At 39.3% G+C, this 288,358-nt stretch overlaps 4 protein-coding genes and 1 non-coding gene across 8 annotated transcripts; 2 read left to right on the forward strand and 3 right to left on the reverse strand.

Moving 5' to 3' along the window:
* Positions 1-20,779: 20,779 nt before the first annotated feature.
* Positions 20,780-33,239, forward strand: PRELID3A (PRELI domain containing 3A). 2 transcript variants are annotated; one of them, XR_006729281.1, is made up of 7 exons: positions 20,780-20,863; positions 26,168-26,336; positions 26,873-26,962; positions 29,989-30,059; positions 30,169-30,271; positions 31,983-32,094; positions 33,200-33,232. XR_006729281.1 is itself a non-coding variant. In XM_045527802.1 (7 exons), exons 1-6 carry the CDS (start codon positions 20,832-20,834, stop codon positions 32,034-32,036), a joined length of 519 nt encoding a protein of 172 aa, XP_045383758.1. In that variant the 5' UTR covers positions 20,780-20,831; the 3' UTR covers positions 32,037-32,070; positions 33,200-33,239. The 2 variants fall into 2 exon arrangements, 1 of the variants encoding a protein (XP_045383758.1); XM_045527802.1 differs by having other exon boundaries at positions 31,983-32,070; positions 33,200-33,239.
* Positions 33,240-44,635: 11,396 nt separating this feature from the next.
* Positions 44,636-227,931, reverse strand: SPIRE1 (spire type actin nucleation factor 1). Of its 3 annotated transcripts, XM_045527803.1 has the most exons (17): positions 227,592-227,931; positions 208,367-208,401; positions 152,923-153,156; positions 140,423-140,548; positions 116,202-116,279; positions 110,531-110,695; positions 97,054-97,140; positions 95,479-95,608; positions 73,593-73,765; positions 61,564-61,654; positions 58,493-58,635; positions 55,947-56,120; positions 51,540-51,677; positions 50,885-50,955; positions 50,363-50,390; positions 50,132-50,268; positions 44,636-48,077 (listed from the first exon to the last, which is right to left on the reverse strand). In XM_045527803.1, exons 1-17 carry the CDS (start codon positions 227,929-227,931, stop codon positions 47,819-47,821), a joined length of 2,409 nt encoding a protein of 802 aa, XP_045383759.1. In that variant the 3' UTR covers positions 44,636-47,818. The 3 variants fall into 3 exon arrangements, with proteins under 3 accessions (XP_045383759.1, XP_045383760.1, XP_045383761.1); XM_045527804.1 differs by lacking the exon at positions 55,947-56,120; XM_045527805.1 differs by lacking the exons at positions 44,636-48,077; positions 50,132-50,268; positions 50,363-50,390; ... (1 more) ...; positions 51,540-51,677; positions 55,947-56,120 and adding exons at positions 57,799-58,015; positions 65,319-65,401.
* A 14,034-nt stretch (positions 227,932-241,965) lies between these two features.
* Positions 241,966-260,378, reverse strand: CEP76 (centrosomal protein 76). Its single transcript, XM_045527807.1, has 12 exons — positions 260,108-260,378; positions 258,899-259,054; positions 257,769-257,844; positions 256,784-257,008; positions 255,530-255,715; positions 253,659-253,756; positions 251,682-251,810; positions 249,166-249,354; positions 246,810-246,976; positions 245,270-245,603; positions 242,784-243,001; positions 241,966-242,370 (listed from the first exon to the last, which is right to left on the reverse strand). The coding sequence occupies exons 1-12, from the start codon at positions 260,168-260,170 to the stop codon at positions 242,232-242,234; spliced, it is 1,980 nt and encodes a 659-aa protein (XP_045383763.1). The 5' UTR covers positions 260,171-260,378; the 3' UTR covers positions 241,966-242,231.
* On the reverse strand, positions 257,424-257,530 carry LOC123622029. The gene has a single exon (XR_006729392.1). It is a non-coding gene; the product is annotated as a U6 spliceosomal RNA (small nuclear RNA).
* A 237-nt stretch (positions 260,379-260,615) lies between the features above and the next one.
* Positions 260,616-276,991, forward strand: PSMG2 (proteasome assembly chaperone 2). Its single transcript, XM_045527808.1, has 7 exons — positions 260,616-260,807; positions 263,132-263,303; positions 265,824-265,882; positions 269,350-269,468; positions 270,506-270,679; positions 275,878-275,998; positions 276,673-276,991. The coding sequence occupies exons 1-7, from the start codon at positions 260,751-260,753 to the stop codon at positions 276,763-276,765; spliced, it is 795 nt and encodes a 264-aa protein (XP_045383764.1). The 5' UTR covers positions 260,616-260,750; the 3' UTR covers positions 276,766-276,991.
* Positions 276,992-288,358: the final 11,367 nt, after the last annotated feature.

Here is a 288,358-nt window from a genome sequence, read left to right on the forward strand (position 1 = left end):
TTTCAGATAACCTGAAAAGGCCTACATCTATGAAAGAAATTGAATTTATAGCTGAAAACCCTCCCACAAAAAACACGTGAGGCATGGATGGCTTAACTAAGGAATTCTACCAAACATTCAAGGAAGAAGTAATATCAGATCTATAGAAATTCTTTCAGAAAATTTAAGTGAGTAAATACTTAACTCCTTCTATGAGGCTCACATTACCCTGATATCAAAACCAGACAAAGACATTACAAAAAACAAAACAAAAAAACAGACTTATATATCTCATGAATATAGACATAAAAATCTTCAACAAAATGTTAGCAAATCAAATTCAACAATGTGTCAAAAGAATTATACACCACAACCAAGTGGGATTTATCCCAGATAGGCAACGCTGGTTTAACATTGGAAAATCAATTAATGTAATCCATCACATCAACAGGTTAAAGAAGAAAAAAATCAATGATTGTATAAATAGATGCAGAAAAAGAAAAAGCATGTGACAAAATCCAACATCTATTTATGATAAAAACTCTCAGTAAATGAAGGACTAGAGAAGAACTTCCTCAACTTGATAAAGAATATCTACAAAAAACCTACAGATAACATCATACTTAATGGTAAGAAACTAAAAGCTTTTCTACTAAGAAAAACAAGACAAGAATGTTTCCTCAGGCCGGGCGCGGTGGCTCACGCCTGTAATGCTAGCACTCAGGGAGGCCGAGGCGGGTGGATCGCTCAAGGTCGGGAGTTCGAGACCAGCCTGAGCAAGAGTGAGACCCCGTCTCTACTAAAAATAGAAAGAAATTATCTGGCCAACTAAAATATATACAGAAAAAATTAGCCGGGCATGGTGGCGCATGCCTGTAGTCCCAGCTACCCGGGAGGCTGAGGCAGTAGGATCGCTTAAGCCCAGGAGTTTGAGGTTGCTGTGAGCTAGGCTGACGCCATGGCACTCACTCTAGACCGGGCAACAGAGTGAGACTCTGTCTCAAAAAAAAAAAAAAAAAAAAAAAGAATGTTCCCTCTCACTATTGCTTTTTAGCACCATACTAGATGTGCTACTAAATGCAGTAAGATAAGAAAAGGAAATAAAAGGTATACAAATTGGGAAGGAAGAAATAAAACTGTCTTTGTTTGCAGATGACATAATTGTCTGTATAGAAAATGTGAAAGAATAAATTAAAAAGCTCCTGCAACTAATAAGCAATTATAGCAGGGTTGCAGGATACAATACTAATACACAAAAGTCAGTCCTTTCCTATATACCCACAATGAATAAGTGGAATTTGAAAAAAAAAAAAAAAACAACAACAACCCACAATACTATGTATATTAACACCTCCAAAAAATGAAAATATGTATGAGATCTATATGAAGAAAATTTCAAAACTCTTATGAATAAAATCAAAGAATTAAATAAATGAAAAGATAGTCCATGTTGATGGCTGGAAAGACTGAATACTGTAAAGATGTTAGTTCTTCCCACTTGATCTGTACATTCAATGAAATCTTAATCAAAATCCCGGAAAGTTATTTTGTGAATATTGAAAATCTAATTCTAAAGTTTATATGGAGAGCCAAAAGACCCAGAATAGCCAACACAATGTTGAAGGAGAAGAACAAAGGTAGAGGACTGACCTATCTGACTTCAAGACTTACTATAAAGCTACTATAATCAAGACTGTGTGGTATTGGTGAAAGAATAGATACAGGGATCAATGGAATAGAAAAGACAGCTCTGAAATGGACCCACAAAAATACAATCAAGTGATCTTTAACAAAGGAGAAAAGGCAATACAGTGGAGAAAAGGTAGTGCAAATGCCACTGCAAGAACTGGACATCCACATGCAACAAAAAAAAAGAATCTAGACACAGACCTTACACCACACACAAAAAATTCAAAATGGATCACAGACATGAATGTAAAATGAAGAAAAACTCCTAGAAGAGATCATAGAAGAGAATATAGACGATCATGGGTTTGGTGATGACTTTTTAGATACAACACCAAAGGTACAATCAATGAAATAAAGAATTGATAAGTTGGACTTCATTAAAATAAAATTTTCTTCTCTGCAAAAGACAGTATCAAGAGAATGAAAATACAAGCCACAGACTGGGAGAAATATATGAAAAAGACATACCTGCTAAAGGACTGTTATCCATAATATGCAAAGAACTCTTAACACGCGACAACAAGAAAACAAACAACCCAAAAAACATACCAAAAACTTTAACGTGTCACCAAAGAAGATATACTCATGGCAAATGAGCATATGAAAAGATTCTCCACATTGTATGAAATCAGAGAAATGCAAATTAAAACAACAATGAGACACCAGCACACACCTATTAGAATGGCCAAAACCCAGGATGCTGGCAAGGATATAAAGCAACAGGAACTCTTATTCATTGCAGATGGGAATGCAACACGGTAAGCCACTTAGGTAGTTTCTCACAAACTAACATATTCTTGGCACACAATCCAGCATTCACACACCTTGGTATTTACCTAAAGGATATGAAAACTTATGTCCACACAAAAACCTGCGCACACATGTTTATAGCAACTTTAGTCATGATTGCCAAAACTTAGAAGCAACCAAGATGCCCTTCAGTAGGTGAATGTATAAACAAACTGTGGTATATCCATACAATGAATGCTAAAAAGAAATATATTTAATATAGTATCCTTATATGTTATCTGCCTATTTATATAATTCATATTCTTTATAGATCAGATATTTTATATATAAAGACACATATTATATACAACATAGATATATGTATCATATATATTTATATATTTTATTTCTTTGCATATACTTATAAAAATGTATAATTTATATGTAAAATATATTTTACATATATATGTTTACAAATGTAAACATATATAAAATAATATATAAACATATAATGTTATATATTTTATGTAACATTTATAAATATAAACATATATCTCTGTATTTATATATTCTATGTATTATTGTATTTTAATATATTATTGAATATTTGATATGTTAAATATATATTTACATTTATAAATATATTTTGTATATACACATTGTATTAGTTCTGTTCTCTAGAAAACCATGACTAATACAAAGACATACAGCAAACAAATGGCAAAATGTCAGAAGTTCTTCCTTATCACTAATTATCTTACATGTAAATGGATTAAACTCTCCAATCAAGAGTCAGGGACTGCCAGAATGGTTTTCAAAAACATGATTTAGCTCTATGCTATCTATAAGAGACTCAGGTTTTTTTTTGTTTTTTTTTTTTGACACAGAGCCTCGCTTTGTTGCCAGGGCCAGAATGAGTGCCGTGGCATCAGCCTAGCTCACAGCAACCTCAAACTCCTGGGTTCAAGAAATCCTCCTGCCTCAGCCTCCCGAATAGCTGGGACTACAGGCGCCAGCCACCATGCCCAGCTAATTTTTTGTTTCTATTTTTCTAGCTGACTGGCTAATTGTTTCTATGTTTTTAGTAGAGATGGGGTCTTGCTCTTGTTCAGGCTGGTCTCAAACTCCTGATCTCAAGCGACCCTCCCACCTCGGCCTCCCAGAGTGCTAGGATTATAGATGTGAGCCACTGCGCCCTGCCAAGACTCAGTTTATATGCAGAGATACAAGTAGGTTAAAAATAAAGGGTGGAAAAATATATTCCCTGTAAATATTATAGTAATTAAAAGAATAGCTAAAGTGGCAATCCTAATATTGAGCAAAAGGCTTAAAGACAAAACTTTTACAAGAGACATGGAAGGGCATTATATACTGATAAAAGTGTCAATTCATCAAGAAGATATAACAATTATAAAAATATACATACCACTCAACTGAGCCCCAAAATACATGAAGCAAACATTGACAGAATTGAAGGTAGAAACAGATGATTCTACAACAATAGTTGGAAACTTCAATACACCACTTTTAATAATGGATATAAAATCTAGACAGAAAATCAATAAAGAAATAGAGGACTTGAACAATACTATATACCTACTATACTTAAGAGACATATATGGATAATTCCTCCCAAAACAACAGAATACACATTTTTCTCAAATGCATGTGGAACATTCTCCAGGATAGACCATATGAAAGGCCACAAAATAAGTCTCAATAAATTAAAAAAGACTGAAATTTTATAAACTATCTTCTCTGATCACAATGAAACAAAGCTAAAAATTGATATCAAGAAAACTGAAAAATTTGCAAACATAGAAATCAAACAACACACTCTTAATAACCAGTGAATGAAAGAAGAAATCACAAGGGAAATTAGAAAATACTTTGAGACAGATGAAAATGAAAACACAATGTGCCAAAACTTATGGATGCAGTGCTCAGGGGAAACTTATAGCTGTGAATGGCTACATTTAAAAAAGAGAAAAGATCTCAAACAATAACATAACTTATACCTTGAGGAACTAAAAAAAGAAGAGCAAACTCAACCCAAAGCTAGCAGAAAGAAGAAAATAATAGAGGTTAGCATGGAGATAAATAAAAGAGAAGAGAGGAACAGTAATAGAGAAAATCAACAAAAACAAGAGTTGGTTGTTTTTTTGTTTTTTTGTTTTTTTGAGACAGAGTCTCGCTCTGTTGCCCGGGCTAGAGTGAGTGCCGTGGCGTCAGCCTAGCTCACAGCAACCTCAAACTCCTGGGCTTAAGCAATCCTTCTGCCTCAGCCTCCCGGGTAGCTGGGACTACAGGCACGCACCACCACGCCCGGCTAATTTTTTCTATATATATATATATTTTTTTTTTTAGTTGGACAGATAATTTCTTTCTATTTTTAGTAGAGACGGGGTCTCGCTCTTGCTCAGGCTGGTCTCGAACTCCTGACCTCGAGCGATCCACCTGCCTCGGCCTCCCAGAGTGCTAGGATTACAGGCGAGAGCCACCACGCCCGGCCCAAGAGTTGGTTATTTTAAAAGATAATAAAATTGACACACATTTAGCTAGACTGAGAAAGAAAAAAGGGAGAAGTTGGAAATATTTAAAATTAGAAATGAAAGTGGGGTCGTTACTATTGAACTTACAGAAAAAAGGATTAGAGCTGGGCATGGGGGTGCATGCCTGTAGTCAAAGCAGCTACGCAGGACACTGAGATGGGATGTTTGCTTGAGCCCAGGAGTTTGAGGCTGCTGTGTGCGATGATCGCACCTGTGAATAGCCGCTGCACTCCAGCCTGGGCCACATAGTGAGATCTTGTATCTGAAAAGAAAAGGATTATAAAATAGTGATATAAATCATTGTATACTAATAAATTAGATAACTTAGGACAAATTCCTGGAAACACACGAATTACCTAAACTGATTCAAGAAGAAACAGTACATTTCAACAGACCTATCCAAGTTGAGATACTGAATCAGAAATCAAAACCTTCCCAACAAAGAAAAGCCCAGGACCAGATGGCTTCAACTGGTGAATTCTACCAAATATCTAAAGAAGAATTAACCCCGATCCTTCTCAAACTCTTCCAAAAATAGGAGAGGAGAGAACGCTTTCTAACTCATTCTGTGAGGCCATGCTTACCCTTATACCAAAGCCAGATAGACATCAAAAGAAAAAATACAGACCAATCTCCTTTACCAATATACACGCAAAATCCTCAACAAAATACCAGCAAACCAAATATAGGGTTATGTGTAATCTTACATATTTAAAGGATTATACCTCATGACCAAGTGAGATTTATCTCAGAAATGTAAGGTTGGTTAAACACAAGAAAATTAATCAATGCAATACATTATGTTAATAGAATGATGAAAAATATCACATGATCATCTCAATTGAGAAAGAAAAGGCATTTGGTCAAATCCAACACCATTTCATGATTTAAAAAACGCATTATGAATACTAGCATTAAAAAGGAAATTCCTCAACATAATAAAGGGAACTTGTGAAAAACCTACAGCTAACATCATACTCAAGGGTGAAAAACTGAAATCTTTCCCACTAAGATCAAGAACAAGACAGGGCTGTTCACTTTTACCACTATTACTCAGCATGGTACTAGAAGTTCTAGCCAGATCAATTAGACAAGAAAAAGAAATATTAGGCATCCAAACTGGAAAGGAAGAATTAAAACTTTCTCTATTCACAAATGACATGATCCTATATGTAGGAAATCCGAAAGAATCCACAAAAAGCTACTAAAGTAATAAATAAATTCAGCGAAGTTGCAGGATACAAGAGCAAATGCAAAAATTAGTGTGTTTCTATATATCTGCAATGAATAATCCAATAAGGAAATTAAGAAAGCAATTCCATTTACTATAGCATGTAAAGAAATAAAATACCTAGGAATAAATTTAACCAAGGAGGTGAAAGACTTGCACGTTGTGCACTACAAAACATTCCTGAAAGTAATTAAATAAGACCTAAATAAATAAAAGGACATCCCATGTTAAAGGATTGGAACACTTAATATTGTTAAGATGGCAACACTGCCCAAAGCAATCTACAGATTCAATGCAATCCCTACCAAAATTCCAAGTCTTTTTTTTTTTTTCAGGAATGAAAAGGCCAATCCTAAAGTTAGTATAGAATTGCAAGGGGCCCCAAATACAACCTTAAAAATGAACAAAGTTGGAAGACTCATAATTCTCAATTACAAAACTTACTACAGTCAAAACTATGTGATACTGGCACAAGGGTAGACATATAGGCCAATGGAATAGAATTGAGAATCCAGGAATAAACTCATACATCTCAATTGACTTTTGACAAGGGTGCCACCTGCATTCAATGGGGAAAGAATAGTCTTTCCAACAAATGTTTCTGGGAGAACTGGGTGCAAAAAAATGAGTTGGTGCCCTACCTCACACCATATACAAAAATTAACTCAGATCAACAACCAAGATATAAGAGGGAGAGCCATAAATCCTGGAGAAGAAAACATAAGGTAAATCTTCGTGACCTTGGATTCTTAGATATGAACCAAAAGCACAAGCAATAACAAAATAGATAAATAACTTTATCGAAATTTAAAAATTTTGCACATCAAAAGACATTGTGAGAAAAGTGAAAAGACAGCCTATAGAATGGAAGAAGATGTGCCAGGAGTGGTGGCTCAGACCTGTAACCCTAGCATGCTGGGAGGTCAAGGCAGGAGAATCACTTGAGGCCAGAAGTTCAAGACCAGCCTGAGTAAGACCCTGTCTCTACAAAAAATTTAAAAAAAAATTAGCCAGGTGCAGTGGCGTGCACCTGTAGTCCCAGCTACTCGGGAGACGAGGCAGGAGGATCACTTGAGCTCAGGAGTTTGAGGTTGCTGTGAGCTATGATGATGTCACTGCACGCTAGCCTGGGCAACAGAGTGAGACCCTGTCTCAAGGAAAAAAGAACAATGGAAGCAAAAGTTTACAAATCATGTCTCTGCTAAGGGCTTATATGCAAAATATATAAGGAACTCCTATAACTCGATAACAAAAAGTCAAACAACCCAATTTTAAAAACAGGCAAAGGACTTGAATAAACATGTTCATGAAGAGGATATACATATGGGCATAAGCACATGAAAAGATATTCAACATCATGAGTCATTAGGGAAATGCACATTAAAACCATAAGGAGGGCTGGGCGCCATGGCTCACGCCTGTAGTCCCAGTGCTTTGGGAGATGGAGGAGGCAGGATCACTTGAGGTCAGGAAGTTGAGGTTGCACTGAGCTATGATCATGCCACTGCACTGTAGCCCAGGGCGACAGAGCGAGACCTTGTCTCAAAACAAAACAAAACAAAAAAACAAAACCCAGAAAAACCCATAATGAGATACAACTTCACACCTACCAGGATGGTTATAATAAAAAATTTTTAAAACAAGTAATGACAAATAGTGGTGAGGATGTGGAAAAACCAGAAACCTCATTTACTGCTGGTGGGAATGTAAATGGTGCAGCTGCTGTGGAAAACCATTTGGCAGTTTCTCAAAAAGCTGAACATAGAATTGCCATATGGCCCAGCAATTCCGCTCCTAGGTAGGTACCCCAAAGAATTGAAAACAGGGACTCAAGCTATTTGTATACCAATGTTTATAGCAGCATTCCTCACAATAGCCACGAAGTGGAAACAGCCCGAGTGTCCATCAAAGGGTGGATGAACAAAACGAGGTATATGTACAGATAATGGAATATTACTCAGCCATAAAAAATAAAGTTCTGACACATTCTACAACATGGATGAACCCTGAAAGATTACATTAAGGAAAATAAGCCAGACACAAAAGACCACTTATTATATGATTCCATTTATATGAAATGTCCAGAACAGGCAAATCCATGGAGACAGAAGGTGATTAGTGATTGCTGGGGGCTGGGGGGATAGTTGACAGAATGTGCCAGAGACTAATAAAGGTGGTTATCTACAGAAGGCAGGATGATGTGGACCATCTGAGCTTCTTGGTTTGCACTTTTTCATATTGTTTACCTTTTTTGAACCATGTGAATATATTGCCTATTCAAATAAAATTTAAGACTATTAAAGGATGTTATTTCTCTTGGTGGTGAGATTACAAGTAATTTTTTAAAATAATTTTATGCCTATGTATATTTTACAAATATCCCATAATAAATACATGATAGTTTTATAATCAAGAAAAAATAAAACTTTTAATGTTAGAAGTTCAGGGTAGCCAGGCATGGTGGTGCACAGCTGTAAACCCAGCTTGCGAGAGGATGGCTTTAGCCCAGGAGTTCTGAGCTGTAGTATGCTTTGCCCACTGGGTGGTCCGGCATCAATATGGTGACTTCCTGGGAGCGGGGAACTGCCAGGTTGTCTAAGGAGGGGTGAACCGGCCCAGTTTGGAAACAGAGTAGGTCAAACTCCATGCTGATCAGTAGTGGTACTGCAGCTGTGAATACCCACTGCACTTTAGCCTGGGCAACATAGCTAGACCCCCATCTCTAAAAAAACCAATTCATGATAAAATTTATGTTTACCAGTATAGAATATTGTACAGTTACAAAATGTAAAGTAAAAGTCTCTCAATTTCTTATTCTCACATCTTAAAGATAACCCTCTAGGTAGTTTTTTCTCTCTGTCCACACATTTTACATGTATTTGCAAGCATAATAAACTTACTTTTACATGAATTAAATTGTACTTTATGCATCTTGATTTTTTGCTTAACATATATATTTGAATGTTAATAACAGATAATTCCACCCCATTCTTTAATTGACTTCATTATATTCTCTAGCAAAGGTTTCACAGTTTTCTAACCATTTAGACTGCTTCCAATTTATTTTTATTTCAGATTCTGCAATGGACATTTTTATTGATATATATATATATATATATATGTATATATATATATATATATATATACACACACACACACGCGCGCGCGCGCGCGCGCGCGCGCGCGCACGTGCTATTGCCCATTCAGGGGATGAGTAACTAGCAGAGAGGCTGCTTGGTAAACATTATTTTTTAAAAATAATTCACACGTGTTTGGGGACTAGGGCCTTGGGACAGCTCTTGCAGAGTTGTGCTGCATGTTTCCCCACTAGGGGTCAGGAGAGGCCTAAAAATAGTTAGGAAAACCGCGCACCACTTAGTTCAAAGGAACCTTATGTTCACAGCGCAGCTGGACAACCCTGATGCCTTGTTTTCTGTAAAGTAAAGCCGATTCGGTATTTTTCAGTGGTGGTAATGATTTACGCTGCTGTTCCTGGTAATGTACTTCGGGTAGAGGAATCTAAAAGGATAAAAAGTCCACTTAATATCTCTAGATGGTAATGAATAAAACAATGAATTATGACATCGATACCAGGGTGCTAACAATGCAAGTCTCATGAATGACAATTGTAAAACATTTAGAATATTTCTTATCACCACTTTCCTTGATAGTGACCAAATATTTTTCTGAAAGTGTTGGCTGTAGTAGCGTACTCAAATCATAAAGTTCCTAGATTTCTCCCAATTATGTCTTCTTGCAAAAATAAAATAAAATAAAATTGCCAGATGGCATCATAGGAAAGGGACTTGCACGCTGGGAAGGAGAAGGTTTGTTGGTTTCTAGCGAATAGCTATGTAAGCTACATTGGACAGAATTAAAGTGCCCGGAAGCAGAAATTAGGAGCAAAATTTAACATGTGATTGGAGAGACTTACTTCAGGAATTCCATGTAGGGGTTGGGAAGAGGAAACATATATCATAGAAAGCAAAAGGTCGTATTGATATACTCTGTTTTAGAATATGCTAGTAGATCTTGACCCTTTGAGGCTCCAGGTAGTTGTGGATTTAGTTAGAGAACATGTCCTTGGACTCCAGTAACATTCTAGAAATAGGTTCTTAGGACACCTAAGTGCTGGCAGTAGGGTGCTCCGAATCGCAGCCGTCTGGCGCCTGCCCTGACAGAGTCTCTGTAGATAAGATCTGCACCCTCACTGTGTTTGAGGACCACCAAACATCAGAGCCTGGTTTTCACTGCAGTCCTAGGGGAATGGACGAAGCAAATACCATGGCAAATGGGAATGCAGCAGCTCCAAAAGTTCTTCAAAACTTCTTACCTGCTGGGAGATTGATTTTTCTCTCCAACTTAAAAAACCATCTGGTACAGCAGTTTTCAAACTCATTTATGTGTTTTCAGCAGCAAAGTCTTTTATAAAAATGAAATTTTGACATGGAATCTCAATGTATAGAATGTGAACAAAGACAAAGAGTAAGACGAGTGGTTGAAAAGCGTCCCAGCTGACCCCCCAAGTGGTCACTAGGGTCACAGGCTTCCCAGAACACGGCTGCAAACACCCAGCCTGGATGGCTGTGCCAGGGATCACACGAGGTGGAGCCCCGCCACCCAGTGGACAGCCACTCCCAGTTTATGACTTCCTTGGAGTCATCCTTGACTCACTGAACAAGCAATTTTCAAACGCCTGCTGTTTGCCTGTGGCCGGGTTGGATCCTGGGTGCACAGGATGGATGAGACTCAGGCGGGTCCTCCAGGCATTCAGAGAGCCTACGGTGCTCCTCCCGCACCAGGGGAGCATTATCATTGCCCCTTCTGTGCACTAAAAGGTATCATTTCTGGGTCTCACCCCAGAAAAGCCTAGAAGGTAAGCGGGGGAGCCTAGAAATGTGCTTCCTTACTAAGCATTAATCTAGTGGGAGTGACAGAAACATAAACAAGTGCAGTAATTACAAAGCAATGCGCTGAGCACCATGGTAGGGGTGGGGAGGAGCAAGGAGCACCCAGAGAGCCACCTGGAAAGCGAGCGGGCATGCCAGTAGGGGGAGTCCTGAAGGACGAGGCATGCCATCCGTCTGCTTGGGGCTGGCACCGTCTGAGGGCTGCGGCGGAGGCCAGTGGAGGCCGTGCCGGCCTTGCAGACAGTGCCCAGAGTCACAGTGGCAGCCTAGGAACACTGACACGCGTCCTTCACTGCCTGCCCGTCACTGTGCCAAGGGCTCTACACATTTAATTCTCACCTGTCCCCTAGGGCAGGTACTGCCAGTATTCCCATTTCATAGATGATGATACTGGAGTTTCAAGTGATTAAGCCGTTCGCAGAAAGGGAGCCAGGACTGGGACCCAGCTTTGTTCTTTTTCAAACATTTGCCTTCAAACGACTAAACCCTGTTTCCTCTTAAGGAATGTATACAAAGGAATGGATTAAAACAACGTGTAAGAGGTAGCTTGCAGAGGACTTGCTGAGTGACCGGCTGTGAGGGGTGAGGGGTTATTCCCAGTTCTCCAGCTCGGGGTGCCAGGATGATACCACTACTGTGGACAGCGAGTGCTGGAACAGAATTTGTGTAAGAAGGAAGATGATTGGGACCTGCCAAGGTTGAGTTGGTGCCCAGGGAACAGCTTGGTGGTAGCTGGATGTGTGGGTCTGGAGCTTGGGGTAGACAGACGTTGGCTTGGGAATCTGTGGAGACCATGAAACTCAAGGACTTTGCTCAGAGAAAGGGTGTGCAGTGGGGACAGAAGGAGAATGAGGGGGAGGGAAATCTGCAAAGCGGACAGAGAAATGAAGGGTCATCGAAGCTTCAGGGAGAGAGTGCGCAACAGTTCAAGTGCAGCAGAGCAGCCTAGAAAGACAGGGGCTAAACAGCACATTGGATTGGAAACTTTGGTGGTTACCGGTGGCCTCGATTTAATGCAAGGAGTTTCAGGAGCCCATTAGAGCACACTGTGGGACAAATAAGCAGTCAGAACAAAGCAAAATAAAACGAACAAGCAAGTGTGGACTGTTCAGAAAGGTTTAGATGAGAAGTGGAAGACAGGCTGCCGGTGCTTCTCCACACGGGCTTGGCGCTGACCACACACACTGCTAGCGTGGCCTGTCTAGTCCATCCTTCGCCTTGTGACAGTGGGTTTTTGCAACCAGGCAAATGACCATGGTTCTCAAGCCAAAGAAATGAAGAGGCATTTCAACAAGAGATGGTTAAGGAGGAATTTTGCTCCAAAACTGTGCATTCCTTGGGTGTCTTCACTCCTAGCTCCCACACCTGCTAGTGACAAGACCTGGTCCAGATTTCCGTGCTGCGTGAGGCTGAGTCAGTGGCCGACTCCACCATCCCGGCCACTGGAGAAACAACTGCATCCCGTGTGTGGTCTAACCAAGCAACACATGGCCAGTCGCCCTTGTGAATGGCATCTTCCAGTTCTACAGAAACCACAGCACTGAAACAACAACAAAGGGGATGGCTGGGCGTGGGTCCCCTGGCCACCCGCACACCTGCCCGCCAGGTTCTCTCTTGGCTGCTGTCCAGGCGTGTGCACCGTGCTGCTACCCGGGAGCCTGCCCAGACACCCTGGGCCAGATCTGACTCTGCGAGAGGGTGCGCATAAGGCAAGAGCATCATTCCATGTAACATTTAGTTTAAAATGATAAATCCTTTTCTATTTAAGTAGTGGGTGACTGGGGATCATTCCTCTGGTTTCCACAAACCCCAAGTTCTGTTTGGGATGGGCAGGGCCAAGTGGGTGAAGCAGCTAAATCCTGAGACTCCTTCAAGGACCCACAGACAGGGGCAGGGTCAAGGGGGAGCTCTTTGTTCTTTTTTTTTTTTATGTCAAAAGACTTGGCCATATTTATAAACAAGGGAGAGAGATGTGAGGCAGAATGACCAGTGGGTGGGAGAAACCAAAATGACAGGAGAGAAGACAAGCAAGCAGGTTCCTGGGAGAGAGGGGACCACAGGGGCTCAGCTGAGACTGGAGAGTGGGAGGGAGCACGGCCTGGACCCAGATGTGGTAACAGCTCCCACAGACGGGATGTTTATTGTGTGTCTGCCCCGGGCCGGTGCTCACAACCGTTTGCGGGCCATTCAACCATTGGCAGGTGGAGAGACCACAGTGGCTTAGAGAAGTTAAACGACTTGCTCAAGGTCAGACGGTGCCCGAGTGGTGATCCAGCGTTGACCCTGGGCCCTTACCCAGCACCCACCGACACATGGCTCTACGATCCATAACCAAAGGGCCCCAAGTCAACAGGGATCACACCGCTTGCCCTAGTTTTCTCCATGTAGCAAGCAGCATGTCTGAGCCCAGAGCAAGAGGACCAGGAGCGGACGGGGAGGCGGGAAGACGGTGGTGGAGACTGACGTCAGCGGGTGGCTGGGAGGATGCTGGCCAAGGACAAGTGGTCAGCCATACAGAACCTGGGGGAAATGGGACGCCTGTAACTGCCGTGCGACATCTGTGGGAGCATGTTCTTCTCCAGTGGCACAGAGCCGTGTGGGCTAGAGCCAGGGATGGCCGCTGCAGCGCGGGGGGAGAGCGGGGGAGCTGTGCAGGAGCAGCTCAGGTGACCTGATGAGTCCGGGAGGGGCAGGTGGATGGGGGAGGGGGGCTGGGAACAGGAGGGAACAGAGTGTTGGGGACTAGACATGGCCACGAGGTGGAAGAGCAGGTGCCACCTGAGGGAGGTGGCATGGGGGGGACACTCACTATGACTGGACTGCAAAGCCCTGGCTAAGGTTTCTGGTGGGCTGAGTGGATATAGACTGAATGCTTGTATGCCCCCCACACTCATATTGAAGCCTAACACCCAGCATGATGGCATTAGGAGGACACATGGGAGGTGATCGGGTCAGGAGCGGGGAGCCCTGGCCAACGGGATTAGTGCCCTCATGTAAGAGGCTCCCCAGGGCTCCCTCCCCGCTTCTGCCATGTGAGGAGCAGCGAGGAGGCGCCACGGGTGAGCCGGGAAGCCGGCCAGCACCAGACACCACATCTGCCAGAGCCTTGATCTTGGACTTTTCAGCCTCCAGAACAGCAAGAAATAAATTTCTGCTATTTAAGCTGCCCAGTCTGTGGCATTTTGTTATGGTAGCCCGAATCGACGAAGACAGAAGTGGCTCGGTTTTAAGGACCATTCTGTTATACTTCCATTCTTGGCGTTGGCCTTGTCCCCCTGCTGGTAGCAAGGTGGCCACACCCATCCCCCAGGTGAAACAATGGAAGAGAAGGTCTCTTATGACTTGCTCTTTGCCTCAAGGAACTTTCCCCCGGCCGCGTCTCTGAGACCCCCTGGCATCTCGTCAGCCAGCACTGGGTCAACTGCGGCTCCTGAGCTCCTTGGACCCCCGATCTCAGGCCCCGCCCTGCAGCAAGGGGGAGGGGCCTCCCTGAGGCGCTGGCTGAGCGCGAGGTGGGTGCCTCAACAACGTCCCCACAGTGGGATACTGGGGTTTGAGATGAGCACAATACGCAGCAGACTTGGCCGGGCGTGGGAGGGTGAGTGAGGCAGAGATGAGGAACCAAAGTTAGGAAGGTCCGGGGATTACAGGCCTTGGATTGCCCAGAGTTAAGGCAGGAGACGGGGGGTGGAGGGAGGGAAGCAGGGATCCAAGCTGCCAGGCCCCCAAAAGGGAGGGTGATGGAGAAGTGCAGGTGATGGTGACAGGAGGGAAGAGGGGTCCTTTTCCTTCCCTCTGAACCCAGCGGATGCTGACTCCTTGGTTTTGGGCAGGTCTCATCCCTGCTTCCCCAGGTGTCCCGCCCGGCCTCCGCCTCGCCTGTCTGCCTGCTCCTTGCTGCAGCCTTCGCTGCACTCTGGAGTCACCTGGGAGCTTTGCACAGTCTCCATGCCCAGGCCACACCGTGGTCCCATTAACTAAAAATAAGTAGCTGCCACTATGGAAGGGGACGCAGGTGCTACGGCAGAGGAAGGCGCCATAGCATGCAGGGGCCACGTCTGATCCTGAGCTGGGGGAGAGGTCAGGAGGCCCCCCGGAAAGGAGCCCCTTCCTCGCTTGGGTCATCTTCATTGCCATGGCTTTGGCCTCCCAGGGCCGGCCGAGCCTGCCTCCTGGATCTGGCTTGTGAACGGGTTGGCCTCAGAAACTGCAAACTGAGATCCATCGAGGCTCCGTCGTGAACGGCAAAGCCCTTCATGCTTTGGCTCTCGCCTCCCCCAGCCTCAGCTCCCTCCACTTGCCGAGTCCTGCCTTAGGGATGACCCTGAGCTCCCGGCTGCTCCTGGGCCCTGCGCCTGCTGCCCTGCTGCCCTGGCCGCCACCGGGAGACACCTCCAGGGCCGGCACAGAGGAGGGCGCTCCGGCTGGAGGGAACAGGGCGGCAAGGCCAGGTGTGTGCGGGGAAGCACCACCGCCCAGATGCGCGGAAGGGCTGGTGCGCCTGGGACAGCGGGGCTCCTTCAGCACCAGCATCCCCTGGAGCGCAGGTTAGACCACGGACCCCTGGCCCCACCTGAGATGCTGTGTCATGGGTCTGAGCTGGGGCCTGCCACCTCTCCAGCAAACTGCCCGGTGACGCAGCTGCTCCTGGACCACACTCGGTGGTGCAGAGTGAGGAGAGACGAGGCGGGCAGGGCTGACTGCCACTGCCGCAGAGGTGTGGCTGTTGGTGCAGGACTGCAGGGTGTGACTTTCCTTTATTTACTCACTGCGTGCCTACTGTTTCCGACTCTGCAAATACCAAGAGGAACAACGAAGGTCTTGATCTCAAAAGGTATTTTTAGCCTGGCAGGAGAGGCAGAGATGATGGCAGTACGTTGGGTGAGTCTGTGAGGGGTGTCCAGGAGAGTGTGCAGTCGCACAGGGAAGCTGCACAGAGTGACCACGCCTGAGCCGGGCTGGGACGGCCACTTGGACTCCAGCAGCAGATCTGAGGGTGTGACGGTGGAGGGGGAGGCAGAGAGTGATGAGACTGAAGTCGGTCCCCACCTCATCCCCATCTCCACCCCGCCCCAGCTCCACGACCACATAGTGTGTCTCTGTGCCAAGGTGCTACCTAGTTTGGGTCTCAGTTTTCTGCATGGCAGCAGCCCCGCCCCGTCCAGACCTGGAGTGGAAAGAGTCGCGTCGCCCACGACGTCTTCCAGTTCTCACCACGCAGCACAGCCTCTTCTGCCTCCTGCTCAATACCTACTCACTGGAAACGCAGATCGGAAAGGACAGTGCTTTTTAAAAACCAAAATTCAATTCAATACACATTTATTGGGCACATGCTTTGGTTAAGTTCCTGGCTTACAATCTATAGGTAGAGACATAAACAAAAACGGCCAAGAATTATCCTGTAAAATCCACACCTGGCCACAGACACACATATCCCAGGGATGACAAAACTTTAAAAACACTGGTGCCTTTGGTTTTGGGAATGTTATGGGTTTGGAAAGGATCAAATGTAGGACATCATCCTATTATTGAGAGTTAGGGAGCCCAGATGATCTTAGGGACATGAAAAGACAGGCTGAAAAATAAGCCTCCAGCTTATGTGGAGTTTGCTATTTAGGAAAAAGTGCAATTTGATGTTACAAGGTTGAAGTAGTAATCTCACTAGTAGAATTTATAGTAAAATAATGGGAATTACTTATGTGTTCTATTTTATCTACTTACTGCATTTAAAATCTTTAATGAAATGTGGATTCACACGCAGTTGTAAGAAATAGATATCCGTACACATTTCGCCCATTTCCACCTCTAATGGCATTTTGAAAAACTATAGTTTACTATCACAATCAAGATATTGACAATAACACAGTACAAAAATTCTTTTCCCAGTTTCACTTGTACTCTTGTGTGTGGCGGGGGGGCGCGGCTGCAATTGTGTTTGTACCTGTTTATGATTTTATCACGTTTAGGTTCATGTACGACCACCACGGTCAGGATGCTGGACAGTTCTAACACTGCAAAGGCCCCTCCTGTGTCCTTTTTATAGTTGCACCCACTTCACCACCTCAGAATTTGCCCCCAATGAAATTTCTATTCTGTCCTTCAATTTTAGAATGCTTTCATTTCTAAACTATTATGGAAATGGAATCATACAATATGTAATCTTTTGAGATGGGCTTTAAAAAAAGGAATATCACAGAGAAAAAGGTTTTAATTTTACTGTGGTCCAATTTACCAATTCTCTACCCATGATTGATTGAGGATTGCTTCTGGGAACATTCATTCTCCAGAACTTCTCACTTTATTTGTGCATGAGTAAGTGTACTCCTACAGCCAGAAAATCATCCTCTGGAAGAGTTTGCAGGTGTTGTAGTGAATACCTGCAGATTGTCTGTCAAGGTGAATGCCCAGGCTATATGGGGGGGGGCACCAGCAGTGCATTCTTCAATCCACCTGTTACAGTAATCGGATTCACTGGCCCAGCACCTTAAGTCCACCCTGTCCTGGTTCTTATTCTTCAATGGAGCCGTTAGCCATATTTCTGAAATAGAAAACAAATATCCGAAACAGTGACCTATAGCAGTAAGCAGCAAGCTACAGTCCCTGTTGCTGCAACTGGTCCCAAGGCCACATATATAGTCATCATCCCCTTCCACTATCATCCATTCTAGATTTTCTTTTACCCTTTGCCAGAATGTCTGTTTGTTTAGTTTGTTTGCCCTCTAGGGTATTTTTATATTGGAGGGGTCTGAGGCCCTGGTTACCATGCCCTTAACAGATCATGGGCATGGATGCTATAATTTATTTTCCCAACAGTTATTACCATGGAAGCACCAAAAGATGCCCTAGTGAATCCCATTAGTTTCAGACACCATCCAATTCTATTCTAAATTCAAATGAAGTCTAGGTGTCTCACAGTTTCTGCTGCATCAAGTGATAGACATGTCATAAGGTCACTGGACCTTCCATTTCTGACCACAGTGTGTGAGGATCTCCTCCCTCCTGGAGAGACAGGGAGTAACTGCTGACATCAGGACACCGAATCCTAATGGAGCTGTGTTGACTGGGTATCAGTAGACTGAGAGGGTCTCCACTCTGAGTCTGTCCTGCGGTGGATCCATAGCAAACTGGTTTGTGTCTGAGCAAGTGTTCACAACTGCCGATCACTTACCCACTGCCTTGTGACGGCCTTGACCTGACCAAAGGTCATCAGGCTTCTGTCCTCCCCACACACGCCTAAAGCTTTGGCTTGCATGAAGTCTGAGCAGTTGCAGAACATTCCCTCTTGACAGCTCATTTTGAGAACTGGCCAATCACAGGAGAAGTATTTCCTGTGGGAACACCTGATTTTGCCACCTGCTCACCCAGACATCAGTTTCTCCTTCCCAACAAAGTTTCTGCTCTCCCGGCTCACTCCTATCCAGGAAAGAAAAGCCTTGTCTGTTTGATTTTGAGATGCTTGCAGATCCTGCAACTGGAGCATTCTCCCTATTGCCATAAATAAATATTGAATAGATTTTGTCCGTATCTAAGTCTGGATTTGTGTATATTTGACATTGTACATAAAAAAAAATAAAAAAAAAAAACTATGACGAAATGGCTAACTGTATGAACAACATAATTTTAAACCAGTGAAAGAACTGTTAGAAATCAGATCTGTCTTAAATGTGGGATCTGCTAAAATCGTGACTCTGTGATATATTTTAGCAAGCCAATGTACAGCCTTCCGCCTCTAGGCAAAGTGAGGAATGTTTATCATGGTCTATTAAAAAGCTCTTCAAATTTGAGCAATCGAGTAGGCGGAGCCAAATCTGGGACGCTGTGAGCGCTCTGGCCTTCCAGCCGGATGCCTGGTGTCCAGCTGCAGCTCCGTCACTTCCCGGCATGTGCTCCTGGACAAGCCCCTTGACTTCTGTGCCCAGCCCCTCGCCAGTAAACAGGGATGATGGTCACAGCGTCCACCTGTAGGGTCGTGTGCGTGCTAAATGAGTCACCCACAGCACAGCAGTGCCTGGTCCCCAGCAAGTGCTCAGTCAGTGCTGGCTAGATGCTATGATTATGATCACACCGGCATTAACCCTCCAGGTCTGGAGGCCAGTATCTGTCTCATAAATAATTCCAGAGTCCACGGACGAGGGTGGTTGCAGTGTCTTCTCCTCTTAATATAGTTCTCCGGCCTGTCTGAGCCAGTGACAAGAGGAACGGATGTTCTAAAGATATCAGTAAACAGTGATGTCCCTACGTTGATCTCATTTAATCCTCACCGTAGACCAGTAGGATAGAGAGTATTATCCGCTTCGTACAGCAGGAAGCCAGGGCCGGATGCAGGAGTATTCCACTGTTGGAGCTGTTCCTGCTCTCAGGGCATAATAAACGGCAAGACCAGGCTTTGGAGGCAGACAGAGGTGGCCGTGGATTCGGGGCCAGCTAACTCCTCGTCGTGTGACCTGGAACAAGTGTCAGCTCTGTCTTTACAATAAATACAGGACCTAGCTCAGTGCTGGGCACACAAGAAGCGTCCAACCACGGGCCAGTCACAACTGCGAATCACTGCAGCACAACAGGAAGGGGGACCTTGTACTCCTGGTTCTCGCCTCGGCCTGGGATCAGGGGAAGAGAGAGCTTCGAAACCTCCTTGGACTCATTTGCTCCTGTGTAACAGAGAGCGGCACGCACTGTGGGCGGTTCTTGGGAGGCGAAGGTCCGCGTGGTGGCCGGTGCAGCCAGGCTCCTCCAGGGCCTTCTGGCCGGTGCCGGGCTGGGGCTCACAGAGCCAGCAAGGGCCCTGCCCTCGCGCCTTCTCATCCTGCATGGGTCGTCTTGTTCTCGGCACAAGCAACTCGCTTCTTCGCACTCGAACAAATCTAAAAAGAAAATACAAATCTAAAAAGAAAAAAATTGATTTTTCCCTGGTGCAAAAAGGGAGAGGCACTGTCCTTTTCTTACCGAATTTGCTTTAGAAAACTTGTAATCGCAAATTGTTTCTCTGTCGTTTTGAGATATACTTAAATGTTTTTAAAAGTTAAATACGCTTTTTTCCGTTTTACAACTCAGCAGTGTTTTTTCCGCAAGGACTTGGGAGCGTCTCCCCGGAGCGCTCGGGTCGGGAAGGCAGCACGCACGTGCCGTCTCCGGGCGGCGGGCGCCCAGCGCCCCCGAGCACCTGGCGTCAAGCTGCGAACCTGCCTCGCGTCGTAAGATACGCGAAGTGTATTTTTCTTTGTGGGTAAAGGCAGTTTGCAAACACTAAGGGCCTCTGCTTTCCCCGCGCCCTGCGCAGACAGGGCATGTGGCTGCGCTCCGACAGCGGCGCCGGCCGGGCCCCCGCGGCTGGCTGCGAATGCTGCGGTCTCCGCGGGTCCCCGCAGTCTCTGCGGCGCGCCGGATTCCGCTTTAACGCCGATTAACACCAAACCGTCTTCTTTCTCTGCTGTTGCCAGCGGGGCGGTTTCTTTGGGGGCGGCAGATTTGCTTTTCACCACAGTCCCCAACAGTGGAAACTGGGTGGTGGCAAAGGGCTTGGGGAGAATTAGCGCGGCCCGGGCAGCCGCAGCTGCTCCCCCGCTCCGCCCCGCAGCGGCCAGGTCCGCTGGGCGCCGCATCCCGCATCCGCGTCCCTATTTTTAGCCGCCGCAGCCGGCCGGGGTCACGTGCGCGTGGGCGGGGCCCAGGAGCGCCCCGCCCCCGCCGCCGAGCATCCCGGAGCGTCGGCCGCCGGCGCGGAGCCCGGCCCGGGCGGCCGCGATGAGGATCTGGAGCTCCCAGCACGTGTTCGGGTGAGGTCGGGCTGCGGGCTGCGGTGGGGTCCGCACCGGCGGGGGCGGCCGGGGAAAGGCGGGACCCCCGGGGCGGCCTCGGCATCCCGGAGACGGGCCCCGCGCCCTCCGCTCAGGCGCCGCGCGGGCGGGGGCCGAGCGTGGGGCGGCCCCGCGTGGGGTGCGGGGCGGCGGGGCCGGGGCCGGGGCGCGGGCCTGGGCAGCGGGGAGGCCTGCGGAGCCCGCTCGGTCCCCGCTGGGGTGGCCGTAACGTGCGGCGGAAGCTAAGCGGGAAGAGGGCGCTCGGCGTCTCGGGCCTGGGTGCGCCGCAGGCGGGGAACGGCCTCCACGGCAGCGTGGAAACGCGCGAACTGCTTAAAAGTGCCCTCCTGACCGAAATGCCGTCTTCGCTTGGGTCAGTGATCTGTAACACTGGTCATTCTTTAATATATTTTTCAAAGAAACAAAATCTTCAATAATAGAGTCCGTCACAAGGAGATTTCCAGCAGGATTTGAGGCTGTCCACGCCTTTGATTCCCGCAGCTGCCAGGAAAGTTCTGGCTGTGTCCATCGCAGGGCAGTAAGGGCTTTGGGGAGACAATGTCAGAAGCAGGCTTGTGTCCCAGCCAAGAGGAGGGAAGGGAAATGGAACGTGACAGGGAAGAGCCGCAGCGCGCACTTTCCCCACAGGCAGCCGAGGGGATGTTTCGCGGGTGTTCTTCTGCAGGTCTGTGTCACAGGCTGCATTTCTGTATGTGCGTGTGTTCGTATCTCATGTAATAGTATTTGTTTTTCTGAAATAGAAATCATTGGCATCTCGTACAGATCTTTTCGCAGTTTTTCTTTCCCCTCAACAGTATGTTTTTGAGATCCATCCATGATAAGATTTATGAGTGTAGATATCTACATAAATAGACATAGATCCAGATTATCCAGATTGATTATAATAGCTATATGAATATGCCACCATTTGTCCTTTCTCTTATGAAGGGCATTAAATTTTCCCCTTCTTACAGATCTTACTGCAGTGACCGCCTGGTGTATGTTTCTGGTCCACTTAATCGAGGGCCCACTAAAGCTGCAGATCTCAAGCTCTCTAGCCTCAAGACCTTCTTACACTCTTGGAAAATATTGGGGACCCCCAAACAGTTTTTGTTTATGTGGGTTATATCTATTAATATTTGCCATATTAGAAATTAAAATGGAGAAATTTAAAAATATTAATTGATTGAAATTAACAATAATACACTGACATTGTTTTTCGTTTTTGCCAATGTCCATACTGTCTGGCTTGAGCGCGGATGGCTTGATATTCCTGTCTGCTTCTGCATTCCTTGTTTTGCAATATATTGTTCTGGCTGAAGTGTATGGATAAACCCCAGCCTCACACAGATAGGTAGTTGGAAAAGGTAAGAGTTAGTATTTTCATAGTCTTTTAAAGTAATTGAGACCATTGTTTTGCTACTATGACAAAACAAGTGTTAACTTCTTAAAAGTTAGTTGCAATATAAAGTCTGAAACCATAGTGAGCACAGTAACAAGCTCTTCCATTAAAACTCACTGGCCTGTCATGCACTTGAATGTCTTTCCCCCATGTGTGATGTAGTGTCCTTTGGAATGTGTACCTCCACGGAGTTTACAGTCTGGGGCAATCGTCAAGCTCTTGGTGGCAGGTACAAGTTTTCTAAAATTACAGTTTTCATTTGAAAGCTAAAGTTTTCTCTTTGGCAGCATATGCTATCAGTTGTTTTCCTTGAATGGACAGACTCACTTTGTTAATTTTTGAGAAAATGTCTGCCAGATCCCCAAGTCTTCATTAGCAAAGTTTGTCTGTTCCTTGTTCTTTCAAGTACAAGAGGGGGATGGTGCCCCAAGGCAGCCGGTACTTGGTCCTCAGCAGCAGCATCACTTCTCTTGCACTTCCTGTTCCCAGGCACAGAATATCAAAGAGAAGAGCACTCAAGGGTCCAGCTGTAATAAAATTAATTACTTTACCATTTCATCAGTTCTTAAGAGAAACTGGCATTGCTTCCCCAGCGCTCAGTGGTGATGACCCTGCGTGCAGTTTGGAGCCTGCCCTTGTGCTGGGAGGACACCAGCACTTTCCCTCCACTGCTTTTGCAGCATCAGAGCAAATGTCAATGCTGCGAAAAAGGCCAGTCATGTCTCAGAAGCACCGTGACAGTTTTGGCCTCACATACCTCCTGAAAGCACCCTGGAGCCGCCAGGGTATGTGGCCCACGCACTAAGAAGCCTAAAGTTGCTAGGTGGTGGGGAGTAGCTTGCTCTTTATCTGTTTGTAGCTGCCTACATCTTTTTAAAAAGACTTTTTACTATGGACATTTCAGAAGTATGCAAACGTGGAGAGACTAGAATACAGAAACGGAGGTCAGCAGTTCCCCGGCTGCCAGTCCCAGTCGGTTTCCTCTGTGCCCCCCGCATCCGCTGCTCCCTCCGCTGGGTTACTTTAGGCAAATCGCAGACCTCACATAATTTCCTCCTGCTTCGTCTTCCCAACACCCTGGCAGCGTGGGCACCAGAATGCACCCTCCCACTGCAGGTGTGTGCGGGGCACTCCCCGGAGGTGGGTGGCTGCAGAGGCCTCCCGCTCTCTGGGGACAGGATTCAGACTCCACCAGAGGCTCTCAGCTGCCTGGCTGAGGGCCACTTGCTCGTGGGTAGGCAATTCTCCGCTCCTTCTGAAAATTCACTTCAACAAATTCCTGGCACACCTAAACCGGGCAGCTGAGAATCCTGGCTGGTGGGGGATGTCCATTTTCAACTTCTGCAGGCAAACTGCTCTCCCAAGTGCCCGCGCCAGTTTGTGTGTCCGCCAGCACTTCGCATCTTCCTACTTCCCAGACTCTTTCCAATATTTGATATTCTCAGATTTTTTGATTTTTGCCAGTGGGATGGGTGTCAGACTATTTTCTTTAACCCAGGTGTGTGCCATTGATTTGCTGTGCTTAGACCTGGTCATTTTACCTTCTTTTCTTTTTTTAATTTTACCATGAGTTAAGACCTTGTCGTTTTAAAGATGTTCTTATGACATTTGTCCTTTTCCTCTGTTGTTCTGTTGATGTCTATGTTGTGTGGTCATCCTGCTATAATTAGTGGAATTACTTATTATGTGCATATTTTAAGCAGGTTGTATTTAGTTTAAATCATCAACCAGAAAGATGCAAGATTTTATATAAAAGAAATATTATTTGAGATAAACTTAATTTAAGTGTCTGTCAACATTTAGATGCTTTTAAGCTTAATTTTAGAAGGTATTGCCTATTCTGCCTAAAGTAATGGTTTCTGTGGGAACAAGTCTAAGGAACTTAACTGAAAAGGCTTCAGACCCTTTCGGCTTTTCTTTTCCTCAAGCTTCTCCTTCCTTACCTAGATCTGGGATGGACAGGTCCCTGACAGTTCCTCCCCTAACCCCTAGAGAGAGGAGAGGGCCGGGCCTGCCCACATGCTGCGCGGTGACCGTAGCAGGACCACGCCTCTGCTGCTTCGCCCCGTATGTTAAAGCCCGAGGGTGAGCTGGCTTAGTGGCGAGATTGTATGGTTTGAAAAACTGAACCTAAGCATTTCTTTGTTAGGTGGGGATTCTAGACCAGGCCCTGACAATTTAGAGGCCACCGAACGTCATGGAAAGAACATAGGGTAGGGGGCTGAGACAGGCAGTTAGTTCTCATCTGGGCCCTTAGCTAACTTTTTCACCTAGGACAAGAGTTTTATGAAGAAAAACTAAATTAAGGGTCACTCAATTATATTAAAAAATGACATCAAATACGGAACAAAAAACTTCAGTATGTTCATAATCTTTGGTATTTGATTTAGTAATTTCATTTCTAAATTTTTTTTTTTTAAGGGACAGGCTCTTACTCTGTCGCCCAGGCTGGAGTGCAGTGGTGTGATCATAGCTCACTGCAGCCTTGAATCCTGGGTTCAAGTGATCCTCCTGCCTCAGCTTCCCAAGTACCTGGGACTATAAGCACATGTCATCATGCTGGGCTAATTTTTCTTTTGAGACATGGGGTCTGGCTATGTTGCCCAGACTGGTCTAGAACTCCTGGCCTCAAGGGATCCTCTCGCCTCGGCCTCCCAAAGTGCTGGGATTACAGGTGTGAGCCACCCTGCCCAGCCTAGAAATTTATCTTAAGGAAAAATTAAATATGTTGAAAGACTAATGTACACAAATGTTCACTACTGTCTTAATTTAGATTGCAAAATTGGAAGCAATTTAAATAACCTACCATAGGGGACTGGTTATAAATATTCACAGGATGACCTATTATACAGCTATTTATAATCATATTTTTGAAAATAATCTTCATGATGTAGGAAAATGTTCATCATCAGTTATAAAAAGTGGATGATAAACCCATATATCCCAGTTTATTTTTGTAAGAAGTACATGTATACGTGTGTGTGTGTGTGTGTGTGTGTGTGTGTGTGTGCCTTGCATCTGGGCTGTGTCTACACGTGCTTTGCAAACCTGTATGGCACATCTGAAGAAATGATGGTATTATCGAGATATGTTTATCTTTGCAAGAGGCTCAGAGGTTTGCTGGTGAATACATCCTGAAGGACGCACAGATTAGGACAATTAGGATGACAAGCTGACTTGTTAGCAACTCCTCAGCAGTCTGGGGCAGGTCCCTGCTGGACACCTGTGGTGGCCTCTCACTTAGCTCCTGTCACATGCACACATGCAGCCCGGGAAAGCAGTGGGCCGCTCGGGACCTTTGACGGTGGGAAGAAAAACATGGAAAGGTGTTGGTTCCCCTCAGCACAAGAGCTCTGGGCCAGGGATGGAGGGTGGCGTCCTCAAGGGACTTTCAGGGTTGGGAGCCTGTGTCACAGGTGGGCCTGGCGCTGGCCACACTCAGGCCATCACTGTTCTGGGGCCTCAGCGTGGTTCCAGGCTGGAGGGGGTTCGGGGGAGAATGCGTGCTTTCGGAGGCGGGTGTGTTGTTCTGTTAAGGTATTGTCGAGCTGCCAGGTGGAGGTGGCCAAGTAGGACCGGGAGCCCCGCTGGAAGTGGCGGTCCAGCCTTTGTTCCCTGCAGGCTCCCCACTGTTCATTCCTCGAGGACAGCATGGCGGTGGGGACATGCTGCGGGGATAGAACAGCCACTGCCCGGAAGCCCCGCACGAAAGGGTTCTGCCTCCTGCACGGGGCGAGAGGCCGGGCCGGAGGCGGCGGGGCCGGGAGAGGAAGGGCCCGAGTGGGAGCGGAGGACGCCTTGCCCGGCGGGACGTGGCGGCGCGGGGACGGCGCGCCGGTGGACACCGCAACACCCCGCGCGCGGCGCTTGTGTCTCCCCAGCCACCCGTGGGACGCGGTGGCGCAGGCGGCCATGCGGAAGTACCCGAACCCGATGAACCCGAGCGTGGTGGGCGTGGACGTGCTGGAGCGCCGCGTGGACGGCCGCGGGCGGCTGCACAGCCTGCGCCTGCTCAGCACCGAGTGGGGGCTGCCCGCGCTCGTGACGGCGGTGAGCGCCCCGCCCCGCGCCCGCCCAGACCCGTCCCTTCTGCGGTCACCCCGAGGGGCGGGTCCCAGCCGCCCCACGCCGGGGGGCGGGCCGGGGCTGCGCAGGAGCTGCGGGGACGCGACTCGGCTCGCGCAGCTTCCCCAGGGCCACCGGGGAGGGCGCAGAAGACGCAGATGCGAGGACGCTGGTCCCTGCCCAGGCCACCCCTGACGTCCCCTCCAGGTAGAGCCGCAGGCCCGGCGGGACGCTCACCCCGAACTCCGGGCGGCCCCTCCCATCCAGAGTGGTGCTCCCGGACCCCCCAGCCTCACCTGGCTTGTTTTTGGTCTGGGCTTTTATCGCCGGGCCTATTTGCCCGCTGTCCGGCCGCTGGGACGGACGCCACAAAGACAGGGCTCTGTCTCTTGTGTCCGGCTGGCCCCGGCCATAGCATGTGCAGAGTACGCGAATTAATTAGTAAACGAGATGTTCGGTGTTTCATGATACGAAATGGAATTTTTGACACATAACTATGCTAATTTTGCTTTGTTTTTTAGATTTTGGGAACCAGTAGGACTTTGACATACATCCAAGAACATTCTGTTGTGGATCCAGTGGAAAAGAAAATGGAACTTAGTTCCACCAATGTAAGCAATGGTCTAAAATGAGAAAGGTGCTTAATATTTGTTGGTGATGGTGCATAATGCCTTCATTTAATTTTATTTCCAGCCCACCTTTGGTCTAAATGATTGCTTATTTTTAACAGAAAGGCTGAATTTATTTAGCAGTATTTTATTTGTCTTTATTCAAGTACAATAAATGTATAGAAAAATGCACATGATGAATTGTCACAAAGTGAGCACACCTCCCAACCAGCAGGCAGATCAAGCAACAGAAGGTGACCAGTCCCCCAAGAACCCCTTGTGCAAATTCAGAGAAGGTGTTGGGGAAAATGCATGGGTTAGGACAATGGTTTGCTCCATGAAATATTAGTTATTTTCAGCAAATGTGGAAATGGGCTGTGGTGGGCAGACTCGTCCCACAGTGCCCATCTCAGAGCTCTCCTTTCTCACGGATGGGCGCACCTCTATCCTGTGCGCCACGGTGCTGGTTTGAATCATGGCTCATTTATTGGTCCCCTGATGGTATCAGGTGCTTGCCAGGTGCCCAGCATTGTGCTCGGGGGAGGGAGTGCAGGATCTTTTAACTTAAGAGATGGTCCTGCCTTTGCCGGCCTTCTGGTCCCAGGGGTGGACATACAAGCAACCTGGAGGGCAGGAGCCCCTGAAGCGGCCTCGTGAGAGCTTCATAGAGGCACCGACAGGGAGGTGGGGACCTAAAGGCTGGCAGAGGTTCTCCAGGCAGAGAGGCGTGCACAGATGGCGTTGGAGACTGCGAGGGGAGATGGTGTGGGAGCAATGAGGCCAGAAGGTCAGGGACAAGACCACGGCAGGCAGAGGAGCTGGAAGTCTTTCGTGCAGTAATAGGGAGCCGTTGAGAGTTTGTTGCAGGAAGGTGATGTCTTCGGGTTGTGTGCTGGGAAGGTCACCCTGGCAGCTTTGTGGAGCAAGGGCAGGGGGATGTTGGGACCTAAGCCAGGGAGACCAGCAGTCCAGGTGGCAGTAGTCCAGGTGAGAGGTGGCAGGAGGCTGCCAGGGCAGGATGTGGGGAGTAAGGGAATGGGAAGGTCGGTTAAGGTGTGACTCTGCCATCTGGTTTGGGCACCAGGTGGGACTTTGGGGCTGTCATGGGGCTCAGGTCTGAGAAGAGAGAGGAAGTCTGGTTTTGGACATCCTGAGTATGAGTTTCTACGGGGCACCTTGCAAGGTAGGCTGGGGAGTATCTAGGTTGAAGCTGAGGATGTGGGGGCGGGGGGTTGCTGTGGTGAGGGAGGGGGTGACCTGGGCCCAGGGGCAGGCAGGGTCCAGAGCGGGGACAGTGCTGAGTAGCACCAGGGAAGTCCCCCATCCTCTCAGCATCTTCTGTGCAGCCCAGTGTTGGACAAGACAGAGCCACCTGGGCCTTGAGGTTACTCATCCCAACCCAAAAGGCATCTCAGGAGCATATTGGAACTTGCAAGGAGATATGGGAACAGCCTCTATGTTGCCTCTGTGCTGTGGCTCCGCCCTCTCCCCATCTGGGAACACCTTTCAGAGAAGGAATTGGAGCGAGTCCATGTGTGCTGAGATGAGGTTCCGACTGGACCTCATGCATACCAACTGGACCTTTGCCAATGGCCCCTGTTCCACTTGGGCCCCTTGTTCCAGGCAGTCCTGCTGCATGAAGTCATAGGAGCGTGTCAGGGTCCCCACTGGCCAGTCCCCTTTTGCCATTCCTTACAATTTAGGGATTCTGTTCTCTCTGCCTGGAAAGTCCTTCTTTACTTGTGAAATTCTACCGATCCTTTCAGAATGCTCAGTTGCCAGCAAAAAGGGACAGTTGATGCTGCAGTGAGGTCTAGTGGAAAAGAAGCAGGGTTTGGAGCAAGACAGGTGTGTGCAACGATCTCTGGATGACTTTGGGGATGTTATTTACCTTTTCCAGTTATCACGTTTCTTGCATAAAAAAAGAACAAACCTCGTAAGATTTTATTTTATAAACCTCATTTCCCTTCATTAACAGTGATTAGCATAAAAAATATTGCACATAAGATTACAACAGCTAATCAGAGTATAATTGTTAATAGATATTGTTAACTGTTTCTATATAACATAATAACTGTACATTGCGAGACTCTTTTGCTAACTCTGTGCTCAACAGGAGGAAGGAGATTCCCTGCTAATGACTTTCATCGGGACTGTCAGGCCAGGGAGGCTTTCGGGGAGAGATTATTACATGAGCAAGACATAAGTGTTTATCACTGCTGAAAGGCTAGCTTGCTTTTGACTTCTTAAAGTTTTTAAAAAATGGTCTTTTATTGGAACTGGCTCTTTGAGAACAGGGTAGATTGGGTTAACAGTGGTATAATTTTAGAGCTCCATTGTCCAGTGTGGCAGCCACCAGCCACATGTGGCTATTTAAATTTAATTAGAACTAAATAAAATAAAAATTCCATTCTTCAGTCACAGGAGCCACGTTTCAGGTGTTCATTAGCTGTGTGTGTTTGTGTCCACCACATCAGACAGCGCAGATATAGGACATTGCTATTGTCACAGAAAATTCTGTTGGACAGTGTTGTTCTAGAGCTCCAGTTTTTAAGTACGTTTGAATAGTAAATATAAATGTAAATGGGAAGTTCATCTGGTTACAGGAAGTGGTACAGGAGGAGACAAAACCTCTACCTTTACAGACTTTGTGTAGATTCAGGGTTCTGTCCCATCTAGTCCCAGAAGACAGTGCTCCAGGGTCTGCCAGGGTCAGCTTACCTACCTGAACACCGAGGACTGTTTTGTCCTTTTCTACAACTGTTGATGGATTGGACAGTTTGAAGGTACTTTGAAGGCCAGAGCTCTGCTCAGGTATGGGGTGGGGTATAAAGACAGGGCAGATGACAATTGCCAGAAGGAGCAGCTAAGCCGTGGTTTCCCTAGGACTTAATGTGGTAATACCTCCCATGCCTGAAAGTTTCTTCTGTTCTGGCTCCAATAAGCATGAATTTGGGGATGGAAGAGTATGGGCAGATGGTTTGGGAAGAAACACAACCTAAAAAGAACCATTGTTTCTTTTTTTAAAGATCACACTCACAAATTTGGTGTCAGTTAATGAGAGGTTGGTGTACACACCTCATCCAGAGAACCCAGAAATGTGAGTCATCTCATCCTGGGATTGACACATTGCATGCCACGGGTGAGGGTGGGGCAGAGTCCCCCTCCCTTGGCACTCGTTAGCCCCTTTACTTCTTGCTCTTCTGCAGGACTGTGCTCACACAAGAAGCTATCATCACCGTAAAAGGGATTAGCCTTGGCAGCTATTTGGAAAGTTTAATGGCCAACACGATATCATCCAATGCAAAGAAGGTACTTGCCTCAGTCCCAGGGGCCCTGTATGTGCTCTAGTTAAGTGCCAGATTAGGAGGGTGGTATTTTTAGTCCCATATGTCCTGCTGAGTGTTGGGATTCTCCATCTGTGCTGAGCTCATAATGCCACAGTGTTTCCCACAGTTACATTCAAAACCAGTGGCAAGGAAAGGCTGGCCTGATCTCGGGAATCATGTCTGTGGAAGCCAAGGGAGCCACGGGGTTACTCTTTTTAGTAGGGAAAGTGTGAGGTAAACCTGGAATGTAAACCCAGCAACTACCACTTCGAAGAGCCCAAATATCATTGGCTCATTTACCAAAGCAAACATCAGAAAGATAATATGGGTTAACACTGTCAGGCAGGCTATTCGGGACTTTTAGTACTTTCATATTTAATAGGCATTAAATGGCTTTGGCTGAACCTCACCAGCTGCAGGGCTTCTCAGCTGCCGTCTGTGCTTCTCCCCTCTGGCAGGATCTGGGAGTAAGCTTTGGGGAGGTGAGAGGAGAAAGGGTGGATCCCAGGAGGCTGTCAGGTGCTCTCCCTTTGTGCCTGGGTCACTGGGGTGGAGGCAGATTGTTCAAGAAGTCCAGGCTGCCTTCCCCTCCAGCAGAGTTGATGGAAAGAGCTTGGATGTTTAGAAGGATGATGTTCCTTAAATTCAAGGTGATGTCACTCACCAGAGCAGGGCCTTTGCTTTCACCTTGGCTCACTTCACAGGCATGTGTCCTCCTCCCCTTGTCAATCCTCCTCCCTGACTCTGCCCCACTTCTTTTTGAGTCTAGAAGTGAGTCTTCATTTTCGAGATCAATGGGGTGATGCCTGAGGCTGTACTTCCCCTCCCAGTGCCCTTCCATGCCTAAGTCCCTCACTGAGTGGAAAACTATGTATGGCTGCATTTAGTCCAGTCATGAATAGAAGAGCCGTTCTACCCGATTTTGTAGAAGAGTGCAGATCTGAGAGACACAGGCAGTATCTTAGGCTTCAGGGGAGGTAGGGCAAAGCCCTAACAGGCAGAGCTTGTGTGTAGTGGAGCCCCCATGGGTGGAGACAGAATTGTACTCATCTTGTGTTTCCAGAACTTGGCTTGGGCAGGAGCCCTAAATGTTTACTGAAAGAAAGAATATATTATAGGAGGAAGGGAATACTCAGTGAGGCCAAAACCATCGTAGACTACTTTTTTGAGAAGAAAATCAGGGTAAACTCAGTGAGGCCAAATTGGCTTTCCCATATTCACTTTACTAGGCGTTGTTGTGTCGAGGGCTTAGGAAGGAATCAGTGCCCCCCCCACCCCCCCAGCGAGCTGGGGAGATGTTCTCTTGTTATGACTGGACACAGCCAGCAGCCCGAGGCAGGTGCAGGGGATGGGGGAGTCATCTTAGGCCTTCCTGGCCTCTGTCTGGTGGCCTCGGCGTTGGAGTTTGGGAAGGTTAGGGAGGCACTTGCAGCCTCCCCTGGGTGAGGATGTGCTGCGTTATGCCGAGAGGGGTGCCCGTGCTGGAGGAACTGGAGCAGGCACTGTCCACGCACCGCTTCACTTCTGAGCTTGAGGACCTGCTGCTGGGGGAAAGGTTGCCGAGACAGGGCCCGCTGCGTTTCGGTCGCAGCTGCAGCGCTCCCTCCCCTGTGCAGCTTCAGCCACAGGCTCGCAGTGTGCTGTCTGCAGTGGGCGGCGGAATGCCACCCTACGCTGACATCTGTGTCTTGCAGGGCTGGGCTGCTATTGAGTGGATAATTGAGAATTCTGAAAGCGCCGTGAGCTAACGAGGGCCGCACCAGCGCCTTGCGATGAGCAGTGGTAACTACAGCACTCATTATCCTGGTATAGGACTTTCAGCTTTTGTTACCCGTGTGCGTGGTGTGCGTGGCGTGGGTGGCGTGCCAGCGCGAGAGGACGCTTGCGAGACGCAGCTGCACGTCAGTCTCCTGCCCTGTGCTCCTCATGCTTTCCGTGGTGAGGCCGAGTCACTGGGGCCGTCCTCCTTCCGCCTCGTTTCCTGCTTCCTGGCAGGGTCTATTTCCAGGGGAACCCCGACCTGTGGTCACCTGCTGTCTGATGGAGGCAGTGAGCATCTCTGGCAAGCTGCCCTCAGGACTCAGTGGCTTACACATTCCTTGTCACCTGCCCATGGTTAGTTCCCCAGCTGGTCCAGAGTGTGTCAAAGGCTGCGCTGATGGGGGGAATTTTTCATTTTGGCAAAATGCGCACATGTTCCTATGAAGAACATTTTGTGCCCATCTCTTCACTTGCTACAAGCCAGTGCTCAGCCACGTGGCCACCACTGGTCACTTCCTTTTAGTGGCAAAAGCCGCTTCTGGCATTTCCTTGAGCTTCCTAAACATTCCGTGGCTTCCTCAGCCACCAGTGGCTGGACCGCCACACATGCACCTGACACTGGGTGGGCGGGCACACATCTCCATGCCTCACCTGTAGGACGGGGGCGCGAGTCCTGCTTCCCTTTGCTCAGGGCCCCCACCTCTGCCAGGAGCTCCTGGTCCCTGTCCAGCTGCTGTGCTGTCCGCCCGGGCCAGCTCCCCATGGTGGGGCCGCCTGTCCGTCTGTCCTCAGCACCTGTGCTCACGCAGGCCCCTCGGGCAGCACGCTGTGTGGCTCGAGGCGTCTTTAAGAACTTCTTGCTGATTTTGCCCAAGTCACTAAAGCTGAGCTTTGCTAGAGACTTTCACCTTGACCCCAAGGTCATGGTCTGCCACGGCGCCTCTCCCTCCTGGCCTCACCCTGGGTTGAGCGCACGTAGAGCTTGCCCGCCTGGCGTCGTGTGTGTGTGTGTGTGTGTGTGTGTGTGTGTGTGTGCGTGTGTGCACGTGTGTGTTGCTGGTGTGTGACGCTGTCACCTGAAGTCAGTTATGGGCCCCTCAGGTTCTGCTTCCTCATGCACCAGAGCTAAACTGCCTCCATCTTTAATCAGATACCTCACCAAAAAAATCAAAATAGGACGAAAGAAGAAAGAAGGAGAAAGAAAAGAAAGAAAAAGGAAGAAAATAAAAGGCAAAGAAAAAAGAAAGGGTGTGCGAAGAGAAGAGGGAAGCGAGCGTTGCGGTGGTGGCCGGCCGTCTGGGAGAGGAGGAGTCTGCTGGACTGGCCGGTGAGGTCACAGCCTCCCTGGGGGCGCCCGTGGTGACTCCAGGATGGGGCCCCCCAGCCCGGTGAGGCCGCAGAGCCTGCCCTGTCCAGCCGCGGGGCCGTTGCTAGGTGGGTTGTCCTCGTGCCCCCGCCTGTTGTCCTGGGCAGGGGCTCCCGGCTGCTTTCTACCAGCTCTTGGGGTCTTCTCAGTCCCTTCTCTCCTTTCAGATGACCCTCCCCACCGGCCAGGGCTGCCTTCCCCTCAGGCCCCTGGGCAGGCATGTCGCTGCCTCAGCGTGTGCCTGTGCCGCCTGCCCTCTCTGCAGAAGGAAACCGGAAGGGAAGCGCCTCTGCCCCTTGGTGCCTCCGCGTCCCTCGCTGGGCCGCTCACACTGACCTGGACAGGAGCTGCGTCCCCGTGGGGGCCCCGCCTGCTGGGCTCACTGTGAGGGTCCTGGGCGGCCCCCAAATATCTTTTCTCTAGAGCGGTGGTCAGCTTCTCCTGAGGACACCGCACGGGGGCATCCGGGCCCGGGTCGGAGCGTCCGCCCTGCCTGCACCCCCGCCGGCCCGCCTGCCGGGGCTGGGGCTGCAGGCGCCGCCTCGTCTCTGAACATTGTGTCCCTGTTTCTCTCCGGATGGTTTTGTGGGCATTTCAGGGACGAGGGCAAAGGTCTTTTTCCCACCGTCTGTAAATCAAAGTTGTTTAAAACGCCATTAATTTTTTTTAAATATAAAAGCAACCTATGTTTATGGTTAGGAGAACAGGCGTCTGTGGAAGGATAAAGGCCTCCCCTCTCCCAGCCCACTTTTTTTTTTTTTTTTTACAAAGTTTCCCTGAAATTTTCTGTGCACATGGACGTATATGTGTGGTTTTTTTTCTTTTCCTTCTTCCATTAAACACGGATAGGATCATGCTGTGTATACTGCGTTGTGCCTTTTTCTACCTTTAAGCAACGTTATCTGGAAAAGCCTCTCTCGAGGATTGGCTGGGTAGCACCTAAGTCTGATTCCCGAAGGCTGCAAGGGCTCCTTGACCCCTCTGCTGGGCCTTGTGAGGTGGTGGCCCGGGTGTGACACCCACGGGCTGCCCCTTTTGGGAATGGCACCGTCTCCCTGGATGCTGTGTGCAGCGCTTTCTCTAGTGGCAGCCTCTTACTCCTCTTTTCAAGGTAGGTCTGTGACTTGGCAGAGGTAATGGTCTGACACCTGTCACGTAGGTAGTTCCTAGAGGGCAACCAGGATATTTGCGATTTTGGAAATCAGGTTTTTGAAGGGTGGCAGGAGGGCAGCTTCCTGTAATCCTGTACGGTGGCGAGGGCACACAGAGGTCCCCTGTTTTCGGAGGACCGTTGCATTTGTTAGGGCAGGCGCAGTTGCCAGCGGCAGTCACGAGCTACTCCAAACCTTTGGTGACTGAGTAGGGAAAAAGCCCTGCATGCAGTGTGGGTTTTATTCTTCTACGCTTTCTATTATAAATAAATTAAATAATTTTTTCTGTAGGTGGTCAATCATTAAACTAAGGAAGTAGCAACTTTTTCAATATTTGTTTAGTGTGAAGCTGTTTGGCGTCATGACTTCTGGTTTGGGTGCGAATGGATTCAGCATTTATTTACACGGCCCTTTGTGCTCGGAATCACCGTCAGCACAGAAGTAAATGTTGTGTGATAAAGTATCAGGGAAGCAGTTTAACCTTGATTTCTTTTTTTTTTTTTTTTTGAGACACAGTCTCGCTCTGTTGCCCCGGCTAGAGTGAGTGCCGTGGCGTCAGCCTAGCTCACAGCAACCTCAGACTCCTGGGCTCAAGAGATCCTCCTGCCTCAGCCTCCCGAGTAGCTGGGACTACAGGCATGTGCCACCATGCCTGGCTAATTTTTTCTATATATATTTTAGTTGTCCAGATAATTTCTTTCTATTTTTAGTGGAGACGGGGGTCTCACTCTTTCTCAGGCTGGTCTCGAACTCCTGACCTCGAGCGATCCTCCCGCCTCGGCCTCCCAGAGTGCTAGGATTACAGGCGTGAGCCACGGTGCCCGGCCAACCTTGATTTCTAATTTAAGGAAAGTGTGAAGTTCAACTTTAACGACAAGAGTATTGTTTTGTAGTCTTTGTTCTGTGGGTACCCTGCACGCCGAGGAGAACTCTCCAAGGACAGCCTCGTGTCCGGAGACGCTCTGGGGCAGAAGTCCCAGGGTTGAAGCCCAAAGGACCCTGTGGCTTGCGTGAACCCGAGCGGTGCCCTGCACTGTTCTCGGAGGGGGCTGCGCCGGGGGACAGGGGCGAGAAAGCCCTCGCCTTTGCCTGGGTGTCGCCTCTTTTTCTTTTTTGATGGGAAGGAAGTTTTTTTTTTTTTTTTTAACTAACTAGGCAGTTAACTTCCCCGGAGTTAATCCTTTCCTCAGAGTCCAAGATACCGAGCTGGAGGGAGTGGCGCTCTCAGACTTCCTAAGGTCCCTGCGCTCCAGCATGTTTCCTGTGCGGTCCAATCCTCGGATGTTACCCTTGGCTTTCAGAGAGAGGATGCTGCGTTCAGAGGGCGGGGGGTGTTTCTACCCAAGGTCCCAGGTGTGGTTGGCACTGCGGACTGCAGGTCGCGTCCAGACACTGCCCCGTGGGGCTGGCCCAGCTCGAAGTGCCCGCCCTGGGACAACAGGACCCTGCCTGCCCGTGCTGAAGTTTTGTGTTCTCTGTGCACACTTTATGTATCCACTGACCATATGAATGATTTGGGGAAGTCACGTGATTTCAGTGAGGGTATTCTTAACTTTTAAAACTTTTTAGTCCGCTAGCAGGAATTAACTATCAGCCATAAAACTATCACGTAGTGAGAAATCAGCGAGCAGTTAGAATTCGGCGCTGACGTGGATTTCTAGCCTTGACGTCTCACCGGGTCCTGCGCACACCGTTTGCCCGAGAGCTGACTCAGGGCGGGCTGCGGCCCGGGAGCCAGGGTGCCTTCCCGACTTTCACAGGCTTGCGAGTCCCCCTCCACGCAGACGGGTACGTGAGGGAGACCCCAGGCCCCCTGTGCCTCAGGTACTCGCTCTCTGGTTTGCGGACCCCTTTGTCACAGATGCCACTGCATCTCTCAGCCAGCGTAGATAAGACTGAACTTGTTCCCTTCCCTCCTGCTGCTTTCCTTTCCTCATTTCTGATTAGTGCTACTTCCGTCTCCCAAATATAGAACCTGAGTTGTTGAAGATATCCTCCTGCCTGTTCTCTCCGGAGCCATTTGGAGACCAAACATTCCTTTTACTCGTCTCAGATCAGTTCTGTGGCCTCTCATTCTCACTGTCCCGCTCTGCTTTGCCCCCAGCAGGCCTGTCCCCAACACCCTCCCCCGTGTGATCTGGGGACCCCAGGGCCACATTGTAGGAGGTGGCTGCTTGTCCCTCACTTGCTCCGCCCTGCTGTGAGGACGCTGGGAGCCCTCTGGAGAGGTGCACGGCAGGCAGAATGAGGGGCCATCTCTCACGCGGACCCCAGGGCAGCCTTCGGGAAGCTGCAGCTGACACCTTGACTGCAGCTTGTGAGAGGTCCCGGCCACGACCACCAGCTGAGGCTGCTCCTGAATTCCTGACCCACAGAAACTAGTGAGATAATAAATGCCTACTATTTCAAGCCACAGAGTTTCGGAGTGATTTGTTACACAGCAACGGATAACTAGCACATCACCTTATACTGACTTGTACTGTCGCCTTCTCACTGGTCTCCCTGCATGCTGTTCCACTTGTCAAATTACCCCAAAATATCCGTCATAACTTCCCTGATTAGAAGCTAGAGAGGTTTCTCATTCTGTTTTGAAAAAAGTCAAAACCAAGGCCTAGGCATGGCACAGATGACCGATGCAGGTGGCACCTCCAAACCCAACTTAAAATCTTCCATGAAACTGCCCTTGACCGGCACTAGCACACAGCACCGTAGATTACTATCGATTCCTGGAGATTTATAGTTCCTTGAACCTTTTTTTTTTTTTAACTATTCACATACGTATTTGGCCAGTTTATGTTCTCAGCTGTTCTACTTGGCAGGTGCGGTTCTGAGCACTGAGCGTTAGTGATGTAAGGACCAAGTTCAGAGTCCTAGCCGTTCCCCGAAAGAGCCGGGGCCGCAGCAGGGCTGACGGCACGGTGCTAGAACTAGGTCTCAGGTTTGACCTCGGGCAGATGACAACCTATGCCCAGGTTTTTCAGCAGTGAAAGAGGATATTAATAGTATCTATGCCAGAATTGAGTATTAAAGTCTGCGGGCGCTTAGCATAGTGTTTGGTATATAGCAAGAGCTCAATAACTGGTAGCTATTAGCTACTGAAAATCAGCCAAAAATTTTAAATTATATAGTAATAGTCACATACTGAGCACAGAATATTATAAAGCTTATTTTCATACTTTTCCTTATTTTCCTATCAGCCAAATTGTCCTACTATGACAAATTTGAAATAGTTTAATATTTCTTATTTCAGCCCAACTAGCATAAACATTTTTAATCAGACTTTAATTACTAGTCAGAGTTAACATACTGCAAAAGAGGCAAGTAGTAAAGAATTAATGAGTACACACTCAGCACTGACAATATACCCTTTGCATTTGCGTGGCAGCTTCCACGACAGTCCCCAGGGTCTCTGTTGCAGGTCAGTTTGTCGATGCGAGGCAGGGCTGTGCCGGCTGCTCCACCCGGGGCTCTAGGGTCGGGAGAGCCCACAGGGACATGTGAGGAGTGGCCCACGAGTTTTCAGGAGTGGTCGGAGCCCAGACTGGCCCGAGTGGAGCATGCTAACAGCATGAGCTGCTGACATCTTGGCGGTCCTGGCTTTGAATTTCTCGCTTAGTCTCATTTCCGTGTTGAACCTGCTCATTCAGTCACTAATTCACTCCACACCCACTGAGCGCCCGTTACATGCCAGCTATCGTTTCAGAAGCGGGCTGTGGCAGTGAAGAGATGCCCGTGCTCACGGGGCAGTGTCAGAGGATGTTGAGTGCTATGCAGTGCCGCAGCGGGGCAGGGAGGAAGGAGGGCCAGGGGGCGGCGTAAGGCAGCCACGCAGGAGCGCAGGCGTGTCCTACGGTGCCTCGAGGGGTGGCACCTGTGGCAAAGCAGCAGGCACACACTGCGTGAGGGTGGCAGGACCACCAACTATTTGACCTATTCGAAGATGGAGCTTTGCAGAGAAGCAGAGAACAAGTTCTGCCTTGCCCTGGACACGTTCAGACTGAGCCTATCAGCCGAGAGCTTGCAGACGGCGCCTGCTGTCGGCTGGAGGGTGGGGAGGGTGGACCATTTCCAGCCTGAACAGTCAACTGTAGAGACCAAGTCTGGTGAGAAGAGAGTGCAGGCACCGATGGGGTCTATAGCACTGAAGGCCAAAGAGACCGGCTTCTCAGCTGGGGCTCTTGTTAATACACATTGGGGAGGACATCTCAGGGACCACCTGCGGCTGCTTGGTCAAGGAAAATCATACATCAAGTAGACGAGAACAGCCTGCTCTCTGCAGTCACCTCTGCTAGTCACCTGCTTCTCTTTCCATCTCCAACAGAAGTGTGACTTGCACTGTGGGGCAAAGCAACGTCAGGCCCCTGCTACTGCCGAGGCAGGTGAGGCCTTTCCCCGCGACAGGAGCTGCAGGCGACAAGCAACTGGATGCTGCAAGACAGCAGCACAAGGGTTTTTTTATGTGTGTCTATTTTTAATATAGTCAACTCATCTTTCTGAGGTTTTTCTTTTTAATTTTGAGAGGTAGACTTACGTTCCTTGTTTCTTTTTTTAGAGACAGGGTCTCGCTGTTGCCAGCAATTAGTAAAACTGAATTTGCCCTTGCCTTGGAGTTTCAAATAAATGCAACACATTTTTCACTTTTTCTTGCTTTCATGTAATATTCATAATCAGGTTTGTCATCAACACAGAGAAATAATGCTTAGAAGGTATCAGTCACTTCACACTTCACTTCAGGGGAAGGGCTGGCTTGGATTACACAAAGATGTTTCTCAGTATCTAATTACCCTAAGCTCAGGTTTTAGATGTGTCTACTGGTTGGTACCTGTGCAGTACTGCTTGTTCCAATATCTTGAATATCTCTCCTAGTTACAGGTGACCTTAGAGACCTTCTAGTCTAACACCCTTGCTTTAAAATTGAAGAAATAAGTCCATACAGGTTAGGGCGCTCTCCCAGGGTAACACAGCTGTTCTGCTGCCAGGCTGGGGCAGTTTAGTTAGAATCATGTCAGATACTTGAAAACCAGGTATTGCTGAGAGAAAGAATCTACTTTGCTAATTACAGACTAGTTTTTTTCAGTTATCAGGACGAAGTGTCCTGAAAAAGCCTCTCTGCTGGTGAATACCGCTTGGAACAGTGGTTCTTGCCGTGGAGAGGCCTCTGCCACTGCTGCCCCTGAGGGGTCCGCCTGTCACACCAGAGCACGCAGCTCAAGTTGACAGCCTGTGCAACTGACTTCTGAAGCCACACAGCGACTGCGGCAGGATGACCCTAGGGGTCATCTCAAGTTGTGTTCCCCTGGTTGGTGGACAAGCTGAATTCTTCTTAGGTGTCTCTTCCCTTTGGGATGTCTAAGATCGTTTCATCACTCTAAAAACAGAAGTTCTCGGCCCGGCTCACGCCTGTAATCCTAGCACTCTGGGAGGCCCAGGCAGGAGGATTGCTCAAGGTCAGGAGTCGAGACCAGCCTGAGCAAGAGTGAGACCCTGTCTCTACTAAAAATAGAAAGAAATGATCTGGACAGCTAAAAATATATAGGAAAAATTAGCCGGGCATGGTGGCGCATGCCTGTAGTCCCAGCTACTCGGGAGGCTGAGGCAGTAGGATTGCTTGAGCCCAGGAGTTTGAGGTTGCTGTGAGCTAGGCTGACACCACGGCACTCACTCTAGCCTGGGCAACAGGGTGAGACTCTGTCTCAAAAAAAAAAAAAAAAAAAAAAAAACCAAAAACCCCAGAAGTTCTCCATTTTCTGTTGACCGATCTGCAGTCTACACTGCAGAAGCTGCATGGTTCAGGTTTACCTGTGCAGACTCGGCTGTCCCTCCCTTCTCCCACACGCTGCCCTTATGGGTTTACACAGTGTCTGCTCAGGAACCTGACGTTCAGATCCTCCACTCACCTTGGGTATTTCTACTCTCCTAAAAACTGCCGCTCCTGGGAGGGTTGGGACGTGAGGTTCTCTGCTGTCACCCTAAGCACAGGGCCTGGGGCTGCAGGCAGGTCAGAAGGGAACCCTCAGGCAAATAAGGATGTACAGAAGAGGGGCAAACCTGAAGGGAGCCACCTTGCTCCAGGCTGGGTGGCTGTGCTAGCTGCACCCAAGGCAGGAGCCCCCTCTTCCTCCACTCACAGATGACCCAGCCTCACATGGCAGCTGTGACAGCGTCTGGCCCTCTTGGTGGCAAAAGAAATCTGAACACTGACTTGTGCCAAACATCCAAGTGCTTCTTTAGCTCGAGCCCTGGGGTCATAAACTTACGGATGTCCCACTTTTCAAGAGCACTGTCCTGTCAGTTCTGCAGCTTACTGTCCCTGCCTCATCACATGAGCTCTGATGTGTCCACCAGCATCAGGGGCAGAGATGCAGAATGTTTGCACGGCAAACTCTATTCTAAACGACTATACAACATCATATATATTTCAATGAAAGGAGCCAGAAGAGTGCCAATTCAGTCTTCCAGGTAACTGCATCTGAACTTTTGATTAGTGAAAGCAGAATTTTATATTAAGTGGGCTTTTGGCTCTTAAACTTTTATGGGTGAGCAAAGGGAGATGTTTCTGGATATGTGCCTTTGGCCCACATGAAGGAAGGACCACACGCTTTAGTGGCATAATTAATATGCATACATGTGCGTGGTGTGTGCACACCCGCATGTTCTGCAGAGATACCAGAACTGGAGTCTCTAAATAAGGGTTAACCAAAGCATTTCCCACTTATGGTATCCACGTTTTCTGTATCTCTGGAATCCAGGAGGCACAGGTCTTGTGACTTGGACTTAGAATGTCACTAAACTTTTGTATTATGGGTTGGACATACATACACAGGAGTCTTATCATACACATATTCCAGAGAAACTTTAGTGGAAGGGGATCCTAAACAATGTCTGGCAACTGAGGAACAGCCTGTATAAACGAATCAATATCAAACTCAGTATGATGTAATGTTTAAGATATTTATAGGGTTAATGATGCATTCTACCTTAGTTAACATAAAAACGTAAGAATTTTCCTCAGTTCACATTTTAGGAATATGTCTTTTGGGTAATTCTATTTAGAAAGTATATATAAAGGCTTTATCCCAAACTCATCAAATTGTATACAGGTATACCTTGGAGATACTGCAAATTTGTTTCCAGCCCACTGCCAAAAAAACCCCTCAAATATTGCAATAAAGCAAGTCACACAATTTTTTGTTTTCCCAGTGCATGTAAAAGTTTGCACATACTATAGTCTATTAGGTGTGCAACAGTGTCTAAAAAAACCAATGTACATACTTTAATTTAAAAATACTTCATTGCTTAAAAAATACTAACAATCATCTGAGCCTTCACCAACTTGTAATCTTTTTGCTGACAGAGGATCTTTTCTCGATGTTGATGGCTGCTGTCTGAGCAGGGTGGTGTTGCTTGAGGTTGAGGTGGCTGTGGCCATTCATTTAAAATAATACAACAATGAAGCTTGCTGCATCAATTGACTCTTCCTTTCACAGATTTCTCTGTAGCTTGTGATGCTGTTTGATAGCATTTTTACTCACAGTAGAACTTCTTTCAAAATTGCAGTCAGTCCTCTCAAACCCTGCCGCTGCTTTATCAACTAAGATTTTGGAATATTCTAAATCTCTTTTCATTTCAACAGTGTTCACAGCATCCTCACTAGGAGTAGATTCCATTTCAAGAAACCACTTTCTTTGCTCATCCATAGGAAGCCACTCCTCATCCCTTCAAGTTTGACCGTGAGGTTGCAGCAACTCACATCTTCAGGCTCTGCTTCTATTTCTAGTTCTCTTGCTATTCCCACCACATCTGCAGTTCCTTCCTCCACTGAAGTCTTGAGCCCCTCAAAGTCATCCATGAGAATTGGAATCAGCTTTTTCCAAACTCCTGGTACTGTGGATATTTTGGCCTCTTCCCATAAGTCATGAAAGTTCTTAATGGCATCTAGGATGCTGAATCCTTTCCAGAAGGTTTTCAATTGACTTTGCCCAGACCCACCACAGGAATCCCTATCTATGGCAGCTACAGCCTTAGGAAATGCATTTCTGAAATAAGACTTGAAAGTCAAAATTACTTTAATTTTTTTTTTTTTTTTTTTTTTGAGACAGAGTCTCGCTCTGTTGCCTGGGCTAGAGCACCATGGCATCAGCCTAGCTCACAGCAACCTCAAACTCCTGGGCTCAAGCGATCCTCCTGCCTCAGCCTCCTGAGTAGCTGGGACTACAGGCATGTGCCACCACGCCCAGCTAATTTTTTTTGTATATTTTTAGTTGTCCAGATAATTTCTATTTTTTTTTTTTTTTAAGTAGAGATGGGGTCTCGCTCTTGCTCAGGCTGGTCTCGAACTCCTGAGCTCAAATGATCCTCCTGCCTTGGCCTCCCAGAGTGCTAGGATTACAGGTATGAGCCACCACGCCTGGTCCAAAATTAGTTTGATCCATGGGACTTGGGTGACCAGGTACATTGTCAATGAGCAGTAATATTTTGAAAGGAGTCTTTTTTTTCTGAACAGTAGGTCTCAACTAGTGGGCTTAAAATTTTTAGTAAAGCATGTTGTAAACAGATGTGCTGTCACCCAGGTTTCTTGCTTCATTTATAAAGCACAGGCATAGCAGATTTAACATAATTCTTAAGGACCCTAAGATTTTTAGAATGGTAAATGAGCACTGGCTTCAACTTAAAGTCACCAGCTGCATTAGTCCCTAATAAGAGACAGCCTGTCCTTTTAAACTTTGAAGCCAAGCATTCACTTCTCTCTAGCTATGAAAGTCCCAGATGGCATCTTCTTCCAACAGAACGCTGTTCGGTCAACATTGAGAATCTGTTATTTAGCGTAACCACCTTCATCAATGGTCTCAGCTAGATCTTCTGGATAACTCGCTGCAGCGCCTCCATCAGCACCTGCTGCCTCACCTTGCACTTTTATGGTGTGGAGACAACTTTTTTTCTTAAACTTCATGAGCCAACCTATGTTAGCTCAAACTTTTCTGCAGTTTCTTCACTTCTCTTAGCCTTCATAGAATTGGAGAGAATTAGGGCCTTGCTCTAGATTAGGTTTTGGCTAGTTTTATCTTCTAGCTAGACCACCCAAACTCTCCATATCAGCAATAAGGCGGTTTTACTTCTTATCATTTGTGTGTGCACTGGAGTAGCACTTTTAATTTCCTTCAAGAATTTTTCCTTTGTATTCACAACTTACTAACTGGCTCAAGAGGCCTAGCCTTTGGCTTACCTGGGCTTTTGATCTGCCTTCCTCATTAAGCTTGAGCATTTCCAGCTTTTGATTTAAAGTAAGATATGGACCCTTCCTTTCACTTGAACACTTAGAGGCCATTGTAGGGTTATTAATTGTCCGAATTTCAGTATTGGTGTGTGTCAGGGAACAGGGAGGCCCAAGGAGAGGGGAATGGCTAGTCAGTGAAGCAGTCAGAACACACAACATTTATGGATTCGGTTTGCCGTCTTACATGAACCCGGTTCATGGTGCCTGAAAATAATTACAATAGCAACATCAAAGATCACTGACTGTGGATCACCATGCCAGATATAACAATAATGAAAAAGTATGAAATGTTGTAAGAATGTGACGCAGAAACACAAAGTGAGCACCTTTTGGAAAAATGGTGCCAACTGACTTATTTGACTCAGGGTTGCCACAGACCTTCCAATTTGTAAAAAAATGTAGTAACTACAAAGCTCAATAAAGCAAAATACAATAAAACAAGGTACGCCTGTACATTAAAAATGTACAGGTTTTTTGGAATATGAATTATACATCAATAAAGCTATTTTAAAAAGCTTTATCCACCTATACACAATTTGTCCCCACATGTGACTTATATTAAAATGTTACTCTTTAATAATTTTAACTTCCTACTTGAGGCTGCTTGATAACACAGCAGAGTCACTTGTGCTGGTCCCATTTTAATTTTCCCAGTGTGGTCCTTGTAGACTGCATTTCTCAAATGACAGTAAGCTGCTGATGATAAACGTGCTTTGCCTTCCCAACCTAGGTGATTTCTAACAGCTACTTATCAAAAGACATCACCATTTTACAATAGCAACTCAACACAGAAGGTACCACGGAAAGCCATTTTATTTATCCCTAGATAACTTTTAAAATAAAAGACTGTAATGGAAAACATTTAGTACGATCACATCCCCCTGAACGCCAGCAAGGCCTGGACTTTCACATGCCCAGGAAGCCAGGCAGAAGCCCAGTCCGTAGTATACATTTCGTCATGGTCCTTCAACAGTGTTGCATGTACAAAATTTTCTGCTATTTTGCTTTAGCAAATGGCAACATAATTTAAAACTTTCATGTTTCCTATATGATACCTAAAATCCAGTACTATATTTATTAATGAAATTAGAAAAATAAAAGCCTTAAAAATTTCATGGTATGGGTTCATGGTGCTAATCACATATCCCTTCGAACATAAGATTATTTTTAAAACTCCTACATAACAACCTCTGGTTTAATTTGGAAGGCTTAAGACTTGGAATCTAAGTTAAGTTAGTGTATATATGTTAGTGTATATATCAATTATTTGAGTTTTCACTTGCCTTGGGAGAGTTAAGCCCATTGTCCACTGAATGAATGCCTTTTAAATATTAATAAATATGCTACAGTATTTAGAAGCATCCTTGTACACTCCAATGCTAACAGAAAGTTAAGCCATGGGGAGGAAGCACAGGCTTCCCAACAGTGTGACTTCATGCCATGTGGGACAAAAGGAACTGGTGCCCAGGCCTGGAGGGAGCTGGGGTGAGAGCAGGGACGACTGCTCAGACATGCACATGTGCTCAGAGATGCAGGGGACTCCAAGTGAGACCAGCCAGACTGCAACAGTTTTGTTGTTGTTGGATTAGAAGTAAAACCTGAAGAGCAGGAAACCAGGACAAAAAGGAACACTGCAAAGGGAGGCTGTTTTAGAAGGAGGAACAGGAAGCTGTGCCTAAAGTTGGACGAGGCTAAGGTTTTTTAAAACCAAGCTTCATAAGCTCCTAGTGAATTACCTAACTCAGGTGAAGTGTTGAAGGAGGGTGTACATACCATGGATATGGGAGGGTTAAATGCAAGAATTTGCTTTGGCAACCAAAAAATGATGCTAATTTGATTTTTACAACTTTAAGTGTGCCATGTGCCCTTACTTATACTGCTTCCTGCAAACTGTTTCACATGGACACACCATCCACTTGACTTCTTTAATGCACTTGGCAAACCCTGTTAATGCTGTTGAAGAATTTATATTCTAATGCTCTAATAAGAGGTGATCATAATGCCCAAATCATCCTATATAGTAACATAGACCCAAAGAAGTGAAGTAAAAGAGAGAGATTTACTAGATATTTGCTTTGTGAACGTGAATGAAATTCTCATTTGGGGGATGTAGTTTCTTATGTTTTAATAAAAACAGTAACTATTCATTAGTTTAAAAAGCACATTCTCCTAGCTGCATGTTTATATACATATACAAATACCATTTCCTCCCCTGTGTACCTTCCCTGGCAGTTATTTAAGAAGCTCAAGCCTGGGGCCAGTAAAGGGGGTGGGTCCCACCTAACTGTCAGATAGTCTCTTAGAAAATTTTATAAATGAGATTCACCCAATACAATTTTTAAAGCTTTTAAACAGGAGTCTTTAAAATAATTCAAACACTTAAATAATCAATAAGGGTTCTCTGCTGGCCCACTAACATGCAAATTCAGATGAACTGTTAACATGCATTATTTTAGTCAATTGGTAAAGTTTATTTCATAAGTATAAGTCATTTTAAGCCATTTTCTAAATTGTAAATTTCAATCCATTTAAAAACTACTACCAGAGCAGTCTTGAGGTATTACTGTTAATTTCGTATGGAAATGTTACTGTATTTCAATGCAGGATGAGATGCGACTGCCATGCCTCTCATTAAACGGTGCTGACTACAGATGTGTCCTGTGGCTTTCAGGAAATCATTGTGCATCTGCATTAATTGATTTTCCAAACAGTAATAACAATTTGATTGGCTGGTCATCTGTAAGCACACCAAAATAATAAAGTACAGCCCCCGGTGTGGGCCAAACACGCTGAGACATCTCAGGTACACGACGCACCCTCAATGCACTTTCATCAGAAACCCAACCTGCTCATTCACGTCATTTACAAGGAAAACTAGTGCAAAAAGCATCTGAAAGTTTTGTCTGTCAGCAGGTTAATTTTCTTCTAATTTTAGAAGAGCTAGATATTTTTCTTTTAAAATTCATCTATAAAAATAAATTTCAGTTTGAGACCTTAGATACCAAATTGTGGCTTAATTTAGTCACGGTGGCTGCATTATAAAGTTATGAAAAACACAGCTGAAAACCATGAGCTCCAGCTCCTGTCCCGCAGTGTGGCCAACAGCTGGCAGCCTACACTGCCGCAGCCCTTCTCACAGCTAACAGAATATACACACTCCTGACAACTCTTCAGCCTTCCTTTGTCGAGACTCCCACAAAACTTTAATTCTTAGACACTCATTATAAAACTATTAGTGACCATAATACATTCAAGATAGGGAATGAAAACCTGTCCCCTCCTTGGGAGACTCCGATCCATGGCACCGGGACAAACACGGCAGCTCAAAGGAAACAGCCACCCACGTGGGTGTGCAGCTCATTCAGATGTTTTGCACTAGAACACAGACATCAAGTCCCTTGTGCAATTTTTATCTCAGAGCAACAATAATTTAAAAATCAGTTGATAGTATCAGCAAATCCTTCTAGGTTTTGTGCTGTAAGACGATAGACAGCCCGGCCCGCCTCCAGGTACCTGGTGTGTGGCAGGGCTCTGGATCACTATGTACATGGGGTAGAAACACTGTCACGTGGAAATGCCAATATGACTTACTGCTTAGGACTGTGCTAACATCGACACCTCTGTTAGGCTGATTTCTCATAGGAGAAGCTTTTTGCCTTAGTCAGGAAATTATTCAAGGAACAATAAAAAACTGAACTAAGGAAAAAGTTTCTGGCTTCCAAAGCCACAGACACACAAAAGCAAGTTTCAAACTACTGTCCTCTCAGTGCAAATGAGCAATTGGCTGACCTGTCACGTATCATCAATCGATATAAACACAGCATTCAGTCTGTGGAACAATGTGATGCAGCAAAAAATCTGATCTAATGCAAATTCAAGCCTATTAAATAAAACCATGGAAGGGAGAGACAGTCCGGTTCAGTGTTCCCGTGCACTGATGCCGACTCTGAACACAAAAGCAACTGAAAGGCACGAGGCTCAGATCTCATTGATCGTCCTCTCTGAAGGGCAGTACTCCGAGGGGCCTGGTGAGGACATATAGAAAGACTGTGTTTTCCTTTTTAATCGGGCTCTTTTGTTGGCCAACACCAGGCTGCGCCGGCTTGAACTGATGATTTCCGAAATGAACTTTTTGCAGTCCACACACACCTCCATAGTGCTCCAGTCCTCCATTAGCTCTTTGGGAAATTGGAGTTCTTCATCTGATTTGTCCAGAGACTTAGATTTTGAGGAGAACCTGGAGGGCAGGGGGGAACCACAATATGTACTGTTACTTACAGGTCTACTGCAATACTAAGACAATATGGGTTAAAAAAGAAAACAACAACAACAACAAAAAAAAAAAACAAACCGCAGCCTGGGCGTGGTGGCTCACGCCTGTAATCCTAGCATTCTGGGAGGCTGAGGTGGGAGGATCGCTTGAGCTCAGGAGTTCGAGAATAGCCTGAGCAAGACCCCATCTCTACTAAAAATAGAAAATTAGCCGGTCATGGTGGCACGTGCCTATAGTCCCAGCTACTTGGGAGGCTGAGGCAGGAGGATCACTTGAGCCCAGGAGTTTTAGGCTGAAGTGAGCTATGATGACGCCACTGCACTCTATCCAGGGTGACAGAGTGAGACCTTGTCCCTCTCAAAAAAAAAAAAAAAAAAGTAAATTTGTTGTCCAAACATCATGGAATAGATGAGTGATTTAATTATGGCATGTTCTTCCAAGGAATTTCTTATTAGAGACAAGGCACAAAAATATTTTTAGAAAAGAAACATGGATATATATTTTATTAAGAAATAAAACTAAAAACTCTCAACCACCCTTCTAGAATTTTTGGAAAATAGACTATTCACCTGATTACCATATATACATGGATGGTGAATTCTAACAACTAAAAATGAGATAAAATACATGATGCTAATGTCCTACTGATGATTCAGAAGGACTTAAATTTCTTTCTCCAGGGTTCTGGTGACCCTATGAACAGTGAACACTAGTTAACTGTAGATGGTAGGTCAGACTTTAGGAAACTGAAATAAATTTATCTTAATCCTATGATAGATCCTGCAAAATTATCTTTTCACCAGTTTCCTTCTCATTTATGTATTTATCAAACATGCCTTGCCCTGCTCAACAATTCTCTATATTTGGGTGATTGGTTATTTGGATTGCAGAAACCTGGAGTTAACTAGATCAAAATCATAATAAATGCTTTCAGGAATATTTGAGAAAACCAGGAATCACCTACTCATTTACTATCTTAATTAAACCAAACAAGATGCAACGCATAGTACACACAGTAAGTTCAGAGCAGGTATAGGAAAAAACAGCTGCTATGTGCACTGCCTTGAGCCCACTGATAGCTCACACTCAGACGTCCTCACAGAGCAGTGGCATCTCAGGAGACAGAGTCCAACCGCAGGGGAAGGCATTTTAGGTACAGATTTTGTGCTGGGTTCGCAGCTTCCTCACCTCACTGTCCACAGCCTGACCTGTGGCTGGTGCACCAAGCCCCAGCCTCTCAGCCCTGCCAGTGTGACTTCCGCCGGTCTACGTCTTTCCATCTTTCTTAAAGACCAACATTAACCTCATCCCACATTAAATGCAAAGGGGCTGGTACTCAGGCAATTTTTTTTTTTTCTGTTTAAATTCCCAGCTCTTGGCATAAACCTTTATTTCTGCCTTTATAACAATAAAGTAAGCCAAAGCTATTGCAGAAGTTGTAAACACAGGATTAAACAGATTTTCTTTCAAAATTAGAGAAGAAGAAGAGGCTTAGACTGTCACATGCAAGTTTTTAACTCCACTGAAAACAAGGTCCATGTTAAAGATGACTTGTAAAGGACACAATAAAGTAGTTATTTCGAAAGTATTGTAGAAAAAATAAAAACTACGTGATGAAAGTATCCTTCAAGTAACTAGCTACTATCCCTTGAAAAGTTACCTTTGGGGAAGTTTTGGAGATTGGTGTGCAAATCTACAACTACATTAAAACCAACCAGGCTGGGTACGGTGGCTCATGTCTATAATCCTGGCACTTTGGGAGGCTGAGGTGGGAGGATCACCTGAGCCCAGGAGTTTGAGGCTGCTGTGAGCTACGATCCTGCCACTGCACTCCAGCCTGGGTGACAGACAGGGCAAGACCTTGTCTCTTAAAAAAAAACCAAAAACCACCTCACCAGCCAAACAATCAGCCAGACTCCCTCAAGCCCAGCCTAAACCCTGACACCTCACCAGAGTCCTCAAAAAGAGTAGTATTTTTTTTACAATGGATGCTTTGAAGACCCAAGCCCCTTGCTCACCTGGCAATGCTCCGAAGTGGCCGATGGTGGCCAGCAGAGGGTTTTTCTGACCTCATAGAGCTTTCCCCTCTTTGCAAGGCAGAAGGTCCCAATGAAAAGATAGGAAGAGTGGAGTATGGCTTGGAGGGCAGCCGCATCTATTATTCCAAATAAAGCTGAGAGTGAGCAGTACGGTTAAAGAGGCAGTCATTAAAATGAACACAAGTTATAACTTAACCAAGCTTAGCTTACCTTTTTGCAACACTGTGAGCACACCGGCCTGTACACAAAATCAGAAGTGTTAATTGGTATGACAGAATAAAGGCGACTGGGGGGTTAGAGAAGCCGAAGGCTGCACAGTTGTGAATTTCTAAAATCAACTGCAAAAACTCTCTGGTTCTTCTGTCAGAATATAACAAATTGATACACTGAGGATTGCCTGAAAGACAATCAATCTGTAAAACTTAACTCTCAACGTCTGTCTGTTTGGAATTCTTTTACTTGTCTATTCAGGGACCACGTGATAACCATATCTATTTTTTTTCTGTTCAAACATGATATATAATTAGAATTATCTTGGCTATGTAAAAGAAATAACGCAGATAAATATTTTCCACGTTCAACACCAAATGCATGTTTGGTCCACCCTCTTGAGGAAATCAAGATTCCTAACCGCAAGGCTATCACGAGGTAGCGTAGCAGAATGGGCAGGAAGGCATAGTATTTCTCTCACATTGGTTACACCATCTTTTCATCAATTACAAAACATCTTACCTCTTACAGAACTGACAGGTATAAGACCAGGTGAAGAAGGAAAACCTCCTGGTTCGGCAACAAAAGCAGAGCTAAAAAATACAAATTTAAAAGGAGAAAAGAAGCATTGCTAACAGCCAATTTCCATGTTTGAATGGACTTCACATCTATGCACGGGGGAAGTTGAGCAGACAGGAGGAGGAAGAGAATTCAGAAGTCGTGTTTGTAACGGGTGGCGCTCTGTGATGCTGATCATCTCGGTTTGTATTTAATTATAATTCTATTTTAAAAAGTAATAAAAAACCACAGCTCTCAAGTGTCTCACCATCATGGAAGCAATCTTAAGGTTTTAAAAAACTCTCTTCTGTTTCTCAGATATATTTCCTTTACAGATCCTTTAAAAGTATAAAGATTAAATGGTTTAATGAAGGTGTATGATTATTATGGTTGTTTTAAAACCTTCCACAGATTTTGATTTCTAAGGGAGAAACAAAAAGACTTCCTTCTTGTGAGCAAGGCAGACGGGGACTGTCCACTAGCGTATGAACATCTTACTTCCTATAATCCCCTAAAACTGTCCTGTACCATCTGGCCAGCAGACAGTTCTCCTAGGCGACCATGCACGGGGCTGGCCCTTCTTCTACCCTTCTCGTCAATCAGTGTTAAACAGCTCTACCTTTCCTTTTTTCAGGGCAGTGTAGACATCTTTATACTGTTGGTATTTTTCCAGCTCTGCCTTCACCAGCACCTGACGAATATGCATCACTTCTTCCACAGTAAGAGCAAGGCATTCCACTGGGTAGCAGAATTCCTCCTGAAATTCAAAATGCCACATGAATAAGAAACTCCCACGCCTGTTTTGGAAGTGCAAAATTTCCCTTCAGATCAGACACCTGGTTAGTAGCTTCAGAGCAGAGGTTTCCCAGTGACCACTGGGACAGACCTGGCTCCCTCTGGGCACCACACCATTTCTAATTACACAGAGAACCACAGATGGCAGAAAACATCTGGGGACCCTGTGAAACACTGTGGTCTATCAAAATTTCCAATAAATGAAAGTTCCTCACAGATATTCCACCACCAGTAACTCTGTATCATTAGGCAGAGCTACGGGTCTGCTTAAAATCATGAAAAAATTTTGTTCTTGACCAATTTTATGTCAGATTTCTCCTATGATTACGCACAGACATTATTTAGTGTTGTGTTATACGCTATATACTAACAGATAAGTAGCAAATTTACAACATTGGTCCTGTTTTTTAAAACTGGTTTGTGGTACCCAGAATAGCCGAAAGAAGGGGGTTAGTGACTTATACTGACAAGCACTACCTAGTGATCAGTTACATCCGCACACCTTGACACACTGTAATGGTGTGACTGCAACAGGAACACGAACACGTGGGAGCGGTTACATAGGAAGGCGTTCTTTCCAGGCTGCCCACGATTCTCCAGAGTTCTCTTACTACTTTTCAGCAACTGCTGAATGCACAGTCAGCACTGGAAAGATGTGGAGAAATTCAAAGGAATTTCATAATAAATATTTATGTTGGCTGCCTTATGTTAATGGTTTCCCTAAAAGCAGCTGCAGAAGTGCTGATGTAACTGATCCCACTGAATAAGAGCCTCAGGCCCATCCGCTCCCCATCCAGCCGGCACTTGATTGGTGAATCTCAGAGAAAGAAAGAATGGTCTTGTGCATTTGGACCCTGCCAGGCTTCAAGGGGCCATTGTGGTGCAGTGACACTGAAACCGATGTCCTCAGCACAAACACATTACAATTCACTCCCACACACACATAACGGCATTCTCGAATCCAGCAAGCCAAGTGAGAAAGCACATGACTATGAATGCAGTCAGTTTATGGAGTCTTAACATTCAGTTCTTTCAATCAGAGAAAGAAAAATAAACCTAGGTTGCAAACTTGACAAACATTAGCATTTACTAAAAAAAATAGTATGACACACTACTGCTTCTTGCTAAAAATCAATCAAAATCATCTCTGTTCAAACTATCTTAAGGAAGATTAAATTTGCTTAAAACTGTTTCAAAAAACAATTCTGCAATTGGAGTTTTAAGATAAGGAATTTATTAGTATTTAGAAGGCAGGGGAATAGCTTATTCAGAAAAATTACATCATTTGCTCCAAGACACTCAAAATACTCATAAAAAAATCACCCATCACACAATTTTCTCTTTCAATGGGAACTGCTTTCAAAGATGACAGGATTAAATTGGCAAGTTCAATTTCTAGTCTGATTTGCTCCACCCTGAGAAAAGAGAGTAGCATCAAGTGGGAACAATGAACTGCCTTTTCGAAGATTGTGCACTAAATAAGCAGTGCCAGCTGAGTACATCTCAATGACTGCTTTTCTCGGCTTTTACGGCATTTCAGAAGTTTTCCTACAATCATTTTTATTCATCAGTAATGAGTATGACTTTGGTACATTTTCTGACAGCTAATTATATGATGAAATTGCTAAGCTGTAACATAATAATTAATGTATGTATCTAGAAATAACCAGATAACCAGATTTGTTATTGTGCGTGCATGAAGTGCCAATTTAATTAACTTTACGCCTAGAATACCTGAGCTAGTAAACACTTCAGGTAGATGGTATAATTCTTTTTTATTTGTGGAGATATCCTAGCACACACAATAAACCTGACAGCCTGTACTTCTCTCTCTTCAGTCTTAAGTCACAAAAGGGCTCAGTCAAGCATGCTTTTAACTTAATGCTTTGAACCATGTGCAAATCCAGTACTTCATAGGATAAAATTAAAAATCATGGATTTTTGCTTGTTTTTTTGTTCTTTTTAGAAATTTCAAACAGACTACCCTTTAATAAAATAACTTCTATCTGGTCAAATGCTAATGTTTTAATTCTGGAGCTTTCCCAAGGACAACAAAACTTTAATGCAACATGAAAGAAAATGACAAATAGTTACTATAATAGTTTTAATTATTTTTTTCACTTGACAAAAGCATTAATTCGACATCCTCATAGCCAAATTAAACTTTAACAGATGTTGCTGAGCTACTAATGCTCCAAACCATAAAAAGCACTTAGGACTCCAACAGCAGTGAGCACCAGCCCTACCACGACCTGCGGCAGGGCCCCCGGCACAGCGCCAGCTGCCCTGCTCCTGTGCTTCAGTGTGATCCCCAAATCTAGGAAAGGGAGGCTAAATCTGAAAGAGTTTTAATAAAGGGTACAATATGCTACAGGAACAGACATGCCTTTAAAACTTGCTTTTATGCATATAACTTAAATTGCTCAGATTTTGTTGAATATACTGGTTATATTTTACCATTCAGAAGGGGTCAGAGTTAGGCAGCACAGAGGTTAGAGAGCTAACATAACATTTTGGTTATTGAGCCACAGAGAGAAATGGGAAGAGTTATCTTTTATATACTGTTCTCGATTAGTAAAAACTTCATAAATAAGTAACAGATATTTTGAAAATTATCCAAAATAAACATTGGTTTTTGAGTTTTTAATAAACCAAAGGGAGGCGAATTTGAATTAAAATAGCAACTATTAAGTTTAATTACTCTTCTAGGGGCAGGGTTCAAATTCAACTTTAAAACTAAAAGTGAAAGAATCCTTTCTTTGCCTAGAGTAGCATGTGGACTTAGTGCACAGGTATCTCTGTCTGGGGAAGATTCATAACAAAATGCCAGGAAGTCTTCAGTAGTGGCAGCAGGGGTGACAGGAGTTAAAAAGCCACCCCAGTCCTTGACCACTTGCTGCTCCACAATGGAAAAAGGGAAGGTGGTTTCCTCAGTACTTCAAGACAAGGAACAGAGAAAGGAATGTGCTGTGTCACATTTACATTCCGAGTCTCCTTTCTCTACCAAGATAGGTAAGAAAGATAACAAAGAAACCAGCTGGGGGGGGGGGGGTCATCTGTCAAGGGCAAGTTTAGTAAATAAAGGGCCAGGAGAGCCAGGCCCTGCCTGAGTCCACAAACTGGCTGCTCTGCAGCACCTGCAACACTGGGGGCGGAAGAGGCTCCACGTGGGCCCAGGGCTTTCTATTTCACTTATAAATGGGAAGGTTCAAATAATAGTAAAATATGCCTTTTTTTTTCTTTCTTCTTTTTTTTCTTTTTGAGACAGAGTCTCACTCTGTTGCCCCGGCTAGAGGGTCGTGGCGTCAGCCTAGCTCACAGCAACCTCAAACTCCTGGGCTCAAGCGATCCTCCTGCCTCAGCCTCCTGAGTAGCTGGGACTACAGGCATGCGCCACCATGCCCAGCTAATTTTTTCTGTATATTTTTAGTTGTTTGGCTCACTTCTTTCTATTTCTAGTAGAGACGGGGGTCTCGCTCTTGCTCAGGCTGGTCTCGAACTCCTGAGCTCAAACGATCCACCTGCCTCGGCCTCCCAGAGTGCTGGGATTACAGGCGTGAGCCACCATGCCCAGGCAAATATATCATTCTGTATAAAAATCTCAAAAAACAGTAATAAAATGCAGATTTAAAATATTTTAAATGACCACATCAATAAAAAGATGACAAAATTTCTCTCTTTAGAGATGTAATACTGTGATCTTCACAACACAGCTTCATGACAGGTGCTGAGAACACACAGGTTTTCTGAGCCCAGGGAGGCCCATCCTCTGGGGCCCTTGGTGGGCTGTGCAGGAAGCTGTGGAGGGCGGGGTGGGGGCATCCACTGTGGCTACCTCGCCTGGCAGGAGGCTGTTCTGCTCACTGCGTGAGTGAGCAAATGCTCTTCTGATGGTAGCAGGGCAAGAGGAAAGCACCCATGGCGCTAAGGGTGCCTCCTGCACATGGAGAAAGGGGGCCCTGCTATATAGTTAGGTCACATGAAGAGACAAACATCCACAGGTCCCTCTAATCTGATGCTGCATTTTGAATTTGTTGTCCTTTCAAAGTTATTTCCCTCTCATCTGAGATCATGGCATGATCTATGCATCCTACACAAGATTGGAATCAACGATCAGAAGCAAAGTGCCCGTCTAAGCTGTTAATTCTTGCAGAGTGCAGTAGTTGAAGTATCATTGTCAAAGAGATAGAGAGAATAAAATGATTCCCAGAACCAGCAGAAAGAGGCCAACCTTTGAGGATTTCCACCTGCTGGTAAAAGCTCTCTCACATAGATAATACATAGCCCCTGCTACCCCAAACATGGCTGCTTCGAAAGGATGAGAGCTGAGCAGAGAAGCTGTTTGTATGGTAGAAAAAAGTGGTCGGAAAGGCGTCCTTGGCCATACACTGGTTATCCTAGGCACCTGAACAACAGATAAGGGAAAAAGAAAATGGCAAAGAAAAGGAGAAAATAATGCTGAACATGAGTGACCTACAAATAGCGATTACAGATCGTGAAAGAAAAACAAAAAACACCATGAAGATGATAACGGTCCATGCCAACATCTGCATCCATACGTATAAATCAGTAAGCAAGCCATGAAGTCATTCCTGGAGTTGACACAGCAAAGATTTAAATTTAGGATTTTTCTAACTTGGTGGTCCCGGGGGACACTCTGAGTCTCTGAAATGGGGCCTGCTGGGACACAGGACAGAGGCAACTGCCCCTGTGCCCAGGAAAGCATGGACTGGCTTCTAGAAAATATATGCCAGGTAGCTGCTCACTCCTGCCCCTGGGAAGATATTAGAGACAAGTTGCTTTTCGACTTGATGGGCAATCACCCTCAGTTATTTGACCAAATGATGAAAAAAATTCATTTTAAATATCCTAAGGAAAAGAAGGATGACACAAAAATAAAAATTATCGACAACAAAAACATTACTGACATTTTCAATTGGGCTGTTATAAATACAAAATGATTCCTTGTCTTCTAAAATGCAGGTAAAATTTTAAACTAATTACCACACTTTAAAAAATAATACTTACCAAGCTATAGGGCATTACTAAAAAGTGTGATTTTATGGATTTCCCAAGGGAAGCTACTAGCAAGAAAAGTCACTGCTTTGAGGGGGACGATCATTTTGTCTCAGCTGGTGCCTGGAGGCAGCTGGAGGGAGCCATCCTGTGATTCCTCCTCTCGTGTGGACTTGCTGTTCTTTGCCCTTCGACCTGAATACCATCTAGGGCTGACCAGAGGTGCTCTCCTCTTGCCTGTTCACCGAGACCTTTCTCAGTGATTCCTGCCCTCCTTCCTTCTCCACAAAAAAAGCTCAGAGCCTGACCAAGCATATACTAAAAGTTCAGCTTCATCAGGAAAGACATGTTCATGGGCTTTTGGTGTGGGCTGAAGGTCTTGGCATAAATTCTATTATTAGCTGAAACTACTCTGTAGTTAATATAATAGTTTTTTTACATTGATAATTTTTTAATTTAAGTCTAACCTCAATAATAAGGTTCTCTGATCACAAAGGCCAGGTACGTAGGTGAATGATAGAGTGGCTTCTTGGAAAAGCTAGAAGTGAAGAAAAGAATATCCTAATTATTGGGCTTTGAAAAAAAATCACTAAGCTCCCTCACACACATATATATATTTTTCCATATACTTTATTATTATTATTACTTTTCATTTCAGCATCATATATTTTTAAATTGTGACAATAACTGTATATTTTGGTAAGCAACAACTTACTCACATTAATAAGTCTTTGGATTTTACTGTTTGAACCTGTCTTGGTCAGAGGTGCTTTCCTATTGGTAAACCACTGCCAGATAGCAGTGCTCTGGTGATTACTTAGGAGCTAGAGAAGTCCTACCAGGAAAAGCCATAAAATCATTAGTTCCTTAGTTGTATTATTTTGGCATAGAGATGACTGATCAAATTTCAGCACTCTGTGCTCTATTCAAACTCCCTGTCTTTACAATAATCACACTGTTTCCCTCTACTTTAAGGGAGGAACATCTGTTGTTGCTTCATTTGAAACCCTGGTGACTCATCACAGCTTAGAAAACAATGGACTTAAGTATTTTCTAGTATTTTTTATTCATAAATATTTGAAAAAACATTAGATATCAGATTGTGGGTAGAATATCAATTGAAGCCTTGCATCTTGCCCACAAATATTTGAAGCCAAGTGGGACTACACAAGAATCTTTGCAGACCTCCTTTGGCTGGTGGATCTATTAATTCTTCCTGGAAGGGCCTGTGTGCTGTCCCACTGTCCTGAGAAATGAGAAGCCACTACAAGAACCTGCAAGTCTCTGGAAAACAGCAAAAATTGTTAACCAGTCGAAATATCAGCTTTGGTCCCCAAATCACAAAACATACTAGAAAACAATGTATAATACAATGGTTAGGAATGGATCAAAATTCTCCCTTCTCTTGTGCTTCTGCCTCAATGAAATTGTTTACTGCAGTAGTTATTTTGCTATAGTTTTTTGATAAGTTTTTTAACAATTTTTAAACAAGGAAGCCTTTGAAAGAAAGCATTTCTTTAATAATAATCCATACTTTCGATCACTGATAAATCTTCTAAAAAAGTGCTCAAAATGAACGAAGACTGGTCAACTTTCATTTAGATTATGGCTAGCGTTTGTTTTCTTTAGCTAGTAAATAAGTAAGTTATTCAAAGTTCATTCTAACCTTTGGAGGTTTTTATCTCCTTATCATCTTCATAAGAAAGCCGGTGACTCTAGGTGCCCCGTCCCCGCGTCCCCCGCAGGCCCGCCCGCACTTACGAGGGAGCGGGAGCTCTGCCGCGAGGGCGGCAGGAACTGGCGCACGTTCGTGGGCGTTTCCTTCTCGATGGAATGTCGCCGCTGCGGCGGCTGCCGGCGCTCCGGCTGCGGGGTTGACGATATGGGCAAGAATTTTGGAGGCTCTGAAGATTTAACCAAATGACATAAACTCTCTTACAAAATATGCATCTTATATTTTGAATTTTCGGAACAGAAAACACTTTGTCATCATGACAAACACTGCCTTCAAAGACGAAGTATTTGTTTCACGGGAGAGAGATTTTAGGACGGCAATGGTAATCCTTAGGAGGAGACTTTGAGGATTGTCACTGAGGAATCGCTGCAAGATAAACTTGCTACAGAAATAGCAAAGAAAGAGGAAAAAATGTTCTGTGTTTTTAATATTCATTCAAATTCACACATAAAACAGCGTAACTATAGCCTCAGATTTGCACAGATGCCCTGTTACTTTACAGCGAATTTTACAATTATAAAATCTCAGTTATTACTTTAAAAACATGTAAAAATATGTATTCTGTGTGGCCAAAAATTCATACCAAATCATATCAAAATTCTCAAATGTATTCTCTTTTCTTACTCTCCTTTTTAAAGCTAAGATATGGAAAACTCCTCTTTCTATATATTTAGGTTGGTGCAAAAGTAATTGTGGTTTTGGACCACGAATCTTAAATCATCATTACTCGGTTCAAACACATCTTTATTAATCAAAATAGGAACCATTACAATCAACACATTTTTGCCAATAAGAAATAAGTTTTTTTATTCCTGTAGCGTAAAAATCTGTGCTTTCGGATTCCATGAACTCTTGGAAAGCATTTTCTGCATCCTGCTGGTTGTGGAAGCATTTTCCCTGCAAAAAGTTGTTGAGATACTTGAAGAAGTGGTAGTTGGTTGGTGAGAGGTCAGGTGAATATGGCAGATGAGGCAAAACTTCGTAGCCCAATTTGTTCAACTTTTGAAGTGTTGGTTGTGCGACAAGTCAGCTGTTGTCGTGGAGAAGAACTGGGTCCTTTCTGTTGACTAATGCCGGCTGCAGGCGTTGCAGCTTTCGGTGCATCTCATCAATGTGCCAAGCATAGTTCTCGGATGTGATGGTTTCATCGGGATTCAGAAAGCTGCAGTGGATCAGACCAGCAGCAGACCACCAAACAGTGACCTTGATGCAAGTTTGGGTTTGGAAAGTGCTTTGGAGCTTCTTCTCAGTCCAACCACTGAGCTGGTCATTGCTGGTTGTCACATAAAATCCACTTTTCGTCGCATGTCACAATCCAATGAGAAATGGTTCGTTGTAGTTGCGTACAGTAAGAGAAGATGACACTTCAAAACAACGATTTTTTTGATTTTCGGTCAGCTCATGAGGTACCCACTTAGCAAGAGCTTTTTCACCTTTCCAATTTGCTTCAAATGCCTAATGACTATAGAATGGTTGATGACGAGTTCTTTGGCAACTTCTTGTGTAAATCGAAGAGGATCAGCTTCGATGATTGCTCTTAATTGGTGGTTGTCAACTTCTGATAGCTGGCCACTGTGTGCCTCATCTTCAAGGCTTTCATATCCTTTGCAAAACTTCTTGAACCACAATTGCACTGTATACATTTGTTAGCAGTTCCTAGGCCAAATGTGTTGTTGATGCTGTGAGTTGTCTCTACTGTTTTACAACCCACTTTGAACTTGAATAAGAAAATAGTTCAAATTTGCTTTTTGTCTAACATCATTTCCATAGTCTAAAATAAACAGCAAGTAATGTCATTAGCAAAAAAAATAAAGTGAGAAACGTGCATTAAAATGATGTATAACACAACCACATTTATTTAAGAATGTGTTCCAATATCAAAGAGCAAATTTCAACAATGCTAAAAACCGCAATTACTTTTGCACCAACCTAAATATTTATCAAGTTATTTTGTCCTTTGGTTTAAATTAAGCTGTATTTAAATTGCAAAAACTAAATTTCAGCTTTGATGTAATATCGTACCATTGTTCTCCTCTGCCTAGTAATAATTATTCTGAGACAGTGTTTAACAGAGGAATGTTTTAGTGCCTGAATAATTTTGAATTCACATTTTGAAAACATAAGGAGAACATTAGAAATAAATTATGCTGCCAGAGTTTTATTTAGTACTTCCTCCTACTCTATCTGCAAAGTAAAGCTGCTTCAATGGAGTGGGTGAGGAAAGTGAGAGTCAACACAAAGTTAAATGTGATCCATCTATTTGGACTGTCCCACCAAGAGAAATCACTAAAGGAAAACAATGAACACAATTTCTACAGTCAAGAAAAGATACAGAAATCCATTATGTGATTTAATTAGGTCCCTATAATATTTAATGGGCCTGGCCAAATACCAATTACAGATAAGAACCAAAGCCAGCTCCTGTTGCTTTTTATATAATCTGTTTAAATAATCAAAATACTATTTAAAGAATTTAAACCACTAAAATCTCCACGAGTATGACAGATCAAGCCAATATTCTAAGGTATCCTTAATATATAATTAATTAATTTTTAATCCTTCCTAATGATCTTGCAGATGAAAAAGATTACTAAAAGCTTTTAGAAATCCCTTTAGATATCTGTGTTTGGAATCCATTGTCTGAAGAGTTATAAAACTGTTTTCACTGTCTGTGTGTGTATGCGGATATGGGGGTGTGTGTGTGTCTGTGGGGGTGGGGTGGGGGGAGGAAGGGCAGGGAGTGATAACAAATATGGCTGTCTAGGGCTTCTGGTTTAAATTTGGACAAGGAGGTAATTAATCTAAAAAAATATACACATACATACACATAGTTGATTTATTTCCTGTAAGTATTATCTATAAACACAAATGTGCCTGACCTGTTACCAGCTAAGAACCCGAGGCCTGGTTATCAGCTGGGCCTACCTTATGATGCCAACCTAGGAAAATAAAAGAATATTTCCTTTCCTGACCAGTGAACAGCCACGGTTAGTTCTTTCTACCCAAAATGATCCCAGGGCACTTTGAGATCCCTGTTCTAGGTCGATTGTGTTTTGTAAGGTATCAAACTCTAGTTCTCTGCACCATGAATACTCACTCTTCTTGGTGGATGCCGGATCCAACGCTGCATCTTCAAGGAAGGAGGGAGACACGCTGCTGCTGCTGGACGACTTGCGCAGAGTTTCCTCCTAAGAAAGCACAGGCAGAGAAACTGACTTCTTAGACATCCGTGCTGTCATGCTACTTAATAACAGTTTACTGTTACACAGTTATTTTAACATGAGGCACCAAATTATAATGTCAAAGTTTCAAGGCAAGTTGAAGACAAACTAGAAGGGGTCTAAAATTAGGCAGTCCTGGATTTGGGTCCTGGCTTTGTGACACTGAGCAAGTTTCTCATCTTAGTCTCATCAGCTGTGAAAGAGGGTGTATATAATACCACTTCTCCATAGGGTTATATGAAGGATTAAATGAGGTAATGCATTAAAAATGCTTAACACATTAACTGGAACATAATAAATGGTGGTTAATAGTATTAGGGGAAACTGTAACACATTTATAAAAGTAATAGACTACAAGCCCCAAGGGGGCAGATGCTGGGTCTGCTATGTTTATCACCCAGTACCAAACCCATCACTTAGTAAGTAATGAATTAATGTTTGTTGAATGAATGTGTGAAAATAAACATTTAATGAAATGTCATATGAGCCTAGAAAAATGTCTATGTTCTGCCAGATAAGGAATTTAAGATACTATTACCTGTGAGAAGAGACTTTACTTTGTTTTAGACTAAACCAAAATGAAGTACAATATTTGTTCATGAAATATTTACTAAATATTAAGTGACAGGAAAGACATACAAACTAGAAAACATCTTGTAATTTCCGCTATAAGATCTATAGAATACTGCTAAATATTTTTAAATACAGAAGGAAGAAAGTTAGAAAAATATATTCATGCATGACAATGTGAGATAGTGAAAATTCTCTTTGACCTTCTACCTAAAGTGACTTTAAGAATTAGCCATTCACTAAACACCGGCCTCACCTAAAACCACGGCTGGAATCATTAGTTTCAAACAAGTTACAATACAAAGGATCTGGTCAAAGAATAAGAGAAAAAAAAAGGGTATAAACCATACAGTTCAAACAATTAAGGTTTGAACAGTGACCTACACACCACTGGGACTTACCACGAAGAACAAATCAAGCAATGTAAGCAAAGCCTCTATGTCAGATACAGTGTAGGTCACATAAATCTCCAAAAAAGCTAGCAAGCAATTAGAACAATCTTCTGTGTATGGAAGGTCAAAAGGAAATAAAAACCAAGAGTACTTCTTAGGAAAAGAAACAAAGGAGTCATATACAGTACTTCCCAAATAATTAGCTGATAAGATAGGCACTACCCTGATTAAAACAGGAGGAACCATTCCCCATTCATATACTTCACACACATCAGCTTACCTTCCCTAGAAACATTTTAAAAATTTTGTTCATTTATTTGTTTTTATTTTTTTAATTTATTTTTATTTACTTTAGTCTCACTCTGTCACCCAGGCTGGAGTAAAGTGGTGTGATCATAGGTCACTGTAGCCTCTAACTCCTGGGCACAAGTGATCCTCCTATCTCAGCCTCCCAAGTAGCTAGGGCTACAGGTACATGCCACCACGCCTGGCTAATCTTTAAAATTTTTTGTAGATGTGGGCTCTCACTATGTTGCCCAGGTAAGTCTTGAACTCCTGGCCTCAAGTGATCCTCCCACCTCGCGCCTGGCCTCTAGTGAAACATTTTTAAAGGTAATTTACGTGTTGTTACCTTTGTTAGTGTTAAGGGAGAAACAAATTATGTTTCTTTATTCACAGGTGGGACCTAGTTATAAAGTTAAATTGTGTATAATAAAATTATTATACTTATTTCTATTAAAAAAACTATCTCTGAGAAAAAAATTGCTCTGTACATAATTAAATCAGTCAGAATGAAGTCCTTTTTGAGCAAATGAAAAAGATCAATAATTTTATGACCACAAATGTTAAAATTCCAAAGAAAATTGAAAATGCAAGAAAGTATAATGCTCTGCATTTGAAGATGTGGAGTCAGGGCACACTACTACACTTCCAGAGCTGACATTTCTACCCAGCTCGAAGCATGTCAACATTTGTGTGCCCCTCTCACCTTTACTTTGTATTTCATGTCCTTTTTACACACACGCTGACCTCCAAAACAAGGAGAGCCGTGGAGGGAAGCTCCACTGGAGGGGGGTTATTTTCCTATCCTTCAGACCTTAATCTTGAAGAAGCCCTATAAAACCTCAAAGATGGATTTTCCCACCATCACTTCTGATCTTTAAATTGACTAGTAATCCTAGCACTTTAGGGGAATTGCTTGAGGCCAGGAGTTCAAGACCAGCCCAAGCAAGAGCAAAACCCAGCTTCCCCCAAAAATAGAAATATTAGCCGGGCGTGGTGGTGTGTGTCTGTAGTCCCAGCTACTTGGGAGGCTGTGGCAGAAGGATCACTTGAGCCCAGAAGTTTGAGGTTGCAGTGAGCTGTGATGATGCCACTGAATTCTAGCAGTGACAGTGTGAGACCCTGTCTCAAAAAAAAAAAGAAAGAAAAGTAAAGTGACTATTCTATTTACTCAACGTTTGATGGCCTTGAAAATCCTGAAGAAGCAAAGCAACTTAATCAGGAGACCCAAATGAGCCAGCTCCACTCCAGTCAGTCAGAAGAACCTGGGTACATAACTTGGCATTCCTGAGCATCTTTTTCATCTAGAAAATGAGGTGGTTGGTTGGAATATTCTTCATAGCCCTCTCTAGGTCAAAAATGTAAATTGAAAGTAAGCATCTTTCCTGAATTTTCCTTTTCAAAGTACTACTAAAAATATGCAGATATGGTTCTAATGGAATTAAAATTTCAGTTTAGGTGAATTTAAATGTAATATTCTAATTTTTTTCCTAATAATGCTAAATACTTTTATTTCACTCTTATAGACACAACTGAAGTAAAAGAAGGAAAAGGGGCACATTCAGAGTACTAGATTTTTGGTACTTAGAAGTTGTACTCTCTATTTAAAAAGCATACACTTAAGATTGAAAAACAACACAAGCCTCTGACTTAAGCATTATGCAAGATACCCACGTAATCTCCTTAATATTTGTACCTCCTTAATATTTTGAAATTAAAAACAACAAAAGAAAATCACATATTGTATTCATTTTTAAAAATGCTTTTACAAAAAGGAAATATTAATAATTAAGGTTTGGCATTAGAATCTCATATATGTTGATTTACACAACGGACATACAGTATACTGAAATGTTTTAAACTTTAAATTGCTCCCCCGAAGTTGTGGACGGTCCTCTGCTCCTGTATGTCCAGGACAGGCTGCTGCATGCAATTTTCCGAATGCCTGAAAACTAATCTTCTCAAGGATTTGTTTTTGCCCCAGAGGAATCACAGAGACACCCAGAAGGAGAAACAGGGAACTTCCAGACGTCAGCTGTCCTAAGTGAAAGCTGTGTGCACGCAGGTGGGTGCACATGTGTGGGGATGTGTGTGTGCAGACTCCTGCTTACCCTCTCATGCCTATTCCTGTTCACTGATCTCTTTTTGCCTGTCTGAGGACTCCTGATGGGTCTCTGACACCTCTTCTGCTGCCTGGCCTGATCCCTGGAATCTGTTTCTGTGGTCTGAATGCAGTGACTGGCCCTGAACCCCCCAGGCAGGTCTTCTCCAGTCACGCTGTGGCTGCAGGGAAGCCTCCTGCACTGCCGCTTTGCTCCCAGGCTGCTCTGCCCCCTGATGCTGCCACAATTACCTCAGAGGCTAGTCTGGGCACCAGACTTACTTACAGGAACAGAAATCTTCCTTTTCCCGAAAAGAAGCTCTGGGAAGGCTCAGGCACAGCTCCTTTGCTCAGCTTTCCTACTGGAAGCTTTGATATGGCCACAATCAGAACTCATCCTTCATTAAAAGAAAAAAAAGCTACCCAACATCGGTTAGCTGAGATTAAGATGAGCGAGAAACACTGAAGCTAGATTTCCAGGTATTGAAAAAAGGAGTCACAGAAAAAGGGCTGGTGTGGGCCGGGCACGGTGGCTCACGCCAGTAATCCCAGCACTCTGGGAGGCCAAGGCAGGAAGATCTCAGGCATTCCTGACCAGCCTGAGCAGGAATGAGACCCCGTCTCTACTAAAAATAGAAAAAACATTAGCCAGTCAACTAAAAATAGAAACAAAAAATTAGCTGGGCATGGTGGCACATGCCTGTAGTCCCAGCTACTTGGGAGGCTGAGGCAGGAGGATCGCTTGAACCCAGGAGTTTGAGGTTGCTGTGAGCTAGGCTGACGCCACGGCACTCACCCTAGCCCGGGCAAGAAAGTGAGATTCTGTCTCAAAAAAAAAAAAAAAAAAAGGCCTGGTGTGGAGGGTCTAAGATAATAGGGTTCTATGCTAACACATTGTGTGGCTGGTTGAGTTTCTAACTTGGTCTTTACCTCTACTAAGGGCTGAGTTTTCCCACTGAAAAGTAATGATGCTATACAAAATTTCTAAGGCCTCTTCCAGTTGCAAATTAGAAAAGAAAAAATTTAGGAATTCTCATGTACTGCTTGTTAGAATACTAGCAAATTCATGACATACTTAGACTTTGGAGTTAGACAGACTTGGGTTTCAAATCTGAATTTACCACTTATAAACTCTTCAGGCCGGGTGCAGTGGCTCACACCTGTAATCCTAGCACTCTGGGAGGCCGAGGTGGGTGGATCGCTTGAGGTCAGGAGTTCGAGACCAGGCTGAACAAGAGCGAGACCCCGTCTCTACTAAAAATAGAAAGAAATTATCTGGCCAACTAAAAATATATATAGAAAAAATTAGCCGGGCATGGTGGCACATGCCTGTAGTCCCAGCTACTTGGGAGGCTGAGGCAGTAGGATCGCTTAAGCCCAGGAGTTTGAGGTTGCTGTGAGCTAGGCTGACGCCACGGCATTCACTGTAGCCCGGGCAACAGAGCAAGACTCTGTCTCAAAAAAAACAAAAAAAAAAAAACCAAAAAACTCTTTGAACTTAGACAACTGTTCTCTGTGTCTGTTTCCTTATCTTTATACAACAATCACAGCTATCATCTTGGTTCTTTTTGAAGACAAATTAATTTATATCTAAAGTCTAACACAGAGTTAGCTCAATAAGCAGTAGCCACTATAGCTTTCATTAAGAAACATGGGCTGGGTGTGGTGGCTCATGCCTGTACTTCCAGCACTTTGGGAGGCTGAGGTGGGAGGATCACTTGAGGCCAGGAGTTCAAGAGCAACCTGGGCAACATAGCCAGACACTGTCTCTACAAAAATAAAAAAATTAGTTGGGTGTGGTGGCATGTGTCTGTAGTCCTAGCTACTTGGAAGGCCGATGCAGGTGGAACACTTGAGCCCAGGAGTTGAGGTTGCAGTGAGCTATGATTGGGCCCCTCCACCCCGGGCAATAGAGCAAGACCCTGCCTCTGGGAAAAAAAAAAAGAAATATGTATAAAAGCTATAAAAATGTGCATTCTTTCACCTAGCAAATACAGTTCTGGAAATATTCTGAGAAATAATTCAAGGTAAAAATGTAACATAAGGATATTCAGAATAATATTGTTATTTATAATGGCAGAAAATTGGAAATAATCTAAATGTTAAAAAACAGGGGACTGTGTAAATAAAATATGGTAAATTATTATGATGGAATACCACACAGATATCAGGCATCATGTTGGAAAAGGACATTTTTTTTTTTTTTGAGACAGAGTCTCACTCTGTTGCCTGGGCTAGAGTGCTGTGGTGTCAGCCTAGTTCGCAGCAACCTCAAACTCCTGGGCTCAAGCGATCCTCCTGCCTCAACCTCCCGAGTAGCTGGGACTACAGGCATGTGCCACCATGCCCGGCTAATTTTTTTCTATATATGTTTTTAGCTGTCCAAATCATTTCTTTCTATAATTTTAGTAGAGACGGGGTCTCGTTCTTGCTCAGGCTGGTCTTGAACTCCTGACCTCGAGCAATCCTCCCGCCTCGGCCTCCCAGAGTGCTAGGATTACAGGTGTGAGCCACCGCGCCCGGCCTAGGAAAAGGACATTTAATCAGATGGGAAATGCTCATGATATTTTCTTAAGTAAAAAAAGGGTTAGTTCTAGTTCTGGCAAATGGCAGATTAGACAAACTATTTATTTCTAACCTCTATAGAGAGGTGTAAGGTTTCTGGGTCACTACCAATAGACAAGTTTAACAACTAGAAACCCCCAAAGCTTCCACCAATGGGTTGGTACTACCGGCCAGTGCCAATGAGTCAGAACCAGGGCATTGAGTTTAACAAGTAGAAACTTTCAAAAGACACCAATTCCAACCTGCAGTGAATGCTTATTTTGACTGTTGATTTAAAAGTACAAAACCATTGGGTAAGTCCAAGTGAAAAAAATCAGTTTGCCAGTTTTCCAGCTAGAGTTCTAACTTGACAGAAAGGGGAAAATGCATTAAACCACAAATTTTGAGAATTAAGAGAATTAAAAAGCAAGTAAGTGCCTCACAGTTCTTAAAATAAGGAGTTTTTCTTTTTGTGTAAAACAGTTAAGCTTATAATTGTAAATAATTCATCAGTATCACTCTATTTCATAAGAACATTTGATCTCAATAACATATTGACTGACTACAAGGAAATTCAGAACTAAATAAGGATTAAATAGCAAACTATTCATTGTGGTAATTTATACCCAACTTTAAGTTAAACCTCAAAGACAGCAATGAGTAATAGGAAATTTCTGGTGGATAATGTCATCAAATAAAAACTGTTCGTACAGGAGCGCACAGGTGATATCCCAGAAAAGTAGAAGGCAAAGAGGCCCATGCAAGACGCAGCAGAGGCAAGTGGACTCCACTCGTGAGAAGTTTGGTGTCAGCTGGGTGCTGTTGCTTAGTTGTGGGACACTTCCTCTTCAAATGAAAAAGGAATCTCCCATTGCTCTCTGCAGCCTTCAGGGAGGCCCTGAAAGACACGGTGGTGGCAGGTGGTGAGGCTCTAGTCCCCATCTCCGCTTCTAGTTGACTGACACTGTACTTCTGTGTGAGTGTGGTGTGAAGAAAAAATTGCAGTACTTAAAAAAATATTTGGAAGCCACTCATTAAGTAGGAGGAAGAGAGAAAAAATGGGGAAGTAGGTGATAAAATTGAGAGGAAGGAAGAAAAAGAATAAGATCAGCCTTTTTTGAGACTTCCCTTTATTTGATCTCTACTGCCTTCCACAGCCCTGAGTCTTCACTTGGTCTTTGCTCCTGGTGCAACCTCAGCCAGGAATTCAAGTCAGCAGAGCCAACAGATGCCAGATGTGGAGCAAGGAGGAGAGATTTGAGTAAGACTGCACTTCCCCCCTCAGGAAAGCACGGGCCAGAAGGGGGGAAATATGTGAACATGCCATGGCATGGCAAGGCTCGTATCACAGGACTAAATGGGGAGCCCTCCACCTGTCTTTTACACTCATTCTACCACCCAGTCCTACCCCTTCCTTGCAGCTTCTCCAGAACCTCCCAGTCCTTGCAGTGTCCAGTCATTGACTAAAATGACCTCTGCAGTCTCTGAACTTCTGTGGTGTCTAGTCACACATTACATAGCCTAGAACAGTGCCTGGCAGACACTGTGCTCACTAAATTCGTAATGGTTCTTAGGCACATGCTTTTTATTTCCTATTTAAATTACAAACAACTACAGGGCAAAGACTGATGTATTTCTGTCTCTACCTTTAGTACCCACTGAAGGCATTCAACAAATACTTGACTGGAAAAAATGGAGTGGCACTGGGGGAAAAAAGAAGTCGGTGAAAAGAACAAATAAGAGAAGAGTTAAAGAATATATTAAAAAGCAGGGAACAAAAAATTACTATAAAATGTGAATGGACAAAGTATGTGTAACATGATACGGGATGTATCTAACAGTACTTGTATTTGTGGCCATTTATAAGAGAGCAAATATGACCAGAGGTAAATCAATCTTGGTTTAGGAATTCTGTGACATCAAGAATTAATAAATGGGCCAGGCACGGTGGCTCACGCCTGTAATCCTAACACTCTGGGAGGCCGAGGCGGGAGGATCGTTTGAGCTTAGGAGTTCGAGACCAGCCTGAGCAAGAGCGAGACCCCGTCTCTACTAAAAATAGAAAGAAATTATCTGGACAACTAAAATATATATAGAAAAAATTAGCCGGGCATGGTGGCGCATGCCTGTAGTACCAGCTACTCGGGAGGCTGAGGCAGGAGGATCGCTTGAGCCCAGGAGTTTGAGGTTGCTGTGAGCTAGGCTGACACCACGGCACTCACTCTAGCCAGGGCAACAGAGCGAGACTCTGTCTCAAAAAAAAAAAAAAAAAAAAAAAGAATTAATAAATGTAGGGAAAAGAATACCTATCCATTCATTCAGAAAAGGTAGAATCTCACAACATCTTTTCCAGTTTCATACTTCTGGGGTAGAACTGCCAAATTTCAGAACTGGAAGAGATCTGAAGATGACAGAACCCACTCCCCTGCTCAAATGGAGGATGTGCTGAAGGCTGACAAAGTGACGTGCCCATTCCAATGCCTTGTCTACACCCTAGGCTGGACCCAAGGCAGGTGGCACATGGAGAACTGTCTACACTTATTCACACTGTAAGGAAACCTGATTTTGGGGTTTCCAGGTACTTCATGCACGTCTACATAAATGTCGGTTAATTGTCTGGCTTTACAACAATCATTCTTTGGAGTTGGATTTAACCAGTTGATAGATAATCTGAAAGCAGCTAACTGAGAGCATTTTAGGATGAACACAACTAATCTACCACTATTAAATTACAGCTTTATTTCATCAATAGAAACTATTAAAAACTTTGATTAATACAAAGCTTAAATTTGAAACAGTTGATTAAAAATAAAGACTTCTGTTTATATGTCTTTTCTAAATGCTAAAGTTTGAACATATTTAGAAGCTTTAAAATTCTTTTTAAAAAAGGAACATAAAGCATTCCCACATTTAATACCTTTGACTAGTCTTTCTTTAGTACTTAAAAACATCAATTTTAAATTGAAGAGTAAGGGAGGAATATACTTATTTCAAGGCCCTCGTTTAAGATCATTCACTTTGTTACATAATCTTTGAGATTTCTATTACCCCTGACTAAAGAACTGTGATTCACCCATGCTTAAACCAGCAACTAGTGACAAAGGTCAGCGGTAGCTGGAACCCAGCTCTAACGTTTCTCTTGTCAGCACCTTCGTGCTCACGTCATATTCTAATTGATGATGGGCATCTGGGTGAACATGGCCTCCCTCCGGTAAAGAACAACGTGCCTAGCAAATCATCTCAACATTTGGACTTTGGGGCATTAACACTGTGTCTTCAAAAATGGACCACAAAGAAGGTTGTAGAGGCTGCAAATTTATCTGATCGTGGCCTGGTGCAAAGTCTTGCCTCAGGAGGTAATGCAGAACCAGGAAGGAAGGTATGTAGGCCCAGGGGGTGTAGGAAGGTGAGCTCCTGGGAACTGCGCATCAGTACTGCCCAACAGAGCTCTCTGTGTGGGGACCCTCAGCTGTATTGCCCCTATGGTGGCCCCTAGCCACGGGTGGCTCCTGAGTACTTGAGCACTGTAAGAAACTGAGTTCTTCATTTATTTAATTTTAACATAGTTTAAATTTAAATAGCCATATGTGGTTAGTAGCTACTATACTGGACAGCGCAGAGCTCTGTCCAGATCAGGGGTCCCCAACCTTTTGGGCACCAGGGACCAGCTTCATGGGAGACAATTTTTCTACGGACTGGGGGCAGGGGGATGGTTTCAGGATGACTCAAGCACATTACATCTATTGTGCAGTCAAACCTCTCTGCTAATGATAATCTGTATTTGCAGCCGCTCCCCAGCACTAGCATCACCACCTCAGCTCCACCTCAGAGCATCAGGCATTAGATTGTCATAAGGAGCCACAACCTAGATCCCTCGCATGCGCAGTTTACAGTAGGGTTCGTACTCCTAGAGAATCTAATGTCGCCGCTGATCTGACAGGAGGAGGAGCTCAGGCAGTGATGGGGAGCAGCTGTAAATACAGATGAAGCTTCCCTGGCTTACCTGCCCACTGCTCACCTCCTGCTGTGTGACCAGGTTCCTAACAGGCCATGGACTGGTATAGGCCCACAGCCTGGGGGTTGGGGACTGCAGGTCTAGATGTCATTTGAGCTAAATGCTTTTTATTTTTTTTTTTTATTTTTTTATTTTTTGAGACAGAGTCTTGCTTTCTTGCCCGGGCTAGAGTGAGTGCCGTGGCGTCAGCCTAGCTCACAGCAACCTCAAACTCCTGGGCTTAAGTAATCCTACTGCCTCAGCCTCCCGAGTAGCTGGGACTACAGGCATGCGCCACCATGCCCGGCTAATTTTTTCTATATATATTTTTAGTTGTCCAGATAATTTTTATTTCTATTTTTAGTAGAGACGGGGTCTCGCTCAGGCTGGTCTCGAACTCCTGACCTCGAGCGATCCACCCGCCTCGGCCTCCCAGAGTGCTAGGATTACAGGCGTGAGCCACCGCGCCCGGCCGCTAAATGCTTTTTAAATTGAAATAATTGTTCTTACAGGTTAGTATGAATTTATTTAAATACTTGAGGGTCTACTGGGTGTTAGAAACTGGGGATATAAGGTGAATTCAGCGTGATGCCTCCTCTCAGGGAACTTGTACTCTGGTGGAAGAGAGAGAAATAAGTGGATAATTATATAACAAAGTGTTAAGTGCTCTAGTGTAACAGAGGATGAGTGGGTGATTACAGAATCATAAAGAAGGGGTCCTAACAGGGTAGTGGTGTCAGGGAAGACTTCCTGAGAGAAAGTGAGGCAGTACTGACTCTCACAAGGATATGGGGGGCAGACTGCAGACATGGCTAAGCACAGAGCTGAGCAGCTATGGAACGAATATACTGCAGCATGTGGCTGCGGTATAAACCACAGGACAGGGAGGTCGTGAAATCAGACCAGAGGTGACAGCAGGTGTATGATCGGGGGACATGAACTTGATCCTGTGTGTGACAGGGAGGCCTCCAAAGGTTTTAAGCAGAAGTGACATGATTCTGGCGGTGTGTGCAAGATGGAATTTGGGAAGCCAAGAAGAAGAAAATCAGACAGACTGATAAGATAGCGAGAGAGTGAGGCTGACTGAAGTCAGTTAGGAATAGGGACATTTCTTTATTGTTCCTAAGGTTTGAAAAACTTTTAGTAGCAAAATTGTTATTTCTGGTATTGCTTAGACTAGGGGTGGAGACCCAGGAGGGGAGAGTTAATAATTCCTTAGATTCTACCTTGGATGAATATGGGGAGGATGGAGCCAGCAACTAAGATGACGAAAGGATGAGATGCTAGTTTTGTGTGGGTGTGTCTGTGTAATTGGTTTGGCAAGTAGGTGAGGGAGAAAGGAGGGAAGAAGGTAATTTCATTTTACATAAGTTGATTTTGAAGAACACGCGGTGGAGATCCAGCAGGCAATGATACATACAATATTGACACCACTTGACAGAGGTTTGAGAGAGAGGAGGGAAGCATCAGCACATAGGTGGATGTTGCAATCAGCAAGGATGAGAGATTCCCCCTGCCGCCCCCCTGAAGGGCAGTAGGGAAAGGACGAAATCTGGAAACATCATTAGAATTTTCTTGTTGGAGCTTGTGCATTGGCATTACTATTACAGAAAGAACAATCCTAAGTGTGGGTGTGTGTATATGTGTGTATATTTTAGAGGGAGAACAGTTTATGGATTTTTTTTTTCTTGACTTTATTTTTCCTTCTCCAAAGAGAGTGGAAGATATTAAGGTAATATAAGCTTGAAAATTGATTTATTTTAACTGAACTTATACTTTAAGACTATATTGAAAATTCAATATTTATTTTATAAACTACAGTACTATATTGGTCTTTACTGATAACGGTAAATAATCTACCATTTCATTTCCTATTAACCAAATTAATTTTAATGCTAGCTTTATTGATTGAAAACATGGGAAGAAATTAAGCAACAATGGAAGTAACATAATTACTAAACTGGGTCAGAAAACGTTAAGCACCCTGGACTTGGAGTTGAGATGTGTGAACAGGGGCCTCACCTCCGACTCTGAGCTGTCCAGTTCAGCCAAGGTTGGGGCTTTGAGGAGCTTCTTCCGCTGCACAGGCACCTGTTGTGCTGCACTTAACCCATTTTCTTTTGTTTGTGATGTTAAACCTCCATTCACCACAGATGATTCCACAACATTCTTTGGAGATTCAGGGGTAGTTACATCTGCGAAAAGAAAGGCAAAAGCTTATCTTTTCTGGAGCCAACAAAGGTAATTGGTGTTGGAAGCACACACCAGGTGACAAGGCATTTCCATGTCACACAAATACAACACAGAGGCTCGATACATTAACACCTTGCCTGTGCATAGGAAACATTTTTTTGTTAGATATTAATTGTCAGATTCAATTAAAGGAAACTGTAAAATGAATAATTAGATATTCACTTTGTAGATTAGAATTCAGAGTTGGAAAAAATCCTACAGATAACTAAGACTTCTTTATTTTCCAGGTGAAGAAACAGAGGCTCAGAGAAGCAAGTTTTGCTTTATAGCCTCTAAGGATCTAAGCTTTATCAGGCATATGGCTGTAAGATTTGAAAATGTTTTGGTTTAAAAATCAAAATAGCTAATAGTCTATATTCATATAAACATATTTAATATAAACAGAAAGAGGCTGGGATGCATTTCCTCTGATAGATCTGATTTAAATTGCTAAGACCTCAAATTTGGAGGGGAAGGCAATACAACAAATGAAAGAAAACGAGGCAGTCTACAGTATAGTATGATGCAGATTGTTTGGGTCTCTACTGCTAGTTGTTCAACTCTGAGCAAGCTGCCTAATCTCTGTTTCTTCACCTGTAATAATAGACGTGGGCTTGTTGTGAGGATTAAATGGATTACTAACTGCATATAAAATACTGTGCCCACTACAGGCAGCACACAGTAAGTGTTAGCAATTATTAACACTGCTTTTGATCTCCATTTCTGAGTAAGTAAACCAAGGCTCTGACTGATTTGGCCAGAGTTGCAAGGTAGGTATTGTGCGAGAGCTGATGTGGGAATCCTAACGGACTGATTCTAAAGGCCAGCTTTTTGGTACTACAGCCTGGAATCCTCCAGCGAAAGTGGAACTCATTTTCTTTAGTACTTCAGATGAAAAGTTAAACATGGACTAAATTTAATAACTATAAAATTACAGTATTTAAAAGTGAAAAAAAGCAGTCACTGCAAAATTTACTTTATAGACTTGCACAATGAACTGCTCTTTGCACGTGGACAGTCTGTGAAGCTCCTGTAGTTGGGGTAAAGGGCACTCTAAGTACTGAACTGAAAAAGACAGGATTAATGCTCCTTTAGGAAGGGAAAGTATTGTAACAGAAGTTATTATAAAATACAGGAATGTTCTATTTATAGTAGGTTGCCCCCACCCAACAAATGATATTTACATGCCTGAAGTCGAAGAGGTAGAGTTCCAGGAAACATTCAGTATATAAATGTGTTCTAGTGCAGCTTTCCTTGGCATTATTTAAAAGAACCATGCAAATTATTTCTTACTACAAATGATATATATCTTATTTAATATTTATAATTTCTGCTTATTTTAAGAGATTGAGAAGGTCAGAGAACATGCCCCTGTGAACTTGAAGAAATGGGTTGAAAAAGAAAAAATGAAAGGAAAAGAAAGGGAAAGGAAACAAAAAAGAAGACAGGAGGAGGAAAGGAAAGAAGACAGACAGCTGTTTATTAATCATTTATCATTTTAGGCAAAATTTTTAACAGAGAACTTGACAACACATACATTTATTTTATTATTACCTTCCTACATATTAAGTAGCTAGAATAAATAAATAAATGATTGGTGGTGGTGAGGAGTGCTGAAAGGCACAAAAGGGGAAAAGCAGCAAGGTTTTATACAAATTATAAAGGTTAAAATCTTTAAATAAATCTTTGAAAAGGAGATATAAGAAAAAGTATCTTAGAAAAGTATTTTTCAAGTTTTCCAGAAAACAAAAGAGGAAGTTACTGGGCTAACCGATTAATTCCTATTCAAAAAAAAAGGTAGTTAAGGGTTTAAATATGGTATTAAAGAGTATATTCTTAAAAATCTTCTACAGTATACTTTATACTTTTCCTATAGAATTATTCATATTGTTGTAGTAATCATCCAAGAGAAAGCACAAATAGTTGAAATGCACACCTTTCACGTTTCTTAGCTACTCACACACAGTCCAAGAGAGGTTCCCACTGTTCACCTGGTAGCAGCTCACTCCCAAAATTGGAGGTATAGTAATGAGAGGAACACGACCAGCTTCCCAGGCTACCAAGCCAGAGTTTCCCTAAGAGAGGCACTGTATTCATAATACGGGCAGTGCAGAGAGGAAGACTCAATATGTTGCAGAAAAAATATAACTGCTATATTGGATTCATGATTTTATGGATGCTATTGCTTAAGAAATTTTTAAGTCATTTATGGTAGGTTAAAAATTTTACATAGTACTGATGGCACTTAAGGCTGTCAAAAATCATAAAGATGGCCTGTGAACTGAAGTTTAGGGAACACTGTCTTTTTTTCTTTTTTTTTTTTTTGAGACAGAGTCTCACTCTGTTGCCCAGGCTAGAGTGCCGTGGCGTCAGCCTAGCTCACAATAACCTCAAACTCTTGGGCTCAAGCAATCCTCCTGCCTCAGCCTCCCACGTAGCTGGGACTACAGGCATGTGCTACCATACCCGGCTCATTTTTTCTATATATTATTAGTTGTGCAGCTAGTTTCTTTCTATTTTTAGTAGAGATGGGGGTCTTGCTCTTGCTCTTGCTCAGGCTGGTCTCGAACCCCTGAGCTCAAATGATCCACCCACCTTGGCCTCCCAGAGTGCTAGGATTACAGGCATGAGCCACCACGCCTGGCTGGGAACACTGTCAAATGATGGTGGCTGCCTTGAGTTCATTTCATCCTCAATCCAAGGGATTTGAGAAATTGTCCCATAGTTCTCTAATTGCCTGAACCCTGTGCTATGAGATTGATAACTCATAGCATTTTAGCTCAAGTCATTTTAGCTCATTGACTGAAATTACTGAAATAAAATGTACTAAATTTAAAACTTTGAGCAAAATAGAATTAATGAAAAATAGGTTATGTAACAGTAAGGTTTCGAGATGATCTCCATATATAGCACTAAATATTGTTTATGATTTTATCTCTTATTACATATTTGTGAAAGACTTGTTGAATATATATATGTATGTGTGTGTGTGTGTGTGTGTGTGTGTGTGTGTGTGTGTGTATTTTTGAGACAAGGTCTGGCTCTGTCGCCCAGGCTGGAGTGCAGTGGTGCAATCATAGATCACTGTAACCTCAAACTCCTGAGCTTAAGTGATCTTCCCGCCTCAGCCTCCGGAGTGGCTGGGGCTACAGGTGGGTGCCACAACACCTGGCTAATATTTTTTAAATTTTTTTGTAGAGACAGGGTCTCCCTGTATTGCCCAGGCTGGTCTCAAACTCCTGGCCACAATCAATCCTTCTGCCTCGGCCTCCCAAAGCGCTGGGATTACAGGTGTGAGATACCATACCCAGCCTCAGTTGAACATATTTTTAAGCAGTATGATTACTTATATTTTTATGTTTAAATGGATAAATCCTTCTTTTTTTTTTTTTTTTTTTTTTTGAGATAAAGTCTCACTTTGTTGCCTGGGCTAGAGTGCCGTGGCATCAGCCTAGCTCACAGCAACCTCAAACCCCTGGGCTCAAGCAATCCTCCTGCCTTAGCCTCCTAGTAGCTAGGACTACAGGCATGCGCCACCATGCTCGGGCAATTTTTTCTATATATTTTTGTTGTTTGGCTAATTTCTATTTTTAGTAGAGATGGGGTCTCGCTCTTGCTCAGGCTGGTCTCGAACTCCTGAGCTCAAACAATCCGCCCGCCTCAGCCTCCCAAAGTGCTAGGATTACAGGCGTGAGACACCACACCCGGCGGATAAATCCTTCTTATTACTTCAATGAATCAAATAAGAAAAACCAAACACTTGGATAGGCTTTGTATTTCTTCTTTATAAGATACCATTTGTTGAGAAAAAACTGGTGATGTTTATGTGTAAGCAAAATATTTAAAATGTGAAATATTTAGATATGGTTTTAGAAAGCACAAACTTTAGGTTCAGAATCTAAAATGCATACTCATGATATTAAATACTTTATATAATAACTCTGTGTATGCTGCCTTATTTAGTGAGAGGAAATGTGACTAGAATACAGATTACATAGTTAATATTTGCATAGAAAAAATAAATTATACTTACCATAAGTAATATTAAATGGATTAAGATTTTCACTAAGAATTAATATTTCTAAGATATACTTAAGCAGCAAAATATATTTCATTGTATCTTATTCTACACTTAAGTTCAGAGTTATTATCTAGACTACATGTTTAAAATGTTTACTCATCAGTTTTTTCATTTTCCAACTCAGAAACTACACTCCCATCTTTGCATTTAAGTTACAAGAATAAATCAATATTTTCCATTTATAATTTGGGACATTTTAATTAATAGTCAAAATGCAACAATGAAAAACAAAAGTAGCACAAGAAATCAAGAATGAAGCACTTGGAAATCATGAAGTACACTAAGGCACAAAATAAATTATAGCAAATAACATGCAGTGAAACCAAATAAAAATTCTTTGCTACTCTTTTACACCCAAGAGCTTTCTTCCCAACATAGGCGCTATCATATATCCTATAAGAACACAGAACACACTTATCTATAAGCTGTGTGAGCATGCATACTGTCTAGATCAGCCACATGTGCCTAATTTATGAGAGCCAATAGTCAGTGTGTTTAAGTAGCCAACCACTCTCTTACAGTCTAACTGATGGAAAAACCTTTAGTAGATATTCAGAAGAGAGAGGGTATCTGTGATGGACATTGCCAACTTTTGGAGATTAGTAGTAACACATATGTTACAAAATGAATCTGAGTTTATTTTCCGGACCAAATTTTTTACAAGGTCACTCTGCAAATGACTGATAAAATAAAAATTGCCAAATGGATAAAGAAAAGAGAAAAAGCTCTTCAGTGATCAGTCAAAAATAGTAAGTGAAGATTGTAAAATAGTAGAGTCATGCCTGAGATCTACAAAAATAAGAAAATTTAAAAACAGTTGGGAACTAGTTTTGTAGCTGGAAGATAATCAGTAAATACTCATATATAGAATATGATATTAGAACCCTCTGGCTCTTTTAAATATGAATTTTTATGTAACAAATGCCAACAATTCTCTGTCTCTTCAGAGGCATTCCATGGCATTTGATAGAAAATTCTGGAAGAAAATATTAGTGCCAACATCTTATCTCATTTTATATTCAAAACAGCAGCTTCCAAAATTAAAAATTCTAATATGCAAACTATTTTATTGGGATTAAGTTGGCTTTGAAAATTCACACATACATATTTAAATTTTCAGTTTAAAAAGAAGGCTGGGCCAGGCACAGTGGCTCATGCCTGTAATCCTAGCACTCTGGGAGGCTGAAGTGGGAGGATCTCTTGAGCCCAGGAGTTTGAGGTTGTCGTGAGCTAGGCTGACTCCACAGCACTCTAGCCTGGATGAGGAAGGCTGATTTTGCAGATCAAATTTAGTCATTAATAGTTATTCATTTCACTATTAATCTCTGTCTATTTAATAGAAGGGGTCTACGCTTGTACTACAAACCCAGGGCACATAATTATATATTACAACCCAAGCCATTACAATGCTCTTGTATTTTTATACTTGTAAGCAGCATTTGGTCATTCATGACTTGGCTCTACGTACTGAGCACAATGATACAAAAGGTGGCTCCTGCCCATCAACTGAGGTGCTGCAGTCATCTGAAATAGATAATCATTTTGAATTTAGCTACTTATATAACTAAATGCTTTAGAGAATAGGAAGTAGGAGTGTCAAAACTTTGTTTCTTAAAGTTTTTTCTATTTTCTTAAGGAAAAGGGCTGTTTTAGACTTGAACATCATTGCTTTAGAAGAGTCCAGGGGAGTGCCAGCTACCATAAGGATGGGCACCATATTCTATAACCATGAGTTCTTCCACAATCCCCTACGAGGCAACAGGTTTACTGTAGTTTTACATATTTCTTAAGTATATTGTTTTCAAATAAGAAGAATGTTTTATTTTACTGACCACAGCTTAGAAGCAGCCTTTTAATTTTCTTTTTGACATGTTTGAACAAACAAATGAATGAAATGTATTGACAGAAAACACAAAACCCATGTCAGGTGTGAAAGCGCTTTTTTTTTTTTACCTGACAAGTCAAAACTGTAAGACATGCTAAGTGGCCGCATTGCTGAAAGAAAGAAAATAAGCAACAAAAAGAAAATAATTCAGCTGTTAGAATATATGGGGAGGAAAAAAAAGGGGGGACAGATTAAAGAAGACCATTAGTGGCACATTTCAGACTCTAAGGCAGAAGTTAGTAAATAAAAATCTGAAATACAATTCCAGAATAAGAGTCTTAGATTCAATTACATCACTAAGACTCGAAATGGAGTACCAATAAAAAGAAAAAAATAGCTTTTTAAAGAACAAGTTGAAAATGAAAGCATGGTAAAGACACAAACATTTTAAAGAATCACACAGTAGAATTTTTGACTTAAATATAAAATAAATCAAAAGAAAAGACAGCTATGTTTTAAAACATGATTTTAGGGAACATATAAAATCCTTAAAATTTTAGAATAAACGTGTCCAATAATTTTTGCCAGGATGAGAATTTGGTTTTCTAAATAAAGAAGTATTTTAGAAAAAATCAGGAATTAGCAGCATCACAATGTGCCAATAAACTCTTTATTGTAGGCAGTATACCCTAGTAGTTTAAAAAGTGGCCAGACTATCTGAGTTTGAATCTCAGCTCTGCCACTTACTAGCAGTGTGACCCTGGGTAAGTTACTTAACCTCTCTGTGCTTAAGTTACTTCATTTGTAAAATGGGCATAATGGTACCTAACTCATGAGATTGTTATAAAGATTAAATGACTTCATACAAAAAAGCTATTTAGAATCGCGCTTGGCACATAGTAAAAGTTCAATACAGTAGCATCCTCTTATCCTCAGTTTTGCTTTCCATGGTCTCAGTTACTGGTGGCCAAAAAATAATAAATGGAAAATTTCAGAAATAAACAATTCCTCAGTTTTAAATTGCATGCCTTCTGAGTATAATTTTTCCTTATTATTATTATTGTTGTTAATCTTTTACTATGCCTAATTTATAAATTAAATTTTATCATAGGTATGTATGTACAGAAAAAAAACAGCATATCTAGGGTTCGGTACTATCTGTGGTTTCAGGCATCCACTGTAGGTCTTGGGATATAACTCCCTTGGTTTTTTGTTTTTTATTTTTGAGACAGAGTCTCACTCTGTTGCCCGGGCTAGAGTGAGTGCCGTGGCGTCAGCCTAGCTCACAGCAACCTCAAACTTCTGGGCTCAAGCAATCCTCCTGCCTCAGCCTCCCGAGTAGCTGGGACTATAGGCATGTGCCACCATGCCCGGCTAGTTTTTTTTCTATATATATTTTTAGTTGTCCAGATAATTTCTTTCTATTTTTTTAGTAGAGACGGGGTCTCGCTCTTGCTCAGGCTGGTCTCGAACTCTTGAGCTCAAACTATCTGCCCGCCTCGGCCTCCCGGAGTGCTAGGCCTCCCAGAGTGCTAAGATTACAGGCGTGAGCCACCGCATCCGGCCACTCCCTTGGATAAGAGGGGACTACTGTAATTATCATTTCTTAAGAATAAAATTATTATTTCTTTCCTGTTGAAACCGTTTATTTTTAAAATACAATAAAAACCACTAAATTGTATACTTTAAATGAGTGAATTTTAGGGTATGTAAATACCATAAAGCTCAATAAAGGGGTTAAAAAAGGCTGTTGCAAAGATTTCATGAATTTGGTTGGGTATTCATAACAGTGAGAATTATCTATTTTCACAATAGTCCAAAACTCTTACCAGTATCTCAATAATGAGGCATCAAAAAGAAAACATCTTTTCTGTGACCTATGCTCAACCTTCCTATTATTGTTTAGAAACTGCCACATTCAACACTGAAGCATAGCACTTCAGATATGCAGCTGGTCATTCCTCCTTCCCTCCTCCAAAGCACAGTCTTCTTTCCCCATTTCAAAAACTGAATCCACCAGGAAGATTTTCCAAAATTGCTGAAGCCAAAGTAACATCTCTCTGAATATTTTTTATTATATTCTTTCTTCCATTCTTCTAAATTTTCTTCATATAAACAAGGCAGGATAATTTGAGAAATTAATTATTTGTCCTTGGAATTTTTTTGTCACCTTCCAAAATTGCTGAAGCCAAAGTAACATCTCTCTGAATATTTTTTATTATATTCTTTCTTCCATTCTTCTAAATTTTCTTCATATAAACAAGGCAGGACAATTTGAGAAATTAATTATTTGTCCTTGGAATTTTTTTGTCACCTTATTTCACAAAGTTGGCACCTTAGGTGAGACTTTGTTGTCACCAAAGACAACCTTGCCTTCCTGACTTTGGATTTCTGGAAGCCTGAGGTCCCGGTGAGGACAACAGGCACCTTTGTGGTCAGAGAAGGACACAACTGCAGGTCAACAGTGGGTTTGCAAGTACAGGTTTATCAGAGAGAACATCTCCCCAGCTGATGTTTTCTAGGGAAACAGCCTCTGGAGATCTAATACCCCAATTTAATGAAATGTAATTATCTCTCAATATGTATTTTAGCAGATATTTTTTTTTTTTTTGAGAGAGTCTCACTCTGTTGCCCGGGCTAGAGTGCCGTGGCGTCAGCCTAGCTCATAGCAACCTTCAACTCCTGGGCTCAAGCGATCCTCCTCGGGACTGTAGTCCCGAGTAGCTGGGACTACAGGCACACACCACCATGCCTGGCTAATTTTTTCCATATAGCTTTAGTTGTCCACCTAATTTCTTTCTACTTTTAGTAGAGACCGGGTCTCGCTCTTGCTCAGGGTGGTCTTGAACTCCTGAGCTGAAAGGATCCACCCGCCTCGGCCTCCCAGAGTGCTAGGATTATAGGCATGAGCCACCGTGCCCAGCTGTTAGCAGATTTTTAAAAGGAACAGTTTATATTTACAACCCAAAAGCTCAATATAGTATTTTTAAAAAATTATGGGAAGAAAGAGCTTTGACTTACATCTCAAACACATCTTAGCAAGATGTAATCATATGCAGATGTTTTTAATTGCACTTATGTCAACAAAGAGGATGTACATCTTAGAGGGGGCAAATAAAGCAACTATTATTTAATAATCATACTTATTGTTTGTGGGTCAGGAAATAATATTTCATGTATTTTCATCTTAATGTGTAAGTTATGATATAATTTTTAAACAGGCATTTTACTGTGTTTTAGTTATCTTATAGGAAAGTGGTCAGGGATTTTGTGTTGAGAATAATTTTCCAATCATTCCAAAAACTGCAATTCCAAATTCATATGCTATCTACTTTAGATTTTCCTAGTTATATATAGCAAGTAAAATACTGCATACTGTCAAAGCACTCTTCAATCTTCTCTAATACCTTCTTATTCTGCTCTTCTCTGGCACATCAATGTATCTTTTGAAATAAGACTGACTACTGCATAAGAAAGGGATGCGATTATTTCTTGGGAGATGAGGTTCACATCTTTCCCAAGCTCTATATACCAGAAAGAGGACACAACAATTGAGGATCATGACAATTAAGATGTTTAGAGAAAAGAAAATGATCAGAGACATGAACAAAAACTGATAAACAAGAATAGTAATCTCAGACTTACTAGGAAAAAATGGAAATAGGTTGTGAAACAGTAGGGGAATAGGTAAAAAACACAATTTAGCCATCTGTTAGGAGATCATGTCCTTATAAATCATGTTCTGAGTCATACTTAATGACACTGGAAGACGGTCATGCCACATACAATGTTAAAGGGAGAGAGCAAAATACTGTATATAGTTTATTGTTCTCATTTTGTAATGCTCAAGTAGATTCACAGTGGACACCTCTGGCTGTGGAAATCGTGGGTAACATTTAAACTACTTTAAACATTTAGAGGCATTTTCTCCATTTCTGCAGTGGGTTTCTGCTTGTAATTACACAGAGGAAGAGGGTTATAAAAATATTTAGAAATTTCTTCAAGCTAATTCTGCCAACATTATCCTAATCAAACTCCATGAAACAAAATTTTATAGTTAGAACCAATGTAGATGTGCAGAAAAAAAATGAGTCCAAATCCCTTACTTTCAAATTAAGATTTATGATCAGTTTGAGCTCAGAATTTTAGAAGTGAGATTCTCATAGAACATTACTTTCTATAATAGTTCAATTCTGGCTGTTGTGAAACATGAACTTCCAAAGTGAAAATAAAATAAAACATATTCAACATTAAAATGATATTTAACTATTCTAACATAGGGTTCCCATTAGTTAGCATCTAAATATAATTTTTTTAAAGTGAAACTGAAGAATATGTATGTGACAAAGGCTTGCTCTGGGAGATGAATCATTGACCAAAAAGCTCCCAACAAAGAATAGCCTAGGTCCAGATGTCTTTTTTTTTTAAATTTCAGAATATTACAAGGATACAAATGCTGCAGTCACATAAATTGCCTTTGCACCCCCTGAGTCAAAGCTACAAGCGTGCCCATCCCCCAGACAGTGCCTACTGCACCCATTTGTCCATCCCCTCGTTCCCCCTCCCACCTGCCCAACACCTGATGAATGTTACTACTATATGTGCACATAAGTGTTGATCAGTTAGTACCAATTTGATGGTGAGTACATGTGGTGCTTGTTTTTCCATTCTTATGATACTTCACTTAGTAGAATGGGCTCCAGCTCTATCCAGGATAATACAAGAGGTGCTAGATCACCATTGTTTTTTGTGGCTGAGTAGAACTCCATGGTATACAGATACCACATTTTATTAATCCACTCATGTATTGATGGACACTTGGATTGTTTCCACATCTTTGCCATTGCGAATCGTGCTGCTATAAACATTCTAGTGTGGATGTCTTTTTTATAGAATGTCTTTTGTTCCTTTGGGTAGATGCCCAGTAATGGGATTGCTGGATCTAATGGTAGTTCTATTTGTAGCTCTTTGAGGTATCTCCATATTACTTTCCACAGAGGTTGTCCTAGTTTGCATTACCACCAGCAGTGTATGAGTGTTCCTATCTCTCTGCATCCATGCCAACATTTACTATTTTGGGACTTTTTGAGAAAGGCCATTCTCACTGGAGTTAAGTGATGTCTCACTGTGTTTTTGATTTGCATTTCCCTGATGATTAGAGATGTTGAGCATTTTTTCATATGTTTGTTGGCCATTAGTCTATCTTCTTTTGAAAAGTTTCTGTTCATGTCCTTTGCCCACTTTTTGATGGGATTGTTTGATTTTTTTCTTGCTGATTTTCCTGAGTTCTATATAGATTCTAGTTATCAGCCCTGTATCAGATGTGTAGCATGTGAGTATTTTCTCCCATTCTTCCACTCATGTATTGACGGGCAGATGGGTTGTTTCTACATCTTTGCAATTGTGAATTGTGCTACTATAAACATTTGAGTGCAGATATATTTTTTTCTAGAATGTCTTTCTTTTCCTTTGGGTAAATACAGTGGAATTGCTTGATCAAATGTTAGTTCTACTTTTAGTTCTTTGAGGTATCTCCATACTACTTTCCATAGAGGTTGTACTAGTTTGCAGTCCCTGTAGCAGTGTATGAGTATTCCTATCTCTCTGCATCCACGCCAACATTTGTTGTTTTCGGACTTTTTGATAAAAGCCATTCTCACTGGAGTTAACTGATATCTCACTGTGGTTTTGATTTGCATCTCCCTGATGATTAGAAATGATGAGCATTTTTTCATATGTTTGTTGTCCATTAGTCAATTTTCTTTTGAAAAGCTTCTGTTCATGTCCTTTGCCCACTTTTTAATGGGGTTGCTTGATTTTTTCTTGCTGATTTGCCTGAGTTCTTTATAGATTCTAGTTATTAGCCCTTTATTAGATGTACAGCATAGCATGTAAATATTTTCTCCCATTCTGTAGGTTGTCAATTCACTCTAATGATTGTTTCCTTGGCTGTGCAGAAGCTTTTTAATTTGATCAGGTCCCATTTATTTATTTTTGTTGTTGCTGTGATTGCTTTTGGGATCTTCTTCATAAATTCTTTGTCTAGGCCCATGTCTATAAGAGTTTTTTCAACATTTTCTTCTAGCATTTTTATGGTTTCATGCCTTAGGTTTAAGTCTGTTATCTATCATGAGTTGATTTTTGTGAGAGGTGAGAGGTCTGGATCCTGTTTCAGTCTTCTACCTGTGGTTATCCAGTTTTCCCAGCACCATTTACTGAATAGGGATTCTTTTCCCCAGTGTATGTTTTTCTCTGCTTTGTCAAAGATCAGATGGCAATATGAGGATGGTTTTATATCTGGATTCTCTGTTCTGTTCCATTGGTCTATGTCTCTGTTCTTGTGCCACTACCACACTGTTTTGGTTACTGTAGTCTTGTAGTGCAGCTTAAAGTCTGGTAAATTGATGCCTCCTAATTTGTTCTTTTTGCTTTGGCTATACAGGGTCTTCTCTGGTTCCATATGAAGCATAGAATTATTTTTTCTAGATCTGTGAAAAATGATGTTGGTATTTTAAGAGGGACTGCATCAAATCTGTAGATCACTTTGGCAGTATATACATTTTAACAATGTTGATTCTGCAAATCCATGAGCATGGTATATTTTTCTATCTGTTTATGTCCTCTGTTATTTCCTTCCTCAGTGTTTCATAGTTCTCCCTGTAGAGGTCTTTCACTTCCTTAGTTGAATATATTTATTTTCTTTGTTGCTGTTGTGAAAGGTATTGAGTCTTTGATTTGGTTCTCAGCTTGATCGTTGTTGGCATATATGAATGCTACTAAATTGTGTACATTGATTTTGTAAACTAAGACTTTGCTGAATTTATTTATCAATTCCAGTAGTCTCTTGACAGAATCTTTGGGGTTTGCTAGATATAAGATCCTATCATTAACAAAAAGCAATGTTTGACTTCTTCTGCTCCCATTTGGATACCCTTGATTTCCTTCTGTTGTCTGATTGCTCTGGCTAGGACTTCCAGCATACGTTGAATGGAAACAGTGGTTAAGGGCAACCTTGTCTGGTTTCAGTTCTTAGCAGGAATGCTTTCAATTTTTTCCCCATTCAGTATGATGTTGGTTGTGAGTTTGTCATATATGGCTTTTGTCATTTTGAGGTATGTCCTATCTATGCCTATTTTGTTAAGTGTTCTTATCAGAAAAGGGTGTTGAATTTTGTCAAATGCTTTATCTGTGCCAATTGAGAGGATCATATGGTCTTTGTTTTTATTTTTTGTTTTATGTGGTGAATTCCATTTATAGATTTACGGATATTGAATCATCCCCGCATCTCTGGGATGAAGCCCACTTGGCTATGATGGATTATTTTTTTGATTAGCATATGAATTCAGTTTGCTAGGATTTTATTCAGAATTTTTACATCTATATTCATAAGGATATTGGTCTGTAGTTTTCTTTTGTTGTTAAGTCCTTTCCTGGATTTGGTATCAACGTGATATTGGCTTTGTAAAATGTGTTTGGGAAGATTCCTTCTTTCTTGATGTTATGGAGTAATTTCTACAGGATAGGTACCAGTTCTTCTTTGAAGGTCCAGTAAAATTCGGACATGAAACCATCTGGTCCAGGACTTTTTTTTTTTTTTGGAAGATTTTTTATTGTTGCTTCAATTTCGTTACTTGATACTGGTCTGTTCAGGAATTCTATTTCTTCCTGACTGAGCCTAGGGAGGCTGTGTGTTTCTAAGTATTTGTCCATTTCCTCCATGTTTTCAAGTTTATGTGCATGGAGATTTTTGTAGTATTTAGAGATGATATTTTGTATTTCCGTGGTATCAGTTGTAATTTCTCCTTTTTCATTCCTGATTGAGCTTATTAGATTCCTTTCTTTTCTGCTTCTGTTTAATCTAGCAAGAGGCCTGTCAATTTTATTTATCTTTTCAAAGAACCAACTTTTGGTTTCATTAATCTTCTGTATGGTTCCTTTGTTATCGATTTCATTTAGTTCTGCTCCTATCTTGGTTATTTTTTTTCTTCTGCTAGGTTTAGGATTGGTTTGCTCATCTCTTTCCAGTTTCTTGAGATTATTCATTAGATTATTTACTTGTGATCTTTCTGTCTTTTGGAAGTAGGCATTTTATGGCTATGAATTTTCCTCTCAGGACTGCTTTAGCTGTATCCCACAGATTTTTGATAACTTGTGTCCCCTTTATTGTTTAGTTCAAAGAATCTTTTAATTTCTGTCTTCATTTACTCCTTGACCTGACTATTATTCAGTAGTAGGTTGTTTAGTTTCCATGACTTTGTGTAGAGATGAGTGTTTCCGTTGGAGTTGATTTCTAATTTTATTCCACTGTAGTCTGAGAAGATGCATGGTATAATTTCTATTTTTTTAAACTTCTTGAGACACATTTTGGTGCCTAGGATGTAATCAATTTTAGAGAATGTCCCATGAACTGATGAGAAGTGGTTTTTAAGTAGAATGCTCAGTAGATGTGTCTTAGGCCCATTTGTTCTAGAGTTCTGTTTAAGTCCATTGTTTCTTTGTTTATTTTCTGTTTAGAGTATCTGTCCTGTTCTGCCAGAGGGGTGTTGAAATCCCCAGCTACTATGGTGTTGCTGTTTATCATTTTGTTTAGATCAAGTAGGATTTGCTTTATCAATCTGGGTGCACCTGTGCTAGGTGAGTAAATATTTAGAATTGCTATGTCTTCTTGTTGAATTGTTCCCTGTACCATTATATTTGTCTTTCATTATTTTTGTTGAAGACTATGTTATCTGATATGAGAACTGCTATACCAGCTTTCTTTTGGTTTCATTTGCATGGAATATTGTTTTCCATCTCTTCACCTTGAAACTTAGTTGTATCCTACAAAACTAAGTTTTGTATATGAGGAGGAAATAATGACTTTTTCAGACAAATAAACACTGAGGGAGTTTGTCAAGACAAGACCTGCCCTGTAGGCAGTACTCAGAACTGCATTATACACAGATAGGCACAATAGCACCCACCAGTGTAAAATTACCCAAAAGCTAAAGGTCAAAGCCCAGATACCACAATAGCTCAAGAGATAAAACAAAGCAACAAGGTTCTACTCAACAGGATTAATAGAAATCCACCCCACTTACCAATCCTTTTAATAAATGTGGATGGCTTGAACTGCCCACTGAAGAGACACAGCCCGGCTGAATTGATTAAAAAATACAAGCTAGATATCTGCTGTCTCCAAAAAACACATCTAACCCACAAAAACTCATTCAGATATCTTCACTGGTGAATTTGACTCAAACACTGAAAGAAGAATTAATGCCAATCCATCTCAAACTCTTCCAAGACACTGAAGAGAGGGGAATACTTCTAAACTCATTGTATGAGGCCACTATTATTCTGATACCAAAGCCAGACAAAGACAAAGCAAAAAAGAGAAAACTACAGGCTAATATCCTTGATGAATTCAGATGGAAAATCCTCAACAAAATACTAGTGTAAAAATAAGTAATTAAAAGTCTATGCTGTTAGAACTTTAAAATATTTTGAGCCTAAGGGAACGTGATGGGACTTGGGTCACATAAACAGGCAGCTGAAATCTATGTTTTTTTGTTTTTTTTTATCATAGATTAGCCTTTTCCTTACCTACATTGTTTTGTAAAATATTGTAAATTACTAAAGGGCACTCTTCCCTTTCCACTGCTGATCTTCATTATAGATTAACTTCCCTTTTTCCTTTCTCACACAAAGACTCCATGACCATCACATTGTCCAAGATGGGATGTTAACTACATTCTTTTAAATTGGAAAGGAAATGACAATAAGCCGTAGAGAGAAGAAAACAAACTATAACTAATTATTCTTATACATAAACGAGCCTTGTATAGAAAACGTTATAATCCAGCTGGGTGCAATGGTTCATGCCTGTAATCCCAGCATTTTGAGAGGCCAAAGTGGGAGGATCGCTTGAGCCCAGAAGTTTGAGACCAGCCTGAGCAACACTGCAAGACCCAATCTCTACAAAAAAATTTTTTAAAAATTAGCTGGGTGTGAGCAAGAGCGAGACCCCGTCTCTACTAAAAATAGAAAAGAAATTATACGGACAGCTAAAAACATACATACATACATACATATATATATATATGTATATACAAAAAATTAGCTGGGCATAGTGGTACATGCCTGTAGTCCCAGCTACTTGGGAGGCTGAGGCAGGAGGATTGCTTGAGCCCAGGAGTTTGAGGTTGCTGTGAGCTAGGCTGACGCCACGGCACTCACTCTAGCCCGGACAACAGAGTGAGACTCTGTCTCAAAAAAAAAAAAAAAAAAAAAATTAGCTGGGTGTGGTGACATGCACCTGTAGTCCCAGCTACTAGGGAGGCTAAAGCAAGAGGATCATTTGAGCGTAGGAGTTTGGGGTTGCAGTGAGTGAGCTATGATGATGCCACTGCACTCCAGCCTAGAAGACAGAGCGAGACCCTGTCTCAAAAAAAAAAAAAAGCTATAATCATACTAAATTTCTTTGTTTTCTGCCTATATAAATAAGACCTTAACCTTTAACTTCAGTATAATAACCCCATTTCTCTGGAGCCTGTATTTTGGAATGGTCATTCCTAGCCTTTTGTTTGAATAAACTCTTTAACTGGATTCTAATTCTTTCAACTATTTCAGGTTGACATTAGCAAACTGAATCCAACAGCACATTAAAAAGATCACACACCATGACCAAGTGGGATTTCTCCCTGAGATGTAAGGATGGCTTAATATATGAAAACCAGTTAATGTGATACACCATATTAAGAGAATAAAGAATTTAAAAAAATCTTTGACCATTTCAAAAGATGCAAGTAAGCATTTGACAAAATCTAATACTCTTTCATAATAAATGCATATATGAAAAGCCCACAGCTAACATCATACTCAACAGGGAAAAACTGAAAGCTATTCCTCTAAGATCAGGAACAAGGCAAGGATGACTACTTCTATACTCAACATAGTACTGGGAGTTTTATCCACAGCAATTAGGCAAAAACCAAAAACAAAAACAAAAAATGACATAAAAGGCATCTAACTGGAAAGGAAGTGATAAAATTGTCCCTGTTTGCAGATGACATAATCTTATATATAGAAAACTCTAAAGACTCAATAAAAAAAAACTGTTAGAACCAATAAACAAATTCAGTAAAGCTGCAGGATACAAAATCAACTATACAAATCTGTTGCATTTAAATACACTAACAACAAATTATCTGAAAAGGAAATAAGGAAAGCAATCCTATTAATGATAGTAGCAAAAAGAATAAAATACCTAGGAATAAACTTGACTAAGGAGGTAAAAGATTTGCATAGGGAAAACTATTAATACAAGACACAAACAAATAGAAAGATATCCCACATTCATCCCACATTCATGGGTTGAAAGATTTATTGTTAAAATGTACATACTACCCAAAGCTATATACAGATTCAATGTAATCCCCATGAAAATTCTAGTGGTCTCTGTACATAAATAGAAAAAACAATCCTAAAATTCACATGAAACTACAAAAGATGATGAATAGACAATCAATCTTGAGAAAGAAGAATAAAGCTAGAGGCATCACATTTTCTGATGTTAGAATATATTATAAAGTTAGAGTAATCAAAACAGTATGGTACTGGCACACAGAGAGACAGACCAATGGAATAGAAAAGAGACACCAGAAATAAACTCATGCACATATGGTCAAGTCATCTTGACCAAGGGTGCCAAGAACACACAATGGAGAAAGTATAGTCTCTTCAGCAAATGGAAAATCGGATATCCACATACAAAAGAATAAATTGAACCCTTATCTTACACCAACTCAAAATGGATTAAAAACTTAAACATAAGATCTGAAATTGTAAAACTTCCGTAAGAAAACATAGGGAAAAGGCTTCATGACATTGGTCTTGGCAATGATTTCATGGACACGACACCAAAAGCACAGGCAACAAAAACATAATAAAACAAAATAACAAAACATAAACAAAAATAAACAAATCAGTCTACATCAAACTAAAAAGCCTCTGCTCAGCAAAGGAAATAATCACACAGACAAAAGGCAACTCCCTTTAAGTGAGAAAGTATTTGTAGACCAGATATACAAAGGGATTAATATCCAAAATATATAATAAACTTCTATAACTCAATAGTAAAAAAAAAAAACTAGCAACCTGATTAAGAAAGGACCTAAACATACATTTTCCTAAAGAAGACTTAACAAGTGGTCAACAGGTGTATGAAAAAATACTCAAGGTCATTAATTGTCAGAGAAATTAAAATCAAAATCACAATATGATATCACCTTATACCTGTCAGGATGGCTATTATCAAAAAAACGAAAGATAACAAGTGTTAACGATGTGAAGGAACCAAACCCTTGTACACCGTAGGTGGGAATGCAAAATGATGCAGCTGCTACGGAAAAGAGTACGGAGGTCCTCAAAAAATTAAAAATACAACTACCATATGATCCAGCAATCCCATTTCTGGGTGTATATCCCCAAAAATAGAAATCAGAGTCTTGAAGAGATACAAGCATGCCTATATTCACTGTAGCACTGTTCATAATAGCCAAGAGGTGGAAACAACCTAAGTATCACTGACAGATGAATGGATAAAGAAAATGTGGTAAATCTCCAGAATGGAATATTATCTAGTCTCATAAAGGAAGGAGATTCTTTAGAATCCAACAACATGGATGAACCTTCAGGACACTATGTTATGTGAAATAAGACAGTCACAGAAAGACAAATACTGCAGATTCCACTTATATAAGGTATCTAAAATAGCCAAATTCATAGAATTAAAGAGTAGAATGGTGGTTGCCAGGGGCAGGGGGCAGGGGAGGTAAAGGGAATGGAGAGTTACTAATCCATGGGTTTAAGGCAAATGTCAGTCATACAAAATGAATAAATAAGCTCCAGAGTTCTACTGTACAACACTGTACCTATAATCAACAAAAATGCATTGTACACTTAACATTTGTTAAGAGGGTAGACCTCATGTTAAGTGTTTTTACTACAACTTAAAAAAAAGGTTCAGGATGACACTTAGGTGCAAGGGGGAGTGTCCCCTTGATTGCTTAACAGTCCTGCTAATCTTTCTCTTACACTTTCTTAAGTGACCTCACTTAACGCCACTCTGATTGGCTGTTGTAAATATTCATTTATATCTCTTACAACATGAATGCACATGGTACTTCAGAGCCACTACTGTGGAAGCATTTTCTGAGCAGAGAGTATGCCTTATTTATCTCTGTATTCCCAGTCGCTGGCACAGTAATGAATAGATAGTAAATGTTCAAAAAACTGTTGGAAAAATTAAGGAACTAGATGTCAAATATCAATTCAAATCATACAAGCACGTTATAACTGTGTTACTTCTTTCTATAGAATATTCTTTTGGTACTTCCATGAAAGTTTACAGTCCTAGGCCTAATTACTCCCTACTCACGTAAATCATAAAGCTCACTTTTCTCAGAGTAATATATTTGTTTTACCTTATAGTTTTGTTAAAATCTTTTCTATTAATCCCATACTTTGTAAGGTGTAGCAAATTTTTAAAATACAGTCATAAACTATCTATCTACAGTAGTTTATGTAGATTCTACAGTACCATTTTCTTATTTTTCCATATTGTTTCTTATACTTTTGAGGCTATGGACCTTTTAGGAATATGAGGAAAGCTATGGACTGACTCCCTCTTCAAAACAACATACATAGATACATTTTGTGAAATATGCAAATTTTTTTATATTTCAGAGGATGCACAGATGCTCCTCAGGCTAATTCAAGGACTCTCACAAAAAGAACTCTTGGTTTGCATGGTTTGGCTCATAATTATATAAATGCTTATATTGATCTATCACTTAGCATGCTTTAAACATCATTTTTAAGAGAGAAAACTTGCTGCCAAAATAAGTAGGGAGGAATCAATGGATGAAATCATGAATACTTTGTAAGTTTGTAATAAGAAGGTACGTTTAATTATTTCAGCACATATGACAGTACTTTGTACAGCCCAGCCCTGTACTAGAGACACAAGACCAAACAAGACAGACATGGGCGCTGCCATCACAGAGCTCACACTGTAACAGAAGGGCCAAGATGAAACAAGGAAAATCAAAATGGAGTGAAGAGTTCAAGACTGGAAGCAGGGAGGACAGACAGAAGGCTGATGTGGTAGATCTGAACAGATGGCAGCACGGATTAAGGATAGTGGCTGTTGGGCTGAAAGAGTGGAAGACTAAAAGGATCTAGACGACGTACAATCACCAAGGCTTGGCCATCATGCAGGAGGTCAAAGATTATGCTGAGATTTCTGACTTGGGGAAACAGGATGTGATTGTTTGGGGTGAGAGAACATGAGTTCACTCGTCAACATGCTGGGTTTGTCTTGCTTATGGGATATGAGGAGGCCCTTTCTGGCAGACAGTTGGATGTGCGGGTCTGAATTTTTAAAGATGTGCATTATAGACAGGGAGATGGAAGGTAGCCAGAAACCACCACCATGGAAGAGGGTGTGGTTGCTCATAGAGAAGAGAACCCAGGATAGAAACTTTGAAGACCACGAAGAGTCTGAAGGAGGCAGAAAAGGATGTCAGAGGAGAAAACTAGCAGAGTGTTGTGTCACAGAACTGGTTCCTTTCCTGTTCAGGTAACACTATAATCTGTTTTCCTAAAGGAAATTTCTGTTAATTCTTTGGGCATCTTCAATCGTACAAATTGGAAGAGAGCCATATAAACAAAAATGTTTATAAACATCTTATAATATAATCTTGCTATAAATCAGTGTATGCTTATAGTACATATTAAAAAATTAAAAATAATAAATATAAAGAAAATTTAGGGATAAGTTAAATATCAGATAATAATTGATAATTTCATCACAATACCATATCTTTAAATCCATAATTAAGATGATAGAAACATAAGGTAAAACTATGTGTATCTATATTTCTAAAATGCAATACCTTATCTTTGTATATGCATTATAATTTATATTTTTACCACAATCCTATTTAATTCCTACCTAAAAGCCAGAATGTAGGTAAGAGGAAAATTTTCTTTTTTTTTTTGAGACAGAGTTTCCTGCTCTGTTGCCTGGGCTACAGTGCAGTGGTGCCATCATAGCTCCATGCAACCTCAAACTCCTGGGTTCAAAGCGATCCTCCTGCCTTGGTTTCCTGAATAGCTGGGACTACAGGTGTGCGACACCATGCCTGGCTAATTTTTCTACTTTCTGTAGAGATGAGATGTCACAGTGTTTCTCAGACTGGTCTCAAACTCCTGGCCTCAAGCGATCCTCCCACCTTGGCCTCTCAAAGTGCTGGGATTATAGGCATGAGCCACTGTGCCTGGCTGGTAAGAGGAATTTTTATACCCTTTCTGCCAATGAAGAAAATGATGCCCAGAGAGGTAAACAGACTCTCCTAAAACCTCAGTCTAGAAACTGGCAGAGCTCTTTCCATTATGTTATGATGCTCTCGTACAGTTCAGTATCAGACAGGGGAAAGAATTTCCTATTCTATGAATTTCATGTGTAAACTTCAAGTAAGAGTAAGTGTGAGAGTGTGTGTGTGTGTGTGTGTGTGTGTGTGTGTGTGTGTGTATGATTGAGAACAAGTGAGAGAGAGAAAGAGAGAGAAAGAGAGAGAGAGGGAGGGAGAGAGAGAAATGAACAAGGAATGAAAACTCCATGGATCATCTTTACTTTGCACCATTATTTTCATGGGGCTGGCTGTATAAAGACACTTTCCCAGTGGATGACTCTAGACCAAGAGTGCAGGAAGTAGTGGACTCACGTAATTTGTTACGTCTAATCTCCTCTGGTGAGACAGGGCGCAGCTTTCTTTCTGCTTTAATTTCTTCTAATATTCTTTCATGGAGGCTCCGTGGCCGTGGTGGGGTTGGTTTCAGTTTTCTGGCTGAGGCCTTGGGAAAAAAAAGCACAATGGCTAGAGACCTGAATATTTGTCCTTAAGTAATTTTTACTAAAGTCCATTCATATAGTATAGTATTATGTACTGCCCATTCGAATAGTACAGTTATAATCAGTCTCAATGATTATAACATTGCTTGATAAAAGACTATTTTCAAGTCATTAAATATCAAGATTCCTAAAGCAAAAGGAAGATTATTGGATTTCCCAGTGATTTAGTCATAGATGTTCAATTAATTTTATTTTATTTATTTGTTTAGAGACAGAGTCTCACTATGTTGCCTAGGCTGGAATACGGTGGCTATTATTTACAGGTGCAATCATAGCTCACTGCAGCCTTAAACTCTCAGGGTCAAGTGATCTCCTATCTCAGCCTCCTGAGTAGCTGGGACTACTGGTGTGTGCCACTGTGCCAACCTCGCTCAACTAATCCTAAGGAGTCAGTTTTGCTAAAGTTATAATTATATTACCTATATGCTAGCATGATAGGCAATCAATTGCAATGCAAGCTATGATTTACCTATTACTATTACTGTTTTTGAAACGAACATTTTTTAGTAATTCACTGTAACCTTCTTAGATTATTATCTTCATTCTATAGTTGAGGAAATCAGGACTTAGGTAGGCTGATTAACTCCCTCAGAGACACATGGCTGCTAAATTGTGGAGTTAGCGTGCAAATCCAGGTTCTTTCTGTTCTCCTATGACCTCCCTTCCTAAAATCATTTCTAGGTGGCCTCTTTCCCTCTTTTAAGTTTTTAAATTTATTTTTCCTTATTTCCCAGAATAAGAGGGAAAAATCTTTCCCTTCTTTTAAAAAGATTTATAAAAAGGATCATTAATTATGCTTTAGCTATACCTAAGTGGGAAATACCATTTTCTTTATAGTTACTTTTATGTATACAGATTTGAGAGCCTTTGGTGAGCGCTAGCTATTGAGCTGGGGGGAAAAGAAGTGAAAAACACAAATCAACATTCTAACGGATTAGAATATTCTGACTCCATGGTTACTAGAAAGAACGCTGTTAACAGAGGAAGATAATTCACATAAAAGTGTATATACAGTAAAGTGGACTGATTATAAATAGTGACAATATGACAATTTAATAAAGGAGGAGTGGTAGCACTAAAAAGTAAACTGGAAGGGCAATCCACACCAGGAACTATCCAGTATTTAGGTAATACTAGAGGAAGCATATGGCCAGATTTTGCACCATGACCCAGGTTGTTTTGAGTAAAAACATCCTAAAACTGCCTTGTATTGAAAAGTTTTAAGTATTTTTCTGTGACATAAGAATGTAATTTATATTTGGGATTCATCATTAGAATAAAATTTCAGTGTAAAAACTTAAACATTTAGAGTTCTGGAGATGACAACCTAGAGGAGAATAATTCATTGTGATGTCTCCAATCAAGAGTAATATGTCAAATTACTTACTGGGTTTAAAGGAGGTCTTGATCTGATAAAGTCAAGGATGATTTCATGAGCACTCTTTTTTAGCCGAGGGGGAATATCACCATTCACCTAAAAGGAGACAAAAAGTAGAAGATTCATGTGACTATAAGATTATTATTCTGAGTTTCTAGGTATAGCTGTCACATGTCAAACATGTCACATAATTAGTTAAGTGTAATCTGGCTCTACCAAGGATAATGCATCTCAAATCAATAAAGTGGGGAGTAAATGGCTGTGTGATTCAGAGCAAAAATAAGTATGTGGAATTGAAAAAAATCCAAGTTTACTTTAGTTCTATCATTTTGGGAAATTGTGTGAAACACATTCCTTCCAGCAAAAAGTTTTTAAAATTATGAATGTAAATGAAATAATACTTGTGCTTGCTAAGTACTTTATAATTTAAAAAGCCTTTCACCTTTTATTTTCATCCTTGTAAAAAACCTAGGTAACAGGAAAGACTGGTGACATGATTCACATTCTGTAATTAAAATGGAGCACAGAGTAGAGGACACCTACCTACAGATGTCATAGGAAGAAGAGTTATTGTGGAGTACTGGTCTGTCTCTCACTTCTACTCTAATGTCCTCCCTTTTTAAAGCAGTGTGTTAAAACAATTTTTTTAGAACTGTTAAAAAAAAAACCCAGAAACCCACAAAAGATAACAACCTAAACTTATATTCTGACCACTCAGAAGACACAGTTGTGACCATTTTGTTATATTTGTTTCCCAGGCTTGTTTGAACAAAATAGAACCTCAACTTCCACTCCCAGGCCCAGTGCCCTCCCCAGATGCGACCCCTCTGTCTGAGTTCAGAACGCATGACAAGCCTGCTGGGGCCTATCGAACACCCACTCCCTTCTTCCTGGTGCCTGCCCCCCACCCTGCGCTCACACCCCTAGTTCTTAATGAGGGCAGGATGGCCCTACAGCAAGCTTTAGGAGCAATCACTTCCTGAGGCAAGCCATGCATGTGGCTATTAGCACATGGTTTAAGGAGGACATGTGACCTAGAACTGTAGGCACCATCCCTAACCTATGGATTTCATGTTATATAAGATTTTTTAAAGAATTCCTCATTGCATGAAACAATTTAATCAGACTTTTCTAATACCTACTACTCTACTCCTGAGTAGAATAATGCATATCTTTCTAGCTAATTTTCATATACTTTAATGTTCTTTCCATCACATCAAGATTGAGAGAATGGATTAGATGAAGCCAAGATTATGAATTCCATTTCCAAAACAAAAATGTTAACTTTGGCTTTTTCAGTAGTCAGAAGGTGTATCCTGGGTCCTAAGTACAAACATGGGTCAGTGCTCACCAGATGGACTCCCGGCCAGTATGGATGTCGGTCAGTATAGGTTGAGTGTCCCTTAACCCAAATGCTTAGGACCAGAAATGTTTTGGATTTCGGATTTTTTTCAGATTTTGGAATATTTACATTATACTTATACAAAATTCCAAAACCTGAAAGAACATTTCCTTTGAGTGTCATGTTGGCACTCAAAAAGTTTTAGATTTTGGCGCATTTCTGACCTTCAGATTTGGGATGCTCAACCTGTATAAGGAAAAGTGGCTGTGTGAAAACCGTTCTGCTGTTGGGTCAGGGAAGTTATTTTCATATAAATATAGAACATTTCCTGAAACAAGCCCTCTGAACTGATGAGAAATGATGCTTGGATGAACACAAATAGTAGACCCATAAGTAAATAAGATCAGTTATAGAAACATGATCTTACTTTTGAGCCATAATAAACAAAAAACTTATAATACACAAAATGATCCCCTTTGAACACTTAAAAATACCTACTTTGAATTTAATCTTGTTTCTGAAATAAACTATTTTAGGCAGCTGAATTTGAAGTTACACAGATAAAGGAAATATTATTAATATATCTGCAAACATATGAGGCTAAATGATAACTTCTTCTCATACTAAGATATATATTATTAAATTATTTAATTTGTTGTATAGTTATAAGCAGATTGTATAATAAAATTTCCCTCAATATGCTTTATCTGAATTTTAAAAATGTATGAATTATAATAAATATAACAATAACTAAAAGATGTTAATGGTCTACATCTATATTTTTAAAGATTATTCAAAATTTATGTGTTAGAGATAAAGCATTATACTCAAACACTGTGGAAAAGAAAAGTCAACCGAAATGTTGTACACCTCTGTAACTTGATATTCTAAACAATATCCAATACACCTAAGCCATTCAATTACCACAAACAGTACCACAAATATGTAGAACATAGTGAATTACTATGGCATAGCTATGTCACTTAAGCTTCAGGATTAAATTAAAAACACTTCACCATAGTGCTTCAAGTATAAATGGAACATGTGTGAAAATGGTTTGCGTTTACTCTTTACAAAAATATTTGTTTTTAAAGAAGTTAGTAAGTGGCATTATATTGATAAGAGTAAAATTTTTAAACATACTGAGTTTTGAATGATTAAATATAAAAAGCTGACTTTCCATTTTTATTTATCAGGTATATATCTATCTATATTCATAGATATGGATAGATACATAAAATAACTAACGAAAACTTAGTTTAATATACTAAATCTAGAAAACTTTCTTGAAATGAAATAGATCATCACTAATACCTTCTCCCACCCCAAGGACAGCAGTGGGGTCCACTGGTCTAACTGCCCAGGCCCTTGCATAGGGAGTCAGAGCATGTGTATATAAGTGAACTGAACTAAATCAGCCACAAAAAGAGAAAGAAAAACAACAATGGCTACCACACTGCAGAAACATCCGTGCATTTTTTTCCCTTCCTACCACCCTCCAAGTTAAAAAAAAATGTATATTTATACCTAAATATACCAGGCTAAAGCAGCAAGTAGATGCATCACTGATAATTATCATAAAGGACACATTTATAAAATCACCTGCCATTCTGAAACTCTCAGATCCCTCAACAAACAAAAGGTTTAAATAACTCAACCCTTGAAAAAAACAACATATTTTATCTATTTTAATGTTAAATAAAACAAAACCACTAGTGAGGACATAGACCACAACTAAAAATGTACAAAGCCAACCTTTAGTTTAGTGATTAATATTGGGCCCTAATCAAATTTCAAAAAGGTTTTCTCTCTCTTTTTTTTTTTTTTTTGAGACAGAGTCTCACTCTGTTGCCCAGGCTAGAGTGAGTGCCGTGGCGTCAGCCTAGCTCACAGCAACCTCAGACTCCTGGGCTCAAGCAATCCTCCTGCCTCAGCCTCCCAAGCAGCTGGGACTACAGGCATGCGCCACCATGCCCGGCTAATTTTTTCTATATATATTTTTAGCTGTCCATATAATTTCTTTCTATTTTTAGTGGAGATGGGGTCTGGCTCTTGCTCAGGCTGGTCTTGAACTCCTGAGCTCAAACGATCTGCCCGCCTTGGCCTCCCACAGTGCTAGGATTACAGGCATGAGCCACCGCGCCCAGCCAAACTATATTTTTACACCCATTAACTATCCCTGCTTTATAAACCCCTTGCCACTATCTTTATAACCAATTATTTTAAACTGATAACTTGACTCTGATTACAAAAAACAAAAAATCAAGTAAAGAGAAAGCTAAAAAGACTCTATACTTTCATTCCATGACCCCTAACTTTTTGACTTTTTGTTCTATTTATATCTTGTTATGCTATCTCTCTCTTAGAAAGTTGTTGTAATTGTTATTTTTGACAGCTTTGTCTTTTACTCTTCCTATTCAAGATATGGGTGCTTTATACACTGCAATTACAATGATAGAGTACTCTGTATGTGTCTGTGTATTTATTATTACCAATGAGTTTTTTACCTTCAGATGATTTCTTATTGCTTGTTAATGTCCTTTTCTTTGAGTCTGAAAAACTCCCTTTAGCATTTCTTGTAGGACAGGTCTGGTGTTGAAATCCTTCAGCTTTTGTCTGTCGGGGAAAGCCTTTATTTCTCCTTTATGTTGGCAGGATATTTTTGCAAGATGTAATATTCTAGGATTAAAGGTTTTTTTTCCTTCAGCACTTTAAATATGTCATGCCACTCTTTCTTGGCCTGTAAAATTTCCACTGAGAAGTCTGCTGTCAGATGTACTGGAGCTCCTTTATATGCTATTTGTTTTCTCTTGCTGCTCTAAAGATTGTTTTTTTACCTGTGACCTTTGGGAGTTTTATTATTAAACGCTTTGAGGTAGTCTTATCTGGCTTAAATCTGCTTGGCGTTTTATGACCTTTTTGTACCTCAATATCAACATCTTTTTCTAGGTTTGGAAAGTTCTGTTATTATTTCTTTGAATAAACTTTCTACCCCAATTTCTCTACCTCCTCTCTAAGACCAATAACTCTTAGATTTGCCCTTATGAGGCTACTGTCTAGATCGTGTAGGAATGCTTCATTCTTTTTTATTCTCTTTTCTCTTCTGTTTATTTTCATATAGCCCATCTAATTCTTTCTTCCACTTAATCAATTCTGCTGTTGAGAGACTCATGCATTTTTCAGTTTGTCAACTGAATTTTTCAGCTCTACAATTTCTGCTTACTTTTTTTTATTATTTCAATCTCTTTGTTAAATTTCTCTGATAGAATTCCAAATTCCTTCTCTGTGTTGTCTTGAAGTACATTGAGCTTCCTCAAACAGCTAATTTGAATTTTCTGTCTGAAAGGTTACACAGCTCTATCACTCTGGGATTGTTCAATGACTCCTTGTTTAGTTTGTTTGGAAAGGTCATGTTTTCCTGGATGTTCGTAATGCTTGTGGATGTTCATCCACATCTGGGCATTAAAGAGTTAGTTCTTAATTTTTCTCATTAAACTTTGTTTTATTTTTATTTATTTATTTATTTATTTTTTTGAGACGGAGTCTCACTCTGTTGCCCAGGCTATAGTGCTGTGGCGTCAGCCTAGCTCACAGCAACCTCAAACTCCTGGGCTCAAGCAATCCTCCTGCCTCAGCCTCCCGAGTAGCTGGGACTACAGGCATGCGCCACCATGCCCGGCTAATTTTTTCTACATATATTTTTAGCTGTCCATATAATTTCTTTCTTTTTTTTTTTTAGTACAGACGGGGGTCTCACTCTTGCTCAGGCTGGTCTTGAACTCCTGAGCTCAAACGATACACCCGCCTTGGCCTCCCAGAGTGATCGGATTACAGGCGTGAGCCACCGCACCCGGCCTAAACTTCATTTTAATGGGTCTCAAAATTCTGTGACAGATTTTTGGTCAAGTTGTTTCCATTAAAAAGTACTGATTTTAAAAACTAGTAACTTAAAACTGCCACACAAAAAGAAACAATAATGGTCCACAAAACATTCTCCTTTCCTTCTGAAGGTTTTACGATGCATTGTTATTATTAACCAGTCTTTTACTATTAAACTTAAGTGGCCAATTGAAACAAACAGTTCTGAGACCGTTCTTCTGCCACTGATTTACAGTGGAGTGCCAGGTTATTAGGGATAATATTACTTTAGTCTTCTGAACTTTCTGGGCAGATTGGTGACCTTGCCAGCTGCAGCAGCCTTCTTGTCCGGTGCTTTGATAACACCCAAAGCAACTGTCTGTCTCATATCACGAACAGCAAAACGACCCAGAGGAGGACAGTTTGAGAAGCTCTCAATACACATGGGCTTGCCAGGAACCGTATCGACGATGGCAGCATCACCAGATTTCAAGAATTTAGGGCCATCCTCTAGCATCTTTCCAGAGTGGCGATCAATCTTTTCCTTCAGCTCAGCAATCTTGTAAGCAATATGAGCTGTGTGACAATTCAGTACAGGAGCGTAGCCAGCACTAATTTGGCCTGGATGGTTCAGGATAATCACCTGAGCAGTGAAGCTAGATGCTTCCATTGGTGGGTCATTTTTGCTGTCACCAGCAATACTGCCACCACGAACATCTTTCATGGACACATTCTTGATATTGAAGCCCATGTTGTCCCCTGGAGGAGCTTCGCTCAAAGCTTCATGGTGCATTTCAACAGACTGTACTTCAGTTGTAACACTGACTGGAGCAAAGGTGACCACCATGCTGGGTTTGAGAACACCAGTCTCTCCTCGGCCCAGGGATATACCAATACCACCAATTTTGTAGACATCCTGGAGAGGCAGACGCAAGGGCTTGTCAGTTGGACGAGTTGGTGGCAGGATACAATCCAGAGCTTCAAGCAGTGTGGTTCCACTGCCACTGCCATCTTTACGGGTGACTTTCCATCCCTTGAACCAAGGGACTTGACTCCAACACGTTGTCACCATTCCAAGCAGAAATTGGCACAAATGCTACTCTATCAGGGTTGTAGTCAATTTTCTTAATGTAAGTGCTGACTTCTTTAACAATTTCCTTGTATCTCTTCTAGCTATAGGGTGGCTCAGTGGAATCCATTTTGTTAACATCTAACACCAACAATTAATTGTTTCATATCTAGTGTGTAAGACAGAGTGGCATGCTCACGGGTCTGCCCATTCTTTCAGATACCAGCTTCAAATTCACCAACACCAGCAGCAACAATCAGGACAGCACAGTCAGCCTGAGATGTGCCTATAATCAAGTTTTTGATAAAGTCTCTGTGTCCTTGGGCATCAATAATAGTCACATAATATTTGCTGGTCTCAAGTTTCCATGGTCTCAAGTTTCCATAGGGAGGTATCAATGGTGATACTACGCTCACACTCAGCTTTCAGTTTACCCAATACCCAGGCATACTTGAAGGAGCCCTTTCCCATCTCAGGAGCGTCCTCCTCAAATTTTTCGATGGTTCTTTTGTTGATCTCACCACATTTGTAGATTAGACGGCTAGTGGTGGACTTGCCCAAATCTGTGTGTCTGAGATGATGATGATGTTGATGTCTTTTCCTTCCCCATTTCGGCTTTTATGGGTGGTTTTCATGGCACCTGTGTTCTGGCAGCAAACTCGTTGTGAAAAAGCTTGATTTATTTATAATTATAAAAAACTAGAAACAGCTCAGGCAGCCATCCAACAACAGGAGAATGGATAAACAAACTGAACTATCATACAATTCATACAATGTAACACTGCTCACCATTAAAAAGGAACATACTACTGTTACACACAACATAGATAAATGTAAAAATCATTTATGATGTGTGAAACAAATCTTATGTAAAAGAGCATATACTGTATGAATACCTTTATATGAAATTTGAGAAAAGATGAGACTAACCTGTAGTGGAAAAAAAATCAGAACAGTGTTGCCTCCAAGAGTATAAGGGCAAGGACTGAATCATAAGGCACGTGAGAAAACTTCCTGGGGTAACAATAATGTTCTGTGTCTTAAAAGAGGTTTGGATTATAAAGGTGTATACACATTTGTTAAAATTGTACATTGCATTTTATGAGAGGTTTTCATCCTCTGCAATACGGTTCCTTCCAAAAAATGAAACATCTCCTGCCTGCCTACCAGATGGAACCCCCAAATCCTTCTTTTCTGATTTTAGTGGGTTATTCAGGTAGTTTATATGCACTGAGGAGGCACTCAATGTTTTAACCTCTTCTCCCATCACTGGTTTGAGGTACCCTTGTTTACAGGTCAGTGAGGTGATATGCTAGTCGGTATCTCATATTTAGCCCCTCCCTTCCATCTTCCAGTAGTTACAATATTAAAGAGGAAAAACTACCCTCTATCCATAGTCTCTACTTCATTTGGGTTCTACTTTACAACTAGGCTACTCAGCAGTGTTTTCTTGTGCTCTGAGTTTCTTGGAGACCCAAGTAAACATCCTATTTCTCCCCCTAATATTTTATTTTATAGACCATTGATCGTCTCACTTTTAGAGTCAACATCTATATAAACTTATATAAAATTACCAATAAATTTTTCATTCTATGTGAACCTCTCAAAAATTCTTGGCAGGGCTCAGTGGCTCACGCCTGTAATCGCAGCACTCTGGGAGGCTGAGGCGGAAAGATCACTCGAGCTCAGGAGTTCAAGACTCTGAGCAAGAACAAAACCCCGTCTCTACAAAAACTAGGAACATTAGCCAGGCGTGGTGGCACATGCCTATAGTCCCAGCTACTAGGGAGGGTGAGTATCGCTTGAGTCCAGGAGTTGGAAGTTGCAGTGAGCTATGATAATGCCACTGCACTCTAGCCTGGGCGACAGAGCAAGACTCTGTCTCAAAAAAGAAAAAGAAAAAAAAATTCTACACACCATACTTGTTGCTTGAGTTCCAGAGTCATACATACATACGGAGCTACTGTGTGTGTGTGTGCGTGTGTGTGTGTGTGTGAAATAATGTTTATCCAAGTTTTAATTCAAACCATGCAGCTTCAATCTTCTTGATGGTGGTGTCCTTTGGCAGAAAGCTGGATTGGTTTACAAAGTGGTTGTAAGTAGCAAGATTTCATGATATTTATAGAAAGATGCTATTTCATTCATGTAAAGGGTTACTTGAGGATTCAGTGCTTCTGCGCTAAATGGCAAGAATCCTTCCCTTCTATTTGAAATACGAAGTCTCTATTTCTTTTGTAGGGCAGGAATCGATTTTGAGGGAGTAAACTTGTATACTGAAGTATAACATACATATAGTAAAGTGCACAAATCTTTAATTTCATATAAATGGACATGCTCTACCACCACCCAGATCAAGATATAGAACATTACCAGCTTCCCACAACCGCTCCCTGGTACCTTTTCCCAGTTGTTATCCAAACCTGCCATTTTTGGTATCCAGGATAATAATATAAAGACATATAGTTTAAGAAAATGACCCTAACTAAAAATTATTTTTATTGCCATTAATAGCATTGCATAAAACATGTGACCTGTCACATACTCCCTGGGCCTCTAGCACACACGTTTTTAAAAAAATGTAAAATAGTTTTCTTCAAAAATATGTGAAGCTATAATTTTAGCATTCAGGTGTCCTCCAAATGTGTATCTAATTTTCAAATGCATTTTAGACAATTTAAAAATATTTATTGAAGGCCTTGAAGGCATATTTATTCATTAATCTAATAATTATGTGGCTAGAATCAATCCTAAGGAAATTAATAAGTTTTTATATAATACTAAAAAATGGTAAATCTCAACCAAAAAAGTTTAAGTAAATAAATTATGATTTGTTCACTCAATAGAATGCTTTGGAGCCATTAAAAATGATGTAGAATGTGTATTTTCCTGGAGACAGCTGGAACCCATTCTACTAAGTGAAGTATCCCAAGAATGGAAAAACAAGCACCATCAAATTGGTTTCACCGATCAACACCTAAGAGCACATATAGGAATAACATTAATTGGGTGTTGCGCAGATGAGGAGGAGGGGATGGGTGTATACACTCATAATGAGTGTGCACTGTCTGGGGGATGAACACGCTTGAAGCTCTGACTGCGTGGGGGGGTGGGGGGGGGAAGGGCAATATATGCAACCTAAACTTTTATACCCCCATAATATGCTGAAATAAAAAAAAGAATTTAAAAAAATGATATAGAATGGAATATAATAAAGCTGAAAAAGCAATGAGAAAGCTTTTTATATGCTAGTAACATAATAATCATCAAGATATATAAAGTGAAAAAGATACAGAATAGTCTGTATAATATGGTAACATTATGGACATATTTGCAGAAGATACATAAACCTATAAACACACATAAAATATCACTGGAAAGCTGTACAAAAACTGATAAACTCTGGCTGCCTCTAGGTAGGAAAGAAACCTGGATGGCTGGGGGTGGGGAGGCTTTTCAATGTACATCATAAGTTCCTTTTGAATTTAGAACTACAAAAATGTATTAGATAGTCAAAACTAAATTATTAAAAATTTAAAAAATGATACAGAATTATGTTTCATGATATGGAACCAAGTCTACATGATAACTAAATAGGAGAAAAAGAGTTCCAATACACTGTGTATACTTTAACTATTTTTATAATTATAAATTACACACTCATGAAGAAAACTTGGAAATAACACACTACAAAATAATAGCGGGCTGGGGGAGGGAGAATGGGAAGGCTACTTTGTGGGTACTAGGTTTCCTTTTGGGTGATGAAATTATTTTGGAACTAGACAGAGGTGGAGGTTGTATGACCTTGTGAATATACTAAATGCCACAGAACTGTACACTTTAAAATGGGTAATTTTATGTTACTGTCTTTATTTAAAAAATAAGTAATAAAAAAGAAAATTAGGAGGAAAAATCAGACTCTTATTTTAAAAGGATTTTATTTACCACAGAAGAAAAATATTTATGCTTGCAAATGTTTTCTAATTTGGATGTACAGTTCTTTGTCATTCTGTCCATCACATACCATTATTTCCCTAAGCCTTATTTAGGGTGCTTATATTACATATAGATTCCTAGAACCCAGCTGAGATCTGTTAGATCAGCAACCATGAAAGGAAATCTACCCTAAATAATTCTTAGAACTAGACAGGTTAGCACAATTATTTTCTCTGATAAAGATAAAAAAATTTAGCAGTATCAAGGGTGACAGGTAAAAGACAGACTGATAGATCACATAGAAATGTTAAGGATTTATTAGGACTTATTTTAATCATTGTTATTAATTTTTGAATAATTCCCTCTGGATCTAGAGGAAAATCACCCGAGATTAACATTAAGTGGTCACCCAAACAGGACAAAGTATACATTTTTGAAAAAGATAACACTACCCAGTATTGGCAACAGGAATTATCTTGCAACACTTGTAAAAGTGTAAATTAGTACAACCTTTCTGGAGAGAAATTTTATAAAACATACATATTAAAACTGAAAATGTACATTATCTTTTACCTATTAATCTCACCAACAGAAATTTAAACCAAGGAGATAATTGGATATTTGTATTTAGATGTTCATCATGATACTGATTAAAACTATGAAAACTAGAAACAACCTAAATGTCTACTAATAGGGGGTGGGGTACATATATACAAACAAATACCCCATGTGTCCCCCCAGAAGCTATCTTTGATCTCCTTTTAAACACTTCTTTAAAGAGACTGTATACTCACTGTCTCTATTTCCTCACCTCTCATGCTACAATCTGGTTCCCATTCTTTCTTACTTAATAAAAGTAACAAATCATTTTCTAAATCTGCTAAATCTGTTAACCATTTCCCAGTGTTCATCTGACCTTTCTGAAACACTGCCTGCCCTTTGCAGCTGTGACTCTACTTCCCCTGACTTTCCTATCTTCTCTCTGGCTACACCTTGTCTATCTTTATTTTACCATCTACCTCTGCTCAAGCTTAAATGCTGAGGCTCCACAGGTTCTGTACTGAGTTGTTTTCTTCTGATCTTGCCAGCTTCACCCTTCACAATTTCTACACTCCATTCTGTGCGCTAATGATGGAGAATTGTTTCTGGTGTTTTCACATTGTTTATTGGTCTTTGAACTTTTTTTTTTTTTTGCATATTACCTCTTCCTTTTAGGTTACTAGTGGCTCCTACCATCCTGGAAGCTTTGAGAGAACAAGGACTGTAATGTGTCCTTCCTTCAGAGTCTAGGATAGGCCTGGCACGTGAGACGTGCTTAATACATACTTGTTAATTAAAATAAAATTAAGAAATACAAACAGCTGGCATATATTTTAAAATGATTAAATGCACTTATAATCAAAGAATGTAGATTTTAAAAATGAAAGAGTATTTTCTTCCAAATTGGTCAACCCCAAAGGATACCCAGTTTTTGCAAAGATGCAAAGAAATGGGTAAAACTATTCTGTTGTAAATAATCATCATCACAGTATTTCTGAGGGCAACCGGGCAATATATATGTAGTACACAGCACAGGCTCTGGGGTTAGACAGAATGAGACTGATACTCAGCTTTGCTTTGCAGTTGTCTGAACTTGGGAAGTTACTACTGACCATCTATAAATTTCAGTTTCCTCATCTGTAAAGTAAATCAGATTTACTGAAAAGTAAATAAATATGATATTTAGTGAAATAGTGTAGCTTATTAAAATTAATAAGTTCAAATAGCTATTTAAATCAATTTAATATAAAACCAGTGATGTATTTCATAAGAGTTTTCTACATAAAATAACTGATTAATTTTTCTCAAAAATATGGATAGAATTAAGTAATTCACTACACAACTATTTATCGAGCATAGTATTTAGTATTTGGCTGCATGTTAGGCACGTGTCCTAGTCACAGGGGATGAACAGTGAAAAGAACTAAGTCCCTGTCTTTATAAGGGAGACAATAAGTCTGAAAATATATAGCAATGTCACCTAGTGAAACACTTGGGAAAAGAGAGGTAGAGAAGACTTTTCTAATAAGGGAACACTTAAACAGAGACCTGAAAAGTGAAGAGGGAAACTATGTAGCTACGTGGGAAAAGAGAGTTCCAGGGGAAGGAAATAGCAAAGGCAAAGGCTTCATGGCAGGAGCACATTGAATACTTCTAAGACAGCAGCAGAGGTCAGAGTGGCTAATGAGCAATCAGCTGGGAAGGGTAGCAGGAGATGAAGTGTGAGACAGGGCGGTGCAGGCCAAGGTAAGAACATGGAGTTTATTCTGAGTGTGATGAAGAGCCAGTGGAAGGTTTTGAGCAGGGCAATGACAGGATCACATTTTTCACTCAAGAGGCCTAGTATGGCTCTCTTTAGGAAAAATAGATTGAAAGGGAGCAAGAATGAAAGCAGAAAGGCCACTTAGAGGCCACCGTAATAGTCTGAATGAGAGGTGATGGTGGCTTGGAATAGATGTCTGAAGTAGAGGTGTTGAGAAGCGGTCAGATTTGGGATATATTTTAAAGGCAGAGCTATCGGGATTTGCTCATGAACTGGATGTTTCACTTCTAAGAACTTAAGGATTTTGTTAAGGCCATTCAGAAAGATTTATACATGAGGATACACAAAACAGGCTGCTTATAACTGGATGCAGGTGTTTAGTTTAATAAACTCTGGTATAGCCATAAACTGGAAAAGATGTAACCAATTAGAAATGATGACATTAAATATTGAATATAATGACATGGAAACAATATATTAAGCAAAAATAATTACAAAACAGGCCGGGCACGGTGGCTCACGCCTATAATCCTAGCACTCAGGCCGAGGCGGGTGGATCGCTCGAGGTCAGGAGTTCGAGACCAGCCTGAGCAAGAGCGAGACCCCGTCTCTACTAAAAAATAGAAAGAAATTATCTGGCCAACTAAAATATATATAGAAAAAATTAGCCGGGCATGGTGGTGCATGCCTGTAGTCCTAGCTACTCGGGAGGCTGAGGCAGTAGGATTGCTTAAGCCCAGGAGTTTGAGGTTGCTGTGAGCTAGGCTGACGCCACGGCACTCACTCTAGCCAGGGCAACAAAGTGACACTCTGTCTCAAAAAAAAAAAAAAAAAAATTACAAAACAAAATTTTCCACAATCACCAAGTATTACTTTTATAAGAAGAAATGATTTTGAAAATTTAATATTGAAAGACCATTTTCAACAAATATTATAGAAGAATAACAATTTGAGTACATTAATAGTTTTCTTTGTTACTTACCATCACTTTTCGCAAAGTGTATCTTTTGCACCGAATGTCATCCATTAGCATCTCATATGGGGTGAGCTGATATTCAATGGGCAAAGGGTTATACTGCCGCTCTTGGACCTTCTTAAGTTTTACCCCATTCCGCAAATCCCTCATCACCTGTACCCAGAATCGTGCCTGAAATAAGCAAGAGAACAGAGATAGCAATGAATAAATGTACTAGTTTCCTCTAAATAGCTACAGTCATACAGAATAAAAGAAGATCTTAGATTACAAAATGCTAAATATATTTAACAAAAGATGTGAGAGACACATATAGGGAGAACTACGAGACGCTAAGAAAAGAAATTGCAGACGATGTAAACAGACGGAAAAATCTACCTTGGCTCACAGAGTGGTAGAATCAATATCATTAAAATGTCCATACTACCTAAAGTGATCTACAGAATTAATGCAATCCCTATCAAAGTACCATCATCATTCTTTATAGATCTAGAAAAAATAATTCTGTGCTTTCTATGGAACCAGAGAAAACCTTGTATAGCCAAAGCAATCTTAAGTAAAAAGAACAAACTGGGAAGTTATCAGTCTACCAGACTTCAAGCTGTACTACAAGGCAATAGTAACTAAAACAGCATGGTATTGGCACAAGAACAGAGACATAGATCTTTGGAACAGGACTGAGAATCCATAGATAAAACCATCCACATATGGTAATCTAATCTTTGACAAAGCAGACAAAAATATACACTGTTTTGGAAAAGAATCTCTTTTCAATAAATGGTGCTGGGAAAACTGGATAGCTACATGCAGAAGAATGAAACTGGATCCCTCTCTCTCACCTCTCACAAAAATCAATTCAAGATGGATAACAGACTTAAACCTAAGACATGAAACCTTAAGAATTCTAGAAGATGTTGGGAAGACCCTTTCAGACATCAGCCTAAGCAAAGAATTTTTGAAGAGGACCCCCAAGGCAATCACCACAGCAACAAAAATAAATAAATGAGATCTGATCAAATTAAAAAGCTTTTGCACAGCCAAGGAAACTATCATTAGAGTGAATAGACACCCTACAGAATGGGAGAAAATATTTGCTCTCTACACATTGGATAAAGGGCTGATAACAAGAATCTATCTAGAACTTAAAAAAAGCAATAAGAAAAAATCAAACAACTACATCAATAAATGGGCAAAGGAAATGAACAGGAACTTTTCAAAAGAAGACAGAATAATGGCCAGCAAACATATAAAAAAATGCTCAACATCTCTAATCATTAGAGAAATGCAAATCAAAACCACAATGAGATTGGCCTCTATCAAAAAATCTGAAAACAACAAATGCTGGCAAGGATATGGAGAGATGGGAACATTCTCAACACTGCTGATGGGACTGCAAATTGGTGCAACCTCTGTGGAAAAGAATTTGGAGATACCTCAAAGAGCTAAAAATAGAAATACCATTCGATCCAGCAATAGCACTATTAGACATCTACCCAAAAAAGCAAAAGACATTCTATAGTAAAGATATCTGCACCTGAATGTTTATGGCAGCAAATTCACTATTGCAAGGATGTGGAAACAACCCAAGTGCCCGTCAATTCATGAGTGGATTATTAAAATTTGGTATATGTATACAATGGAATAGTACTCAATTATAAGAAATGACAGTGATCTAGCACCTCTTATATTTTCCTAGATTGAGCTTGAGCCCATTATCCACAGTGAGGTATCACAAGATGGGAGGAATAGCCTCCACATGTACTCGCCATCAAATTGGCACTAACTGATCAACATTATGGTGCTCACACGGTAGTAATATTCTCCAGGGATTAGGAGGTTGGGGGTGGGTAAACTCACAACTAATGGACGTGGTGAGCATTGTAGAGCAGGGGCATGCCTCTAATCCTCATTCGGGTGAGGCAAAGACATAAAATGTAACCTAAATGTTTGTACCCTCATAATATCTTGAAATTAAAAAGAAAAGATTACAAAATGTTGAGTAAATCAAACAAAAACTATTTTAAAAATTAGATTTTAAGATACTAAAAGATAGGTAGAAAGTCAGCTGAGAATCCATAGGCTCTGCCTGCTGAGGCACCTGGGTTTAAATCCTAGCTCCAAGACCGTGGCAGATTGCATTAAGGGACCCAGTTCTTCATGCCTCCCTGTGTCTACACCCCGCTATGTGACTTTGCTCATTAAGGTGGAGTATATTTACCACACCCTGACTTTGGGTTTGGCTATATGGTTTTCGTGGCCACTGGAAGAGTGGTGGGTGTGATGAGACCGAGGGCTTCAAAAAGCACTTGTCCCTCCTGTCTCTATTATGGCCATGGGAACATCAAACCTGGATTGGCCCGTGTTCCCTGTAGAGTGGAGCTACCATAAAGGATCTGCAGACCCATGAGCTAGGTAAGTGCTTTTGCTTTACACCGCAGTGATCATGTAGTGGTTACACAGCATTTCTGTGGCCATAGCTGACTGATACAACCACCTACTAGCTACTTGACTTCCAGCAAGTTGCTTCACCTTTCTGAGCCCTAGTTTCTTTTCAATAAAAGAAAATAACGCTTCATAGCTTGTTGAAAACACCAGAATTGATATATAGTGTTCCGTATACAGAAAATGCTCAAAACTGACCCTTTTAATGTTGTTACTATCTTTGCACACATTATTTAATCACAGTTTTCTTATCTACAAATAATAGGTTGCCTTGTCTACCTTTAAGAGTACTGAGAATAAAATGAAATTTATATGAAAGTACTTAAAATAATGTAAAACATATTAAATATGTATAATATTATACTTTAACTCTTTTGTTGTTCTGCCTATAACCTGAGGTGTCATGGTCTCTACTTCAGTGAAAAGTCAATCAATAAAATATTTAACTAAAATATTGTAGCTTGTTAAAATTAACAAGTGACTTAAATAACTACTTAAACATATTTGTTGTATGATAAAATCAAGTGATGTATTTCATAAAAATCTTTTACATAAAATGATTACATTTCTCAAAAATGTCCTCATAACAATTTGTGATTTTAAAAAAATGTATACCATTTCCCATTCTCTTATTCCAAAAAGGATTTGAGATAACTAATATCATGGTGTATCTGTTAGAACACCTTCTAAAATACTTATATCACGTTTTTAAAGAGTCTTAGCTTGTGATTAAAGATGTTCTAAGATAATATCCCTGAAATATCCATATTTCTCTCTTGGAAATACTTTTGTCCCAACTTCTCCAATTCTCTTATTCATTCCTTTAAGATCACCTCATCTTTTAACATACTGTCTCTTCTCTTAAACATGACATATGAAACTTTGAATTCACAAAACAGATAAATTAGAAGATGAGTATTCACATTGGAAGCTTTTGCTATAATTTATAAAAGGATTTGAGTAGACTCTGTTATATAGCCCATTCTCTGTATATTATTGTTTGGCAAAAATCTTACATAACACTATTCAGAAATTAAAGTCACAGTTATTACATAAAATCACACACGACTGTCTTCATATGTTTTTCTGGGGATTTTACCATTTACCCCTTATCCTACTAGGGAGATCCTGAGATATCTGAATTCTGCCATTAAAGATATTCTAATTCTCATCCTTTCCTCTTTTCATTCTAATCTTTTTAGGTAATTCACTTTATTGGCCTTATGAGAGGAAGCTGGCTATCTAGGCAAATGACACTCCCTTTGGAGTTAGTGCATCTCTTGTCAGTGATCATACTGGTTTTTAAAAGAGGGTATCTTACAGTAAGGAATTAAATTTTTAGTTCAAGTTTATACTAGCTGTTTGCTAACTTCTGAACACCTGGAGTTTTTAAACTGGCTTCCATGACTACGAAAACAGAAAAAATACTATTAGCCAAGATGAAATATAGCTAGAGCAACACTACCAGAATATTCTCCTATACAAAGGAAAACTGATAATCAATATTTTTCTAAAATGACAAGTAGGCCGGGCGCGGTGGCTCACGCCTGTAATCCTAGCACTCTGGGAGGCCGAGGCGGGTGGATCGCTCAAGGTCAGGAGTTCGAGACCAGCCTGAGCAAGAGTGAGACCCCATCTCTACTAAAAATAGAAAGAAATTATCTGGCCAACTAAAATATATATAGCAAAAATTAGCTGGGCATGGTGGCGCATGCCTGTAGTCCCAGCTACTCAGGAGGCTGAGGCAGGAGGATCGCTTAAGCCCAGGAGTTTGAGGTTGCTGTGAGCTAGGCTGACGCCACGGCACTCACTCTAGCCTGGGCAAAAAAGCGAGACGCTGTCTCAAAGAAAAAATAAATAAATAAAATGACAAGTAATATTAGCTATAAAGACAATATAGGCAATGTTTTTTAATCCTTACTCTAAAATATTCCAGATTAATACCATTCCAAATATCCCAGTAAAGATAGCTATCATTAAATAAAGAATATTACAAACAGGAAATAACACAAATAACCATCATTTGTGATGAATGGATAAACAAATTGTGATATATCCATACAATGTAATACTATGCAGCAATTAAAAGAAACAAACTACTGATAAAGGCAACAACATGGATGAAATCTCAGAACAATTATGCTGTGTGAAAGAAGCCAAAGGAAAACCAGTATATACTGTATGATTGCATTTATATAAAATTCTAGAAAATACAAACTAATCTACAGTACAGAAAGCAGATGACTGATTGCCTGGAAACTGGGGAGGAAGGAAGCAGGAGGCAGGATTACAAAAGGGTGTGAGGCAATTTTGGGTGGTAATGGATAGGCTCATTATTTTGACTGTGGTGATCGTTTTGTGGGTATGTATATGTACACATATATATCTCAAGACTTATCAAATTATACATTTTAAATATGTGCAGCTTACTGTATGTCTATTACACCTCAATAGAGCTGTTAGAAAAAAATGTGGCAAACAATTAAAACCTCTTATGGTCAAAAGCAATTCATGCATATCCCCCAAATCAGCACCTATTCCTGTATTCTCTCATTTAATAATGGCATTATTTATCCAGTATCCTTAACTAAAAAGTCAAAATCCTAAAATGTGCCTTTCCTCGATACCACCCAATTTAACACTTCATGACATTCACTGTTCTGTCCTCAAGGTTGTCATGTTTACCAAATCTAAGTTTTTTATGAGGGCAGGGACTTAGGTGTCACTAGAATTTAAAACCATGCATGAAAAACAGTAGATACTCAAAAGTTTGTCACATGAATACACCACACTTACTGTTCTATAAATCTGTCTTCTGTTCTATATTAAATTTTATGAGGACAAGAGACCTCATATTATTCCATTTTACACCCTCCGGGTCTTAATCTAGTAATTTCATTGGATAAATGAATGTTCTACACTATTAGTTTCACACTTAATCCTCCAAACAGAGCTTAATCTTTGATTTATATACAAGAGTATGTTAAGGTATTAATATAATTAGAAATGTTAAAATTTTAAAACACTGAAATTCCCAGAGACATTGGGGGTGTTCTAATAAAATCAGAATGTCTTTTAAAATGGGGAATAGATATTAATATTTCATCAAATGTAAGACTAAGTATTCAAATTCATATAATATCAACTCATACTACTGTCCTTAGTAACCAGCATTTAAAAAAACTATACTATTATTTTAGACACTGAACAGATCGGAAAGCATATCTAGGTATCTTACCCAGTCAGCATTTTTCAGCTCCTCCAAGTCTGTGCTAGATTCATCACTCTTTTCCATTTCTTGAATTTTCTTAAGATTCTACCAGTTAAAATAAAAAGAAAACAGCCATGAAATTTTCATTAAGTTACGTTCTCAAATTAAAATTCCTGAGCTCTTCAGATAAAATATATACCGAAGTATCATTGAGGAGATGGTACAGAATCTATTCCTCTATAAATTTTAAAGATCAATTAAAACGGATACAGTCTTATAAAGGGATAGACAGAGATTGCTCACTCTAATTTCCTTGTGGTTGAGTCTTCAGTCACAATATTAATTTATAGCTCTTAAGCTACATTGGCAGTTCCTTCTCCCTCAATCCCATCCATGTTCAATCCATCATTGAATCTCATGGATATTACTTCCTCCATTTTTTTTTTTTTTTTTTTACTTAAGAGCACTCTTATTTTCATCTCTGCTGCAAATCCCTTACTCCAAATATCACCATATTGTGCCTGGGCTTCTGAGTTGACCTTGCCCTGGACGTGCTCCTCTCCATAGGCCATGGCTGGCCTCTTGTATTGCCCACTACTCTTCCTTCAAATACCAGAGCCACCAGAATCACCAATTCTTCAGAGAAGCCTTCCTTTCCTCCCTGAATAAGTCAAATGCTCCTATTTTAAAATTCTATAGTACCATACACATTTCTTTCAAGTTCTTATCAACATTGTAATTTTATACTTATTTTTGCCTTCCCTCTAGATTTCATGAGGTAGATTCTATCTTTAGAAGCTAACACAAGCATGGGCACTTTTTGATGCTCCATTATATGTTTAATATTCATCAAATAATTTAATGAATAAATTTCTATTGATAAAATGCCTCTTAAATTGCATCAGTTTGGCCAGGCACTGTGGGTCACACCTGTGATCCCAGCTCTTTGGGAGGCCAAGAGGTCAGGATCACTTGAGTCCAGGTGTTCGAGACCAGCCTAAGCAATGTAGTGAGACCCTGTCTCTACAGAAAATTTAAAAAAATGTGTTGGATGTGGTAGCGTGTCCCTGTAGTCACAGCTACTCAGGAGGCTGGGGCAGGAGGATTGCTTGAGCCCAGGAGTTTGAGGTTGCAGTGAGCTATGATGACACCACTGTACCCTAGCCCTTAGTGACAGAGTGAGCCCCTGTTTCAAAAACAAAACAAAACAAAATAAAAAAATAACTTGCATCAATTCAACATTTGCAACTTTAAGAAACTCTTGACTGGTAAAACATATGTTTACATATTAATTCTAAACGTATGGTACACCATTCTTACTCATAGTAATTTAATCTTAATATATTTTATGTTTTGCTGAGCTATTTGCCTGCTTGCAGTTATACTGAGTTTAAATGCACTGTATGAAACCTAGCTTGTTTTATATAAGAATAGTGAACATTTCATATGAAACATTTCCAAACCATTAATTTTTAGCTTCTCAATGTCTCATATTAACCATTTGCCAAATGAAGATAACACTACCTGCTTTCCTGTACTTAATAAGGTAAAGAAGTATTAACGCAGAAAGAATAAAATTACTCTGAACACCTGAAGAAAAAGGGGTAAAAATAATGCACTACTTCTTTTCTCCCAGGAAAAAAGTTAGGAAAAAAACATATTTCTGGTTATTTCAGAATAGCGTTAACACAATTATTTTAAAAAGAAAAGTCAAGTTTTCTGGATGAGACAATGTAACAAGACACTTGCCACTCCTCATTTTTATGGGCTTGTTTAAGATGACTTCTTTAGGCCTCCTGTTCACCTTTGAAAGGAAAATACCACTACCTACTTCACAACGTTGTTGTGAGTATTAAAGGAAATAACATGTTAAAGTAAATTACTGGCACATTGCTTGGTACAAAGAAGGTTCCCAGGATACTTCCCTTTACCTTTGAAGTATAATAAATCATAATTCATTATACCACAGTATAAGTCAAAACTTAAAATACAATCAATTAACCACAGCAAAGGCTTGCCTTTACAGCCTCCACAGGAAAGCAAGTTCAAAGCCATGTGTATCTAGATTGTCCACTGTGTTCTCCCAGCACCATTCTCCACCACCCATCCAGAGCCTGGTTCTTTTCCAATGCCCCTGGCTTTGCTCTGGACTGTAACAGGGTGTTGGGGCAATGATGGCAGCTACCAAGTGCTAAGCCTTCAGACAGTCATCATTTCACCCTAACCACAAGCCACACAACAGGGGAAACTGAGGCTCATAAAGACTAAATAACATGTCTGGGGTCTCCCAGTAGGCAAGTGGTAAAGATATGCTGTGTACAACGGACACTAGGTGGTGAGAAAGTGGTCCTGTTGGCAACAAAAGTGTCATGATCTTGCCCTCAATGGCTTAGATAACTCTCAGAAAACAGATGGATAAAGCTCTACTTTATTTTTGCTAAAATGAACATTTATGCACATTTGTGAATTCTGCTACTACACAAAGAAAGAGAACAGAATTTATGACTTGTAATTGGGTACTTAATATCTAGCAGACAAGAGGTACTTAATATCTGGCATGATATTACATCAATATCTGAGTGATAATCATTATTACTAAATAGAGAATCTCCATCTCCTAACTTTAATGATGTACCAGACTGGTATATATTTCTGATGTTCAAAATATCAGTATTTCTGATATTCAAAATCCTTATATTTTTTGCTAGAGATTATTAGATACGTTTGGAAAAGTCTATGATGATTTAAAGCTATAGTTTCAACATAAGTCCACAATCTTCATGAAGTATCAAAATCAGCACTGAGCAGGGAAGAGACCAAAAAGGAGCAGCAGATGCATTTATTCTGTTCCTCTGGTTCGGTAATCCAGGCTCTATCGCAAAAGGAATTAATGACTTAAAGTATATCTTATTCTACTGGCTAAAAGAATCTTCTTTCTGGTTTTTTATAATTAAAATGGTGAAAGAAAAGAGATTTGCAGAGGTTGAGCTGCCTCTGGGCACCCCAGGGCCCTATCTACCAAGTTAAGACTAGAGCAGTGGTACTCTCCATGCCCCACCCTGCCCCTCAATCAGTCAGTCAATAAATAAGCTGAGAAGTATCTCCTCTCTCACTATTTCTTCCCACTCCAGCCCTAAGGCATTTGCAAAGGCAGCTCCCTCTTCCCAGAATGCTTTACTGCAGATATCCACAGACCTAATCCCCTCACAACCTTCACATTCTTGCTCAAATATCACCTTATCAATGGACCTTATCACCCTGACCAAATTCCAAGCCTGGTCACAAGCAATTCCCCTAGTCTACATCTTCTCCCAAAACTCCTCCTGCCTCTTAACACTCTACACGACTTACTTCGTATGTTTACTGTCTGCCTCCCCTTGCTAAACAGTAAGCTTTATGAAAGAACTTTTATGTATTTTGTTCACCAATGAGATTCTCAAACCCCCAGAACAGTGCCCTGCATATAGCAGGTGCTCAGTAAATATTTGTTCAATAAATGAATTAAGATACTTTGAACCGAGAATGTTTAAACAATTAAATCTCTTCATTAGCTATCAAGTCAACTTTAATAAGAGGAAGCTCAGTCAGAGGGACTATTATTCAGAATCCCCTGGGGGAGCAGGGAGATACATCCATGCCACAATGACTCATGCTCTCCAGTTCGGGACAATGAATATTCAACCCAAGCTCACACTGCATTTACGTGTCTAATTTAGTTGATAGACAGACAAATACATAGATAGGTAAATAAAGAAGAAAGAGAAATGCATTCCTAATACCATACAGAAGAAATGAATTATAGTATTAAACATGTCAACAAGAGTCAACCAGGATCATAATAAACTGGTTTGAAACCTTACTGCCTGAGAAACCGAGTGTGTGTAAATGGACCAACGTCCTAACCACACTCCTTTCCCTACACACAGATGAGAGTGCAGTGTGGGGCTGCTCCTGCCCATCTGGAATCAAGTTCTCTCTGCCATATTCTCCCCTGTTCACCCAAAGGCCAATCCTACTACACTGTTCACCCAGTGACCTAGAAACCTTTTGATAATGAAAGAAGCAGAAATATGATGAAGAAACTCTTCTTTATAAACCTGTATTGTTAGAAATTCCAATGGTTTCCAAGTCCTTTTATGATCAAAACAAGAGAAAGCAAGACAAAGGAAACTGACAGTAGTTACAGAGAAGATGGGAGGCCTCTGTCAAGATGAAAATGCCTATCTTTTTCTTCATTCCTACTGCTACTACCACAAGATGATTGCAGTAGGTCTATGAATGGGTCCTTCTGCTCCAGTTTCTTCCTCATTTGGTCTATCTTCTCATCTCTCTATCTATCATGGGCTCCCAGTGTTTCTGCTGTGGCCCTCAAGCTGGGGTACCTGTTCAGGCTGTACAGGGATATGTCAGAGAGCATTTAAAACAATGGATAGGCCGGGCGCGGTGGCTCACGCCTGTAATCCTAGCACTCTGGGAGGCCGAGGCGGGCGGATTGTTTGAGCTCAGGAGTTCGAGACCAGCCTGAGCAAGAGCGAGACCCCGTCTCTACTAAAAATAGAAAAGAAATTATAGGGACAGCTGAAAACATATATATATAGAAAAAATTAGCCAGGCATGGTGACGCATGCCTGTAGTCCCAGCTATTCGGGAGGCTGAGGCAGGAGGATCGCTTGAGCCCAGGAGTTTGAGGTTGCTGTGAGCTAGGCTGACGCCACGGCACTCACTCTAGCCCGGGCAACAGAGTGAGACTCTGTCTCAAAAAAAAAGAAAAAAAAACAATGGATAAACATGACACAATTTTGTGGAATTAGTTTTACTCAAAGATCATGTAATGGAAGCTGTGGTAAGCAGCCCTCCATCTCAGGAATGGAGCACTCTTCCACTGGAGTGCTCTGCTGTGCTGGACATGTCTGATGAAGGCTCATACTTAATCCCTCCTCAGGAACTGCCCTCAGCCAAAGACAGGTGCTGCGCCAAGGTTACATCCTCCCCGGGGCAGCCCACATCCAACACTGGTCCACTGGAAGTACACAGGCCAGGCCCCCTTGCTTCAGTCGGGGACATCTCTGAAGGGCCATCCAGCTTCTGAGCTCCCTGTGGGGTCCCCTGGGGCCTCTGCTGCATTTGCATCACAGTCCAACATTTCCTTCTATTCAAATCCCTGACAGATGTTTCTAAAAGCACTTCCCAATAAATCTCTTGAATTCAAAATTTACCCCCTCAGAGTCTATTTCCTGGGGGAACTCAATCTACAACAAGGAACACTTTAAAAATTATGATAACAGATACAGACATATCAGACAAAATTTACATGAATTTAAAAGGAAAAATTTCAAAGACAATTTGACTTGCACTGGGCTATATATCCCTCAGTGGACAGCTGTTATCACTGTCTAGAAACCCTCCCCACTCCTTCGTTTGATAAATATCCTTCTTTTTATTGGTGAATGCATCCCATATAATTTAAGTAGAGCTGATCCAAACCGCAGTACCTCATCTCCCACTCACAAGGGTGAGAACATGACCTAGACCAGTCAGCACAGCCCATCTCCTGGCCACTGTGACTGGTTCCCAAGTGGGTATATGACTCCAAACCTTCCTCCAAGACTTTTTTGACCCAATAAACAGAAAAGACTTTCTGCAGGAGTTGCTGAACTGGGAGAATGTGAGACTAGGCCTGCAGATTATAGTAAGAGCTTAGCCTGGGAAAGCAGGTGGTTGGGGAAGGGGCAGGAGCAGAGGCAGGGGGTAGAGAGAGAAAGCATTGGCCCTAATTACAGTGTTTGAGATTCTGGATCCAGCTATGCCTAAAGATAGTAATACCCTTAGACTTCCCAATTATGTGAGCCAATAAATTTTTCCCCTACTCTGTCTGTGTTTATTTGAGTGAGTTTCTGTCATTTGGAACTGATGGATTTAATATGTCCCCATAGTCCAGAAATCAGAGCTCATGCTTCTGTGCCTTTTGGGTACTTTGCTGGAATAGTATGAGAGACAGCAGCAAAATATATTCAGTCCAAACTCTTCCTCTTCAAAGCCAGACATTAACAGAGCCCCCTTTCCAAGTAACCTTCATTTTTACTATTCTCTAACCCATCCCTGACAAATGTCAGGATGGTCTCACCATGAAACCTTTACACATCTCTACCTTTATTTGTGCTTTGATCAAATCCCTAACTCTCTGCTACTAAGAAAAACTATTCACTCTTCAAAATGTTGAAGATAATTTAAATGAATGGTATAAGAATTTCATGTTTCTTTACTTTTCTGAACAATAGTACAAAATTTAGCAAAGATACATACAGCCCAGCTGTGCGACTTTGGGCACATTATTTAATAACTCTCTAATCCTCAGTTTGATTTTCTCATTTGTAAAACGCAGATAATAATAAATATCTTTTGGATTTTGTTATTATTATACAAAATAATATAGAAGAAATACAGCCTGCAGTCCAGCTCACATTAGTTATAAGTCAATGAATATGAGAACTTGATTGTGAATGCTTTTACTACATTACTCCATCATGAAAACATTTTATTCTTAATGAATTTCCTTTACAAAATGATACCTTCTCCCTAGCCTTTTCATGAAATCAATATCCTAACTCAGCAACAAATCAACATAAGATAGTTGAGAATCTATAAATACTATAATTGAATAAGCTTGATCAAATATATGGCTAAAAAGCTCAGGTGTTCTAGTTACTAGCAAAAACAAATGAGTTATTTGAAAGTAAATTGTAGATCTTTCTTGTTTTAGAGACAAGTTTCTGTCACTTCTAGCTTTAGAAGCTAGAATTGTAAATGAATTTTTTTTTCCTTGTACATATGTAATAACAGATGCCAACCTGTGCTTGGAATATGGTGAGAAAGTTCTAATTGGGAGCATCCACACAGCAATTAACTCTTCCATTTCTGACTTAACCCATTCTCAGGCTAGCAATTAGAACTGCTCTGTGCCAACATTTTCAGTTCCTGGTGTCTTAAAAAAACAAATAAATAAAATCTAGTCTGTGAATCACAAGTATGTCAAATGCTCAGAGAATAACTTTAATTCATTTACGTAGGCTCACATCAGCTCACATATAAGTTCCGCTTTTCTGATTAAATTGCTCTTATTCATAAATATATTCACGTATTAAAATAATATTTTTATAACAGTATTTTAATGATCATCATTTTCCTCCATATTGTTAACCATTTAAAACTTATTAATATTTGTCATTTCCCTTGTGCCATGGGTACATGTTTTCAGTTAGAAACTTTTAAATGTCCTATAATAAGGAATATATTTCAATAATTCCTTGAACAAGGCTTTCTTTTAACTCAGTAAAAATATGCTAATGTACTTTCAAAGAAATTACAAAAAAACCAGCAGGGAGTTATAGCAGTTGTTCTAATTACTGGAAGTCTCCCATGCATATTAAAATTAATGGATAATTACTAAAGAATATGATTTATATCTTCAACAAGCTTTATGGCAGTTTCTTAAAGATGTAACAAGCTTCTCCCTCCTGAAGGGTGGAATGGTGGCCAGATAACAACTATAACAATTATGAAAAAAAGTCAAGAGCATTTTACTTGCTAAAAATATATAAAATGTTAAGATAAACTATAAATTGATATTCTGTACTGCTTAATTTGAATTTACATATTTCACTACAGAAATTTAGATATACTATAGATGAAATCAATAAAACAGAAAAGATTCATTTCTAAGTTCTAGGAGAGAAATATCATCTCTTCATTCTTGGAGTATTTTTATACACGCACGCACACACATACCTGCACGCGGAGTGTTTAATGAACATTTCTGCCCCACACAGGTGGACTGACAGTATCTCCCTAAACACAACTGCCCTTTTTGTTTTTATACTCATCAATTCTTCACATCTATAGAAATGCAGTGATCATGATAAAATGATCATTAAAATATCATAGAGAATATTTATGAATTATATCACGAGTTATTTTCCTAACAAATACATACAAATTAATAAGAAAAGACCAATAGCCCATTAGAAAGATGGGCAAAGGATATGAACAGGCAATTGACAAATACAAATGGTTCTTAAACATATGAAAAGGTAACCAATCTCATTCATAATAAGAAAAATGCAAATTAAAACTATACGATACTAATTTTCATTTATCACTACTATGAAAACATTGTGAAGGTGTAGGAAAACAGACATGCTTATGCACTGCTAAGGACAGTATAAATTAGTAAACCTCTATGAAAGACAATTTTGTAATATCTTATGAAAATTATTAGTGCACACTTCCTTTGATGCACCAATTCTAGGAATTTGTCCTACAGTTATGATTACACTCAAGAAAAATAGGTTAAAAATTATGTACTGCACTACCATTTGTAATAGCAAAAGATTAGAAATTACTTAACACATTGACTGCCACACTAAAAAAATTTTTTTCCCTGGGGCCATGGTGTTGTATAATGAAAATAGAATAAAAACTTCAAAAACAAAATGATCCTTTCTAATTTAATGAAAAATTTGTTATTTTTTATTGTTTTCTGTGCATGAGTTATATGCACCTTGAAAAATAGTTCTCTAAGCTCCCAAGGTGAAGAGACCTGTCAGTTACATGTTTCATAAGGCCCAGGGCTCAAAACTAGTGTGAGTTAAATACAGCTCACATGGCAGTTAATGTGTTAATAGCTGTCCATAGAGGCCTGATTAAATTAATTGCAGTACATCTACACAAAAGAATCTTATGAAGACCTACAGATGTAAAACCTATGTACTGATATGAAATGATCTCCGAGATATATTATTAAATGAAAAAAGTTAAGTTCAAAACAGTGTAAAAAAGAAAGAAAAAAATCAATATCTGTTACGCATACAATCTCTCTGTAAGGATAAGGAATAAATTAATAATACTTGCTGCCAGTATGGAGAGATGATGTGGCAAGGAGACAGAAGTAGAAGGTACAATTTACTGTAATAAAGACTAAATACTTTTATATCTCCTGGATTTTGAACCATGTGAGTTTTTTAATTTGTTAAAAACAAATCAACTAAATTTTAAAAGTTACAGGACCTGAAAGGTGGCAGAGTTCTTGCATGACGTTTTAGGTAGAATGTTCTTGTGAAACATTTTAACAGGGAGAGTATGATAAAAGCAATGACACCTAACGCAAAGAGCATTACTGACAGGGCCAGTGCTCAGCAGATACCAACATGCACAACAAAAATTACAAATCAAATAGAAAAAAGATAGGCAGAGACAAGGATACTGAAAGTTACAAATGATGAATGATCTAATTAAAATGAACAAATGGCAGCCTTACAAACAGGCATCTGGTGGTGGATTCTTTCTGTCAAAAAGTGGTATGTTCACCACTTGGAGGAATATAAATCCACTTTAGGTCTTGGGATAAATTCCAGCCAACATAAATGCCACTATTTTATTACTGGAGGTTGTTGGCATGAGACGAGGGATAGACAAGGAATATGAGAAAGCTGCTTAAAATATACTTCAATATGTGAATGAGACAGATGTCATGTGGCTTTATCTCTGCAAGTTTATCAAAGCAGAAAATAGGCTGAAGTTGTGTTACAAACAGGTGTCCTACTTAACAAGCAATTGGCACTATGACACAGGTGGATTTGGCTATTGGCTTGACAAGAGATGGTGGGCAAGAAAATGTTACATTTGATTTTTTTCAACCAATTTGCAGATTATAAAATGTGGTTATGAGATTAAAAAACAGAGAAGGCCGGGCGCGGTGGCTCACGCCTGTAATCCTAGCACTCTGGGAGGCCGAGGTGGGTGGATCGCTCGAGGTCAGGAGTTCAAGACCAGCCTGAGCGAGACTCCATCTCTACTAAAAATAGAAAGAAATTATCTGGCCAAGTAAAATATATATAGAAAAAATGAGCCGGGCATGGTGGCACATGCCTATAGTCCCAGCTACTTGGGAGGCTGAGGCAGTAGGATAGCTTAAGCCCAGGAGTTTGAGGTTGCTGTGAGCTAGGCTGACGCCATGGCACTCACTCTAGCCCAGGCAACACAGCGAGACTCTGTCTCAAAAAAAAAACAAAAACCAAAAACAGAGAAAACCTATTTTATAATAGCCTAGTCAATTTCAAAACCATTATATTTTTCTCCTAGCAACAGAAGATATTTCATATATACATATATAATATTCTAAGTAAAATATTCTTAGTTTAAGATAAACTGAACTCAAATATTTCATCATGGGTCAGGCATGGTAGGTGGCTCATTCCCCTTCAATCCCAGCACTGTGGGAGGCTGAGGTGGGATGATCACTTGAGGCCAGGAGTTTGAGACCAGCCTGAGCAATATAGCAAGACCTCATCTCTACAAAAAATTGGCTGGGCATGGCGGTACCAACCTGTGGTCCCAGCCACTCAGGAGGCTGAGGCAGGAGGACTGCTTGAGCTTACTGAGGTTGCAGTAAGCTATGATAAACAAACAAACAAACAAAAAATTTCATCATGTAGTTATTATTTCTTGCATGAGACTAACTATATGTACAGGCATACTTCATTTTATTGGGATTTGCTTTACTGCATATTCCAAGTATTATGTTTTCCACAAATTGAAGGTTTGTGCCAACCCTGTGTCAAGCAAGTCTACTGGTGCCATTTCTTCAATAGCATGTGTTCACTTCATGCTTCTCTACAACATTTTGTGTAATCTTCACAATATTTCAGGCTTTTTCGTTATTATTACATCTGTTATGGAGATCTGTGATCAGTGATCTTTGATGTTACTACTGTAATTGTTTCAGGGCGCCACAAACAGTAACACAACAAACTGAATCCATAGTGTTATGTGTCCTGACTGTTCCACCAACTGGCTGTTCTCCAGTCTCTCTCCTGCTCCTCAGACCTCCCTATTCCCTGAGACACAACAGTATTTAAATTAGGCCAGTCAATAACCCTACAATGGCCTCTAAGTGTCCAAGTGAAAGGAAGAGGCACACATCTCTCACTTTAAGCATACTGAAGATGACATGTCAAAAGCCCAGACAGGCCAAAAGCCAGGCCTCTTGCGCCAGTTGTGAATATAGAGGAAAAGTTCTTTAAGGAAATTAAAAGTGCTACTCCAGTGAACACACAAATGATAAAAAGTAAAACAGCCTTATTGTTGATACAGAGAGCTAGCTGGTCTAGCTAGAAAATAAAACCTGCCAGAACATTCCCTTAAGTCAAAGCCTAATCCAGAGCAAGGTCCTAACTCTCTCCAATTCTATGAAGGCTGAGAGAGGTGAGGAAGCTGCAGAAGAAAAGTTTGATGTAGCGGAGGTTGGTTCATGAAGTTTAAGGAAAAAAGTCATCTCCATAACATAAAAGGGCAAGGTGAAGCAGCAAGTGCTGATGGAGAAGCTGCTATAGGTTATCCAGGAGATCTAGCTAAGATCATTGATGAAGCTGCCTACACTAAAACAACAGATTTTCAATGTAGACTAAACAGCCTTCTCTTGAAAGAAGATGGTGCCATGTAAGGCTTTTCCAGCTAGAGAAGAGAAGTCACTGCCTGGCTTCAAAGCTTCACAAGGACGGCTCCATTGCACTCCAGCCTGTGCGAGAGAATGAGACCCCATCTCTTAAAAAAAGAAAAAAAAAGACAAGGTGATTCTCCTGTTAGGGGCCAATGCAGCTAGTGACTTACTTTAAGTTGAAGCCAATGCTCATTTGCCATTCCAAAAATCTTAGGGTCCTTAAGAACTATGCTAAATCAACTCTGACCGTGCTCTATCAATAGAACAACAAAGCCTGGATGATAGCACATCTATTTATAACATGGGTCTATTTACAACATGGTTTACTAAATATTTTAAGGCCACTATTGAGACCTACTGTTCAAAAAAAAGATTCCTTTCAAAATATTACTGCTCATAAACAATGCACCTGGTCACCCAACAGCTCTCATGGAGATGTCAAGGATGTCTATGCCTGCTAACACAACATCCGTTTCTACAGCCTATGGATCAAGGAGTAATTTTGACTTTCAAGTCTTATTTCAGAAAAACATTTTGTAAGGCTATAGCTGCCATAGATAGTGATTCCTCTGATGGATTTGGGCAAAGTAAATTGAAAATGTTCTGGAAAGGATTCACCATTCTAGATGCCATTAAGAACACTGGTGACAGCCTGAGCAAGAGTGAGACCCTGTCTCTACTAAAAAATAGAAAGAAATTAGCTGGACAACTAAAACTATATAGAAAAAATCAGCCAGGCATGGTGGTGCATGCCTGTAGTCCCAGCTACTTGGGAGGCTGAGGCAAAAGGATTGCTTGAGCCCAGGAGTTTGAGGTTGCTGTGAGCTAGACTGACGTCACAGCACTCTAGCCAAGGCGACAGAGTGAGACTCTGTCTCAAAAAACAAAAAAAACAAAAAAAAACAAAAAAAAACCACTGGTGATTCATGGGAGGAGGTAAAAATATCAATATTAACAGGGTTAATGAAGTTGATTCCAACCCTTATGGATGACTTTGAGAGGTTCAACATTTCAGTGGAGAAAGTAATTACAGATGTAGTGGAAATAGCAACAGAACTAGAAGTAGAGCTTGAAAACATGAATTGCTGCAATATCATGATCAAATTTGAACGGACAAGGAGTTCCTTCTTATGGAGAAGGAAAGTGGTTTCTTGAGATGGAATCTACTGGTGCAGATGCTGTGAACATTGCTGAAATGACAACGAAAGATTCAGAAAATTACATAAACTCAGTTATAAAGCAATGGCAGGGTTTGAGAGGACTGACTGACTTCAATTTTGAAAAAAGTTCTACTGTGGGTACAATGCCATCAAACAGCATTGCATGCTACAGAGAAATCTTTCATGAATGGAAAAGTCAATCAACACAGCAAACTTCATTGTCTTATTTTAAGAAATTGCCATAGCCACCCCAACCTTTAGCAACCACCACCCTGATCAGTCAGCAGGTATCAACACTGAGGTACCTTTATCAGCAAAAAGATTAGGACTTGCTGAAGGCTCAGATGATTATATTTTTTAGCAATAAAATATTTTAAAATTAAAGTATGTGTATTGTTTTTCTTTTTTTTTTTAAGATATAATGCTGTTGCACACTTACTAGACTACAGTATGAGTAAACATAACTTTTATATGCACTGGGAAACCAAAAAATTTGCGTGACTCGCTTTATTGTAATATCTGTGCTTTTGCAGTGGTCTGGAAAAAAACCCACAAAGTCTCCAATGTATGCCTGTAAATCACTTAATAAAGTTTCTCAGTATTATTGTTACCATATAGTGTAAAATATACTCATATGACATTTTGAAAAATTAATAGTGAGCCATGCTTATTTCCAATTCATCTTGTTACTCCATAATTGTAATAGCTGGTCAAATATTAGCAGCTAAGACAAAATTAGCTCTAATCTGGGCATCTAGAAGTCATCCTCCCATCCTAGGATTTTATTAAATTTAGGGTAAGATTTAACCATTCAGAAGAATTTGACTGATGAAATTTCAAACAAAGTCTCATATAAGTGGCAATCATTTAAACATTTAGAAAATCACATTGGCATAATGCTTTTATGCTTTTTTTTTTTTTTTTTCAAATAACATAGTCTTGCTCTGTCACCCAGGCTGGAGTGCAGTGGTGGGATCACAGCTCACGGCAACCTCCAACTCCCAGGCTCAATTTTCCCACCTGAGCAGCTGGGACCTCAGGGACAAACCACCACCCCTGGTTAATTTTTTTATTTTTTATAAAGGTGGGATGTCACTATGTTGCCCAGGCTGGTCTTGAGTTCCTGGCGTCAAGTGATCCTTCAACCTGGGTCTCCCAAAGTTCTGAGATTATAGGTGTGAGCCTCTGCTTGCAGCTATAATGCTACTTTTAAACAGCTGCAGCTATTTGTATTGGTAGATGGAAAAAAAATGTTTCCTTTCCTAGGACAACTTTTGAAATGAAATGAAAGACCAAAAATTCAATTTACTTCTTTAGTATAACAGATTGGAAGTGCAAAGATGAATAATTCAACATTAAATTTTTCATAGTAAAATTGTTATAAGCTAATTTGTACTTTTGTAACTTAATTTAAAACCAAGATAGTTAAATTAATGCTTTAACAATGTATACCCTTATAAATGTGCTTTCTTAAAATTCAACCTGAATTATGCACAATTATACATGAAAGTAACAGCAAAGGTTAATATTAAAATTTAAAAAATCAAGATACTACTATTCCAGGGTCTTTTCATAAAATTTATGTGATTAAGAATTATGGGTCAAAGGATAAAAAAACCTGAATTCAATTCTGGTTTTTCATCTAACTTGCTGTGGAATCTTAAAGAAGAAATCAGGAGAGAAAACAGAGAAAAATGGAAGCAATAATTGATTTTCTCTTCTTCCTGACCATACAGAAGATGTGACTGGCTTCCTGTCCTGTCTCTCAAACCTCTCCATGTCAGGTTTCTTAGCCCTGGTCCTATACATACTTTCCAAATCCTGACTTAATTCTGAAAGCTGGAACTTGCTTTCTTGCCCACACTAGCTTCCTCTGGGTCAAAATCTCCTGATAGTCACAGGTTTGTCAAGATTTCTGCTTTAAAGCAAAACTATTTTAAAACAAATAAGTTCCATTTCTAGAAGACTGAGAACTAAAGGCTAACCGAATTATAATTGAATTATTCTCCATCTCCTCATAAATACCATCAGAAAGAAAACTTTCCCTGGGATATAAGTTCATTTTCTCTGCCACAATGTCTTGCTCATTAGGGAGGTTACAGGCTTAGAGATCTTCATATGCTCAGAAACTAACTACCTGAAACACAGAGGTGCTCAGTAATATATGCTAAACAAATAAACACAAGCAGTACAGCAGTCTAGGGTCAGAATACTGAAGACAGACACACACGTAGATTTGTTTGATGCCAGAGGAAAGCCATCCAGCCCACAAGCAGTCACAAAACTATAGACTCCACAGGTCAATCCTCCCATCAGATACTTGAACAGTATCCCTGTATAGCATCCTCCCTGGGGACGTACCTCTTGAGACAGTGGTTCTACTGTTGGACAAGCCTACCTCTTTTTTCCCTACTATCTTCCCAAATCCACCTTCTCCCTTGCTTTTCTTGTCTCCTAGCCTGTAGGTGTGCTGCTTCCTGTGCCTAAAATGCATTTCCATCCACCGTTTTTGCCTCGGTATTTGGGTCTTGGCTTCAAAGTTACTTCTGGGAAGGTGAGTATGGGCCCCCAGGTCTGGGTCAGATGTTCTTCTTAGGTGCTTCCACAGCACTCTTGGTTCACTTGCTAGGGTCCTTCTCACACCGGGCTGGATGGCCTGCTCCTAGGCTATCATTCCTACTCTCTAGAAGTTCTGTGAGGACAGGGATCATGTTTATCTTGCTCATCATTATACTGCCAGTGAAAACAGAAATCATAATAGCACTTAACACATGTACTTGTGAAGACTAAATGAATTAATGCACATAAAAGTCTCAGAACGGTATCTAGCATAGAATAAGTATGGAATAAGTGTTAGCATTATTAATCATAGTAGCACCGGTCATATTGGAGAAAAATAACTGTTGCATGAATAAAATAATTTTGCCAATTGATCCTAGCTCTTCTGAAATCTACCATCTCTTTATTCACTAGCATTTGCGATATCTAATACGGCTATTCTTATCTTTACCAAAATCCCAAGTCCCTTCACTGTCCTCCTACACTGAGGTTTATAGACATCTCCTCCACATCTTGATCACCTATCTCAAGACCCATTTTTGTTGTTACTATTCTAAACAATTAAAAAGTAGGGCTAATCCTAATTCCTTCTAGCAACACAGTCAGCTAATTTATTAGTTTGTTAAACTGTGCTTCAGTTTTCCTATCTATACAGATAGGAGGTGAAGAGTAATACTACCTAATTGACAGTAATATTACAAGAATTAAAATGCTAACATAAGAATGAGAGGTACTCAGGGGTCATAAGGATAGGTCTTTCAGTGAAAAAATAGATTGTATATGAACAGGGAAATAAAACTAGCGAGGTTTGCCATGGCCCAGGCAACAGATGCCCAACCACGGCATGTGGCAAGGCAGACGCAGTGCGAACACGAAGGAGGCTTTGCCTTCTCAAGATGATCCGAGAGCAACAGGGGACCAAGATGCAAGATAGATGGTGAGAAACTGGAACTACAACAGCTGAACCACAGATTCTTTAATTCAGTCAACATGGGTCAAACTTTACAGAGTTCCCGTTACACTGGGATATAACAGTGAATTAGGGAAAAAAGGCCTCTGCCCTCAACGAGATTATATTGTAGTTGCAGACATCAATGAATAAGAGACCAACAAAACAACTATAAACTATGATGGCTGCTAGAAAGGAAATAACAAGGTAATGTGATTTTTTAAAAAAAGGTAGTGAGTGCTATAAAGGTGTCTAGGAGTGATCTGAGGAGATGTGCTTTCAGCTGAGGCATGAAGGATGTGAGTGAAAAATCATAACTGAACAGGTCAATGAAGACAAAATTTATAAGAGGAGTTTAATATGTTAACAAGAAACTAATTAAGCACCAAAGGTGCAACCACACTTGAGAAGAGAGTAAAGATCATTATAATCAGATAATCAGAAATGCCAATCCACACCTGTAGAACTTACCGCTGAAGAAATCAAGATGGCTTAACTCTATTAGACATCTTAACTCTCGAAGAACAAAATGTTTGATATATTCTACCTTAGTTTGGGTGATGTTTATGTATATAATGAAAGAAAGTGCAAAGGAAGAGAAAATTGTCATCACTTTGAGTACACAATCTCCTAGAAAACAGAAATTATAATGTTAGAAATCTATTTTACATGCCTTATAAAGTTCTTGCTGCAGTAATATGAGTATATGTTTAATAATGTGCAATTATTTTCACTGTTCATTCATTCATGATTAATATTATTGTATTAGGAATTTCTCTATAGGAATTTTCTACCACTAGATTGCAAAAATAAAAAATTTTATTTTTATTTTATACTGACATCAATATAGTAGTATTGAGTGTTATAGTCAGTTCACCAATTTACAAAACTTAAATGTTTTTAAAAGGTCTATAAGCATCCTCAAATTTGAATAATATTAATATATCTGCAATATTGAATTTCTTTCCTATAAAATAAAATAGTATATAATAATTTGATAGCAAATTTTACTGGGCATACACTTAAGTGTTTATCTGTACACATTTTGCCTACATAAGACTGATACAAAAATAAAGAAGAGCTTGTTGAGTGAATAGAACAAAGATTTACTCACACAAATTGTAATTTCTGTATAGAATTTTATGACTAGAAGGAAGCTTAACATGTCTAATTGCTCCTCCTCCATTTTTAAAGATGAGTAAACAGAAGTCTAGCAAAGGCTACTGGACTTAAAGAGGTCACATGAATAATGAGTGGTAAAACATGATCCACCAACAATAAAGGGGCTTTTAAAAAACAATCAGTATTAATATATTTTAAATTATAAAATAAATGGAAAAATGAGTTGCTTTAAAAAAAGAATTCTTTAAAAAGATTCTTTTAAAAGTCTTCTTCTATTATACATCAAGTTTTTTTCTCCTATAATAAATATAGTTACATCTCTACTATGAAACAATTTATTTACTGGGGAATTTGGCAAGTATATTGCACACTCTCAACATAGAGGCAATGATGGTTACAGCATGCTAGGAACACACCAGAATAAAGTCAACTGACTTTCTAGTCTTAAAATTATTTTGTCTCAGTCTTTGACATTTCTATGATACTCCATCTTTTCCCATTTCACATCTCCCTCCTATTTCATAACCTAAACTTAACATGGTAACCTCCCTTCCCCTATCCTATCTGTGTACATATGCGGATCCCTCCCCCTCTGAAGCATGCACACATACATTCTCTCATGAACCCACTTCTCGCCCAAAGCCAAATTTTATTCTTTCTGGTTCACACATTCTTCTTTCCAATCCTGTTCAGAAGCCTACATCAAAGCATCCATCTACACTTTCTTTAGGAACTCTCTTCAATTTCCAACATAGCAACATTCTCTCTCTCTCTCTCTCTCTCTCTCTCTCTCTCTCTCTCTCTCTCTCTCTCTCTCTTTTTAAAGAGATAGGCTCTCCTTTCTGTCACCTGGGCAGTGGTACGATCATAGCTCACTGTAACCTCAAATTCCTGGGCTAAAGTGATTCTCATGCCCCAGGCTCCTGAGTAGCTGGGACCATAGGCCTGCACCACCACACCAGCTAATTTTTAAATTTTTGGTAAAGATGGGGTCTATGTTGCCCTGCCCGGTCTTGAACTCAAGGCCGCAAGCAATCCTCCCAACTCGGCCTCCCAAAGTGCTGGGATTGTGGGCATGAGCCACTATGCCTGGCTATATGTGACATTCTTATGGGAAAACAGCAGTAACAAGTTGGAACACCTTTGCTAGATCAAAGGTTGTGATGAGGGTGGAAACGCTGGTATCAGCAGTGCTGAGAATTAACTTTTATGTGAACCTCTAATCTCTCTAAGCCTTAGCTTACTGATTTGCAACGTAAGAGACATAGGCTTGTTATAAGGATTAAACAGTATAAACAAGATAAGACACTTTGGGAGCAGTACGAATATAACATAGGAAACTAGTAGGGGTTAAAGTTTTTGGAAGTGATAAATAATTTTATATAACAATATCAAAACTAGGGAATGATGATCAAAAAATTACCCAGACAGCGTAAAGGATACTACCATTAATACAATTACCTTTTCTCCAATAAAAATTTTACATTTGAAGCTGCCCACTCTCCACAGCACAAGCTCACTAGCCATGCCTGCAGTTGGGTCCGGGCCTGTGGGGATACTGCCGGCCTGGCAGGCTGGTTCTTCTTTCAAACAACCTGAGGCACTCAACAGATTGCTCAGACAGTCCCTCCAGCTACACTTACACACAAGGCTATCAAATTGCTTAGAAGACATAGTAATGTCTGTGCTTAAGAGACAAAGTAACAGCAGGCCTACCCAAGTCTTCTTTATCATTCAGAGGAAAACCTTAAAGGATCTCACTCATTATTTAAGAAGAAAATCATCACCAAGTAAAGAGATTAGAACAAAAACAAATTTGCTTTCTAAATAAACAGACGATCAACCAGGCACTATGCTTTATAAAACAGTCAGGTTCAGTAAATGTAATTACCACTTATAGAACTATAACACTTGAAAACAGATTGTAGATTTTATATTTTAATAAGTTGCCAATTTAGCATATAAGAAATTTAATATAATTAAAGTACTTTTGGATTATTAAATCAGAAACATTATCAGCCACTGAGCTCCAATGTTGACACTAAGATTCTATTCTAATTTACATACACAAATGCATACACGTATACAGAGACATAAGGTAGTATGAAAAATCATTGATAATCCAATTTTTTATTCTGTTGAATCAGAGGCTAATATTTTGAAAATTCTACTTGGTACATGCTGATTCATAGATATAAAAACTGTTTCTTAAGATGTATAAACTATTTTGAAATCTTTAGAAAAATGTCAAATTAATACATAATATTTTATTAGTAGTGTAAATTTAGTACTCTTAAGAAAAGATTAAAACTACTAACATACATATATGAACTAACATGTGAAAATTTTCTAGCATTTCAAAAAAGCCTCATACATTGCAGAGGAAAAGGAAACCTATTTGAACCCTGTAAGACTTCATTCCTGAAACTTTAGTATTAACAGGCAGTTTATCTAGCATAAGTCTGTAACTAAATGGTATAGAATGTTCTTAAGTTTCAGGATTTCCACATACTTCACTGCTTGCCTTATCAGGACTCTCTATTAAATGAATGTTTATGTGTAAATTTAAGGAATGCAAGAGTACATGAGGCTCTCATCAACACCTTCCATAAAAGTTCTCATATTTACTAGAATATAGAAATACATAATACAGAAATACAGAAATATTTTGGCCAAAATGTTTCAAATATCCAGAGATGTTTTCAGAACTCACTTCTTTTCAACCAGAAGAAAATCCTTGAAATTCTGGGAAAGCACAGAAATATATAATTTATTTCAGTTCAACAAACATTTCTAGAGTTTCCTATATGCCACATACTACATTAAGAGTCACTAAAATAAAGATGGCTTAAAATAGTCATTTATCTCAAGAAGCACTTGGTCTGATCGTGTAAACAGGATTACAAAGATGTCAGCAAATGACCACCACAGAGAGTGAGGCGTTCAAGACAGAGGAACATATAAGATGTAGAGGCAGTGAAGGGAGGTCAATACTACTACACAAAAGAGGTAACACAAGAGCAGAGTTTTGATGGATAAAATAGTTCACCAAGCAGATAAGGAGAGAAGTGAATTCCAGGCAGAAAGAACACAGTGTGCAAGGGTTACAGACATACAATAGCATGAAGTATTCATAAAAGATAAGCAATTTTAATTGGATAGTGTAAAATGCAAGGAAGGCAGTATTGAAAAGGAGAATAAAAATATAAGTAGGTGACATATCATGAAGGGCCTCAAGAGCAATACAATGAAGTTTTAATTGTCCTCTGTAGGTGATGAGGAGCCATTTTAGTCAGGGAAGCAACATGGTTATGCAGAACTGCCAGGTGTCAAAGTGATCACTCAGGAGAACAGCCAGACTGAAAGTAACAGTTCCCACAGAACAGCACTGGGTGAGGTCAAATGACATGCAGGGCAGGTAGGGAAATCACCTCACTGCTGAGGAGCACTGACAAAAGGCTCCTGAGGGGCCAGGGGGAAGGAAAGAGGGAAGGGTTAGGAGTGGGAAGTGCTGTGTGAGAGCACATGGGGCGCAAAGGAGGCGGGGTGTGCTCTGAGTCCCTGCAACCCTCTACAGAATGCAACAGCGCACTGGCTGGGCACCAAGGCTAGTGTGGGGAAGGCAGCTCCCCACCCCACCCTGTGCAGCCTGCCAGGCAGAGCCGTGTAACTGCCTGTCATCAGCATGACGGGTCAGTCAAACACAGCACACAGGATTTAGGCCTGGAGCTGGACTCCTCAGGTGCCCCTGCGATCTATAAAAATCACTCATCAACAAAGTGGAAGAAACCCAATGGAGAGGATCTCAGTGATGAAGGGGAAAAGCTGGGAAGCTAATGTCATGAGCCAGGTGACACAGGTGGATCTGCGCTCCTGGAAAAATGACTGAACCTAGTCCACATAGGAAAGGAAAGAATCCAGGAAGGATGATAAACTGGAAGAAACTGGAGGAATAGAAGATCAGTTCAGGCAGTAGCGGGGGAAAGAGCTAGAAGCCAGGAAGTAGAGTTAGGAAGTGGAAAACGAGAGCCCACAATTCCAAGGTGAAACGACAGCAGGTTACCACAAAGACAAAGGCACGTTCAGGTAAGATGAATGGAGAGAAGGCAAGGATTACACAGCTATGGTTTCTTCATCTATGAAATCACTTGAGATGACAGCAGATGTCAGTGACAATGGTTTAAGAATGATAGAAGTAACGGTGCAAGCTTCAGAGGGAGAAAGTAGTTTATATAAGTACAAAGGTTGATTACTGAGAGGCAGGAGAGGAGAGAGAGATGTTATGAACACCACATCAGTCCAGAGATAGAAGACATGGGGAGAAGGCAGTTTCCCACTAGAGGGAAGCGAGAGAAAGCACCACCCTTGTGGGGAGGAGGTGTTCTAAGAAGAGCCTGAGAAGAGATCCCAGAGTCTCCAGCTTGCACATGGCCTATTGTGGGAAGCTCATTTTCAAAATGGAGCATAGTTTCTAGAGAGAAGACTGGGAAAGGTTGAGAGAGAGATCACGGAGTACAAACAAAGTAGTAGGGGATGAGAAAACAGGATGGAAATAGCACCTGGAAAGACCTAACCTTGGGGTGGTGACAGGGTGAAAGATGTGGCTGGAACCCTGACTGGCTGCGGGGGCCCCACCCACAGTTGGCCTGGCCAGTTTCTGTAGGTATTGCCACAAAGCAATTTTTTTTTTTTTTTTGAGACAGAGTCTCACACTGCTGCTGGGGCTAGAGTGCCGTGGCATCAGCCTAGCTCCCAGCAACCTCAAACTCCTGGGCTCAAGCGATCCTCCTACCTCAGCCTCCCAAGTAGCTGGGACTACAGGCACTCACCATCACGTCCAGTTAATTTTTCTATTTTTAATAGAGACGGGGTGTCTCACTCTTGCTTAGGCTGGTCCAGAACTCCTGACCTCAAGCGATCCTCCCCACTTGGCCTCCCAGAGTGTTAAGATTATAGGCGTGAGCCACTGCAGCTGGCCTTCCACACAGCAATTTTGTTCCACCTATGAGTTTTTTCTTTAAACAAACTTTGATAATGTTTAAACCTCTTTTTGAAAATGTGTTTGTACATCTGGCAAAGCAAAGTTTTAGTCAAGAGTAAAAAAATTTTTTTAATGTTCACTGGAGGACAGTAGTAAAGACACTTTATTAATATTGTTCTTTAAGCTCAGAAATAGTGTCTAAGAATGTCAGTGTTAGAAGGATTTTAAGAGCTCATTTAATTTACTCTACTAACCCCACAGGACTGTACTTACAACCTAAAAATAATGCTCTGGGGAAGGCAGTCTCAATCTTAACAAGCTGGGGAAGGTAATGACAACCTTAACGAGTAATCTTTGCCACGATTTGATAAACCTTAGTTGAGGATGTGCTTTTGGATGTTCACTTTGAAGCTTTTAATCAGATCCTATTGCCTCTGGCTCTGTCCAAAAAGAACAGCTAGTCCATGATATGGAGATGAGCAGATACTATTCTTCAAATATAGTTCACCCTTTTCCAACCTGTTTCTTCTTGGATCCAATTTTGCAAGATGTTTTTTCAAAAAAAGGCATAGCTTTTCATTGCCCTACCATAAAATGACAGACTATAAGCAGTACCCTGGCGAGAGCATAGGAAGAATGCTTAGAGCTCTCACATAAAATGGATTACTGAAGGGTGATCTGGCTGAGACATCCATCCCTTACTTATTACCAGGGCCAATTAAGTCTTGGCAGTGAGATTGGTTTTTCCTTCCTTGCTTACACATCCCGCATGTGTTTGTCCCCAGACTGTGGGTCACGGAAAGTTTTAGCCTATTGCTTCAGATAAACTCTGTACTTCAGTCATAACAGAAATGACGTTGTGATGGTTAATTTTAGGTGTCAACTTGACTGGATTAAAAAATACATAGAGAACTGTAAAAAGCATTATTTTGGGGTATATCTGTTAGAGTGTTTCCAGACGAGATTCACTTGTGAGTCTGAGTGGACTAAGTGGGGATGATCCACCCTCAATGTGAGTGGGACAATCAGGTGGGGGCCCAGAGAGAGTAAAAACAGGAAAGGCAAATTGGTCTCTCTCTTTCTCTGGCAGCTGGTATACCCTCCTGTCCCACCCTTGGACATCAGAACTCAGGCTGTCCAACCTTTGGACTCCAGGACTTATTTCGCCTGAGCCGCACTACAGGTACTCCAGGGCCTCCAGCTTGCACATGGCCTGTCATGGGACTTCTCAGCCTCCATAATCACATGAGCCAATTCCTCTAATAAGTCCTCTCTCATATATCTGTACATATCCTATTGGTTCTGTCTCTCTGCAGAACACTGACTAATACAGATACCCATTACCTATCATGTACTGAGCTCCTGTTCTGTGCCAAATGCTGTGCAGTTTTATAAAAAACCATTTACATAATATAAAAAATATAGTGACTCATCTTTTAAATAAATTAGAATGATTTTCTTTGGACTTGACACATAACATTTTTAACTCATAGGCACTGATTTATTTAATAATAACTAAAATAGCTAAAATATATCTTTAGATTATCTGAATATTAATTCCAATCTCCCCGATTAAATTTTTAATCAAATCTACTTTAAAATAGTTAAATGATCAGATGTGAGTGTTACCTCCTTTCTGAGTCCTTGTCCCTTTCCTGGAAGAGGTGCTAACATGTTTCAGAATGGACAAAAGAGAAGAGTGGCAGAAAGAGGGTGGAATGCTAGTCACACGGGACTGGACGAAAACAGTTCAGCAGCATTTATTACCCATTTGTAAGGAAGCTGTATGAAAATCTGTTTTTAAAATAGCTCACATTGTTGATATTTTAAAAGAATAGATTTAATTTTGTCAAAATTGTTTCTTTCCTAAATGATTTTCAGCACTCATCAGAATAGTAATAAATCTTGTAAAATAGTGGAGAGTGTTAAAAATTCAGATTTATCATTCACAATGCCAATAAATATCAGAACAGTAGTACTTACCTCCTTTGCACTCTTAATTTTGGTCAGAAATGTATGTAGCTCCATTGTTTCTGCAAATAGTGCACGACATACTGCCTGATAATGATTTGGTGCTTCTGATTCAGTTGGGAGATGAGCAGCACATAACTATAGCAAAGGAAAATAAAATAACAGTGCTTGGTTATTATTTGGGTTTTTTGGTACCTTAAAAACAGACACTCTGGCTGGGCACGGTGGCTCACACCTATAATCCTAGCACTATGGGAGGCCAAGGCAGGAGGATTGCTTGAGGTCAGGAGTTCAAGACCAGCCTGAGCAAGAACAAGACCCCATCTTTACCAAAAATAGAAAACATTAGTCAGGCATGGTGGTGTCTGCCTGTAGTCCTAGCTACTAGGAAGGCTGAGGTAGGAGGACCACTTGAACCCAGGAGCTGGAGGTTGCTGTGAGCTATGAGGACACTACTGCACATTCCTCGGAGCAACAGAACAAGACTCTGTCTCAAAACAAACAAAGCCACAACCCCCACTCCACACACACACACCTAGTATACCTGTATTTTCATATCAGACTGCCAGGCACTTCCCATCATCCAAGGCTTAATGTACTACAAGACCATCAGTAAAGTCTACACAATTTTATGGGAAAAGTGGTCCACTAACAATCACTGAACAGCACAGAGAGGCTTACTAGAATTAGTTAGGTTCTATTTGGAAATGATAGGACATATGAAAAAGTTTTAGGGAGCAGAAAGGGAACCACCATTTATTGAGTATTAATGATAACTCAGGTATTTTAACAGCTACCATTTATTGAGCAATTATGCCAGGTACTATATTTCACATGCCATATAAACATAGTATCATTTACTCTTCAGTGTAACCCCGAATTATCCCCATTTTATAGCAAAGGAAACTGAAGCTAAAAGGAATCAAGTGACTCCTCTGCACACAGTCACATGGGTATCATGACGGAGGAGAATTCAGAGTCCTGTTGGGTTCTGAAGCCCAGGGTCATTCCAAAACATGTTGAATTCTGTAATATAGTAAAAAGAACATCAGGAAAACATGTAGACCACAGGGAGGCTGCCTCATCAGTAGATGGGGAATGGAGGAGAGAGGGCAGAGGCAGTAAGTCTACTGGTGCTGCCTGCAGGCCTGATGTCCTTCACTGCACACAGCCCATAGTACCTACAGGACTACTTGTGGGTAAGGTGCAATTTAACATCACGCAAAGCAATTCAGAAAAATCAAATACCGTTTAAATTTATAAGACTGTAAAGACATCCTGTCAAGGTCCAGTACACAGGAATAATTTTATCCTTCTATAAAATAATTTTACATCCATGTACAATAGCGATGTTTTAAAGTACTTCACTTGCACTAAAAACCTGTAAGTTCTCCCTTGATATTAACACAATTATGGAAATATATATTTTATTATATTTTAATAATTTCTATCAAATGAATAAATGTCTTTCTAGTTTGTAATATACTTCATTATATGCCTTTTAGTTTTCATTTGTAATAAGCATCTTATACAAAAAATTAATAGATTACTATCTTTTATAAAATACATTCTCAAGAAAATATCTTGAGTTTGAGTAGGAAACCTCCACAGTACAAAAAAAAGCTAAGTGATTCATCAGAAAGCATGAAAAGCAAAAAGCTCATGTTTATTATTCACAGAGCCACTAGTGAGCAGAGAGTATATATTCTGCTTAATTATTTTTGTAACCAGAAAACATCTTCCAAAACAGAATTATCATTTCCAAGGTAATGAAAGGCAACTGCTAAGACTTTCACCTTTATCTAACTTATCCCATAATCTTATATTCTAATTACACAATGTGAAAAATGGCATAAAGCAATGGTTTCCAGAATTTTCAACTGTTATTCACAATAAGTTTTTTTAAAAAGGAAATAAGTTTATGTATACTTACATATTTTACATACAAACACACACATATGTGCATGTTATACACACAAAAGCTTCACAAAACTTGTAAATTCAAATGATTTCATGACCCACTTATAGGCTATAAATTGTTAACTTTAAAAACTCTGGTGTAAATGTGATAACCAGGTCTATACATGTTTTTAAAAATTCATCTCACATAATCTTATATATAAAAACCCCAAAGTTATACATAAAAAACTATTAGAGCTAATAAGCAATTTTAGCAAAGTTGTGGGATACATGATTAACAAACAAAAATCAGTTGTATTTCTATACATGAACAGAAGAAAATGAAATTATGAAAACCATTTCATTTATAATCACATCAAAAAAATGCTAAGGAACAAATTCAACCAAGGAGGCACATGACTTATACACTGAAAAGTACAAAATATTTTGAAAGAAAGAAGACCTGAATAATGGAAAGACATCCTGCATTCATAGATTGGAAGACTTAATATGGTTAAGATGGCAACATTACTCAAAGTGATCTACAAATTGAATGTAATCCCTAACAAAATCTCAACACTCTTTTTTAAAGAAATGGAAAAGCTGATCCTAAAAATCATATGGAATTGCAAGGGGCCCCATGCAACAACCCAATTTAGAAATTAGGAAATTGAGATTTAGAACAGCTAAGTAATTTGCCCAAGGTCACACTGATGACAGTCAATGGTAGAAATGGAATTGAACTCAGGCAGTCTGACTCCAGAGCCCAAGTTCTTTTCTATTCCACTCTAAAATGAATGTGTATTACTTCTGAATCCAAGGAAATAATGTTCTTACAGTGCTTAAGCATAGAGCACAGTATACAGTAAAAATGCAACAAAATCATTTTTTACAGTTACAAAAAAAGAGGATGTCATGGGGGTAGGAGAACACAATTAGAAGAAGCAGGTGCTATCCTACATTGATCAACACGGTTACATGACCTTGGACGAGTTATTTAACATTGCTGGGTTTTCCTTAATCTCTAAAAGGAAGGGATTGGGCTATGTAACTTCTTATATAACCTATCTCCCCTTGTTCTACAAATATTTTATTTTATTTTATTTCATTTTATTTTATTTATTTTATTTTATTTTTGAGATAGAGTCTCGCTCTGTTGCCCTGGCTAGAGCACAGAGGCGTCATCATATCTCACTGCAACCTTAAACTTCTGGGCTCCAGCGATCCTCCTGCCTCAGCCTCCCGAGTAACTGTGACTACAGGTGTGCACCACCATACCTGGCTAATATTTCTATTTTTTGTAGAGACAGGGTCTTACTTTTGCTCAGGCTGGTCTTGAATTCCTGACCTCAAGTGATCCTCCTGCCTTTGCCTCCCAAAGTGCTAGGATTACAAGTCTGAGCCAATGCACCCGGCCTTACAAATAAATTTTTATGTTAAACTGAAAGGCTGGAGTTCTTGAGGGATCAATCTTGGATCTTCTTTGGGTATCTTCTGAGTAGGAGGGCACTTTAGCTGATCTAGTCGTGTCTAATGGCTCTAAATGCCACTGTAGGCTAATGACTCTTCAACTCCTATTCTAGGCCAGCCCTTTCCTTTATGTTAAAAACTTGTAACTGTGTATTTAGCATTTCCACGCATGTCACAAAGACATCATAAGCTTAACATTTCCAAAATGCAACTCCTGATTTCCCTTATTCTTTCCATCTTTCCCCTATCTTTTCTATCAGAGTGAATAGTGCTATCTTTATCAGAAATCTGAGAGTCATCCCTGAGTCTTCTCTATTCCCACACCACACATATCTCATCAATCAACACATCTTGTTTCTACTTTCAAAATATACCACCCAGAAGCTCTCTCCTTTTTCTCTCTCTCCTCCAACACCATCATGGTCCAAGCTACCACTGTCTTTCTTTAGAGGACTCCTGGCTACGAGATTCTTCTCCACCTGACAGTCAAAATCTTTTATAAATATAATTTGTATTATTTCCATCCCCTGCTTAAAAGTATCCAATCATTCATTCAAACAATATTCACTGAGTGCCAACTATGTACCAGGTACTGTGTACACAGGATTGAAAATGTCAAAGTCCCTGAACTCTCAAAACTAACATTCTAATGGGTATCTCAGACCCTTAAATACACACACACACACACACACACACACACACACACACACACAAATGCATGCATACCCATTGGGAATAATATCTACTCTTAAGAAAAATAAAGCAGATGAGAGATAGAAAATGAAGCCAGTGGTGGAAAGGGAAGATCACGTGGAAAGAGTGGTCAGCAGGTGGCACTGGAGCAGAGAGCTCAAGGATGTACAGGAGTGAGCTGTACAGAGATCTAAGCAAAGAGTGTTCTAGGCAGAGCAGGGCCAGCGGCTTCCACCAGACTTAAAACCCAAACTCTTCTATACCCTATAAAGTCCCTCATCATCTAGTCCTCATCTACCTATCCAATCCCATTTTGTGGCTCTTCCCTCTACTTTGTTTTGGTAACCCTGGACTTGTTTCTTTAAGACATACTAATCTCTTTGCTAATTCCTCACCCTACAGGTGTTGATTTAAATGTCACCTACTCAAAGAGTCTTTCCTGTTTGTCCTTTCTAAATGCATTCTTCACCTCTAACTTCTCTATTTTTGTTGTTGTTGTTGTTTTTGAGACAGAGTCTCACTCTGTTGCCCTGAGTAGAGTGCAGTGGTATCACTGTAGCTCGCTACAACCTCCAACTCCTGGGCTCAAGCAATCCTCCTGCCTCAGCCTCCCGAGTAGCTGGGACTACAGGTACACACCACAATGCCTGGCTAATTTTTTTCTTTTTAGTGGAGATGGAGTCTCACCCTTGCTCAGGCTGGTTTTGAACTCCTGAGCTCAAGAAATCCTCCCACCTCAGCCTCCCAGAGTGCTAGGATTACAGGCATGAGCCACCTTTCCCGGCCCTCTGTTACTTTAAAATCACTGCATTCTGTTCATTTTCTTCACAGCAATTATTAGAATTTATAATTACAGTAGTCTCCCCTTATTCACAGTTTTCCTTTCCATGGCTGCAGTTAACCACAGTCTGAAAATATTACATGGAAAATTCCAGAAATAAATAAGTCATGTTTTAAACTGGATGCCATTCTGAGTAGTGTGGTGAAATCTCACACTGTCCTGTGCTGTCCCACCTGGGACATGAATCAATCTTTGTCCAGTGTATCTACACTGCAGATACTCCCAGCCCGTTAGTCACTTATTAGCCTTACTGGTTATCAGATCAACTGTTATGGTATCACAATGTTCAAGTAGCTAAATTGTTCTATTTTGTCATTAGTTATTGTTAACTTCTTACTATCACAGGTATGTATAGGAAAAAACAGTGTATACAGGGTTCAGTACTATCCATGGTTTCAGGCATCCACTGAGGGTCTTAGAACATATCCTCCATGATAAAAGGGAACTATAGTACCACAAATTGATTTTTGAGTATGGTGTGAGGAAGAAACCATTACATTTTTTCCTTGGTCTGGCACTATTAACAAAGTGGGTAGGAAGGCTTTATCACACTGATCTGCCTGCTACTTTGTCATGCATTAAGAGTCCACTTATGCGTGGGTATGTTTCTGGAGTTTCTGCTCTGTTTCACTGGTCTACTTGTCTATTATGTACACGTCTTAATCACTGTAGTTTTAGAAGAAGTCATAATATCCACTAAAGTTCTCCCACGTAGCCCTTCTTATTTAAAGTGTCATAGTTACTCTTGCCCTTTGCATTCCATTTCCATTTTAATAGAGTACATCAGTTTCTAGAAAAAAACCTATAGATATTTTTATTGAGATTGTAAGAATCCTTTCTTTTTATTTCACCATATTATGGGGGTCAAAAGTTTAGGTTATGTATATTGCCCTTGCCACCCCCCCGAATCAGAGCTTCAAGTGTGTCCATCCCCTAGATGGTGTGCATTGCACTCATTATGTATGTATACACCCATCCCCCTGCCACATCTGCCTGACGCCCAATTAATGTTTTTCCTAAATGTGCTCTTAGGTGATGATCACTGAAACCAATTTGATAGTGAGTACATGTGGTGCTTATGTTTCCATTCTTGGGGTACTTCACTTAGTAGAATGGGTTCCAGCTCTATCCAGGAAAATACAAGAGGTGCCGTATCACCATTGTTTCTTATAGCTGAGTAATACTCCATGGTATACATATAACACATTTTATTAATCCACTCATGTATTGATGGCCACTTGGGTTGTTTCCACATCTTTGCCATTGTGAATTGTGCTGTTATAAACATTTGAGTGCAGATGTCTTTTTTATAGAATGTCTTTTGTTCTTTTGGGTAGATGCCCAATAATGGGATTGCTGGATCAAATGGTAGGTCTACTTGTATCTGTTTAAGGTATCTCCATATTGCTTTCCACAGAGGTTGCACTAGTTTGCAGCCCCACCAGCAGTGTACGAGTGTTCCTATTTCTCCGCATCCATGCCAACATTTATTGCTTTGGGACTTTTTGATAAAGGCCATTCTCACTAGAGATAAATGATTATCTCATTGTGGTTTTGATTTGCATTTCCCTGATGATTAGAGATGTTGAGCATTTTTTCATATGTTTGTTGGCCATACTTCTGTCTTCTTTTGAAAAATTTCTATTCATGTCCTTTGCCCACCTTTTGATAGGGCTGTTTGATTTTTTTCTTGCTGATTTTCCTGAGTTCTAAATAGATTCTAGTTATTAGTCCTTTATCGGATGTGTAGCATGCAAAAAATTTTTCCCATTCTGTAGGTTGTTTGCTCTCGTGACAGTTTCTTTGGTTGTGCAGAAGCTTTCTAGTTTGATCAGGTCCCATTTATTTATTTTTGTTGTTGCTGTGATTGCCTTTGCGGTCTTCCTCATAAACTCTTTGCCTAGACCAATGTCTATAAGAGTTTTTCCAACATTTTCTTCTAGAATTCTAATAGTTTCACACCTTCGGTTTAAGTCTGTTATCCACCGTGATTTGATTTTTGCGAGAGGTGAAAAGTGTGGGTCTTGTTTCAGTCTTCCACATGTGGCTATCCAGTTTTCCCAGCATCATTTATTGAATAAGGAATCTTGTCTGCTTTGTCAAAGATTAGATGGCTATATGAGGATGGTTTTATATCTGGATTCTCAGTTCTGTTCCATTGGTCTGTGTCTCTGTTCTTGTGCCAATACCAAGCTGATTTAATAACCACTGCCTTGTAGTATAGTTTGAAGTCTGGTGAATTAATGCCTCCCATTTTGTTCTTATTGCCTAAAATTGCTTTTGGTAAACAGGATCTTCTCTGGTTCCAAACAAAGCGTAAAATTATTTTTTCTATATCTGTGAAAAATGACGTTGGTAATTTAATAGGGATTGCATTGAATCTGTAGATCACTTTGGGTAGTATAGACATTTTAACAATCTTGATTGTTCTGATCCATGAGCATGGTACAGTTTTCCACCTGTTTACGTGCTCTGCTATCTCTTTCCTCAGTGTTCCATAGTTCTCCCTGTAGAGGTCTTTTGCCTCCTTAGTTAAATATATTCCTAGGTACTTTATTTTCTTTGTTGCTATTGTGAAGGGTATTGAGTCTTTGATTTGGTTCTCGGTTTGACTGTTATTGGCATATATGAACGCCTCTGATTTGTGTGTATTGATTTTGCATCCTGAGACTTTACTGAATTCATATATCAATTCCAGGAGTCTCTTGGTTGCATCCTTGCAGTTTTCTAATATATCATATCATCAGCAAAGAGTGAGAATTTGATCTCTTCTGTCCCATTTGGACACCCTTGATTCTGCTCTCTTGCCTGATTGCTCTCGCAAGGACTTCCAGCACTATGTTGAATAGCAGTGAGGATAGTGGGCAACTTTGTCTGGTTCCAGTTCTAAGTGGGAATGCTTTCAATTTTTCCCCATTCAATATGATGTTGGCTGTAGGTTTGTCATAAATGGCTTGTATCATTTTTAGTTAGGCCCCGTCTATGCCTATTTTGTTAAGCATTCTTATCATAAAAGGGTGTTGAATTTTTTCAAATGCTTTTTCTGCGTCTATTGAGAGGATCATATGGCCTTTGTTTTTGCTTCTATTTATGTGATTAATTACATTTATAGATTTGCGTATGTTGAACCATCCCTGCATCTCTGGGATGAAGCCCACTTGGTCGTGATGGACTATTTTCTTCATAAGCACCTGGATTCGATTTGCTAGGATTTTATTGAGAATTTTTGCATCTATATTCATAAGGGATATTGGTCTGTTGTTTTCCTCTTTTGTTGTGTCCTTTCCTGATTTTGGTATCAGGGTTATGTTGGCTTCATAAAATGTGTTGGGGAAGATTCCATCCTTCTCGATGTTGTGGAATAACTTTTGTAGGACAGGCACCAGTTCTTCTTCGTAGATGTGGTAAAATTCGGGTGTGAAACCATCTAGTCCGGGGCTTTTCTTTTTGGGAAGGTTTTTTTTAATTGCTGTTTCAATTTCCGTTCTTGATACTGGTCTGTTCAGGAATTCTATTTCTTCCTGGTTGAGCCAAGGGAGGCTGTGTGTTGCTAAAAATTTGTCCATTTCCTCCACATTTTCCAGTTTGTTTGCATAAAGGTTTTTGTAGAATTCATAGATGATATCTTGTATCTCCGTGGCGTCAGCTGTAATTTCTCCTTTCATGTTCCTGATGAAGCTTATTAGAGACAACCTAGTGAACAGACTCAAAGAGCTGTGTGTTTGTATAAAACATATTATACATAATTTTTATATTTCATTTTCTACTTTTTTTTTTTGAGGCAGAGTCTCACTCTGTTGCCCTGAGGAGAGAGCCGTGGCATTACAGCAACTTCAAACTCTTGAGGATCGCTCAAGCAATCCTGCCTCAGCCTCCTGAGTAGATGGGACTACAGGCACGCGCCACCATGCCCGGCTAATTTTTTCTATTTTTAGTAGAGATGGGGTCTCACTCTTGCTCAGGCTGGTCTCGAACTCCTGAGCTCAAGTGATCCTCCCACCTTGGCTTCCCAGAGTGCTAGGATTATAGGTTTGAGCCACCACACCCAGCCTCACTTTCTACTTCTTTCTATTGATTTTCATTTATTGACTTTGTATCAGTGACCTTCCTAAATTCTCTTATTAATTCTCAAAGATAATCTATTGATTCTTTTATATTTTCTATTAATATGTAATTACATCTGTGAATCAGTATATTTCTTCCTTTCCAGTCCTTACAACTTTAATTTCTCTCTTACCAGATTGTACTGTTTAGGACCCCCAGTACAATGTTGAATACAAGTAATGATATCTGGCATTCACAGTTCATTGTCAATCTCAGAGGGAAAACTTTCAACATTTCACTATTACTGCTTTTAGTGTTTCTTCTTTTCTAATAGATACATTGACATCTAGAAATCTCCCTCTAGTCATGACGTTAGCATCCCACAAAATTTGATAGGTTACACTTTCATTATCATTTAGTTTATTTCCATTGTGATTTCTTCCCTGCTCTTAGGGTATTTAAAAGTCACTTCTTAATTTCCAAATATATGTGAAAGTAATAAAGTCTTTTTATTATTGATATCTAGCTTAATTCTATGGTAAGAGAACATTTGCTATATAATTTTAACCCTTTGAAATTTGTTAAGACTTGCTTTGCTTTTATGGACTAGAATATGGTCAAATTTTTAGTTTTTCCACATATACCTGAAAAGAATGTGTACTCTGCAGTGAATGTGTGCTATAGTCCTATAATGTGAAGTCAGGTTTGTTATTCCCATTGTTCAAATATTCTATATTTGTACTAATACCAAGAGAGGTATGTAAAACCTCCCACTACAATTGTGGGTTTGTCTATTTCCCCTTTTAGTTTTGATTTGATGTAGTTATTTATTTGAATATGTTATTGTTACAGGCTATTATTAGGTGTATACAAATTTAGAATTCCTATTGCTTCTTAGTGAATTGAACTTCTTATCATTAAGCATCCTTTTTTATCTCTAGTAATGCTAGGTTTTCTGTGTTTGTCAGAAAAGATATTTTACCTTTATTGTTGAGATATTTCACTGGGTAAATAATTCTAGATTCTATTTTAGAACTTTAAAGACAGCATTCCACTCTGTCTTCTAGTATCACTCTTCCTCTGAATTACTCAGTTACATGAAGGTGGCAAGTCACATACTTCTCGAGCCTTAGTTTTTTCCTTTGTAAAAACAGATATAAGAATGCCTACTCTAATTACCTCACAGGGTTATCCTACGGCTCAGATAATGGAATGGACGTGAAAACACTTTTCAACTATAACGTACCATATTAAAACATACCAAATTAAAAAATTAGTTGGAATAAAAGACTATCCAAGAAAAAAGTTACACACCAAAGAGGCTCTTGCTTACTAAGAATTTAAAAGACATTGCCTCCAAGTTCTTAAATATCCTATTATTTGTATTACTCAAATTTAGTTTCACATTTCTACTTCCAACAAGGAGAAAGCAGGTATATTTCTTCAGTTAATTCTTGTCTTCTCAAAGTAAACAATGAGTCAATTTACTAATTGAGGTTTTAAACTCACTAACCAAACCACAAACTCTTATGTGTTACTATATGGTGATGAATAATGGGTTTTATAATACTATAAAATTTCACTTTAGTTTGAGCAATTATTTTTCTTCTCATTTAGCTAAAATGAACATTCAAAATATGTTATAGGAAGAAAAAAACTGTTATAGATATGGAGAATTTGATGAGTTAGTTTTGATTAGCGTGGAAACCAAGAAACAAGAGGTGAGGGTATGATATTCTCAAAAAAAATTTCTAAGAATGGAATTGGTAAACTTCAGTTTTCCTCCAATCTATGAAATCTATCTTCTTAAACACCGTTTTAACTATTTGGTTTTCATATGATGATAGCAATAAGTTAGGGCAAACACAGTCACTCAAATTAAAAAATAATAAAAAGTATCCAAACTGCTAAGTGTCTAAGAATTTTTGTTTTAAAAGTTAAGATAGGCCGGGCGCGGTGGCTCAGGCCTGTAATCCTAGCACTCTGGCAGGCCGAGGCAGGTGGATCACTCGAGGTCAGGAGTTCGAGACCAGCCTGAGCAAGAGTGAGACCCCGTCTCTACTAAAAATAGAAAGAAATTATCTGGACAACTAAAATATATATAGAAAAAATTAGCCGGGCATGGTGGCGCATCCCTGTAGTCCCAGCTACTCGGGAGGCTGAGGCAGGAGGATCGCTTGAGCCCAGGAGTTTGAGGTTGCTGTGAGCTAGGCTGACGCGATGGCACTCACTCTAGCCCGGGCAACAGAGTGAGACTCTGTCTCAAAAAAAAAAAAAAAAAAAAAAAAAAAAAAAGTTAAGATAGTTAATGTCATTGAATAAGAATTTTAAAATTCCAATTACTCTCTGGCCCTCATCTTCCAAACCTGTAGTGTAAGACAGCAATCTGGCTGTGACATCTGTCACACTCTGGTGCCAGGGCTGATCTTATGGATCTTGTTAGTTAGGTGGGTGTTTCTTTCCTCCTTCACCATTCCTTGTGCAACACCTCCCCCAACACACACACACCACCAAAAACTGTTAGCTTACTTTTGGAGGTATAAGTAGTTTAGTTTCTTAATGTAAAACCTTTTATTCTTCATTTTTTTAAATCACTATTTATCATTGGTCTTCCACGGAACAAGCAGGTCATTTGTGGTCTGCAGAAAGTTTTATATGGCCTTTAAATATGTTTATATGTTTCTAAAAAATAAACCTTAACATTTAGAAAACATAAAATGAATAAAATGTGAAATTTCTATTTGCATATATACATGAGGGTGTTTTACTTGTATAGGCTGTTGAAAATGACAATTACTACAGGTCTTAATAGAATTAAAAAATATATCTGAATTTCATAAAAATCTTCACTTGTAGAGTCCCCTTCCAGAGTTCCTGAGAGATGTCACATCTAAGGAGGAGTAAAGAGCAGGGGGTGCTCAACACAGCTGAAAACTATTGTCTTTGCCATTCCTCTATATTCCTGTCACCGAAGTGCTTTATGAAAAGACGGAAAATAAGTGATATACTGTCAATGCTGCTTACAAAATCTAGTAAACATCATATATAAATAGCTCAAAATAAAACGATTTCTTTTAAGGCTAATTTGACAAATCTGTCTTAATTTTTGTCTCTGTACATTTAGCATTGTAGAAATTACGGCCTTTAAGTACAGCAAAATTGAACCAAAGAGAAAAATTCAATCCGACCCATTAAATTTGTTGTTTCATTATATATAAATACTTTTAGGAAGGTCAAGAAAACAAAGTACAACAATCAGCTGTGATACTTGAGATGCAGAATCTTCATGCAAATAAGTAGGTCACAGTTGTTGTTTACTCCACAAAAAGGAAATGCAGAAGTCAACTGAAGGCACAAGGCCCAGTCAGACTGATGTATGGTATGTAATGATAAGGGGCATACAGTACCTAAAGGGGATGTTTTGAGAGTTATAATTCAATAATAACAGGGCACATTCAGGCTGCTGAAGGTATGGGAACTATCATCAAATGCTGAATCACATTCAATTTTTAAAAAATGAAATAACTCTTGTGAGAAACAAGTACTACGTAACCTGCTGCTTTACCTTCATGACATCTCTATACGACCGAATAGCTGAGACTTTCCTCTTTTCATTGTCTTCATCTTCCAGGCCTTCATCTGCAGCCTCAGAGCCTTCGTCGTTGCTACCATCGGCTTCTACCGTGTTGGCCATATGATCGATGAGCTGCTCCAGGGGAGGGCTCAATTCCCTCTCTTCATTCTCCTTCAAACCATAGTCCAGTGCTTTATAAATAATAATTCCCAAAGATTCAATAACCTATGAACATTAAAGATGGTGGTTAATAGAGATGACTAAATAGTTTTAACATGCATAAAAATTCAGTATGATATTTAAGCTTGGTTTCGTTTGTTCCATTTCAGAAACGTGACAAATTAGATTTGAAGAGAAACTTAAGTCTTACCTAGGCATATAAAAAAAACTCAGATGAAAATATTTGTGTGATTTCCCTTTAAAAGTACTCAGGCATTCCCTCAAAAAATCTCCATAAAATCTGAAATTATCTTAACCAAATGAAATAATACTTTCTCAACACTAGTACTTGAATATAATGCTTAAAAATTCTTCTAGTTTTAAAATAATACTACTTTTTAGTATTTCTTATTGAAAATATAAAATATTTTGGGGTTTTTATGGTCTGACCTGGAACTCTAGCCACTATTTTGAAATAATGGATTCAAACAATGAATGTTCTAAGTTCCAAGGCAACTGACTACCCTTAGGTCACCCTTCTTGATAGCCTCCCTGGACACCCACCCCTCCTCCTGCCCGTCTACCCTGCTGTTCTGGAGAGGCTGCCCTTCCACATGCTTCCCTGGTGGAGGGTACACACTGCTCTCATAGCACATACCACTTTCACCACAGGCAGGTACTGCACAGGGCAGGGATTTTAACTTTAATCTCAATGACAGCAGAGCCTAACATTGTGGTGTGCACTCAACGAAAACCTGTTGGGTTTTTTTTTGTTGTTTTTTGTTTTTTGAGACAGGGTCTCACTCTGTTGTACAAGCTCGAGTGCAGTGGCATCTCACAATTCACTGCAACCTAGAACTCCTGGGCTCAAGTGATCCTCTTGCTTCAGTCTCCTAAAGTGCTAGGATTACAGGTATGAGCCACCAAGCCTGGCCAGAACTTGTTAAATTGAACCTAGAATAATCACTTTAACAATCAGAGCATCATACTAATATAATGAAAACCTCAGAAATCCAGAAAAATTTAAATCATGTTCAGTATATCCTTTTCAAGGCTAGGTCTTATTGCATTAATTCCCACTTAGGAGTCACAGTTATGTGAGAATCTTACATGACTGGATGACTAACCATCTATATAACTCTATCCCTTCTCTAGAGCTGCAGAAAAAAAGAAAAGAAAAATCACAAAACCATTGCAAATGGCAATATCAATGATAGTTTTCAACCACAGCAATGACCCCAAGGGCTGCTCAGCAAGCTTTGCTGTTTTCCCTGTTCAACTACTTTGCCTATAGGAAACAACCCATTCTTCAAGAAGCCCTTTTATAGTTTCTTTCTCTTTAAACCTCCAACATCCGTTTCCACCTCTTTAGGGCTCAGGTCAAAATAAAACACAATTATTTTCCTATTTCAAATGTAGAAATTGATAGGCAGCTACACTTATTTGCTCTTCCTTCCTTTCACAGTGGAGTGGGGAGGGTCTCTGTTCCTATCAAGGGTCAATCTTACCTACCCTGACCTGCTCATGCCCCTACAGCTAGAACACCATTTCTGTGCTCGCTTTCCCAGCAAAACTGCTCAAAGGGGTGTCTGTATATACACTCTCTCTCCTTCCAATCCACTATAATCTGACATCTGTCCTTCTGAAGCTACTGAAATAAACACTTAAGTCACGAAGTCACAATCAATCCCTATATGCCAAATTTAATCCATTCTCATCCTAAATGACTGCTCAACAGCATCTGGCACAACTAACTCTTTTCTTCTGTTCTGAACACTCTGGACTTCTAGATTTCTTCTCAGCAACTACTTCTCTCTCTCTCTCTCTCTTTTTTTTTTTAACAGAGTCTCGCTCTGTCACCCAGGCTAGAGTGCTGTAGCGTCAGCCTAGCTCACAGCAACCTCAAACTCCTGGGCTCAAGTGATCCTCCCGCCTCAGCCTCTCAAATAGCTGGGACTACAGGTGTGCACCACCATGCCTGGCTAATTTTTTCTATTTTTAGTAGAGATTGGGTCTTGCTCTTGCTCAGGCTGGTCTAGAACTCCTGACCTCAAGCAATCCTCCTGCCTTGGCCTCCCAGAGTGGTAGGATTACAGGCATGAGCCACCGCGCCCTGCCAGCAACTAATTCTCAATCTGTCTGTAGATCCCTCCTCCTGCAACTGTTTAACTGATGGAGTTCCTCAGAGCTCATGTACTCTAGTTTCTTCCACAATCTCTTGCACAGTGCTCTCATACATTACCACTGCTGTAAGTATGATATGTATTCCAATGCTTCCTTAACTTATATTTCTAGTCACAGTTTGCCTCTGGGTTGCAGATCTGTATATCATATATGTTTACTTAATAGTTCCACATGAATAAGTAATAAGCATCTCAAATTTTAATGTTTGGTTATTGTCTACCTCCTCCACTAAAATGTAAGTTCCATAAGATCTGAGATCTTGTCTATTTTGTCCACCATTGTGAACAACACAGATGCTATACTGTGCTTGGCTCACAGAAGATGCTAAATAAATATCTCAATTAAATTGATACATTGATTTATATCAGTAATACATCTACTTCTTAGTTTCTTTTTGCAGACATAAAGTGAAATATTGAGCAGAAATCTTTTCAAAAAAGTTATACAATTTTAATCTTAAAAATCTTGGTTACCAAGCAAAGTAATTTTGGCTATCTTTGAATGTAGGTGGTCTCTTTAAACAAGTTACACTGAACTTAGGTTCTTCTTTTTAAAACATAAAACTAACTAGAATAGATAATTATATAATACTACTATTACCAAGACCACCATCACCACCACCCTCACTTCCCATTGTTTTATTACTCTAGCTCTATAGTCTCCTATCTGAAATTTTAAGGTCAGTTGTGTGTGTGAATTTTCAGATTTTTAGAAAGGTTTATTAAACATATCCCATACCTTTTGTACTTCCCTCAGTGAGAACCAAGGTAGCACCCTATAACCAACACATTAATATTCCTACAGTGAAATGCATTAATATTTATACTTAGAAGGAAAAGAAAGACTATTTACATAGTCTCATCCTGGTTCAGGTTAGATTTTGCCACCAAATGAGTTTGGGTGCCATAATTACAAAAGAACTTTTGCTTTTCAGAGCTTTTTGAATTACAGATTTGCAAATAAGGGCTGTACAATGGTACTATCAACAGCAACATTAGTATAACTGTCTGAGGCTCTGGGAAGGACTATGAGTTAATGTGATTGACTACAATAGCATTTAAGTTTACCATTTAAGTTTAAATTACCTTTTTGTAATCAGAAAACCAGCATTCAGCTTTAGTTGTTCTTTTTTCTTACCAGTGGGAGAGCAAGAGAAAAAAGAACAACAAAAAAATCTCCTAGAACTAATAAGCAATTATAGCGAGGTTGCAGGACACAAGGTTAATATTCAAAAGTCAATTGTTTTACTATATACCAGCAATGAACAAGTAGAATTTGAAATTAAAAACATAATACCATTTACATTAGCACCCATGAAAATAAAATACTTGGATATAACTCTAACAAAATACATGTAAGATCTATATGAGGAAAATTATAAAACTCTGATGAACAGTCTCAAAGAACTAAATAAATGAAGAGACATTCCATATTCATGGACAGGAAGATTCACTATTATACAGATGTCAGTTCTCAGCTTGATCTACAGATTCAATGCAACCTAATCAAAATTTCAGCAAATTATTTCACAGATATTAACAAACTAATTCTAAAGTTTATACGGAGAGGCAGAAGACCCAGAATTGCTGACGCGGTATTACTCTTAACTGCCAGACCCCAGTGACATTCTGGGTCTCCCTGGAATCAGTGTCAGTTCAGAACCTGTGCCCAGCAGTCCCCAAAAGGTCTGATTACTTCCTTTCCTCCAATGCACAGTTACCCTGGTAAAATGCCATAGGTCCTTTGGGAAAGGATCAACAACATAAATTTTTGGCAGCGTTTTGGGATCATCCCCCAAGAGAATCCAGCCTCCCTACATTCAATGGGTTATGGAGCTGTAAACAGCTCAAGTGTGGGAATTGATTGAGGGGTCATTACTGTTTTTATGATTCAAGTTAGACTTTTGTTCACTTACCTAGACCTTTTCTTCTTATACAGATCAAGTAAGGATTTAGTAGGTTTCCTATTTATTTCATTTCTAGGAACACCATGATAGCCAAAGCCATATGTCTTTGTGAGTCAGACTATTCTGACTGCTGCTTTAACTCTGGTGTTCACTATGGTGACCACGTCTACCTTGCCTTTTTTGATTGAGTGCCACCATTTGGCCATGGCCACCTGGGATTGAATTATTCCCATCGCATTTAGGTTTCCCACTTCAATGACCAGAATTCCCATTGTAAGGTCTGGCATATGTAGAAGAGTGATCACAGAGTTCTTCAATAATTCTGGGGTTCCCCTTGAAAATTTATTTCTCACAGTCACGCTAAGTGTCTTCTAGAACCACTCAGGGTGGGTGACTAGGTCTTAAATGACAAATCCACTTGAACATTCCAGTCTTTTTTCTTATTTTGCTGTAACTTGCAAAGGTAACCTTTTATTATCACTCATGTATGCTGTTGCTCAACTGTACTGATTTCTTACACTTTCCTTTATATGCTCTACACTTTCTCATCTCTCAGTCACTATTCAGTATTGTTCTTACTTTCTGCATAGCTTTTCTGCTGAATTTTTGTATGTCTAACTCCTACTAATTTTTCCATCCCCCTGTCCAAAAGAATCACCCCTTTATGATGGTTTGTTAACCCTGATTCTACCGTTCCATCAAAATCTCTACTCACCCTTCTTCCTAGATGAAAACTACTTTTTCTTTAGAACCTCCATGATACTGACTTGTACCTTTATGTGGTACATTTCACTTGTTACCTTCGATTACAGTTAATTCATGTACCTTAATTCACCAACAAGACTAAGCTCCTTGAAGGCAAAATCCTTCTGTAATTCATCTTTATGTCTTCACATTATTTTATGAACAGTAGGGACTCAGTAGTTAATGAATGAATGAACCAAAATATAAATGCCTTCCACTCAGATATGTATGGTTTAAAGTTAGATACAGAATTTATGATCTGTCACTTCAATCTCTGTCATTCCAACAGACCACTATAGTGGTGACCCAGCCTGAGCAGCTCTGAAACATCCTGTAGCAACATCCTATACCAAGGATAAACTGCAGCTGATATGGTTTAAACATCCCAAATCTATTTAACCTTTCCCATTTTAAAACCGAGTCAAAAAGTAGTTCTAAAATTAACCCACACTCTTTGCAACACAGGCATAACAAGGCTGGGCATTATTAGACTGACATGTACATGAGCTGACATCACTTTCACTGCAATGAGGAAATGTGAAACTTTTTGACAGAGAAGTGTATACCTTGAATCAGGGACAAGAAGTGACTATCAGAAAAATAACTGAAACATAAGAGTACCTGGACATACCAGTTTGCATAGATATATACTTACTTATTCTAATTTTAGAAGTACATTGGCCAAAATCTGTGGAAATGTTAAGAAAATCCAAGAGAAAAAGCAGCATCACCTCTGAAATATTCATCTGAGTCACTCATCTCAAGGCGGGCGGAAAATCATAGTTCATTCCCTGTCACAGTGGCACTGGCCCCCCTTGGATATTTCCAGAGCCTTTGACATTCATTAAAGTAAACATGAATTGCAGTGTAAAGTTTTTAAGTTAAATGGAACAAGTGAAGTACACTAGAATGCTGTGGTTTTAAAGCCCAACCACTTGATAGGAAGGAGAAACAGGGAATTAAATAAAACCACATATTCCAAAATTTAAGGATGCTTTAACGCCATGCCTACTTATTTACCATGTGCGGGGTCAACAGACTCACATGGAACTGCCTGTTCTCTGGCCTCCAGGCCCAGCCAGGCCCAGCCACTGAGGGCAGCCTCGCAGCTGACCAGCAAGCAGCACATGCGTTAACACCATCGTTTGCCTTAGGGCACGCCACCCAGCCCTTGCCAAGTCTTCCTCTCACCACATTACTTCCTGTCACATCCAGCCCCTCCCCTCTTCATGCTGACTTTGACTTTCTAAAAGTATCTAAGTCCATATTTGTCTCCTTTGCTAGAATATAAACTTCAAGACACTAATTATGTATGATTCTTCTTGGTATTTGCTACAATGCTAGAACTTTGCTTTACATAGAGTATGTGCTTTAAATTTTCTGTTTAACATGCATAAACAGCAACAGCACAAAAGTCTTAAACGTCAAAGCTGATGAAATGAAGATGACCTAGATCAAGGTTGTCAAGCATGGTGCCTGGCACTTCAGTGAGCATCAACAAACAGTGGCTGCTATTGCCTTCATTGTGAGGCCTCATTGCCAGAATCCCCTCTTCTTTAGCCTTTAAAACACAAAAATAAAAAAGTTTCTTCAACTCTTCAAGTCCCCATGCCAATGAGATGAATGGGTCTCCTTATATTAACATTTGTATAATGCTTCATTAGGAACATGTTCTCCTTTATATATCATAATAATTCTGTAAAGTAGACATTATGCCCATTTTAAAGATGAGAGAACTGAGCTTGAAAGAGGACCAATAAATTGCTTAAAGCCAGGCAGTTAATATGTAACAAAGCCAGGCTGGAGTGCTTACCAATGGAATTCCATATCCAAAATTCTACTATACCACACAGGCTACACACCTGAACACCTCTTAGTCTGCCAGTGTTGGTCTAAAATGTGACATCCAGATTTAAATCCTATTCCATGTATAGTATAATCATCAGAGAATACACCAAATGAGTATTTTCCTTGTTCTACATCAAATACTTCTGTAAATACAACTAGTTGAATACTTAGATTTCTGGTAAACTCTTTAAACTGTTGACACTTAGAGTAGTATTAATGAAATCATTTAAAATCTGGAGTCTGCCATCTAATGCATTATCTATCACCCCCAGACTTATAAAATTGGCCAATTTGGGTATGCATTATGAGTCTTCAACAATTGATTTAAATGTTGAATAGGAGAGTCCCAACTACGAACCCCTTCAGAACACCAGAGACATTTTTTCCATGCTGACATCAATTACAACCTAACTCCATAAATATTGATCTGACATTTTTCCATCTTGTTCACAAAAATATTATAAAAGACTTAATAAAATACCTTGTTGCAATCTCTAAATACTGTTATAATCTCACATCTAGTAAACTCTATCCAAGAAAAGCATAATTTCCCATTAATCTAGCTAATATCCGCTGAACATAGTTCCCTTCACTCATTAATTCAGTCAACAGATATTTACCAAGAGCAAAGTGTATGTGGCAATGGGGATAGAAAAATGAAGGTGACAGCCGAGGTCTCTGGCCTTCACAGAGCTTTTGTCTTAGGGAAAAGAGACAATAATTAAGTTATATAATCATGCCAAACATTATAATAAAGAAGAGAAGGGTGTCATTGGAGCATATAATAATAACAGGGAGATCTACTGTAGCCCAGGGTCAGGGAAGCCCTCACCTCACTAAGAGTAAATTTTAAACTGACACCTGAAAGGTAAACAAGAGTTAACCAGGCAGGGAGGGGGTCAAAATAGTTTCAAAGAGAGAAAACAGTGAGTATGGAGGCACAGAGGTCAGGAAAAACATGGAATGACTGAGAAAAAAAATCCCAATGACTAGAGGAAGGGCTAGGATGTGGCTAGACCAGGGGTAGGGGTCGGGTGGTGGGAATCACAGAATCACATAGGGTCTCATATGGGTTATCTCAATGATCCGGGTCTTCATCAAGTAAAAGTAATACAGGCCACTGATGTGTTTTGGGGAGTGGGACAATCTGATCAGATTTTTAAAAGATACATTGTGGTATTAGTGAGAAAGAAATGATAAATAGATCAATGGGAAAGAATAGAGAGCCCAGAAATTTATACACAAATATAGTCATTAAAATCAAAAACATCTGCTATGTGAAAGACATTTTTCAGAGATCGACATATCAAGCCAGAGACAGGAAGAAAATATTTGCAGAATACATATCTGATAAAGGACTGTTATCCAAAATATAGAAAGAACTCTTAAAACTCAAGATCAAAACCAGCCCAGTCAGCTCCTCCCTGGCCCTAGCTAAGGGAGGGGGACATTAAAACAATAAAAATAAAAAAACTCAGTAACACCTCACACCTCACTAACTCACAACTAATGGGTACAGTGCATGATGTCTGGGGGATGGGCATGCTTGTAGCTCTGACTTGGGTGGTGCAAAGGCAATATATGTAACCAAAGCATTTGTACCTCCACAATATTCTGAAATACAAAATAAAAAAAATAAACCTAGGCAATAACTACTCTACTCATTCCCATTTCACAAGTGAGGACTTGGAGGCTTAGAGACATTAAGAAGCTTGCCCAGATAGGTGGGAGGGCTGGATGCCAACAGAGAAGCCTGATGACAGGGCCACTGGTTCCCATGGGTCCCTACACAACCAGTTAAGGGAAAGAGCCCAATTGCCAGCTGAGTGTGTCTGCTTTCTCCAGTCACATTCCTTCCACTCTACCATCCTGCATCTCAGAAAGAAGATAATGCAACTGTCTGGCAAATTGAGACATACCGAGTTTGTCATGTCAATTCCAGGCATTGGATCTTAAGGTATGGAATGGACTTGCACAGCACATGGAGCCTTCCACACCTCACCTTCTGTTCTAGTGCTTCTCTGCCCCTGCCACTGACAGCCCCATTTCCCCCTCAGAAATAGAGAGCACTAGAGTTAGAAGGGAGCAGAAAGAGGGGTGCGACTCATCTGGCCTTGCGCTGTAGGCAAGTAGCCAAACCATTATTGCAAACCTTAGTCTTAGTCTACAGGAGGCCATGGTTCTTTATCTCTGGCTGGGGATTCAAATCACCTGCACAGCTTGTTAAAAATAAAGAACCAGTCTTCCTGTTACAACAGGGGGTCCATTCATCGTCTGTGGCAAAAGTGTCTTGCTCTTGCTCTGTAAACCTATTTTGTCCTTCCTCAGTAAACTCTGTTTCACACTTAACTTTGCAAAAAACAAATTTTATTTTTAAATTTAAAAAATAAAGTAAAGAACCACCCTCAGGCCTCATTTCAGATCCCCCTATCAGAATTTCCAAGGTAGGCCATGGGAATCTGTTCTTTTTTAAAAATCTCCCCAGGGCTTTGGATAATTTTTTTTCTGTATACTTTTGCATTATTCGAATCTTTCAAAATGAAAAAAAAAAAAAAACAACTACTTTTTTCTAAAATAAATAAATAACAACAAAAAAAAACCCAACCCAATTACAAAATAGGCAAATGATATGCATGGACACCTCACCAAAGAGGATATATAGATGGCAAATAAGCATATGAAATAAGCATATGCTCTATATCATATGTCAATAGGGAATTGCAAATTAAAACAATAATGAGATACCACTACACCCCTACTAGAAGTGGCTAAAATCCAAAATACTGAACAACACCAAATGCTGGCACAGATTTTGGGAGAGCCAAAACTATACAGACAATAAACAGTGCTCCCCAGAGGTTCAGGGAGAGGGAGCGGATGTTGGAGCACAGGGATTTTTAGGGCAATGAAACGACTCTATATGATATAGTAATGATGGACACATGTCATTATATATTTGTCAAAACCCACAGAATATACAACATAAAGAGTGAACCTAAAGTCCATAAAGAGTACTATGGACTTCAGTTATTAATGTATCAATATTGGTCCATCAATTGCAGCAAACATACCACACTAATGAGTTATTAATAATAGAGGAAAGTGAGGGAGAAAGGGGGTATGTGGGAATTCTCTGTACTTTCTGATCTTTTCTGTAAACCTAAAACTGCTCTAAAAAATAATAAAGCCTATTAATTTAAAAATATAGATAAATACTGTGGCTTAAAAAATACAGTGCTAGAGAATGGATTAGAAATGGGTCAAAGCAGATGAGGGAAGATTAGCTAGGAGGCTATTGCAGTAGAGTACAACCTAGGGATGATGGTTTCTTGGGCCAGGGTAGTAACAGTGGGTAGAAAGAGAAGGATCCTTTAGGAGGCAGAATGGATAGGACTTCACAATGCATTAAATGTAGGAAGAAGGAATCAAAGCGATTCCTGGGTTTCTAATTTGGGCTAGTAGGTATAGTGGTAGCATTCACTGATACGGAAAACTGGAGGAAAAAGAGTTTGGAAGATAAAGATGGTAAGTTCTGATACCTGTGAGAAATACAATCACAGATATCAGATAGGCAGGCTCTTTGGACAGCAGAAGATAGCTATGAGCTGGGGTCACAAAGTGGGATTCCTCGGCATGTAATTGGTCAATGAAGGCATGAGAGAGTATGAGATAGCCTAAGGACAGAAGGAGACAGGAGAAGAAGAACTAAACACTTAATGATTGGCCAGAGGATGAGACACTAAGAGATTAGACTGTAAAGGAGCAGCAGTATTGGGGAAGGGAGGGAAGGATGAAATCAAGAGACTGCAGGATCGCACAAACCAAAGAGAGAAAGTATCTCAAGAAGGAATGGGGACTGTAAACTAGGACAACCTCTGTGGAAAGTAATATGGAGATACCTCAAAGACCTAAAAGTAGAACTACTATTTGATCCAGCAATTCCATTACTGGGCATCTACCCAAAGGAACAAAAGACATTCTATAAAAAAGACATCCGCACTACAATGTTTACAGCAGCACAATTCACAATGGCAAAGATGTGAAAACAACCCAAGTGCCCATCAATACATCAGTGGATTAATAAAATGTGGTATATGTATATCATGAAGTTCTCAGCCACAAAAAACAATGGTGATCTAGCACCTCTTGTATTATCCTGGATAGATGTGGAGCCCATTCTACTAAGTGAAGTATCACAAGAACTGAAAAATAAGCACCACATGTACTCACCATCAAATTGGTACTAACTGATCAACACTTATGTGCACATATGGTAGTAACATTCATCAGGTGTTGGGCAGGTGGGAGGCAGGAGAGGGGATGGGTACAATCATACCTAATGGGTACGATGTACACCGTCTGGGGGATGGACACACTTGAAGCTCTGACTAGGGTGGGGCAAAGGTAATATATGTAACCTAAACATTTATACCCCTGTAATATGCTGAAATAAAAAAAAAAAAGGAATGAATGGCCCTGTGTATGGAGTGTGGATGAGACGCAAGAGGAACCCTAGAACAAATACATCCACTGATTTAGTGAGGTGAAGGTCATTGGAGACTTTAGCAAGGGCAGTCTGGGCAAGTAAATAGAGACGTGTACACAGCAGTCTCAGAAATTTCCATGAAGAAAAGGAGTGGAAATATATACTAGCAGGTGGAGATGAGACAGGTCAGAGGTAGGTGTTTTCATTTTTTTTTTTTTTTTTTTTGAGACAGAGTGTCACTTTGTTGCCCTGGCTAGAGTGAGTGCTGTGGCGTCAGCCTAGCTCACAGCAACCTCAAACTCCTGGGCTTAAGCGATCCTACTGCCTCAGCCTCCCGAGTAGCTGGGACTACAGGCATGCGCCACCATGCCCAGCTAATTTTTTCTATATATATTTTAGTTGGCCAGATAATTTCTTTCTATTTTTAGTAGAGACAGGGTCTCGCTCTTGCTCAGGCTGGTCTCGAACTCCTGACCTCGAGCGATCCACCCACCTCGGCCTCCCAGAGTGCTAGGATTACAGGCGTGAGCCACCGCGCCTGGCCGGTGTTTTCATTTTATTTTTTAAGACTACAGAGTTTTAAGCACTTTTTAAATGGTGATGAAAAGGAGATAGAGAGGGAAAAGTTGAAGATAATGAAAAGACATGGGGTCAGAGTTACCAACAGTGATAGATTTTATAGATTTTAGTTTGACAAATTACATCCCAGAAAAGGTGTCATTTCTCAAAAACAAAACAAAGACTTTCCCTGAAATTTAGATATGCTTTTGTTGCTTTCATTAAGCTGCAAAAAGGTACACTAATTTGCACCTGCATGAGTTACTCCTTTATTAATACTATTTACATACCAACATTATTTCACATAGCAGACTCTCTATGTGAATATGTCATAAGTTCATTAACATGTCACTGTAAGCTATTTATAATCTAAGCCCAGCTTTTCCATCTACTCACAGCTCCATACTGTGCCTACCACCGCAACCAGTTTCACATTGTTGTGCCTTTCTTTATTCATGTGGCCCTCTGCCCAATGCCCTTTCCCATAGCATGTTTGTCTGACAAATTCAACCTATACTCCCATCCTTCAAATCCTTTCAAATGCCTCCTCTGAGAAGCACTCCTATTTACCCCACAGTTAGTAACTTCCAACCCTGCCACCTTTCCCTGCTCGGTTTATCTGACTTTTACCATACTCTATGTGACTATTAACTGCACTCAAACTGTACAACAATGAAACATTCTTTTCAACTGCAGATGGAATGCTCACCAAGAAAAACCCTATGCTGTGCCAAACATAAGTCTCAATAAATTTAAAGATTGAGATATTAAAGAATATGTTTTCTGAAAATGGAATGAAATCAGAAATCAATTAACAAGATACTTAGAACATCCTCAAGTTATGAAAAATTAATTAACACACTTCTAAACAACCTTTGGGCCAAAGAAGTCATCTCAGGGGAAATTTAAAAATATTTCATGATAATGACTGCACAGTATCAAAATTTGTGTGATGCAGCTAAAGCAGTGCTTAAGAAAAAATTTATAGCTTCAGACAAATGAATAAGCTCCCTGAAAAACACAACTTACCAAAAGTTGCAAGATCCCAACATTGAAAACTATGAAACATTGTGGAAAGAAATTAAAGATCTAACTAAATGGAGAAATATACCAAATTTTTTAATTTGAAAAACTAAATATTGTTACAATGTCAGCTCTTGCCAAACTAATTTAAAGTCAATGCAATCCCAATCAAAATCCTAGTAAGATTTTTAGAGAAATTGACAAACTGATCTAAAAATGTACATGAAATGCAAATTATCTAGAATAACCAAAACAATTTTGGAAAAGAACTTCAACGGATGACTTACACTATCTGATTTCAAGATTTACAATAAAGCTGCAATAATCAATACTGTGTAGTACTGGCTTTAGGGTGAACAGATGGATCAGCTGAAAATCCATAATTAGTCTCACATTTATATAATCAACTGATTTTTAACAAAAGTGCCAAGACAGTTCAATGGGGAAAGGATATCATTTCAACAAATGGTGTTGGAACAACCGGATGTTTATCTGGAAAAATAATAAACCCAGATCCCTACCTTATACCATACACAAAATTTATTTTAAAATGGATCATACATCAAAAAGTAAATCTATTAAACTTCTAGAAAATAACACAAGAGCAGGCATGTGGGTTCATGCTTGTAATCTCAGTGCTTTGGGAGGCCAGAGGCTCACGACCAGCCTGGGTAACATAGTAAGACCCTGTCTCTACAAATAAATTTAAAAATATTAGCCAGCATGGTGGTTCGCACCTGTAGTCCTAACTGCACTGGAGGCTGAGGTGGCAGGATTGCTTGAGCCCAGAAGTTTGAGGTTACAGGGAGCTATGACTATGCCACTGACTCCACCTTGTGCACAGAGCAAGACCCTGTCTAATAAAAAAAGAAAGAAAAGAAAAAAAGCACAGAAGTTTTTTGTAGATTTTAAAGTATTTTCTACATAGTCATGATATCATTGAGGTAGACAAATATTTCTTAGACAAGACAAAAAAAAGCATTCACTAATCATAAACAAAAAGGTTAATGAATTAGAATTCATCAAAATTTTGAAACTTTGCTCTTCAATAATAAGATAAAAAGTCAAGATACATGCTAGGCAAAAATATCTATTTATATATATATATATATTTATGTGATGAAGGAGTTGAATCTAGAATATATTTTTCATAAACTTAGAATGCAGTAAGATAAATAATCCAAAAACTGGACAAAAGATTTGAACATATACTTTACAAAAGAAGATTTACAAATGGCTTATAAGCATGTGAATAAATGCTTTATATCCATGGTCCCTAACTCCTGGGCTGCAGACTGGTTCCAGTCTGTGGCCTGTTTGGAACTGGGCCACACAGCAGGAGGTGAGCAGCAGGTGAATGAAGCTTCATCTGTATTTAGAGCGGTCCCCATCGCTTACATCACCACATGAGCTCCGCCTCCTGTCAGATCAGCAGCAGCATTAGATTCTCATAGGTGCGAGAACGCTACTGTAAACTACACATGCAAGCCATCTAGGTTGCACACCCCTTTATGAGAATCTAATGCCTGGTGATCTGAAGTGGAGCTGAGGCAGTGATTCTAGTACAGAGGAGTGCCTGCAAACACAGATTATCATCAGCAGAGAGGTTTGACTGCACAATGAATGTAATGTGCTTTAATCATCCTGAAACCACCCCTCTCCCAACCCTGGTCCATGAAAAAACTGTCTTCCATGACACCAGTCTCTGGTGCCAAAAAGGTTGGGGACCACTGTTCTCTACATCATTAATCAATAGGGAAATGTACGTTACAATGAGATACCAATTTACATCCCCTAGAATGGCTAAAATTAAAAAGACTGACAAGTATTGGTGGGAATGGGGAACAATGAGAACTCATACACTGCTGGTGTGAATATAAAATAATGCAAGCAGTGCCACTGAACTGTATGCTTAAGATGGTTAAAATGGCAAATTTTATGTATATTTTATCACAATAAAAAATACTGGGACTGCTACAATTTCTTAAGGAGCATTGTTGTGCAGCAACATTCCGAAAGGCCTGATTCCCCTTATTTACAGGGTTACTAAGGTTTCCCGAACAAAATAAAGGTCCCAGAAATCAACTGACCTCTCTGCTCTTGCACCAGAACTAGAACTCCTTTGGAATTACTGCTGTATTTCACACTGCCATTCTGTTTGGAGCCCTGAGTGCGAGTCATTAAGCTTTTGAAACCATCTGTCAGCAGCATTTGACACAGTTGACCTTGTCCTATTTTTGAAATACTTTCTTCTCTTGATTCCACATTCTTCTAATTTTCTTCCTGTCTAGATCGATGGCCTTGACAAGAGAAGCTCTGATAGACCGGGTCTTGATGAAACTATGAGATGAGGAAGTGGAACAGTGGTACAGGAGAGAAACAGCTCTCACTGGTTATTTCTGGCATGTCCTTGAGAAGGTGTTTGGTACAGATGCGTGCAGGTGGACTGGGTGGTAGGAGAATGTGGAAGTTCTCTTCAGGTTGCTTCTATTTTCTTGAGTGAAAAAATACAGCTGAGAGTTAGGAGAGAGATGGGGGTGTTGGGAATGTGGTCTCTTTAAAAATGCAAATTTTATCATGTCCTTCTCTTGCTAAAATGTGTCACTACTTTTTAAAAAATGAAGTACACTACACTAAAGAATTTTCCAGTAACTCTCAGTCATATGTAGAAATGCTTTCTTCAGTCACAGAGAAAGCAGTAGAGTCATTCCTGATATGGTGCACACGATCCCAGACTACTCAAAGACAAAGTGGTAGGCCAAAGCGCCTGCTGCTGATGCAGGGGTCACAGTGATGTCTGTCACAAAGTAGGGCAGTGACTGAGCTGTACTTTTACTTCTATTTTACCCACAGACTTATTTTCATTAGAAAACTGGTGCTAAGAGGGCAGTGTGAGCAGCACATCTACAACCACCCAACATGGCAGCACTACTGTAGACATGTCAATTACCAAATAAAAAACCAGGTGACCCAAGTGAAATGCATAAGATGATATAATTTTTATTACCAAGATAAAGCTGGAGAACACAGCAAGGAAAATGGATACTTTCTGAGGGAAAAAACTTCACTTTTCTTATTTCCACATGCTTCTTCTATTTATCCTCAAAGGTGGAGACCGTGTGTCCTTGGGGCTACCTTCTGTTCCCTAGCACAATGTCCTGCATGTGGCATGTGCTCCATAAATGCCCACGAAACTACTAAAGTAAACACATACTTTACTGAGTTTCCACGCCAAGCAATAAAAGAAAAGGACCTGAGAAGTCCCCAGGTGAGACTGGGAATCCATCCCCAAGAAAGGGGCACAATCATACCCCATGTCATCAGAAGAGAACAAAGTAACCATGACATTTAAGTCAATAATCCTATGTTAGTCATTTCCACAGAAAGTTCTCAAACTAGTTATTTAAAATATTAAATATTATTAATATAGTACTTTGAACTAAAGTGACTTTCATCTAAGTTGCTTAAAGCATTTGATTAGTAACCATTAATTAAGGCTGCCCACTGTACAAAGTACAACATCCATTTTTAAAACAGGAAAACCAAGGCACTAAAAGGTTAAATAATATAACCAACATTAAACGATGAAAATTTAAAAAGTAAAAAGTCACACTATTTTTACTTTATTCTGATTAAATCTGAAAATACCATTCCCACTAATATTTTTATTTAACTATATTTACTGAATCAAAATTCATTATGAGAGACTGTTGTTCTAAATGCTTACTTTCAGAACAAAGACAACAAGGAACTTGATGAACTACTTTTTCAACCACAGGTTTCATTAACAACTGTCTGCAACCCTAAAAGGTTCACATTCTCACGAAGTTTGCTCCTTAAAGGCAAATGAATTTCCTGACTCAACAAATGACTCAAATAAAACAACATGGGTACAAAATAGCAGACCAAAATCAAAATTGAACCCTTTGTATGCCAATCAATTTCATAAACTATAAATCCTGATAAATGTGAAATAAGAAAACTGGTATCTTAGAAAATGGGAAAAGCCCAAGGTCTCTAGTTCAACCACTCATTCCATGCTTCAATCCCCTGTAGCTGAGTATTTCCAATGATTGATATTGTTGATGAAAAGGCATAGAGGCATGTTCAGTAAAACTGTTTCTGGTAGAGCAGATGAAAAAGATGTAGAAAAACTTAAAGAATTATTTGAGAAAGAAGAAAAAATTTAATATTGCTGATTTGATGTTACCCAAATGATGATGACCAGCTATCCTCCAACTTAACTTAAAAAAAAAAAAAGAGAGAGAGAGAGAGAGCTAAAATTGTGATATGTTTCTCTGCTTTGGGAGAACCATGGCTCTACATTAAGTAGATAAATAGATTACCCAATGAGCAATGCTTTGCTTCACAATATGAACTATAGCAAGAGTCACACATAGGTCTCAAGGTAGAAAAATCCATAAAACATCAGTCTGAATTATTCTAAATCAACTTGACAATCAAATTATCTGGAAGAATTTTTTCTTTGTTTAACACATGTAACCAGGCTCCATATCAGACCTACCAAATCAAAATCTCCAGGGAATGAAGATCAGGTATCAGCACTTTTTAAAGCTACCTAGATGATCCCAACGATAGCTATTCATTCACACATCAATTTATTCACTTGATAAAGGTTCACTACAGGTGGTGTGCCTGGTGCTGGGTATGTAGGGGTAAAGGAAACAGACAGTCTAGACTCTACGCACATGGAACTTAGATAGATACAATGAGCAGCCAGATGGGCACTGTGGCAATCTGGAGAGTGAAGCTCCTAGACATTAGCTTTACTAGTTATGGTTGAATGTTCCCATGAAGGAATGCATGCTTGATATTGCCATATGTAACTTTTCAAGAAGGCAAGGGAAAAAGGGGGCAAAAATAAGACGAAACATGACAAATAGCACAAAGTTAGAAGACAGAAAATAGTCCAAAATAACAGAAATCATAACAAAAGTAAACAGGTACAACATGACTATAAAAAGACAGACTCTCAGATGAGAAATGAAAAAGAAAGATAATCTAACAACATACTGCTCACTACGAATACACCTAACACTTAACTGGCATTTGAGTTGTATTTAATTCATGCTAGCTTTGAGCCCAGCACGAAGCATATGTAACTCACGTCTCTTTACCTTGGTAGCCAAGAACTATTTTTCAAGTTGCGTATCACTCGCGCACAGAAAACAATAAAAAATAAATTTTTCATTAAATTAGAAAGGATCATTTTGTTTTTGAAGTCATTATTCTATTTTCATAATAAAACACCATGGCCCCAAGGAAAAAAAAATTTTCTAGTGTGGCAGTCAATGTGTTAAACAAGACACAGAAAAGGTTTAAAATAAAAGAATGGAAATATACATGCCAGGAAAAACACATCAGAAGAAAGCTAGGGTAGCAATGTTAATACCAAAAAGAAAAATGAATTTAAGGAAAACAGTATTTAAAAGGACCAAAAGGGGCACTTCAAAAAATAATGGTTATGAACTTACATGTACCAAAGAATATAGACTTAAAATACCGACTTGAAAGTTTCACCTAAAACTAAAGCTGTCAGAATTACAAGATGAAATTAAAAATCCACAGTCACAATAGGAAAATTTAAAATGTCTCCCCCCAAAACTAATGAATCAGACAAAAAAATTAGGATGAAGAATGTCTGAAGAATACGAATAAGCCAAATGGAACGCATACACACTTCTCTGCAACATATGGAATATTAGAATATTTCACCCTTCAAAGAATAAGCATTATATTAAATTAGAAAAGCAAAAGTTAGAGAAACTGAAAAACCAAAAAACTTCATGAGGGGAAGGGCAGAAAAACAACTAGCATTCCACCAGGACTTTCAACAGTGACGACAATCTAGAAGATTGTCATAGTTAAATATTTGAATAATTGTCTCCTTTGCTGAAAGCTACTCATCCCTCTGACAAAAACAAAAAATAAGGGAAAGGCGAGAAAATTTAATGATATTTATAAAAAATAAATTGTAATGAAAACTGGAAATAATGTGATGACTATCCATAAGAAGAAAGGCAATGTCATGCTTTAGTTAACAGGGCAGTTTCTGAAACCAGCTGCCTGTATTCACATCTGGGCTCTAGTACTCATGAATTGCAAGATTTCATAAAAGTTGCTACACATCTCTCCATGGCTATTAGCTCCTCTATATAATGGGGATAATAAGTGTACCTACTTCATAAAGTTGTGAAAATTAAATGAGGTAATATTAAGTTGGCACAAAAATAACTGCAGTTTCGGACCGTGAATTTTAAATCATTATAACTAGGCTCAAACACATGTTTATTAATCAAAATAGGAAACATTACAATGAACACATTTTTGCCAATGAGAAATAAGTTTGTATAGTGTAAGAATCTGTGCTTCAGGATTCCCTGAACTCTTGGAAAGCATTTTCTGGATTCTGCTGGTTGTAGAAACGTTTTCCCTGCAAAAAGTTGTCAAGATGCTTGAAGAAGTGGCAGTCGGTTAGCAAGAGGTCAGGTGAATATGGCAGATGAGGCAAAACTTCGTAGCCCAATTCCTTCAATTTTTGAAGTGTTGCTTGTGCAACTTGCAGTTGGGCATTGTCGTGGAGAAGAACTGGGCCCTTTCTGTTAACCAATGCCGGATGCAGGCGTTGCAGTTTTCAGTGCATCTCATCAATTTGCCAAGCATAGTTCTCGGATGTAACAGTTCCACCAGGATTCAGAAAGCTGTAGTGGATCAGACCGGCAGCAGACCACCAAACAGTGCCCATGACCTTTTTTGGTGCAAGTCTGGCTTTGGGGAGTGCGTTGGAGCTTCTTCTCGGTCAACCACTGAGGTGGTTGTCGCCAGTTGTCAGATAAAATCCACTTTTCGTGGCACATCACAATCCGATCAAGAAATAGTTCATTGTTGCATACAATAAGAGAAGACGACACTTGAAAATGACAATTTTTTTGATTTTCAGTCAGCTCATGAGGCACCCACTTATTGAGCTTTTTCACCTTTCCAATTTGTTTCAAATGCTAAATGACCATAGAATGGTCAACCTAGAGTTTTTCAGCAGCTTCTCATATAGTTGCAAGAGAATCAGCTTCAATGATTGCTCTTAATTGGTGGTTGTCAACTTCCGATGGCTGGCCACTCATCCTCAAGGCTCTCATCTCCTTTGCAAAACTTCTTGAACCACCACTGCACTGTACGTGTATTAGCAGTTCCTGGGCCAAATGTGTTGTTGATGCTGCCAGTTGTCCCTGCTGCTTTATGACCCATTTGGAACTTGAATAAGAAAATCTCTCAAATTTGCTTTTTGTCTAACATCATTTCCATAGTCTAAAATAAATATAAAATAAACAGCAAGTAATAAGTCATTAGTAAAAAAAATAAAGTGAGAAATGTATATTAAAATGATGTATAACATAACCACATTTATTTAAAAATGTATTCCAATATCAAAGGGCAAATTTCAACAATGCTAAAACCACAATTACTTTTGTACCAACCTAATAACGTATGCAAAGAGCTTAGAACAGTGCCTCGCCACTGTCACCTTTAGAAAATGTTACCATGCTATTAAACACAATGACGTAAAGCTCTATGTGTACTAATAAAAGATGCTCAACATGTATTAAGGTTAAAAAAGACAAGTTGCAAAATAGTAAGTAAACTATGCATGAAAGCACATATAAAAAAGAAATATGTGTTAATAAACATAATGCCTATATATACATTTTTCCTAGAAGAATACACAAATTGTTAACAGTTATCTTCTGCAAGTGAGACTAGAAGAAGCAAACATTTTGTTTCTGTGTTGTGTGCATTTGTTTCTATATTACTTTCATATATTTTAAATTACAGTAATATAAAAATCATTTTTTGCCTCCATAATCCTAAAACAATAAGCCTAAAACTGTTATTTCCACAAATAATTCGGTTTGATCTTTTTCTACATTCTTTCCTTTGCCCATAAAACAATGGTTCTCAAACCAAGCTGCCAGGTTACCATGGTATTCCACAGGCTGGAATGAAGTATCAGGCCACTAAGATCCAAGAATAATAGCTTTTCCTGAGTCACAGAAATATGTGAATTAATGAAGACAATTCTCTCAAAAAACTCTCTCAATCCTGGCATCTACTACACTTGGGCAGATGATGAAACAAATTAACAATATGTAAATTTAAAATAATATCTATTTACAAGGAGTTGATTAGGCTTACTTCCATAGCTTTTTTATGGATGTATATGCTTATAGTGAATTCATATTATATAAATCCAATAAAGTTATCCTCTGCTAATAAAATTGTTTCTAGTTTTTTTTTTTGAGACAGAGTCTCACTCTGTTGCCCAGGCTAGAGTGCCGTGGCATCAGCTTAGCTCACAGCAAAAAATTGTTTCTAGTTTATAAGACAGTTTATCATGGGTTCTGAAACAAACATGGTAGCTCCATCATCTGAATAAATTTGATAATCACTGCTCTAAATTTACCTCCTTAGCCCCTGCAAGAAAATTATAACGTAAATATGTTGAGAAAACATATATTTTGTTTAACTGTCCTTTTAAAAAATATATCATGACTCTAGACCCTTAAAGCAAATATCTGAAATAGCTATTATTAGAAATAACGACTGGGCATAGTACATAGCCCACACCTGTAATCCTAGCACTGTGGGAAGCCAAGGCTGTGAGAATCACTTGAGGCCAGGCATTCAAGACCAGCCTGAGCAACGGCAAGACCCTGTCTCTACAAAAAAATTTAAAAATTAGCCCAGTGTGGCGGAGCATGCCTGTAGTCCCAGCTACTCAGGAGGTTGTGGCAGGAAGATCACTTAAGCCCGTGAGTTTAAGGCTGCAGCAGGCTATGATGATGCCCATGCACCCTGGCCCAGGCAACACACGGAGACCCTGTCTCAAAAAAGAACCCAAACAAACAAACAAACAAGAAAAACCAATTAACATTTACTGAGCATGTACAACATGCCAGCAACTGTGCCAAGCACTTCACCTGTATGTTATCATAAATCTTCATAATAATTTTATCAAGTACATATTATTCTTACCCCATTTCCTTCTGATTAAGAAATTGAAGTACAGAGAGGTTAACTAATTTGCTCAAAGTCACATAGCCAACAAATAGGTAGCGCCACTAAAAATTCGGTAGCACCTAAGCTGTGGAGGTCAAGGAGTGGTAAGAGATTATCACATACAAAATAAAATTCTGAGAGATGGTGTGATGAAGTATAAAGAGTACTGGATTGGGCATAAGCAGAACTAAATCTGGATTCCAATTCTCTCATGAGACACTCAAGACAAAAACTTAACCCCTCTGCCTTCCGCTGCCTGGTCTGTAATAAAACAATGTTATAGTAATTCTAATGTAATTTTAAACTCTAAGTAAACTGCTGAATATATACCTTAGCACTGATAAAGTAGCCAAAGCAAGAGAATGAAAATAAAGGCTGGCTCGACTGGCCCAGAGCAGTATTATCCTAAGAGAAATCTCTATCACAGCAGTCTCAATTTTTGAAACAGATAACAGCTGATTCACAAGGATGCCCATTAAAAATCAGTCCCAATCCCCTTCCCAGGTCTGGTGAATTAGAAACCATGGGGCATGATCTGAGACTCTAAATTTTAACAACTCCTTAAGTGACTTGTGCTGAGAACTACTGCTCTAACAACTGCAGGGAGACTAGAGCTCAATGTAAAGACATATTTTATCCCTTACGCTGTCTAAAGTTAAGAATTCTTTCAAACTGCTTAACTAAAAAAAATTTTAACAGCTTTCTTAAGATATAATCACCAATTAATCCTAAGTGAACAACTCAATAGTTTTTAATGTAATGAGATTCGTTCAATCACGACCACAATTAATTTCAGACCATTTCATCACCCCAAAAGAAACCCCATCCCATGAGCAGCCACTCCCCGCTCCTTCCCCCTACTAATCTACTGTCTCTATAGATTTACCTATTCTCAACATGTTATACAGAATTATATAATATGTAGTCTTTTGTGAATGGCTTCTATCACTTAGCATGTTTCATTACATGCCTCATTCATTTTGTAGCATGTATCAGTACTTCATCTCTCTTTTTTTTTTTTTTTTAATTTTGAGACAGAGTTTCATTCTGCTGCCCAAGTGGGAGCACAGTGGTATGATCATAGTTCACTGTAGCCTCAAACTCCTGGGCTCAAGCGATCCCCCTGCCTCAGCCTCCTGAGTAGCTGGGACTACAGGCGTTTGCCATGTCCTACTACTTTTTTCATTTTTTGTAGAGACAGGGTCTCACTGTGTTGTCCAAGATGGTCTCAAACTCCTGGGCTCAAGCAATCCTCCTGCCTCTGCCTCCCAAAGTGCTGGGATTACAGGAATGAGCTACCATGCCCAGCTCTTCATATCTTTTTATTGCCAAATGATATTCCATTGTATGGATATATAATATTTTATTCATCTACTCAATTGATGGATAGTTTTTTCTAAAGTTATCTAATTTTAATAAAGAAAAAAGTAGATTAGGTAAAAACATTTACATTAAAGTTTTTCTAGGTCAATACATCAATTATAATCTATTCACTATAGTCTTATAATATATAAAATGAACTACTTACAGTTACTAGTATTCCTTCACATATTTTTACTGATATTAATAGACTGCCAAAATATGAATATGATTATCACATTTTTAAATAACGGAGGTTAATATGTTTTAACTAAACCCTGTTTCTTTCTAAACCAGTTGTTAAATTCTGATTCTGCCACCACAAGTTATAGCTTTTGTACTGGAAAATTACTGACTTCACTTTCCAGTTCACAATTGCTCTCCTTGTTTCACTTTCTTAAAAAAAAACCTCCATGGACTTGCTCCAATCTACTTCACAGACCTTATTTCTTTCTACTCCCTTTCTTACATTTCTAGTGCTGACCTACTAATTGTCCTTACAGGCAAATCTGTCAGCTTGTGTAAGCACTTCTATTCAAAAGTCGGGAAACCACATGGATTTTCCTAAACCTTTTTTTTTTAACTTCAGAGTTCTTTTATTAAGCTTTCAATTTGAAATTCTATCCCTGTTTCAATTTAAATTCCTTTTCCCACTTTAAATCTAGTCAAAAGTTTTCTTCTAATAATTGACAAGTTTCAAGGCACAAACATCTTTCCAACTGGACTCACTGTGGTCAGGGCCATGTCTATTTTGGTCACTCTTATGTTATCAGAACTCAAAAGAGATTATGGGTGGTTATTAACATATTGTTCTGATAGATCGAATTGAAGAAATGCAGCTTGAAGTAGACTTTCATAATAATAGCTGACATCTACTCAACTTCTATGTGCAAGGTCTTGTGCTAAACATTTTCATGTGTTACCTTATTCAACTTTATTTCATATAGTCCTATTAAATAGGTATTATGTATTTCTCCACATCCCCAATTTTAGAGATGAAGAAACTGAGATTAAGTAAGATACTTAGAAACTAAATAAGCAATGGAGCCGGAACTCAAACCCCAGTCTGCCTCCAGAGCCCATAAACTTGACCACTGTAAAGCTCTTATTTGCACACAGTAAAGACACCAGAGCTAAAGATAGGAACAGCCAGGGAAGGAGAAGGAAACACCCTTGACCCTGGACCACCACTCAGGTACCAAGGGAGAAGATCCAAAGACAGCCTGCCCTACTGGGGTTTCCAGGAGAGAAAGCAGGCATGATCTTTCTATGATCTTCCTTCAAACACACACAAACATGAACAGGATAGAAGAGGAACAAAAATTTCCAAGAGACGTAAAATGTTTTCCCTTGACACTAGGTCCTCTTAGGTAAAACTAGCCTGTTCTGAGTGGTTTACATCTCATCATTTCTGAAAAAACTTCCTGTGCCAAGCTGAAAAAACAAACAAAAAGGCCCAATCAGAGAAGAGTCAGGGCAAGGACAGACGCTGACACCCAATTGCCAGCTCCTTCTGGTTCTAATCCAGTGACAGACACCACCTCAACACTCACTTTATCTTTGTCAAAACAGGGAAGCAAGGAACAAATGTTTTTAAGGATTAACTTATTTTCTGCTACATAAAGAGTAGTTTAATGCTACAATGATATTAAGTTAGCAAAAAAAATACTTTTCCATTGTTTATTCATATATAAGTTGTCTTCATGAAACAAATTTATATTGATAAGAACAGGGGTTTGCAATTTTTAAAGGCTTAGATACATAATAAATATATTTTCAGGACTAGCTGGGATACAAGGACATTTTAATCTTGCCTCTTCTAGTAATATTTTTCCCTATGCAGTAACTGAAAAGTCATTCTAAAAGGCATCTTCTAACTTCTGAGTGGTTAATGTTCCGAAGTTCCCTTTCAATGCAGTCTGAAAATTAGAAATTAATTGTTTCCACAGAAAAAGTTGTAAGATGTTCCAATATTAGGCCACAATAGATTAAATTGAAAGTACAGTGCAAAAGTAGTCTGAGCCTCACACCCACCTTATAACCCCCTGAGCAGGACAAGGGCAGATCAGCATCATGGAGGCCTCAAGAGCTAGATGTGAAGAGCAGCAGTGAGGAGACACAGGCGTGAGGACCCCAAGGAAGCCACTCTCAATGTGGGGGCAGGAGCACTACCACCTCCTGGGCCGGAAGGCCTGGCAGGAGGGGCACCTTTTCTTGAGTCAGAAACTTCCTGCATACCTACGTTACTGGATGTAGTCTATAAAATGGATTATGCAACTGTCGTGATTTCTTCAGCCTTAATATAAACTCACTGAGGGAGTTCTTAGCCAAATAATATCTATAAATAATATATAACCATTTATTATCATTTTATTATCTATTTTTACAGATGAGAAAAGACAGACTATGAAGACGAAGTTACTTGCTCAGAATCACAGAGCGAGTGACACAGCAGTGAACTCAACAGACAAAAGTCCCTGCCCTCCAAAGCTTATATTCTAGAAAGGCAGAGAGACAATAAACAAGATTAATAAATAAATTATAATACATTAGAAGGCGCTAAGTGCTATAGAGGAAAATAACATGTGAAGTGCAGGGATGGCTGATGTAGGAGCGTGCAATTGTAAATACGATAGTTATGTGGCTTTCATATCACATCTGCTACACAGGAGCACAATGGAAGGAGGTAAGAGGATGGGTATGAGACTATCTGGGGAAAGAGTTTCACACAGAGACTGTTTCAGGCAGGCTCCCAAGCCAGTGCAAAGGCCCTGAGAACGGAGTGTGCCTGGAACATTCTGTCAACAGCAAGGCCGTCAGTGTGCATGAAGGAAGTGAACAAGAGAGCATGAAATGCGAAGTAATGGAGCACCAGATCAACGTGGGGCCCTGGCAACTGCGGTAAGGACTTTTACACTAAGGGAGACAGGGAGCCACCAAAGGTAGTGATACATGACATGATATGACAGAAATGAATGCCTCTGGCTCCTGACTGAGATAGACTCTAGTGGAGTACGGGTGGCAGGGAGAAATGTGGTGAGAAGTGGGCAATTTCTAGCTACAGTTTGAAAGTAAAACTGAAAGCATTTGCTAACAGACTGACTGTTAGGTATGAAGAATCCAAGGTGACTCTAAGGTTTCTGTCTTGATCATATATGTACAACATCAAGAATAGGTCTGGGCAATCAGGAATTCCATTGTAGACAGATTAAGTTTGAGATATGCCCATTGATATATCAGAGTGGGCCTGAATGCTGGTAGTCAATTTCAGGGGAGAAATACAGGTTGGAGATATCAAGTGGTATGTCATCAGCACACAGATATTTAAAACAATGAGACCAATTGAGATCACTGTCCTAGATTTGAGAGTTTGAATGTACAGAAGAAAAAAGAATTCACCAGGAGTTTCCTTTTTCTGAAATAATGAAGACCTGTCAGAAATTTAATATTATCTAGCTGAAGACTCACTTGAAGGGTTTTTTAATGTATAATAATACTAATAATTTGTTAAAACAATGTAATACAATCATGTTTCAGACAAAGGTATAACCAATCACATTCTTCATTCACATATTTCTTCTTGAAAAAGCAAGATTCTTTTTGCATGTTTAAAGCATCAGGAAAATCAGTGAAGATGATTTCTAAAAGTGAATTTACAGACCATCTAATCCAATAACTGTGTTTTACAAAAGGAAGATGAAGCCAGAGGCAGGTTAAATGACCTGCCTAAATTCACACAACTAATCAGTGGTAAGCTACAGTCCTGGGCTGCAGACTCCCAGCCTAGTGTCCCTTCCACTGTATCACCATCGTTTTTTTCTGATTAAGGAGTTCCAGCTGATCTTCTTGCAAAGCAGTGGTTCCCAACCTGTATCTATCTTAACACACCTGACCATTATTCACTATCACCAGAAATGACAACTGTTTAGGGGGAAGGCAGTGTCTGAAAAAGCTCCTCAGGTGACTGCAACAACTGCCCCTCACACCCACATGTGTCCCATGTCCAAGGAAAAGAAAGGGCAAGTGTCACTTAATGACAATATTGAGAGCTGTGGAGAATTAGCTTCTACTATCTTCTGAGCCTAATCATGTCGTCTTATTTTCTAATGTTACTCTTAGGTTTTCTGATCTCTAAGTATTTGTTGTAGGTTACACTTCATGTCACGAGATCAAAGCCCAATTATTACAAGCTATTAGGTTGGTGCAAAAGTAATTGTGGTTTTAGCATTGTTGAAATTTGCCCTTTGATATTGGAATACATTCTTAAATAAATGTGGTTATGTTATACATCATTTCAATGCATTTATGTTTTTTTTGCTAATGACATTATTTGCTGTTTATTTTATATTTATTTTAGACTATGGAAATGATGTTAGACAAAAAGCAAATTCGAATGATTTTCTTATTCAAGTTCCAAATGGGTCATAAAGCAGCAGGGACAACTCCCAACATAACAACACATTTGGCCCAGGAACTGCTAACGAACCTACCATGCAGTGGTGGTTTAAGAAGTTGTGCAAAAGAGACGAGAGCCCTGAAGATGAGGAGTGCAGTGGCCGGCCATCGGAAGTTGACAAGGACCCATTGAGAGCAATCATCGAAGCTGATCCTCTTACAACTACAAGAGAAGGTGCCAAAGAACTCAAGGTCAACCATTCTACAGTCATTCGGCATTTAAAGCAAATTGGAAAGGTGAAAAAGCTCAATAAGTGGGTGCCTCATGAGCTGACTGAAAATAAAAAAACATCGTCATTTTCAAGTGTCATCTTCTCTTATTGTACAAAACAACAAACCATTTCTTGATCGGATTGTGATGTGCCATGAAAAGTGGATTTTATCTGACAACTGGCGACAACCACCTCAGTGGTTGACCGAGAAGAAGCTCCAACGCACTCCCCAAAGCCAGACTTGCACCAAAAAAGGTCATGGGCACTGTTTGGTGGTCTGCTGCCGGTCTGATCCACTACAGCTTTCTGAATCCTGGTGGAACTGTTACATCCGAGAACTATGCTTGGCAAATTGATGAGATGCACTGAAAACTGCAACGCCTGCATCCGGCATTGGTCAACAGAAAGGGCCCAGTTCTTCTCCACGACAATGCCCAACTGCAAGTTGCACAACCAATGCTTCAAAAGTTGAAGGAATTGGGCTCCGAAGTTTTGCCTCATCTGCCACATTCACCTGACCTCTCGCTAACCGACTGCCACTTCAAGCATCTTGACAACTTTTTGCAGGGAAAACGCTTCCACAAACAGCAGGATGCAGAAAATGCTTTCCAAGAGTTCATGGAATCCCAGAGCTACAGGAATGAACAAACTTATTTCTCATTGGCAACAATGTGTTGATTATAATGGTTCCTATTTTGATTAATAAACATGTGTTTAAGCCTAATTATAATGATTTAAAATTCAAAGTCCAAAATCACAATTACTTTTGCACCAACCTAATATTAGCATACAAAAACATAGTTTTATGCTATGGTTTTAAATTGATTTAAACCATGGTTACAAAATCTTCATCAGAGTTAATGGCTAATTATTACTTAAGATAGGCTTAAAATATAAATAAAACTATAACCTGAAATTTGGTTAGAAAGCAAATTTTCTACTTAAAAATTTAAGACTATATATATAATTACTAACATTATCACATAACTATCAATAAAGACTAACATATTAAGAAATTTAAACAATAGACCAATCCGTTTGATAATGTAGAATAAATTTACTAAGAATTAGTCAGAGTTTGCCAATATGAAATGATAGTTTTGAAAAAATTTTGTGTACTATAAAGCCCTTTACAAATAAAAGGTTATTATTGGCTGGGCGAAGGGGCTCACGCCTGTAATCCTAGCACTCTGGAAGGCCAAGGTGGGAAGATGGCTTGAGCGTAAGAGTTTTAACACCAGCCTGAGCAAGAAAGAGAACCACATCTCTACGAAAAATAGAAAAATTAGCCAGCCATGGTGGCACGCACCTGTAGTCCCAGCTACTCAGGAGGCTGAGGCAGGAGGATTGCTTGAGCCTGGGAGTTTGAGGCTGTAGTGAGCTATGATCACACCACTGCACTCTAGCTTGAGTAAAGGAGTGAGACTCTGTCTCCCAAAAAAAGTTATTGTTATTTATTATGCTTATCTGATAAATAAAAAGTATGATATTGTCAAAGATTATCACTTAATGATCCACACTGGAGAGGAGAGAATGCTTGATGTATTCATTCATTTATTAAAAAAAAATTTACTAAGTTCCTGCTATATATTCAATATTGCACCGGGCTAGGAAATACAACTGGAAATAAGATATAGTTGCTCTCCTGAAAGATTTTATAGTCTAGTGTGGGACACACTTAGGAAAGCATGCAATTAAAATAGAGCAGACTGAGTGTTTCTCTAGGAAGAAGGATAAAATACTATCTATAAAGCACATTGGAGGGACAACTAATCCAGTCTAGGAAAACATCCAAGAAGAAGGAATGTTTAAGGCTCAGGCTTCAAAAACTGTGTATTAGCCAGGCAAAGTGGGGAGTATGTTGTGGGCAGAAAGACAGCACTGCAAACATCTAAAAGTGAAGGAAAAGATGAGGCTTTCAAAGCCTTACAAATGGATCAATACTACAAAGTAAAGAGTAGAAGGGGGAAAGGGACAGAGACAGAGAGGTGTGAATGATCAAACTATGTTAAATGAGCAAATAGCCTAAATACTGAGCAATGGAGGATCAGTTAAATTATAGTATGTCTACACAATGGCATATTATGCAGCCATTAAAAAATGAGTGTTGTGTGCCTGTAGTCCTGGCTACTTGGGAGGCTGAGGTGGGAAGACCATTTAGCTCAGGAGTTTGAGGCTGTAGTAAGGTAAGACCAGGCCACTGCCCTCCAGCCTAGGCAACAAAGCAAGATCCCATCACACACACACAAAAAGATGCTGAAATATATTTGGTAACTGTTCATTAAAACAAGTACTTATTGAGCATCTACTATTGTACTGATCTAGGCAAGTGAAAAAATTAGGTTACAAACCAGTATGTCCACCTGTGATAAAATTCTTAGAAAAAAACATACACAGGCTGGGCATGGTGGCTCACACCTGCAATCCTAGCACTTTGGGAGGCCAAGGTGGGAGGATTGCTTGAGGTCAGGAGTTCATGACCAGCCTGAGCAACAGTGAGATCCCATCTCTACAAAAAATAGAAAAATCAGTCTGTAGTCCCAGCTACTCAGGAGTCTGAGGCAGGTAGATCATGAGGTTGCAGTGAGCTATGATGATGCCACTGCACTCTAGCCAGGGCAACAGAGTGAGACCCTGTCAGAAAAAAAGAAAGAAAGAAAAGAAAGGAAAGAAAGAAAGAGAAAAAAAAATACACCTGTCCATAAGAAAAAAGATAAGAAGAATATAAAATGCTAACAGCTATTATTGGTTGGGGAATGGAATTACAGGTAATATTTCTTTTTTTTATTTTCTAACCTTTCCCTCTTATTATAAAAATTTGTACAGTTAATCCTTAAACAAGACAGGTTTGAAGTGCACAGGTCCACTTATAATGCAGACTTTTTTTTTCAATAAAGGTTACACCAAGTGTGCCTGACTCTCCTGCCTCCCTGTCCACCTCTGCCACCCCTGAGACAGCAAGACCAACCGTTCTTCTTCCTCAGTCTCTCTGCCTACTCAACATGAAGATGGCAAGGATGATGGCCTTTATGATGATCTACTTCTACTTAATGAATATAAATATATTTTCTCTTCCTTAGGATTCTCTTAATGACATTTTTCTTTAGCTTACTTTATTGTAAGATTACAGTATATAATACATATTACATTGAAAATATGTGTTAATCAACTGTTTATGTCATTGGTAAAGGTTCTAGGCAATGGTAGGCTATTAGTAGTTAAGTTTGGGGGGAGTCAAAAGTTATACTTCAATTTTCAACCATGCAGGAGGGTCACCAATCTTAACCCCTACATTGTTCAGAGTCAACCATATGAACAATCCAAAGTAGATTAGAACCCTGTTCCTACGGCCAAGTGCTATTAAAAGAAAACTATACATGTAGCTCATCCACCAGAAGGTATAGCAAATGGTAGACATCTAAAGTTGTGTCTGTGTTTTTTAAGCAATTATCCAACTAACCCTTATTAAGTGCCTGTTTTGTACCAAAATATGGAGATAAAGATAAATGAGACACAGTCCTTGCCCTCACAGGGCTCATAATAAAGTGGAACAGACAAATACATAAACAGAAAGTGTGATGTGGTGAGGTAACTGTTAACAGAGGTATCACAAAGTGCTATGGAAGCACTGAGGATAGAGACCTCTAACATTTTAGAAGCTTCTCTTTAATATCTGCCTCATATACTCCAGGGAGTCACATTTATCCCACATCACCTTGACCTATTTGCCACAAGAAAAAAAGGGGGGATGGGGAATTGGGAGAGACTCTACACCAATCATACAAACTAGGTTTACAATGCAGTATTGATGTACTAAACCTGCTTTACAAGGAGCCCATTGTAGGAACTCCACAATGACCAAACCAGGAGACACGGATAATTATCAGATGGTCTACTCCTGCCTTTAGCACTCTGGGTTGTCAAGGGCAGATATGCAATCAGGTCTGACTGTATACGAACAGAGTTTCCAAGTAGAGCCAAATAGGTAGAAAAGAGGAAGCCACACATTACCCATCTTTTAATGAAAGAAAACAAAAATGAAGGGCAAAATAAAAGCCAAGAAAGAGGGCTAAAGTCTACTCTTGTTTCATCTGTCAAATAAACCAAAACAATTAATTTTCCTCTCTGCTTTCTTCTTAATAACTCTTCACAAACTCTTGAAACATTTGCTTTAGTTTCCTACACTTATTTTGCCTTTTTCATTTCAGACATTTTTCTCTTTCACCATACTATTTCCAATTTTCCTTTAACCATGATAGGAATAATCAAATATAAAATATCAATCTGGTCACTTTGAGTATTTAAACCTTTACAGAAATTTAGGAAAAAATATCTTCCCTAAAAAGTTAAAAGAAGGATTGGAAACATTTTGACAGTGTAGACCACATAAGTAATTATAATTTGAGTTATTATCTATGCCAGATATTCACTGTGAAATTTCATTAGAGGGAGAAATCTGCGGCTCACGTAAAATGCTCATAATAAAATAATATTGTAATGACTGTGGCATTGGACCTAATTTAAAAATATTGTTTTGTTCACACATAGCTAATCTTAATATTTAAAATGACTGTGTCTATTATATGTAAATTCTAAATAAAATTAATTTTAAAAATGACTGTGTCAACTCACAAAATACACAGGTGGGGGACTTTTGTAATTAATCCTACAATAATTCAGTACATGTTCCTTAAGAAGTCACTGCAGATATGAGAACCTAATACCAGCTGTAGCCACATACTGCCCTGCTGACCCCTTTCCTGTTTCTTCCTCCACCTTAAGAATGAGCAACCCCCTCAAAAGCCTGCTCCAATCATCAGCACCTTCTTATTTTTAATCTGGCCAATCACACGTCTTGATACATGCCTTCCTGCCTCTCTTCCTTTGCTCCTTTAAACCCTAGGCACCCCACTTCATCATCCCTTACCTCAAAACCTCTACTTGTTTCATTTTTACAACTTCTCTGTAGCCTCTCTCCCCCTACACACACACACACACACACACACACACACACACACACACACACACACACACACACACACACACACACACACACACACACACACACACACACACACACAGAGAACTACTCTCAACAATCAGGTTCAAAGAAAGCCTGCCCATTCTGGCCACCCCTCTTTTCTGGGCATGTAGTGGAGCAAGCCTGAAGGGGAAGTAGACAGGCTCCAGTGGGTCAGGCTGGAGAAGTGAAGTCTGTGGTGGAGAGTAGCAATCAGGTATTGCTCAACCCTGTGGGCAGGCACTGAAGACTCACCTAAACGGGTATAAGCCAGACAGCTTTCCTATGCCTAATGAGGGCCAACAACTAAGGGGAGACTGTAGTTTTACTCTGCTATCTCTGTGCCTGCCACTTTTGAACATTTGCCAAATGAATGGTTTTATCTCATGGCCCCTGAAATAGTTCAACTGCTTCAAAGAATGTTTGGAAGAAGAAATAATTTGCACAATAATGATTTGCTAAGAATTAAACACTAACAGCCTTACTTCTGTTTTCTCTTACACTATAAGTATGGTCTCCATTGGTTTTTTTAGAGCTGCCCAAACTGCCTAAAATAGCTGCTTAATTTCTTTGCTCCACTTTCCGGAGGCATAATTAAATATGCAGGCTGGAGGAAGAAAAGAAGAGTGGAATCAAATGGCACAGATGCCCACATGACTGCATAGCTGGGTGTGTAGGCCTGTTGCTTGCCCCAGCGCGCCCACCCGCTCATGTCTAGATATGGGACTGAGGAAAACCAGCAAAGATGTGGGTGAGCAGACAGCTGGGAGGGTACTGATCAGGGATGCATGTGCAGAGGCGGCAGAGAGTTCACATACTTTGGATTTTTACACAAGGGACTAGCTTGAGTCACCAAACTAAAGGGTATATAATCTTGACATTTAGAAGTTTTGAAATATATAATGTAGAAAAACTAGGAAATATTTATATTATTTACTCCTAACATTTCTTTTGTTTCTGTTTGGTATAATTACATCTTCCTAAATAAACACATTTTTAAACCAAATTAGAAATACACAATGATTATAAGATACTTCATATCTAAAATTCATTGCAAATTATGTTGGAAGCAATAATTCTCTCAAGAATATTCCTCCGAATTCCTGGGTCTTTATTAAAAACAATATTTTTGAATTCTGCCTAAGATCTCCTTTAGAAGCCATGTAGAACTCAAATTACATTTTAATGATCATAGAGAATGAAAAGTATATTTCTATCACCACTTACTTTCTGGCTGTATCTGTTCCAACATATCTTTAACATAAACCACTTGTTTATACTGTTTTTTTCCCCTAATAACAGTGAAACTCCATCAAGCCAAATTAACACCATTTAAGAAAAGTTTAAATGTTATTAATACAACCTGTTTTAGTGACTTCTTTGGACTATTCTTGAGACTTTTCTGTAAGTTTTAAATTACATCAAAATGAAAACTTTCGGCTGGGCGCAGTGGCTCACGCCTGTAATCCTAGCTCTCTGGGAGGCCGAGGCGGGTGGATCGCTTGAGGTCAGGAGTTCGAGACCAGCCTGAGCAAGAGCGAGACCCTGTCTCTACTAAAAAATAGAAAGAAATTATCTGGCCAACTAAAATATATATACAGAAAAAATTAGCCTGGCATGGTGGCGCATGCCTGTAGTCCCAGCTACTCGGGAGGCTGAGGCAGGAGGATTGCTTGAGCCCAGGAGTCTGAGGTTGCTGTGAGCTAGGCTGACGCCGCGGCACTCACTCTAGTCCGGGCAACACAGCGAGACTCTGTCTCAAAAAAAAAAAAAAAAAAGAAAAGAAAACTTTCCAAAAAACTTAAATGGTAAGGATATTTATTGGCTCCATGAGAAAGCATGCAGCCCTGATTGTCACTGGCAACCGTCTACAATCTCAAGAGGAAGCAGCTTTAGGATGAAGCTCAACTGTAGGCTAGAAAGCAGAAAGACAGAAAAAACCCGAGTATTTGACAAGATCACTGAGCTGCTAAATAAAGCCAACCCTGAAGCCCACCCCTCTTGGAGTTCCAGCTTCTGAGCCAATTTCCTTGTCATTTAAGTCAGTTTAAGTTTTTTGTAACTTTTTGTTTTGATATAATTTTTTTTTTTTTTTTTGAGACAGAGTCTTGCTCTGTCACCCCAGGCAGAGTGAAGTGGCATCATCATAGCTCACTGCGACCTCAAACTCCTGGGCTCAAGCAATCCTCCTGCCTCAGCCTCTGGAGTAGCTGGGACTACAGGCACACACCAGAATGCCTGGCTAATTTTTTCTATTTTTTGTAGAGACGGGGTCTCACTCTTGCTCAGGCTGGTCTCTAACTCCAGAGCTCAAGCACTCCTCCCTCTTTGGCCTCCCAGAGTGCTAGGATAACAGGCATAAGCCACCTTACCCAGCCTGTTTTAATATCATTTTAAACTTACATAAAAGTTCAAAAATATCCTAAGAATTCCTATATTTCCTTTACCCAGATTTATCAATAGTTAATATTTTGCTGCATTTGCTTTATTCACATATTCCCTCTCTCACAAACACCTTTTGAAACCATTTGAGAGTAAATTATACACATCATGCCTATCTCTATTTCAAATACTGTAGTGTTTATTTCTTAAAAATAAGGGCATGTCTTAGATGACCACAGTACGATTATCAAAATTAGGAAATTTGACATCAATACAATCTAATCCACAGTCTATGTTCAAACTTCAACACCTGTCCCACAAAATAAGTTCTTTGTACCATTTTTCCTAACCCAGAATCACCCACTGCATTTGTCATCATGCCTCATTCGTCTCCTTTAATCTAGAACAGCTCTCCAGCCTTTGAATTTCATGACAATGACACTTTTGAAGAGTAACAGGCCAAGTACTGGGTTCCTCTGGTATTTGGTTTGTCTCATGTTACTTGGATTATGCATATTTGGCAAGAATACCTGAGGAGTGGTATTGTGCCCCTTTCAGTGCATCAGGAGGCACATGGTGTGGTTTGTGCCAACAAGGGTGATGTCACCTTTGGTGACAGACTCTAAGGTGCCTCTGTGATTCCTACTTCCTGGTGTCCATGTGAGTGGGACTGTGATGTGCTTCTAACCAACAGAATGCAGGAAAGGTATTGGGATGTTCAAGATTACAAGTACATGATTATGTTATATAAGATGAAGCTTCCCCTGTGCTGGAGGCTCCTCCCCCTTGCTGGCTGTGAGGAAGCAGGTGGCCACATTGGGGAACCCACATGGCAAACAACTGCAGACAGCCTCTAGGAGCTCAGGGCATCCTCCTAGCAAAAAAATGAAGCTGTCAGTCCTTCAACCACAAGGAACCCAATGTGGCCAACAAGCACACAAGCAGGAAGTGGATCCTTCCCCAGCTGAGCTTCCAGATCACCCAGCCCCAGCTGACACCTGTATTACAATCTTAGGAGACCATGAACCAAGGTCCCAGCTAAGCCAGGCCCAGACTCCTGACTCAAAGAAACTGTGAGATAATAAATGTGTGACTTTTTTAAGCTTGTAAATTTGTTAGTGATATTGCTACAGAGCAATATAAAACCAATTCAGTCACTTAGTGTGGTTCCACCAGATTACTCTAGTGTGCTATTTTTCCCTTTGAAATCAACAGGTATTTAATGCAGAGCTCCTTTGAAACTGTTAACACCATGGTCCTCATCAAACTTTCAACTAGTTTTAATAATCACTGATAATTCTTGCCTAAGTCCATTATTACTATGATGGTTGGAAAATGACAATGTTCTATCCATCACTCCTTCTATATTTGTGAGTTGGCATTCTATAGTAAGAAAGAACTTTCCTTTCTCCCTCATTTATTCATTCATGTATTTAAATAGGCTCATGAATTTTGATATTTTTATTCAATTTTATTGTATTTTATTCAATAACAAATTTAACCCATTACCATTAGTTACTCTGATGCTCAACTATTCCCAGATTTGGCCTTTGGGAGGCCTTTCAAGCTTACTCCTGAGTCCTTCTGGCATATCCTATAATTTTTTTAAATTGCTTTACTAAGGTATAATTTACTTATCCTAAAATTCACCTATTTAAAATGTACAATGATCTTTAGCAAATTTACAAAAGTCTGCAACCATCACCACAACATAATTTTAGATTTTTTATTTTTTATCGCTCCAACAAGAAACTTCACGCCGATCTGCGAGTCACTCCCCTTCTGATTCTCAGCTCCAGGAAATCACTCATCAACCTTCTGTCTCTACAGTTTTGCCTTTTCTGGATATTGCATATAAATGAAATCACATAATAATGTGGTCCTTTGTGTCTGGATTTTTTTCATATAGCATGTTTTTGGGGTTAGTCACTGATGTAGCCTTTGTTCCTTTTTACTGGCATATAGGACTCGTGGTATGGATGTGCTCTGAGCATGTCCTTATATCTGGCACAACAAGATGTTCTGGCCTCATCTTGTCTTTTCCCTACCCCAGCCCTGGAATCAGCTACTTCCCCAGGGAGCCCTGGTTACTGTTAGCAGGGAAGGCTATTTAGAAACCAAGATCTGGGTACCTAGGTATGCTCATTGTTACAGGGATGCCTTCCAGGCCCTTTCTCAATGTGTGTGCATATGTACTCATGCGCACATGTAAGTGTTTATATAAACACACACACATACATAAATATAAACATGAAAGATTGAGTTGCTTTTTGTTGCTTGCAGTTGAAAGCAATCTAACTGACAGAGACAGCAACATGAGAAATGAGATAAAAATCCCTTCCTTTCTCTACTTAGGAAGGAAATGGCAGTAAAAAAACAGATCAAACTTTGAGTTTCATTCTGCTTCACAACTCTGAAAGATGTACCCAAAAGGCTCTGCCTGGGTCTTTTGGCAAAAGTAATCTTTTCCAAGCAATGATCCCAAATGCTTGATGTTAATTTCTTATTTTTACTCTTCCATCTAGAAATTTGCATACTGGGTACAGAGCTATTTATTTCTGCTGAGTTGAGATACCACTGATACCACCATCGTCATCCCTATCAATTCATACACTGGCTTAGTGAGCAGCCAGTGAAGGAGGACTCCTTAATCATATGGTACTATGAGTTCACTCTTTAAGACTGTCATCCACACTAAACAATCCATACAAATGACAGATAAAAATTTTTAAACATTTTTGAGACACGGCCATTCCCCAAAGAAGGCCAATGTCTGTGTCCACGAAACAGAACAGGAAAATGCTGCAGTGAAAGGGCCAAACACATGGTCTCCCAGTTTTTGTATCCAGAAGCAGCCAGGAAGCAGGGACCCAGGCACAGGAAGAGACTTGGAATCAGGTCTGCTGTGCGAGGCTGAGGCAAATCTTTACTGCCATGAAATGAGGATGCTGAAAGTTGCAAGTGCTATGCAGGCTACAGTTCGTAGTAAGCAACACTGCCAGCTCAAAGATTAGATCTCTATCTGTAATTCTGCTGTAGGATACGCATTCCGACCCACCAATAACAAAGGTTATAAGAACAGTCAAGAACAGTCAATGCCCTAGTTATGTATGAAATCCTTCTATGGACATTAGGAATTCAAGAACCCATTGATTTGGTGACCACGTCACAGTGTTTTGTGTCGTGACAGTAAAGGAGAAAAAACTATTTGTTTTTTCCAGAGAAAAAGCAAGTGCAAAGGCTGTGCAGTGGGACGGTGCATAGGTGGTCCAAGAACATCAAGGACTCAGCCTTAAAAAGAAGGACATTCTGTCACATGCTATAACATGGATGAACTTTGAGGACATTATGCTAAGTGACATAAGCAATCACAAAAAGACAAATACTGTTGATTCCACTTATATGAGGTACCAAGGGTAGAGACAGAGAGAAGAATGGTGATTGCCAAGGGGACAGGGAAAGGGAGTTGTTATTTAATAGACAGAGAGATTGTTTTGCAAAGTGAAAAGGTTCTGGAGATCCGTTTCACAACAACATACTATGAACTGTACACTTAAAAATGATTAAGCAGGTAAATTTTGTTGTGTGTTTTTTACCACAATTTTTTAAAAAAGAAACTTTCATCACCTTACTTATTTGCTAACAAATCCTAACAAAACTAATATCCAAACAACAAGCCAGCAATAAGAGTAAAACTCAGAAATGTGATTTAAAATACCTAATGCATTACTGATTACTGAGGAGAACTATATGTAATAATATTATCTGCTAGTTGAATTACTCCTAGGTAAGAGGGAATTAAACATGTAATGACACTCCAATAAACACCTGTTGAATACACATCAATATTTGTATTAGCGTAGTACTAGCTGCTGTAATAAACACACCTCTCCAGAGGCTTCCAAATTCACTCAAGTGAGTGCTTATTGCAGCTGACAGGGCCCTGCACCATCCTGCTCTCTGTCTGACCTCATCCACCACCTCCCCTGGCCAAACTGGCCTCCTTGATGTTCTTGGACCACCTATGCACCCTCCCACTGCATGGCCTTTGTACTTGCTTTTTTTTCTGCCTAGTTTACTCCCTTGTCTCATTCAGATCTCTGCTTAAGTGACACCTCAAATAAGAGGCCTTCATTTCTAAAATAAAATTGAAAAACAGAATTGGAGTAGACCCTCTCTTCTCTTTCCACCCCACCCCCTGCCCAGTCATGCTCTCTCCCTTGCCCTCCTTTATGTTTCTTCACACCACTTAATGCCATATAATACTTTATATACATTTATTTGTATATTATCTGTAAGTACTAGAATGTAAACTCCATGCAAACAGAGGTTTTTGTCAGTTTTGTTTACTGATATACATTCAATGCCTAGAACCTAGAACCATTATATGGCACAGGTTAGGTGCTCTTTTTGTACAAAGGAAAAGGAAAAGAAAAAGAAGAAAGGAAAAGAGGAAGGGGGAGGGAGAAAAGAAAAGAAAAAGAGAAAAAAAGAAAAGAAGTTGTCTAACTGCTTATCTCTTAGGGCTACTCTCCTAGTCTAGCTTGTTTCCAAAGCTGCTTACCACCTTCCTAACACCAGTAAATTATTTTCTCCCTTTAATTATCTGATTTCTATAATTAGCAATGCTAATGTTCCCTTTTATTAGTACTATACATATAATTAAAAAGCTGACTTACTCTGGCAGGTGCTGAACAATGGAATAAAAGATAATTTTGTTATATGCTACTTGCTTTTTACTTAGCTTAACGTAAACAAATTTCAGAAAATATTTCAATGACCTGGGAAGTCATCTGATATAAGAACAGCACTGAATCTGACAGATGCATTACTCTACTTGTTTAACTGTGACTCATGGACTATTTTACACAAGAGTAAATTTCCTGGTTTCTAATTGCTTGAATAACTTGTGACAATCACAAGGTCCTGTTTTTCAAAAATGGATTGTGCTAAGTCAACAACATTCATGGAAAGACTTTAAAAGAAACAGTGGTTCATCTTTTTAGAATGGACTGTAATTGCTAACTTTCCCTCACATCTTCCATGGTTTTCTTTTTAGTTGCCTTCAGCAGATGCTTTCCATCTCAACCCTATTTTGATTTCCTCTCCTAGCTAAAAATCACTGAGATTCTGAAGAGACTCAATTTTATGGGAATCAACTAACCCGTAGTTCTTGAATTGGTGCCAGGCCCCTCAGGCAATGAGCCCAATTCTTTGCCCGCCTTGCCCCTCACCCAGCCTTAGTCATGGGACCACGCTTGGGTTCTGACAGCAGAATGGAGGAGACAGCTAGAGTCACTCACGACGAAGGAGAAAGCTAAATGTATGTTTCCATCATTAGGGTGTGTGTGTACACCCACATAGTCTCTTTTATTGTTTTCTTATTACAAAAGCAAAACATATTCATTATAAATCTCAGAAAATACAAGCAATCTAAAAGAATATTAAAAAATTTATCTCTGAGGCAATCACTGTTAACCGTTAAGACAATAACTCTATTTGTCCTTCAGATCATATTCTTTGCATATTTTTATACAATTGGACCATACAGTACCTATTATTTTGTAATGTGTTTTATGCTACAATGGACCACCTTTCCACATAATTCTATTCTATCCATTTGTTTTTAATAATGTAGAGTCTTTTGTTGCACAGTGGACATTTAGGTAGATTCTAACCTTCCTCTTATAAACAGTGTTGCAAATAAATATCTTCTCGCTACATTTTTGCACATATAATTAGTTATTTTCTTTGGAAAAGGTCCTAGAAGTAAAATTACTGGATTAAGCCCATATTCTTAACACCCATTTGGCGCATGTATTACCCAACTGCTCTCCAAAAGGTTAACTGCCATCTCTACTACTACCTTTGCATATGAAAATACAGGTATATCTCTCTGGTAATTGAGTTCCTTTGTAACAAAGCTTTACATTAAGGTGATGACAATAATAATAACAATAGTACCTGCCATTCCAGGAACTGCTGTTCTACCTATTCTCTAATCCTTACAACAACTCAAGGAGCAGGTGGCAATATCCTCAGTTTACAGACAAAGAAACTGAGGTTCAATAAGGTAATGAGTTATAAAAAAGCAAAATTGAGGATTAGTAATTAGTACTCTGGTCTGACTCTAAAGCACCCAAATGGTACACAACTATTTTAAAGAAAATAGAGTCAACTCTAGAGTATATGGCATGCTAGAGAGCTCATACTGATGACCACCAACAGACAAGCTGTCATGTATTCAGGAATTTTACCAGCTGGTTAGTTAAACCTCTGATAGCCTGAAATTGGAAAGGTCGGAGTACTTACACCACAGAAATTTGTGTTTGGGAGGTTATTTTTAAGAGCCAATTTACCAACACACCAAATTCAAGTAATAACATTTGTCTTCGGTTCTCCTGGTCATTTCTCCTTGTCATTACCCTGGTAAGAAAGGCTGGCTTGACATCTGATCTTTCCCTAAACTACCTCCTCTACTATGAAGGAGGAGCTAGGGAGGGTCTATTCTAGTGGCAACTATCTGAGACCTATTTTTGGGAACTTCTATTTACAAGAGTCAAAAGGGGGCTCCCCTCTCCCTACTTTCCAGTATCTGCAGCCTCATCACCTTATCTGCTGTGAAAGCACTCAGGCTGACATCATTTTGTCTGGTGTCCCCACTGACATAACTCAGCACAAAGCCATAGGCTCCCACTGTCCACCTCCCGTAAGGCCATGCCTCTTCTACCCCTTCTTCCGTGCCTATTGCCCACCCCTCCCCAACTCTTGAAAGGCTTCCGGTGTGCCCTCCAGAAGTAACAGTGCCCTAGATCTTAGCTTCTCTCAAGGTTCCCCCCTCACCTTCTTGCTCTAACCTAAGCCTGAATCTCCCCAGGTCAATGCTGCTCCTAGCTGTTCTTTCTCTCGCAATTCTCAAATCCTGGCCTGGAACCGGGGAAGAGGTCCTGCTTGCACCTCAACATTCCCCTCGTTCTTCCTCACAGCTCTCCAGTGTGGAACCAGCCTGTCTACCTACTACACACCTACTACCCCTCCTATCGCTGTCATCAATTGCTCCCCAAGTCACCCCTTCCTATCATAAGAATGTTAGTTGCTGGTTTACTGTCACCCTCCTCTAATTCTTGGTAGTTTGAATATACATGCGCAGGACCTTCCAACACCCTGGCCTCTTGCTTCTGTGAACTCTATCTGAAGACCTTGTCCTCCTCCTGACCTCAGCCACTCACTGCCATGACGATACCTTAGGCCTCCTCATTACCAATAACTGCAACTTTCCAACACCTCCACTCCCCACCACAGATCCTTTTCCACAGCACTTAACACTTTTTAATGTTCTATAGTTTACTTATGTCTATTGTCTGCCTGTCCCTATTATACTAGCAACATTTAGGCTGGGCACAGTGGCTCACATCTGTAATCCTAGCACTTTGGGAGGCAGAGGCGGGAGGACTGCTCGAGGTTAGCAGTTGGAGACCAACCTGAGCAAGAGCGAGACCCCGTCTCTACTAAAAATAGAAAGAAATTATCTGGCCAACTAAAAATATATATAGAAAAAATTAGCCAGGCATGGTGGTGCATGCCTGTAGTCCCAGCTACTCGGGAGGCTGAGGCAGGAGGATCGCTTAAGCCCAGGAGTTTGAGGTTGCTGTGAGCTAGGCTGACGCCACAGCACTCACTCTAGCCCAGGCAACAGGAGCGAGACTCTGTCTCAAAAAAAAAAAAAGAAAAAGAAACATTTGAGGACCAAGACTTTTGTCTGTTTTGTTCACTGGTGTATCCCAAATCCTAGAAGATAGCCTGGACACAGCAGATGCTCAATAAAGATTTGTTTGCTTTTTAAAACCTCGTATTCAATAGCTTCTTCAAGGACTTGGTAATGACACCTCTGACAAATGTGCCACTGCAATCTACTTTCTTCAATTAGCAGAGTTACTCCCATAAACCTCTCTTCCCAGTGCCTACTTAGAATCTACTCTGTTTCTTGAGAATATTCTTTTACTCTTTTGCCTCTAACCAAGTCCCTCAACATGCTGCTTCTGACTTCCCACTAAGCCTCAAGATTTTTGAAGATAATTCAGGACTAAAACTTTTCTTGTCCCTTCAAATTTCTCATTGCTTAAACATTTCTATTCCTCTTTCTACCTACTTCTTTAACCAAATGTACAGAGCACCTGAAGTGTGGCTGTTTCTACTGGACAGTGCTGCTCTAGACCAGTTCCAAACAGAATGACTCTTTCCTCCCTGGAAGAAATTCTTCCTCTGGTTTTTGTTTTAATAAGCTAGAGACTGGGAAAGAAGCTGAGGGAATATAACATGCCGTTAAAAACAGAAACTAAACAAAATCTCTGCACTGCTTTGAAATTATCACTTTGATCTTCACATAAAATCAAAAATTTTAAGATAACATTTTTCAAAGACAAGAAATAGGATATATTAAATGACATTAAAATACAATATGATCACCATCTGTAAAAATTCATCAAGCTGTAACAACGATTTGTGCACTTTTTCAATGTTCTATACTTCAATAAAATGTTTAAAAATATCATGTTAATACAACATGAGTTAATTTATACCAAATTATTTCTGTTTAAGGAAAAAGAAAATTCTTGCTTTTGTTTGCTTCTTAAAATGCTAAAGGAGTGAAATAAAAGAGCCCCCTTCCTTTCATTTCCTGCCCTTAGAAGTCAGAGTTCAGTTACAGATCATTTAAATACTACTCCTCATAGGAATCTCCTTAGCAACCTTTTACAGCTTGTCATGGGTTGCAGAATTCTCCCAATCTTCCATTCTTAAAATGGCCTATGTCCCTTCCAGAACAAAGTATTTTAAAACAGAAAACTGAACAGCTCTTTGAATAGAAATTTCAAGGCAGTCTCACATTCTGCCTCTTCCCTTCCCAAGGTAGAGTCATATCCAATCACCAATGACCTCTGTAAAAACAACAGTGGCCACTTCCAAAGATAATCTGGCGGTCATTATTAAAGGTTTTTTTTTTTTTTTTTCGTGGTATAGAATGGAGAAAATGAAAAGAAAGACCCAGGATCAAGGTGAAGAGAGGAAAGGAACAGGGAAAGGAAGAAAGATATCAGCCCCTTGATCCTGGACTCCGTTTGCAGTGGAAAATCTAGATATTAGCTGAAATGGAAAAAACAAAGGGCAAGGAAAAGAGAGGATCACAGACAGGCTGGGCTCCAGGGAAAGTGGGGTGATATGGACAGGTATAGGGTGGTGAGTTTTGCTTGAGGTACAAGGTAGAAGGTAGAGCAGCCACAAGGGATGAGGGAGTTGAAGAATTTTTAAAAGGGAATTTTAGTAAGTGTTGTTACAACCTATAAAATGGATCTACCATAAAATCCTTCAATAGATACTTTCTAAATACTTTTCATTGCTATACTGTGCTTATTTGCAACTCTTGTGTAGGTAGTGGCACAGTGGAGCATCCAAATTGACCTAGTGTTTAAATTCAAAAACTATGGGAGGAAGAGAATAAAACTAGGTAAGATAGTGGTTTAATCAAACCAGCTCAGGTTCTGTTGTCTTATTCAGTGATGTAACATGTGCATGTGCTACTTTTTGTTAAAATTACTGATAAACCAACAATGCTTTTTATTCATTTTGTAAAGGCAATATTCCAGCAAAATTGAAAATTTTAAGGGCAGAACTGTGTCACCTATGCTTTAGAACAGGGACTGTAAATAGCAAGTGCTCAAAAAATGATGGGTGAATTAAGGAAAGTTTTTACATTTTTACTTATAATTCCTCCTTCCTTTCACAACTCATTTCATTTTCCTAAGATCTCTTTCTATCTATCCATGAGAATTTCCCCTTAGATAACAGATTCAAACTACAAGGCAGGCAAGGTACTTACTAATTACCTACAGATGTGAAGGCCACACTCTATAAACTGTCTCATAAACTTTCTGTTGCTGAAGAAAAATAAGCAGTTACGTCAAATGAAAACTCTATGAATAAAAACATGAAAGTTCAACAGGTAAAGTCAGTCATTAACCAGTTTAAAAGCCATCTATATCTTTTAACTTTATATTCCAAAAAGTTGATATTCTAAAGAGAAAATGATACTAAAGGGAAACAAAAACAGCTCCAAGTTCAGTTACAATGGGCCAAACCAAAACGTTTGTTTAAACACATATATTTCCACGTGAAATATAAATTATATAAACATTCTCTCACATATTCTCTTATATAACACAAATATTTAAATATTTTTTCATAAAAGTGCTTTCAAATAAATTATTTAAATAGTTTGGGAGGTTACTCCACCCTCTAATTCTGAGGCCCACAAAAACAATTTTTAAAAAGAAACAGCAAGAATATGGAAAAAATAAAAAAGGCATCCAAATTGGAAATGAAGTAAATGAAGTAAATGAAGTAAAGCTATCTACAGATGACAGGATCTTGTACATAGAAAATCCTAAGTAGTCTACCAAAAAACTATTAAAATTAATAAATGAATTCAGCAAGGTAGCAGAATACAAAAACCAATTGTACTTCTATATCCTTGTAATGAACAATTTCAATCTCAAAATAAAATTAAGAAAACAATTTCATTTATAATATCAAAAAGGTGATGGGTACACTAAAAGCCCTGACTTCAGCATTATACAATTCATCCATGTAATAAAAACACTTGCACTCCTAATCTATTGAAATAAAAAAAGAACCTTCCCCCAAAATATCAAAAAGAATAAAATACTTAAGAATAAACTTAACAAAAGAAGCATAAAATACTCTGAAAAGTACAAAACATTATTGAAAGAAATTGAAGAAGACTTAAGTTAGTGGGATGACACCCTGTGCTCATGGGTCTGAAAGCTATGTTGTGAACATGGCAATACCACCCAAAGCCATCTACAGACTCAAGGCAAGCTTTATGAGAATCCCAGCTGGCTTCCTTGTCAGAAGTTAGGGGACTCACACTTTACACTTCAGAAGTCATATGAAAATGCAAAGAACCTAGAATAGCCAAAACAATCTCAAAAAGGAAGAACAAAGTTGGAGGACTTACATTTCCCAATTTCAGAACTTACGACAAAGCACTGGTAACCACGACAGCATGGCACTGGCATAACAGAATAGGAGTGACAGTCCAGAAATAAACCCATACATCTATGGTCAACTGATTTTTGACACGGGTGACAAAACCATTCAATAGGGAAAAAATAGTCTCTTCAAGAACCAGTGCTGTGTCAACTGTGTATCTACATGTAAAAGAATGAAGTTAGACCTTTACCCCACACCATATACAAAAATTAACTGAAAATGGATCAAAGACCTAAATGTAAGAGATAAAACTTTGAAACTCTTAAATTAAAACATAGGTGCAAATCTTCATGACCTAGGATTTGGCAATGGATTTTTAGATATGGCACCAAACCACAAGCAAAAAAAGAAAAAAATAGATACATTGAACTTCATCAAAATTAAAAACTTTTATGCTTCAAAGGACACCATCAAGAAAGTGGGAAGAAAACCCACAGAATAGGAGAAAATATTTACAAATATATATCTGATAAGGAATTTGTATCTATAGTATATAAAAGAACTCTCAAAACTCAAAAAGAAAAATAACCCAATTAAAAAATTGGCAAAGGATCTGAACAGACACTTCTATAAAGAAGATATATGAATGGTCAGTAAGCACATGAAAACATGTTCAACATCATTAGTTATCAGGAAAATGTAAATCAAAACTACATGAGATACCACTTCACACCCACTAGGATGGCTAGAATCATCACTTCTCAGCCCTCTGGCTAAGATCAAGTGTAGAAATGCTAGAATCAAAAAGAGAGTAACAGGTGCTGGCAAGGATGTGAGAAATTAGAACCTCGTACGCTGCTGGTGGGAATGTCAAATAATGGCATTACTTTGGAAACAGTTTAGAAAATCCTCAAAAAGTTAAAATGCAGAGTTACCAGTTTACCCGGAAATTCCTCTCCTAGGTATATACTCGAGAAATGAAAACCTGTGTCAACACAAAAACTTGTACATAAAGGTTAATAGCAGCATTATTCATAATAGCCAAAAGGTGAAAACAACTCAAATGTACATCAACTGATGAATGAGTAACAAAATATGCTATATCCATACAGTGGACTATTCAGCAATAAAAAGGAATAAAGTACTGATATGTGCTATAATATGGATGAACCCTGAACTTCAGGCTAAGTGAAAGAAGCTAGCCACAAAAGACCACATATTATATGATTACATTTATATGAAATATCCAAAATAGGCAAATGTATACATATAGAAAGTAGATCAGTGGTTGCTGGGGCCAGGGGATAACAGCTAAAAGGTACTGGTATCTTTATAAGGTGACAAGAATGCTCTAAAATTGATTGTAATGATGGTTACACAACTCTGTGAATATCACAGAAACCACTGAATTGGCTAAATGGGTAACCTGTATGGTTTGTGAATTACATCTTGATTAAGCTGTTAGAAAAATTAAAAAATACTATCATCAAAAAAATTAGGTAATGATTACAACACCAAGTAAATTATCTAATTTTGCTGGCAATGGGTAGTTTTCTTAAAACTGTAGTTTATGATATCTGCCAACTATAGTAAAATTTCTATCAAATTGAGTGAAGATGTCAAGAGACACCATACTGAATAGCAGAAGCTCTCTTAATCTGCCTCCACCGAGCTTACTTGTCCATGTCTTACTCCCCAGTCACTCCATCTGTCACACTGACCACTGACTGATCTCCACAGCACAGGCTAGCTCTTCTTTCGGTGGCCAGGGCATTTCTGCTTCTACTAGGTAGGCTGTATGCTTATCATGGGTCAGTTGGGTGTGTTCCCAAATCCATTCACACAACTGCACTTGTATGATCACAACAAAAATTTAACTAAATAATACATAAACTGATGAAATAATGAATGCATTAAATACTACACCAAAAAAGAACATAAGCAAACAGCAAATAAAGAACACACGTCAAAAGAGGAATGACCCTAGAAAATAGAAGAAAATTTCAGACAGAAATGCTTCTTCCCTTGAAGAGAAAACGTACCTACGTCCAATCTTTAATGCAACCGGTAAGACCTGGCATCAGCTTGTCTTCCCTACATTTCCTATAACTCTCCCTCACATTCTCCATGCCTAAGATATCCTGGTGGTCTGTCAGTTTCAAAAACAGCTAGCTCTTTCAGAATCTTCACTCTGATGTCCTTCTGCTTGGAAAGTTCTACCCTATATATCTAAATCCTTTCCCTTAGCCTGGCTAACTCCTTAAAGCCAAGTTTGTTTTTTATGCAAAGATGCATGTAACTCTAAGAGTGGCACATAATGGATGCTCAACTAATATGTCAACATTATTATTTACATATGGGAAGAGATGTCTAGAAGAATATTCTAAATAGCCATTATTTCAAGATGGTAGGGTATGAAGTGATTTTTACATTCTTCTTTTACTTTTCTATGATATTTTAGTTTTTACAACAAATATACATCATTTCTACAAATGAATAAAGGTATTTTGAAAAAAGAAATAAAAATCAGGCCCCTTCCCACATTAATTACGCATGCTGAAAAATACTATAACGTTTTATTTTATTAAAAACATTGTAACTTTTCATTAAGGCAGACTGATATGGCCCTGATATGGCAAATTATTAACAAAATATTCTACGTACTCATATCAAAGTACTGGGAGGTGTTTAAGTTACCCATAGGATAAATTTTCTACTCCTTCAAGAGTAATTATAAAATGTTTATTCCCAGATAATTTTGGTTAGTCTGAAATCCTTTGCCAGACATACTATCATTTGTCTTCAGATATAGTAAAGACTATACAAAGGAACACTACTTGTATAAATTCTGTATCCTATGGTCAAATCATGTCCCCTGACATAGGCATCTATGACTATAACCCAGAAAGGCCATTTTAGTAATAAACACTATCTGGGTGGGGGTGGGGGAAGGATGACTGAATTTCAAGTGTGCCAGGCTATCATAATGCCCCAGTCTATGTCTGATAATACATGAAATCTATGTTATCACACCATAACACCCCTCTGCCAGAACCTCTACTAAACTGACACTCAGAAGTAGCAAGTGACACATAGACAAAATTTTCTCTGAAGACATAAACTGATTTCCAGACCATGTAAGTTAATGTCTATCAAATGGCAATGTAAATTCAGGCATGTCTGGGGACTTTAACCCAAAAAGGTAGAAAGTAAAATGTGAGCATTCCTAACTATTTCTCTTTGCCTGCTGACCAAGGAGAAAATGCTGTTGTTACTAGCAGTTAATAGAGCTTATTCTTCCAATCCTTCTAGACAACACATATCATCATTTTAGCTTTTCATGCAATTCCATTTATAAACCCATAAAGTATAAGATCAGCCAAAGCCATCTGCCTAAGAGAGCAGACTGGATAATAATACTTGTTTCAGCCAGCTATTCCAAGATTTAGTTTGGGATCAAATACTATTTTCACAACCATATAAAACAGTCTGATTTATGCAGCTCTAAAGTCATATACACATGTAAATATTTACATAAAAAGTACTGCATACTTCTTTCAGGTTAGATTTTTTTAGTTACTTTGGAAATTAACTAAGGACTGCCCATTGTCAAGTAAAAGAGGCAACACACGTCCAGTTGTTACCTAAATGAGCCAAAGGGGAGATCAAGTATAGTGGGCTGATCTAGCTAATGATAAAACAGACATTTTTAAATGTTATACTCTGCATTAAAGCAGCAAATCCCATGTACTGCCTTTGATAGTTTATTCTAAGACGCTCAGGAAACATAAAAAATTCTCATATACAGTTTGGGTCAAAAACTGTAGATATTCCACGGAAGTGAAAAGGAGAAAAAGAAAAAAAAAAAATAGAAAAATGGAAGGAAAAAAAAACCTGTAGATAACCAGAATGGAGTAAGTCCAAGATATCAACTCATGTATTTCTTGGCCCATCTCAAGATCTCTGGGTTCCTCCCAGAGCAGAACAATTCTAAGTCTGATTTCCCAGGAGGTTCAAATATGTAGAACATTTCTTGAAACATTCTAAGTAACTTAGAATCAGAGTGCTTCACAAGTTCCTACAGTACAGACCCTGTACTCACCTAACCTATGGGGTCAAAGGTTCATGGACTGTGTTTACACCTTTGCCCAGGTTACATCTAGTGGGACCACATCCCCTGGCCACATAATGCCTAGAACTGAAATAGTCATAGATAACAGACATATACAGAATAAGGAGACACACAAACATTTCATTGTTTCAAATGAGGCACTAAATTAAGTATCACCATTATGTAAATGCCTTACACTGCAGATGAATACAGGCTGGATAAAGACAAACATTCTAAAGGTAGAGAGATAAGTGGTTCTGCTACTTACTGCCTATATGGGCTTGGACAAATTACTTAACCTCTATACTTGAGCTCTCATCTCTAAAATGCAAATAATAATAGTATCTACTACATAAATTTGTTATGAGGATCAAATTATTTAATGTCTGTAACAGTACCTAGCATATATTATTAATAACAGTAAGCTCTAGAGTATTTCTTAAAGATGCATGTAGGAATGAAACACAGAATAGGTATTTAAGCACAGTATATATGAACTTTATTTCTAAGATGTGAACATGAATCTTTTTAATAGTTTCCCTCACGCTTAAATTTTTCTACTATGGCATGATTTTTACAAACCACCTCTATCAAGATTAATGATAAAGGTTAATTTAACTTTATATAATACTTCAACCTATTCCACTTAAAATATAGCTAATCCACCAAGGGAATAGTAGGATTGTTCTAGTTATTCATTTAACCTTCTTTCCTGCTAAAGGGATAGGACCTCTGAGTGCTACATAATTAGTGGTGGTTAATAGGAGACAAGAATGTGATGAAATTTGGAAAGCTAAAAAAAAAAAAAAAAAGCTTAAATTAAAATACTTGAAAATTCAAATCAGTTATGTTTTAGTATTTTTAAGTACTAAGCCATTTTCTTCAAAAATAAGATTATAATCCACAAAACTATTTAAATAATGGCACTAGGAAAAATTTATAAAATGAGAGTAAAAGCTACCCCTAAATCTGGATTGGAACTGCTTCCATGCCCACAAGTACAGGTTAGTCATTCAAGAGTTTATAAGTTACTAGTCTGAGTTGAGAGACACTTCTAGGAAGGGAGAAATGTGGGTCATACACTATTTAAATTACATGTCCTTCTCGAAACTATAAGGAAAACATACATACAGATCAGTGGCTTCCAGGGCCTGGCAGGAGGCGGAGGAATGACTACAAAAGGACATGAAGGAATTTAGGGGATGATGGAACTTGATTATGGGGATGGTTAACAACAGGTCTGTCCAAACTCAAAGAATTGTAAATAAAAAGGGCTAAGTTCTACTGTGTGTAAATTATACCTTCAAAAAATAGAAAAAAAGTTATAGGGAAAAATTAAACTGTTTACTAAACATAAAAAATTTGCATGTCCTTTAAAACAAATCGTATGTAAGATTTCCCTTCATGAATTCAAATGCTAGAGAATGCTAGTATAATCAAGCACATTAAAACATTTTCCAAATAGTGAGAAGTAGGGGAAAATACTTGATTTTAGGAAACATTAGCTCATCTTGAAATAAAAGATCATGTAAGTTGATCAAATGCCTATTTTTGGTCTCCTTGCTTTCTCTAAACTCATAATTTTAGTTCAATTTTTACAAATATAAGAAAAGTATTAAAAAGACAATTATAAATAAAACTAGGAAATCACTTATAACACGATTTTTATGTACTACAGAAACGATTAAAATAAACCCAGTTGAACACTTAATGTTCTATATTTCAACTATATGACTTGAGGAGGGTCCTAAAACCCCAGAAGATAAAGAGATTTTTGTTTTCCCTAGCAGGTCTGCAGAGTCCTGCTTCCTTACCCCTCCTAGGAAACCTCACACCTCCCTACTAGGGATAATAATTTGCCACAGGCTTGATGCTGAGTGCTCTACCTTCACAACTAGCCGGCATGATGGGGAATCTGAGGCAGAGAAGAGAGAAGGAAAGGGTGGTGCCAAGAGCTGTGCAACACCCCCCACACCCATTCAAAAAGGCTGCAGCTACTCACCCACACAACTCTAGTCTGGACTTATGGGCAGGAGCTCCATGGGCGTTTATGGGGAACTGGGACCTCTTTGCTCAACAGAACAATGTGCACACCTAGAGAGGCTCCAGCAGTTTCCCCTCTGCCCCAGCACAGCCTCACTCGCAGGACTGAGCCTGTCTTCTTGCTGATGAAAGAGAAAGGCTTAGATCCTGGCAGCACAGATTTCTGGACTTCCCACGTTGACCCAGGAATCTCAAACTTCCTCTCCCTCCACAATTCTGTATCTAAGGAAGAGGTACCTCTGCCATCCGTGCTCCCGCCTGCAGCTGTCAAACTTGTTGGGTTTAGAACCCCTTTATACTGTAGAAAATTATCGAGGAGTCCCAAGAGCTTTTGTTTATGTGAGCTATCTAGTCTATCAACATTTACTATATTAGAAGTTAAAACTGAGATTTAAAAAACTTATTAATTTCTTTAAACCCATTATATGTTAATAACATTTTTATGGGGAAAAAGCTGTATTTTCCAAAAACAAAAAACAGTGAGAAGGGTGGTATTGTTTTACATTTTTGCCAAACCCTTCCCTGCAGGGCTCAGTGAACAGCAGCCAGATCTCCCATCTGCTGCTGCGGTCAGACTGACAGTCCTCGGCAAGAGGCCTCGGAAACTGCTCTCGCACACGCTTAGAAGGAAAGCACAAAGGCCAATGGTGTCCTAGCAGTACTGTGAAATGGTTTTGACCTTGCAGATCCTCTGGAGCCTCAGAGACCCCAGAGCCCTGGCCCACCATGGTTCCCAGGAGCCCTGCGGGGCAGCCAGCTTCCCAGAGGCCAGTGTCCTCATCAGATATGCGCCGACCCTGGACTTTCTGCCTCGCTCTCCCTGGTCCCCTCACCACTGCCACCTGTACCATCTTCCCTAACCTAAAAAACAAAAAGCAACAACAAACTTGCTACTTCCCTTCTTTCATGTCACCATACTTCAAGAAAAAAGTAGTTCCCACTGCCTCTACTGCCGCCCTTACTATTCTAATTACCAGACTAATAACACAGAGATGTTCTTATTTTTTTAAAAAATCCTAGCAGTATAGATAAATAACCATCCATAATCCCAACCTCTTCCTTAGAGGGCTGGGTAGACTGCAGTAGCATCATCATAGCCGACCGCAACCCCAAACTTCTGGGCTTAAGCAACCCTCCCGCCTCGGCCCCCGAGTAGCTGGGACTACAGGCCCACACCACCATGCCCGGCTAATTTTTTCTATTAATATTTTCAGTAGAGACGGGTCTTGCTCTTGCTTAGGCTGGTCTGGAATTCCTGAGGTCAAGCCATCCTCCTGCCTCAGCCTCCCAAAGTGCTGGGATTACAGGCGCAAGCCACCACGCCCGGCCTAGATTCCAATTCTTTTGGTGACCTAAGTTACAGATCAAAGAATAATGGCTACCAATCAGATAAAATGAATTTATGCTCTTATACAAAGTGAGTACTAAGCTAATGTTAAAACCATGTTGATTTTATGACAATACAATAAGACAGAATAATGAGGCTTATAACTATGCCTTGTATGTAAAATCTTCATACTGCATTACCTATAATGCAGATGAATGCTTCTATATTTGTATCATCTTAATTTACAATAAGTGCCTTTAGGGTTCATGAAACATTTTCATATATAGTACCTCTTTAAAATTACACAACTCTATTAGGTTAACGTTTTATATATATGAAAGACGAAGTTTTGAGAGAAAAAATTACTTGCTCAAAATTGCACAGCTGGAAAGATACACACCCAAAAACCCCAAGATAAAACTTGTATCTTCTAATTCAAATCAAATCCTACTCCTTTATATCATTTGAATAGTACATCAAAAACTCTAACAATATTAAAATATTAAGTTTTTGCCTATTTTTAGACCAATTTGGAAAAATTATCTCTACTTTCAAAGTTGAATAGAAAATATAAAAATTAATTGAATGCAAAAAATAAATTATTTTTATTATAAAATATAATCCCTTAAGAAGCCTGTATTTTACTTAAAACAATTAAAATTTACTAAATCCTACATTAATATTTAGATGTATTATAAAATTAGAAACATAAATTCTTAAATCCTTTATGTAGGCATTGCCATTAACAAAATACCTACCACCCCTAATCTAAGGATGATATAACTGCTACCGAAAACAATACCATACATATATGCTGCCCTAGTACTTCAGTGTTATACTTGAAATTCCTGCAAGGGACACATAGAATCTCCTTAATTTCACAATCAGAATTTTGAATAAAATTATTTAAACTATTAAAAAATAATAAACCTACCTATACAAATAATAAGCATTAAACTCATTATTCATCTTACTAAAACACTGTTTCCAAGTCTCTTATTTTTCCTATACTATTCCATGGGAGTACAACATATTTAATTGATGTCTTTATTATATTACTGTCTTTATTATATTATGTTTTATATATATTTTACATTAGATACATATTTATATATATATTACATTACATTATTTACACATATATTACATATTACATTGTATTATATTTCATATATGTCTTTATTATATTATATTTCACATCCTACATTGGATTGTGAAAAAAATAAATTGATCTTAAACTAATTCTTATTAAAGGCTCTGGATCTTAGCTAACTCAATTGCACAAATAATAAATAGAATAAATTTTTAAACTATGATTAAGCTATTCTTTATAACACACCCTGACATTATAAAAATATGGACAAAGTAACTAATTTTTCTTTACACTTTACTCTTCCTAAATACAGAAAATATATACCTGCTTTTAACACATCCTATCAGAAGACCAAGAAACTGTAGTGAGATAGTTCAGGATACCAGTTAGTCTAAACAGGACTGCAACTGCTTCACTAAGAAATATTTCAGCATTTCACTTACCTCTGTTTCTGTACAATGTGAATACCCCAATTTACCTGTAATAAAAATACAAAAAGTTACTTCCAAAGAATTTCAGCTTTTTTAATCATTGGTAAAAAAAAAAAAAAAAAAAAATTTGAGCTACTCTAGCCATGGCTTTATTATTCTATGAAAATATCTATGCAAATAAAAGGTACAAATGACCAAATATTCTTAAAGGTCCTAAGAGATTTAAGTTTAAATAGGCTCATAAGGAAATAATAAAGAAAAAGATGAGAAAAATATGCTTAATTGTAATAAGATCTAAAACATATATACATATTTAAAATGCATATATACAAATCAAAGGAAAATAAAAATACTTTTAAAGTCTTGCTTTCTTTTTAAAATACCTTAAAATACTTTAAAGGCATTTCAAATATATCTTAAGAAACCTTTAAAAGATTCTTAGGCTTTTTTCCAAATATATTTCCAGTTTAAAGGTACAGTGATTATTGTAACGAGAAATGTTTCAAATATATGATGGTTGTTTTTCTTTAATATATGATTAGGCATTTAGTAATTCTTCTAATAGGGGATCATCTAAAGAATAACTAGAACTGAACAATATTCGGCTGCACTAACATTAGTATTTTCTCTTCTTCACCAATAAATACATAATACCAAGGAACATGTATAGTTATGTATTTCTGTCAATTTGGCTGACTAAAACACACTTTAAAAATAAAAATGGCTATTTTATTGGTTTCCCTGATCATCACCTAAATGCACATCGGGGAATGATACCAACTGCATATCAGACTGAGGCGGGGGGTGGGGGGTGGGGATGGGTGTATGCCTACATGATGAGTGCGTTGCGCACCATCTGGGGAGTGGTCATGTTTGAAGGTGCTGACTCCGGGAGGTCGGGGGTGGGGGGGGAGGGGATGGAGGTATGACTACATGGTGAGTGCCAGGCGCACTGTCTGGGGAATGGACACGCTTGAGGCTCTGACTCGGGGATGGGCGGGACATGGGCAATATATATAACCTGAGCTTTTGTACCCCCATAATAAGCTGAAATAAAAAAAAAAAGACAACTACCAACCAGTATCCCTTAGGAACATAGACACAAAAAAAATAATAAAAAAAATAAATTAAAAAAAAGTAAATAAAAATGGTTATTTTAAAGAAGAATCACTTATTAGTTTTAACAAAAAGAACAGATAACAATTATATTGGGTACTAGAAAACTTAATTTCCCCAGTCTATTCTTCTTAGATTTCATTGTCGTAAGTTCAAATATACGTCTACCTCTATACCTTTCCCTCTACCCAACATCATCCTCCGACTTAATTTCTTCCTCTCCCCAGCCTACTACTCCTGTACCTAGCTCATACCGGTTGTTCTATCAGTCTGGTTATTTTTTAAATACTTAACTAGACTTTACATATCTTAGAGTCTATTATGACACCACCAAAGAAAAATAATAATAGTTTTCATATGCCTCTCAATTCTTAAAACAAAAAATGAAGTTGAAACCCACAATTTCTCATCACCTAATGTCCCTAATGTGAAACACTGGCTGAAACTGAGACCAGAAAACAAGAGACCTTGGGGTTCTGTGAATAAAAATTATACATAAGCAATAAATAATTAAAAACTACATGAATAGATATAAAATGAGGTTAATATCTAAGGGTTTTATATAATAGGATTTGATAAATATGATTATTATTTTATTTATGTATTGTTACATAAAATTACATATTACATAGTTACATATATCATACTTTTTATTTATTCAAACATCTGATTGTTTATTCAGATCATTAATGCTTCTGGGAGATTAATTATACTTAACTCCTACAGCAGTGGTAATTAATTTAACTTAGGAAAATACTTTTGGACAGGAACAGCTCAAAGAAAGGCATAGACTGCCTCTGAGCAAACATTTACTGAGTGCCTATTTTGTACAGGGCGGAAGGAGGAAGGAAGGGAGAAGTACTCAGACTGTAACAGAAGGAGTTAAGGAGAAGGATTGCTTGAGCCCAGGAGTTTGAGGTTACAGTGAGCTATGATGATGCACTGCATTCTAGCCTGGGCAACAGAGTGAGACCTTGTGTCAAAAAAAAAAAAAGAATACATGGATTTATCTGACAACCTCCTGCTGTTTAAAAAAAAAAAAAAATACATGGATTTATGGCCAGGCATGATGGCTCATGCCTATATTCCCAGCACTTTGGGAGGCTGAGACTGGAGGATCCCTTGAGGCCAGGAGTGCAAGACCAGCCTGGCCAACATAGTGAGATCCCAAATAAATGGGTTTACATCTTTTGTAGGATATATTCTTAAGGCAAAGAGAATTGCAAAGAAATCTAAAATTTTATGTAGTAGGTTTGTTGTTGGTAGTATTGTTGGTGAAAATTCTGAGACTATTTCGTATATAGTGTAGCACTGAGCAAAGGAGGAGCTGTGGCTTACACTGTGGGAGGAGCAATATACAAACCTAAAACCTGAGAAGTAAGCGCAAGAGCCCTGTGGTGGCAAACTGGAACTAGAGGTATTATACAACTTCAATATGTTTCCTAGCCCTGAGAACCCTATTTGCAAGGGCACACCTATTCCCCCTCAATGGAATCAGGACTCCCTGGGAAATTGGCTGGGACAGGGAAGTTACAAGATAAGCCTGGAACATCTTTTTGTACCTGAAAACATGAAGTGTTTAAAGAATAACAGAGTGATGTCAAAAGTGCACAAGAGTCCCTGAAATAAAATTTTTTTCAATGACCTCCATTATAAAACTGAAAATGCTTTCCTATAAGAGTATTCGAAACTTTTTGTGCAAGCGTACAACTGCTTTTGGTTATCTAATTTGAACTGGTGAATAACTCATGAAAATATTTAAAGGTTGTTAAGTATGAAGTACCTGACCACCTACACGGCTCTGCCATCCAAATCCCTGCCCAGACACTGACCTAGGAATCTGACAATCCCAATCACATGACATCAGAGCTTAAAGGAACCTTAGAAATAATCTTGCCCAACCCATTCATTTTAAAGATGAGCAATCTGAGAGCCCGAGGAGTCAAATGAGTTGACATAATGACACAGAGTTAGTGACAGAGCAAAGAGCACACTCCAAGGTTCCTGACTTCTAGTCATGCACATTGGTGTGGTTTTCTCATCCTACACCTCCATTCCTATTTCCAGGGGTAGGTGTGGTAGGGGAGGGGACTGAACGGGTGCTGTACGGGCTAACTGCCATTTATATTGCTTCTGGGGAAATGGGGAAATGCATTCCCCATTTGCGACTTAACAACACCTTCTTAAGTTGGAAACTGCCAGTACAGCACCAAGGGATTTACAACTTCTGAGTCTTTCTTCAAGGCTTGGCCACCTCTGTTTCACAGAACCAGACCTATGGAATGAATCCCTCTAAAGCCTAGAAATCCTGTGACTTGACCTATGATTTCAGTAACTGAAAGGATGGTAGGCCTTACCAAGGCTGCAAATTATTAAATAGTAAATTAGTTCTTTCAATTAAATAATTTTATTAGGATGAGTTTAATTAGAAGGCTAGAGTAACTATGTGATGATGTAAAATAAAAGGAAATATCTGAAATGGTATTTAAACATCAAGTTTTCAAAATATTTCAACGTTATCAAAAAAGTACTTATACATTAGGAAGAGGTATGATTTGCACAGGAAACCAAAACATCAGCTCAGTGTTTCTCAAAAGGAATGGGCATTTTAATAATGCTGCAAGAATCAAGGCTGTGTTTTAAACCCCTCTTTTTACTCATTCTGAAAGATCTGATCTGCTCTGAAGATTTACTAGATAAGTCCCCTTCATGTACCAGGAAATAGAAAAACCAGTATCTTCCTATAAAAACTGATAAAGAACAGCCTTAAGAAACAACTAGTCCTGGTATAAAATGTCTGTCATAAAAAATTCATCAACTAAGACAACACTGTCATCTTCAGCAGACATTTTAAATCTTAAATATTGATAATCAGATCATTCCATCCAGCAGGCCTGCTCAGGAAGAATACCGGTGAGCAGGCCCACTCATAGCTGTGGCTGTTCAGGATTAGACACAGCATGCTCTCTGAAATCTCTGATGGACCACACAATTATCTGATGGAAATTAAGGCACAGTTTCAGAAAAAATTTACAGATTTTGGCGGGGTGAGGTGGTAGCATTCTGGAAGGCCAAGGCAGGCAGATTGCTTGAGATCAGGAGTTTAAGACAAGTCTGAGCAAGAGGGAAATCCCATCTCTACTAAAAATGGAAAAATTACCCAGGTGGTTTAGTGCACACCTATAGTCCTAGCTACTCAGGAGGTGGGGTAGGAGGATTAGCTGAGTCCAGGAGTGTGAGGTTGCAGTGAGCTATGATGACGCCATTGTACTCTACCCAGGGCGACAGAGCAAGACTCTGTCTAAAAAAAAAAAAAAAAAATTTACAGATTTTTCAGGTGGATGAATAATATTTTTAAATTAAGGTAGCTAGCTATCTTTGAAGTATAAACCTCAACATATGGCTGAATTATCATGCAATCACATTATCAATACAATTCAAATCAGCTAAATAAGCAAAAGGCAAACTATGCCCACCAAAAAGACACAAAATCCCTAGAATTTTTAGGATACATAAATGGCTCTCAGAATAATTCTCCAATTTTTCCCCATGTGACCAAACTTTGACAATGTTTAGTTCCATCTGACCAAGTGAAAGTATATTCTTTTTCATGCTAAAACTGAGAGATACCCACAGATACACCCTGCCCTCTTGCCAGCTTGCCTCCCCCACTCTCATTTGTTCAGTAAATATTTATTGAATACCTAAGTACTACTAACAAACACTGATGACATACTGTAGTAGTGAACAAACCAGACATGGTCCTTGTCCACATAAGGCTTACATTTCAGAGAACACAGACCAGAAAAAAAAGCAATGAAACAAAATAATTACAACTGGTGATAAATGCTATTAAGGACACAAAAGGGAGAGGAGAAAGGAAAAAACAAATGCCCAAATTTAGGGTGGTCAGATAAGACTCCTTGAGAGGATATTTATTTATTTATTTATTTATTTATTTATTTATTTTTTGAGACAGAGTCTCACTCTGTTGCCCAGGCTAGAGTGAGTACCGTGGCGTCAGCCTAGCTCACAGCAACTTCAAACTCCTGGGCTCAAGCGATCCTCCTGCCTCAGCCTCCCGAGTAGCTGGGACTACAGGCATGAGCCACCATGCCCAGCTAATTTTTTTTCTATATATATTTTTAGCTGTCCAAATCATTTCTTTCTATTTTTAGTAGAGACGGGGTCTCGCTCTTGCTCAGGCTGGTCTCGAACTCCTGAGCTCAAACGATCCACCCGCCTCGGCCTCCCATAGTGCTGGGATTACAGGCGTGAGCCACCGCGCCCAGCCTGAGACGACATTTAAACAGAGAACTTGAAGTTGGGTAGAACTAACTATAGGGCTAGAGGAAGAACCTGTTCCAGAACCAGGCAGTGTGTGATAGGCCCTGAAGTGTTTGGTGGATGAGTAGCATAAACTGTGCGTGGAAAGACAGGCAGGGGCAGATCACACAGGCCTGTAAAGATAGCATAAGAAGGTTAGATTTGATTTTAAGTATGATGGGAAGCTACTGAAGGACACTAAGCAAGAATCTCTGGCTGACTCCAAATGTACTTCCAGGTCAGTCTCACTACTGTCTGGAGAAAGCAGTGGAGAGGGCCAGAGTGAAAGCCCAAGGCCAACGAGGAGGCTACTGTCATCGTCCTGGAGAGCAATGGGGTATGGACGTGCAGCCAGCTCAGCACGATGGCAGTGATGAGGAGGAAAAGGAGAAGATTCAAGAGATAATTTAGAAGTAGAATTAATAGAACTTGCTAATGGATTGAACTGGGAGTGAAGTAGGGTAAGAAGAACAAAGAATGACATCCTGAACATACTCCATGTTTTCAAGAATAATATTCTCAAACACTTCATTACAACTGATCAACAATAAGCATTGGTTTAATAACGGTGATAATTTTATAAGAAAGTAGTATATTAAGTAGACTTTTGGACAGCTTTTGTATTATTACCAGAAAAAAAAACCCATAGTTTTGAATAGTTAACAGGCTAAAATTTAGCAATAAAAAAATTTCCATAGCCTAATCATATCTGAATTTCTAAAACACAGTGGCCACTGAGGACTTGGAATCCATGAATGGATCAAAAGTTAGGACAGTAAAACTATGTATTTATTAGCTTAAACCCATTTTGCCCAACAAAATCACCTTTGCCAAGTTATATTTTAATAGAAAAGGGAATGTTATGCATTTGACACAAAAACAGCCATATAAAGGATACTTTTATTTTGATTGTCAAATTATTAAATAATTATCCTCTATGTCACACAATGTCACTTGCACAGATGTTCAAAGATAAACAGGAATTTAGAATTTAGAGATGAGAAAAAATTGGCATACTTGCTAACTGAAGATTACATATTTCAAATCTCTCTTCTTGTCCCAGCTATCAGGAAGAATAAAATAAAATTTAATGTTCCATTGCACTAATAACCCTTTGTGCCAATAAATTTTCTTCTTCACAGCTTTTAACGTTTAATAGTTTGTTTAAGTAAGCCTTTATCTTACCTGCCTTGGTAAGGCAGTGTAAAAGTCTGTCAAGAACAAGCCTTTAGAGGGGTACAATCCTGGCTTTGAATCTCAGTTCCATCACTTACTAATTATGTGATGTGACTTCAAATAAGATACTTCCCGAGTTTTCAGCTTTCTCGACTACAAAAAAAGGAATAATCAGAAGGAATAGGCCAGGGGAAAAAAGGGAAAAATATCTACATCTCATGAGACTGATGTGATATCAAATGAAAAAAAAAAAAAAAACATGTTTTGAAGGGCCCTGCAGATGCCTACTGTAGGGGCTCAGTAACTATTAGCTATTCTTATCATTATAACCTGTAGGAAGATGCAGGATAAAGAGACATGCAAACGAAGTCCTATGTAAAACTGGCACAGAAAAATCACGAAAAGATCTTAGCTATTCTTCAAAAATGCTTGTGGTAAAATGTTCTATAGAGAAACAATATACTTTTCTTTTTTTTTTTTTTTTCTTTTTTTTTTTTGAGACAGGGTCTCATTCTGTTGCCCTGGGTAGAATGCAGTGTCATCATCGTAGCTCACTGCAACCACAACTCCTGGGCTCAAGTGATCCTCCTGCCTCAGTGTCCCAAGTAGCTGCGACTACAGGTACAACACCATGAGGCCTGGCTAATTTTTCTATTTTTAGTAGAAATGGGGTCTTGCTCTTGCTCAGGCTAGTCTTGAACTCCTGAGCTCAAGTGATCTTCCTGTGCTGGCTTCCCAGAGTGCTAGGGTTACAGATGTGCCCCACTGTGCCTGGCCTAAATTTTTATATTTACTATAACATTAGAGAGGTATAGATTTTGAAACAAAAAATAGCTAAATCATACTAAGATTTTAAAATTCAACTCATTTTTATACCTGTTCGTTAAGATCTTTAAAAGCCACTGCCTTTTATTTTACACCTCTCTCAAAAGTCTCCTAACACACACCTTCACTCCTCTCCTGATGCATCAGTGTTCAGGATGATGACATTAAATGGTCAAACAACTGGAATGAGCAATGGCTCAAGGCCAGAGTGGTGGAAAGGGGGGTTTCATCCCTTATTACTCAAAACTTAAAATAACAAAGCCTGCAGTTACAGATTCCTTTGTTCCTTCTCCACTCCCATTGCTTCACTTGACAAAAAAATAAATAAATAAATAAGAAAGCCTGAACGTCAATCTATACAATCAACCCATTAATAAAAAGACTGTAGTAGGCAAAATAATGGCCTCCCTATAGATATCCACATCCTCATCCCCAAATCCTGTAAATGTTACTTCACACAGCAAAAGAAACTCTGCAGAGTGAAGGATCTTGAGATGGAGGAATGATACTGAATTATCCAGGTGGGCTCAATGTCATATTATAAGAGGATGGCAGGAGAGTCAGAGATGGTGACATGACGTCAGAAGCAGAGACTGGAGTCATACGACTGCAGGAAGGAGGGCAGGAGCCAAGGAATGCAGCAGCCTCTAGGAGCTGGAAAACACAAGGATTGGATTCTCCCCTGGAGGCTCCAGAAAGATCGCAGCCCTACCAACACCTAAATTTTCATCCATAAGACCTATCTTCAAACTACTGGCCACCAGAATTGTAAGATAATAATTTTGTATTGTTTTAACCTACTAAGTTTGTGGTAATTTATAGAAAACTAATACACAGATCATCAAAAAGCCAAAGCAATGGGATATCCTCTCACCATCCCAAACAAGACCCTCAGGCTACCTGTGTACAGTCCACTAATCCAACCCAGAATGTCCCATGGTAAGACTCATCCACAGGTCACCTACCACACACGCAACAGAGCAGAGTGGTTAAGAGGAAGACTTCTTGGGTCAGACTTTTTTTGGGGGGGTTGGATCCCAGGTGGGCTATTGCCTAAATTTAAGGCCTCCACACTTCAGTTTCCCCATTTGTAAGGTGGAGGTTAATAACAGCACCTACCTCGTAGGGGTGTTGTGAGGATCAAAAGTAATAACGTAAATTGTTTACCCTGTTGCCTATCATATAGTAAGTACTTGATAACTATTAGGCCTACTACCATTTAAGTCTTTTAACCTTCTCCCCAGTGAAATAGTAAGTCAAAAAGACTCTTCTCTTCCAAACCCAAAAAGTCACTCAAGAGATTGCTTGGCCTCTCAGATAGCTAGGTATAATTTAACAAGCGCTTTCCCATGGCTGCACCTATAAGTGCAAAGCCCATCACCCAATTTCCGTAAGTTCCAGGAGTCTCCTGCATCTATACATGCTGCATTAGCCTGGGAGTGGAACAAAGCTGACATTTTGTAAGTCTGTTAAGCTTCTCTGAATATGGGGGCTCACAGGGAGGAGTTACAGTCCTTATCCTTCTCTACTTCTCTCCAGTCTCCTCTCCTCCCTGCTGTCTTCCTGTAGTTTAGTGGTCATCTTACTGCTTGTGCACACCCTTGGGGGATCTTATCTTACCTCTCAAGTACTTCTTCCAAAATTGAGCACTCTCTCTAAAGAGTGATCCTAGTTATCATAATTTTTTCCATCTCCTTACACTAGCTCTAGTTGAAAACGTCAAGCTCTAGTTGAAAACTTCATTCAGACACTCTGACAATTACTTTTACAAGGACCCCAACTTTTTTTTTTTTTTTTTTTTTTTTTGAGACAGAGTGTCACTTTGTTGCCCAGGCTAGAGTGAGTGCCGTGGTGTCAGCCTAGCTCACAGCAACCTCAAACTCCTGGGCTTAAGCGATCCTACTGCCTCAGTCTCCTGAGTAGCTGGGACTACAGGCCTAGCTAATTTTTTAATTTTTTGTAGAGATTGGGTCTTACTATGTTGCCCAGGCTGGTCTCCAATTCCTGGCCTCAAGCAATCCTCCCACCTCAGCCTCCTGAAGTGCCAGATTAGAGGCATGAACCACCATGCCCAGCCAGTAAAAATATTAGTATTTGTACAGTATATATGAGCTGACAAAATGCCCCCACATATATTTATTTCCTCATTTGATTCTCACAACAGTTTTATAAGAAGGGCTGGACAAATATTACTTCCATTTTACAGATAAAGAAATAGAGAGTCAGAGTCAGAGACAAGAGTGTCAAATGGCCTGCCTGAGGTTATCACTAAGCAATGAATGTTAGAGCCAAGAATTAAAACCACATCTTCTGCAGCCAATTCTTATGTTCTTTCCATGTTCCTATGCAGCATTAACAGTTGATTTGCTACAATTTGGAAGAGCAAAGGAACTTGGTAGGAATCATGATGACTCCATAGGAAAAATATTTTCCAGGCCAATTTAATTTCCAACAAGTCTAAGTCATCATCTTCCCACCCTAACCTGCCCCTCCTGCCTTCTCTACCACCCAGGCAGGAAGTCTGAGAGCCTTTGAAGACTCTTTCCTCCTTCTCACCCACATATCAAATATTAAAGAGCCAAGCCCTATTCTCCCATCCATGTACTAACCAGGCCTGACCCTGCTTAGCTTCCGAGATCAGATGAGATTGGGCGCGTTCACGGTTCAAGGTGCTATGGCCATGGACCCAAGCCCTATTCTGTTTCCTAAATCACTCCCAAGCTGACTCTCTCTCTCCATCCCTATTGCCCTAGTTCCAGACCTCCATCACCTTCTGTTTGAACAGCTGTAATACTCCTAACTGATTTAGCAACTTAAAGGCTACTACGAACTCATGTATGAAATGCCTCAGTTTTACCCAACTCAATATATCTTCTACAAAGCCCCCACATTTATCTTTCTAAAAAGAGTAATTTGCTTCCATCATTTTCCTGCTTAAAATCTTTTCATGGCTCTCCACTGCCTATACAGACAACAGTGTGGCTGGCACAGAGTCTTTCATTACCTGATCCCTGCCAACATTCCTTTCCAGCCTGTCTCACCCCCCCCACCCCCACACACATCCTCTGCTCTGGGCACAGTGACCGCCCACTGCAGAGAAGACAAACAGGTTTAACCTCACGTTCTAACTCTAAATAACTGGTAGTGGCTGCCTGAAGCATCCTGTTGAGAACTCTGAGGCTGCTTATAAATTTAGCAGAAAAAATGTGATGACTGATTAGCAGTGCCTGCTTTTGGCATGGGGAAGTGGATGGCAGCACAAATGCCACGCCTGCCATCCATGTACTGCTGCTCTTTGAGTAGTTGGCATCTTCCACATCTCCAAGCCTTTCTACTTAGCGCTGCTTCTGCCTCGTGTGCCCTTCATATCATATCGTCCCACAGCTCGACCTTGAGACCTCCAAAAACTAGATCTTCACTGTGAAACTTGCCTACTGTCGTCAGGCAGAGTCACCCACTCTCTTCTCTGGGCTCACACAGTTATCTATACATGTCTATTATTTGGCAATTACTGCACTGTACTGTGAGTTTCTTGAAAGTATGGGTGCACTTTATCCCTCTTTGTATCTTTGATATCTAGCACAGTGTACCTAGAAAGCACTCAGATGGTGGGGAAATAGATAAATGAAATCATGTAACAGGGATTCCTCTAACATGATATTTTCACTAAAAATCCAGGAAGATATGACCAAGCCTGAGGCCAGGCAACCTGTGGAGATTGTTAGTGGCATTCCACCACTACCCATCAACTAAGCCTATATACATCCTTATCTCTCAGAAATATAAGATAAAGGAGTATATGAGATAGGAATTTCGCTTCTAATTAAATTGGAGGTGGGACAGAAAATAGGAAATATAAGAGAAAAATACAACAGGCCCAATTTTTAAAAAATGCATTAGCACAAGTAATTTAAAAAGACCTAAAGTCACAGTTTTCAGGAGCTAAATATAGGCCAGCAGGTCCTGTTATTATTAGGAATATAACCTTTCCATATGCCTGATACTAATCAAATTCTTATTAAATTTATCCTAACGTCACAGATTAGTTTTAATTTTAAAAGTTTGTGAGGTACAATCAGTTTGAAAAATTTTTGGCAATATCTAGAAATGATGAATATACACCATGAGTTAGCGATTGCACTTTTAGACATATATTCAACACCAATGTTACATTTGTTCACTGGAAGACATGTTCAATAATGTTCACAGCAGCATTATTCATAATATTCAATAACTGGATATCCGAAACCCAAGTGTGTAGGAGGTAGTTTAATTACCTGGCCCCCTCCTTGAAGGCGGGCTGGAATTACTGACTCCTTTCTAAAGAAAAAAAATATAGAAAAGGTAAAAATAGTAACTTTTTATTGGAGAAATCTGGCAAACGCTACCTTAACCAAGTATCAAGGTTAACATAACCATTGATGTCACGTGGAGATCATGTGCCCCAAAATGATGTAATGAGGAGCCCTTCTCCTCTCTAGTATTGTTCCCCCAAACCCACAAGCCTAGTCCAGTCATGAAAACATCAAGCAAATCCAAATGGAGGGACATTTTACAAAACACCTGACCAGTACTCATGACTGTCAAGGTCATAAGAAACTGTCACAGCCCAGAAGAGACTAAGAAGACAGGATTACTAAATGCAATATGGTATCCTGGATGGGATTTCTGCACTAACAAGAGGACATTAATAGAAAAACTGGAGAAATCCAGATGAAGTTTGGAGTTTAGTTAACAGTAATATATAAATGTTGGCTTTTTAGTTTTGACAAATATACCACAATAATGTAAGATGTTAACATTAGGGGAAGTGGGTGATGGATACATAGGAATTCTCTGCATTACCTTTGCAACTTTTCTCTAAATCTAAAATTATTCCAAAATAAAAAGTTAATTTTTCCCCTCATAGTTTTAAAAAAATATCTGGGCTGGGCTCAGTGGCTCACGCCTATAATCCTAGCACTCTGGGAGGCTGAGGTGGGAGGATCGCTTGAGCTCAGGAGTTCAAGACCAGCCTGAGCAAGAGCAAGACCCTGTTGTCTCTACTGAGAATAGAAAGAAATTAGCTAGACAACTAAAAACATATAGAAAAAATTAGCTGGGCATGGTGGCACATGCCTGTAGTCCCAGCTACTTAGGAGGCTGAGGCAGAAGGATGGATTGCTTGAGCCCAGGAGTTTGAGGTTCCTTGTGAGCTAGGTTGATGCCACGCACTCTAGCCTGAGTGACAGAGCAAGACTCTGTCTCAAAAAAAATTTTTTTAATAAAAAATAAATAAACAAATATCTGGAGGATATTTTCTTTTTTTCTACTTAGCCAATAGGAAACAAAAGGGAAATATAATATACATAGCTTTCATGACACTATTATGAAACGAGGCTGGGAACTGTTACCATTTTACAGAACCTATGGTGCAGGGAGTGATTCTGACCTTACACATAAAACAAGCAGAGTGTGACTCATCATCTCTTATCAACATACAGTCCTAGATAGATCAATGACTTTTTTCTTCTGAAGTTTAGTCAAAACTCTTAGTAAGGCTAATGGTTTCCTAACAGAGTCCTAACTTACTTAAGTATCAATATCTGTATATGACTAAATTCTTTCTACTGTTTCTGTTTGTACATATTAGAAATAGAGACACAAAACCACAAATGCATTATTCCAAAATTTCTCCCTAAAATTCCTGTCGCCACACTCATACAACCCAACACAAGTAGAAATATGTTGGAAGGTAAATTGGAGTCGAAAATGACAACAATGTTATCTGACTATGGCTAAAATATTTTGCAAATGAAACAAAAGAATATCTGAACATACTATTAAAGCTTCCCCTCAGGGACTTAGAAGTGGCCTGGGTAAATGAAGCGGCTTGAAGTTCAAGCTGCATTAGCTTCATGGTAAACACTGTGTTTATGTTTGATTTTCTCTTCTTTAATGACTAAAACTGTTTATATCATTTATGGAAACTAGAACATTTATGCAGATAGTAGGAACTCGAAGCATGTTTGTTAGATTGAATTAATCTGACATGTTGTTCAAGGAGGATAATTCTTACCTATTACTCTAACTGATAAGGCCTAACCCATCCCTAGTTCCATCACCCCCACTATGTACTCTGGACACATACACATATACTTCATATGTTCCGTTCATTTAAGGATCAGAATGTGAAAACTCAAGAAATATGCAAAAAGTAGACAAAAAAATGTTTTAAAACATGTTTTCACTATTTCAACCTTCTCCATAAATGTTTCTTTCTAAAATCAAATAGGATATTATTCCAAGATCATCTTCTCCAAATTAGCATGAACCTTGCTGAGAAGCTTGGCTGATCATATCCTCTTTTCAAATCCCAAACAAAGCCTGAATGTTCCCTATACCAAGAATCCATTCTCAAGGGATCCCTTTATTATTATGCACACAGGCATTCACTGTTCCTCCCAGGAAAACCTACAACCAATCTTACGATTAATAAATCAAGATGTGGCCATAATTTTTTAAATATTCTTTATACATCTAAAACTAAAGGTACATCAAAAATTTTGAAACCAAAAATTGAAATAAATGATTGTTGTCAGATGGGTATTTAAATCCTAGAAGGCTGATCAGACCATGCATGATTCTAATCTGTAATACTACTGCTATTAATAATTCTTTGTGGCATCCTAGAAAAATAAATGTTTTAATCTTGTGAGGATCTAGAATATTACCTAATATTAACCACATCAATTACTACTTTCTAAAGACCCTGTATACCAAAATATGCTCTAATTGCCAGTTAGGTATACTTGTGAGTATACACAGAGCCTGAGAGTATCTTTAACTTCTTAATTAAAAGTGTGAAAGTGAAAACTTCATCAGCCTGTATCTAATAAACTCTCCTCAGACAATAAGGTCTTATTATGACTACAACTACATAAACATTGGGGAAAATAAAAATGTCAAATATGTCACCTAGGAAGAATCATAAACCTCTTGATTCTAAGCAATCATCCTCTTGTCATCACAAAAATACTTCATAAAATATATTGTTCAGCTGGGTGCAGTGGCTCACACCTTAATCCTAGCACTCTGGGAGGCTGAGACTGGAGGATCGCTTGAACCCAGGAGTTACAGACAGGCCTGGCCAACATAGTGAGACCCTGTCTCTACAAAACGCAGAAAAATTAGCCAGGCGTGGTGGTGTGTGCCTATAATCCCAGCCGCTCAGAGGTTGAGGGAGGATCGCTTTAGTCCAGGAGTCTGAGGTTGCAGTGAGCTATGATGATGCCACTAGACTCTAGCCCAGGCAACTGAGTGAGACCCTGTCTCAAAAAAAGGAAAAAAAAAAAAAAAGAAGGCCAGGTACAGTGGCTCACACCTGTAATCTTAGCACTCTGGGCACTATGAGAGGCCAAGGGAGGAGGATCAGTTGAGGTCAGGAGTTCGAGACCAGCCTGAGCAAAAGCAAGACTCCGTCTCTACTAAAAATAGAAAACATCAGGCAGGCGTGGTGGCTCGAGCCTGTAGGCCCAGCTACTCGGGAGGCTGAGGCAGGAGGGTTGATTAAGCCCAGGAGTTTGAGGTTGCTGTGAGCTAGGCTAATGCCATAGCACTCTAGCTTGGGCAAAAGAGTGAGACTCTGTCTCAAATAAATAAATAAATAAATAAATAAATTATATATATATATGTATATATATATATATATATGGCTCATTTTAAGATCCTAACTCATAATTTTTTTTTTTTTTTTTGAGACAGAGTCTCGCTCTGTCGCCCGGACTAGAGTGCCGTGGCGTCAGCCTAGCTCACAGCAACCTCAAACTCCTGGGCTTAAGCGATCCTCCTGCCTCAGCCTCCCGAGTAGCTGGGACTACAGGCATGTGCCACCATGCCTGGCTAATTTTTTCTATATATATTTTTAGTTGTCCAGATAATTTCTTTCTATTTTTTTAGTAGAGACGGGGTCTCACTCTTGCTCAGGCTGGTCTCGAACTCCTGACCTCGAGCAATCCTCCCACCTCAGCCTCCCAGAGTGCTAGGATTACAGGCGTGAGCCACTGTGCCTGGCCCTAACTCATAATTTAATCATTTTACTTTCACGATATCTTCTAAAGAGTAAATCTTTCCTTTTTCTTGAATTTATCTCCAGTCCTACATTATACTGCTTTCATGGCCATGCTAGTATATGGCTTTCAGTTTTATCTGAATGCTAAATAAACTTACTCTTCATTGTTTTCTTCCAATATTGGTCTCATTTCCACGCCTCTGACACCTTTCATCATTTTTCTGTTTCTCTTATAGGTATTTCTATTTATTTTATTCAAACTGAATGTAACTATTCTGGAATGTTTCAATACTATTAAAAATAAACAAGAAATAAAATTAAGTACTAGCACATTCAGCCCCAAAACAAGTCAGTAAAGCACATGAGGTGCTATTTCTTCTAAACAGACTAAATGGAGTGATACTGCCATACTGGCAAGAAGCAACACCGCTCACTCGTTCAACTCAGCAGAGTGACGGTGGCCTGCTGAAGGATGCACTCACTTGAGGATTGCTGCCAGGATCTACTTCTCCACACTGAGCACAATCCTGGGTACCACCACCCATCATCTGCTAGACCCTAAAGGACATCTGGCAATATCTGGAAACTTTTTTATTGTCACAATTTGGGGTGGGATGGGGTTTACTAGCATCCAGTGGTAGACACAAGGGATGCTGCAAAACAGGGATGCTGCACAGGATAGCCACTGCAACAAAGAATTCTTCAGCCAAAAATGTCAATAGTGTTGAAGTTGAGAAACCCTGACCTAGACATCTGTCCCAATTCTGAGCAGAAACATAGAACAGCTGGGTTAGAGGCACCACAGTGGTATGAAAGGACCATGGGATTAGGGGAGGAACGGAACTAAAACTTACTGAGTGCCTGCTACGTACCAAGTCTTGTATTAGTCACTTTACATATATTACCCTCACTTAAACCTCTACCCTGTAAAAACAAAGATATATTCTGATTTTACACAGGAGAAGGCTAGACTCAGGGAAGTTAAGGCACTTACTTAAGGTCATTCAGCTACGAAGGGGAGGAATCATGATACAAATCCAACCCAAATCTGTTTAATTCCACAATATTACAAAGCCTAGAAGTTAAAAGACATGGATTTGATTCAAAGAGTTACCAATATGACTTTGAACAAGTCACTTAATTTCCCTAAATCTCCATTTAAAAAATAAAGCATTGGACTGGGTGCAGTGGCTCACGCCTGTAATACTAGCACTCTGGGAGGCCGAGGCGGGAGGATCGCTTGAGGTCAGGAGTTCAAGACCAGCCTGAGCAAGAGTGAGACCCCTTCTCTACTAAAAATAGAAAGAAATGATCTGGACAGCTAAAATTATATATAGAAAAAAAAATTAGCGGGGCATGGCCGCACATGCCTGTAGTCCCAGCTACTTGGGAGGCTGAGGCAGAAGGATCGCTTGAGCCCAGGAGTTTGTGGTTGCTGTGAGCTAGGCTGACATCACGGCACTCACTCTAGCCCAGGCAAGAGCATGAGACTCTGTCTCAAAAAATAAATAAATAAATAAATAAAATAAAGCATTGGATAATATGAGAAAATATAAGTGTTGCTGATTGCTAACCATACATAATCACATTAAATACAACGAAAAAGACATGCTTCTTACAATGGAAATGATATAAATACAATCCTTTTTTTATTTTTGCATTTTATTTTATTTTATTTTTATTTCAGCATATTATGGGGGTACAAAAGTTTAGGTTACGTATATTGTCCTTACCCCCATAAATACAATCCTTAAAAATAGAATTTATACAAGTGTGAACAATACCAAATTATTCATCATTTTTAAGAATCAAGATTGAATGTTCAGAAGACATTGTATCTTCCATAGCTGTGCAACTACTCTTATATCCCAAGAGGCAATAAACTAATACAAACAATTATTTAGCATAAATAATTTTAATCAATAAAAAATGCTCAACACTGTATCAGCAACTTTGATTAGGCTCTCTTCAAGACTGGTAGGAGAGGTCAAGAGCAGAACTAAGGAGGAAGGGGATGGATTACAAATCCATTACCAATTCTGGAAAACAACTTTACTCACTATTCTCTCCATATAGCTTGTGTATTGCATTGAGGTCAACATGTTACCACTCATATTAATGATGCAAAAAATAATTCATTTCAATATAAGGTTCTGATTAAAAACAAAACAGCAACACTCAGCAGAATCTATCAGACTTTAACAACTAAACTACACTCTTCTGGGATTAAGTTCAAGAGACAATGTAACCTGGGGTTTGTTCTCTCCAGAAATCACCACTTCCAATGCCACTTCTAAGAGCAGGATGTACACAACTATTTTTGCTCTGCAAAAAGCTAAATCCCAAAGCATGGCATTGCTGTGTTTTATAAATGTATCTTTTTGTACCATATTAATACACTGTAAATTAATTATACTTGCAAGTATTTCCCACAGATATTTATGTCCAAGTTTAAAAGCAATAAACACACCAAATAAACCAAGAAACTATTTGAAATAAAAATAATTTCCAAAGAACCATACAAAAAATGGCTTTAAATAAATAAAAATTTAGTGTTTACCTGACACTCAAAAAAAAAAAAAGAAAAGAAAGAAAAACATACAAATGCTCTAGTGGAACTTAAAGAATTAACTATAATCTTGAATGATGTTTTATTTTAGTCTACTTAGATACAGATTTTCATTAAATGTCATTTTACTGACTAGTTCTGAATTACATCTTTCACCTTAAGCATTTTGACACTTCCATCAACTTTCTAAAAGTGAGGGTGGATTGTTTTTCTATGTTTTTAATAGACTTGCCTCTCAAAAGACTGAATTAGATAAAACCTGATAGGAGAAACCTATTATCAACCTCCCCTGCTCATCAGCAACAACCCTTTGAGTAAGCCTTGGCTATGGGTTACTGGTTAGGTGATAATACCGGAAGAATTTACATCAGACAATGATATAACTAAAACCCGTTTCCTCAATTAATCTGGACAACCTGTCAACGTTTTACTTTACAAGCCTGTTTTCATCACAACAAATTTTAACGTACAAGTTAATAGTTAATTTTTAACTTCCAGGAGCCAAAAATCATTATTTAGTCTGTTTTTCCATTTCTCCCAAAATTGCAGAATTCTCCTCAGGCCTCAGAAGCATCTTTATGTTTCCAAACCGAAGAAATACTGTCAAATTTAAAATACTATACGAGTTGACTACTCCGAAAGGTGTAATTTTCCTGACACCAGAGTTAACGATCCTCGAGCAGATCTCACATGAACCTTTTACAGGACCTTGTCGCATCCCGAACACCACCACAATGGCCATGGCATGTAAATAAGCACATACAGCTCATCATGAAAGGACCCAACCCACACAATTTCCCAAACAAGCCGCGAGCGGCTGTTGAGCGACAGTCTGGACAATTACGGGCGCCACTCGGTGGGGGCCGCGGCGCGGGCCGACCCCCGGCCCCCCCACGCCCTCCTCACAGCCCCTCTTTGTGCGGCTGCCCGGCTCCCGCCCGTCTCGAGGCTTCGACCCACGCGGGGCCTCGGCCGGCCACAGCGCCGACACCGCCCTCCCCGCCGGCCCGGGGCCAGGTCCTCCCGGGGGTCTCCCGTGGGAGATGGGGGGACGGGCGTCCTCCTGGGGACCGGGGCTGTGGGAAACGGGCCCGGCCGGCGGGCCCAGGGTGGCGGGACCCGCGACTGCACGGGGAAGGGGGCCCGGCAGGGGTCTCCCGGGCCGAGGGCCTCACCCGCGGCTGGGGGCGGCTCTCCCGCGTCGTCGGCGGCGGGCGCCAGGGTGACGGCGCCGTCCCTCCAGACGCGGATCTGCGCGGCCGAGCTCACGCGGCGGCGGGGCTGGCGGCGGCGGGCGGCGGCGGCGCGCAGGGAGCCGCAGCACTGGTAGCACACGGCCCACGCCTGCTCCTCGTTGATGGGCTGGTTGTAGAGACGCAGGATCTGCTCCAGGCTCAGCGCGTCCTGCGGGCCTCCGGCCGCCCCGCCGGCCGCCCCGGGCTCCGGCGGCTCCTCGCCTCCCGCCGGCTCCGCCCGCGGCTCCCCGCCGCCCGCCTGGCCGGCCGGCTGAGCCATCCCGCGAGTCGGCGCTGCGCTCGGCCGCCGCGCCGTGTGCCGGCGTCTCCTCAGCTCCGGAGCATCGTCTCCGCGCGCCGCCGCCTCCTCATCCCCGGAACCGCCGCCGCCCAGCCCGGCCGCGCGCGCCGCTGCGGGGAGCAGGCGGGGTAGGAGGCCAGGGCCGCGGCGGCGTGGGCGAGGGAGGGCGGCGAGGACGCAGTGGCAGCCCTGAGCAGGCCGCCGCCGGCCGGTAGCAACGCGATGGCGTCCGCCCGCCCCGCCCCGCCCCGCCTCGCGCCGCCCCGCGCCCGCCCCTCGGGGGGCCGCACGGCTGCCGGGGACGCTCTGTCCGAGGGCTCGCACGGGCCGGGAGGGGCCGCGCGATCTGGAGGGGTCGCAGAGTCAAGAGCTGTGACGCGCCGGAGGGGACGCACGGTCTGGGGGGAGGGGGCGCACGGTTGAGGGCGGTGACGCACGGTCAGGAGGGGACGCACTGTCGCGAGGGGACGCACGGGCGGGGAGGGTTCGCTCGGCTGGGCAATGCGCAGGCTTTGGGGGACCTGGAGCGTAGTCAGTGGGGGACGCCGGGTCGGGGGAGGGGTTCGTGGGGGACGCTGGATTTGAGGGGCGTGGCGCGCAGTCAGGGGGCCGCAGGGTCCGGCCGGCACACGGCGGGTCCCCGAGGCCGACTCTGGCGGCGCCCTGAGCGCGCCAACCGGGGTCCTCCGTGAAAATCGGGGAAGTCACTGGCATTGATTCCCCTGGGAACCGGCTTGCCGAAGGCCCACTTAGGAACTTGAACTCAGCCTGGGGTGAATTCCTAAGAAAAAGGGCTGCTGAACCGCTCCGGCCTCTTGACTGCCCAGGCCTCCCTGCTAGGCCCCTGTGCCTGAGCGCTTTGGGTCCCCTCGGCCGGTGACACCCGAAATTCTCGATGCAATTTCTCCTGAACACCTGCCGCCATACAGCTCTGGTACCTGCTCTACTCTTTTTTCGATTTTTTTGTTTATTGACTACCTCCTTCAATACCTGCCAACTTCAATGTAAGCCCCAGGAGGACAGAGATCTTTATGGGTTTTGCTCACTGACTTCCGAAAGCTAAGATCATGGTCTGGGATTTAAGTACGGGTGCATAATTTGCAGATGTTAGTCTCAGCGTCCTTCCGGATTCATTTGTACCATTTGTACAATCCCTCACTAAGGTAATGTCTCCAATAACCACACTCATTATAGCCCAATTAACCCAGTTTGCTCATATGATGTGGAATTGATATCACAGCAGCAAAAATGAACTGAGGGTAATTAGCCATAGAATAAAGGAAAGAAATACTCCCAGGGCCCTACTGAACCATTAAGTATGCAGTAAAACAAGTAGGTAATTCTTAATCAAACGATCACCCATTGGTAAATGAGTTTCATTGGTAATATTCCACTCTGAAGCTAGTTTTGTGTGAAAGTCCCACAGAGTGTAGAAAGCATCAACCAAGTAAGAAATGTATATTAAGTACCAATAAACGTGTTAGGGCATCGTTTTATGTGCAATATTAGAAATGGCACTCTCAACAATTGCATCTTGCGATAGAAATTACAACAGGCTGGCCTGGACCGGTGGCTCACACCTGTAATCCTAGCACTCTGGGAGACTGAGGGGAGAGGATTGCTTGAGCTCAGGAGTTTGAGACCAGCCTGAGCAAGAGAGAGACTCCCCCCCACCCTGCTAAAAATAGAAAGAAATTAGCCGGACAATTAAAAATAGAAAAAATTAGCGGGGTGTGGTGGTACAGGCCTGTAGTCCCAGCAACTCAGGAGGCTGAGGCAGGAGGATCACTTGAGCCCAGGAGTTTGGAGGTTGCTGTGAGCTAGGCTGACGCCACAGCACTCTAGCTCAGGAGACAGATGAAGACTCTGTCTCAAAAAAAAAAAAATTACAACAGTCTGTTAATACGTAAGATACCGCCCTATATGCAAAAGAAATGGAGAGTAAAGAAAACAGCAAAAGGACATAAAGAAGAGTAAGAAATTGAGAGGGGAGAAAAAAGCTTCCTAGACACCTTATTATAATTTCACTGCAAGAGATACAAAACAACCCCTTAAAGTAGTATCACTTAATTATGGGTTCATAATTCCATTTGTAAAAAATGCAGTATCTTTATGTGCCAAAGCCTTTAGAGGCAAAGATCTTTCTAATTTCTTAGTATGACACTATATACATATATACACGTATATATTCATACTGTTGATTAAAAACATAGACAAACATTCCCAAATTTTGCTATTTTAAAAGTTTAGATCCTGTGTGGATTTTGAAAATACAGAGGGGTTTAAAATAATTTGAACAATCCAGAGAAACAGCAAAATGGTCTGCTTTTATGGGCAACACTACCATCTTCTGGCCCTATAGGATATTGCTGTGTGGTTGCACTTAGACAAACTACAGGCAAAAACATTTTTGTGGTTGCCTTAACCCAGGACAAGCTAAAAGAATTAATAAAATGAGGAATCCATGAGCCATTCACTTGCTGGCATAGGGAAGTAAGTAAATCTCCAAGTAAAGATAGCAATGGAAGGAAGGAGGGAGTTGAAGTGAGGAAAAGGAAATGAATCCAAACTTCATCTAAAATGTTATCTTTAAAAGATGCATTCTTAAAAACAAATTTTTAACACTAGGATTTTTTCTCTCTTAAGTGATAAACACATTTTGAGAGGGAAAACATTACTGCACTGAATCACTGGAAGGTTATATACGAAGGGTTTTTTTGTTTTTGTTTTTGTTTTTTTTTTTTGCCAGGTACAAATTCATGGCTATGATCTACTATAATTTTTTTTTTTTTTTTTTGAGACAGAGTCTCGCTTTGTTGCCCGGGCTAGAGTGAGTACCGTGGCGTCAGCCTAGCTCACAGCAACCTCACACTCCTGGGCTTAAGCGATCCTCCTGCCTCAGCCTCCCAAGTAGCTGGGACTACAGGCATGCGCCACCATGCCCGGCTCATTTTTTCTGTATATATTTTTAGTTGTCCAGATAATTTTTTTTATTTCTATTTTTAGTAGAGACAGGGTCTCGCTCAGGCTGGTCTCAAACTCCTGACCTCGAGCGATCCACCTGCCTCAGCCTCCCAGAGTGCTAGGATTACAGGCGTGAGCCACCACACCCGGCCCTACTATAATTATTAATAAAGTAAATCTTTGGCTTTGTGAGCTTATATGTAATTAAGATGAGTGAAGATGACAAGTAGAATGTTATTTGATCCCTCTCTAAACAGAATAAATAAAAGGAAAATCTTGAAAATCCTAGCTATCCTCTATTATTAAATATAAGTCTAGTCATTACATAGCCTAAATACTTGATACTTTTTTGTATAAAAACAGTATAATTCTACTAACTTTTATATGATTTTCAGTACCGTTTAAATTCTGATAAGCCCATTACGGTACTCTTTGAAAGTGACTGCTGACAACTCAAAGTCTACCAGAGGTTGCTATATTCTCAGTGGAGTTTAAGCAACCCTGTGCAATACCTTGGCACCTTCCCATTTTCTCATTTTGAATTCAAATTCAAAGACTCAAATGCCTTTGTGTTCAGTATATTTTGTTCCAATTTTTTGTTATTGATTTTATATTTACTCTGTGACTTCACTCCTTTAAAAAAAAATGCTCTATGCAATTAAAATGTCTGAACAATTCAAATCAACATTAAAATGTCTTTTTCAAAGTGCTGTGATATCTGTGAAAAATGATGGCATGTGTTACTCTGAATATGATTTTGTTCTCATTGATTTTGCTGTATTTATTAAAAAACAGAATCCTTGAAATTTTTCTTTTATTATATTTACTTATCATTTTTGCAGAATAAATGCACTTCATGCTTCATACTCTGGATGTGCTGGCTGAGCTGCTCTGTGTCTTTCAGGGGGCATGGCCTTCAGGGAACACAGTCTGTCTGTGCAGCCCAGGCTTATCCCAAACACTCAGATAATTGCTCCTAAGAGGCACATTCACCTAGAAAAGTGCATCAAAAAGGAAAAAGAAATAGAACAGCATATTTTTTCAATGTTATAACCTAAATTTTCATTGCCCACAATTTTAATACCTTATAAGTCTATAATGATATTTTATATTATCAAGTGTCATCTTCAGTTATATAATTTGAAGGACCAGATACTATTATCCCTATCTTACAGTTGAGAAAAATACAGTCATAGGACAAAATACAGGACTAATCAATGAAAGAGGAAGGACTGGAATCCAGGTCTGATCAGTTCAGCTCTTCTGCTACATTACAATATAATGGTTATTCTTTAACTATGATATTGTCATAATGCCATGGACATCTTCAGGGTTAAAAATTGTGTAGTATTCTCTTTCTCTTTTTTTTTTTTTACTTTAGTAGAAGCAACTTTTAATTTTATTTATGTTATAGGATTATAAATTTTGCAACTTTCCTTAGCTAAAGCAGGGCACTGAAGTAACCACCTAGATAATTTAGGCCAACTGTTCACAATCTTTATTCTAATTTAAAACATAAGATAGAGGACATTCCTTTATACAACATTCCTATAAGCATATCTACGGATATTTAAAATTCTCAGTCACCTAGCTGAGAATTTCTCTCCCACTCCAGAAATCTTGTCATCATGCAAGAGAATGAACATGACATAATTAAAAGCCCCATAAGACAATGTTAACACTTTGAACTTGTTTTAATTATTTGAAAGTAAATCAATCGTGTTAATACTTAAATTATTTCAAAGCACCTGAAAATTGTGTAAAATAACTAAGAAAAGTTCATAAAGTAACAGATAAAAATCTATTAAAAGATCTCAAGAGATTTATGCAGATACTATAACTCCAGGCACGTCAACTTCCTAATCCAGACTTTACCAAGAAGCAAATGAGGCCCAGAAAGATTAGCTTACTGATGTCCTACAGTTACTGATTCAGATATGAGAAATACAATACTAATATCCTGCCATTAAGTTTTACCTACGCAGTTCACAAGACAGAAACTAGTTTTCAGAGATTAAGTAGCATACCAAATGATTAGATTCTCTACATATTTTAGAAGACAAACATATCACTTAAAGACATATTTCAAAAACAATGCTGAAAATATCTTTGAAAAAGAACCTAATATTGCCAGGGAAAATGACAAAGAAATAACTTTAAATTGATTTGTCCTACCATATTTAAAACAACCTATACGTATAATATACAAACTTTAATTTAACTGATTCTTACAATCAGGTTTATCAAAAACTGAAGATTCCAGCCAGGGGCAGTGGCTCATGCTTGTAATCCTAGCACTCTGGGAGGCTGAGGCAGGAGGATTGCTTGAGCTCAGGAGTTCGAGACTAGTCTGAGCAAAAGCGAGACCAGTCTCTACTAAAAATAGAAAAATTAGCCGGGTATGGTGGTGCACTCCTGTAATCCCAGCAGCTAGGGAGGCTGAGGCAGGAGGATCAATTGAGCCCAGGAGTTTGAAGTTGCAGTGACCTAGGCTGACACCACTGTGCTCTAGCTGGAATGACAGAGCAAGACTCTGTCTCAAAAAAAAAAAAAAATCCCTAAAGATTCCAAATCTTTGAACTAACCCACAGACATTAGTTTTAGTAACATATATTGCCAGAATTAAAAGTAATCAAGTCTTACTCAAAACATTATTTATCACCAGGCGTGCTGGCTCACGCCTGTAATCCTAGCACTCTGGGAGGCCAAGGCAGGAGCATTGCTTGAGCTCAGGAGTTTGAGACCAGCCTGAGCAACAGTGAGACCCTGTATCTACTGGAAAAGAAAGAGAAAAAATATATAAAAAAAAATTAAAAGTTCCATAATCGATCATGATTGAGTTAAAAATAAATAAATAAAAATAACAAAAAATTAAAAATTCCATGTTACTGGAATTAAACTAGTGTAAATCTGAATCTGATTCTGATAAATTAAGATGTATATGGGAAACCATAGAGCAACGTCCCTCCAAAAAACCCTCAAAAATATAGTGACAAAATAATATAAAAACTTAAAATGTTACATTAGAAAATACTCACTTAAGACAAAAGAAAGCAGTAAAGGAGGGATAAAGAAACAAAAAAGTCATGAGACAAAAGAAAAAAGTAAAATGGCAGACATAAATCCAACTAACATTAACATTAAATGTGAATGGATTTAACAATACAATCAAAAGGCAGAGATTGTCAGACTGGATTTTAAAAAAAGATTCAACTATGTATTATCTACAGGAGACACACTTTAGGTTCCAAGATACAGATCAATTGAAAGTTAAAGGATGGAAAGAGATATAATTATGCAAACAGCAATCACAAGTAAGTATCAAACAAAATAGACTTTAAAACAAAAAGTATTGGCTGGGCGCAGTGGCTCATGCCTGTAATCCTAGCACTCTGGGAGGCCAAGGCGGGAGGATGGCTCAAGGTCAGGAGTTCGAGACCAGCCTGAGCAAGAGCGAGACCCCGTCTCTACTAAAAATAGAAAGAAATGATCTGGACAGCTAAAATTATATATATAGAAAAAAATTAGCCAGGCATGGTGGCGCATGCCTATAGTCCCAGCTACTAGGGAGGCTGAGGCAGTAGGATTGCTTGAGCCCAGGAGTTTGAGGTTGCTGTGAGCTAGGCTGATGCCAAGGCACTCTAGCCCGGGCAACAGAGCGAGACTCTGTCTCAAAACAAACAAACAAACAAAAAAGTGTTGTTACAGATACAGAAACATTTTATAATGATAAGAGGCAATCCAGATACATAGATAGACATAATAATTATAAACATGTATAACAGAGCACCAAAATTCATGAAGCAAAAATTGATAAAAATGAAGGGAGAAATAGACAACTGAACAATAATAGTAGCACACTTGAATACTCTATTTTCAATAATAGAACAACTAGGAGAGAACAATGGATAGATTAACAAGGAAATACATTAATAATGCTATTAAACCAACTAGAACTAACAGATATCTATAGAACACTCCACCCACAACCATAACAGAATATATATTCTTCTCAAGTGCACATGGGAACATTCTCCAGAATAAACTATATGCTAGGCCACAAAACAAACCTCAATAAATTTAAAAGCATAGAAATAATACAAAGTATGTTCCTCGACCACAATAGAATGAAATTGTAAATCAATAGCAGGGGAAAAAATTTAAAAACTCACAAATATGTGGAAATTAAACAACACAGTCCTAAGTAGACAAGGAATTAAAGAAGAAATCAAAAGGAAAATTAAAAAATACTGAGTTGAATGGAAACGAAGAACAACATAACAAAACTTATAGGATTCTCCTAAAGCAGTGCTTACAGGGAAATTTATAGCCATAAATGACAAAAGAAGGAAGAAAGATCTCCAATCAATAACCTAATCATCCACTTTAAGATACTAGGGAGAAAAAGAACAAACTAAACCTAAAGTAATAGTGAGGAACAAATAGTAAAGACAAGAGTGGAAATTAATGAAATAGGGAATAAAAAATAAGAAACAAATAAACACAAAAAAAAATCAATGAAACCAAAAGCTGGTTCTTTGAAAAGATCAACAAAATGGACAAAACCTTAGCTAGACTGACAAGAGAGAGAAAGAGAGCGTGAGTGAGAGTTGAGGAGGACTCCAATTACTAGAATCTGAAGTTAAAGGGGGGATATTACCACTGGCAATATATGTATTTCTATATGATAGAAATAAAAAGGATTACAAAGGAATACTATGAACAATTGTATGCCAAAATTAAATAACTTAGATGAAATGACAAATTCCTAGAGCGACACAAACAACCAAAACTAACTCAAGAAGACACAGACAATCTGGATAGACCTATACAACAAGTGAATGGATTGAATTAGTAATCAAAAAACTACCTACAAAGTAAAGCCCAGGCCTAGTTGGCTTCCAAATTCTACCAAAGTAAGAATTGACAACAATTTTTCACAAACTCTTCTAAAAAATGGAAGCGGGGGAGGGACTTCTCAACTCATATTTCATGAGGCCAGTATTACCCTATACCAAAACCAAAGACATCACAAGAAAAACACTACAAACCAGAATTTCTTATGAATATATTTGCAAAAATCCTCAACAAAATACTAACAAACTGAATCAGCAACGTATAAAAAGAATTATATACCATGACCAAGTATGATTTATCACAGAAATTCAAGGTTGGTTCTGATGCATGCAGCAGAGACAGAAAACAAACAAAAGACATTCAAGGTTGGTTTAACACTGGAAAAAAAATCAATTAATGATTACATTAATGTGTTAGCATTATATCAATAGAATAAAAAACAAAAATCACATGATCATCTCAGTAGACACAGAAAGAGCATTTGACAAAAGCCAACCCCATTTCATGATAAAAACAATTTTTAAAAAAGGTGCAAAAGAGAACTACCTCACCCTCATAAAGGGCATCTATGAAAAACCACAGTTAACATCATACTTCATGGTGAAAGAATGGATGCTTTCCCCTAAGATTAGGAAAAAGACAAGGATGTCCATTCTTACCACTTCTATTTAATATTGAGCTGGAGGTTCTAGCCAGGGCAATTAGGCAAATAAATGAATAATTAATAAAAGACACCCAGATTGGAAAGGTAGAAGTAAAACTATCTCTATTTACAGATGACATGATTGTGTATAAAAAAATACTAAGGAATTCACTAAAAAACTATTAGAATAAATAAGTTGAACAAGGTTGTAGGATACAAGATCAATATATAAAAATTAACTATATTTATATGCCCTTGCAATGAACAAGCTGAAAACAATTCCATTTATAGTAAAATCAAAAGGAATAAAATAGAAATAAACAAAAGAACTGCAAAACTCTGGAAACTATGAAACATTGTTGAATGAAGAAAATCTGAATAAAGAGAAAACAACTCATGTTTGTGAATCAGCTTAACATTGTTAAGATGGCAATATTGACAAGCTGATTCTAAAACTAATATAGAATTGCAAGGGACCCAGAATAGCAAAAGCAATCTTGAAAAAGAACAAAGTTAGACGATTCACACTTCCCAATTTTAGAGCTTACTACAAAACAATAGTAATCAAAATATGTGGTACTGGCAAAATAGGAATAGAGAGTCCAGAAATAAACTCATACATCAATGGTCAAATGATGTTTGACAAGGGTGACAAGACCATTCAATAGCAGGAAAAATAGTCTTTTCAAGAAACGGTGCTGGGACAACTAGATATGCATACGTAAAAGAATAAAGTTGGACTCTGACCTCACACAATATATAAAAATTAACTTAAAATGGATCAAAGACTTAAGTGTGAGAGTTAAAACTATAAAACCTATAGAAGAAAACATAGGGAAAATATTCATGACTTTGGATTTGGCAATGAATTCTTAGATATGACACCAAAACCATGAACAACAAAAGAAAAAATAGATACACTGGACTTCATCAAAATTAAAAACTTTTGTACTTCAAAGGACACCATCAAGAAAGTGAAGAAACAATCCCCTGAATGGGAGAAAATATTTACAAATCATATATTTGACAAGTGACCTTCATCTAGAATATATAAAGAACTCTTACAACTCAATGATAAAAAGACAATCCAATTTACAAATAGGCAAAGGATCTAAACAGACATTTCTCCAAGATATACAAATGGCCAATAGGACATGAAAAGATGCTCAATAACATCAGTCATCAGAAAAATGCAAATTAAAATCACATGAGATACCTACCAATTCACAGCCTTTAAGATGGCTAGAATCAAAAAGTCAGATAGCAATGGGCGCTGGTAAACACATAGACAAATCAGAACGCTCATCCACTACTGGTGAGATTGTAAAATGGTGCAGCTGCTTTGAAAACCTATTCATCAGTTCGCCAAAATGTTAAACATAGAGTTACCATATGGTCCAGCAATTCCTCTTCTAGATATATACCCAAGAGAAATGGAAACATGCCCACACAGAAATTTTTACATGCATTTTTGCAGCAGCACTATTCATATGGCCAAAAAGCAGAAATAACCAAAATGTCTATCAACTGACAAACTGATAAACAAATATGGTAGATGTCCATGCAATGAAACATTAGGTTATAAAAAGAAATGAAGTAATGATAAATGCTATGAAATGAATGAACATTAAAAACATGCCAAGTGAAAGAAGCCAGTCGCCAAAGACTATATATTTGATTCAATTCAGATGAAAGCTCAGAATAAGGAAATCTATAGAGATAGAAAGTAGATTAGTAGTTGCTTAGGGGTGGGGTTGTAAGGGATGTGGAGATACAGGTATGATAGCTAGAGAGAACAGCGTTTCTTTTGGACAAGATGAAAATGTTCTAAAATTCACCAGTGATGGTTGTACATATCTCTCAATATTCCACAAACCAGTGACTGTACAATTTAAATTGATTGACTGTATGGTATGCAAATTATGTCAATAAAGTGTTAAAAATTTAAAATTAGTGATAAAATGTTTGCTTATGTTCACATTTTCGTACCTTCTGTCATCTTATTTTGTGCTATCACTGCTTCCATTCCCTCATCATACATTTTAGCAAAGAAAAGATTTTCTAAAAGTTAAGTAATAACTGGCCAGCTATATGTATTAATAATTTATAAATAGATTTCAGAATTCTCTCAGAATACAAAACTGAGTATGACTGAAATATTTTCTGGGCACATTAGTGGGCACAATCCCAGTACCTCAGTCACTCGTTCAATCTCTCTTAAAGTATCCAAATAAATAGAATTCCATGATTTTAATGACCTACCACATCACAACTAACCTCAGGTAGCCCACTACCCTTCTTGGGGCTTCAGTTTCCCCAGGCCATCGTCTCCAAAAAGTAATTCTAGCCCCATCTGCCACAGTGACTTGATCCCCTATATATTATTGTAATTTTTGCTAGGTTATGTGATAGGTGTCATGAGAGAAAGATGCCTTCCATTTTCCTACCTCTTGGGTAGAAACACTAAAATGAGAAAGTTGGAATGAATAGTGGCCAGAGAGGTGAGCAGCACCTTTGTTAATGCAGATAATAAATGTGACATCATGAACATTTTTCCACACTATCTGTTGGATGGTGACTTGGTCATACCAATGCCATCCCTGCAGAGAGAAAAACACATTTGTGCACACTGAAATACAGCAGAAAGAAGTAAACTTCAAGTCAGAACTTGAATCCTAAAACCAATCTACTACTAGAGATATGTATCCTTGAGCAGAGAACTTAAATATTCTGAATCTCCATTTCATTAATCTATAAATTGAATGGGCTGGGGGACCCAAGATTCAAGTCCAAAATTCTGTAATTCCAGGATATGAAATATTAAATCACATCTAAAAATAGAGTACAGAAATATAAAAGTAGTTAAAACGCTAGTTTTGATCAAATACAAAAAAAAAAGAAGAAGAAAAACAACAACTCCAAAATTAGCTGGGGAAACACTAGAAAACATGTTTTGGAGTATTAGCACAAATCTAAATTCAGTAGATGCAGAGAAATAAATCTTTCATTTCACAGAAATTTATGTGAACTAAATGCCAGCTAATAATCCTCTTCCCTTCTAACATCCATGATTATTTCAACACTGGTTATCAAGTGGTTAATTCACAAACCAAATACAAGTCAAAAGTAATTACAACAAATGTATCAACCAAATCTCAGAAAAATTTATTAAACATTCAATATCCATATTTAGATGCATTAATAACTGAACTTGTTATTATTAAACATTCAATATCCATATTTAGATGCATTAATAGCTGAACTTGTTATTAATATGAATGAATATGCTATAAACAATATGTTAAGGCTCTTCAAAATGGAATGGTTTCTAGTTGACATATTTGGCTTTTTTTTTTTTAAGATTTTATATAGCCCTTGGCTAATTTCAAATTATTTCTCAAATACCAACTGCTAGAAAGTAATGCTACTTTCATTGGTATAAAAGATTAAAACCATGCTAAAAACAGACTAATTCTTAAATTTATCTACTTAAGTACGAAATGTGAAACTGTTATCTTAGAGTCAAAAGAATAAAATTGCAAACTGTACTACAACTTAAACTATTTTCTTGCTTACTAAGTTACGAAATCAGAAGTGTGATTGAGTTTAAACAATCAACGGTTCATAACTAACACTTCCTGATGGTCAGATATCTGGCATAAAATACTACTTTATGAGCAAGGTTCTTTTCAAATATAAGGCCTACACTTTGGCTCAAACCTTGCCTGGGTTAAGCAGCAGAAAAATGGGTTTCAAATGTGTGCACTTCCCAGAACTGCCAGGTTATAGATGTGTTTTTGCAGATATTTGGGAATGTACACCTCAATATCAGAAAAAATTTTGAAGGCACTTGGAGCATTCAGTTAGTTGGAAGTGAATTTAGGAAGTTTTATTCAATAGGTTCATGTTTGAGTAATGAAAAATGAAGTTCTTGGGTTTCTGATATTTTTCTACTAAATATACATATATATATAAAATATATATACTACATAGAGGGGACTATGCCAGTATACATATTGTCAAAAAGAACACCTTAGAAACATTATATAAAAAACTTTTTATATTTTTAATAGAAAAACTTTTATGACAGCTAAATATACAAGGTAAATTTAATTCTTAAAAAAAATTACTAAAGTTAAGAAGACAGAATTCTAGTGATAAATGCACTGAAATAATCTTACGAAACAAAACATCTTCAGAGAAAAATATTAATGCCAGACTCTATTAAAGTGCATAAAAAGCAAATTTATTTTAGAATTTATACCAAAAGCACATTCAAAATACATGTTACTCTGGTACAGTAAGGCAGGAAGCTCAGCCTCAACGTTAATACAGCCTCAATCTTAATATATAATTCTCCCTCTTAGTACGTGAATCATAGTTTGTCTCAAAAGTTGAAAATTACAAGCAATTTTCTGTTGATAGCTTTATGTGTAATTTTGACCCATACGAGTAAAAAAGTCTTTATTCTTTCGCTTATTCTCTACATTCATGTCAGTCTCACAAGAAACATCTGATTATCATTTTCAATGAAAATCAGTAGAAGAGGGATAGTAGTATTTCCAAACTTTTTAAACAAGTTAAATCATAAATATTTATCACAAAAAGCAAATTTTAAGACATGTTCGAATTTTAATTTTTAAAAAATAAAATCATATTCTTTGCAAGGGTACATTAAAATGAGGAAACAATCAATAACTTGGGTAGCCAGTTGGTATACAGTTGCTTTCTTAAGATCAATTGATAAAGCAACTGAATTAAGAACCAAGCAGAGATGTCAAATGGACAGTCAAACCTATCATTTATATTGTACAGCTTCTTACAAAAAGTTGAATTGCTGGAGTCTTTTTTAATGCTCACTTTTGCTCACTGAAAACTAACTTTTAAAACTTGCTCAATTTTAAAACAAGTACCAGCATGGAGTCAGTGGCATACACTTGTCTTCAGTGGCCTCACACAATGAAGCTCTCATTTAGATCAAATACATACACACATATTTTTATCACAATGAGAACAGAAAGAAAAAAATGGTTTCAGAAGATGGAATATGGGAAGAGGCTAGTAATAAATCCTTTGACCACAGAAAATCAGTGGTAGACTGCTAAAATTAATTACAGAAAACAATTTATCAGTACCATAACAAATGGGGGAATAATTTTTTTTCTAAAACACCCAATTCATTTTTATAACAAATCAAACTAATAAATATTTATAAACTATTCATGTACTTTCATGTGACGTTATTAATATTTATGCTTCCCTGGTATTTGTTTTTTCCTACTCTTACTTCAAGGTCTTACTATAAATTTCTACAAAATCTCAAATATCCCTAGAGCCATGGATAAACCACAAAAGTGATAATCCACCAAAATGTATTTTCACCTATGTAATAAATTTGTTGTGAGGTTAATTTCTCCTAATTTGCACAAGATAATTCCAAAATAATGATTATATTGACTTTGCTATGGCTTAAACCCTTAGATAAATTTCTGATTACTTGTTAGTGTAAACTGAGTATATTTTATATTCATATTTAAACTACTGAATACCTGTAAACAAAGTAGCATTTATTAAAATAGAATATACACTTAATTTATACTAAATTCCACTGAGATTTATACAAGTTTTTCATCCTTAATTTTTAAATACACACATCACGATTTTTGAAAACATTATCAGTCAGATCTATACAAAATTGAAACACAACATCCAAGACAGATTGTGATTTTAAAATAAGAAACCTCTAAATAGCTAATAATGTACAATGTGTAAAGTTCCAATAAAACACAGGTATAATGCGTATAGAATGTTAGCCCTATAATACCGAGCGATATTTACAAGCAAACATGATCCAAACAGCACACGCAGATTCAGGGTAAGTAAACACTCGGACACGAACTGCCAGTCGCACCTGGTCTCCACGGCAACAGATTATTTCTTCACAGAAAGGAGACCTATATAAGATAAAAATTCACCCGATTAAAAAGTGACCATACACTTTAGTTGATTTCCAAATAAACCAGTATTTAAAACAATTTTTTAAAATTCTGTCTCTGCTATCAATGACCCTGTAATTTTGGTCAACCTATTCAAATTAGACTATTTCCTCATGGTTTATAAATTTTAAAAATGTACAGACAAGATCAGAGATCCTCAACTGAGATTTCACCAAAATCACTGGGAAAATTATCACAGACTATCCAGGACTACATTTCAGACCAAATGAGTCAAAATATGTGTCAGGGAGGGTAAACCATTGTAAAAGTTCCTCATGTGACTCTGGTTTCATTTCTAAATAACTACCTGACTAAATGACCTCTAAGATTCCCAAACCAAAAAAATTACGAATCCATAAATGACACCTTACCGAAGACATGTGGCAAATGCACGTCTTGCATTTCTATACACAAAATGTATTGGGAACCCTTTAAATGTGTGACCATCAGGTACAGCTCTCCTTATGGCATCTTGAAATTCTTCATTGCCTGCAGATATACTTGTTGTACGCTCAAATTCATAAGAAGCCAAAGCTGGTGATAAAAGGTAGGAGAGCTGGTCTTCCCAAACAGTAGTGAGGCCAAGATCCTATACCAATCAAAAGAAAAAGTGAAATACATTAATATTTTAAAAACCAATTAAATGAAAATGTTGATTATGGCAATGTATGTCAAGAAAACATTTTTAAAAGCTGTCATAATTGTTTAAACTTCCTATTAATTATTTTAAGGATGCACAGAAATAAAAATAAAAGGAACTATAGGTGATCAGGTTTTATAATACTTCTTAGAGAACCAAAAAACATTCAATTGTGTTCATGAAGGCTTTGAATACCATACTTCTTTAATATCTACTAGACTATCTTTAATATCTACTAAAAAAGACCATATGGAATAGTCCTAATATGGAAGACACAGTGTTAGTGAATTTTGAGATCATATTTTATTTAAAGAGTTTAGTAAGGCCAGGCGCAGTGGTTCATGCCTGTAATCCTAGCACTCTGGGAGGTTGAGGCAGGAGGGCTGCTTGAGTTCAGGAGTTCAAGGGCAGCCTGAGCAAAAGTGAGATCTCATCTCTATTAAAAATAGAAAAAATTAGCCAGGCATGGTGGTATGTGCCTGAGGTCCCAGCTACTCAGGAGGCTGAGGCGGGAGGAATGCTTGAGCCCAGGACTCTAAGGTTGCAGTGAGCTATAATGATGCTACTGCACTCTACCCAGGGTGACAGAGCAAGATTCTGTTTAAAAAAAAAAAAAAAGAACTTAGTAAGATTAAGTCTGACTAATTTGATTTGATTGCTCCTACTGTAAACTCAACTGCAGTAGGGGAGAAAAGTCACAAATTAATTCCATATGTAATTAAACAAATATTTACTGATCAATTACTCTGTAACATGCACAGACTTTTATATTATAGGAAGATAAAAGGTGAAGATGCCACAGGCCCTCGGGGAGCTTCAAATATGTTTCCACAGAATGTTAAAAGTAATATGATTTCATTTATAATACCAAGTGAACTATTGATATCTAGACACATAAAGTAAAAAATATATATATTCAATTACAAACATAAAAAACCTTCTCAAAATTCTAAATATTTCGATGACCATAATAGATATTTAGCATTTCCTAATTTCACATTCAAGGTTTAACTGGTCACAAGTGATCTCAAAGGTCCATCATGACTGTACTTTCCCTATGGCAAAACGTGACTCTTATTTGCTCATTTTCAGGCACCATTAACTTAGTAATCACCATTAGCATCTATCTCAGCTTTGTTTTCTTTTTCTATAAAAAGTAATTCTTATAATAAAATACTGCTTGTATTTGTAAAAAGAACCTAAGGAAAGAAAGCTAAAGGCAATATGAGAGATGGAAAAGAAAGGGAAAGTAATCAGGGGCTTTCATTTCCAGTAGTATAATGGACCAGGACTCCTGACCAACTCTGTTACTGAAAACATACTACAAATGCCTTAGATTTTCCAAAATATACTTTTAAATGCTTGATGAGTTGGCAAGTGAATAAAGAATATGTTAGAGGCCAAAGCTAAAAGTAATTGGAAACCCAGAGAACATATTTGATAAATCAGTTTGCTGTTGATGGCTTCAGGAAACAGAAAAAGGGGCTCACCCAAGGTGGGGAACATAACAGGGAATCCCAAAAGGTGAATCAGAAATAAATCTTTTGTAGGAATGTTGAATTCTAAGTCCTTTGTTGGTTATGTGTGTTATAAATAACTTCCCACTCCAAGACTTCAGTATTTCAATGTTTTGTTTTGATGAACATATATTAATCTTTTCCTACATGATTAGTGCTTTTTATGTCAAGGCACTTTACAAAAGAAATCCACATGACTAACACACAACAGGCTTGATCTCATTAGTAATCAGAAAAATGCAAATTAAGTCAGAATGACATCATTTTACATCTACCCAGTAGAATGTAATAGGAAAACAAACAGAAACCAATCTGAAGGGAGAAATGAATTTGAAAAAAATATCAACAAGCATTTTTACTAGGGAAATTATTTGAGTAAGCATTTCACAAAAAGGAAATCCAAATAGTGATAGTCAGCAAGCGTCTGACTCTAAGATGTGAAGTCCACCACTCTTCATTTCTAGGAGGAATTAATAAATTCTTTAAGTATTAGTGAAATTGGAAATTTTTGAGTCTCAGAACTTAAGTCTGAGAAAGTCTTATGACTTTCAAAACTCTAAACTTCATAAAAACAGGGATTATATTTGCTTTGTTCAGGGCTAGAATAGTCACTGGCCCTACAGCCCAAAATAAATAAATAAAATAATAAACAAACAAATGAAAAAAAGTTTGAAATTACAACTATTTCAATGTTAATTACCTTCCTATGTTCCGACACTAGGAGCCTCAGTTGCATTTCTATTTCATTACTTGTTACTGATGCGTCAATTGTGGATGCACACAGAGGTGGAAAGGGAGGAAGGGATGTCGTAGCTCCTGGAGCACATACAGATTTAATTGCTTCTTCACTCATAGGTTTCCATTTGGATTCATCATTCAAATCAAATACACAAGTTTCTACTGCATCAGAGGGTTGACAATTTCCCAGGAACATCTGATGATTGAAAACACAACCAACTGTTCGATATGGGTACAATGGTTTGGGCTGTTCAGCAAGTGGAGGTTCATCAGGATTGGTAGGCTTGTGGATGTACCTAAAAAAATTAAATCATAATTTCATATAATGAGAACTTAAAAACTAAGAAGACAGTATCTTACTGAAACAAAAATTCTAACACATAACTACTTCCTATACTTATTTTTCTTTCTTATATTTCCACAATTTGATTACTCTGTAATTTTTCTTTTTTTTTTTGAGACAGAGTCTCGCTCTGTTGCCCGGCTCGAGTGAGTGCCTTGGCGTCAGCCTAGCTCACAGCAACCTCAAACTCCTAGGGTTAAGCGATCCTACTGCTTCAGCCTCCCGAGTAGCTGGGACTACACGCATGCGCCCCCATGCCTGGCTCATTTTTTCTGTATATATTTTTAGTTGTCCAGATAATTTCTTTCTATTTTTAGTAGAGACGGGGTCTCGCTGAGGCTGGTCTCGAACTCTTGACCTTGAGCGATCCACCCGCCTCGGCCCGGCCTGATTACTCTGTAATAATTCTATGGTATAACTTCTAATATAGAAACCAACTCTATTCCTTTAACAACAGAATATATTCCATGTTTATTGTTAAGATCAAAAAAGTTTATCTCAGATAACACAATTAAAAAACTTGACTATACATTATTAGGCATGACTAACCAAAATGATTATCAACCAGGGAGAAAAAGGATCCAGGGGAATGAGAAGAGGCCGCAGGGCTGTGCCTCTAGAACACACATTTAAAGAAAGATGAAGGAAAACTGAGAAAGAATAGCCAGAGAGGAATAATGAAAACTGAAAGGCAGTAATGAGAGGAGCTAAGAAAAGATCATGTTCTAGCAAGGAGGAAGCACTCAACTCTCAAAATCTGATAACAGCCTAAACTACTGAAAAGAATGTCCAGTAAATTTACCAAGAAGAAGTTCGTAGCCACGTCAAATTTTCAAAAGAAATCATGATTTACACCTTGAACTTATTTTTAGGCTTAGGGATGTTCACCAGAGAAAACAGATGCTAATCATATAAAACTAAAATATAATTTACTTCTTACCAATTTCATGTTAGTAAAGAATATTTTAGGGATACAAATTTTCTTGGAGTTCATTTACTTAGCTGCTATAATTTAAGTATTTTCTTAGTCATTGAAAAGGCTCTAATAACTAAAACTATCAACATGTACCTTCAAGTACCATCAACATGAACATAAAACCCTGTAATTTAAAACATTTATATCTTCATTTTAATATCCTTGTAAACTTAGTAGACTAACCTGTGTCCTGTTAAACTCTCCCAAAAAGTGATTGTTCCATCAGTTCCACAAGTCATAACCCATGCATGAGGTACTCCTTTTGCCTTAGTCCCGACACAGACAAAGGCTTCTAATCCATACCCAAGAAGAAGACTGCACAGAAGATTAGCATGATCTTCACAGTCACCCTAGAAGATAAATTAAAATGAAGTGCTTATTCCTTCATATTGTTTTCCTCATTAAATATTTACATGCAAAGTTATAATAAAAACTTATTAGTAAAGTTTTTCCACTTTTAATCATTAGCCCAGTGTTAAGCTGAAACAATAGGGAAAAAAGATAATATACAAATTTTAGAAAAGACTAAATTATTTTACAAAGTTAGTGCTTACAAATCTGACAGTCGTAACATGTATACTTTAACAGGAGGCATTCAGATTCAAAAGTTTATAAGGAATTCATATAATATAGAAAGAAAAGTAGGAAAAACACTCAAATTAAACCAATGAATTAATGGCATCTATATGTGATAATTTCAAAGAAATATATACATAGGAAAAATGATTGGGAGAAAGAACAAAATGCCAACAAAGGCTATTAGTAGGGTAAGTTATATATAATTTTCCCCTATACTTTCCAAATTCTCTTTGATATGCTTATATTACTTTAACAATTTTAAAAAATTATGAAGACTTTTATAAAAGCAGTAGAAAATATCTGACATGTTCTGTGAAAAATTACTAAAATACTAAACAGTATGGCTACAATTATGTAAAGACATATGTTTAAGTATAGGAAAACTACATGTAATTATGAAAAAGCAAAAATAACTTTTTTCCCCCTGCAGAGACATGGTCTTGCTCTATTGCCCAGGCTGGAATGCAGTAGCGTGATCAGAGCTCACTGCCGCCTCAAATTCCTGGGCTCAAGCCATTCTCCCGCCTTGGCCCCCCCCAAGTAGCTGGGACTACAAGGGAATGCCGCCACACGGCTAATTTTAAATTTTTTGTAGAGATGGGGTCTCACTATGTTGCTCAGGCTGGCTGGTCTCCAATTCCTGGCCTCAAGCAATCCTCCCGCCCCAGCCTCCCAAAATGTGGGATCACAGGTGTGACCTAGCATGCCCGGCCAAAAATAACTATTGAGTTGACTGTTAGGATGAAGGATAATTTTTTTCTCCAAAAAATTTGCATTCAGGGCTCTAGGCTGTTTTTTAAAAATTAACTGTATTGAAATAGAGCATTTTACAATTATTTAACTGACTTTACAAAAACATAGTACCTAACCTTTTAGATCCAATAATTTGAGATTTTGCCCTAAAAAAATTCAAAAGCAAATATTCAATATAAAAGTTCATTCACAATAACAAAAAATTGGAAGCAAGCATAACTTGGCCAGAAGAAACAGTTCCTACAAGAGGGAAATCGTTAAGTAGATTTTGTATATTGACTCAAGAAAACTTAAAGAGCCATTAAAAATGGAAATCACAAAGACTGTAGCAACACATGAAAAAATGTAGTATAATGCTGTTATAAAGCATGATACAAAATTTTATTTATATCTTAATTATAATCATGGAATAAATGATACACATACAGGATAAAAACAAAAACACAAAAGAAATGATAAATTGGGAATAGAATTATGGGCCAAGTTTCACATTTACTGTTGTACAACAAAAACACTTTAAATATTTACAGAATTTTCAAGCTTCGATTTTCAGATAAGCTTTCTCTTTGAAATAGTGAATCAAAGGAGTGATTATTTTACAAAATAAATATTTATGTAATAATTTTAAATATGTACCATTCCTACTATGTTTGCAATAAAAAAGTTTCTATATATATATATACAACTTTTGGGAATTACCACTTGGAAATAAAAAAAATCAAAATAATTTTTTTGATAAGTAATGTTTAACTGTTTTTCAACTGTGTTTAAGACACAATCTTTCTAATGACAAGTCAATTTCTCATCCAATTATATCTGTGGGGGACTGTTTCCAGGACCCCTTTGAATACCAAAACATGCCAGTGCTCAAGTCCCTTATATAAAATTGCATATTATTTACGTATAACCTATGCACATCCTCCCATATACTTCAAATTATCTCTAGATTACTTATACCTAATACAATGTAAATGCTATGTAAACAGTTCTTATACAGTATTGTTTTTATTTGTATTAATTTTTATTATTGTATTGTTACCTTTTATTGGGTTTTTAAAAGAATACTGTCAATCCACAGATACAGAATCCACAGGTACAGAGGGCCAACTGCATGTTCATTTTTCTAAGATATCTTTTTACAAATGTATTGTAAATTCAGAGTAACTATGATGTACTGCTATTTAATTCTATTATGTGTGTATGATACCTTGTTTCTACAGAGAAAGGCCAGCAGAGTGCACCATTGTTCCTGTTTACCTCCTCCTCCAATAACAGGGGCTCGTTCATAACCAAGGACATTAACAAATCTTGCTGCTTGCCTTGGAGTATCCAGAAGCCGTCCAGCTCGAAGTGGTTTAACATAGGAACACACTGGCCTATTTATCCCATTTTCATCCTGAAGAAAGAAGGGGAAAATATTACCCGTAATGACAGACTAATCATCCCACTTTTAACTTTTTTTTAGAATACATTAATGTAGGATAACATAATTCTGGATATCATTTATTGAGTGCTTACTTTGCATCCAGCACTAGGCTACCAACTGCTGTGCATATAATTTCTCTTTTAATCCTCATAACATCTCTATTCAGTTTATAGCTGAAGAAAACTGAAGCTACAAGCTATTATGCAACAGAGCTAGGATTCAAACCCTTACCTGTCTGACTCCAAAGCCTGTAACAGTAAGAACTCCTCTAAGAAAAGGGTGGGCAGAAAGATAAGGAAGGGAGCAGGGCTCCCAGCTGAAGTATTCTTTCATATTACCACACAGAATTTAACAATATATATCCAGACAGAACAAATAACTTTTCTGATTGATAAAACAACAATGATCTAAGTTTATTTCTAGATTGTTTCTATTAGGGCATCAAACATAAGAGATCCACAGGAAACAACAATTTGTTAACTAAGTCAATTGAAAGCAAAATTTTAAAAAACGTTTTAAAAAGTTTTACATTCTAAATACAGGATCTATCTTAGAGCTTGTGCTGAATAACTACTGTACATATAAAGGTCTCTGATGGCTGCCCACCATTTCTTTAATGTTACATTTTCCTTAATTTCACAGTTGCTGATACAGCAAAGTGAAAGGGCCACTTACACATATTTTATTACAGCAACATTTCTAATATTATCTAAATATATTCCCATAAGCTATTTATATATCTTGAAAATTTCAATATTTCAACCTCTAAACCTGCACTGTCCAATAAGAAAGAAACTAACCATATGTGGCTATTTAAATTTTAATTAAAATTAAATAAAACTTAAATTTTAGTTTTTCGTCACCTTAGCCACATTTTGAGTACTAAATACATGGCTGGTGATCACCATATTGGGCAGCACAAATATAGAACATTTCATCATTGCAGAAAAGTTCTATCAGATAGTACTGCTCTAAATTTATTTCCTCTTGGGTCTGGAAGCACTGGAAATTCTTTTTCACACTATGCATAACAATTTTGTGGTTTGTAACTACAGTTTTTATAACTAGATTGATTGCCTTAAATAACTTGCTCCTTAATTACACAGCTTGTCAAATACAGGAAGCAGCAGTAAGAAACAGCTCTAGTAATCTAAGTAAAATAACCATCTCACGTACTCTGTGTACATGGAAAGAGGTGGCACAAACCAAAAAGGCACTAGTCGAAACTACAATTTAATACAGACTCTGCCAGGATCAAGTTGCTATTTGGACTCTTCACTTCTCTATCCTTTGTACTGTTCACAAAAAGAGACAATACCTGGCCAGTGAACAATCTTATATGATTATTATGAGACTAAATGACCTTATGTGCTTTAAATCTTCTTATAATCAATTCTAAGAGGCAGGGACTTAAGTAATACTTCCTAAAAGAAAATCCCAGTTCCTTAATTTCCTTAGCAGCATCTCAAATTCTTCCTCTTTTCCTTTGATTTGCCTCTGATCTACTGCCTCACACCCCTCCTTAGTCCTCTCTGGTCCCAGAAACTATGTGGCAATGAATAACTCTACCTCAGACCAGATACAGCAGGGAGCCAGTTATATTTTGTTTGGTTTCTCCTTTCCCTTGGTTCTGATATTGTTGCCACCTTGACAACCCAGGCAGTCAATGTACATGTCCAGAAAAGTCAGAAGCCATTTCCTTTATTGCCACCACTAGCCAACTAGGGTCTCTCATTCCCAAGCTCGCTATCTAGAAAATGAACCACTTTTAGCCTGTAGGGCTAAATCTAGGGAAACTAAAGCTAGATCAATGTACAGGATCTGAGAAACATAAGTCAAAATAAAACTACACTATATTTATATATAAGCATCTATATGAGGCTGAATACATAAAAAATATTTGAATGGTTCCTCAGAAGTTATAAAAATTATACAGATTTGACCACATATTTTATGTTGGTTTGTGAAAGAGAGAAAATGGGTTTAGGACTCAGGAAAAACAGAGACAGAGATACATAGCTGAAATGCTACAGTTAAATATTACTGGTCACTGGCTTGGAGATCTTGGTTATATACATTACTCCATGTAACACTGCTTGTTTTTAAAAAAAAGTATGTATGTTCAAAGCCCCAGTTCTACACACAAGGGCTGAATTTACATATAAACTGCAAAGTGTCCAAGTGGTTTTTTTGGGGGGGAATAAATATATTTTAGAAATGTAAATTAAATGAAATTTACATATATGACAGTAAATCTCAAATACAGGCATGAAAGTTTTCTAATGGAATTTACAAACCTGTGCAAAAATCTTAACCAGCCGTGAGTTGTGTGAGGGTCGAATTTGCAAATATTCTCTCCACCATTGTTTAGCATATACAAGAAACAATCGCTCTTTCTCTGCAGTTTTCTGGCGTTCCAAAGCAAGCTTGAAATTAAAAAAGTTTTTTAATTTCTATTCATTCTCCTTAATTAGTACAAAATATGTAACAAATCTACTTCTCCCCGTCACTACTACTACCCTAATCTGAGCCACACCATCATCTTGTCTGTAAGAGCCTAATAACTTCCCTGTTTCCATACCTACCCCAGTACAATCCAGTCTCCGTACAATAGTCATAACGTGATCTTATTTTTCTCCTCCAAGACACACATTTTTAAATAATAAAGCATACTCTTTTATTCCCTTGTTTAAAACACTTTAATCATTTTCCATCACATTGCAAACTACCTACCCTGGCCTCTATCTCACTTCCTACCCCCATACCCATTACACTACAGCCACATGGGGCTTCTGTTCCTGCATAGGTCCTTTTGCTCTAGGCTGTTCCCATTGCCCAGAAGTTCAAGCCCCATATCTGCATGGCTGGCTGCTTCCTACCATTCAGACCTTTCCCTACCCTAAGCACTTGACCTAAATCAGCCTCCCCAATAACCATTCTATCACATCACCCACGATCATTCTCAACAAAAAACATACTATATGATATTTTGTTTACTGACTTGCTTATTGTTTCTCCCCACAAGATTTAAAGTCCTTCAGAGCAAGCTGTCTGCCTTATACACAGCCACACCCCCAGTGTCTGGAACAGTGTCTAGCACATTCTAACATCTATTTAAGATCAATAAATATTTCTGATGTAAAAAAATTAGTAATAGTGTAATTTTAAAGAGAAAGCCTGGAAAATTAGAAACAATTTATATAACAGAAATAGGAAAATAAGCTTATGCTTTAGTCATTAAAAATGATAGAGAAACGTGAGAAAATGTTTATTAAATGATGTTAAGTTTAAAAAATAGAACCCCTGTACTTGTCAATAAAATAGTTACTATCAAAAAAATAGAACCCATTTACTTATGTAAATTTATGAATAACATGATTACGACTCATATATATACATATGTGTATGTGTGTACATACACACGTACATATTTATTTATTCAAATAATACCAAGGTTGATTCCCACTGTGTGGTTTCAGGTATATATACCACCTATAACACATCTCAGATGCTAGAGATTAGAGGGAGATGAGCGTTTAGAACAGGAGGTTTCAACAAAACAGAGCAGGACGTTGTTTGCTTGGGGGAGAAGGGTCAAGCCATCCAAAACTAAGTAACCACAGATCTATAAAAGGAATACATAACAGGCAGGGTGGAGTAAAGGAACAATTTCAGAACTAAAGTATGTGAACAAGGAGAATCTTTTCCACAAGTGCCAGCCCAACAAGTCAGCAGATAATCAAGACCTGAAAAACTAAGGACTGGCAAGGACTAAACAGGTATGGCAAATCCAATTTGAAGGGATGAAGAAACCCACTGATCTTACAAGACCCAGAAGAAAGTGATTCCTCCGAGGCCTGACAGTACAATTAGGAAAGCAAGCCTCTCAAAACACATTCCAAAAGTGCCAAGCTCTTCTACCTTTAGAGTATACAGCAGAAATGACAGGAGCAGCAAGCTATCAATAAATGTCTGTGAAATTAACATTAAAATCTTACCCCCTGCTGTCACCTCTTACTCCTTTATTCCCTTCAGCTTTGTAATTCTTATGTTGTTTCAATGAATATTCATCCTATTTCCCAAACTAGACTACAGGCTTCCCTAAGAAAACAATCTTGTCTTTATTTTCTTTCTCATCTTTTTTGTTAACTTTTGAGTGCTAATCTAAAAAGTAATAAATGATAGTTTTCTTAAAGAAAAAGAGTACTTTCCAGGATCAACAGGGAAATATACTACTATGAAAATAAATACACAAAAAACTCAGAATTATTTACCTGTGTGTTCACTACTTCTTGAGATAATGTTTGATTGAGTGGTGGGTACATTTCAAGTTTTATGTTTAAAATTCCCACAGAAACTTTTGATTCTGTGCCTGTAAATACAAATATTTAGAACTTTAGAGCTCTCAACACTATGTATGTTTAGTCAAAGTCTTGCCAAAATAATTTAGGAACCTGGTGCTTTACCATTTACACGAAATAAAGATAACATTCAATATCACTTTTAATATTCATACTTTATGAACCAAATCAGTTTATTTTTTACAATGGCATTTACTCAAGTATAAAAAAATAAAATAAGAACTATTTTCTTAGCTTTCTAATTATGTTTTAAGGAAATTTCTAACCTAAAGGATTTGGTATTTTTAATTTTTATTTTCATTAAATGTATAATACCAACCAGACTTACATTAAATACAAAGTCAAAGCAACTGTTAACATCTTATTCCATTTATGCAAAGTAAAGTTAGAAAGCATTTATACTCTTCATCACTTATAGTAGTTCCCTTTTACCCCTTCCCATTATCACCTCACATGTGAGTACAAATTTTCAATTCATGCCTAGATTTAAAGAATTAGAAAACAAGCATACTTCACACCAGAACTATTTAATATTTTTTTGGTGAGTCAGAATATGCTTGTTTTCAGGTATTACTATGATTATCATGTTAGGCCTATTTTTGAAGACAATTTACTGGGTATCTTTTTTGAAAATAGATCTACATAAGAAAACGTTTTTCTCACCTTTTTATTTAAACACATTCTGGGTCTGACTTATTAAAATCTAAACTACTAAGGCTATACTGTCCACTGGCATGGTTTAACTCTGTGACTAAGTTTCAGTACCAAAGTAATTCTATTATATGTTATGCATAAAATATTGGCAAGTTCTGTTTTTTCATTTTATTAGCAAATATATATTACATAACAGGCAGTATGCAAGATTCCAGGGAGGCAATGGTAAATAAGACAGACACTATCTCTGCCCTTAAGGAGTACTATTCATTGATACTAACATTGAGCAAGTTATCACCTCTTCTAATTCTCACCCACTGTACAAGGTTGGGAGAACACCTACAACATGTTTTACAAGAACTGCTGGTACTGATCGGGATGCACTGTATTTCAGGGAGTGCTGGAGTGGAGTTAGTTTTTGTGTATGTGTGTGTGAAGAATTAATTTTCTTTACAGCTTTATATCTAATCTATGTGTGAAAAATATTAATTTTCTTTATAGCATTATATTTAATAAACTTTAAAAGAATTAAAACCCTCAAAATTTCTACATTCATTTTATTTATTATTATTCTTCTTCGAGACAAGGTCTCACTCTATTGCCTGGGCTAGAGTGCAGTATCATTATAGCTCACTGCAACCTCAGACTCCTGGGACTCAAGCAATTCTCCCACCTCTGCCTCCTGAGTAGCTGGGACTACAGGTGCACACAACCACACCTGCCTAACTTTTAAATTTTTTTTGTAGAGACAGGTCTCGCTATATTGTTCAGGCTGGTCTCAAACCCCTGGGTTCAAGCAATCCTCCCACCTCAGCCTCCCAAAGTGCTGGGATTATAGAAGTGCTGGGATTACAGGCGTGACCTACAGCACCCAGCCTCTATATTGATTTTAAAGGAAAAAACATTTCCCTAAAACAAGGCCAGATTAACTGTGAAGTGCTACATTGATACTGTTCTTCAAGACATTCCCCAAGAGTATGATGCTGGAGTACAATTATAATTCTAATGAAATTCTATTTTAAAACCTTTTTATGGATTTCCATCTTGGCTTATAAAGGCATTTTAGAGACATAAAAAAAAGTATTTACAAACTGGCTACAAAAAGGTAACAATGATACTAATCATCATACCTACACCCATAAGTTCCACAGTCAGACTAGTCACTCCATTTTCTGAGCCCAAAACTGATCGCCATTCCAGAAAATAGGATGCTACTAAGGTAGTCTCACCAAATATGTCTGTTTTGATTAGCACCATATGAATTGGATCACTTATTGATAACATTGTTGTTGAATCAGCCATTCTAGTTCCATCACCTAGCAATATAAAACAAAGAAAATTATGCCACACTACATATTCAGTTAGGCCAACATAAAAGAATAGTTTCATTAAAAGGTATACTAAATAAGTTTACGTAAAACCCAATTTGGTAATGTCTCAGAAAAAATGCAAAAGACAGGAAATAAAAGTACAGTTCTATTTCTATCACTAACTTTTGAAAGGACTGGCAGAATTGTAATGAGTTATCTCTAGTTACTTATAGCATATCAGTGCTTTCTGATCCATAAGAGAGAAGTCTATTCTTTCAAAGTACTTAACTAAAGTATATGCTGCTATAATAAAAAGCCTCCAAATATGTCAACATTAATCCCCAAACTCCCTTTGTTCCTTAACCTCCAGAAATTATCACTATATTGCCTAAACAAAACTGAAAAATTCAACACACTGAATCTAGCAATTTATCCCATTAACTACATTAGGGTAACATTTTTCAGAAAAAATAATAAATTTTAGTAGCACATTAGCCATCTTAAAATCTAAAATTCTGAAGATATACTGCTACAACTTTGCTGAGTATAGAAACATAATATAAAAATTTCTATACTGACAACTGAAATGTAAAAAAATACCTTTATTGAAAGAAGCATAGTTTAAAACAATTACAGGAATTAAGTATCATAAGATTTAATTATGAGAGTTATATATTCATATCTAAACTTTTAATTTATTAAAGTTATATTACATCATAAACCTGGCCATCCTTCATAAATAGAAGTATCATGTCTCATTCTCTAATATATCCCCAGGACCTGCCTAGTACAGTACTATGCATACAATAGGTATTTAAGTGTTTATTACTGAAGTCAACGTTTAGAAGTCCACAAAAAATCTTCAGATAAAATTAATTAGCAAACAGAGAATAAGGCAAGAAGGTAAGTAGTAGTTTAAATTGAAAAGAGCAGTGGGAAAAAAATTAAAACAAAAGACTGGGGAGATACATCCATTACAAATCTCTTCTTATAACAAAAGTTGCTATAGTTGTTTCAAAATAAAACCTAACAAAGATTTACTCAATTAAATCACAATTTATTAGTGTTTCTTACCTAAGCTTTCTCTGTGCACTTCAAGTAAAAAGCCATCATGAAAATCTGGTTCACAGGCACACGGAACAGGTTTAGAACGAAAACGTTGGTTTCGATAATGTAAACATAAAGTAAATGTTGAACAAACTTGTCCTGGTAAAGGCTCAGGCTCTTGCAGATGTTCCAAGAAAGCTTTTCCACCCAAAACCTGAAGGTAAAGATACCTCCGTGTTGGATCAATATTAGCTGTAAAGTGTAGCAATATATATGAGGAAACTGCCAAATAACTTAAAGAATGTGATCAAGACATAAGGAAATAATAATTTGTCAGAAAAAAAACCAAAGACTAAAAAGAGAAAGAGTAACAAATTTACTACTATATATATCAGGATCATTTTCACCCTGGGAAGGACAGATACATAATATGATATCCTTTTCTGAGATTACATCTTGGCTACTTTCTCCCAGCAACAAAAGTGTCACAGCCAAGCAAGGTCTAGTATACCTTTGCTTTTTTGTTTCTTATTCAACATTTCTTCAACTTCACAACCCAACTCAGACAATTATAAACTCAGCTAATTATCAACTCAGAAAGTTTATTTGTCAGATTACCACTAAAAAACCAAGCTGTACAGTTCCTATAAAATATATACATGTACTTTTTAATATGGAACACTTTATGAATTTGCATGTCATCCTTGCACAGGGACCATGCTAATCTTCTCTGTATCATTCCAATTTTAGTATACGTGCTGCCAAAGCGAGCACTAAAATATATTATTAAAAATGAGAAAAGCGTCCCTGTTTTTTCTTCTACTGTGCTATACGTTAAATTTTCTGATACTTCATCCAAAACAGAATTTTAAGTTTTTGGCTAACTAACCAAAAAAATTAAATATTTCCTTCTGGAAAAAAAATTAAAACATTTTCTATCAAATACCAAACACTACAGCACAGCAATATTCATTACTAACCACAATTAAGTTAATGTTAAAAAAATACATACTTTTTTTTAATGTTGATTGTCTATCAAAACAAATAGGCTGTTTTGGAGAAGAAGGGAGTTCTTGATCAACATTGTCCTAGAAAGGCAGGGAAAAAAACCGAAAACAAATTACAAAACAAAAATTATAGTTAAGTAAGAAAATGCCAATAATGGGACTAAACACTGAACCAAAAGTAGATAGGATAAGGCCCCTTCAAAAATCCCCTTATTTTCGTAGCATAATCAAAACAATGAAAATAAAAGCCAGCATAAAAGACGATACAACTGATACAACTGGTCACTTCTAAAATCTAATACTAAGGAATTAAATTTTCTTCAAAAAATACCATCCACAGAATACTAAGACCAAATCCTTAACACCTTAAACAAGGTTAAACTTTCTCTACACCTTATACGACATTGGCTTGCGATTCCACCATGAATTGATTTTAATAAGAAAGTGACATTCACACAGCAGAAGCCATTACTAGGTCAATTTTTATAACAAATTAGTTCATAAACCTCAAAAACCAAAAAAAGATGCTGTATTAAAATACTTATTCCCTTGCGTATTATGAAGTCCAGCCAATTTTTACATTATACTACCCAGGTATTGAGGTCATAGTTTTTCATTATTGCCTCATTTTCAAGAGCAGGCCTACTTACTAACTGCACTAGAGGCCATCTATCATCTCAATACCGACCTATTTGTATGAAAAGTTTTGAGGGCTCTCATGCAGTTATTTTCTTAAAGAAATTTATAATTTGTTAATCATATAGTCCCAAAAGAATGTTTATTTTAAAAATAAGCTTAATCTAAACAATTATAAAACTATCTTAGTGAAAAACAACCTTTTTATGGTGAACTAATTTGACTAAAATATGCATATATAATATTACAGATCTAGAAAATAACAAAAGAAAATTTTGTCACTGTAGACAGAGGACTATGGTATATAACTCAGATTTTACTATTTGCTATACTCAAGGGCAGAGTTAGCCTATAGTTTAAAGAAGAATATTACTAGATAAAATGGCCTTATTTTAAAATGGTTTTACTAGGAGGGGCCCCAAATATGGACCCTATTAACAGGGTTATGCATGAGCATATACTTATACTCTCAATATTTTTTTCCTAATAGATTACTTACAGTAACAAAATTAAGTTCTTTCATCACATCATCAATGATTCCTCGACGTCTAAGGGCTTTGATCAAATCTTCTGTTGATAAATGTTGCTGATCAGGTGCCAATTCTTCTCGTATAGTCTCAGCAAGGATTTCTCTTATCCTTCCATGGACATCCATCTATGTAGAAAACTTGCATTATAATTTACATTACAAAGTCAAATATTGCTTCTCATGTTTTAGGCTTCTTAAGCTAACAGTAAACCTACAATTATTAACCCAACTAAATAAGAGTAAAAGTAAGCTTTTAAAAGATGAAACCTCTGAGTACGAATTCTAGAAATAATCTCTACTGGTTATCTGCTACCTTTGTTACAATTTCCCCACAAATAACACTCAACCAAAACAAATCTTTTGAGAGAAAGTATAGTATAATTAGAAGAACACAGACCTGGAGTAGGCAGATCAAAGTATGATGTTATGACTTTCATACTTTAATCTGTCTAATGATAAATTGATCAGCTTGCAACTTAGGTGTATGTGTCACCTTTGGCTAACTTATGTACTCTTTGTGAATGTTCCCGCACCTGTAAGATGGAAAACCAGTGCCCTCTCACAAGTGTTGTGAGGATTAGACAAAAGATGCTACAAATCTAGAACACAATCTGGCTTGCAAGTGCACCATACACGGTGGTTTTTATTCAGCATATTGCATTCGGTCGAGCACCTCAGATACTGCGGGTTCTTGTGGCGCTCCCAAGTATTCCAAATAGTTTTGTTAAAAATCCTTCCGTAACTTCTTTTCCATGACTTCTTCGCGAATTGCTGACTGAAGCTCCCGGTTCTACTGCTACAATACCCGTATGTTTCATCCTTAAAGTAACCCTAACATCTCACCTCAGAATATTAACCTGCTCCAAACACAACTTACACTCGATTAGGCTTCCAGAAATCGCTCACTAAACGGTTCATTTTCAGTGTCCTATAACCAAAACCGTTCTAGCACCTCAGACTCTTCCTGGCACTCCTCGGCTTGTCCACTTTTACGGAGGCTCGAAAGCTCTTCTGGCTCCAACCTCGCGCTCTGCGTCCCACAGCCCTTGCTCGACTCCTGGCAAAAAGGCGCCGCGGTCGGCCCGGCCGAGGGCTGCCGGCCGGGGGCTCGGTGCTGCGGGCAGGAAAGGCCCTGGCTCGGTCTGCAGCGCTCACTCCCCGCGCCCAGGCCGCTCTCACCTTGCTCAGCTGCTGGTGGATGAGCTGCTTCAGTTCGGAGGCTTTCTCCGGAGGCAGAGACATGCTGGCAATCGGCGCCTCGGCCGCTTCTCCCCGCCTCAGACGCCCTAGCCGCGCGGCGCGCCCGGCCCGGCCAGGCAGCGTTCGTACCGGCTGGAGCACAGAGCGGCACAGCCTCTCGCCTCGCGCAGCTCCCGGGGGCGCGACGCCGCGTCAGGCCCGGGGTTGGGCGGGAACCGAGGCCGCGGCGGCGACAGTGCTAACTGTTTTCAAACGGTGGCGGACTAACAGGGCTCGGGGCTGTCCCCCGCGCTGCCTGATCACCTCCGCCTCCGCCCCGCCTTCTCACGGGCCCTGCACCCCGCGACCTCAGCGCACCCCGCCGCCTTGCCTTGCCGAAAGCGCTACCGGTCCCCCTACTCACCCACCTCCCGCGGCCTCTTTCTGCGCCCTGGACCGGCAGGTAGCTGGACAGGCCCTCAGGATCGGGCGCCGAGGGATTCCAAGGACCCCGGCCGCGTCGCGCAAGGCCCCAGGGACTGCGGCGCGCGGATCCCGCTCCGAGCTCGCGTAGCCGCATTCCCGCGCCCGTCGCCCTTTCCAGACTCGCTCTTATCCTCTTTCCCCCAACCCCGCTGCGACCATGTTTGTTCCCTGCGGGGAGTCGGTCCCCGACCTTACGGGCTTCACCCTCCTGATGGTGAGTCTCCGCTGGAGCTTGGGGCTGCTGCCTCCCGGGAGGCCTCTGCGGTGTCACCACCCTCACCCGGCGTGTGTCGCGGGGCCTTGGGAGAAACAGGGCACTAGTTTCTGTTTCAGGTTCTCAGCCTGAAAAAATAAGAGGTTGTCGGTGGAGGCGGCGGTCCAAATAGAACCTTTCTTGGCGCTGTAATTAAAACATATTCAAGTTTGCAGTTGTAGTCTTTGTTGCTTGTAGTATGTTAGTGTAATTCCAGATTCATTGTACATACATTGTTTAGGGCATCCTTAAATTTTATCCTAGAAGCTCTTTTTTCAACTAGTTTTAGAGTCAGTCTTAAGCTACTATGTCATTGTCCTTAACCAGAGGACTACTGATAGGGTGATAAAAGTAGCTGTTGCCAGCAGCTAACACAGTTTTGTCATTTTTACATATGGCCTATATTAATTCATTGTTTTAATCAACATTTATTATATGCCAATATTAGAATAAGACTAGGTGCATCTCAAGGAATTTACAGTCTAGTTGGAAACACATGTAAATCAATAAGGTCCTGAGATAATTGGGAGGGGGAGAGACAGACGGGCCTACTAAGAAAAGCTTCATAGAGAAAGTAATGACTAAAAGATGGAGAGCGGGTGAGGTAGGGGCACCTGAGAGTAGGACATTTCGGAAAGATGCATGTTTAAAACAGGCACATAGGCATGGGGGACCTGGGGACTGCAAAGCATTTAGGATGACTCATTGAGAGCATAGGCTGGAAGCCCTGTGCACCCAGAAGGCACCATTGGAGAATGCACTGTTTGAAATGGCATAAGGCTGGAGAGAGACAGAACTGTCATTCTTTTATTCACTAAATATCAAACACATAACCCCAAGAAGAGAGTGTTTCAAGAAAGAGGGAATGGCCATCTTTCAAAAGTAGCCAAGAGATGTGTAAGATCAAGAAAGTAGGTTAGTGGTGGTCATCTGGGCAAACAGTTACCAGTGGAGTGGCGAAGAGGGAAGCTGCATTGGAGTAGGTTGAATAAGAGGTGGAAGAGGAGGTAGAGACCTATGTGTATATTCATTCTTTAGCTCAGAGATAAAGTTCCTGCTTACGTTTTAATGGACAACTCTTGGACAATTTTGGCTATGTAGAAATACAAGAAGTGAGGTAGCAGCTAGGGGACTATGTGTGGTCAAGAAAGCGTTTTTAGAATGAAATATATTAGGGCATGTTTACATGTTGATGGGAATAATCCAATACCAAGGAAAAGAGGGATAATGCAGAAAAGTCTAACCCAAGAAGCAAAATCTTGAAGCAGGGAATTGCAGGAGGTAACTAGGGGATTGGTAGATGACAGCAGTGAGAAGTGGGAGAAGACTCTGAAGGCCAAAAACAACAATTGCTGGAGCTACATTAAAGAGCTACTTTGGAGATAGAATCAACAAAAATTAGTCATTAATTAGATGCAAGTTGGTAAGGGAAAAGAAGTTGATTTCTGGTTTAGGTAATTGACTGAATAATGTTGCTCTTCTCTGAAATATAAAATATGAGGACAAGTTTGGGCAAAAATTTAGTTTTGTACATGTTGGATGTGAATTGCCTATGACCCAACCATATGGAGATATCCATTAGGCTCTGGAGCTCAGATTCATGTTTTGGGCTGTAGGTAGAGATTTGGCAGTTTGGCTACTTAAAGTCATGGGGATAAGTGTATGTTTAGTGTGAAAAGAAGGTCACTTCACCCATTGGGAGTAGTTAAAGAGGCACTAATAAAGCAAATGGAAAGAAAACCCAGGAGTGCTTTTGTTTATACCTCACAGCATTTTTTCCCACTCCCTAGAGTATTCTTTTCCCAGATGTCTGTATGGCTCTTTCCTTTACCTCTTTCAGTCTATTGTCATTTGTCACCTGAATGGAGTCTTAACTTGTTTGCTGAATTTAAAATTGCAACTAACCACATACACACACACTCACACTCAATTTTTCTCCATAGTGCTTACCACTATATATTTTACCGTTTATTTTATTTATTCAGGTAAACCATTCCCTCACTAGAATGGAAGCTTCACAAGGGCAGGAACTTTCATTGATGAGTTTTACTTTATTCCCAGTGTCTACAGTGATGATTGACATATAGTAGGTGCACAATAAGTATGTGTCAAAGGTGAAGGAGGCCTCAGTTGACATCTTGGTTATAGGTAATGAAAGTCAATAATCTACCTATGATGCACCTGAAAATAAGCATTCAATACTAGTACTATGATTATTATCTTTTAAATTTTTTAAAGTGCTGCTAATTTTGGTGACTGATTGAATATATCTTTTAAAATTTCAGCCAGCAGTCTCTGTTGGAAATGTTGGCCAGCTTGCAATAGATCTGATTATTTCTACACTGAATATGTCTAAGATTGGTTACTTCTATACTGATTGTCTTGTGCCAATGGTTGGAAACAATCCATATGCAACTGCAGAAGCAAATTCCACAGAACTTAGTATAAATACTGAAGGTATGTAAAACTCCAGCATGGTTCTGAGACAAGGTAGAGTTGTTTTTAAGTTAAAAATAGACTCTGTGGATACTGGTTTGTAGTAAATATTTACTTAGTGCCAGCTATGTGTAGGATTCACAGCCCAATCACATTGTCCTATTCTTTTACATCTGGTTTTAGTTATTAGGATAGAGATTGAGTTGTCTGATGGCACAAGTAGGTATACACTTTTCCCATACCATAAATCTTCATAATTCCTCATTAGATTTTCAGGCTTGATTAGTCAGCGAGCACAGTTTACGTTGCACTGATCACTGTTTGGTTATAATACAGGACAGTACCAAGGGAGTAGGGGAAAAACTCCTATTGATTATGAAACACAGGAGCATCCGGTTACTTTTTTTGATGACTGAGTGCCCCGTTGGCCTCTCAACTTGCCATAATGAAATGCATTTTGGAGGAATAACCCTATTATTGAAATTCCTGCGGGAAAGATCGCTTTGTTAACACAAGACTAAATTTCAGTTATTGCCTTAAAGGATAAAGAACTGTAAATGGAAGACTAGAGTTCATATACTTTCCACTAATGATAACTATCATTATTCACTATGAGCTGAATGCAATGGATTCATTTAATCCTTACAACTATTCCATAAAGTAGTTTTATAGATAAGGAAATCATGGCACAGAGAAGATAACTAAGTTATTCAAGGTCATTTGGTTAATAATTGGTGTAACCAAGATTTTAATCAAGACAGCCTGGCTCCAGAGACCTACTGCTTGGCAACATGCCACCCTGCTAATGCACCTTCACTCAAGTAGAAGATCCACTGGCTTTCCTTTCACACAAACTGACAGCAAATCAATGGTGTGGATATAGTTCTTTAATCTACTTTTTTTTAAGATGAAGTATTTTGAAATAAATTATGATCATGACATGCCACTCCCTAATATATAAATGTGCATCTCCTAAGAAATAAGAACATTTTCTTACATAGCTAAAATAACATTACTGTAACAAAATTAATCATTTCTTAATATCTTCCCGTACATTATCCACATTCAGATTAGCCAAGTTTATTCCCAAAATGTCATTTAAACTTAGTTTGTCCAAACCAGGACTCATAGTACATCTGATTGTTGCGCCCTTGAAATCTCTTTTACTCTAGAGTAGTCCCTATTTTTCCCCCTTCATCACAAATCTGATTTATTGAAGAAAAGACTGGTCCCATTGTCCTGTAGAATGTCTTGCCTTCTGCATTTGTCTGATTACTTCCTCGTGGTGTTATTTGACTTGTTCCTCTAGCCCCTATATTTTCTGTAACCGGAGTCAGGTTGATTAGATATACGGTGAATATTTTGGGGCAGAATACATAAAAGGTGATGTTGCCTTCATATTGTGTTATGCCAGAAGAAAAAAGTACTATGAAACACGAACCTAACAACAAAAAAGAATTGCATGATACGCTGATGGAAAATACTGCTATTATTGAAGATGATATATCTTATATTTTAAAGCTGAGCCTGCCCAACCCCTACAGATGAATTCTTTTCACACCTAGGTCTGTTGAATTGGACTGTATGTATATGTCAAAGATAGGTTAGAGGCCTGAGTAGCCTATGCCTTAGTTCCTTTTCCCTAAATTTATACCCTTTTCCTTAATTTCTAAACTTCCTTTGGCCCCCAGTATACCTGGTGCTCGCTAGACTTGCTGAGTTCAGCATAGCCCCCAATCATGCTGCATCACACCAGCCAGAAGGAGACAATCTCCAAAAGACCTGCCCAGTCCAGGGTTATTTGTATTCTGTTTATAGTAACCAAAAGCTTACTCCTTGGCATAGTGGCCTAATCCTGTGTCCTTAGAGACTCTATTTTGTCCTTGGTTCATACAAGAGCTTCTCATTCTTAGAAATGAAGTTGTGCAGGGAAACCTTAAGTATCTCTACACTAGGCCCCTGTGGAATCTGTTTAGGCTATAGATACTTTTCCCAGAAAAAATGCACACATATTGCCTCACAGGAAATGTACATATTATTTCAGGTCTTTCAAAAAAATCCTAAAGAACACAAATGTACCTATTTCGGGGATTTTATTACATGGCTAACATTCTCTTATATTTTGCTATTTCTTCTGTTAATCCAAATGAGTGTTGCTGTTCTCTAAAGAGAAGAGGGGAGAATATCAGAAACCAAAAAGTTTAGCTTTCTTAAGGATGATTTTATTTGTCATAATACCAGAAATTTCCAAGGGAATACTTCTCTGGTTTTACAATTAAAGGCAGAAGAAAAATAATTTTTGATATTTTCTTACAGTTAACTTCAGAAATGAATCTATTGCATAGAATAAAGCCCACTGGCATATTTTAAGCTACTTCTAAAATGTTTTATTTTAACCAAATGATATAGTATATATGTTCTATATTTTAATTATTGAAAATATTTAGATACAAAAGATATTAAATTTTTAATTTTTATTATATATTCAACTTATATAACTCTTTCATTTTTAACTATCATACGATTTCATTTTCTTTGTAGTATATTCATTGCCTTCAAGAAAGCTAGTGGCTCTTCAATTAAGATCCATTTTTATTAAGGTTAGTATGTTATATTTGCCTTATTTCTCTGTTTTTACTGTACAAATAGTTAAGATCTGATTCTGTATAATCTCATAGTAGATGTTTTATCATCATTTCATGCTTTTATAGAAAGGAATTGGGACTTCTAGCTTGGATCTTATGTATTCTTAATTCAGATAGCATTGGTGAAAAAATTTAAATACACAAATATTGTAGGTTTATTCCATGTGTATTACATTTCATGCAGTGGCATCTACATTTAAATTATGAATATGTCAAATTATGTATATATCAGAATACATTCTGAATCCAACTTCTTTCTTCTTCCACTGCTACCCTCAGTCCATACCACTGTCATCTCTCATGCCCCTGACTCTACTCTTGCCCCACTCACCGCCCCCAAACATGTAATGGTTTGTTTTCAAAGAGCAGCACCAGTGATCCTTTAAACCTAAAGGATCCTTTAAACCTAAATCAAATCATATCACTACTCCTTGAAACCCTCCAGTGGCTTCCCATCTCACTCAGAAAATTATAGCACTTAACGTGGCCATATTTATGCTGTCTGATATGAGAGCCACTAACCACAGGTAGCTATTTAAATTTTAATTTATTAATTTAAAGTAAATAAAATTAAAAATTCAGTTCCTTAGTCACACTAGTCGCATTTTAGGTTCTCAGTAGCCACACGTGGCAAGTGGCTGCCACGATGACAGCTGTGCTCACAGAGTTCTGTTGGACATGTGCTCTGCCAATCTAACTCCAGCCACACTGGCTTCCTGGTAGTGTTCAAACACAGTAAGCTCACTCCTGCCTCAGTCTTTCCACTGTTTTCTCTGCCTGGAATTCTTTTTCCTAGAGCGCACAATGGTTCACTTCTTTTAGAGTTTGCTTAGATGTTATCTCATCAGAAAGGCCTTTCCTGACAACCCTTTCTGTTTTTCCTGTGTTAGTTTTCTTCAAAATTCATCATTACCTGGCATGTTATATATTTATTATCTCCCTCTCAGAAAGTAAGCTTCATGAGAGAAGGGACTTTGTGTCATTCACTCTTATGTCCCCCATTCCTAGAATAGTGCCTTGCCCATGGAAAAGCTCTCAATAAATATTTGTTGAGTGGCTTATTTGGAATGACTTGAGATACCATCTGTTCAGGTGGTCAGAAATATGAGATTTTACTGACATGATTAACTGCATAGTACCTTTTATTTTAACTTTTTATTGAAGTATAACATATATGGAGTAAAGTGCACAAATCATAAATATACAGCTTGGTGAATTTTCACCAGCTACAGATCAAGAAATACAATATTGTCAACATTCCAGAGTTCCCCCCTCCCCCGTGCATCCTAGTCATTATTATCATATAAGTGGAATCTTGTGGTATGGACTGCTTTATGTCTAGCTACCTTTACTCAACCGTCTATTTGTGAGGTTCCTCCATGTTGTTGCAAGTAGCAATAGTTCATTCATTCTCACTTCTGCATGGTATTCTGTTATATAAATAAACCATAATTTATCCATTGTATTTTGATGCTGTATTTGATTTTGTCCAGTTTAAGGTTATCATGAATAGTGCTGCTATGATTATTTTTAATATTTATATTAGAATCACTCCTTTAGTTAACAGTATTTATATACCCAGAATTTTGCAGCAAGAGTTGCAATTTTTATATTGCTCCACATAGCTTTTTTGTTTTCTTCCTAATCAGTATAGGTTAAAAAATTATTTAACTCCTAAACTAAATTTTGGGTAAATGGAAGTAAAAAATGATCTAAAAACAGCAAAATATTTATTGAGCATTGATTCTTTATACTAATACTGTAAGTTATATTTGTAATTCTCCTTAATCCTTACAGCAATCCTGTGAGGCAGGTTCTAACATCATCCTTGTTTTTCAGATGTAAAAACTGAAGCACATAAAGTTTAAGCAATTTGCCTGAGACATACGGTCTTCAGGAGGTAGAGCCAGCATTCTCACCCAGGCAGCCTGAATCTAGAACCTCTCTTAACCACTATATTAGACTGCCCTCTTATTTTTTATTTTTTTATTTTTAGAGACAGGGTCTCACTCTGTCACCCAGACTGGAGTGCCGTGGTGTAATCATAGCTCACTGCAACCTCAAACTCCTGGGCCCAAGCAATCCTCCTGCCTCAGCCTCCTGAGTATCTGGGACTACAGGCGTGCACGCCACCACACCTGGCTAATTTTTCTATTTCTTGTAGAGATGGGGTCTCACTATATTGCCCAGGCTTGCCCTCTTATTTTTAAAAGTTAGCCATTTCTTACCTGCATTTAAAATTGTATTGAATAATTATTAACAGTCTAAAGAGTTTCCCTAAAGTGGGTTTTCCCCTCAAAAATTTTTAACCCACATTCTAGATTCACAAACTGAGCATCTTGCCACACTGGCTTGATTTCTCTTCTATGCATGTGCACATGTGCACACACACACATATGCCATTTCCTTCTGCCAAACAATCCAAAAGTAGGCTAGCGACATCATAATATGTCACCCCTAAACAATATAGCCACATCTCTCAAGAACAAAGACATTTTCCTTCACAAACACAAGGCCATTACCATACTCAGAAAATCAGCATTTAATGAATTATTCAGTAGTATCATCTAACATGTTCAAATTTCCCCAGTTGTCCTCCAAATATCCTTCCATTTGGATCCATTTCTGGTTCGAATGTTGCATTGGCTGTTACATCTTTTTAGTTGGTATCCATTAAAGTAGAACCAGCCCTCCTGTTTCTGTCCTTCACAATATTGACTCCTTTGAGGAATCAAGGCCAGGTATTGAGCATTCTGCATTCATCTGATTGTTTCCTCACGATCAGATTCAGGTCAGAAATTTCTGGTAAGAACACCTCATAGATGACCATATGGCAGTTATTAAGTAACAACAGGCTACTTAAGTAGAAAACTGGGAAATATTCTTTTATCAGTCAGAACAGAATTTTTTTGAAATTTAGATTCCTTAACAAATCATTTCTTTCTTTCTTTCTTTTTTTTTTTTTTTTTTTTTGAGGTAGAGTCTTGCTCAGTTGCCCTGGGTAGAGTACAGTGGCATCATCATAGCTGACTACAACCTCAAACTCCTGGGTTCAAGTGTCCTCCTACCTCAGCCTTCCGGAGTGCTAGGATTATAGGCGTGAGCTACCGCACCCGGCCAATTCATTAACTTTTTTTTTTTAGTTCACATGACTTTAATAAACTTGGATAAATGAAGCTAGTTTTACAATTATTATTTTTTTATTTTCATTTCCTTCTTATAAAGGTAATATATTAAATAGTTCATTGCTCTTTATCTTTCAACTTCAGTTTAAGGACATTAAGTGAATCTAAAAATACTAATTTCGGAGTATGTAAATTACATATCATTAGCACATCAAGTGATAAAATATCATGTAGAATATTCTTATACCCTGAAACTAACTTTAGGTTTTCTTTTTATTCCTTTAATGGTATACAAAGTATAAATCAAAGCCATTCTGTGAAAAACTGCTTTCCTGGGTGAGAAGTAGTAACTTTGCAAGAGTTATTCTTCTTTCAAGCAGTCACTCGTATCACCGTAATGATCTACAGCTTCGTAGGTACGTTCTTGCCTTTGAAAAAATTATTTTTGTTATAGTTTATACTATGATAATTTCTGTATTGAAAAGTTAAAAAAATGTTAAAAGCTTTGTGTATCCTTACCTCTTCTCACTGGAATTTAGAAAGAGGAAGGTAAAAGGAGATGGGAGGGAGTACAGTTAGGTACATCCTTTTAGCTCCTCTGAGGTTAGTATAGTTGGCACATGAGGAAGGCTTTTGTGTAAAGAAAGAGACAGTTTTGGAACCATGCTTTTAGTGTTTGCTGTCATGTACATGGAGCTCAGCTGATTAAGAGAAAGAGGAGAAAGGGTCCCCAAGATTTATTGGTTGATAACTTTTGAAAGATTAAATTGATGTTTCTATTTATTTTCACATATGCAACCATTTGTATTTGTAGCAATCCAGTTAACTTTAAGTATAGCTCCCTGGCATGACAGAGTGAATTCTTAAATATAAGGCAAAGTGGGGGTATAGCTCAGGGGTAAAAAATAAAATAAAACAAGTATCCCAGAAATAGAAATGTAAACTATCATCACATAAAGTTGATAAAATACTATATAGAATACTCTGATATTGTAAGAAGTAACTTTAGATCATTTAGAGTGTAACTTTTATCATTTATACACCTATAAAATCAGGATGAAAAAATATCAATAAGGCAAGAGTTACCCTTCAAAACTGGAGCTGATTTCTAGCACTCACAATAGACATTACAGGCCTCATAGCAGAAGGGAGCATAGCTGTGGGAAATAGGTTTATCTTCACAATGGCCTTGCTTCAGTTTAAGTTTTAAGTTTTCCTGTCTCTTTACACTCTTTCCTAAGTGTGTAAATACCAAACTGGAGCAATATTTTTTACATAAGTCTGCTGAAACTTATATTTTGCCTTCTGGCAAAATTTCTAGCACTCACGATAGACATTACAGGCCTCGTAGGAGAAGGAATATGTGGAGAACAAGATAATTTTAGCTAAAAGAACTGATACTTGCCTTAGTGTTTGTGAGTTTTTAAAAAGTTAATTATGTGATTGTTTCTAGTACTCCCTTCCGGTACCTACTTACACCTTCCATGCAAAAAAGCGTTCAAAATAAAATAAAGAGCCTTAACTGGGAAGAAATGGAGAAAAGCCCATGCATTCCTGAAATAAATGATTCTGAGTTTTGTATCCGTATTCCAGGAGGAGGTATCACAAAAGCACTCTATGATGAAAGGTGAGGTTGTCTGCCTATTTGTTTATTTCATACTTTATTTAAAAATGAAATTAAGACAATTAGGAGAGGGTAGTGGATTACTTAATTGGAACTTTGAAAATGTATTTATAAAACAGGCACTATGTTAGAGATCTTGCATTTAAGGGAAAGATTTAAATTTGGCTGTAGAAGAATTAGTTCCTAAAAAGCCATATTTAATGCTTTATTATGTGTGACATTTTAGGGATCTTGACCTCTACAAGCATACTTGTTAAAAACTATGATAAATATACATCATATAAAATTTACCATTTTAACTATTTTTAAGTGTACAGTTAAGTGGCAGTAAGTACATTCACAGTGTGTGTATGCATCCCCACTGTCTGCTTCTAGAACTTTGTCATCATCCTATTTAAAAAATTTGTACCCATAAATAAAAACTCTCCATTTTATTTCTGTAAAATTGGTAATAATGTTCCCACTTCATTTCTCATTTTAATAATTTGAGCCTTCTTTTTTAGTCAATCTAGCTAACGATTTGTCAATTTTGTTAATCTTTTTGAAGAACCAACTTTTAATTTCACTGATTTTTCTCTGTTTTTCTATTCTTTATTTTATTTATCTCTGCTCTAATCTTTATTTTCTTCCTTCTGCTAGGTTTGGGTTTAGTTTGTTCTTTTTTTCCTCTTTCCTAAGGTGTAAACTTAGGTATTGATTTGAAAAGTTTATTGTTTTTTATTATATGCTTTTATAGCTATAAATTTCCCATTTAGCATTGTTTTCACTGCATGCCATAGTTTGCGTATGTTGTGTTTTCATTTTCATTCATCTCTAAGTATTTTCTAATTTCTCTTGTGATTTCTTCCTTGACTCATTGGTTGTTTGAGAATGTGTTGTTTAATTTCCACATATTTCTAAATTTTCCAGTTTTCCTTCTGTTATTGAATTATAGCTTTATCCATTGTGATCAAAAAAGATACTTTGTATTATTTCACTCTTTTTAATTTATCAAGACTTGTTCTGTGGCTTAATATGTGGTCTGTGCTGGAGACTGTTCCATGTGTACTTGAGAAAAATTCTGCTGTTGAGTGGAATGTTCTATATATGTCTGTTAGGTCTAATTGGTTTATAATGTTCAAGTCTTCTGTTTCCTAATTAATCTGTCTGGTTGTTCTATCCATTATTTTTTATCTTTTTTCTTTCTTTTTATTTTTTTGTTCTATCCATTATTGAACATGGGATATTGAAGTCTTCAACTATTGTTATAGAACTGTGTTTTTCTCCCTTCAATTCTGTCAGTGTTTGCTTTGTATATTTTGGGGCTCTGTTATTTTGTACACGTTTGTATTTGTTATATTTTCTTGATGAATTGATGCTACATCAATATATAATGTTCTTGTCTCTTAATAGCAGTTTTTGACTTATAGTCTATTTCGTCTAATAGTCGTATAGCCACCCCTGTCTCTTTTGATCACTATGTGCATGGAATATCTTTTTCTGTCTTTTTTATTTTCAATCTATGAGTGTGTCCTTAGATCTAAAGTGAGTCTTCTAAGCAGCATATGGTTGGATCATTTTTTAATCCATTCTGCCAATCTCTCCTTTTTTATTAGAGTTTAATCCATTTACATTAAAAGTAATTACTGATAAGGAAGGACTTCTGCCATTTTGCTGTTTGTTATCTGTGCCTTACAGGTTGCTTTTGTTCTTTATTTCTGCCATTACTGCCCTTTATGTGTTTAGTTGATGTTTCATAATGATACTTTTTTAATCTCTTCTCATTTTCTTTTGTGTATTTTCTATGGATACTGTCTTGTGGTTACTATGGTGATTACATATAACATCCCAAAGTTATAATAAACTTAAGTTCAATTGCATACAAAACCTCTACTTATATATAGCACTATCCTCCCACTCTTATATTGTCACAGATTACATCTTTTATACATTACATGCCCAGTGACATAGGTTTATAATTATTTTTTGTGTATTTGTTTTTAAACCTCTATAATTACTCCTTTTTTTTTTTTTAGAAAGTGTCTCACTCCAGTGCCCAGGCTGGAGTGCAGTGGTGTCATTCATAGCTCACTACAACCTCAAACTCTTGGGCTCAAGCAATACTGCTGCCTCAACTTCCTGAGTTGAGCGGGTGGGACTACAAGTCTATTTTTTGTAAAGATGAGGTCTTGCTATGTTGCTCAGGCTGGCCTCGAATTCCTGGCCTCAAGCAATCCTCCCACCTCCCAAAGTGCTAGGATTATAGGTGTGAGCTACTACTCCTGGCCTACAGTCACTCTTAATTAGTCTTTAGGAATCATGAACATTAAGAAGGCAAGTGAAAGTTAAGATAGAAACTAGAAAAAGATCTTATTTTTCTTTAGCCCTTGTTTTGGTAAATTCATGTCTATGTCCACACTCAGTCTGCCATTTTATTTGTAGACACCTACACTGTCCCTGTTCTGCCTGCCTTACCTCTTTGCCTCCTGCATCACAAGACCCAAAGCTAACTTAGAGGCTAACCACTAGGTCTTGATATATGCTTTAACTTCCTCTGACTCTTTCTTGCCGGGAATTGATGTGCCTGATGAGTTCATGGGAGACAGAGCCAATGACTATGAAAGGAGGAGGGCAGCTTTTCAGAAGGTGGCTTCTGCTGCTTCTCAAGCCCATAGGTTCTACTCTGCACTGTCCCGTGGAGAGAGGAATGATGGCATCCCTCTGGTGCCTTCAGTAGTGGGCCTAGAGAGTTGGGCAGAGCTAATCCTGGAAAAATAATGTCCCCAATACCATTGCTCAGAATCAATTGGTAAGTCTGTGTCCTCACCATAATACATTTCAGGAGTATAAATCTAGCATTGAAAAATAGAACCACTGCTTTGCTTGCTCTGAAATCTATATTGTGACTTACACATGACCTGAAGAAGTCATAGTAGTGGTAACAGTAGTATAAGTAGTAGTAATAGCAATAACAGCTAACTATGTACCTAGTGCTGTTCTGTGTACCTTACATGTATTAAGTCATATGATTCTCATAGTAAATATGTAAACATATACTGTTAACTACATGTAATATGTAAGAAAATTGTAGAGCAGCAAGATAATTTGCTAAAAACCATACAGGAAGCTGGGTGCAGTGGCTCGGGTCTGTAGTCCCAGCTACTCAGGAGGCTAAGGTGAGAGGATCATTTGAGCCCAGGAGTGTGAGGCCAGTCTGAGCAACATAATGTGACCTCATCTCTTAAGAAAAAAAAAAAGCCATACAGGTAGTAAGTGCCAGAGGAAGGATTCAAACACAGGCCTCTGGCCTCAAATCCTGTACTTTTAATCACTTTGCTGTAGGGTCTAATACTCGTGGTCTAAGAGCACAGTGAACTTTATTCTTCGTTGAAAAGTTGAACCTCTCCATACCAAGTGAAGGCAAACTTCAAAAATAAGTAAAGTTGAACCCGTTTCTTGTATTTATACCCCTGCTTTCTTCTTAAAAAATAGTTAAGACTTCTCTGCCAGAAATGATATATGCATCTCAAATTGTTCTCGCAGTACAACTTGTTTTATCCATCTCTGGCTAGACTTGCATATCATTCCAGCTTTTATCTTTTTCCCTGAGAACCTACTCTATTCTTATTAAAAATGATCATTTCCTTCAACTATTCTTCTTTTCCTAGTTCATCACACATTCAAGTTCTTGGTGTTTTTTTGAGACTGGGTCTCGCTCTGTCACCCAGGCTGGAGTACAGTGACTTGATCATAGTTCACTGTAGCCTGGAACTCTTGGGCCCAAGCCATCCTCCCACCTCAGCCTCCCAAAGTGCTGGGATTTCAGGCATGAGCCACCGCACATTCAAGTTTTTACTTCTTCCCCTGTTTTTCTTATTTCCCATAAGAGTATCACTTCAAACATTCCCTGACCAGGACCTGGGAGCCCCAGCTACCCAATCATTCTCTGTACCTGCCCTGCAAACAACCAGCTTTGAATTATTCTCCTGCTTCATTTGGGCCACATTTTTGGCCTAGACTGTTGTATTAGCTCAGGGTGCATGAAAAAACACTGTAGACTGGGTAGCTTAACAGAAATTTATTTTCTCTCAGTTCTTGAGGCTGGAAGTCCAAGACCAGTGCCAGCATTGTCGACTTCTGTTGAAGACCTTCTTCCTGGCTTGCAGACGGCTGCCTTGATATGTGCTCACAGCTGAGATTTCCTTCTCTGTCTTATAAGGCCACAATCTTACTGGATTAGGGCCCCACTCCATGACCTCATTTAACCTTAATTACCTCCTAAAGACCCTATCTTCAGATATAATCACAACATATGAATTTTGGAGGACACAAAGACCTAGGTTCAAATCCCACCCCTGCCACTTATGAGATACAGAACTTTGAGCACATTAACTATGTTTTTAATCTCCTTAAACTTGTTACCTCATAATAGTAACTATTAATAACACTTCCATTGTATGCATTGGTCACTGTTTTAAGCACTTTGCCTCTATCACCTCCTTTAAACCTCACAACAACCTGTGAGGTAGGCTCTATTATTTTGCCTCTTACAGATGAGGAACACTAGAGCCCTGATTAAGTAACTTGCCCAAGATATCTGGTAAGTGGGAGAGGTAGAATTTGAATCTTAGTGTTCTGTGCTTTTTCCCATTATTCTAAACTGATTTATAAAATGGAGATAATTATAGCTTCCTTGGGATTGTTACAGGGATTGAATCATAAAATTTGCACAGAAGCACATAATAATCACTTCATTAAAATGGTATCTGTAAGAAGCAGTAGTAAGTTTTCTTTCCTTTATTCCATTCTCTTCTGTACTTTTCCTTCACTGCTTTAGATTATTAATAACCAGGGTGTTACTTTCTTTCTGTCTCTTTGCTGTGGGGCTTCTAAAAATCACTCTTCTAAAGTAGATTTTGGGAGTAGATCAGAACGTATCTCATTTGCTGTAGCCAAGGACAGAAAGGATGGTTTTTCATGCAGCCCTGGGGGTGAGGCATGAGGTTCCATCTTTCCCGGGTGGGTGTTACATGGTTCCTAATACTGTTCCCACAAATAAAAGAATATTCATGAGGCAGAGAGATGAACAAGTGATCTTATGATGTGGTATCGTTTCCTTTCCTAAAACCTGGCAGGTTATCTTAGCTATAAAGACAGACATGCTACAGTCAGCATCTTCTATCAGTGGAAAAATACTAAATTATTCTCTTTATTTCTTGTAGCTGTTCTAAAGAAATCCAAATGGCAGTTCTGCTGAAATTTGTTTCAGAAGGGGACAATATCCCAGATGCATTAGGTCTTGTTGAATATCTTAATGAATGGCTGCAAATAAGCAAACCATGTGTAAGTTTTACTACAGCTTAAGCCTCTTACTTGTCTGGTTATGTAGTCATTAACTTGCATTTAAGGAAGGCATTTAACTAACCTATTATTTACAGTTGTTTCACTAAAGCTGACTTTCCAAAAAGGAAAATCCTAAGTTCTTCATTGTTTTCATTGCTCATGTTATATTAATTATGCCAGATAGATTCTTATAAGAATAAACAAGTCTTTGGAATTCAGGATTTTTTTTAGGGAAGCAAAAATTGGGTATGTATTACAATAAAGATACTTTCCTGTATTATGAAATGAGAGCATTACACCCAGGGAAATGAGTCAGACTTTAGGCATAACAGAGGCACCAAAAGTCTACAATATATTATGGGTAACTATCTTTTTAATTCATGTTTTTGCCAAGAAAAAAATTGATACAAATCACATGACACTCATTTTTTTAAAACCCCTATTCTTTTTAAATTTGATTTTACTTAATAGACTCCATCTGCAGCCTTTCTTGGCATATCTTTATGATTTGGAACTTGAACAAATTTATCTTCAGTTGACATGAAGACATAGAAACTTACTACTTTATTTTTCCTTAAAGTAAAACCTGACAAAAAGTGTCAGAACCATGATACGTGTTAGAAGGGGATTTGATGGTAAAATAGAAAGATTAAAATGTTGTTTTTCATTTACAGAGTGATGATCCCACAGCATCTACCTTGAGATGGAAAATACCAAGTTCTTGGAGATTGCTCTTTGGCAGTGGTCTTCCCCCTGCACTTTTTTGATGTATTTTCAGTTTTTGTACCTTATATGCCAAGACACTTATTATCAACACAACTGCTAAACATTCTGTACAAAAATTTGTATAATCTGAGAATGTATTAGGAAATAAATATTTGCTTTTCACAGAAAATCTCAAAAAAAAGGATTAACACAAGATCTTTTTGCCATGTTTTTCATCATATACAACAAATGTAAATTTTGTACAATAAAATTTTATTTCCCAAGTAATTTTGTCTTAAATAATATCCTTTTTTAAAAATTCAGACTCTAGGCCGGGTGTGGTGGCTCATGCCTGTAATCCTAGCACTCTGGGAGGCCGAGGTGGGTGGATTACTCGAGGTCAGGAGTTCGAGACCAGCCTGAGCAACAGCGAGACCCCATCTCTACTAAAAATAGAAAGAAATTATCTGACCAACTAAAATATATATATATATATATAAAAAAAATTAGCCGGGCATGGTGGCACATGCCTGTAGTCCCAGCTAGTCGGGAGGCTGAGGCAGGAGGATCACTTAAGCCCAGGAGTTTGAGGTTGCTGTGAGCTACGCTGATGGCACAGCACTCACTCTAGCCCAGGCAACAAAGCAACACTCTGTCTCAGAAAAAAAAAACTCAGACTCTAATTAGCTTCCTATTTCTGCTGTAATAAATTACAACAAACTTAGTGGCTTAAAACAACACAAATTTATTTTTACTTACAGGTATAAAAGTCAGAAGTCCAAAAGTGGGCCTTAGTAGGCTAACATCACGGTGATGGTAGGCCTGTGTTCCTTCCGAAGGCCCTAGGGGAGACTGTTTCCTACCCATTTCCAGCGACTAGTTCTTTGGCTCATGGTGCCTTCTTTTTTTTTTTTTTTGAAACAGAGTCTCACTTTGTTGCCCGGGCTAGAGTGAGTGCCGTGGCGTCAGCCTAGCTCACAGCAACCTCAAACTGCTGGGCTTAAGCAATCCTACTGCCTCAGCCTCCCGAGTAGCTGGGACTACAGGCATGCGCCACCATGCCCGGCTAATTTTTTCTATATATATTTTTAGTTGTCCAGATAATTTATTTCTATTTTTAGTAGAGACGGAGTCTCGCTCAGGCTGGTCTCGAACTCCTCACCTCGAGTGATCCACCCGCCTCGGCCTCCCAGAGTGTTAGGATTACAGGCGTGAGCCACCACACCCGGCCTCATGGTGCCTTCTTCCATCTTCAAAGCCAGCAGCTTAGCATCTTCAAATGTCCCTCTCTCTTTCACTTATAAGGACTCTTGTAATTACATTGGGCACACCCCAATAATCGAGGATAATTTCATCATCTCAAAAGAATTTTAGTATAAAAGAAATAATAAAAAATAATTTTCATTTTTGAGTGCCTGGTATGTACCAGTCACTGTACACAGAATCTTGCTACTGCAGCACCAGATAACCTGCAATACTGCAGACAGACGCCAGAGGGAGCAAGAGATTACAAGCTGAAAAATCAGTAAAACTCTCTAATTGGGAAATTACATACACCAGCCAGAGAAGTTAAATCTTCCAAAAAACATTTAACAGGCTTCCAAAATCTCTCCCCAGGCTGGTTGCTGAAATTCTTCCCTATACAAAGCCAGTATGTAAAGATTGGGAGAGGTGGCTGTTTTACTAAATGCATAAAACAGCAAAAATCACAAAGCAAATGAAGAAATAGAAACATAGCCTAATCAAAGGAACAAATTAAATCTCCAGAAACCAACCCCTAAGAAACAGAGATCTATGAGTTTCCTGACAAAGAATTCAAGAAATTGTCTTAAAGACAAACTGATCTACAAGAGAATACAAACAACTAAACAAAACCAGAAAAACAACATATGACAAAATGAGAATATCAGTAAAGAGAAACAAACTATAAAAAAAGAACCAAATAAATTTTGGAACTGAATCATAGCTGAATGGAAAAATTCATGAGAAGGGTTAAACAACAGACTTGATCAAGCAGAAGAGAGAATTAGCAAACTTGAAGATGAGTCATTTGAAATTGAGTCAGAGGAACAACCATCAAAAAAAATTGGAATAAAAGATGAAGAAAACCTGAGGGTCACCATCAAGTGGACCAATATGTGCATTATGGAAGTTCGAAAAGCAGAAGAAACAGAAAGGAAAGAAAACTTATTTAAAGATAATGGCAAAAACATCCCAAATCTAAGGAAGAAAATGGATATTCAGATTTCAGAAGCTCAAAGGACTCAGAATGAACCTAAGAAATAACCAAGAACTTGATCAAATCGTCAACAGTCAAAGACAGAGAAACTTGAAAGCAGAAAAAGAAAAGTGACTTGTCACACACAAGGGCAGGCACTTCCCTAAATTATCAGATTTCTCAGTGGAAACCTTACACGGCAGAAGGGAGTGGGACGATATATTTTAAGTGCTGAAAGAGTAAAGTTGCCAATCAAGAGTGCCGTTCAGCAAAACTGTCCTTCAAATTGAAAAAGGAGTAAAGATTTTCCCAGATAAGTAAAAGCTAAGGGAGTCCATCACCACTAGAACTGGCTAACTAGAAATGCTAAATCGAGTCCTGCAGGTTGAAATGAAAGGATCCCAGACAGCAACATGAAAGCATACAAAAATATAAAGTTTGATGGTAACGATAAATACAACATCCTTTAGTATTATAATGATGGTGCAACAAGCACATTTAATTCTAATGTAGAATTTAAAAGAAAACATAAAAATACCTGTAACTATAAAAATATGTTAAATATCTTAATGGATACAAACTATATAAAGATGTAATTTGTGACATCAAAATGTAAAAGTAGAGTTGTTAAATGAGTTTTTGTATACACTTGAAGTTGTCAGCTTAAAATAGATTGTTACAAGTATGAGATGTTTCATGTAAGCCCCAGGGTAACCAAAAAGAAAACTCTATTGATGATATACTCTTTCAAAATTGAAGTCAGTCCTCTCAAATTCTGCCATTGCTCTTTATGAGCTAAGTTTATGGAATATTCTAAATCCTTTGTTGTCATTTCAACACTGTCCACAGCATCTTCACCAGTAGTAGTTTCCATCTCAAGAAACCACCTTCTTTGCTCATCCATAAGAAGGAACCCCTCATCCATTCAAGTTTTATCATGATTTTGCATCAATTGAGTCACCTCAGGCTCCACTTCTAGTGCTAGTTCTCTTGCTGTTTCCACCCCATTTGCAGTTCCTTCCTCCACTGAAGTCTTGAACCCCTCAAAGTCATCCATGAGGATTGGAATCAACTTCTTCCAAACTCCTGTTAATGTGGATATTTTGACCTCCTCCTATGAATCACCAATGTTCTTTTTTTTGTTTTTTTAAATTTCAGAATATGGGGGTATAAACATTTTGGCTACATATATTGCCTTTGCATTGCCCAAGCCAGAGCTACAAGCATGCCCATCCCCCAGACAGTGCTTTCTGCACCCATTAGTTATGAATTTACCTATCCCCTCCACACCCCTCCCACCTGCCTGGCACCCGATGAATATTACTTCCATGTGAGCCCCTAAGTGTTGATCAGTTAGTACCAATTTGATGGTGAGTACATGTGTTGCTTGTTTTTCCATTCTTGTGATATTTCACTTTGAAGAATGGGGTCTAGCTCCATCCAGGATAATATAAGAGGTGCTAGTTCACCATTGTTTTCTTATGGCTGAGTAGTACTCCATGGTATACAGATACCACATTTTATTAATCCACTCATGTATTGATGGGCACTTGGGTTGTTTCCACATCTTTGCAATTGAATCATCAATGTTCTTAATGGGGTCTAGAATGGTGAATCCTTTCCAGGTTTTCAACTGACTTTGCCCAGATCCATCAGATGAATCACTATCTATGATAACTATTGATATAACCTTACAAAATATATTTCTGAAATAATAAGTCTTGAAAGTCAGAATTACTCCTTGATCCATGGGCTGCAGACTAGATGTGTTAGCCTGAAAACACCATTCATTTCTTTGTACATGTCCATCAGAGCTCTTGGGTGACCAGGTGCATTGTCAGTGAGCAGTAATATTTTGAAAGGAATCTTTTTTTCTGAGCCATCAAAACACATTAAGTTCACCATCTTATATGGGTGTGGTTTATAGTGTCCCAGAACAATTACAATACTAACACCAAAGATCACTTACCATAGAACACCATAACAGATAATATTAATAATGAAAAAGTTGGAAATGTTGTAAGAATTACCAAAACATGACACAAACACAAAGTGAGCACATGCTGTTAGAAAAATCGTGCCAACAGACTTGCTTGGCACAAGGTTGCCATAAACCTTCAATTTGTAAAAAAACATCTTTGAAACACAATTGAAGTGCAATAAAATGGGTTATGCGTTTACTAGCAAACCATATTCAAGAGCACATTAAAAGGATTGTACACTTGGCCGGGCGCGGTGGCTCACGCCTGTAATCCTAGCACTCTGGGAGGCCGAGGCAGGAGGATCGTTTGAGCTCAGGAGTTCAAGACCAGCCTGAGCAAGAGCGAGATCTCGTCTCTACTAAAAATAGAAAGACATTAGCTGGACAATTAAAAATATATAGAAAAAATTAGCCAGGCATGGTGGCTCATGCCTGTAGTCCCAGCTATCCGGGAGGCTGAGGCAGAAGAATTGCTTGAGCCCAAGAGTTTGAGGTTGCTGTGAGTGAGGCTGACGCCACGGCACTCTAGCTTGGGCAACAAAGTGAGACTCTGTCTCAAAAAAAAAAAAAAAAAGGATGGTACACCATGGCCGAGTGGAATTTATCTGTATGATGCAAGGATGTTTCAACATATGAAAATTAATAAATGAACCACACCACATTAACGTAAAAAAGGGCAAAAATCATTTCATTGTGTTAATTGGTGCAGAAAAAGCATTTGACAAAATTCAACTTCCTTTTACAATAAAACACTCAAACTAAGAATAGAGGCAAATTACCTAAATATAATAAAGGTCATACGTGAATTGCCACAGCTAATGTCATACCCTCAGTGGTGAAAACTGAACCCTTTTTTTTCCAATATCAGGAACAAGGCAAGGATGCTGCTCTTGCCACTTCTATTCAACATAGTACTGGAAGTCCTACCCAGAGCAGTTGTGTAAGAAAATGAAAAGGCATTCAAATTAGAAAGGAAGGCCAGGCTCAATGGTTCATGCCTGTAATCCTAGCACTTTGGGAGGCTGATTGGAAAGCATCACTTGAGCCCAGGAATTCAAGACCAGCCTGGGCAACATAGTGAGACCCCATCTCTACAAAAAATTTAAAAATTAGCTGGGCTGTGGTGGTACATGCCTATAGTCCTTGCTACTCAGAAAGCTGAGACAGGAGGATCTCTTGAGCCCAGGTGTTTGAGATTACAGTGAGCTATGATCACACCTCTACACTCCAGCCTGGGCAACAGAATGAGACCTTGTCCCCCCCACAAAAAACAAAGTTAGAAAGGGAGAAGTAAAATATTGTCTGTTAGCAGAGGACATGATCTTACATATAGAAAACTCTCAAGATTCCACAAATAGTTAAAACATAACTGAATTCAGCAAAGTTGCAGAATACAAAATCAGCACTCAAGGCCGGGCGCGGTGGCTCACGCCTGTAATCCTAGCTCTGGGAGGCCGAGGCGGGTGGATCGCTCGAGGTCAGGAGTTCGAGACCAGCCTGAGCAAGAGTGAGACCCCGTCTCTACTAAAAAAAATAGAAAGAAATTATCTGGCCAACTAAAAATATATATATACAAAAAAAATTAGCCGGGCATGGTGGCTCATGCCTGTAGTCCCAGCTACTCGGGAGGCTGAGGCAGTAGGATCGCTTAAGCCCAGGAGTCTGAGGTTGCTGTGAGCTAGGCTGATGCCACGGCACTCACTCTAGCCCGGGCAACAAAGTGAGACTCTGTCTCAAAAAAAAAAAAACAAAATCAGCACTCAAACATCAGTTGTGCTTCTATATACAAACAATGAATAATTCAAAAAGAAAATTAAGAAAAAACAATCCCATTTACAATAGCATAGAAAAGAATAAAATAGTAATAAATTAAACCAAGGAGGTTAAAGACTTAATAAAAACTACAAAACATTTTTGAAAGAAATTAAAGGCACAAATAAATGGAAATACATTTCATGTTCATGGATTGAAAGACTTAGTATTGGTAGTATGTCCATACTACCCAAACAATCTACAGATTCCATACAGCTCTATCAAAATCCCAACAGCATTTTTTTTCAGAAATAGAAAAAAAAATCCTAAAATTCATAATGAATCTCAAAGGACCCCGAATAACAAAAACAATCTTGAAAAAGAACAAAGGTGGAGACCTCACACTTCCTGATTTCAAAGTGTATTACCAAGCTATAGTAATCGAAACAATATGATACTGGCATAAAGACGGACATATAGACCAACAGAACAGAATACAGAGCCCAGGAATAAACCCTCATGTTTATGGTCAAATGATCTTCAACAAGGGCGCCAGTACTTCACAATGGAGAAAGGATAATCACTTCAACAAATGCTATTGAGAAAAATTGCACATCCACATGGGAAAGAAGATACACCATATACAAAAATTAACTCAAAATGCATTAACACGTTGACTGCCATGTGAGTTGTATTTGACTCAGGCTAGTTTTGAGCCTGGAGCTGTGTGAAGAAAACACTGCATTTGTTCATGAAAATCTTACTTGTTGATGTTCTTATTGTTATAATTAATATTGACAATTAAATTCTAAAAATGTGGATTGTGTTGCATATAACTCATGCAGAGACAACAAAAAAACATGACAAATTAGAAAGGATCGGCGGGGCCCGGTGGCTCATGCCTGTAATCCTAGCACTCTGGGAGGCCGAGGCTGGAGGATCATTTGAGGTCAGGAGTTCAAGACCAGCCTGAGAAACAGCAAGACCCTGTCTCTATTAAAAATAGAAAAAATTAGCCAAGTGTGTTTGGGTGTACCTGTAGTCCCAGCTACTAGGGAGGCAGAGGCAGGAGGATCACTTGAGCCCAGGAGTTTGAGGTTGCTGTGACCTAGGATGACACCACGGCACTCTAGCCCAGGCAACAGAGAGAGAATCTGGTCTCCAAAAAAAAAAAAAGGATTGTTTTATTTTAATAAAACAGTGTGGTCTGGTCCCAGGGAAAATTTTTTTTCTAATGTGGCAATCAATGTGTTAAAGACCTAAACCTAAGACCTGAAACTATAAAACTAAAAGAAAAAAAAGGGGGGTACTTTATGACATTGAAAAGGCAATGATTTCTTAGATTTGACACCAAAGGCACGGGTGACAAAATATAAAATAGATGGGACCACATCGAACTTAAGAACTTCTACAAGCAAAGGAAACAACAGAGTGAAAAGGCAACATACAGAATGGCAGGAAATATTTGAATGGATATTTGAAAGACTTAAATAGACATTTCTCCAATGAAGATGTACCAGTGAGTGACAAGCACATGAAAAGATGCTCAACATCTCTCATATCAGGGAAATGCAAATAAAAATCGATGAGATATCATCTCATACCCATTAGTCTGGCCATTTTTTAAAAAAAAGGAAAAGAAAAACAGAAATAACAAGAATTGGTGAAGATGTGGAGAAATTGGAACCTTGAGCACTTTTGTAAAATGGTACCATTGCTATGTAAAACAGTATGGAGAATCTTTAAAATATTAAAGATAGAAATACAATATGATCCAGCAATCCCATTTCTGGGTATGCATCCAAAAGACATAAAAACACTATCTTGAGTTATTTGCGCACTCATGTTCATTGCAGCACTATTCACAATAGCCAAGATGTAGAAGCAACCTGAATGTCCATGGACAGATTAATGGATAAAGAAAACATGGTATAACATACAATGGAATATTACTCAGCTTTTAAACGAGGAAATCCTGTCATATGCTACAACACGGATAAACCTTGAGGACTGTCTTAGTCCATCCAGGATGCTATAACGAAAAACGATAAACTGAGTAGCTTATAAACAACAAAAATTTATTTCTCACCCTTCTGGAGACTTGATCTTGATCAAGGCAAATCCAGCGTCTGTTGAGAGCCCTGCTTTCTGGCTAAGAGAGGGCAGCTTCTCACTGTTTCCTCACACAGTAGAAGGGGCAGGGGGTCTCTCTTGGATCTCTTTATAAGGGTACTAATCCCGGTCATGAGGACTCCACTCCTATGACCTAATAACTTCTCAAAATCCCCACCTCTTGCCATCGCCTTGGGGGTTAGGTTTCAACATGTGAATTGGGTGGGGGCTGGGGGGTAGACACAAACATTCAGACCTTAGCATCAGGAGAAATCAAATCTCTGAACCTAAAAGCTACGCTAAAGTTAATGTGGTCTACTCTTTTTCCCTTTCTTTAGGAGGTATTTTCAGTTTCCTGTGGCATAGGTAAAGACAAAAATATGTGGGAACCTCGAGGAGATGACCCTAAACCAGCCTTGTGGGGCCAGTGTGAGAAAGTGACGTCTGTGTTGACTCAAACCTAACAAAAGGAAGGAAGGGTGGGCAAGTGTGCACCAGGCAGAGAGAGCGGCTTGCACACAGCCTGGAGCCAAGAAGCAGGACGGAGGAGTTGATGCTGACGCGGTGAGTCTCACCACCGGCTCTGTGCTCTATCTTTCTACCCCAGTGCCTCACACAGGGAGTTTGCTCAGTAAATACTCGTTGAGTGAATAAACAATTACATATGCAGGGAGTTTCAAATGGGAGAGTCCAGTGACAATTAACAATGAGCAGAATATACTGGGCATATTGAGGACACACTATCATGACACATCATGTGTATGTACTTTTTAAACACTTGTTATGGGGAGCAGAAACCAAAGCAGCTCAACTGCTCCACATAATAGAGGAAGGAAGAACTGGATGTTGGCCACTAAGGAGGAGGGAGGGACCTGGGGGAGACGGACGTGAGCTTGGCGCTGGTGCGACAGGGTAAGGGTAGAGCACCAAAATTTCTCACTTGGACCCCTCCCCCCAGGGATGCATCTTGCACGCGGGGACATCTATTAATGCCTCTGTCACCTAGCCGACCAGGCGGCTGTGCTGGCGAACCTTGGCAGCATGTTTGTTTCCCAGCTCCAAATGTGGTTGCACTTGACTCATTCAGATTTTTGATCAGTTCTCAGACAATCTGAATATTTCTGAAAAGCCTAGATTTGGTATTGATGTCACCAGATTTGCCAGATCTGGGTAAATTTTCATATGATTTTGGAGGCAAGGAATGGACGTGTGGAAAGATGGATGCTATTAGGAATGAATTGGAGCCCCAGGCGATGCTCCTCTCCCACCCGGCATCTGGCATCTTGCTACCTGGGTCACCCGGGTAGCCACAGCCTCAGACTGGCTACCTGGCCTGTCTGGATGGAGCAGCTGCAACTGCCTCTGCTTACCTGGAAACACAGCAGGAGGGCCATGCCTCCCCCACCCCAGTCCTGTGGTGTTTATTGGCCACAGTGAATTCCAGCAGTGCGAGCAAGACTCAGACCCGCAGAGCAGCTCAGCGCTGATGCACAGACACTGTTGACACAACCAAGGAGCACCCCACGCCCACCCTGCGCCTCTCCGCCTGAGACCAGTGAACACACAGAGCAGGCAGCTGTGTTTTCCCAAGTCTGTGTAAGAACTGGAATAAGAACTAAATATAAACCATTCTCCTTGGTCCAGGATTATTAAAAAATATATTCATTTCAGTTGTCCTGAGTGCATATGTTAGAGAATGAAAGCACCCAACCGCCCAAAGACACACGTGAGGATGAGGTTAAAGAGGACACAAGCTGTTTCTTAGGTGTTAATGTCAAATGAAAGCTCGGTTATCCTGGACTCAAAACACCAGAATCCTTTGTTTAACCAGAATAGAATGTCTGCATTCCACTTTTAGGAGAAAGACAAAAGAAACAGCTATCAGAGATTTAGTTAAAGGACAAACTCTGTCCTGGAGTTTGTGTAGGAAAAGCTCAAGCTCTAGACCTTCTGAATTTTACCTAGTTTGCTCTGTGGAGAGAACTAAAGACTGCCCTGATGAGCCTCCCCCCAACACTGAATTCTTTGATTCTATTCAGTATGCTCTATTTAATTAGGCAAGAATGCTTTTAGAAAATTCTTCAAGAACAAGAGCATTCTCTTATTCTTATTCTTATATTAGTCCTTAGAAATAAGAACATTAACCAGAATAGCCTATTGAGTACTGAACACTGATCTTTTCTTTGCCCAAAAATTCCTTTCAAAGAGGGCCTGGTGAGTCATGCCTACAAATGATAAAATCACAGTAAACAGGTTTTTATGGTGTGCTTCACTTCCCAACCTGATTCCAGTATAGCATCACATAACAGACAGAAGACCTTTATCTTACCTCAAGCATTTCTTTCCACTGACTCCTGGTCTTTTAGACAAAGCCTTACTCTTTCAGCAAATTGTCAACTAAAGAATTCCTAAATCTACCTATGACTTGTAAGCCTCCACTTTGAGGTGTCCTGCCTTTTTAGGCCAAATCAACATACGCCTTCCACATATTGATTTATGACTTTACCTGTAACCCCTGTCTCCCTGAAATGTATAAAACCAAACTGTAACCCAGCCACAGCGAGTCCACTTGCTCAAGGCTTCTTGAGAGTGGCTCTGGGTCATGGTCCTCAAATTTGGCTCAGAATAAACCTCTTTAAATTATTTTAGAGTTTGGCTTCTTTTCCATTGACAAGAGCCATGCAAAACAGGTAATCTATTTGGCCTTTTATTGTACTACCCAATGGTATCAATTCCCTCCTCCCCCTAAAAGAGAAAAGGAATGATTTGGTGTCTAAACTATGAAGTTTGCCTCTCTCTCTCATCTCTCTCTCTTTTTAATTTTATAATTTACATTCCATAAAATTTACCATTTTAAATATATAATTCAATGGTTTTTAGTATATTCACAAAGTTGTGCAACCATCACCACAATTAGTTTTATAATTTTTTTTGAAACAGAGTCTTGCTCTGCCGCCCAGGCTGGAGTGCAGTGGCACCATCATAGCTCACTGCAGCCCCAAACTCCTGGGCTCAAGAGATCCTCCTGCCGCAGCGCAGCCTCCCAAGTAACTGGGATTACAGGCACGTACCACCATACCCAGTTAATTTTTTTATTTCAAAATATTAAGGGGGTACACATGTTTTTGTTACATGGATACCTTGTATAATGCTTAAGTCAGGGCTTTTAGTGTGCTGTCACCAAAATCAGTAGCATTTCTATATACTAATAACAGTCAAGCTGAGAGTCAAATCAAGGACTCAGTATCATTTACAACAGCTACAAAGAAAATAAAATACCTAGGAATATACTAAGCCAAGGACATGAAAGCTCTCTACAAGGAGAACTAGAAAACATTGATGAAAGAAATCTCAGATGACAAACAAATGGAAAAACATACCATGCTCATGGATTGGCAGAATCAACACTGTTAAAATGTTCTGCCCAAAGTGATTTACAGGTTCAATGCAATCCCCATCAAAATACCACCATCATATTTCACAGATCTAGAAAAAATAATCCTAAGCTTCATTTGGAACCAAAAAAGAGCCCAAATAGCCAAAGCAATCTTAAGCAAAAAGAATAAATCTGGAGGCATCACATTACCTGACT

Source organism: Lemur catta, chromosome 16, assembly GCF_020740605.2.
Source record: "Lemur catta isolate mLemCat1 chromosome 16, mLemCat1.pri, whole genome shotgun sequence".
NCBI classification, from domain to species: Eukaryota; Metazoa; Chordata; class Mammalia; order Primates; family Lemuridae; genus Lemur; species Lemur catta.

Excerpts from the sequence above, each read along its gene's own strand:
- PRELID3A (XM_045527802.1), top strand. The coding sequence starts at position 20,832 with ATGAGGATCTGGAGCTCCCAGCACGTGTTCGG. Across the intron at positions 26,337-26,872 it reads TGCCCGCGCTCGTGACGGCG|ATTTTGGGAACCAGTAGGAC; the intron begins GTGAGCGCCCCG and ends TTTGTTTTTTAG. Across the intron at positions 30,272-31,982 it reads TATCATCCAATGCAAAGAAG|GGCTGGGCTGCTATTGAGTG; the intron begins GTACTTGCCTCA and ends TGTGTCTTGCAG.
- SPIRE1 (XM_045527803.1), bottom strand. The coding sequence starts at position 227,931 with ATGGCTCAGCCGGCCGGCCAGGCGGGCGGCGGGGAGCCGCGGGCGGAG. Across the intron at positions 140,549-152,922 it reads CGTATAGAGATGTCATGAAG|TTATGTGCTGCTCATCTCCC; the intron begins GTAAAGCAGCAG and ends CCTTTGCTATAG. Across the intron at positions 58,636-61,563 it reads TCCGGCATCCACCAAGAAGA|AGCCTCCAAAATTCTTGCCC; the intron begins GTGAGTATTCAT and ends TTAAATCTTCAG.
- CEP76 (XM_045527807.1), bottom strand. The coding sequence starts at position 260,170 with ATGTCTCTGCCTCCGGAGAAAGCCTCCGAACTGAAGCAGCTCATCCAC. Across the intron at positions 255,716-256,783 it reads AGTGCACAGAGAAAGCTTAG|GTGATGGAACTAGAATGGCT; the intron begins GTAAGAAACACT and ends TTATATTGCTAG. Across the intron at positions 249,355-251,681 it reads TGGTTAAGATTTTTGCACAG|GATGAAAATGGGATAAATAG; the intron begins GTTTGTAAATTC and ends TTCTTTCTTCAG.
- PSMG2 (XM_045527808.1), top strand. The coding sequence starts at position 260,751 with ATGTTTGTTCCCTGCGGGGAGTCGGTCCCCGACCTTACGGGCTTCACC. Across the intron at positions 260,808-263,131 it reads CGGGCTTCACCCTCCTGATG|CCAGCAGTCTCTGTTGGAAA; the intron begins GTGAGTCTCCGC and ends TTAAAATTTCAG. Across the intron at positions 269,469-270,505 it reads AATGATCTACAGCTTCGTAG|TACTCCCTTCCGGTACCTAC; the intron begins GTACGTTCTTGC and ends GATTGTTTCTAG.